Here is a 267,081-nt window from a genome sequence, read left to right as displayed (position 1 = left end):
GGATGTCTGTAGTAAACACATGACATGCTGCATCTGCACTGTGGGGCAGGTGTGCTCCTTGGCTATGTATTCGTTACTTGTGGAACTGAAGGACGTTTTCATAAATTTTGCAGTCCTCTGTTAGCTATCAGATTATTATTGTTCTATTTTATTTTTTTTCCTTGACTGTGATTAACTTTAAACAATAATTGAACTTCTCTGTAATTTTCAGAGTTTCTAATCTGGTTCTTGTTTGTATCTGAAATGAAAGCTTCATTTCCCCACACATTTTCCACAAAATGTCAGTGCGGCCATGGACTGTAAGCTGTATTTTCTGACTTCTGGCATTTCTTTGCTAGCACTAAGAATTTGATACAGTGTATCACTTTTTACTCTTTGTTGTTTTGCTTTTGAGGCCAAGAATATTAACTTCAAGTTAAAAAAAAAAACAAACCTAGTTTTGGTACTTATTTTGACCATTCAAACGTATTTCAGTCCAAGGGCCTTCGATAATGTGAATTCCACGGCTAAGAAGAGCCAGAGGCATGTAAAGAGACTGGAAAGGCAGAAACTTCGCTTCTTCAAGTAGTTGTGGGTAAATCCCAGCTATCTGTGTTTTCTTCTTCCTGTGCCTGTATAGTAGAATATGAAGATGTATTCCAAAAGATTAAGGGAATGAGGCAGAACTCTTTAATAATAAAAGAAAAAATTCTAGGATTGTTAAGCTGTTCCCATTGTCTAAACATAGCTTTAACCTGAAGCTAAATGGCTTTGTGGGCGACAGTCTCATTTTTAATCACTTTACTTTGACAGTATGTACTGGAGCTGAAAATCTGTCGTCTTCTCCTTCCCTGAGCAGCATTTAGACTTAACCAGATCCACTTTTCAAAATAATGGAAAGGTGGTATGTCCCGCATCCAGTCAGAGACTGAAGCAGTCTCATAAAAACATTTGAGATATGTTTGGTGGTGGAATTTCCTTGGAAATGTAGGAGTTCTCCTGTGTGTGTACTGGCTTTTAATTGCAGTCAAACACTATTAATCTGGAATAAACAAGCAAAAAGATACCCTACCAACACATACACTCACCACCCCATCCCCCCCCCCCCCAAATAATTGTTATAGATGTTTGTACCCTGAACCACTTATATAGTGCGTATTTTGTTGATAAGGCATATGACATGTATTAATGTTTTTGTTAGGAGAAGGGAGTGTGTTGCCTGGGGAACACACTTAAACCACTAAAATTTTTGAGACTTTAGCAAAAGAAATCTTACCGTCAGGATCTGAACATGGCACAATATTCTGTTTGATAGCTTTTACAGATATTTTCATAGTCTTAAAAAGGGTGCTGGGGAAGATACTGCATTCAAATCTGATGAAGTATCTAGTAAACAATTTTAGGTGTTGATCTGAAAGCTATACAAGGAACTGATGGTAGTTCAAAATGGGTTAATGAATCTAGATCAAATAGTCTTTAAAACTGCCTGGTGAAATTTCTTTTTAAAATGCTTTAAATAGTCTGAAGTCTTCTCTGATACCCTGATTGGAACATGGGTATGACACAAAGGTCACAATTTGCATCACTAGGATTTATTTTGTAAATGAGAGTCCATAGCATAGCTTGTTTCCTGCAAGTATAGAATAGAATCATAGAATAGTTAGGGTTGGAAAGGACCTCAAGATCATCTAGTTCCAACCCCCGTGCCATGGGCAGGGACACCTCACACTAAACCATCCCACCCAAGGCTTCATCCAACCTGGCCTTGAACACTGCCAGGGATGGAGCACTCACAACCTCCTTGGGCAACCCATTCCAGTGTCTCACCACCCTAACAGGAAAGAATTTCCTCCTTATATCCAATCTAAACTTCCCCTGTTCAAGTTTTAACCCACTACCCCTTGTCCTGTCACTACAGTCCCTGATGAAGAGTTCCTTCCCAGCATCCCTATAGGCCCCCTTCAGGTACTGGAAGGCTGCTATGAGGTCTCCACGCAGCCTTCTCTTCTCCAGGCTGAACAGCCCCAACTTTCTCAGCCTATCTTCATACAGGAGGTGCTCCAGTCCCCTGATCATCCTTGTGGCCCTCCTCTGGACTTGTTCCAACAGTTCCATGTCCTTTTTATGTTGAGGACACAAGAACTGAACACAATACTCCAGGTGAGGTATAGAGTAATAGAGTATAGAGGTAATAGAGTAGATAGCCAAAGTTCATGTGAGCAGTATCCATCATTAAAAAGAAATGTACTTTTTTTTCTTCCCATAGAGTTGAAAGCGTCCATTATAATAACACAATCTTTTACAGAAAATTGTCTTCCAGGAAGTTTGCCAGCAGGGCAAATATTTCACTGGTTATTTAAAGTGGTCTAAAATTTCATCCTCACTGCAGGATAGGCAGTGTATATTGTGAACTATTAGTGAACTGTTACTGCTTGACCGGTATTAATCGGGGATGAAAGAGCACATTGGTTTAGGGTTTCTAAGTTATTTACACTAGTAAAATTCTTAATTTCTTGTCCTAAAAGTGTCTTACTGTTTCTGACAGAGAAATTCTAAGGCGTGGTCGCAGTTCACTGGTAAGTGAACTGAGCACTCCTTTCAGCTCATGCTTGCTCACCATGGTAGAAGGGGAATACAGAAGTAGTAATTAAAAATCTATTAGCTGACAAGTATGTTTTCTTATGTGTAGTGAGACTGTGGAGGTTGAATAGGTATGGGAGATACTAAAATATGGGAGAACTAAATTGTTCTGTGCAGTGCACCTTACATTTTACTCTTCTCGGTATATATTTACCACTGTGATAGGAAGTAAATAAAAAAGACTTTTTTTTTAGTAGAATTTCAGTAACCCATGTGGCAGTTTTTCAGGTAACAAAGTATCCATAGAATCTCAAAACGTTATGAAGAAGTAAGTTTGGTATATGAGCTTTAAGCGGTAATAACCTGCCTGTTGTTGCATAAGCCTCTTAGTTGGTGCAAGCTGGATCTGTGGTTCAACAGCTGAATGATAATGAGTTAAGAATCTGCCAAAAAGTATAGTTTTTAATCTGGTAATCTCAAATTTTGATAACGAGCAAGTACACAATTTCTGCTGCGTAAGTGTTTTTTATTTTCAGTGTAGTTTTTCTGAAGTGCTAAAAACTTCTCTAGAAAGTATTTTTGACGAATGTTTCTAAAGAAATTCACAATGATGGTGATTTTGGTTAAGCAGAAAAAAATGGAAACCACAAACCTTTTCTCCGTCTCAGCCCGAGGCCGATACCAGTTTTTGTAAAACTGACTTTGGAAAAGTTTGGAAATCCCATGGAAAGAGTTCATCGTGTGGTACTAACTGCGGTGCCCTTGCTAGTATTTAGGTGTAGAAAATAAAGTACAATTAATAACAAGTAACAATGTCAGAAATTCTGCAGCTGAGTAACTGTTCCATCTCCAGTGTGTTACAGGATTTTCTTAGATAAAACCAGATTGTTTGACTTTGTTTATGCCTAATCAGTTTATAGGAATATTTAGGTGTCAATTATGAAGAACGAACTCTTAGCAACAGAACTCTTAAGCAGCAATACTTGGGAGTGATCAGTTTCTCAAGCTGGTGGCTTCATCAGTGCCTTCTTAGAGTTGTCATTTAACCCTGTTGCCTTGTCTGCAAGGAGTCTGGTTTAGTTGTCTCGCCAGTTGTAAACCGTAACGTTGTGACACAAAACACAGTCGTTTTCTAGACTGCTTTACAGCTATGTAAATTGGAACAAGAACTCTAATCTAGAGTGAGCCAGCTTAGATCACTGAGAATTAGTTCCTGCAAAGAAAAAAAGATTAATAGCTTAGAAGTTGAAAGCTAACATTGTACTGGGGTTTGTTTAAGGTTGCAGTTTTATGTAAAACCATTGCAGTTATCCTAATCTGGAGAAACTACTGCTTTCTCCCCCGATTTTTATATTTTTGTAGAAAGAACAACTGGCTTCAGTAGTGATTGGCCAGGTATCAGTGGTAATACTTGCCTGAGCTTATCCTTTACAGTAATTGCTGCAAAGTTAACTGGGGTTTTTTTGTTTGGTTTGGTTGGTGGTTTTTTCCCTCTTTTAGATCTATCTGGATAAGTTTTATGGTACCCACATTTTAGCTGTTGCTACCACCATTTCTTAGAAATAGTTCTGAAGGGGATAGATAATAGGTCTTCATCAGTAGCAACACTTAAATTGCATAGAAAAATTGTATGGGATTTTGAGGATTTTGAAAGATCCTTGGCAATACAAAATAGAACTTGGTCATCACTAAAATTCAGTAGGACTGTCAGCTGTTTCATTTCTGTATTAGCTAGTGCATGGTGACAGAAACATGCTTTTGAGGAATACTTTGTTGTTGCCATTGTGCAGTGAAGTTCAAGTTAGCTAAATGTGAGTAACTTTTTTTTTTCCTAACTGGCCTGTTGCTTATGCTTCAAAATGTGAACCTGAGCATGTTTTCATGGTGTAAACAGCTAAGAGTGATGGGTGTATGATAATATTGCCACCTATTGTGCAATTTTACCACATGCCCGGGTGTCGTGGTTTAAACCCAACCACAAACCTCGTTCACTCACTCCCCCCCTTCTTGCCCTCCCTCTGCTCCTGGAGGGATGGGAAGGAGAATCAAAAGAATGCAACTCCCACGGGTTGAGATAAGAACAGTTTAGTAACTAAGGTATAACACAGATCACTACTGCTACCACCAATAATGACAATGCTAAAGGAAATAACAAGGGAAGAGAATACAACACCTCAGCACCAGCCAACCGATAACTCGCCCCACTCCCCCTACCCGAGCACCGACCGATACCTCGTCCAACCCTGCAGTCCCTGCCCTTCTGAGTAACTCCCTGTTACATCCTGGGCATGACGTGCTGTGGTATGGAATACCTCTTTGGTCAGTTTGGATCAGGTGTCCTGTCTCTGCTCCCTCCTGACCTCCCCTCCTCCCTGGCAGAGCATGAGGCTCAGAAAGTCCTTGGCCAGACCAAACATTTGAGCAGCAACTGAAAACATCGGTGTTATCAGCCCTGTTCCCAGGCCAAAAGATCAAAACACAGCACTGCACCAGCTACTAAGAAGGAGAAAAATAACTGCTACTGCTGAACCCAGGACACTGGGGCAACAGTTGTAGCTTATCCAAGTAATTATATGTATTAGGACAATATTGTTGTGTCTTCTGTTGTTTTCTGGGAACTTGTTTAGCCACTGTGGAGAAAAACCCCTTGAGCACAATGTGATCAATACTTCATAAATTAGTGGCAGGTGCTCTGCAGGCCATAATGATGAACTATCCTGGAAAATCATCAGGGAATTATTTTTTGCCATTTTGGAGCTTCTGAAGGAGTTGCATAGCTGGCAGAGCATGTTGCCCATCACCACGCCAGACTTGGCATTTGAAAGCCTGCCAGATTGCTCTCTGCTGTTGCACTAGCCATGGGTCAGTGATTTGCACCAGTATGAAGATAGTAAATGTTTTAAATTTTTGCCCTTTGTTAGGATCAGATGAGTTAACACTACATTTATGAAGATTCCAATCTGTTTTCTGAATCTACCAGGTACTTGTGCTGCGTTTCCTGGGTAGGTTAGCCCCTGTGCTGCAGGAGTCTATAGAGGAACTACCTTCTGGATGTATTCTGCTAAGATTTCTATTAGTATCCAAGTTTGAAGTCACTCTGCTTTTCATGTTTTATGTAATTTTATTATGCTTCAGCATTTCTTTCATAATCTCCTTGATTTTACTAATGCACAATATTGCAAAAGCAGTATAAAACTAGTCAACAGACTAAATCATTTGTGCATCTCTAAACCTCTTATGCTGATTAAAAGTGTTAAGGCTATTAGTATTTTTTTTTTTTATATAACTGGGTCTAAATTTAGTTTCTATTGCAGTCAAAAACCACCCTGGTATTGCAAGCTGTGATCCTAATCTGCTTTCTCGTGGAGTCGATGGCAGCGGTTCTTCAGCCCAGCTTTTGTGTTTCTGTGCACTGATGACTTGAATAGTTAACATTGTGTTTATCATAGACATTCAGTAGTGACTTTTCATAGTTCTGATTTTGCTTCCAGAGGTGTCCACACCTTCCAAACTGAACAGCTTGAAGATACCTGCATGATGGCCTCATCCTGCAATCATTATTCTGTGTAGCCTGTTCTGAATATGTTAACTTAATTATTATGAAAAAGCCATAAAGCTGTGCCAGCATATATTAATGACTTCATTTCTTGCAATATTGTGCATTGCCTTTGGTCAGTCAAGATGCATGGTCTTAATTTCGCATGCTCATTAGTTCTCTGTCATAGCTGACAGCTTGCTGTAAAAAAAAAAAACCAACAGCTTTGAATGAAAATAAAGACTGCACTGGTAATTGGGGTATTAAAATATATAGTGAAAGAAGTCATTGGCTTTGTGTTCAAGGAACATGTGGGAAAGACTGAATGTTTGACTGCTAGCCTTGCTGCTATTTATATGTACAAATGAGTGCCTTTAAGCTGATGTACAGAAATGTGTAATTTACACTTTTTTAATATGACATTGAAGCTTATTTTTTCTAATGCATGTGTGGAAGATCTCAAAACCAGCTACTAGAGGCTGCACTGCATGAGCTGTATATTTGAGCTTATATACCTAAGAGTCGGAGTTTGAGTGCTTCACGCTTCTGGTAATTTTACTCATACATTTGAAGGACCGTTGAGCTAATTCTTTTGTAAGAAAGAAATAGCTTCCAAATTATGGAGTTATTTTTTTCATCTGTGAGTGGAATTTTCTTTTGCTTGTCTGAACATGTGCTCTAACAGTTCTGAAATTGTTCTAACAGAACCCTCTAACTGGGGAGGGGAATACGTCTTCTTTAAAGTTGAGCTACCTAAAGAAACTAATCATCCCCTTGAGACTGGGGAAGGATATCTGCCGTGGCATTCTTGGTTTGGAAATAAAGTCTGGGTGAAGAAAGAGCTTTAGATATGTTCTACTTTGCTCAAGAGTCTTGTCAACTGCTCCCTGTAGAATTAGGCATATAGTTTAAGATTTGGGAGGTGAACTGGAGAGTGTTAGTTGCAGATCTTTTGGTGTCTATAAGCCTGTCATGTGAGAAGAACAGTATGTTTTTCTACAGGATAAAATTAGGTTAGAATTATGAATAGCATCAGAGAGAGTTACACTTACTCATGGATCACACAGCAGGGTGTGTAGGTCTACAGGTGGTTTATGAAATGTTTTCTGATGGGTGGTTTGAGTGACTTGGATCTATAGTTTAGATAATGACTTAACAGGATTAGGGGCCCTGGAGTTGCAAATCTAAATTTGAGTCTTGTGGGAGAAGCTAGAATGAGGTTTTTGTTTCATTGTATTGATCATATAATTCTGATGTTTAATAATTCATAAGATAGTTCAGTCATATGCAATGTAATTCTATGAAATCCAGAATTAAAGGGAGGTTTTGTAGTTGGGCTTCTAAATGTTGCAAGGTCTTCCTGGTATTCAGTGGGTTTTCATTATGATACTGACCTTTTTATTCCTTGAGCTTTCTAAAATTGTGTTTAAAACAATACTAATTTCTAAAAGATGTACTTCTGCAAGCCTTGATTTCTTATTGCAGGTGCTCTGCCACACTTCTGTGGATTGTGGCTGTAAAAGGGCAGATGCATGGAAGTTTTTGAACAGTATTGCACTTTGAAAGTCCATAAGTACAAGTATAAAATGTCTCTTCTTTCAGCAAGGCAGAACACTGCTTTATTCACAGGGCTTTGACTTCTTCCATGTGACTGATGAGAACTGCTGAAGTACAGCATTATTTTGAAAACTCAAGTCCACTGCTTGGCTTTGACTCCAAGGTCTCTTTTTCGTTGCCTACCAGATTTGTAGCCCTGGAGTTGGCAACTAGCTAATGGCTCTGTGCAAGCAGCTGAGATTTAGCTAGCAAGGCACTTCTAATGTCTAGTCTCATTGGATGTCTGTCTGTGCTGATAAAATTATATGCTTCAGGGAAGACAAGGGAGAAAAGATGTAAGTGTGAAGACAGGCAGATTCCTATTTGGTTGTCCAATTATACTTCTGTAGAATATGCCCAAGAATTACTTTCTGTATCCTCAGCTTCACCTTATTTGTGGTTTATGTTTGTAGTTACGCTAAAGTGGAGTATTATCTCCTTAAGGACAGGGATTTTCTCTCTTTTCTAAACTGGATCTGTGGAAATACTGCACTCTTTGATCTGCTAACGCATGTTGGCAGCAAAGCAGTTAATCTGCTAACACCAGGTATGTCATTTAGGTGAGTAGGAGCCTGGAGTTCCTGTGCTGCTTATGGAAACTGGAGGATGTGATTCAGAACATGAGAACCCGAGATCTTCCATTGGTATTGGCTGGGCTTCCGCACCAGTTCTCCTGAGTTTTGTGCATTTCTTCCGTTTAGGACTCTCTGTTCATTTGTGGGTACAGTGGGTGTAAATGTTGTGGGTTCATGTTCTTTGTTGGGTTTTTGTTTTTTTTTTTTTAGTAGAGGAAGCAGGAAGAGGAAGTAGAGGATTCAAGCAGCATACTTGAATTTCTGCAGAGATTAAAAGTACGTTCTCTTGCTACAGTCAAATGAAAGTAACTGAAGAATTTGAGTGCAAACACCTCCTCTGTGCTTTTTCTGTCTTTGAAAGAAATCCCACTGTAAGTGACTGCAAGTCATCTTGATCTAAAAAAACAACCCGGGCGGGGGGGGGGGGGCAGGGGCAGGTGTAGGTGTAATGCCAACTCTGTAGTTGGCCAGAAGTAAAACTCATGTGGCCAGTGTTAGTGAAGACCAATCCTTTGTCATACAAAGCCAACATATGCCATGTCTGGGTGTTATGTCTTCGCCTGCCCTGTTCATCTCCCAGTTTTGGGTACATGGAGCATCCTAATGAAAAGCCTGTCCTTGCATCCTTGGGGCATGTGTTGTATCACAGCAGTGGGCTGAGTCTTCAGCTTTGAGGGCCAAAGCAGGGCTTTGATGGTGCAGCTCAGTGTGTTCATGAAGAAGCTTCTTTGGAAAAGCAGAATGTATTTGTCTCTGTGGCCAAAGTAAGGTCTCTTTTTGGGAAAGTGTGTAATTGGAACCAATGATACTTTTGTGTTTGAAATAGCAATCTGTGTCTGAACAAACTCCTCCATTCGAATCTTCAGTAATTTAAAAAGCCTCACTTCTGATAGCTCACTTAAAAGGGTATTTTTTTTTTCCTTTTTTAACTTTCCTTTGTACAGATACTTGAAACCTCCTGCAGAAAATGCTAATTTATTTTCAGTATGTATATTTTTAAAGCATGAGTGCCTTAGCGAGTTCTGCAGGTCTTTGAAACAAAAGCAACTATAAAGACATCTGAATAAAACAATTTGCATAGCAATATAGCAGCCCAGTTTTGGTATACATGCTAAAACAAATGGAAACCCTCAGCCATTAGTGGCTGATTAGCAATGCTACAGACTTCATCAAACATCCCATTTGCTATGGACACTTTTAAAACGCTTATGTAGTGTATGTTTTTCCACAAGATAAGTAAATCACATGGACTATGGAATCTTTTGGAACCATACTGCTTTTGGGTTAGTCGTGTTGCTTGCAGTATGGTTAGGCAGGCATGAGCCAGCTAGCATCAAAGCAGCAGATAAACCTGTCATTTAAGAAGAGATACACACAAAGTGTGAGCTGCAGCCATATGTGAAACAAACATCTTTACGGTATCAGTCGTGACTCTCTCTTCGCTCTTGTCAAGCTGAGTACTGTGGTGCATCGCGTGCTCTGGAGGAGGCAAATGGAGAGGTCCTGGCTGGGGTAAGCGGTTAAAACAAGGCACTGAAAGGTGACAGTGCTGAAATTTTGTAAGATACCGGATTTCTGATAGAGTTACAAGTAAAAGACCTCTTTGTTTCAGCTGGTACTTAGCCTCAGGCATAAGGGGTCCATTTGCATCTCTGTGTGCCTAAATTTATATTATAGTATGTCTTACTGGGTTTTTAGAATGGCATTGACTAACACACTGCTAAACATGGGAATACATTTAGCTAAGCATCTTTTGTATCTTTTGTGATACTGATTCATCTCTTTGGTATTATTGTACCCTTTGCAGCTGTGCTACTATTAAACCTGTTGGACAAAGGCCTAATGGTTTCCTGGGTTGGTAAACAGGGGAGAAGAGTATGTCAGCATGGGGTGGGAAATGTTAATCTGGCTGCTGGAAAGCTAGAGCCTGTCCCAGAGAGACTGCTGCTGGCTGTGACAGAATCCCGCCTTCTACCCCATCTCTGGTCTGAACAAAACTCTTCCTTTACATTTTCTCAGAGCAGTCACATCCATTCTAGCATTTTGCTGAAGAAAGGGAAGAATCCCACCTATTCAGGGAGAGAAAAGAGGGATAAGGCCCACTGTCAGGCTACCGATTTCTGCCTATACTGGCATCCTAGCTAGGGGGGAGGGTGTCAGACTTCTTGGGCAAGTTAACACAAATTTAGATACTGTGATATCATCACAAGCTCTTGATTTTGGTACCATGTATGCTTAGGCTTGAGGTATTTTAAGTCTAGTAGAATATTGCCTATTGGTTGTGAGTAAAGATGTAGACCTGTTGGAGAGGGTCCAGAGGAGGGCCACAACAATTATTAGAGGGATGGAGCATCTCTGGTATGAGGAACAGCAGACACAGCTGGGGTTGTTCAGCCTGGAGAAGACTGGGGAGACCTTACTGCAGCCTTTCAGTTCTTATAAGGGGCCTATAAGAAAGATGGGGAGAGACTTCTTAGCAGGACCTGTTGTGATGAGGAGTAATGGTTTAAACTAAAGGAGGGGAGATTTGGGCTGGGTAAGAGGAAAAATGTCTTAGCAATGACGGTGGTAAAATACTGGCAAAGGTTGCCCAGAGAGGTGGTGGATGTGCCATCCCTGGAGACACTGAAAGCCAGGCTGGACGTGTGGTTCTGGACAACCTGGTCTAGTTGAAGATGTCCCAGCTCATTGCAGGGGGGTTGGACTTAGATGACCTTTGAAGGTCCCTTCCAACACAAACTATTCTATGATCCTATGAATTACCTGATGAGAATCCACAGATGTTCTTTTCTCTTGCTGCAGTTGATGTTTTAAACTAGTCTGTCTGGGAGGCCAGGGCTAGATCCTCTAGCCCAATGTTTATCCACCTTTTTGGATTCATTTTCCAACCTCCGAGTTGTGTTCTGCATTAAAATTCTGACTTGGGTGCAAGGCAACTGCTTTTAAGACTAGTTGGCTGCAGTCATTAGGGTAACAACTAGTGATGGTCCATGCTGCTGTGAATGTGGTCAGCTGTCCATCACACAATATGTGTCACTATGACGCTAAAGATGGGTATGATCAACATCTATTGAGTGAATGTCAGCTTTAATGTAAGCAGGCTGGACAGGCACTGCAGACTTGTAGTGGGTTTGTGGTTAAAATAGGCTGTATTGGCAGAAAGGGCCTGCTTGCTGCTGCAGTTTATGTTGGCAGGACAGTACATGTCAAATGGCTTAATCTAGCTTTCACAGTCTGGAGCTGTTCAACTTCATTTTTATCTTGGGGTATAATCAGGGCTTGTATGGCCTAGGTTTGTGGAAGTGTAAAGGTGACTCTAAGCTCCAGAAAGGCCAAGAAACAGGGACTGGACTGAGGAAAGAGCAGCATTTTCTGTTTGATTTGGTGGGTTTTATCTATTTTTGGCTTTCTTTCATTTTATTAAGTGTCCATGGACATGCTTGCAGCTCAGAGTTCCTTCTGGGATATGTTCTGAATTTGCTTGGATAGATACGGGAAAAATAAGTTACTAGAACAGTTGTATGTACAATTTACTTCTTTGGCTGACTTTCACACGAGTAAGAGATGCTGTTATCCAAGATGTGATTCCTAGCTACTCTTTAAATCTTACTAGCATATCGGGACCTCCAGGACTCTTCTGACATACACTGCTCTAATATTTACCTGACTTGGACTCCAAGTTACATGTTACTCCGAGCATGAGTTACAGTCACTCATGCATTTGGGTAGGGCATATAGAGAAACTCTGAATTTTTAGAGTATGTTGAATTGTGTAGCTGTGGCCTTTGTAAATGGCCTTCATAGATCAGTGATTTGATCGTGCAGCATAAATGTAACTGCTTATAATGTTCACAGAAAAAATACTATATGATGAAAATTAGCCTGACCAAACTGATTACAGTAATGGGATACAAGTATTTTTGCTGGGATTTTTTTTAGCTTGTAAATGGACTGTTTTCTCTGTTTCTTTGCTTACTTTTCTTTCCACAATACTTTAAAATCAGATACCCATTCTCATGGAGCAAGTTACCAAACCTCATTACAGTGGCTATGTAGCAGATCATTCACTGGGGACACAGTGATGGGTCCATCTGGGCAGATCATTCACTGGGGACCCACTGGTGGATGAGTTACAGTAAGGTTTGAGTATTACTGTTGTACCTGATTCGTCCTGTCAATGGAGGCAATTAAAATTAGGTTTGATAAGTAAGTTCTAAGGGACAGCCTCTGACAAAGCAGACATCTCACTGCAACTTATGGCTAGAGCCAAACAGGTAGACAAGATGAAGAACAGTTGTAAGAACTGGGAGTGTGAGCCCTTTCCCCAATAAATTGTCAGGTGGTGACAGCTCATATGTTAATCATAGAATGGTTTGGGTTGAAAGGGACCTTAAGATCATCTAGTTCCAACCCCCCTGCCAAGGGCAGGGATGCCTCTCCTTAGACCATGTCACCCAAAGCTCTGTCCAGCCTGGCCTTGAACGCTGCCAGGGATGGGGCATTTATCACTTTTTGGGCAACCCATTCCAGTGTCTCACCACCCTTACAGTAAAGAACTTCCTTCTTATATCTAATCTAAACTTCCCCTGTTTAAGTTTTAACCCGTTACCCCTTGTCCTGTCACTACAGTCCCTGACGAAGAGTCCCTCCCAGCATCCCTATAGGCCCCCTTCAGGTACTGTAAGGCTGCTACGAGGTCCCCACACAGCCTTCTCTTCTCCAGGCTGAACAGCCCCAACTTCCTCAGCCTGTCTTCATACGGGAGGTGCTCCAGTCCCCTGATCATCCTCGTGGCCCTCCTCTGGACTTGTTCCAGCAGTTCCGTGTCCTTTTTATGCTGAGGAAACCAGAACTGCACACAATACTCCAGGTGAGGTCTCACAAGAGCAGAGCGGAAGGGCAGGATAATAACACCAGTTAAAGTAGTTGCTGATGTGTGCAACAATTGTTTTACAGGTGAGCCTGATTTTTCTTTGAAGTGTTAGGAGATACTTGTGGAGAGCAGAAAAAGTCAGCTGGCCAAACTTCCCTGGTGCTTTAACACTAGGATGGCCACACAGGGGCATTGATGTCAGAGCACTTCCTCAGCAGAAACCAGACGCTTGTCTGTTCGCCTCCAAGGGGATAAGGGAAGTTGTTAGAAAAAAGAAATCATGGAAATGTGAAAAAAACAAGGCCGTGCAGTGTGCAGGGAGTGGACTTAATTGGTTGCATTGGGAAATCATCAAGAAAAGTCACTTCTTTTGACTGGACTAGCTCCAAACTCTCTTTATCAAGTTCTCACTTCTGTGTGTGGTAGATTAAATGGCATCTGTTTCGTTTTGCTGTAGAAGTATGCCTGAACATACAAAGTGTTTTGTTCAGCACACTTATTTTTTTCCTGGTGCAAGGTCTCCAGGGGATCATCCAATAAAAACTGGAAAGTGCTACTGTTAGAAATAAAAGCAGAGCCCTTGAAATAAAGTGAAGCTTCCATGTAATTATAAAACCCACACAGAGATGGAAAACCAATGCCAGTTAGCAAATGGTATCATTTGTTTCTGTCTAGGATTTTTAGCTTTCAGTCTTCACTCTTTGCTAATACCAAACATGAATGTAGGATTGGCTGACAGTAATGCTATCCTGCTTTGCCTTGAAGAAATAAGACACTGCGTGCTTCTGTGTGCCTAGTTTGGAGGCAGTTTTTGCACGTCCTGGTGTGGTGGGTTGACCCTGGCCAGCAGTTAAGCACCCACACAGCTGCTTGATCACTGCCTCCCCAGTGGGGTGGGGAGGGAATGTGAAAAACAAAGGCAAGAAAATGCCTGGATCAAGGTAAAGATGGTTTAAAAGTGAAGGAAAGAGGGTAGGGCAGGGAAGTGCTGCAGAGGTGCACTCGCCATCTCTCATGGTCAGGCCAGTGCCCAGTCAGTCTGTGAGCAATGGCTTCCTTGGAAGGTGTTCCACCCCCTGCCACCACTCAGCATGATGTCATACATTATGGAATGCCCCTTTGGCTGGTTTGGGTCAGCTGTCCTGGCTGTGTTGCCTCCCGAAATCCTTCCTTACCCCTGGCCCATCAGGTAACAAACCAAAGGTTTGATGCTGTGCAGGTGCTGAGCAAGCACTGTTCAGCAGCAGCCAAAACCACTGGTGTGTTACCAGTGCTGGTTTAGTAACACCCAAAACAACACGGGGCGTGCTCCGCTCCGAAGAACGTGAACTCCATTCCAGCCAGAGCTGGCATGCCACACCTGAATACCACCTCTCAAAATGAAGCAGTCTTTCCTTGTAAGATCAATTCAGTGCTGCAGGTCGGATGTTTTTGCTATCTAAAGCAAGGTAAAATAAGGACAGTGGCTAAAGTACCGAAAAAGACTCAAAAAAAATTGGGTAAACCCTTACCTAAACTTCGGTTAGAAATGTCATTTTTTGTTTTAGATTTTTTTTTTTTATTTTCTCCTCAATGCTTAAAAATTTTGTGGAAATAGCTCACAAATGAGCCTTAATCAAGTATCGTGATGATTAATAAGAGACTTTTTGATAAGTTTCTGAAGATAAACTCTGAAGAGATGGGGAAATGTGAACACTGAGAAGCGGGACGGACTCTTTCTCCCTTAAAAATTGAACAGGAGGCAAAAGGGGAAAAGAAGGTGAGAGGGAGAAGGAAAAAAGGTATTTTCTGATTAAATCTCACTAAGCTTTCAGCAAGTGTGATAAATTATCTAATAATAAAACAGCGTGGGTAGGGAACAGATCACTTTGAGAGATCTAATACTGTTTTTCATCCAAAGGTGGCACTAGTCTTTTGCAGTTAGAGGTTTTATTCAGCGATGGGGAATACAGATAGCAAGAAGCCCTCAACTAATCCAACGCTTACCATTAATCCCAAACAAACCATCATTAGTATCTGGTTTTATCCTGCTTAGTACTTGCTGGATAGTGAATTACGTAACCTTTGTTTTATTAATGTTTAATGGAAGCTTATTATCACGTAGGTTACCTCTGAAAAATGGGGGGGGGGGGGGAAGATTTGCTGCTTTCTGTACTTTATCATCTGAGGGATTTTTAAGGACTTTTTGAAGCGAGTGGATATTTCATGATAGTTCCATAAATAAACTAACTTAAATCTCACTGAGCGCATGGCTTGGCAAAAATCAGCTGTTGGCCAAATTACACAGACCTTTGCTGCTTAACTAGCAGGTAACATTGATAAATGTTCTTTTTTTAAGTTATCTTTATGAAAGAATTGGGTCTGATATTCTGGTGCAAAAATAAGTACTTTAAAGTCTTTTCTATGAGTTCCCGTTCGTGCGTTCTCACACACGGTGGACAGTGTGACATCAGTGCTGCAGGCTGATTTTACTAGGTAAGGTGTGAATAAGATGGCAAAATCTCCAGGGGCATGAAGTATGGCTCATTGTGCTCAAGATCTTGGCCTCTTTCACAGGGAGGAGCTGGGGCTGGAGTTGTAAAAGGAAGTCACCAGGTGAGAATTGCAGCGAGGGGGAATGACTGAGGTAAAAACGTTAAGGAAGGGAAAAAATGATCAGTGCCACAGGATGTTAGGATTTTGACGTACATACAAGGCAGCATTGGAATGGCCAATACGAAAATACTTTTCAGAGCAGTTGCATCAGAACAAATGCTGCTATAAAAGGAGAAAAAGAGGTTTGTAATCCATGATGGAGACAGTATGCTGAGTCGCAGACCTGCAGCGGATACTCTAGTATCTATACTCCAGATTAAGTGAAATATTCTGAAAATCCAGAACTTTTTTCATAAATACATTTTTTTTTCCTAAGAAAATATTCTTCTTTTTACCAACTAATCTTGCCTCTGGTAATGTTAGACCATTATTGCTACTGCAGTGGTATATAGCCATGAGAAAAACTTAGAATCGTAAAGAATGCTAATGAAGGTGTTTGGGTGGTATCTTCAGAAAGTACGAGTTTAATGTGCCTATTACACTGGGAAAATCAAATCACCAAATTATCAAAAATATTTAGCAATTTCGTGAACCAAGCAACTGAGTATTGCACGAACTTCCCTGTGCGTGGTTTTATGTGTGAGCAGTGGGGGTTCATTTAGTTTATTTTCAACAGCTCCGACAAAAAGTGAAATTGGGTATTTTCCAGGTACTTCCACTGACTAACTATATTTGATTTCAGCAAATGTTTTAGGACACCTAGAAAATTCTGAATGCGGGACACCGGGTGATTTAAAATACCCTGATATAACTGCTGGTTCTCAGATTAGATGAATCAAAGACTTGGTTCTGCAAATAAATAATTCTGATTTGACTATAATATGCAATAAAAGTAATAATGACTATTTCTTATCCTTTGATTCATGAGACATCTTTGTATTGGGTCATCTGAGTGAGCAGTTTCCTAGCTGTGTATTCTACCACCTTGCGCTTGGTGTACTAGGAGCTTCTATGTGTACCAAGTTGTTGTGTTGCTGTTAAATAGTACTGGGAGAGAAGCAGAAATGTCAGGTTTTTATTAGAAGGAACGTAGCATCAGGAACAGAGGTTTTGGGTATCAAGATCCTGCAAGGCATCCTTGACTCTGCAATTGCCTTGTTTAGAATTCGGCCCTTTTTTTTCTTTATCAGTTGGAAAATAGGAAGACAAGAGTGATAAAAATATGGCCAGCTGAAAGGGAAGGTTAAGTGATAATTTATTCAGCTGATAAACATCCACATTGTGACACTTCTACTAATAGAGTGTGCTTTGCTTGGCAGCCAGAGTGATGATAATAACCCATCATCTCTGGGAAATGAAATTACACTAGAGGTAAGATGCAAAATGTTACCAGTGAAGATAATTAACAGTTGAGTGCAATAGGAGTTGACAGGGTAGTTTCCCAACTAGGTAGAATTTCAAATTGAAGCTGAATATCTTTTGAAGGCTTGCTTAACTCAGAGCTCTGAACCTGATAAATAGTGGATTCAGAACTGGACCAACCATGTGAAATCCTCTCTGCTGAGTACTTGTATGTATGATGATGTACCTGGTCACCCCTTAGTTGAGAATTATGAACGTGAATTATTATGCTTAATGCTTGCAATGTGTGCCAGGAGCCTTGGCTGAGATACAAATAATCATTCATTGTGATTATTTCATTTACTTTGTGTCAAACTAGATAAACTAAATCAGTTTGAATGAACTCTGTTTCTAAAATTATCTAAGAAAATGAGAGTGTAGGATAAACTTTATAATTGTGACATACATTTTATTATTCTGAGAATGGATAAAAGTGTGAATTATAAAGAACACAGAGTTAAACCATTGCATTAGAGCAAGGATTGACTTCCGATCAGTTAATTGTGGGGGACATGAGTCCTCGAAGCACCAGGAACTCCTTGATTCTGAGGGGTAATATGGAGAACTCACCGAGGATGTTAGTGGAGTCAAGCTCTGTAATACAGCAATTGCATCCAGAAAGCTTGGGTTCAGCTGGGGTGTTATATTATTTCCAGCAGGTGGAGTTGGTGCCAGCAGGATGCTGGAATGGCAGTGTGCTGGAGTGCCTGGCAGTATGCAGTATGCTTTGAGTATGGGTGAAAACAGTGTCGTCTTTATGCCAAATCTTAGAGATCTGTGTATGCCAATGTTCTGACATCCCCAAAAATATGGGGATTCCTTTGGTTTTAAACAGTTCAACCAGTTGCCAGCAGAAGTGCTAAAGTATGGGCTTTATTCCTACTCCCCCTGCCTCCTTTCTTTACTATAGGAATTACAGTAATGGAGAGAGTTGTCCTGTAGAATTCAGAAATCTCCTCCAATACTTTTGACCCCGTAATGAAATAGAAGAGATACTGTCGTTGGTATGGACTTCGAGACTTCTGAACATCCGGACTTCCAGACTTCCAGAGGTTGCAGCAAGAGAAACCCACTCTCTTGTAAATTTTACAGATGTTCATGTGACTTTCTACTGATGTTGTTAAATTTCCATAACTGATACCTCTATTATGTTTTTAGGGAGTTCAGCCATACTCTATTACTTTCTTGCCTAAACATCAGGTATCCTCTGCCCCAGATTTGACACCATGTTGGAATAATGCTGCAACTGGAGACAATCCCAAATACTTGGGCAGAGCAGCGTGCAATGGCTTGTTCCCTAGCACCAGTTACATGCATGGACTGTGCTAGTGGGGAAAAGGTAAGTGCGCAGCCCTCTGCAGCTGCTGTCAACAGGATGGGTGACTCTATTAAGAGATCTGTACTGAGCAACAAATGCACGTGAAGTAGCAGGTGGTTGTCTGAGCCAAGTTAAGAAAGATGTGCCTAGGCACATTAAATCCAGCTCCAATAATCTTCATCAGTGAGGACAGCAGATTTATGTTCCTATGAACAGGCTGTGTCTGAAATAGCGGACACGGCTCCCAGAAGGGATTTTCACAGGCTTTGGCAGGCAGCCTCCGGAGGGATTTTCACTGGGTGGGTGTTCCCAGAACAGATCGTGCACATTATTTTAAGGGAAAGTTAAGGTACGAAAATGTTTCCTCTCTCTTTGAACATTTGGCCAAGTCTGAAACCCTTCGCTGTTGGGTTCCTGCTCTGCTGACCTGGCAGCAAGATGCCTGACAAGTGCAGATGAGGCTGGGAAAAGTTCTCACAATCTAATGCTGGCCATCCTTGTTAGGTGTCTGGGGACTGTGCTGTGTCTGCCCGGTGAACAGAGGGGAAGCAACCTGGCAGCAGCACCAAGCACAGAAGCAGCAGAAAGGGAGGAGGGCACCTGCCCAGAGGCCCCAGTCTCTCTCCTCTGCCCTAAACACATGGGGAAACTTTCTCTGCCAGCAGCCGCTTCCCATGGTGCTCTCCCTAGCTGCAAACCATTCGTTATGCTGAGTACTGAGGAAGCAGCTCCTAGCCAGTTTCACCAAGTGTCCTCCCCACCAGCCCCCGTGCCCCTACTGTACCTGCATCCCTTCAGGCCAGCCGGGGCTCTGCATCTGTACTGTGCAACATTGGATCTTGCCCTGGCAAGTTAATGTGACTGCTCTGGCAGGTGATTTTTCAGGATCAGCTCTGACAGCACCAGCGAGGTGTGGCAGCGCAGATTCTGCCTCAGTACTGGAAGCAGTAGTGTTGGGAATTAGTGTTGGGAATTATGGTGTTGTTTTGTTTGTTGGTTTTCTTCTCTAGGGCCTAGGGAAATTTGTGAAAAAAACTCTTTTAGCCTAAACCTGGTGGCTGCTTAATCCACACTTTCTTGTCTGTGTAGTAAATATAAACAGTCCCTAAACCTAAACCAAGTGGTCCCCACAGCTGCTGGTGCACCAACATGTGCAATGGCCGGCATGTGGCCACTGTGGCTATAGGTCCCAGCAGTGCAGGTGCCTCCCACTGCAGCACAGCCCTGAGGCACAGCATCCAGGAAAGATGCAGGGTGGTACAACGCTCCATTTTGTTACTTCAGGAGTTTCAGGAAGCCTTATTAGTTTCAGGAAAAAGTAGAAAAGGTTTTTGTTTGGTTTCTATAACGACTCTTGCTGTGCCATCTGCTGCTGTTTATTCTTGAACCTGGCGGGTACCACGTGGCTGATCAACACCACGGGTGCTTGCTTTCTCAGTAACAGTAATGACCCATAGCTACATGCCGGTGGTCCTGAGGCCTGTGTCCTGGAGTAGCACCGCAGGATTCCCTTGCTTCCTGGGAAGGGTGGCCAGATTTTTCCATGCTACATGGTCCATACCTGTGTCATTTTACTCACCTGTGCTGTGAGGGTATGGCACATCTGTTGATCCTTAAACATATAGTGGGCCTCAGCACCCTGCTGATATAAACACGCTTGAGTCCCTTGGCAGTCAAGAAAGCTGGTTTACACTGACAGGCAAAAGGATGAGTAGTAGCTTTTAAGACATTGCTAGCCACAGGCTTTTTACCTTCTTGGTTACCAGTGGGAGTGTGAAGCCTTGTCCTGCTCTCGTGCTCATTTTACCTAAACTCAGGGTCACTGCTTGTGGTAGGACTACCCCCAATTTCTAAGTGTGTGTGAGCAGACATGGGGGCTTCTCTTCTGCCCTGCATCACTCAGCGACATTTGTACCTTACTTTCACCCATTTAAATCCTACTCAGAAACTGGGAAAGCAATGGCAGACCATTGCACTGTACTGCCCATGGTGTGGTTTCTTCAGCAGTTTTATGTCCCTTTCATTTCGGGACATAACTGTTTATGTGAGATTAGTTTTGCATGTACTTGCTGCTTGGAGTATACCTCTGGATAATCAGGTAAAAAAAGCCTGTTAGTTTTCTGAGGACTGACTGAAAGTCTCTCATAACAGTGGCTTTCCTGTTTAATAACTGTAAATACTAGAACACCTCTGTTCTCCTACAGAAATGATACTCAAGTTCTGAATTAGTTTAGTTTCTAACAGTTGTCTACATACGTAGCATTCTGTTTGGCAATTTTGATCTAGTATTTGTTGACTTGAGTCTCTTAATAACTGTGCGGCCTAAGGAAAGTCCCTAGGCAGTGATAACAGAGAAAATCGGCCTTGTGGTCTATTATGTATACTAGAAAACTCACTTCTTGAAGGTATTCATGCCAGGTATTTGTGTTAAAAATCATAAACTGGGCTTGGCAAATACATGGTTTGGGTTCTTTAGATCTGCGTTTTGGCTTCTGAACATACTGCTTAAGGAGGTTGTACAATCTCCAAATTTGGAGGCTTTCAAGCCCCAGCTAGACAAAGCTGACCTGTTCCACTGTTGGAAATGATCCTCCTTTAAGTGAGAGATTAGACGAAAGCTGCCCAGGGGCCCCTTCCAACAGGCATTTCTGTTATTCTGAATTATGTGTATGAGCTTTCTCCACAGTCAGGAAAACTTAAAATTAACTTTTACAATTACACTAAGTCATGAAAGCACAAGGGAAACCTTCTAATGCTGAGACTTGAAATAACAAGCATGGCAGTGCTGAAGGATAGTGGTGCCTGAGATTCACTTCATCACAAACTTGAACAGTCTCAGCAAGCTTCCAATTTGATCTTGAGAGCTAGCCAAAAAAAGACACTTTGGGACCTCATTTTAGGAACACTGGACTTGACAAAGTGTCTTTCTTGAACATATCTGTTACAACAACAAAGATCTGTCCCAGCTGCATACATAACCTTAGGACTCTGTCCAGTGGGGATTCAGCAAGAAGAATTCCCTGAATAATATGGAGCTCCTATGAATACAAACACCTTCCTCTTTATAGAAGTATGTGGGAAAGCAAGGCACCCGGCTATATAATGTGCTGCGGAATCACCAGCATAACAATTCTGATCAAAGCTGACACCTCCCATCTGTTTCTATATGCAGTCTGTTCAGCATAAATCATAAACAGATGGTGTCATGGTGTCAGTGTCTCACAAGTCATGCTGCAGTCACTGGGTGTTAGCTAGGGCTCAGTCAATGCCTAACTGTGCCACTTTACCCTTAATTGTTGAGTGTGTTTTATCCATAGAAATAACCTTTTATCCATCCAAAGCCAACTGCTTGCTGGTTTCCCTAGCGTGGGTGGCCAGAGAACAGGTTTTTCCACCAGCCAAGCTGTTTATCTTCCAAAGCTGCCTGGCTGCAGTACCATTGTCAACAAGTTTTGCAGCGGATCAGGGGCTGGTAATGCATACTGACTCCCTCCAACCCATTTCCCATCTCTTTGCCACCCACGTAGTTAGCCTCATTCTCAGAGAACACATGCTTTCACTCTCTCATCCTACTAATTTGTTAGCTGGGGTAGCTAGTCATCTTGCCTTACTCCACTTGATCTCTCAAGCTAGGCAGAGTATCGGAAGAATAGCCTACCTTCACATAAAAAGCCTCCCATCAGTCAAGGATTTTGAAGGATTGGATAATGGTGATGTAGGGCTTAACCCTTCTTATTTGTGACTACTGTTGAACATCTGGCATTTTAATAGGAGTTGTTTCTGGCTCAAAATCCAATCAGCTAAATTCTTCCTCTCTAATTTCTCCCTGAAGTTGCAGCTGAGTATATTCAACTGCATGTGAATGACTGAAATTAATTTTTCTGCTTTGTGGTTTCCTCTTTGGCCATATCAAGGATTGAGTCTGGAATTCATCTCTCTATTGCTCTGATTTAGAGCCCAATCAGCAAAGCTGGAAAAAACTCCAAAGTTTCTTAATTCTCTTTATTATGGTTGAGTCTAGAGTCTTGGCTGTGTCCTGTTCTGAGAGAGGTTGCTACTTCAAAGCTTGGATGTAAGTCTGTAGTGGGTGAGCTGGAATTGCTGACAATTATTTGTGCCTCAGTTTAACTAATACCTCTAACAGACTACGGGGAAGCCACTTACAGCAAAGTAGCTGCAACTCTGTGATGTGCCATTCGCTACTGATGGCTCTGTCTCAGAGCCCATGGCATGGGATGGACTTTGCCCAAAGAGGAATGAGTCTTAGTTTGCAGAGACAAAGCTCCAGAAAATCAATTCAGCAGCAGCTTCAGCTCTTCTTGGGTTCCTCCAAAGCCTATGCAAAAACCACCCTGCAACTGTCAACAACACCTGAATGTCTTGCGAGTCAGAACAGCCAAAGTTCTGCTGCTGTCTTCTCGCTTTGACTTGCAAGTCTGTGTTCAGAAGTGAGGCACCACATCGGTGATTTATTTCAAAAGAAGCAACAGCAGACAAAGCTCCAAAGCAATTTTCAGCCTGAGTAATCACTGCAAATTTGCTCCAAATGTTGAACAGATGGAATCTGTATATGACTTCTCCGGGTATAAACACAAGCACCCTGTCATATTTCAATTGCTGATGTAACAACACAATGTGGCTCTTTCTAAAGGGAAAGTACATGAATTTGGGGGTCTGATTATTTGTTTTCTCAGTGCAGTAAAAGATCTGGTGTATTCACTTGCAAATAACACATGACAATTGCCAATTGGTTCCACTCCATTCAAATATTTTCTCAGCAAAGCGGTAGTAGAAGTTCTCTGCAAAAGTAGTATCCTTGATATCAAAACCAATACGTATTTAGTTTGGCTTTGCTTTTGCCACATTTGGTCATTTCTGACATGCAAACTTCTATGAAAACAAGTGGAAGAGAGGGGGTCTTTTCCTGAGTCCTAGCCTCTTCCCTGGTTGAAGAGAAAGGAGACCTGGTAGTTCCCAAACACAGCTCTCCTACAGTCCCCTCATTTCTTCTCTGGCTTTAGGAAAGTCTGTTACCAATTCATGCCTGGTTCTGTGAACTAAGTGGTTATTTTCCTTCCATAAAATGTTTTGAGAGCTGTTGATGAAAAATACATGTTACTACTCTTACTGTTATGGCTTAAGATGGAGATTTTAAAGGGGGAGAGTGAGATTCTGTTCTACCTCTGTTGCTGCTGTTTGTGGCCCTGCATAAACACTGTTGGGGCAAATAAGGAAGAGGGGTAAGACCCTCACTTTCTTATCAAAGGAATGCCTGGAGACCCTGCAGACTTCTGGTAAGTTGTCTGGGGCAGTTTCATGGGTGTTTCCCAGAAGGTGACTGTGCCCTTTCCCCCAACATCTCCATAGGTGACTTGGATCACAGTTTCCCTGTGAATGTGTGGGAACTCTGTTGCTGTTCCTTCCCTTGATGTCTGGCTTTAACCTCCCTGTATTGTCCTTCTACCCTAAAGAATGAGCTATGATATTCCTCCTACGTTCTTCCCCTCTACTGCAGTGGGTCTCCTAGTGCCATGTTCACTACCTGAGTGCCTGAGATCACTACCCCTTTTCCTCTTCCCCCTCTGTTAGCTCTAGACCTGTGAGCGATGGGAGGTATCCCAGTACCTCCCCTCTTGCTGTATCAGCAGTGCAGAAGGACTCTTCCTTCAGAAAACTTGCCCTGCGGCAGGCAAGTCCCCGAGCTTTTCCTGACACCTTTTCCCAATTGCATGAATTCATAACATCCAAAACATATCCTAAATGGAAGAGAGGCCAAGCAGCCAGATGATTGCTGTAGCTGTTTGCAGCATCTGCTAGAGCCTCATTAGTATTTTAGCTTTCGGACGTAGTTGGAGGATAGATTTGCAGCTTCATTTGCTTCCAGCAAAAGCTGATTTAGGCTTATACATGTGAGGCCAAGTACCCAGAGGGAGGATTTAACATGGCAGGCCTATGTGTTAGTGTTTTACATAATGTTTAATAAAAAAACAGCTGTCATTTGCTCTTAGTCAATTGACATGATCTTTAGCAGTTTCCAATACTTACAGCACACTGCCTGTCTGCTGGAGATGCTAAAGGTGCCAAAACCTCACACACAGAATGATGTTTGGGAATGTGCGATATTCTGAACAGTGTGCAGGAATTTCCAGCTTCCTCTCTTTCTTTTTAGATCTCACTAATATCATCTGTATAAATACACAGACATGCAAATTTTCACACCTCAAACTTCCTTTTACTTCTCTGTTAGCCTCCTCCTCTCCGTTTCAATAGATGTCTTCAAACGCTTTGCTGTCGGCAGGTTCTCATCACCAGCCTCCACTATGGAGTCGGTTATAGCTGCCTGAGTTGGTTTTTTTTTTTTTTTACTTGTTTCCATCTTTTCCCCTCCACTAGAAAAAGAGAGAAAGGAAAAAAGGGTTAGAGCAGTGTTCCCAATACAAACCTCCCCAGGGACCTCTCCTCTTGTGCCTGTGAAATCAGTCACTTGAATTTCTCAGCTCTGCCATGGCTGTCACAAAGTGCAGAAGTTGGTTGGTGAGCTTCTTATAGCATAACTTGCTGACTGCTGCCTAGTTTGTGAGCTCTGGCTGATCTAATGATCTTGCTTGCTATCTCCCCTTTGAAATCTATCGTACTGTAGAGCTGTCAAAATATTTATCAATAATGTTGGTAACTGAGAAGGTTGTAGTCTAGGGGCTAAAAAGCAATTTTCAGTTTTGGTTTTTCACCTCTGCTATTCCAAGCCTGTCCTCTGTGTGTGTCCCCTCTGACGTGTGAGCAATTATTTCCAAACATACAGATTCAGTCAGATTTTTGTTGCTCTGAATTATTTTTCACTGTTTTTCAGTGATGTGTGGTGCAGCTACAAGTCACAGGATAGTCTTCTGATTCTCACATGATCATTTAAAGGAAATTCACTTTAGGGCCCCAAAGCCTCTGCTAGTCCCTGCTTGCTATGTATCCTTCTCAGGTATCTTCTGAGTGGCTGCACAAACCTTTTCAGGGCACATCATCACAGAGCCTCAACATCCTTTAACTAAAACCTCATCACCCTAAATGTGCTTTGATCTTTGCTGGCTTGTTTCCATTTGACATTCTGCCCCTGGGAACTGCTGAGATTCATCCCACTGTTTCTATTGCATGGATTTACTAACATTTTGCTATCTGATGCAGCACCTTCCCAATACTAAGCTAGGTAATTCTTCTAGTAGTGCTTTGTATTAGAATTAAATGAAAGCACATTTAAAGACATAGTTCTCTCCTAAGTAACAGAAAAATCAATGTCTTGTTTTTTGCTCCATTCAAACCTTGACAGAGAAAACCACAATTGAAAAAAAAAAAAAAAAAAAGCAGAATTTGGAAAATCAGGATGATAAAATCTTGTTGAAAAAATGATTATTAATATGTTCAAGGCCAAGCTTTGTCTTGGACCTTGCATAAGGAATTCTGTGGGAGAAGGTGATACTAAGTGTTACTGCTCTGATGCTGTGCTCTAGAGCTTTATCCCTCCTCAGTGTCGCTGTCAGGGGGTAGTCTTCAATGCCATAGATCAAACTTATACTGCAACAAGAACAGGCTTTACCCCTGCATGTCTCTTACCCTGCTCCTGAGGAAGGGGTCTTGGCTTTGTAGGATTGATCCAGTTTGATTTTTCAAGACCCATGGCATGAGCAAATATTTTTCCTTTTCACTAATGCCACTGAGAAAGCATTCACTTTTTCTTTTAGTTTGGTATTAGGTGGTAGATGCTTTACTGAGGAAAGAGCAAGGAGGGGCATGCCCCTGGGGGCCTGACCTCAGTCAGGATGTGATACTGCAGATGCTACTAAAAGAGACTGACCACTTAAAAGATCATGAGATTTGTGTGATGTTTCATAAGCTATCCACTTGTTCATCCACGGAAACATTGTTAAAAGGGACATGTATTTTATTACATCGCTCTTCCAAATTCAGTGTAGTTTTCCATACTATTTAAGATGCTCTATGTGTGTTTTGTCATCTTAAAAATATTTAGCCCTGTTGGCACTTTTAAAGTTTTTTGCATATTTTAAACTGCTGGAGATCTTTAAATCCTTCCTATTTCAGCTAGCTTTTGCTGTTTGAATCCTTGAAAAAAACTTGTAGTTCCCTGTACTTACACTTTTGAGAGATGAAGCTGTGCCAGAATGCCTTCACAGATCCTGAAAATGGTAATTCCAGAAATGGCAGTTACGTGTATGCACCAGGAACCTGGGGAGCTGCAATGTTTCTAGATGCAAATAGATACATAGCCTAGGAAAGTTTAGTGGGGTGACTGTTGGTAACAGAGAAGCGCCATGTAATAAATGTGGACCAAAGTAAGTACTTGTCTTCATTTTTATTGCTGTTTTCAGTATTACTTTTGGTCACGCATGGCTTCTCAGAGGAAAGCCCCCACTTAAGTCTCTTACTGCAGGTTTATGTGGCAATCTTAGATGTGAAAAGAGAAGAGGAGCTACAGTGGGAAGAACAGGACCAGAAGACTGCTGGGTACATGAATACCAACTAAGACATGGTGAGAGTTTCTTTTCCCTCCGAGGGAAATGCTACTAGAAAATACAAAATTGATTAAATTCAGTAGGTATTTTTCACTCACAGTGACTGAACTCCAGGAAACTGTCAGCTTTTCACCTTAGTCAAGTTCATCTTTAGTTTGGCTTTCCAAAGAAAAAATGCTATTTTTTAGAGAGTTTTACTCAGGAATTATTTTGCAGCAGCACACTGGTTTTCCTTCAGGTCACACAAATCTTTCATAGAAACTGCACACTGTCTGTTGAAAAAAGTTCTGAAGTAAAATTTCTGGCCAGCCTCAGTCTTTGTACCCAGAACTGCAGCTGGTCTGAGGCCTGGAATCAGACTGAACACAGTCATGCTGCAAATGACCTTCCTCCAGCATTTCTGAAGGTTGCTGGTTTGTCAACGAATATTTTTGTCTTGGTAGTTCCTGGTATGTGGCAGCTTTGTGTGTTACCAAAGCATCCCTCCTGTGCTGCATATAGCTAGCACTGCAAGTGCTGTGTCTCTAAAGGTAAGAAAGCAGGCTGCCTAGGAGGATGAAAACCTAAGGCCCGGGCATCAGGCCGAGTTGTACTCAGTAGAGGAATCTAACACGCATAAAGAGCACAGCTTCTGTGATTCTCAGGGTGTTGATATTCTCCTAGCAAGCATGAAAGTAGCCTCAGTGCTGCTCTGACTTGGCCTGGCTTATGATTGCTCCCAGCAGCACTCTTATGCTGGTTAGATCTCCCCAGAGCCCTTCTCCAAGCACTCTCTCCCTATAGGGCATGTACCCATGGCATTAACAGCACACAGTTTATCTTGTCTTCTCAACACTACCTGGAGATTTCTCTTTGCAGTGACAATGTGTACCTGCTTCTTGGAACAGGTTTACAGCTTCTTTTTGTTCCTGGAGCTGTGCACAGGTACTGTTTTGATAGCCAGGATCTAGTTAGTAAGGGAGCCATGAGGTCAACTTCTTTCTTTGGTGAGGAATTTATATTAATGTTTGTATTTTCACCCAGTATATGAGTAAGAGCAAAAAGGGCACATTTAGCTTATGGTGTCTAGAAACACAATCCTGCCCTTGTTGCATTGTGATGCCATTGGTAATGGAGGTCTTGCACTGCTGATCTCAAACAAGGGTATTTTTCTGCAGCTAATCTTTGAATAGATAAGCAGATCCTTTAACAGGCACCCTGAAGACATTTCCATCTATACTGAAACAAACTGAGTAACTTGATATTTTTCCTAACAAATTATTATTATGTTAATTAAAGGGTTTTTTTTATTATTCTTCCCTCATCATCTTGTTGTAAATCATTTCTTTATTCCATCAAAAATCTGTCAACCATTTAGAGAAAAAGAAAAACCTAAAAATTCATTGCACCCAAAATGCTGCTCTGCCTCACTGGTGGTTCTCACAGCTGGTAGCTGCTTGGTGCCCCACTTCAGTGGAGACAGCCTCTGAAAAGATTTCCGTTGTTTTCCAGAAGCCTTTTTGTAAGACCAGCATCAAAAAGAAGATGACAGGGAACATCCATATATATTATTCACTGTTAATACCAATACCCTCTTTTGGTCTTTTTATAAGTGACACCAGGTGAAGAAATCTGTGACAACCTGCAACAGAGCAACCTACTTAGCTGTGCTTTGAGGTGGGCCTCTTCTTCAGCACAGGACGGCTTGAAACTTTTTTGCCAATGTTATTCAGTAACTTTTTTTTTAATTTTTTTTTTATTTTTTTTCTCACAGGGTCAGCGCTGTGTTTTGTAAATGTCTTCCTTGTCTGCAATTCCTAATAGGTTTTCGGGTTATGGAAAATGGGATTGTGTAGGAAACTTTCACTTGCTTTTCTTTGATTGCCTTTTACATTTTGCCTGGAAAAAAAATCTAATCTATTTCTTTAGTTTTTTAAAATAGCCTCTCTGCTGCCAGTTCCCTTTGTAGGGCCATATACACTGGCACATTTGTGTTCAGCATGCTGCTGGCTCTGCATCATTCAGCTACCACCCTTCTTAGAAAAACAAGCTGAGAAGATAATTTCAATTGCAAAATCAACACTTCACTTCCAGGTTCATCCTTCTCCACTGCAGATAACTAACTTAATTGAGGTTTTAGGTGGATCTTACAAACTTCTTTCATTTCTTTCCATCAGCAGTAGAAGCCGGGGGTGACTATGCTTGGAACTTGTTCGACTCAACTTGTAACTTGTTTGACTCAAGTTACATGCCTGAAGTGTGGTGGGATGAATCCAGGTTACTGCCTCATGCCCTTTGTGCATCAGTAGTTTATAACAGCATCACAGAGACAGGACCCAGTCTCATGTGCCCTTGCTATTCACAGTAGGGTTTGCAGTAGCATTTCCTGTGTGCAATTTTGAGTCCCCTCTGAAAGCAGAACTAGTGCTGTCTGGACAGGCTGTGTGGACTGCAGTGAATTGACTGCCCCATCCCTGATCTGCTATTACCAACTTTTTGCTAGTAGGAAATTGAGGAAGGGAGAATGTAAGGGCAAAAATATCCATGAGATTTGGGCTCTTGCGGTAGCAAGGTTATCTGTACTTCGGGCTAGTCTCTCTCTTGCTGAGATACAGCCCTTTTTTCTGGGTTTGGGTGTAAGACTGTGTCCATATAGCTGAACAAAACAAAATCCAGTAGTGAGCTTAAGCACTGGACAGTAATTGACCATAACAGGTGGCAGGTTACTCCCTGCTGTGGCTGGGCTATGCCAGTTGGCAGTCTGTGTGGCTGAGGTAAAATGTTGCTCCAGAGACCATCCTCCACAGGCAGGATGGAAGACACTGTGCAGTGTCTGACTCCCTCCTCAGTCCCCTGACACACTCCAGCAAGCCTTGCTTCCTCAGACACTCCTGTATGCTCCTATGCCATGCTGCATGACATGGATTTCACATGCACTTGCTATAAAATTATCACTCTCCTGAAATCACATCATGTGTTTAAGTCCCATGATTTCAGGCATTTTGATATAAACACCATCCCCTTGTCCTAGTAATGTCTTAAGAGCACAAAGCATCACATGGCCCCAGAGAACATGCAGGGTCAAGACTATGCAGTGTGGATGTGACCCACTGTGAGTCATTTGTCCTCGGTCTTACTCTTATTATTATTTAGCAGTATAGATACAGGCAGAGAGCTTGGAAGTTTGGAGCCAAGTACCTCTGTGGGGAAAGATACGGGTGCTGACTGTAAGACCTGGAGTTTGAGGGAGCTCCTGGTGTTTAGAACAAATGTGGAAGAGCCATCTGCAGCACAGAGGCACTGCCAAAAGACTCTTCTTCAGGCCGACAGTAATGCTTTGGGATTTGGAATGCAAGCTGATGGTGCAGTCAAAAAGTGATAAAGGAAACCCTGAAGGGAAGGTTGAAACAGCTATTGCCTATTGGGATTTATCTGTGCTAGTTGTCCAGGTCTCCAGCTCGTAGTTTAGGGCAAAAGTCACAGTATGTCCTATTCTATGTACATGAAAGATCTTTTAGTAAAGGGAAGCACACCCTGAAATCAGGTAGACAATTACGCTTGGATGAATTACTCTCCCTTTATGCTGGGACTTCTAGAAAAGCTGACAGCCTGAGAGCCTGTCTTTACTTTCAACCCCGTCCGTCATGTCTTTCCTCCCCCCCCGCCACTTGGTACTAGAGTTAAATGCAGCAGAGGTTGTACCCAATGGCGAGTTCTGCACATTTGACACTTCCTGAGCTCTAGCACTGAGAGTTACTGACTAGCAACAAGTGGTTACTGGTTTCTGTTGTTATTTTTAGAACCTAGATATGAAAGCAGAGGAGAAATAATAATGTAGTGCATCAGACTTGCAATATTTTGAAACCAGCTATTGAAGTCAGAGGCTCATGCACCAAGTTCTGGTATACCTGGTAATACTAGCAGGAGTTGGGAGTATATGTCTATAATGTGGGGAGGTAACAGCAAATCTCAGGTGACAGGTCTTGCAAATAAACCAGACATGATATCTGCAGATCACAGCCTGTACCAAAACCCAGTGGCTGCATTTCATAAGGCTCACCATGAGGCATAAGTTTGAAATTTTCAGGAATAAGCCACCAGCCTTAGGCTCTAACAGCTGGAAATTATGGAGACTGTTCTCCTAGCTTTGCCATTGCAATACTGTGCAGTGTGAAGGTTCTTCTGCAACTAATTTAACCTTTGTAACTCCACTTCCTTGTCTGCAAAATAGGAGAGTGGGTGATCATGTTTGCAGAAAAGATCCACTGATGAGAAGAACTAAATGACAACTTACGGGTATGGTTGTTTGCCCACATGCTGAGCAAGCCTTTTCTTTGTCCTTGTTTTGTAATGGCCTAATTGTCCTTTCCTTCACCTGGCATGTGGCCAGCCTCCAAAGGGAACCAAGTGGGAAGGGCCATACAAGGCAGCCTCAACCACAGCTGTATTCCTGTGCAGAGTATTACCTGTTAGTTGGCTCTAGAAGAGTTTCCACACAGCAGGCTCAGCAAACCAATCACTCTTTGGATGGGTCCTACGTGCTTCATTATCCCTACAGAACAGCAGTTCGTTTTTTCTGAATATGGTCCATAATGTCACAGCAAAAGCCAATGTCCTTATTTTGCTTGTTTCATAAAAGCTGAGTAAGAGTAACGTTTATGTGATGTTCATTTGGAACCTGAATTCCACTAGGTTCACTCAAATGTTTAATCAGCATTGCTCAAATGTTTCAACAGCTTCCTACTGAACCTCAGGACTATAATAAAACCTGAAACTGAGCAATTTATTTGCAAGCCTTTAAGACAATTCAGAAAATTATCTTCTTTTCAGAAATGAATCCTCCAGGAGCACAGAAAGTAATAACTTTCCATTTTACCCGCAAAGAAGAATTACATTTCATTTTTAGTTAGGCTTTTGCACGTTCGCATCCTTCCTCTCTAGGGAACTTGTTTTACTAATAACTACAAAGCTTTCCAAGCTCCCAGAAAGAAGCCAGAAAGGACTGTAACAAGCAGAAGTTTCCATAGGACATCAGGACTGTGCATCTAACACAGACACAGTCCATCTGTAGCTCAAACATTGTACCAAAGCCTCCCACTCCAGCAGTGCAGCCTGCCAGTGCAGAGGCCCTGGGGAGTTAGGTGGGTGCTCTGGTTCCCTTCCAACAATGCAGCATCCATCAGATGAAGCTGAGCAGAACTCACTTTCCCCGCCCAGTTCTGCCACCATTTTCGAGTCTTACCTGCAAGACCCTCTGCCCTAACCTTTGCTGGGCTGGCAAATACCACTGCCTCGTGTTTTATTGGTTATATTGTATATAACATCCATTAATGACTAAGCACTCCATCTACAGAATGATGCCAGACCAAGACCCAGAAAGGACTGAACCTGAATTTTGGTGCCTAGTTCTGGATCTGCAAGAGTGGGGTTCATCTCTGTTCCCTCTCCCTGTCAATTCCTTCCTAACCTTCGGGGTTTCTAACCTCCATAGGTATTTGCACCTGTGACTAAGATGTTCTGCAGATACCTTCAAAAGTTACTTTTGCTAGGACCAAAGAGGAAAACTCTTTCAGTTATGTGGCAGACTGTGTTTGGCTGGAATGGAGTTAATTTTCTTCATAGCAGCCTGTATGGTGCTGCTCAGGGGCTCATTCTGGTACTGCACTTGGTTTGTAGATGCCAAGGGTTTGATACTAAAGAGTGTGGTGTGGGGATGCAGGTGTGGTCTCTGAGCAGAGGCTGGGGTTACCCTATGCTGGACACAGTTGGGGCCAGCCATCTCCACAATGGACAGACAGCAGGACTCAGCTGAGTCCGTCAGCCAAGCTGGTGCCACCTCTGGAAGGTGTATTTAGGAAAGGAAGAAAATGCCACAGAGAGGAGGAGCAAAAAAGTTAGAAACAGCAAAGGTGACACCAAGGTCAGAGAAGGTGGGGTCCATGGTGGCATAGCAGATACCAACCACTGCAGCTCAGGGAGGACCCAAACCAGAGCAAAGAAAAACCGTGACAAGGAAGAAGCAGCAGAGAGGAATTCCTCCATGCCACTCAGGGTGAGGGGAAGAGTCTAGAGTGGAGGAGTTAAGTTGAGCCCTCCTCTGCAGAAAAATGGTCAAATTCTTACCACCCTGCCCTGTTGGCTATGTACTACTCTGGCTTTCTGTCTTGCCTGTTAAAGTTGTGAGTTTTTAAAAAAGATTAAATGTTGGCTGGACCAGAGATGGTAGAGAAGAGGAAGTGGTGCACTGAACTTGGCAGGTTGATGCTGGCTACTGTCCTGACCGAGTGTTTCATGCGGACAAGTCACTGAAGGAAATGTATGAACATTTCTGGTGAAGCCAGTCCCACTTTCTTCTGCTCCGTGACATTACTTGGGGAGCCCCAAACACCCTACCCAGGACTGTGAGGTCTCTCTGGCTCTAGTTCAGTTCCCCTTTGGATTTAGCCCTCAAGTCAAAGTCTCAAATTTGTCTTCTTTGTGATTGATCCTGCTTTTAAAAACAGGTCTCTAGAAAGGTGAAACAGTATGCTGTATCCTTTAAGCCTGCACATTACACAGGGGCAGTTTGGAGACTCAAGCCTCTGAGCTAAACAAATTTGAGATAAACTTTTGCAGAGATCTAAGAATATTCTCAGAGTTCCCTCCTGAGCCCTCTCCTGAACCCAGGACAGTCATGAAGAGCTGGGCAGTAAAGCAGCTAATAACCAGTCCGAGGTGCTACTTAGAGCCTCTTCAGATTAATTTTTGAAGTTGTCTTTTTAGAAATCATCAATTACTCAGATACTAGCAACAGCCATAAAGTACATTATGAAGTACAAGTTTTCTGTTCCTTCAGCAGCAATGGCTCTCTGTACATAAAAACCTGAGAGACTGGGTGAAAACCAGTGCAAACAACATTACTTGGTGACTGATGGATGAGCACAAGCAGTTGGTCCATCTCTGCTTTCAGCAGTAATCTATGACTAAAATCTTTGTTCTCAGGTTTTGTGTATGGTTTGAGTCCCTCGCTGTGGGAATGTGCAGCTGAGCAATGCAGCTATTTTTTTCCAAAGAATCCAGTCGTATTTCCTACATCCTAAACTTTCCTGATGCATATGTACGTGTTCTGGGGTCATCATGCCCTTTTGTCTGACTCTGATCAAACTTGTGCTCTGTTCTCTTCTAATCTGCGAGTAAACCAAAATCTTTGTGACATTAACTTGGTAAATACTTTTTTCCTCAAAGTTGAATTATCTTGAAAGGCAGATATAAGCTGAGGGTGAAACTTCACAGGTGAAATACTTTGTTTATATCTAGTTTGTTGGGCTGTATCTTGCTTGAAGGTAACTTTGACCCACTACATCTTTAGTTGATACTCACAGAGTTAGAATTACAGCTGTCTATTGGAAACACAGATTTGATTCATATGCTAGTAATATTTATCTTCCATCTTCTCCATCTCTTGCTTCGTTGAGAACTTCTATTATTGGTCTGCATGTGTCAGTTGATGGAAAATTTCTTTGGCACATACACATGAAGCTTGTGGACAATGTTTACTGCTCCTAAGCCTGTAACAGTAATTATGGTGGTGAGGCACTGGAACAGGTTGCCCAAAGAAGTGGTAAATGCTCCATCTCTGGCAGTGTTCAAGGCCAGGCTGGACAAAGCCTTGGGTGGGATGGTTTAGTGTGAGGCATCCCTGTCCATGGCAGGGGGGTTGGAACTAGATGATCTTAAGGTCCTTTCCAACCCTAACTATTCTGTGATTTTATGACTTTGTGCATCAAATGGCAGAGTGAAGCCTTTAGAAATCGGAATTTCCTTTAAAATCTTAAGCCTGTGACAATGCTGTCCACATTCTAATGAACCCCAATTCCGTATGTATACAGAAACTTTTCCCTACTTTTATTTCCATGTTAAAAACATCATTTGTATTAAGTCTTGCTCTGATTTAAGCAGGAGCTCTTAAATTCTGCTTTTAGGTGTCAGTGATTTAATTCTCACCACACAAGGAAATGCTTTTACCCCTAAGTACAGATAGGAAACCTGTGGTGAAGAACTCTGATATGGCTGCCAAAAGGGAGGATTTGGTGGATAAGAGGCAGAGGAAGGCCACATAGGCGTATGGCTGTGCTGGAGTCCTGTCTACCCAAGCAGAGCTAAAGAGTTTTGAATTGAGGTGTGAGGAATCGCTGGTTCTCATACTGCTTGCAACAGAGGAAACCATGGGCCCTTACTCTCTGCTCTTCAGTGCCACCTTGTAAACGCAGCTTGAGGACCTGGACAGAGAAGAGCTAGGATGATTTAAATTCATTATAAATAATTAATTAAATAAATAGGCACAGTGGCTATCTCATTGAATCTCAATGAACTGTCTATGTGTAAACCAAGCAAGCACTAAGAGAAAAGAAGCCTTTGCATTTTCATTGAGCTCTAGTGTTTCATTTTATCTCATAATAACTTTCCCTATTTTATTTCCTTTGTATTGAGCCTAAGATCAAAGCAATAACTTTGTTAAAAAGCAATCAATTCCAATCAATTTAATAAGCAGCAAAGGAATTGCTTTGACTAAACAAAAAGCTGTTAGCCAACTCTGTGACTATCTGCCTGTGGTTGCTGGCATTGCTCTATGCTGTGTTTCTCAACTTCCCTTGTCCCTGCCCCTGTTCAGTCCCTGGGCAGTACAGGGCCTGCCTCACAGTGCTGCAGGTATCTGCATGCTTTTCCCACTCTGGGAGTGTGAGCAGCTTTAGTCTATTCAGCTCACACAAGAAAGGCCTGAATAATTACACCTTGGAGACCCTCCTGGAGCTGAGGGCAAACAGCAGGCAAGAGGAATTTTATTCACTTCTAATCTAAGCAGAATTTACACAGCTCTTGGTAGCCAGTGTGGAACATTTCAGTTTATTTATTTATTTATTTTTACTTACCACTGCCCAGTCCAAAACCAGGCAGTAAGTTGGCGCATGTGCTCAGGTCATTTACTTCCTGGGGCTTTCACATACCAGGGCCACATTTCTGGAATTCCTCCTATTCTTTAAAACATAAAGCTCCAGTTATCTCTAAGCTTCTGGTTTAACTATGTTCCAGGCACCAAACTTTACCTTTTTGCAGACCAGTTAGGACAAGGTATTGCTCCTCCAGAGGAGGCTGCTGGTAGCAAGGTAGAACACAGTTCAACAGCTTAATTAACTGTTCAAATTGTGCAGCTGATCTGCAATACTGGGCAAGAAGGCAATGGCTGGCACTTGCATTAGCATTAGCTTCGAGATGGGAAATAGCCTTTGCTGACTGGTTCTGGCTCTTCTCTCCCAATGCCTATTTTTGATATGCACAAACCTGCAAAGAGGAGCAGGGTAGAAAAAGAAGGAAGAGCAAAATAAATGCACAACAAAGGCTGAAGCATCAGAAAACCATCACCTGCTCTAGCCACAATTCAAATGAGCCAGTCATGGAGGACACCCTGGCAGCACTGCAAAGAGGTGCACTCTTTGCCATAGCCAAGGCAAATATTGCACCAGTGTATACATTCTGGTTACATAGGTTAAAAAAAACAAGTAAAAATTAGCATTTTTATTGCATGGCCTCAGAATTCCCTACAGAAAAGCATCCTCAAGACTTCTTCAGGTCTCAAATCGGATTGACCTCAGCTATGAGTTAAAAAACCAGAAGAAAACTTTTATTTTGGCCTCTTTTAAATTAGAACACTATTTATCAGGCCTCAGATACCTTTGGTTAAAATGCTCTATTTTAATAGTTTTTAAATGACAAAATCCCACAAAAACTGGTAGAAAATGTCCTTATTATGTATTCTCACATGGTCTTGCTGGGACACTTGAGAATGATTATAATGATCTATGGAGCTTGTACTCAAAGGCAATAAATGATTTTGGTTCTTGAGCAGTAAGCAGCTAAAACTTCAACGTCAGAGAAGTATTTTAAATGCTGTCAGTGGGAGTTTTAAATCCACTCAGGCCTTTGTTAGTGTTTGCATATTTTGTAAGACATTCAGACATTATTGAAGGGATGAGCAGCAAGATAAAACCACAAAGCAGAGTAGCAGTAGTAGCTACCACTGTAACAGCTGTAGTTAGGTCAAGGACAGACTAAGTCCATTTGTCAGAAGTAAACTGTTAAGAGTTTACACTCACCTAGACTTATCTGATCTAATCATCTCTCTGTGGTGAGCTGCCAATAAGGTTAGCTCTCAGAAAGTGAATGTTAAAGCAGTCTGCAGATTGCTTTGGCAGTGAGGTGGAAGTCCCATCTGCTTCTGTTGCCAGCAGGAATTTCAGAAAAGCTTGTCATGACCTGTGTATGTTTCCATCACACAGATCTCAGACCCACACAAGAAGCAAGGGCCTTGTAAAATGAGATTTTTTGTTCATTACATAGAGTTCCTCTTTCAAAAAAGTATATAAATAACCCACAGAATTCAATCCCATTGAAGGTATAGGTTGCATAGATCCTATTCCTACCTCTTGGTCTTAATGCTATGGACTTCAAAACACTTCTTCGTTAAGAACTATTCCTTACTCCCCAGGTGAATTGGGGGTAACCAAGTTTTAAGAGTTGCCTAATTACATACTTAACTGTGAGGCTGGAACCCTTCCATCTCTTCGGTGATAAAACTGCCTAAAATACATACTGACCCAAGATGCAGTCTCTTAAGTAAATGAAAGGCAGCTTAGAAATTTTCTCACCGGATATTTGCCATTGAGATTAGAATAACTCACAGGGGTCTTGTGGGGAACAGAGCAATGGCACAGAAGATTTGACAACATAACTGAATGCAAGAAAATTAAATGTCTTTAGTAAAGGGCCTGATCCAGCTATACTTAGTGAAGGAAGGGGTTTTACCAATGCTTTTGAAAGAAAATTGAATTGAGTTTGGGTAAGATTTGACAAGTTGCTGATGGAATGTGATCAGGAGCAGTCAGCATGGCTTCACCAAGAGAAGACATGCTTGAGCAACCTGATAACCCTCTATGATTAAATGACTGTCTTGGTAGATGATTGTTGAGGCAGTGATATTGTCTACTTTGACTTCAGTTGTTGGCACTGTCTCCCAGAAGATCCACATAGAAAAGATGGTGAAATATGGGCTGAATAAGTAAACAGTGAAGTGGACTGAAAATTGGATAAATGGCTCGGCCCAGAGTGTGGTCATCAGTGGAACAAAGTCATAGTGAATAATGAACAGCAAGACGGAAAGGTAGGATGCCACTGCTCTGTTGTCAGTACTGCCATTTGCTCCCCCTGTGACAATTCTGTTACTGAAATTTTCACTCTTATTCATCACCTTAATGCCAAAGACTCAGAAATGATGGACTAAGTTCCCAGTGTGGTCGGTACTCTGCAATTTACTAATTACTGGTAAACCACCAGTATTTAGTGGTTTACCCAAGGGGTCACTATTGGGTCCAATCCCATTTAATTCCTCATTAATGATCTGGCTGATGGAGCAGAATCTACCCTCAGCAAAACTGGGAAGAGTGGCTGATATGCTGTCATCCAGAGGGACCTTGACAGGCTGGAGAAATAGGTTCATAGGGACCTCAAGTTCAATAAGGGGAAGCGCGAAGTTCCAAGGCACTAGCTGGGGGACACCTAGCTGAAGAGCAGCTTGGAAAAAAAGCCTCTGGGAGTCCTGGTAAACAACAAGTTGAACAGGAGCCAGCAAAGAAGAGTGAATGGTATCCTGTGCTGCATTAGGCAAAGCATTGCCATCAGGTCCAGGGAGGTCACCCTTCCCCTCTACTCAGTACTGGTAAGGCCACACCTGGAGTGCTGTGTCCAGATCTGGGCTCCCCACTACAAGAGAGATATGGAAACACTGGTGGTGTGGTTTACACCCAACCACAAGAGTCCAGCAATGGGCATTAAGTTGATTAATGGATTGGAGCGCATCCCCTACAAGGAAAGACTGAGAGAGCTGGGACTGTTCAGTCTGGAGAAGAAAAGGCTTAGGAGGAGCAGGTCTTATCAGTGTATGTAGATACCTACAGAGAATGGAGCCAGGCTCTTTTCAGTGGTGTCTAGTAACAGGACCAGAGGCAATGGGCACAAACCAAAACACAGGAGGTTCTCTATGAATATCAGGAAACACTTTTTTGATGGTGGTGGTGACCAGAGAGGTTGTAGAATCTCCATCCTTGGAGATACTCAAAAGCCATCTAGACATGTTCCTGGGCAACTGGCTCTAGGTGGCCCTGCTTGGTCAGTGGGTTGGACCAGATGACTTCCAGAAGGCTTTTCAACCTCAGTTGTTCTGTGATTGTGTGATCTTTCCCTGTAACAGACTGTAAAGGCAGAGGATGAACTTATCATATGATTCAAATTTAATATTGAACATTTTTGCTTTAGGTAACTTAATATAACAGAACAATTTCTTGATGTAGATCTTTTCCCAGACCAAATACTTCGAACTGGAGAGTATTAAAGGAAAAAATTACCTGAGACCTTTATGACTGAAGAAAGCACCCACAGGAAGAAGAACACCTAAAAATAGATATGTCAGACTAATATGAGCTTTTCTGGGTGCCAGATGACTTGTTACCTAATCATGCTCATCCATTGCCACCCACGACTTCCTCTGGACAAACACCTGGGCTTGGGCAGCAGAAGAACAGTGCTGGGGATCTTGCATCCTTCTTCTTCAGAAGTAAAAGGTGTGAAGCAATTCAGGAAAAGGTGAATCTCAGACAGCTGATAACTGGGCAGGCCCAGGTACACCAGGGTACTGTGAGACAGTCTGACATTGAACAGAGCTGTACACAGGCACTAAGTAGTTATTAACACTACTGAAGATCTCATGACATGGCACTTAGACAGTTCTCTTCAAGGTACACTCTGCATAATCGTATTTTTCATTGCAAAGCTGTGTAGAGCTTTAGTACAAGAGTAATCAATCACTATTGTGTTTTCTGATGTTTGCTAATGATCAGCTGTGACATGCTATTTTCTATGAAAGCAGCATCTGTCTGCATCATTTCTACTACAGGCTGATACTGAGTAAACCAGCAAATATATTATTAACCTGTTCATTTGACTTCAGTTTGTCTAAATGCTTCAATCTAGGCTGTGAATTCTTTTACTTGGAGAACATTCATCACTTCTGAAACAGAGCACCCTACTTGCTTCCTTTTTAAATACCTCCACTATAAAACAATTGCAAACACTACAGCCAAACCAGAAAACATTGTGGGAATCATCAGATGAATACTATTACTTAAAATTTACTTTCAGACAATTTTCCTAACAATATCAGGGATATAGTTCTTGTATTTGATAATGCACATCTTGCTGATAAGCCAGGTACTAATTAACATACGCTGCATTTAAGATTCCCTAGTGTTCAATCAAAGAACAAAGGTCTTGGGAATGATTAACAATCAAAGCTAAAGATAACAGTTGACTTCAGATCAATCTGATCTTTACCAGAATGCATTTGGCTACAAAGACATGAAGTAACCCCTGTAATCCCTTAAGTTGAGGTTACTCCAATCATAAAGAGGCCATAAAAATAGCACTCGAAATTTAAGAGGTTTACGGTGGTCAGTGCCCTAGACTAGTTCTGAAGAAACATCAAAGGAAAGCATTCATTACACAGAAAGCCTGTTTCGGTTTGGGCAGCCACTGAACACCTATAACATAGCTTTGAAGCTGGGGGAAAATGCACTTCTTTTTCCTATCCTCTACATAGCTGGTTAACTCTCAGTCCTGCCTTTCCCTCTGCCCCCCCATCTTCAATAAATACAAGAGATCTTCTCTTATGTAACATTTAGGTGACTTACTTTCTTTGCAGTGTGTTGTTGCACTCCACTGTAAATATGCTCAACTTTTTGCTTTTTCACCTTAATGTTCCACTTTAACTATGCTGAATCCTAAAACATATTCTATTCTGGGAGCATCCTAGCTTTTGGCATGCTTATATATCAAGTCCTCAGCAACCTGAAAGTGGAGTGATGGTTAGTGTCCAAGGCTGTAAATCAGCTTAGCTTGGTTGCTGATAGATATGACAGAAACACGTGTCTGCAACTAGTAATTTTCTCTTACTGGGACATTTTTAGAGGCAAAAAGGGAAGATTTTAACACGTCCAATTGAAAATCTCTCTCAGACACGTTGTCTACATCATCTTAACATACTGTTCTGAGGCTGTTAGTGTAGAAAGCAGGAACAGCAATTTAAACCTTACTGAAATCGAGCAAATTGGATTGTGGCAGCTAAGTCCAAGTGAAACCTTCTTGTATATTAAGAGCTTACAACTATTTGGCTGGCAGAAAGACTCTTAAAAGTCAAAGGAGACTTCTTGATGGTGATGACTCCTACTATTCCACTGGCTGAATGCATGTAGGTGAAGAATCACAGAGGTACTGAAATGAATAGAGAGTGATGAACAGCAAGATGGGAAGCAGGATGCCACTGCTCTGTTGTCAGTGCTGCCACTTGCTCCCCCTGTGACAAATGATGGAATCGATTCTAGGTGTGGTCGGTACTCTGCAAACACAGAACAAAAAGGCAATTTCTGCCACCAACCCCAAGCTTCCATCTAAGAATAAGATACAGTCCGGTAGGATGCAGACATCTAAATGTCTATCTTTCCTGGCACACCAAGTTCTGCTGGGAGTATTTTAGCAGGAACAGGCACGTGGTGAGGCCTTTTTTCATGCCGCGAAGAGGTGCTGTCCTAAGAGCATGAGCTCGGCCAGCCACAGTAGGCAGCAGATGCTTTGTGGGAGTTACCACAGCGAAGCCCTTGCACTTTTCTGTCACCACCAGCACCTGTTATCCCTTTCTTCTCCAGCTGACTGCTGGAATGAGCCAGCAGAAAAAGAGAGTGATCAGAGACAAGGTCTGCCCAAAACAGAGCTGCTTCCTTGCAAGTATGCCCACATAAAGTGTCTGTGTTGAGTAGGACCAAGGTGGGAAAGGACTTAGTGAGCAGAAGTGTTTGTGGAGAAGTGCTACTGAAGTGCTACAGAAGGAGGTCAGCATTCTAATGGACAGAAGGCCAGAAGGAAAGTTTGAGGGCTTTTGGTTTTAGTCCAAGTCCAGTTCATGGTGTGAGTTTGAGTGAACATCCTACCCTCCTCTGCCCTCCCTGTCATTCAGCTATCTGTATAAGGTAAGGGTAGTGTTAACTGGATGGTATGGGGTTTAACTGATACAGGTGCAGTGCTTAGAAATCACTGCATGATCCTGTTCTCAAAGTGCAAAATATTATTTACCCCAACCTTGCAAATACGTTCTTCACATTTTTCACAAGATTTTTGGGAACTAGAGATTCTTCCACTTCCAGACACCTCTTGTTTCACTGCAGGTAGACAAAAAGACTAAAACCAGCTCCATAATTTTCAAGAAACTTTGCTAGTCTAAAGGAACAGTCTGAAGACCATGAGGTTGTGGGGGATGAAGATTTCTTCAGTTTCCTTTCTGAAAGACAACTTAATTTAGCCAAACTTCTCATATGCATTAAGCCATCAGACTTTCAGTGGTTTCCCAGGTTACAGTTCATTAGTGTCTGTATCACAGAGAACCAGGAAGCACACTAAAATAAGGACACTGCAGATTTCATTGCTGCATAGTGCTAACAGAGAACTCACCTCTCATGAAGATGATTAGACAGGCTGTGGTACTTCAAGTATTTTTAACTTGTGATCTGATGAGAGGTTTAGAAATAGGGGAGCTGGAATAAAGCATCACACGTAAATCCACAGTTCAGAGCATAAGGTGGTGATCTTCCAGGTTTATGGCATCTAACAGCCACTGTAACATAAATGATACCTGTGGGTGAGGAGGATTAGTTTGCTGAACACTCTGCTGGACCTCTCTTTCTAGAACCTGCATGCTGGCATGGTTTTCTGAATACAGGAGGGATGCCTTGAGGCCTGGGGGCTGCTGGAAAACAGGCACTGTGAGCTAAGACACCTACCCAAGTGTGTGGTCACAGAAAATAAACACTCTTAGCACTCCCCCACCCCACTCCAAAGAAGTATCTCTTTCAGCTACATGACACACAATGTGCCATTTAATGGTCATGGGGAGACTGGGGAGAGTTTTTGCATTTTTGTGCATTCAGAGGAAAGGTTCTTCTTGTGGGAAGATCATGGCGTCTGCACAGAGCTTCAGCAGCTTCAGTGGTCACCTTGTAGATGCAGTGATCCAGGCACATAGAGCACCTTTTGAGGACCAGCGCCATAAATTATGAGTCTAGGAGCTGCGACAGCTCATCTGCTAGAATCTGTGCTGTCATACCAACTAGTGCTGATTCCTTGGTTCCTGTACTTCCCTCCCTGGGTGTATCTCACCAGATGTCTTTTACTAACTCCTACGGGCATGCAGCTCTGATGGTCAGTGTTTAATACTTCCCAACACCACGGGCTCCAGCACAGTATTACCACAGAGCAATAGCAGTAACAGAAAGAGGCAGGAGTGGGCAGTGCACTTTTGGTACTTGATACTGTTTCAAAAGAACTGCATAACAATATGCACTATACAGTCAGAGTATGGCTTTAGAGACATTAATAACTACACTTCATAGCAATTTAAAGCTACTGAAGGAAAAGATGAAAACAGGCCTCCTCAATACCTTTGCCAACTGTTCTGTGAAGGAGAAGAAAGGATCATGGTAGAAACTGTCCAGGAGTATATTCCTTCCCCAGCTACTTTTCTAGATTTGTTGATGCATTGCACAGCTCACTGGAAAGGTTATTGGTGCATTTTCATAAGCCCATTATTACCAGAATCTGTGGGCTACTTAATGCTTGCATGAGAAGCTAATGAAGGACAAAGATTCTTTAGTGTTGATCGTTTCAGTGAAACAACTGTCTGAAACATAAGAAAAAGCTATTGTCAGTAGCAAATTACCATTACAGAGAGCCACATGAATATAAACCTCTCACAAAAGGTGACATGCTCTTTATTTTGTGGCTCTTGTTCTAATAGTGGCCTTATGGTCCATGTGCAGTATCTCCCTGATGCACCCATCAGGCTTCTTGGTGGGCGTCTGTACAGTCCAATGTCTCATCATTCTGCAGTTCTGGTGGAGTCCTGTTAACCCGCCACCTAAGACTCGTTCTTCTTTCTAAAAACTCCTGTTCTCAGTCCTATCTAAATGTGTCATGACTCATATGATCCCTGAGCCAAGCACCCAGATGTAATGCCAGCATTTTAAGCAATGTTAATGTCCTGGGTTCAGCAGTAGCAGTCATTTTTCTTAGTAGCTGGTGCAGGGCTGTGTTTTTGACTTTCAGCCTGGGAACAGCGCTGATAACACCAATGGTTTTAGTTGCTGCTCAGTAATGTTTACCCTGACCAAGGACTTTCTGAGCCTCATGCTCTGCCAGGGAGGAGGGGAAGCTGGGAGGAAGCAGAAACAGGACACCTGACCCAAACTGACCAAAGAGGTATTCCATACCACAGCACGTCATGGCCAGTATATAAACTGGGGGCAGTTACCTGGAAGGGCTAGATCACTGCTCGGGTCTGCCTGGGTATCGGCTGGCGTGTGGTGAGTGGTTGTATTCTCTTCCCTTGTTATTTCCCTTATCATTATTATTATTGGTGGCAGCAGCAGTGGTTTGTGTTATACCTTAGTTACTGGGCTGTTCTTATCTCAGCCTGTGGGAGTTACATTCTTTTGATTCTCCTCCCCATCCCTCCGGAAGTGGGTGGAGTAAGGGTGGGGGAGGAGTGAGCGAGCGGCTGCGTGGTTCTGGGTTGCCGGCTGGGCTTAAACCACAACAGTTAATGTCATTGTGTGTCACTGAGCAAACAAGTGTCATGTGCCCTTCACCTGTGCAAGGTACTTCTCTTGTTAACTTGAACTTTCATTTGGGTGGTAGCTTTATCTCTCTAATGGGTAAGAATCAAAGAAAGACCTTGGACATCGACTTGGTGGTACTTTAACTCTTATATGGTAAATCAGATTGGATGGAAGTGTAAATTAGAGCACAAATCCTGATTGAATTCAGGAAAATTAAGAGTAACAGGATAGAGAAGTATAGGGCTGGTTAACAGCATTGACATAATTTTCAGATGGGGTCGTGTTTGCTACTCAGCTTAGAAGAAATGTGACATACAAGCTAGATGTCACCAAACACTACTACACTTTCAGTTTCTTTTGTCCTCTCTGGCACATTTAAGAAAATATTATATAAAACAATCTTGCTTTTCATTCCAAGAAAAAAAAAATTGTAATTTCTAAGTTCTAAAAATTGTAAATTCTGAGTTCTACTTGGCTGGTTGATGAAATGACTCTACATATGGGTCAAGATTATTTGGCTGGGTGGGTATGAGCTATTCCTCATCCCATCAGGCTGTGATTCTTCTGAGATTGCTATAATTGCCATTAAAGTCCCTAAACTCTAAGCTTTATTATTAGATTTAAATTAGCCTAAAGATACGTCAAGCTGCCAGGGAAAAGTGAGTTCCTTGTTCATTGGGTTACTTGGGAAATTCTTCTACGTTGTTTATCCATGCTGGTACTTGAAATTACTAGAAAGGCAAATTAGTGCATGGTTTTACTCAAGTTCTCTGTGTGTTGCAGAAGCATAAACCCCGAAAATGCATAGCAGCAAGGGAAAATGCCTTGAATGCAGCCAATCAGACTTTCACATAAAAAAAAGCCTGCTATAGCGAAAACTGTCTCATCCCACAAATACTATCTGGTACTTAAGCCTATAAGTGACCCTATGAGCATCCTCTTCATTGTGTTTTGGGAGGGCAGTTCATGTACAGTCCTGCATTCTGGATCAGACCTTTGCAGCATCACTTCTCTTGGTCATTCTCCATTGATTTGCTAAGACGGGAGCCCATTCCTTGTTCGCAGAGAGGTTCTTTTTATGTAATTGCTTCACAGTGGTTACAGTTAAAGAAGAAAGTGGTTTTACTGAAAAGGAAAGGGCTGCAATGTTTCTGTTAGCATCTTCAGAGAGGTAAGGGCACACAATGTGCCCATGGAATCCCACCCGTATGGAGGATTCTCACATATTTCCACACAGGGACTGCATCTAAGCCTGGTGGAAGTTTATTAAAAGCTATTATGAAAATATCTGTAACATAATAGATAGCAAAACTGGCTTGATCTCTATGTAGCCTTGAGGAGAAGGAAGGAAAGCAATGGGAAGATTTTTTTCTGTCCTGTAACGGATCTGATTCAGCTTGAGGGGCAAGATACTGGTGAATCCTTTGGTGCAAACTTTCTTGATTTCACGATGGTCCCCGTGCATCTGTATCACTGTGGAGCAGTCCCTTCAGGCATAAATACCACAGTTAAATTTTTAGTCATCTTGGTACACATAGGATGAGTGACTCGTCAAAGGTCTTGCAGGAAGTATAGAGCTGAGCAGGGCACTGACCTACGGTTGTCAATAGGACAGTGACATACTCCATATAGGTGAAGCTGTTGAATGATTATACCCCAGAGTTCAGGAATTCTACTTTCAGGAAGTGTGAGATGAATTGACAGAATAATTGGAGAAAGGATGAGCTTGTTGCATGGCCTGGGTTGTCTGTCTTTCTTAACATTGAATAGCACAAAGGAAAAGCCGGAAAAAAAAACCCAAACCAAATAAACCTGCTTACAGCAACACTGTACATTTTCCACCCTTGTAGGACTGGACTTAAGGGAGGATCAGTTTAGTAGCACTAGTATGTAGATGATAGAATGTAAATCAGAGTAAGCTCAGCCACACCATCAGCTGCAATTGGCAAAAACTGCTACATACGTTAGCAGGAACATTGAACCAAGACAAACTGTAAAATGACTTTAAAAACCATTTAATCTTTCAAAGGATGGCATAAATAAAAGGTTTCTTTGTGAGAAAAGACCTGGAGAAACTGACCAGCGTATCACAAAACAGTCAGCTCCTGGATTATCACTTCTAAAAAGGTGAATATGTTAGAAATGATAGGGACAAGAGAAATGTGCTTGACTAAGGCTGTTCAGGGAGTTCACATTAACTTTACTAAGAGCCATAGGCATCTACACATGAACACATTCATCTGCAAATGCAGAATATATGCAGTGAAGAGACTGAGGTAATTAGTTTGCTCATGAAAAAAAAGAGAAATACACCAATATTTGTTCAAATGCGAAAAGCAGAGAAAACAATCTGAATATAAAAGAAAACATGATTCTATGATGGGTCATGTGGAACAACTGTTGCAGGGTTTACAAATAAATAAAATGAACAATAAAAAAGCACCGTAATAAGACAAAAAGCAGCAACTTCAAATGTGAGATTTGATATGTATATGGTGATGTAAGGTAAATAATTTTCAAATGTCTGACTAGTATTGACAGCAAAGGGCAGGCAGTGATACATAAGCAAAAGCAGCACAACATCAAAAGAGGGTAAACAGTTTCTTTAAGATCAAGAGGAGAAATGGTCACCCAGAAAAAATGAGTCATGTAATGAGGAGAACAGAGTGAGACAGATACTGGACCACAGAGAGCATTGGTAGCTTTCACCCCGAAGTCAAGTAAAAGCTATCTATTAGGAATACTCAGAAAAATTTTCTCAACTCAGCAAGGAGCTGTAGACATCAAGTTCGGCGTTGCTAACAGAGCAAAAGTACCCTTGACATGATGGAGGGTATCCTGCAATAAAATACAATATCCTGTATTTCCATGTTAGAACTTAGACTCACAAATCTAAGGACAGGGAGCAGTTCAAAGCACTTTAGTGTTGCCACGAGGAACCCAAAATGGTGAATGCTACTGGATCTGCAATATTGCTCTACGTTACAAGAAAAGGAATGACAGGGGGACAGGCTGACAACTGTTTTCACATCTAAAGCAGCCTTCTAGTATGAAAAGACAGTAACAGAAAATAAACTATGCAAATGTCTTGAGTTCAGCAGTAGTAGTCATTTTTCTCCCTCTTAGTAGCTAGTGCAGTGCTGTGTTTTTGACTTTCAGCCTGGAAACAGCGCTGATAACACCAATGGTTTTAGTTGCTGCTGAGTAATGTTTACCCTGAGCAAGGACTTTGTGAGTCTCATGCTCTGCCAAGGAAGAGGGGAAGCAGAGACAGGACACCTGACCCAAACTAGCCAAAGAGGTATTCCACACCACAGCACATCATGGCCAGTATTATAAACTGGGGGCAGTTACCCAGAAGGGCTAAATTACTGCTCGGGTCTGGCTGGCTATCAGTTGGCGGGTGGTGAGCGGTTGTATTCTCTTCTCTTGTTATTTCCCTTATCATTGTTATTCTTGGTGGTAGCAGCAGTGGTTTGTGTTATACTTTAGTTCCTGGACTGTTCTTATCTCAACCCGTGGGAGTTACATTCTTTCGACTCTCCTCCCCATCCCTCTGGGAGCGGGAGGAGGGAGGAAGGGTTGGGGGGGGGGGTGGTGTGAGAGCAGCTGCGTGGTTTCTGAGTGACAGGCTGGGCTTAAACCATGACAGCAAACAATACAGACTCCACTTTCTTGTGAAATATCAGTGAGCCAGTGAGGTGAATACAATACCTGTACTGACCAACTGACTCTTCCTACCCAGATTATCCTTTCAAGTATCCCTCTGAATCAAACATTGAAACTTGGAAAATGAGCCATCACTTTTCTAGGTACATTGGTACAATAGTACCTGGAAAATAAGAAAAGTACTTTACTGGAGCAAGATGAGCAAAGACAGTAGACACCTAATGAGATAGGGTATGGATATCTGGCAAAATATTAAGGTGTTTATAACTGCAAAAGGTTAAGCAGCAAATTTACACCCCATTTCCAGAGCAATGATGTTGACTCAAGAATCGGCAAAGCTGAACAGGCAGATATAATTGCTCAGATCTTTAAAAAGTGCCACAAAAAGCAAAGAAAATTGGCAATAAGCTGCAATAAGGAGCATGTTGAACAGTTCTTGGTAAAAGAAACCTGGCACAGTGGCTGATGCTGTAGCTGGGACTGCAGTACCAGCTCTAGTCCAGCTTGCAAAGCCTGGAGAGAGACACTTACCAATTAATAAACTAAAGCACTCTGCAAACTGTGAGGTCATGTAAGGATCTAACTGTTTTGGGGTAAAGGACAGACTTAAATTTGTGGGGGACATTAATATGTATAGTCACTACAGACACAAGGCAAAAACATGATGATGCAACATGGTGGTGAGATACTGTCTTGAAATTTGTACATCAGCTCTTAGAAAAGACACAGGTCAAACAGCTTTGGAGGGAGCACTCAAATCAGAACTGCAGAGGCAGGACCAGGTGCAAGGGATTTCCTGCAGTTCCTGGAGATGCACTCTTGAAACAAGTAACTTCTTTGGAAAACTGTATGGTAATAAAGCATGAACGAGGTACTGCTCTAAACCGAGAGGAAAATATTCTCTGTTGCTAAGGGAAGTCAGAGCTTAGTTAACTCATCACTCTTTTCATATCAGATACACATATATATGGATACAGAATGTGCCTCCTGATACACATTCATGGAATGATTTCTACATGAATTTATTAACTCCTTTCATATATAACTTGTTTCATAGACATGATCTTCATGTTTAGTTTTGCCATTTACATTCTAGTAACTACCATTCCTGACTCCAGTGCTTGGAGATGTTCCTTTGCTACCTCTGGGCATTGGCTGCTCTTAGCAACCCAGCATACGGTTTGGTGCCAGCTGATCTGGGTATTTGCCTGGGTTCTTATACACGTGACATTTAGACCCTGGGCTGGTCTTCTTACTGATATGCCTTCTTTAACTCAGTCTTCAGAGAGACAGACAAGAATTCTTCTGCATTTTGCATTTTGCAAATATGCCAGTTTTAGGTAACAATTTAGCTCTTTCTGGGATAATGAAGTATCATCTGGTGTAGTGAAAAGTCCAAAGCACCAGTATGGTGATAACTCTCTGAATATTTTTGTCTACTAGTTTTGGATTTTCACTCCCAGGCAAAATGTACACACACCACAAATATAACTACGATATGATGGCACCACTTGTCTTCTGCCTTCTTGGTACTGAGGAGTTCGGGGCTTAAAATAGTGATGTGCTTGCCACGCGGATAGTATTAGAGAGACAGATGGTACACTGTTCTCACTTTGTAATCATACAACTCATATTTCCATGGACCCACGTAGACAAACACGTATCACCTACTGCCTGGTAGTCAGCATGTGAATACAAAAGGTTAACTTGCGTGGTGTGCCATGGTAATTAGAGGATTGTTACATGTTTTTCTGCACTGCTGAGCACATTGGTGCATGCTGATGATTTTCTAGTGGTCTTAAAATATATCTTTCTCTTTCTGTTCTTTTAATAATTCCTCCTGGAATGGAGAAATGTAACAGAAACTGATGTGCATGCAAAATGGATTTTCTTCTACCTTACTGTTTATATAGATGTGACTTGGAAAGTCATGTTCCACTCATACACTGTAGTTGCTGAGTTAATTAGTGGCATATCCTATAAATGAGGTCCAGTTTTCAGGGGAATTGTTACCTTTCCTTTGAGGCTTCTTCTAACACACACAGTTGTGTTGTAAGTGTCCTAGTTAGTTCTTTGTTACTCTCTTTTTGCATGAAAAAATTCAATCTATTTTGTAAGTCATTCTCAGTAGTGGCTGCAGTGATACCACTGTTTGGTTTAAGCACATTTTTCCCTCTAACTTTGCCAGGATTATAGGACTTTCTATCCCAATCGTGTAAGCTCTGTAGCAGCTGTTTTGGGCTCTGTATTTGTAGCTAAGCTTATCTCAATGTGATTTCTATTTCTTTATTTCTGAAATATTACCTTTATTAAACTTTTGCTTTCTTAGATAAAATACAAAACAGCACTGCAGGTGTGCATAGGGAAATGTATTGTATAAATAAGTAGTATCTTTTTCTGCAGATATGGAAAACCTCTTTATTTAGGGAATTTCTCAGATATACAAAGGGACTGAAACTCTGCAGCTTCTTTCCACACACACTCTATTGGTTTTGCTGGGCTTTCTCCAAATAAAAAATAAAATTTTAATACCACATTATTACCCAGAAATGTGTTGCCAGGGCTCTACAGTTGTTTTCCTTAATATCCACTTCCCTGAAATAGACTTGTTATACAAGCCTCAAAAATGCTCAAACAGAGCACTGGGAAGACTTGATAAGGCAAATTATCTTTGAATTTTTATGCTGCCCTGTGTACAAGTTTATCTAATCAGATGGTTATTTCAGAAGCCTGGATCCATCACAGTTGTTAACATCGTCTGTGGTTTGCTGAGTTTTTCCTTTCATCTCTTTCAGCTTCTCTGCAGACAGCAGTTTCCAAAGTGATACAAAGCAGCTATTCTTTGTGGAATTACTATGACGAACCATTGAATAATGATGATTGAGCATAACTCATTTATTACTCTTATTCTTTTCTGCATTGCTATCTCTTTGCTACGTCTTGCTACGGTATAAGGAAAAGATCTGATTCTTCTTAAGAAAAAAAAATCCTATTGATTTCTCTAGGTGCTGGTTCAGGTTCTGTACACTATTTTACTCATAACCTTGCCAGGGTCCTGATCACAACTACTGGTGCATTGAACACTGAATAGCATTCAGATTCTGAGAGCTGGAACAGTTGATGAACTGATGAATTCTCAGTTTTTACGTTCTTCAAAAAAATTGTAATATGGGATTGGGAACCATTCAGGGTTCCAGTGTTTTGCTGGTTTATGAGAGCTTTTTATGGTATGTGGCTCTGTGTATGTGATGATATGGACCAACAGAAAGTATCAGCTACTCTGACTCACGTGTGTATTCTGCAGAATGCAGCTTTTGTTCTCTTTGTATTTTTCTTAGGACAGTTTTCTTTAATTCCTACTGGAATTCATACTTTAAAGTCACTTTTGGAGAAGCAGAGAGCTGATACTGATGCAGAAACTCATGCATCTGCTTAAGGGAACTGTTTAGATTTATTTTTATTTTTTATACAGCTGGCCTAGGCCAACAAAGCAAAATTGTTGGAAATAAGATGCTCATATCTTTGTTATCCTAAAGGAACCAAAAAAAGCCCTACTGAAGGATCAAACTCCTCCAAGTTTCAGGACTTAAACTATTCTCCAGCTATCTGGCATTAAGAACAATCCTTCTTGATGAAAATCAATTTCATCAATCTTATTTTGCAACCTCCAGTACTAACTGGTGCTCAAAATACATCCTGGACCAGCTGGATTTTTTATTTGTTTCCACCTGCAAAATCTCTCCCTATTTTTAATAAACTTTAATAAATTTTTCAGTCCTTAGCGGGGATGGATGGTCAATTGATACTAATTCTTACTAAGCCTCCACATGCACACACACATCTATATTTACAATGTGTAAATTACTTTCATTTTACTTGATGGAGTTATAGAGTGATCTCGTGAGACATGAGAGTGTGTGCATGTTGTAAATAATTCAAGATTGAAAGAAGATGCATGAGCCTTCAGAATAAATATTGCACATCACCTAAAATCAGACAGACGTTTGATTTCACTTCCTTAAAACTCCTCAGGTAGCAAAACAGATATGACTGAGAAGTTCAAAAGTACAGTTGAGCTAGAGCTAAAACATTTTATCTCCCTGCCCTCTAAGCCTGCTTCTCAGTAAAGTCTGAGACGGTAAAATGTTTTACTTGCTAAATAGCACTAGATTTTTAAAAGTCTAATGATGCTTTAGCACTTTTGAGTTCACCAGAAAAGTCATAAGCATTCATACTAGCCAGATATTTTACCAAGGCAAGGAAAAGTTTTTCTGTGTTTTGGATTATGTAGTAATGATTTTCTTCTTACTGCTTTTTTAACAGCCTGTAAGAAAAATAGCAGCTAGGATACTTACCTGTAGTAAGCTGGCATTTGAAAATCACTGGTGAGTCTGCTGGTCATAAGTAACTCAGTGTAATTCCCTCCACAAAGCTCTGAGGCAGGATCACTGTGTCAGTGACAGCAAAACCCAGTCTGGGTTTCACATAAGTCAATTCACATTAATTAGTTCATCTGCCTGTTGAAACAAGGGAAAAAAAGTATCAGAGCCTGGGCATAATTATTATTCTGTGAATGACTTTAAGTGGTTTTTTTTCTGGATGATCAGCTTGACAATGAGCTAGAAGACTTTTCTCTTAGGACATGGTCCAGGGTCCACTGGAGTCAGTGAGCAGCAACTCAGAGAGAAACACAGAAAACAGAAGGGTAAAGAGATTTTTCAGACAAGAGATAAAATGGGTCTTCATTCAGGAAGGGTACTTGACATAAGCATTCAAGAAAGAGTAGCAGTGTATGTGCATGTTTGCTTCCTATCCGCCACAAACTGTGCAGCAGTGCAAATCCCAAAGACTGGGTGTTGCTGCATTCCCACCTCAAGCAAGTGGCATGACAGGACGTCTGCCATGGTAGTTACCGCAGCCACAGCACATGGAGGGGCAGCCGTGCCAAGCACTGAGCAGAAGGAAAGCAGGAGGCAGCCTTGCTCTGGAAGTTTCTGTTCTGGGGGGACAAAACCAACACAGCCAAAGCTGTGCCCTTTCACTCGATTTTCACAGCAAAGTCACAGCTAAGCCTGTGGAAATTTTGTGGTTTTCCTTCACATATAACTAAAAATTAACTAATTTGGGTTAATTTTAAAGCTGAAAATCAAATTTTAAGGCTAGTTACATCTTCCAGAATACTTGTCCTTTATTAATTAATTAATTAATTTACTTTATTTGGTAGAGTTTGGAAGGCTAAGATAGGAAATACAGCTCAGTGACACAGTCGCTTGCTATGTAACATTCACCTCAACGATCTGATATATTTCCAGCAATATCAACCATCTTGATAACTTGGGCAGGAAAAGTATGATAGATTTCCACCAGTGAGAAAAACAAATTGCATAAAACCACAGCCCATCTCTTCTTTTCCTTTGCACAGTCAATGCCAACAGCATAATGAATTCTGTGAGATTCATCAGTCAAAGGGCTAAGTGCAACTTGGTACTCTTTAAAAATGATTGTGAAATGGACAGCAGATCAGTTTGTTCCAGATAAACATTTATTTAGCTGTACTGTTATGCTAATTTGAAGAGACTTGATATAACTTGTGTGTGTGTGTACAGAATTATATAAACTATCTTTTATCAAAAGCTGTGGACTAACTATATTTTGTGATGACCAATTACAACCTGTCTGATGCCCCGATGCTTAATTGGCTGAACTGTGAATTAGCCTGGCTGTTCTCTTCCATGTGCTCCCAAGCCAGGGAGTATGGGTAGGATCTGCTCCCTGGTGTTTGCTGGTAGCAAGGTCCTACCAGCGTTTCAAGCCTCAGTAGACCAGTCCCCTCATGCTCCCTCACAGCAAATTGCAGGCTATGTGGATATCATTTACTATCTGACTCTCTGCCCACCCCTCCAGGAGGAAGGTGCTCCCAATAGTGCATGGTTAAATCAGTGCTTCAGGCTTGTAGGGTCTGGCTTGCCCTCTGTCTCCTCAAGGCGCTTCTAATATGCAGTGGTAGCTGTTTAGCTGCAGTGTCAATGGTCAATTCTCCAAACTAGAAGCTCCACCTGTAATGCTTTCATCTCCTTGTGGATCCAAGAAGAAAAACATTGTTCCAAGGAGAAAGACTCCTGAGAAACTGAGTCAGTAAAAAACTCAGTTGTTCCCAAGCATGACCCTTTGAGCAGGTGTTGGGCACCCTTCCTGACGAGGGCAGTGGTGGGGTGGGTACTGTCGGCTACCCTCCGCACCAACAGCCAGGTGCTCACCAGTCACACCAGAGCTGTCAGTTTGCTGAAGATGTATCCCACTCTGCCACTCAACAATGACAGAAGTTTTCTAGTGGCCACTGATGGTAGGAATGATTCTTCTTTTAATAATCGAGATGATTTCCAACATTAGGGAGAGGTTTTAGACATCACTCAGGACCCTTCCTTTGCCCACAAGTGAAAGTATTATGATTTTAAGCATTATATAAAGAGTTATAAAGAGCAACTAAAGCTCAAGTCTCTAATGTTCTGTTTCTGACTCTGTTCTGAACAGAACATTCTGTATGGCATATTTAAATGTATTAAGTGTTTCTGTGGTCAATTTGCCAATGCATGAAGTGAATATGGTCTTCGTTAAAGGGATTTATTTTGAGCTTTTCTTGCCTGACGCATAGTTGAAGCATTGGATTTTCCTTTGCTACCTTCACTACAGACACCACATACTTCAGTAAAGCTAAGGCTATGTAAAGTTGCAGGAAATCTTATTATGATGTGAGCACAGGCAAAAGCCACAAGCTGTTCCTTCTGATGCTTGAGAGAGGTAATTATGGTATTTCAGGATATATGGTGACAGACTGACAAAGGTATGCTTTCATATTTATCCACAAGGATAATTTAATACCCACTTCTGAGCAGAATGGCTCTGTGTATTCATTTGCATAATTGGAAGGGGCTTGCCACATCTAGCAGCACTTTTACTTCCACTCATGCTAATCTTTTCCTGTACTCTGATTAAACTTTGCAAATGTTTCAGATCACAACTCTCCAGGGCTCACAGCCCACTGCAGTCAGTAGGGATTGATTTGTTTGAGGAAGTTGGTGTCACTGACCCTTAACAATGCCATTTCAGTTGGCTGCCATTGTTGATAACTAATGCCGGTGGTCTGCTCCAAAGGTGGTCATCATACCTCTTGTGTCAAAAAGGACTTTAGGTACTGATAATTCTGATTTTCTTGTCACAGGCAAAAAGGTGGCCTCTTGTCACTTTTCAGAAAGCAGTAAGCACAAACACATGCTCAGCAGCAGCCCAATTAATTATACTTTTTTTTAATTTTAAGTTACCCTAAAGCATGTCTCTGGATTTACTGTTGGATGACTTTCTTTCATGTTTAGCTGCCTCCTCACTCCATTGTTTCCATGGTAACACCTTTGAAACATTGCTTCTTTCTGAGGAGGTGAAATGTAAAGTCGCTGGAATATTTGAGTGTTTAAATATTTAAATGAAAACAACAAAAAGATGGTGTGGTGAGTCAGACATGACAGGTAGGTGACACCCACAATAGCTGCTATTAAATTTGACTGTGGGGTAGCATTACCTTTGCTGTTCTCCTACTGCAAGCTGAAAAGAGCAGCCAGCTCAGAGGAGCTGTGCTGAACCTGGGCTATTCTGATGCTGAGAGGCAGCTGAGCATGCTTATGACCAAGGTTAGCTGAAGTAGCCTGCTGCGAACCTCTGCAAGGAGTTAGGAATGGCAAAGAAGTTAATTTGCAGGAGTGCTGCATTTACTATTTGCCAGTGATAACATTTCTTCTTAAAATTGGCAATAATTACTAATTGTCTTAGTATTTTACTGTGAAGTCTGTTAGGAAGTTAACATGGAAATAACCATAGAAAATGTTCCTGCCAGTGCCTGTAAATACACCAAGGTTTGCATTGACCGTGGCCTTTCATTAACAGTAACGAACATCAGTTATCTGGGTTTGGAGGAGGCTTTGCTGTCGAAGTGGCAGTTCTTGTAAACTCAAAGGGAGCTTTTATGGAGAATGTTCTTCTTAAAGTACTGCAGCTACAGTGATGTCTCCCATTCCTGCTACACTGACCCTTTTCAAAATTGCAGTACATGAGCTGGTGTTCAAAGTGGACGTAGTGGTGCTCATTTCCTCATTTTAGCTTGTTACACTCGCCTTGCTGATCCACTTTGATTAAGGTTCCCTTTTGACAGCTCCTAGAGGTGGCTGTGCCTAGCCCACTTGCTTAGAACCATCTCCCTGCTCTTGCGTACCAAAGCTCCCCCTTCCTTCCCTTAAATGCCTCCTTAGAAAAACACTTTTTCTTTTGCTGTTCTGAACCTGGACTCTGAACCAACCATCTGTTCTCCCCTCTTTTATCTGATCATAATGGGGAGCAATTAACACTCCTTTCTTATCCGTTCCACAGGAGACAACATGAAACAGCAATGAAATAAATGACCTGACTTCCTCATACAAAACACTCCATTGAGCACTTTTCCTGCTCACTTGATTTCCCTGATTGCCATTCCCTCCAGACTATCATTTTACATGATTTTATACACTGAATATATCTTCCTAGGCCAAGGTTGCTTTCTTCCTACTGTCAATAAAGGAACATGATTTCTACTAACTTCAGAGAAATAAATGGTAAGAATATTCTTCTCCATCTCTGATTGATGGCTATGATTCCTTTTAGCTTAATGTGATAGGTTTTCAATAGAACAAATTTTTGATTTGAAAAATCTGTGGTCAGATGAGGGGGAAAACTCCCAGAATTCTTCAAGCTCCTCTCACTGACGGTGTTAAAAAAAGATGCCAGCCAAAGTAGGAGGTGTAAATTTTCTTAACGTTATTCACCATCATTTTATTTTAAAAGCTTTGATAGGCAGTCAAACAGCAATTTCAGCATCAAGATGGTTATTAAGTTTCAGAGCAAGCCCACTCAACATTAGGGAGAGCTAATATTGCCTTAGAAAAAGGGAGTGAACAGGATGCCCTCCCCGGGTTCCCTCAAGCATATGTTTTACAAGTCTCTGAATAAAGACAGTTCTCACCTTTTCAATATTGTTGTTTCAAGGACATCAGTTGCCAGGACATACATTCCTGAACTTGTTTACATAGTGTTTGGAGTCTGCAGTTTGTTTCTTTCCACAGTCACAAAGGAGGAATGCCTGTTCTTTACTTAATGATTTTGATAGAATAATCTAATGAAGGAAAGGAGCTGCCCTGTTGAATCTCCCTCTGCTACCCCGATGGGACTTTCACTAAACCTCTTTGGCCTTCAGGCTTTCAAGCACTGACATCATCTGAGGCTTTTTGTGCATGAGAATTCTTTACGATTCCCTCCTGTGTATTCAAAAGATCACAGCAGCCTGTGGTTTGGGCTAACACCACATGGCTGTTGAAAAACTTTCTCATTGTAATGAATCAATTTTTGCTTAGTTAATGATCCTTCTCATTCTGAGGGACTAGCAAAGGGTTTTAGAAAAAGATCCCAGTAGGTATGAGTGCTGAACAGAAGTGAGGTTGATTGAGGTGTGTGAAGATGTCTCCTCAGTAGCTGTTTTGAATTTCACTTCTTTCACAGACATACAAAAACTTTCCAGAAGAAAACAGATGGAGAGCATTTTTACAGAACTGAATTTAGTTTCTTTATCTGAGAGAGGAACAAGATTATGGAGAACAAACAAAGGTTGTTGTGCAGTGATGGAAGAGAGTGCTGCAGTTAACTTGCTGAGCCTTGACCAGCCAGAACCCCTCACGTTCAGAGTCATGTCAGCTAACCTCATTCCTCACTGTTATGGGTAAGCACAGTCAAATATCCCCAAGCCTCTGGGAATAGGGCTTAGAGTCAATACTAAGCTCAAACCCATGTGTAGATTCAAAGGGAGATTTGAAGAGGAGGAAGCAATTCTGTTTACAGAGAGCGGAACAAATTAAACGTTTGCACTGGGCCTAGAAGATCAAGAAGTGGGGAACAAAGTCATGTGGAACGCAAAGAATAGCAGAAGCAGAGAAATAAGCAGAAGCAAAAGTGACAGTGAGGGCAGAGTGGAATAGCAAATCTCTGGCAAAACGTAAACCCAGAAAAATCAGCTGATGCTGGGATTCAGTGGAGATAGCAAGCTTGAGAAACTAAGAAAGACAGAAATGGTGCATGTGTAGGGGAGGATATGCTGTGCAACAGAGACCCTGTAATTTAACCCCCATTTCAGTGCGGCTTGATGCATGTGCATGAGTTCTTCAAATCTGGCAAGCATTTAAACAGATGCCTATATCCCTGAGAAATCTAGTGGGTGTTAAACATAGATGCTGTTATGAATTTGGAGGGCTTAGACAATACAGATTCAAGGAGACAAATACTGAGGTTTTTCTAACAAACTCCCCTTTCTAGGTGGATATTGACTGAGACCTTATGGGCAGAAGAACACACCGAATCCTACTGATATACACAATGTCTCTCATTCTGTCCATCAAGAAGATATTTTAGTGGACTTATTGAATGAATAGAGCCAATGCACCTAAATTAAAATGTGTTAACAGCACATGTGGGACACCAGGAGTTAAATGATCTTATTTTCTTGTTGCTTAAAGTAGGCCACATCAAGAGTCATGATCTGGTTGGTACATTTTATTCTTATCGTATAGCAAGAAAACAATATGTAGCAGGCTGACCCCCTCCTTGGGCTTATGTGAGGTTGTTTATGGCATGAGGATATGAGAAACTCTTGCTTGTAGCATTCCTGCATACTGTGAGAGAATCGCATTATTGTTAAGTGACTATTGTTAAACTCCCAAGTAGGGTCTGGGTGAGTGTGTGCTGCTAGCTAGGTGTTGAATGTGGTGCGTATCACAGATACTCATCAGAAATAGAAAGCAGCATCACCCAAGACAGTCAAAGAGAAATCAGCAGTAGGAAGACTGCAAGATATAAAACACAAGGGGAGAACTGGGTAAGCTGAAGGAAGATGTGGGTCCATATTACAGTGAAAGACTGACTTCTTAGCATTTAAGTTCCAGTTCAGGGTTATTTATAGTGGCGGAAGCAAAACAAAGGTCTGAGATAAACTACAAAAATAACTCAAATAAAGGCAAAAATAAAGGCAAACTTCTTCCTTTGAAGCATACAAAAATACAGTATGATAACACAGCTGGCAACTGTCCACTAGAACTGGCAAATGGATAGGAGATAAAAATCTGAAAATGAGCAGACAGACACTGAGGATCTTGGCACAAGGATAAGTCCTTTGACGGGTCCTACAGTTGGAGTTTCTCTGTAAATCTACTGCTCCAGGTTCATAGTTTACACATCACAGAGACTGATGAAAACCTCAATGCTGATGCCAACAGCGGATCTGCTTTCTAAATTTCAAGTATGGTTCCGCAAAGTACCTTTCATCAATGCGTAAAGGGCCACCTGGGTATATACCTAAGGACATATGGTGGCCTGAATTACAGCTCAACACTTAAGTATTGCCATGCTTTCGGCAAACTTATATCATCAAGTAGTATTTACGAGAGCCCCTTTCCCAGGGGCCAGGTCCTAACTAAACACAGCACTGCCCCCTTCTTGACAAGCAGGACAGCACCAATCTAAGGCTCCCTCCCTGGCTCCATCATATGAACCCCCTTGGCCAAATAGCACAAGCAGGATCCCAGTCTCTTCCCTTGCCAACACTTTTCCTCTCAGTTGAGCTTTTATGGCTCATGGGAGATTTTCTGGTCTTTTCTGAGGGAACATCGTTGGCTTTTCTTTGATACCATCTCTTGACCTTGCAGACAGTAGGATTGATACTGGGATGCTGGGTATATCAACTGGAAAAGCTGGGCTTGACCAGGCTCCTAGGTGTGGTTGGGTGACTGTCACAAAGGATCACCTCTTAATCCTCTGGGCTTGTCAGCTGATGCACTTTCAGCTCTTCTGTGCTGGAACAGTCCTTATGGCCAACTAACAGGGTCTCAGTTTCCAGTTATCCTGCTGTGCTGCTGCTGCTTTTCCTGTTCCTTTCAGGGGCTGCCACAGAGAATTAATCCAAACATTATACTTCTCCTTTGTCTCTCAGAACTGTCAATATTTTCTTCTCAGATGAGCTGCTTTCATGGATCTCCTGTGAGACACTTTCCTAATTCAAAGCCTTTTGGCTGTTACTCAGTTTAAGATACTAATTGTGCTTGAGATGAAAAACAAGCAAATTTGGCAATGCTAGATGAAGCTAGCATTAGTTGGTGCTCCTGGTGAGACATTTTAGCATGGGATATACAAAAAAGTTAAATTATCACAATGATAAGCACAGTCATACAAAAGGATTGTTTCTTGTGTCTGGTTTTAAGACAAGTACTGTTTATATCTTCTTCCTCTACACCTTGTTTTGATGATATTTCCCAAATACCTCTAATTTCTAAAATGTAATTCTTTCAGGAGGATTCCTAGAACTAAATGGGAAAACATTTTATGATGATAATGAAAACAGAGAATATGTGGAGTGAGTGTCACCAAACCGCTCACTGTGAAGGCATCGCTCAGAAAACCATGTGTCATGTTTTGGTTTTTTTCCTTTTTTTTTTTTTTTTTTTGAGACTATTAAGGAAAGACCTGTTGAACTTCTATACAGTTGTTTAGGTTGCAGTAAGAGACAGCAATAATTTCAGATTCAAAAAATGAATGTAAATTAATGTAACGCTGCCTTATGCAGAAAGCAATTTCTTTTTCTTTTTTTTTTTTTTTTTTTTCCTCTGACATTGTTTCACCACTCTTTCATGCACAGCACGGATGTCTCAAATCACAAGAAAGTGTTGGGACATCATTCCCAGCAGCGACCCCCATGTAAATGTCTTGCATGTACTCCAACAGATCCTGCAGATGCAGGTCTTGCAAGCTGGTGGGGGAGACGAAACTGGAGCTGAATTCTGCAGCGCCACCACCCCCCTTTGAGGCATCCTACACAGTTACCTGACACATTTCACAGGAAATACTGAAATAAAAGTGTTTTTGAATTCTGTTCTGGACATTTAGTATTTAAGGACTATTTCGAGGCTACCCTGTGATCACCAGCATGATCAAAAATGCTAATCAGAAGCTTGTATGATTAGGAGATTAGTGCTCTTTGAACTTTGATCTGCCTCATTTGTGCCTCATTACACAGGGGAGAGACACAATCTGAGAACTGCTGAGAACTGCTTTCACGGGTAGCAGATTTCTTCTGTGTAAGGGATTCACAAAAGATCTCTTCACTTTTTTGGTTTTATTTTCTTGCTTTCAGTTCCTCACAGGGATGGCTCCAGGGTTTCTATAGTCACTGTTAACTCTAAAACAGATAACGTTTGAACAGCCCAAAAAAGCAAAAAAAGTATGTAAAAAAAAGGCAATATTATACTTGAATTCCTGCAACTAACGATGTGCTTTGGTTTGATCCATCTGATGTTCATAGGACCTGAAATAATTAATGAAAATCTCTCATATGTGAAACTCTGGAGCTGTAACAATGCTTCAATTCCACTGTCTCTGTGCAAATAACCTATAGACACCAATATGGAACATCTGTGAATCACAACCTCACCTCTGGACCCAATTTTACCTCAATTCCATACAAACTTGTGTTGCATGTCTTGATATCAGTAACTCTTCAGATCAGGAATGCCATGGCTTTGAAAATGTCCTTAATGTGAAGAGCAAGTAAGAGAATAAATGTGGTAAATACACAAATCACAAGCAACCTCCATCAGCTGTTGGTAGAGATGCAACCACCAGGAAAGACTCTCTGAAACCATGGCCCTGATCAGACTTATCAGAAGAAGATTATAAATACGTGGCAAGTGGATACTGAGAAAAACCCAACGAATCTCTGCAATCCATATGTCATAATTGCTAGATAAATTCTTCATACAGGTAACTACAGTCATGTCAGCACCACGACTCTTGTTAAACACAGAACAAGGATCTTCACATTGCACTCTGAGTGGAAGGGGAGGCTGTAGCCCCAGAGAAGAGATGATAAAAAGCCACATGAAGAATTAGCTCCCAGACATTATGAAAGCTGACATGGTATGCATGACACCTAACTGTGCAGTGGCATCTCTACTGACATAGCCAACCAACCACTTCACTGAAGCTTAAAGGTCTTCAATGAAAAAACACAGTCTGCTATAAATAATGGGCCTGATCTAAAGAGCTTCAGCTGCCTTTATCCAGCCTCCCATGCCTCTGCATTTAATTAGCCTGTAAGTTCTTTTGGTCAGGGATGGCTACCATCATTCTGTGTGTGAGATTTCCTACATGGCCATGGAGAGAAATAAAGGGACATAAACTGACTTGTAATCTTCTCAACTGCTTTTTTTTTATTTTTTTTTTTTTTGTAGTAGGCAAGAGATTTCAGAGTTACCTTTCCTCTCTTAGCAGCTATAAAAGGAATAAGAGAGGAGACTGGGGCATGTCTTAGTGCCATTCTTCTAACATGCAGTTATTTTCCTGCTTTAACTTAAATCAGAATGTCTAAGGTCCATCTGAGCCTAGGTGCCCCTGAAGCTTGCACAGTTAAGGCACACAGATTCCTGTAGCTACGTGTATGCAAGCAAGCAACAAGATTAACATGACTGCTTCTCTTTGGTTCTCCAGATTTGTACTCCCTTTTGTAGTTGGGACAACCCGGCAGCCTCCAGCATGAATCCAGAGCAATTCCACATGCAGTATGTACCAAAGCACCCTGAGCACTGTGTTGCTGCATCTCACTATAGCAGATATAATTCAGAAGCATAACAAACTCCCCATATTTGCACAAAGACAGGATAACACTTAGGATTAGTGGTATTTTATTTTGAATATTTGCTTTTGCAGGCTGGGATATTTGTATTGTAATTATGATACCATTAGAAACAATGCCAGGTACAAAGTGTTGTATGCTCTCAAGTATAAGGATGGAGATCCAGAGGAAATTGCCTGAAAGGCCTTTCGTTGTAAATAAAATGCTGTATCAAAAAATCAGATGAGTTAAACTTGTTTTCTCTACTCAGGCTCCCTGACACACACGGTATTTCTGAATACCTGAAAGGAATACAGACCCAGTGCTGTTGGTGAAGTCCCCAGAACTGATCTTATTGTCTAACAGTAATCACTTAATTAACCCAAATATACATTTTAGATATAAAAATACAGCTGTTTTGGGACAGTCTGGAACTAGCCACTGTTTAACAAAAGGGGTCATTCCCTTGACGCGCTAAACACCACACGTTCGTTGCAGTGTGCACTACGTACAGCAGAGACGAGGGCAGTACCGTTTCCCTCCACGCCATGGAAGCCCACCTGACACCCATCTCCCAAGGGCAGGTGAAAGAACGCAGGTGCCACCGACCCCCAGCCTGGCCTGGCCCGGCCCGGCCCGTCCCTCCGCGACGCCCGGCTCTCCCACGCACCGCGGCCCGCACCTCAAGCGCCATAGCACCCGCCTCTCCCTGTCAAAGGCGACACGGAGAGCAGGCACTTCCACGCCGTTTGGGGGAAAGCATTAATTCGGCCAGTTAATTCCGCTGCCCCAGCGGTGGCGGAGGGGTACGTGCGCGTTGCCATGGGTGCCGGAGGAGCACCCTGAAAGTTGCGGGAGAGGGGCGGGGAGAAAGGGCCGGGCTGGGCGCTGTGGGGAACGGCTGCCCCCCGGGGTTGAGCGCCCGCTCGGCGCCGAGCTGAGTACCTCGGGGCTAGTTTCTGCCGCCGCGGCGGCTGCTGTTACGCCCACCAGCGGCTGGCAGCGGGAGGGAGGAGGGAAAGGGATAAACTTCATACTTGGCCGGGCGGGCAGGGAGCCGCATGGATGCCGCCGTCCCTCGGCGCTGACTGTCAGCCGGCGGCAACAGGAGTGCGGGGCTCCGCCGCGCCGTTTCCTCCGCCGCCGGCCATGGCGCGCGTGGGGTGCAGGGCTCAGCCCGGCCCTTGAGAGCGACGCCTCGCCCTCCCCCCGCTCGGCTGTGGCGCCCGCGGCCCCCCCGCTCCCCCGCCCGCCGCCACCTGCCTCTGCTTCACTGCTGCCGACCTGAGGCGTCGGGCACCGGCTTCTCCCCGCGCTGCAGCCCGCCCGAGATGGAGCCGCCAGCGCGAAGCCGCCGGGAGTGATTCCCGCTCCGCGACCGACCTGCTGGCCGCCCCCTCGGCGCCCGCGCTTGCTCCCATGGAGCTGGACGAGGCGCCGCTCGCCCCCAAGAAGACCATGCTGCTCATGCTGAGGAAAGTTCGCAAGAGGCGGGAGATGTTGCTGCAGCAGCTGGGCTTCATCTGCGCCATCCTCTTCTTCGCCTGGTGCATGTCCAGCCTGCTCTCTAGATTGGGTGAGTGGCTGTGGCGGCGGGAGCAGCGGACCCGGCGGGGTCCTGGGGGCATGGCGGGCACAGGCGGCCGCGGCTTCTCCCACTCCGCGTTTCTCAGTGGAAATAGCGCCGTGGTGGGGCGGGCGAGGCCGGGGAGCAGCGCGGGTTCCTCAGGAGAGACCCCCGTGCCGGGCAGGTGCGTGGCCGCGGTCCCGGCGACAAGAGGCAGCGCCTGGTGGCCGGGAGCTACCGCGCCCCGAGCCCCCCGTGACGCTCGGGGGGGCTTCGGGGCTGGAAGCTGAGGGGCATCGCGGGGCAGCCGAGTCTGGGAGCGGCCCTCAAGTAGTTTCACCGCTGTGTCGGAACTGGATCCTCTCCAGCCGCTTGTGGTCCCCTCTGCAACTTCAAGCCACCTTTCATTTTCATTTTAGGTTGTAAACCTTCGTCAGCTACAACTGCCTCTTTTCACCATCTTTTCCCTCTAACGCCTCTTCCCTCCTCCCCAAATTACAGTGTGAATTTGACAGAAAATCAGGTATTTTTAGGCAAGGAACAGTGCTAATCTTACGTTTTATAGGGAAAGTCTGTTGCATCCTTTGTGCAAATGCCTTGTTGGTAAACTGATGCATTTATAATTGACTAAATCACTACGAGTCTTTTATTGTTGTTATTGTTTTTCCTGCCTCCTCTCGCAATTTGGGCTCAAAGTGTGCAGCTTGAGGCCCTCTTCCTGCATCCGTCAAATACAGAGTCTAAGGTTGCTGGGACAGCACATGGATGGGTCTCTAGGTAGGGCTGCCAGCAGTCCTTGAGGGTTTGAGAACAAAGTCGAACTAAGCCCAGATCCTATGTCCACATTTAATGTAAAAAAAAAAAAATCAACATTTTTAGCAGAATTAGGATAGGTCATCTGCTTAAAATAGAGCTGAGGTTAAAATGTGTGCTTTAGGGAAGAAAAATCTGATGGAACTAATCATACTTTCTCATGCTGTTGTGCTCAAATTATTGCCTGGGTTGTTTGAGTTATATCTAGGATGGCAACAAGCCATCCATATAAGAACTCAGTGTGTTAGACCATATTAGCATATTGCTCATCTTAGAACTTTTTAATTGTGGTTTTATAGTATACTGTTGCTTTCTTTATTTAGAACTGTTTGTCATGCCTGTGCCTCTTTTATTTTTTTTCCTTCTTCTTGCACAAGCTATTTATTTTCATAGACTTACTGTTTCTTGAAATCAAGCACTTGGGGCATGATTATATTTATGTAGTTTGAAGGGGTTTGGTTTTGTTGGGTTTTTTTTTGGTAGTAGATAACAGTTTTCCAGAACTTCTCTAGGTTTACATGAAAAATGTCATGACTAATGAAAGTTTTTAATCTTCTGGGTTATCAGCTAAATCCCTCATAACCTAATTTCTGATGGTATGCTGCATCAGGTAGTTTGGGGCTTTTTTTCAGCTGGCTAATTTACAGTATATTGTATCCATAAACACTGACCATCTGTTCTCTCTGTTTCTGATAATTGTGGCTTGGAATATTTTAGCAAATACTCCAGTCAGGCTAACTTCCAAGCTAGATTTTTTTTTTTTTTTTTTTTTAAGAGTCACTCTTAGCATAAGCATTGAATATAAACGTTAAGATCAGCTGTGGAAGAATTTTTGTTACTACAATATGTTCATTTGAAATGGATAAGGTTGAGTTGGAAGTGATTTAATTAAGAGGTTCTATTCTTCCTTTGATTATTATAATTGCATACCCTGCATTATTACAAGTGCTTCTTCTGTACTCGATTCCTCAAGTTCCACTGAGAATGCTTCTGGAATACAAGTTAAGGCAAAAGCTCCACTGACTACCAAAGAAGTTTGTATTAAGACTTGAGGGGGTTTATTTTCAGTTTTCTTTGACAAGTTATGCAGAGATATTATCAAGTATACCCAACATGGGAAAGATCAGCCCCTAGAACTCAGAATAAACCCAAATATATCTGGAACAGGTCCATCTTCATTTTTATTTTTTGAGAAATCAGCAATGTAATTTAATATGTGCAAGTGCGGATGACTAAATGGAAGTGTGACTGTTGCTTATGTCAGCATAGCTGGACTGGTTTAATCTATAGGAACTGCTACGTGTTGACTGTCACAGGTGCAGGTTTCAGCATTTTCTTGCTCCAGAGTGTGTTCCTGTTGTGGGTCACAGCCAAGTATTCTGATAACCAGAACATGATAACAGCTCTGATACTGCACCTGCATAGCTAGTTTCACCCTTTGGAGCTAGGAGCACCTAGCGTACGTGTGTTAGCATTTGCCCCGGTCGCACTTTGATGTTGCTGCACTAATATATGGATGCTCTGCCCTTCCTGGTGGGAGCATATAGTCCAGTTAAGATGGTGCAGGAAAAAATTAGTGACAGTGGGCATAACCTCTTTCTGTTTAATGTAGGCCGAGAATCAACTACTGCAGACAGACGCGTTTTGTCAGAAATATGGAGGAATAGAAGGTTGATGGCATCTCCTAATGGAACACATGAAGAAAAGAACTGTACAGAACCAGGTAAGACAGGAAGACTTTGTAATGTCATATAAGCTCTTGAAATGTATTGTGTAGTACTGCCATGACCCAGCTGCAGAGATCTGTTAGGGTAAACATGAAAGTATAGAATTTTAAAAAAGGCAGGACTGTTCTGTGTAGAACTAAGATTTATTGTGCTATATAATGCCATGACTTTATCAAAGGTAAAAATTAACGTATGGATACAAGAATGTTTTGGGGTCAATGAGACTTGTGCTGACAATTTGATTTTTCTAATTTTGTTTCTTTTGCAAGAAAGATGTTTATTGCTGTTTATATTGCACTGGTAATAAGAGATGTACTCTCCTTGAAACTGCATAGCTAAACATGCAGTGTTTGAGATACCATCTGAGCACAGTAATTTGTGTTCATTACCATTATACATTTAAGCATATTTTGCTAGTTTAATGATAAACTATGTATTGAGAGTAGAAATTTATATTGTGTGGAGGGGGAATGATGAGGTAAGTAATATGTAAACATTGGAATCCATTTTACTTCAGGATATCTATCCTGGCCAGGCAATAGCGATTGAGGGCAGGGATAGATGCCGCATTTTAATATCAGTGTTAGTCCATAATGCTTTCATCTTCCCATCTGTCTTTCCAGTGTGTATTTGCTCTCTCTTCATGCCTCTCTGTGGTTTACGGTGTGTGGGAGATGAGACGCTTTGCCAGTGGGACTAGCCAAATAATTTAAAGTGCAGATAATTTTTATTTTTATTTTTTTAAATGTGACTTTTTGATCAACTTTGGATGACAGCAGAGTCTGTGCCACCTTGCAAACAATGAAGGCATGAGCTCTGGGATACTGTCAGCCCCAGGCACTAGAAGAGTTTAGAGCAGTACACCCCCCTCCGATATGTGTTGTGTAGACTGAGGATCACTAGTGTGCTTAAGCGTTTCCTGATTAATAGTCAGAAAAAACTATTCTTTCCCACTCCTCTTTCACCGTTCTCCACGTACGTGGAGAATATATGATTGGATGCATCAGTGTGATCATTCTGAACACATACTTTGCAGCAAAAGCCAACAAAGGCCACAGAATTGTAGAAGCTTCATCAGAAATATGCCTATCAAAGTTCTTGATAGGGATTTCCATTTAGGATGAATGAGAACTTTTTAGTAATTATTTGATAAAGCTGCCAAGGGAAAATATATGCTTATGTGTAAACTGGATACCAGGAACAGTGCTAACTTCTCCAGATGTTTAGAACAAATATCTCGCCTCCCTCTATTCCTATAGAATTGTAAGAATAATTGAAGAACAGTTGAAAATCCAGTTGGCTCATTTTGGTATGTGTTTTGAAATTCAGGTTGTTGTGCAGTTTTGTCTGTAACCATGAGCAGTGGACATGAATAGCCCAAATATGCCTCAGGATGCTGAGGTCTTAAGAAAAACATGAGACTTGCATTAAATTAATGATGCCTGTTCACGGTGTTGGAATTACCCTTTGTTTTTAAGGGTGTTTCTTCTGTTAGAACACAATTTTATAAATCAAATATTCCACAGGATGCAATTGTAACATTTTTTAGTAACTTCCTGTTATTCTACAGTTATGTACAGCTTATCTATGTGTATCTTGTGCAGCTGAAGGAGTGACTTAGATGCTACAAGATTGGCTAGATGTAAGATAGCTGCAACTAAAGGGAACATCTGAAATGTCTGAAATTGATGTTTATTGAACAGGAATGGGTCTGTGAGAACCCATGATTGTTACTGCTCAGTAACAACTTCTGTAGATTTGGGGGTTTTTTTGGGTGAGGGTCAGTTTGCTTCCCAAACCAATTATCTGGTAGTGAGAGATTGAGATTTACCCTGTAATGACCTAAAAACTATCAAAAAGAATCAAGTAGCATAGTTCATCTCTATGGGAATATGGCTTGTGTAACCCCATGACTGCATCTGGAGAAAGTAGTCCCAGCAAAGGTCAAGAGACTTGATAAAGACAGCATAGAAAATTGGTGAGTGTGGATTTTCAGTTGGAAAGCTTTCAGTCATGCGCTTATCCCAGTGTACTGAAAACCTCAGGAATGTGCTGTCAAGCACTTTAAATGGCTGGATTATTTCTGGTCTTTCTTTTAAATCCTAAGAACAGATAGTTAATATGTATAGATGTTGTATGAATACAGTGGTCTTTGTAGGTGCCTTTGAGACGTATTAATTCTTGTCTATGTAATTCAGTATCTTCCTTAAGCACTAGGGGCCCTGCAAATGCATGGGTGTGTATGTAGTATATAGCAGTTTTCTTATGTTATGTGGATGTTTTCCCATCTATGTTTAGGATACAAGAACTTCTGAGTACCTTGGGAAATGCAAGTTCTTACTGAGAGCCTATTAATCCTTTCTGTCATTGCAGTGCTATTGCTGTGCTCACTCTTTATTAGCTTCCCACACAAGTCTGCAGCTTTACTTCCCTTTTCCCAAAGGCTTTCACCAAAGTTAATTTACCACTTCACCTCCTTCTTCCTACTTACATGCAAATAAAAAAATATCCCCAGTTGTCAGGAACTGCAGCTACAGAAGTTTGCAAAACCATGAGATCCTTGCAGTTCATGACAGTGGTAAGAAAGGCTTACTGTTGGTCATATATTTTGGGGAAAAAAATTCCGTAAGCTTCTAGAAATAATGTTAAAAGCTTGTGGAAGCTCTATGTACTAGAAGCTCACGTAGCCTATACTGTCCGAGATTCTCATTTACAGAATAGATCATTTTGTATTGTGTTCTTCGGGAAACATTATTAATGCTTCCGGGGCCATTGTATCAGAACAGAAAAAGCTTTGAAGACTTGGCCATGCCGCTTTAAAAAAGAACCCTGAGGCTCTGACAAAGGAAAGGAATATATATATGTGTGGGGGGGGTATATGTTTGTGTGTGTATAAAAAAACTAGGGGAAAAAAGGTTTTCTACACTTGGAGGTTAGAGTGACTGATTTTCATGAATATCTTAAGAGGTGCTACATGTTTTTTTTGATAGCAACTATTCTGCAGTCCTAAGGAGTTATAGTTTCTATCTATCTCATAACAGCAGCAAAGGAACTGTAGGTCAGCTGCAGGAGGTGGTAGAACATTTGTGAGCATCAAGTCAACCTCAGTTCTAGCCTGGACTAAGACAAAATCCTCACCAAGTTAACATGTTGTGTAGCATTTTTCTGTTAAAGATCCTTCCTGGCGTGAAACTTCCCCTTTGTTGGAAGCTCCCCTGCCATGAAAAGATATGCCTTTATATTGTTCTTGAGCCAGGCTGGAGGACTTACAGGTTGTATGTAGGAGACTCTGGACTTCAAAAATTTTATGACATCCTGGGATTTATGAATCATGAATCTTCTTCTTTTGGACCGAGTATTTCTCTGGATGGCTGCTGTGGATGTCCCTCTGAGGAAAACCAGACTACTTTTTCTTTGTGGGTCTGATACTTTTCCTGGGTTAAATTCTGTGGGAGGAGAGGTTGATCTGCCCCTCACTTAAAGCAGAGCAGTCGGAAAGGGAGAGTAGCTGTCTCTAGCTAACATATCTCATTAGTTTGCAACCAATTTTTTTGCCTTATCCAAGCTCTCACTTCCATCTGCCACCAGCTCACTAGCTTGCAGTGCCATCTGCCCAGCAAGTCTGATTTATAGCTTCTCTGCTCCAATGGCTCGCCTCTTGTTTCAAAATGTTCCCATGACTCCATGTCCTCCTGACTAACATTTCCAGAGCAATTACAAGCTAGGGTGACTGGGTGGTGCGATGTTCCTAACCATGTGATTCTGGGTTGTGTTAGGCTGTTAAAGCAACTGATCTGGAATCTTTTCTGTTGTGAATATTGTGAAGTAATCCCTATATGCAGTGCAGAGAATATTTAAACTACTTGCTGTGAATTAGAAGTATATTGGAATATATTTCTGTTAATCCTCTGACACTAGTCATTGACCTGCCCTGAGACTGAAGGAGTTGGTGGAGTTTTCTGTCCACTGGTTTGTCAACCATGGATAGTTTATAAGCTACATTGATTTTTAAATAGCTTTAAATTTGTTTCAAGTATACTTTTCCCATTGTTATTGGTGGATAAGGATCTATTGTGGGTTGGGGAAAGGGCAGTGGTTAGCATTTGTTTCTGAGCCATGCTGCCTTTTCACTTTAGAATTAAAAGGTACATTGTAGCAATACTTTGTTTTGCAGTGAGAGAAAAAAACATCCCTCCTCTATGGTGAAATAAAGTGTGTTTCCCAGCAGCATGTGTATAACTGAGTTCGGAGTCAGGATCAGAAGTCATTAAATTTGTGTATATTTTAAACTGTTAGTTATAACCAAGGGGACTCAATGTAGGATGTGATGCATTGTAGAGAAACTGCAAAAGTCTTGGACAGTTTTGTTAACATACCATGGAGAGCACAAAAGCCCGTTACTTTTCCTACAAAAATCGATGATGGTGTTCTCGCTGACTAAGGAAATCAGGACTAACTCTTTGAAGTAATTTTTCAAAAGGATAGAAAAAGCTATTTCTTGTATGTTTGTACAAGAGCTATAGGAATCCTATACTATAGGAAGCATTGATTTCCCTCAGTGTTATTTAACAAATGCAGTGCTTGGTTAAATGCTTCTTTCTCAGTATATTGCATTGATGTATCCTTTTTTTTTTTTTCCTTAATCCTTATAGACACCTCAATATAATAGATCATAAACTTTGTGTAATAAATGTTAAACATACTTCTGTTGCTGGTGTAATGTCATTTTGTGCTGATGTAAATCCTCTTTAAACAGTGTGATCCTATGTATTTTTTCTAAACAGTGTGCTCATGAGATCAAACTTCAGTTTTGTAGCAGGGATAAATGCTCTAGACCCCCACTTTTAAGAAAGTGGTATTAATAATTTTATTACTGTTGCCGTTTGTTTTAGGAACAGTCTAAATTTCTGAGCTCAGTGTGACCTGCAGGTTCTCTTTCTATGCACTTGTACAGCACCTAGCACAGAAAGACCATGGTCTTATTGAGGTACTACAGACAATAAGTGTATTATTTTCAAATACTCCTCACTAGACTTTTAGTTAGATTTGCTCTTTGCCTTGATGTGCAACTGTTGCAGTATGATTTACTTATTGATAGTGTGTATATTTTGATTTAAAATGTTTCTTTACTCCAATGTCTTATTCCCTCAAAGATTAGGGAATTTACCAGCCTTAAATATCCTATTCTTGTGTTGGCCTAAAAGGAAATGAAAAAGAGGAAAGGTTTAAGAAACAACTTTCCAGTTGTTTTAATATGTAGGTGCAGTGTCCAGTGAGAGGGCACGTTTTTGTATATGCACAGATACATCTATTTATTTAATAGAAAGACTTATTAACCAACTAGCCTGTACCTTATTTCCACAGCCACTTGTCATGTGCTTGTGGGGTTTTATCTGTTTTGGGTGGTTGTTCCAAAACAATGTGTGTTTTGTATCCCTGTGTCCCCCCCCAGCACTGGTGTCTCTGGACTTGCTCTTGTCTTACCTGTAGATGCTGCTGAATGGTAAACTTTATTGATTGTGATCTCACTTGGATGGTTTCTGTTTCCAGGGAGAGACAGACGTGTGACACTTTGAAACCACTTCTAGTGGACTAGTTGAGGGCAAATGGCAAACTTTTAATGGCAAGCGTTACTTGCGTGACTCCCAAGGTCTCCTAAACAGAATTTTCACCTATATTTAGCTTGAACTTCTGGCACTCTTTGCCTGGCTTATTGATGTGGGTATTAAAAGAGTTGGCAGATGGATGTCATTGAAGATAACTGGGAAATGTGGGGTGGTTTTTTTGGGGCGGGGGGGGTGATTTTTTTTTTCTTTCTTTTTTTTTTTTTTTTATAACCCGTTTAGGAAATGTGCTTTGTCTGAAGCTAGAATTTAAAAAATAACCAACCTTCTCTCTGAGCTGTTCACTTTCTAGCAGCATATGAATGCTGGCATCCAAAACAGCAGACAGAAGTGAGACAAACGTCTCTCTCTGCTTAGGCTCAACATGCCAGTGTCATCCCCTGGAGAACTGAGAACAGAAAACAAACTCCAGGGTAATTTATCTGTTTCCTCAGCTCTGGATACCAAGTTTGCAGGAAGTAGTTTAACGCACAGTAAATAAGTGCCTGACTAAAATGTGATTTAGAGATGTAGTCAACAGGGCAAAGGAAACAAAAATCCCATTTAATATATTACTGTATAATTTTAAACCTAACAAAATGTTGCTTGATGTAATCTGTATTTCATATGACTCAAATTTATTTACAGTCTGTTTTGGTTGAAGCTTCCAGTTGAAGCACACAGTGGATAAGGACTTTCACAAGCCAAGTCTTTGCTGTGAAACCAAGAAGCAGGCTTGAAACAATAATGAGAATTTCTAAGATGTAGCAGCCTCAGAACTGAATTTAGCATCTGTGGAAACAGGCAGTTACTTTCTCTGAATGGAGCAAAACACTCAGGTTGAGTGCTCTGGAGTGCTAGTTTCCCATATTAGCCCACCTCTAGTATTTAGATGCCCAATTGCCTATATTTCAAACCATATTACCTAAGCATTTCTCAAATGTTAATTTACTAACAGTACAACGTTTCTTTTTCTGTGACTGCAGACAAGTCAGGGAGACAGCAGCTGTGTGAATTAGTGACCTGAGGTCAAAAAGGAAATATGTGGTAGAGTCATAGAATCAACCAGGCTGGAAAAGACATTCAAAATCATCAAGTTCAACCATTACCCAGGTCTGCCAAGAACACCACTAAACCATATCACTGAGAGCCTCATCTGCACAGTTTTTGAACATTTCCAGGGATCATGATTCTATCACTTCCCTGGGCAGCCTGTTCCAATGCCTGATCACTGTCTCTGTGAAAAAATTTTTCCTAATATCCAATCTAAACCTCCCCTGGCACAACTTGAGGCCATTTCTTCTTGTCCTATTACTTGTTACTTGGGAAAAGTGACCAACCCCACCATATCACTACAACCTCCATTCAAGTAGTTGTAGAGAGCGATAAGGTCTCCCCTGAGCCTCCTCTTCTCTGGGCTAAACACCACCAGTTCTAAGAATCAAATCCAGATACTTGAGTCTTGACCTAGGCTCCTGCAAAGACAGTGTTTGACTAGAAGCTTATACTATGACTTTTCTGAGTTTCCATCCAACCTGAGTTTTCCTGTGATCTGGTATGGAAACTCAGTGAATTACATTTCACTTCAGACATACCTGAAATCCTGAATCAAAGATTTCAAAATCAAAGCTAATGAGACTTGGGCGTGCAGGTCTCCATGGTACTGCTGACTGTCTTGCCTTTAATGTGGGATGTGTGTATTTAGATCTGTTATTTACTAGTATGACCATACAGATAGAACTTTTTGTGTGGAAAGCTGCTCCATTTTCCACTCAGAAAATTGTGCTGTTGGTATAAAATGAAACTGCCATCCTTATCCATGCCAATTTCATTTTCACTCCTTGGTTTCTACTTTATTGTCTGTGATGTGTCAACATGTGCTGCAGTTGAGACAGAAAATGCTGCTGTCTTGCTTTGTATCATGAACAATTGTTATCACACCTCAGTACTGTTGTAGGAAGTGGGTTGAAAAGGTATTGTAAATCATTCTGTGAGCAATAATTCATACTTTTAGGGTTAGCCTAGGATAGAGTCTTTATGAGGTACTGGATTGTTCTAAAGATGTTAAAACACTGCATTCATTACTTTGTCTCTGTGCTGCCAGTATCTTGTCAGTCTATAACTTAGACCACCAACGTGGAGTATTTGGGCAAAAATGGACAAGCATGTAACTGGGCTGCAGGGAAGTAGATTGTGAAAAGCACCTGGAGCTAGAAAATGGCCACCAGAAGCTGCAAGAAGGATAGAGAAAACTTGGGTTTGGAATTGGGTGGTAGGAACACTTAGATTGTCTAGTCATGGAGCATGGAGTTGAAGGAGAGGTGAAAGTGACATAAAAATACGAGTAAAGGAAGGCTGAATTTGGATAATGAACCATGGGAGAATCCTGGGGATAGCAGAGTAAGGAGGCAGGCCCTGGGAAGTGATAGAGAAAGTGATAAAAGGTATGAAAATCAATATGTGGTGATAAGCTTGGTTTTAGTTGGGGAAAGAACCTAGAATGAAAAGCAAATGGAATCTCTAAAAAGGGCTTAAGTTAAAAAGGGGCTACATTTTAGCCTTGTCTTTGGCACATAAAATTGGAAGCATTGATAATTTATATCAAATTTTTAATTTATATTTTAGGGTTTTGGGGGTTTGTGGGGTTTTTGTGTGTTTTTTTTTTTTTTTAATGGTTTGGGTATGAACAGAGAACATTTTTAGAGCTTGTACTAATGGCACCATCTAAATATAAAGCAATTTAGAAAGCTTCACCAAAACCAGACCCTCCTGAGCTGCAACCCTGTCTCTGAATCTCAGTGTTAGAGGGTCAGAATGACTGATTTAAAAATACTCTCAGGCACCGTGTACAATTTCATTACAGTGAATTATTTTTAAACTTTGTTCTGCTAATATTTCTGGTAAGAACCCTTGTAATTGAATTATTTTTTCAGAAGTTACAGGATTTTATTATACATATCTATTATGTACTCATTAATGCCAGTGACATTTTGCAGTATAGATGTGGTTATCCACCTCTCAGGTAGAAAAACACTCCATGAACCTGCTGACAGTTAAACTGCATCACTCCTGTTCTACAGGAAGGCAAGACCTTCAGGCAGTAAACAGTGATGGTTTCCTTTAGTCTTTAAAGTTAACGGGTGTTAAAGACACTAAAGTAGAAAATGTAATAGCTTTAGAAACTGAGTCAAATTCCTGCTGGGACTCTACTGATAGGCTGAAGTATAGCAGAGCAGATATTTCAGGTAGAACACAGGCCACATATGTATGTGCTCATTCACTTGTTTCCTATTTTGAACATGAAATTAACAGTTTACTGTTAATGACAGGTGCTGCTTTTAACGATCTTGAGAATGACATTCTCTACCCATAGTGAGGAACACTGGCAAGTGTGTCTTCCTGCGAGCAGGAGGATAATTTAGACTCCACCTGCTTAGTTTCCATGCATATTTGCTTGTGACTATCCTCATAGATTGCCAGAACCTGGTGAATTATTTTTCTCCTGCATATGATGTACTCACTTTTTCAGTGGGCTGAGGGTAACATGACTGAATCTATTACATAGGGGTATTTAAACCTTTGAATAGCAAGATGTAAATATTCACAGATGGTAGGAAACGTTTAAACTTTGGGAATGGTTAAGTTAAAATGGATGAAATTTATGTTTAGAAACTTAAAGAGACTGAAATGAAGAAAATAGATTATTTCTACTCTGCCATCCTTGCCTCTCCCCCTCTGCCCCACCTTCCCGCTGACTGTGAATCAGCATGTGCTTTGAATTTTGTGAATTCCTAGCCCAAAAGATAGACTCTTCAAGAGAGAGGCATTTGTTCTTCAGGGCTTCTGCAAGCATATCTGCACCAGTGTACACTGCCTTAATTCCATTTGTCTACAGCCGTGGCAGTTTACAGTAGCTGAGGTTCTTTCTGCCTTACAGATTGACTGCTGGATGGTGAGGTGCTGTTTCTGGTTTAGCTCCTTGGTGAGAGTCTTCTCTTTAAATACTTTTCATGCCTTAGTAAAGGTTGCATTCTTTGTGTAATTATTTCACACTTCTTTAAAACCCTCCACAGGATCTTTGGCTACTCTTGTGTAAAATTGTAAGGCTTTTTTTACCTTCTTTAGCCTTTCACAAGCCTTCTTCTTCCCTGTTGCTGCTTGACTTTGCCTGCTTGCTTTACCTGCTCCAAAACTTTGAGATGAGTTTCCAGTGTCCATTTGCCTTTTCTTGTTGTGTTTATGTCACCCCTTGCAGATTCATATATGAAAGAAACCATCAGGAATATTATAATTACAATCTTTTTTGAATCTCACTTCATGAACCATGAGTATCATGGTGCTCTCAGGAGATTAGCCAGCCAGGATTGGCTAGACAGAAGAAGTCAAAGCTAGCATATTAATTAGTCCTCTTTCAGTCATGCATAGTAGCTAACTAAGAGGGGAGGAAGGAGGGTCCCTACAGAGCTATAGTGTTGTCTGTCCTTTTGTGAGATGCAGTGGCAATCCCTAAAAGTGCCTATTGGAAATGGACAAAGAAAAGGAAAAAGACTACTGAAGAAGGCAAAGAAACTTGCCGACAGCCTGAAGAGAGAGTCAGTAGCTAAGCTGCATTTTTCCTGCCCTTAATTATAAATTGCAGCCTTATTAAGTTTATAGAGGCTGCAACTGTTGCCACTACCATCATCACCTCTCTACTCTCCTTCCTGATCTTGACTCGACTCTCTTTTTGTGCCCCCTTTTTTTTTTTTTCCATGAGAGAAGTAACTCTTCACAATAAAGATAATTTTCCCCCCTCCTGTATGTTTTTACAAAGCCTAACAAGGGGTACCACGACTAGTTACTAGTATAAATGGGGCAAGGATATGCCCAGAACTGCTTCAGTATGCTGAATGCTTTTGATTTGCTGTGATACCTAAAGGTTGTCAAGGGAAGTAACCCGCTTGCCTCTAGGAAGTAAAGTGGTTACCACTTCCCAGCCTGTTACATGAGGCAGCTGAATTCTACGTTATACAGCAGTCGTTTCTTCTCCTCTGCATAGAGGGAGGAGGACTGATGGAGGAATCTTAGAACATACAGATCTTTCAATTGCTCCACAAGGGGGTGGGGAGATACCTGTCTGGCCAATCTATGGCCAGCTGCTATTCACAGAGAAATTGAAAAATTGTCACTAGGAAAACTACTGGCCTGTGCTGTGGTAATGGTTCTACCACCAGGGAATGGGTTTTGGGACCACTGTATAAAACACCAACACTCCGGATAAAATGAGCACCTCTTGTTGCTTGCAGTCGGAAAAAGGAGGAAAGAAAGTTCAGAGGTGTTTTGTGTGAGCAATCCTGTGCTTGTGCCTCAGAGGTTTTTTAATATTTGGGGTTTTTTTTTAGTTTGACTGGGGTACAAGATGGGGAGGGGAGGTTTTGTCTGGGCCATAACTGGCTTTTGAGTGCAGAACAAGTACTTGAGATTTGAAGTAACTCAATTATGTTTTTTAATTCTGCATGGGTTTACTGTAGTTATTTGGTTGTTCAGGATTTATTAGGAACAGCACCTGATGGGAGAGTTCTTAATTGGAAAGGCTATCTGGGATCATCTCCAGAACTGCTTTAATCTGTGGATATTCAGGGCAACTAAGTTTAGTAAGTACTACTTAGGTAATTAAAGGTTGGAGCTGGGCTGCTTTCTCTGCAAGACAACAGACTGGTAAAGGGAAGTTAGTCAACTTGGTTCAGTGTTATCTTATGCATAGCACAGAGTCTGGTCTCACCCAACTCAGTTTATTTTTCTAATGAGCTGTGGGGTTTTGACAGTAGAAATAGTATTAGTCTTCATGTAGTCCTGGAGGTACCAAAACTAACACAAATCGCTTATGCAGAAAAGAGTACTTGTAACTTTATGAAACAACTACAATATCCATTTTGCACTCTGGTCTCAAATTTGCTTTAAATGGAAAAAAAAAAAAGCAGACTGGCTAAAGAGTAAATAAGTCTCTGCTAAATAAGTACTTGTGAAATTCTCTTAACTCTTTCACCAGTTTGTACCCATACAAGTAAGTGCAAGACCAGTTTGCATATTTAAGAGAGACATTACACTAAAAAACTGACAGTTGCTGTGATCAGACCAGCACTTCAGGGTCTTTAAAAGTACTGTGTTTCTCTAAGCTCAGTAGCTTTCGAAATTGGTCAGTTTTGGTGGAATGCATGAAACTGTTTCAGGATCTTTCAAAATTTGATGTTTTCTCCCACATTCTAGCCCCTGCAGAATTGAATATTGTAACAAATGCAACTAGCATTACTATTCCTTTGGGAGGAGATTGCCAATGGGATGGGAATAGTGATGCATGTACTATATGCTGCTTAATGAATGAAATTACCATCTTAACTACTAGAATTCTTTCCTTCCATCTGGTAACTGATTCCAGATATTTCTGTCCTACCCTATTGCTGACTCCAGACTGGACTCTCAGAGTTGAGCACTGCTGTGAGGCTATGAGAAGGAGAAATACACCTCTGCTACGTTTTTGACAGACGCCCAACTATGGTCTGTGGATCAACTCTTCTCTTTCTCCAAAGGGTTTTCAGCTGTAGGAGGCAGCACATCTAATAACCTGTGGGAGAGATGAGGACCTCCTGTAGCTAAAGAGGAGGGTGGAAAATGGCTGTGGTAGACAACACTGATGGTGTGGCTGTGTGTGCTAAGGCACTTAGCCCTGTGACATCTAACTGTGCTCAGGCTGTAGTAGGGAGTGATATCTCGTGGTTCTGGACTGTCTACAGCCATGATCAGAAACTGACATCTTGATTGTTGTTATAAAAGATTATCATCTGTTTTGAATATAAAACTAAGTTCAGTCACTGTATGGAGAGAGTTTTTTGTTCATCGTGTTTGGAAGTTTTACAACAAAATCTTGCCTTTTTGTAAGTTACAATATGTTTGTTATTTCTTTTAATGACTATTTTGATGTAGTAGCTGAAGTTTGTGTTCAGTAGTTCTGTGCATTGATGTGAAATATACAGGGCAGCATATTATCCTTACACACTGACCTTTACTGCAAGAGACCCATATCCAGTGTTATAGCGTGGCATGGGGACTAGAAAATCTCCAGTTCTAGCACTGGCTGAAGCTGTGACTGCCCTTGTGATTTTCCTCTATATTCCTTCACTCCACAGAATTTTTTAATTTTTAGGGTTTTTTTCCCCAGGGAGCAAAAAATAAATTGAACACTATTGGGGAACCTAGATTCCTTTAACCGTTCTGTGCGTATTAGCCAGATAGATTGGATGCAGAACATTAAAAGCATCTTTATAATAGTAAGTCTTGTTTCTGAGTAGAGAATGGAGATGACTGCCTTTCCCAGTGGTAGATTTGCACCTACTTAGGTGCTATAGTATAAATTCTGATTTAGAGCGAGTGTAAATGTGGGGTAGCTTGTCAGTGAGGCACCTGTTTCTTATCCTCAGATTATTCATTGCATTGCTCCAATTACTTCTTTTTTCTCTGCAGAAATAACCTTTCCTCCTTTTCTGCTTGTAAAATCCATTTTTTAATATGGGAAAACCAAATGTATTGCTTGTTTTAAAATAGTGTATCAGATTAGGCATTTACAGAACTAAAAATTCAAAGTTTTACGGTCTCTGTGTTCCCAATGAATGCATATATATTCTGCTAGCAAATATATTTGTGTGTAAAGGCAACAACAGTGATTCTTTCACAAGGGTTTTTATGTAAATGGTGTAGCATATCCTTCAGTGACTTGCTATTTTAGTTGCACAGTGACTTTATACACTTAATCTTGGAGAGGCAACCTGGATTGTATTATTTAACAGCCATGGATAAAAGCCTCTTGCAATTATGAGATTAACCAGAGTTACACTACGTTTTGATTCTTTCTGAAGTCTGATACCTAAATGCATGTGTGCTCTGACTGGACGTGTGCTTGACTTGTTTTGCCTCCTTTTATTTTTTTTTTTTTTTTTAAGAGGAGAAGTCTTTTAGGTAAAAGATTGTTGAAGAATTTAAAAGGATTAAATTCCATAAACTCCATGGGTATTCCCTCAGATGCTGCTGTAAGTGCAAGGCAGCTTTACCAATACAAAATTACAACAAACAGGAATAGAAATTTAGCTTAACTGAGCTGTTTGGTATATGTTTTATGAGAAAATAATTCGGGTAATTTGATTCATTTTGAAACAAACTCTGGAATGGAGTGTGCGTTTTTTGTTTTTTTTTTTTTTTTTTTTAAAAACATTCACTCTCTGATATATGAAGATAGACACAAGTAATGTTGTAAGAGGTTGTGAGGTGAATACCTCTTGGTTATAAAAAATCTCTCAAATATGGTTTCGGTGTCATGTCCATCTCATCCCCCCACCAGATTACCAAAAGCTCTAGAGTATGATGCATCATTATATTCACTAGTTCTTGACTAAAACATTTAACTTTATGATGTAAAATAATTTTATGGGGGGAAATAATCTGTTAATTCAGATGCTTGAATATAGGACCAGGTTGGCTTTCATACATCAGCACTTCCATTTCTTGATGTTGTGTGACAGCTATTGATGTGATGCTAGAATTTAAACTTCAGAAAAAGCTGATTAGTTTAAACCTCCCACATAGCACTGAGGACAGGCTGGAGTGACAGCTGAAGTGACCCACACAAACATAGTTGCACTTCAGTATTACAGAAATATTCCCATCTCTCAACATTAGTCTAAATGTATGGCTGGATTAGAGGTTTACTTTTGGTGTTTGGGTTAATTGTTCATTTAATTGACATTCTTTTTGGTCTGCTTTCTGGAAACTGAGACTGTGGAATGGAGTTCTGTAGTTGAAGTACTAGCACATAAACGGCAGTCCCTGGAGGGACATTTTTGACTCGGGACAAAGCTGTCTAGAACTGGAAGTCACAATATCACATACTACAGTGCATTCACTTCACTCTGAAGAGCAGACTTTTAAGTATACTCACAGTGGATCTAATTCATGATTTCACTTTGTTCGCTCAAGCAAACACTTTGATTTTTTACAGGTTTTATGCACTTTAAAATTAAACATGTAATTAACCTGAAGTTGTTGACCCGCTCTTGAATGGAGACATTTCCAATGCCTTGAGAATCCATCAGGAAGGATCATGCATATTTCAGTATGTGTTCAGGCAAAATGAGGATTTAGACTTGTGCAGAAAAAAAACAAATTTGTTTTTGTTGTTAGTTGGTTGGGTGGGTTTTTGCATGTTCATGGGTTTTTTTGTGGATTGCTTTTTTTTTCCCCCCTTTTTTCAAAGGAATATTTTAGTATTGTGGCCCTACTGGCCCTTCCAAAGCCACAGCTTACGTAAGTAGGACTCCTCAATACATAGCAAATGCATCATTGGACTGCTTCACCTAGTAGGAGCTAAGATCTTGCTATTATTACCTGCAGATGTTACCTGTATGGATGTTCTCTGATTTACACCAGGGATGATAACAAGCTTAAGAAGCACTGCTGCTTAAAGTGGGTAATGGAGTTCTTTTATGTCTTTGTTATATTTACATGATCTGTAAAGCTAGTGTGTGAGCTGACCATCTAATGACCTTTAAAAATGCAGCCTTTGGAGAGATGAAGAGGGATTTGTTGGTTGACAGATTTGTGCTAGCAGGCTCCAGGTTATTTACAGAAGTCTGGAATTTTGTGCTCTTGGATTTAAAGAATACTGTGTAATGCAGATCAAAGCAAAGTATTAAAATCTTAATTCCACTGAGAGAAATATCCTTTATTTTGGTATTTTCAGAGACATTATTCTTAATTTGTGTTACTAATGCACCTTATAAAAGAGAAAGAATTTAAAGTTTTCTCTTAATTCATTTTCCTTTCACAGCAAGCAGCATGACTATGTCGCAGTCTGTGAAGCTTATTCATAATTTTAACCAGTAAAACTTATGATATTAAATCATACAGAATCACAGTTGCTGTCAGGTGTTTGTATTTCCTTCACTGATTACATACTGAAAATACTGATATGCTCAATTTTGTTGTTAAAGTACTGAAATATCCCTGTGTCATCAAAATTATTAAAAAGCTTATAGACAAGTAGGAAGAAGGAGGGGAGCCAAGGGAAAGGACATTTTATTGTTGCTGTTCAAGAGGAGTGTTTAAATCAGTACTGATGGAAGATGATAAACTGTGTTTCTGTGGACTTTCACAACCAATTTAAAATTCATGGGTTATACATCTGAAAAAGATCACAGTGAAACTAATCTGCCTGGTGGAAGGCAAAGTAGCCATTGCTTGAGTGTTTCCTTCTTGGAGAGGAAGAATGATGAAAATTAATTACTTCCAGGCAATCTTCTTGTGCTGTCTTTTGCATAAAAGTACCTTGAATCATGGTAGGTGACTTTGGGTGGTAAACCAGAAACTGTAAATTGCTACTCTTGAGGCTGTTGTCCTTAACCTGTGGCAGAGCAGCAGACAATGTTAGCATGTGTTGTGTCCTCCTTAAAAATTAATTTCTTTACCTGTGTGTAATAGCTCAGGTAGGATTGGGTAAGTTGCCCTCACTACAGAGTCTTTCATACTGAACACAAGGAGCTGCTGAGGTAAGGAACAAGTGAAGCAGCAAAGAGCAAAAGTTGCTGACTGTAGGAGAAAATTCATGTTCAGAAGTTAGCAGTTCTTGTGGAGCAGGTTGGGAACTGTGGAGATGTTTTGCCTTGCTAGCATCGTTAATTTTGGACTGACCTATTAGTAAATGTGCAAAGATGCAGAACTGTTATGCTATATGAATCAACTTCTGGTCTGTAATTGAGATAGTTATAAATGGTATCTTTTTAGGTACTCTCTTGCATGAGTGATGAGAGAGATGTGAGAGTGCTAGTCTGGAAACTGAAGAATTTAGGTTTAATTTCTTTTAATGAAAATGGCCACAGTCACTGTGGCTTGTGCTGAACTCATTCTTTCTGAGATGTGTAAGAAGGACTTTGAGCATACCTAATTGATCTAGGCTGTCATGGGGCTTTGCCAAATTTTATGCTAGTTTGCCCTGCTACTAGAGAGCAGTGTTGCTCTGATAAAAGCTAGTTGCCTCTTAGATTGCTCTGAGCAGGTAAAATTGCCTAGGGAACTTGCCAGATAAACAGGGAGGTGCTGAATTCCTACTTCCTCCAGGGATAGCTAACCACTAGTGCAGACATTCTGGATCATTTCTTTAGACTTATTTCCTCAAGCGCTGCATTAGTACTGTTGTAGCTCAAAATTTGGTGGTTCTGATCAAATCCTCCATGTTTCAAGCCTCATTTATGGAGTTTGACTGAAAACACTTCTGTCTCACAGAAGTACAATGAAGTTGCCTGCATTAGACTGAGATGCTATGTTACAGTAATGGAAGCTGGAGAATACTACAAAAACAGTCATAACCATACTCAATGCTAGGCAGTTATATATACCCAAGATACACTTAGATTGTTTCTCAAATTGAATATTATGTTTGAAATAACTCCTTCCTGAAAATATTTAATGACAAAATTACAGACCTTTCAAATGACGTACCAAATCTTCTGCTGTAGCTATTATATCTGCAAATGTAAAATAATACCTATTCAAAAACAGTGATGTCAGTGGGTGTTTTGTGGGGTTTTTTTGTTTTTAACTGTCGAATATTTGGCTCTTTAAACAGTAGTGAGCACTTAACATTAAAAGTTTTTCTCCCTGTAATGCATGTCATGTTGATTGTTGATGATAAGAGTAAATTCCATGTGACATTAGCCATTTAAAATTCAGACTGTTAGTCATGTAGACAGTGTTTATCGTTAATGGAGACAGGCATCCCAAATACCTTGCAAGCTGAATTTGGTTTATCTTACTTTTCTGTTCTAAGCCAAGCATCCTTCATATTCAGTGTTAAATGAGAGGGGTTTGATCTCCAAAGTCACATTTCTAAGTATATTTTGGTAAAGGCCCAGCTAAGATGGTAGGAAGATTACCAACTTCTTTGTGAATTTGCTGGTATTTGTTTCTTAATTTGCTTGTATTTGCTTTGTATTTCTTTACATTTGGACTGTGACTTTTCATTTTGCTTTGCTTTGTCTTGGGATTTTGTGAATTGCTTTCATTAAGAGACTTGTCTGTGACAAATATGATTTTGGAAGAACTTGTGTACATGTGACTTTGAAGGACATTTAGTTGTCTCACTTGTGGTGCGGCAGGCATTACTGCTCTGTCTCACAGTACAAGTAACAAGAGGCATGTAGTGTAACTGGACCTTTCCACTGTTTATTTCTTATTGATTACGTATAGTAGAGGAAGTTTAGAAAGTAAAAATCAGGATATTGTGCTTACTGTCACCATCTACATACAGAGAATGTGATTTCAAAATGCCAGCTGATTCTCTTTCCCAGGGTCTGGCTCTCATATTGGATGCTAGGAGCATTATAGGACTTACGTCCTTTCCTTGCTCTTCTGGGACTCACAATTTACACCCTAAATGTTAATACAGAGTGCTTCAAATCTACTTTTCCCACCACGCAGGCATTGCTGATTTGCTCCTCAAATGCTGTTCACTGCCATATTTGTTACATATATTCCTTCAGTCAGGCAGGCCGGCACCACTGCTGTTGTCACTTCCCGAGGCAGCCTGCTCAGTGCTCTTAGCTTGTGACTGAAACCTGTGCTGAAGGATTCACTTCTTCAGAAGCACAAGTCTACAGAAGCCAAGGCTGTTCCTCATGCACTGCATCATACATCATCTTACTGGCTGTTATCTTCTACAGTATACCTTTGAGCACTGTCTTTTTGATTTCTTTATTCCTCATGCGCATACACGTAATCTGTCATTAGCAGCATTGTGTACCTTGTTCATTCTGTATATTTCTAAATCCAGTATTTAAACAATTCCCAGTCTTTATATCTTCTCTATGTTCTTACTAACTCCTTTGTGGAATGTCATTAAAATGTGGATGGACATGTCTCACTGCTTATTGATCTCTCTTGCAAAGTATGTTAACAGTATGTTGAATAGCTGAGGTAGTAATTAGATTTCATAATTTGGGGGTATGCATAGCAATGCTAATTCCATCCAAAGAGCACAAACAGTAATAAAGTGGGCGCACTTATTGTAGTGTGGATCTCTTTTTAACTAGAGGAGTTGAACTGAGAGAGTGTATTTCATGGAGATCGCGAAGAAATTGGGCCATCGCAAGAGACTTAACGTGGTGCCGTTTGTGCCTCTCCTTCTGCGCTTACAGCTCCCCCTCGTGTTCACTTATTTATCTTACCCCTTTTTTGGGGAACATCCATACCGTCCCGGTTCCGTGTATGAATACCGGCATGGTTCCATCTGTTCAGTAATATATATGTTCTGATTGAGTGTATTTCACTGGAAAACAAATTATATTATTTTCTGTAAGTAGGTATGCATGTTTGCTGAAACATGAAAGCTAAGATATTTTGTTCCCTTTCTTTTTTCTCCTATCATGTTGTGAGTTCTCCCATCTTTGTGGAAAGCAAGTCCACCTCATATCAGTCAGATGGATGCAGTGTAGCACAGGAAATAGAAATTAGGCTGACCAGCTCAACTCATAAAAATAAAAGGAAATATACAGTGTGTGTGTAGACATACTCAAGAAGTGCTCATAGCCATGTTCCTCTGCTGTAGCAGAGCATTTCCATTATATCCTGTCACCTTTGGAACACCAACCTGTCATTTTCAGGTACTCGGTGGTCAGCATTGTTTTATGATTCTGAACACTTGTATGTAAATTGTATGTCCTGGAGCACTTAATTAATACAGATTTCTTTAGGGAAGAAATCTGAATTTTAAACCCTGAGAGACAAGACTGCAAGAGCAAGTCATATTACTCTGACATAACTATCTAAAAAACCTGAGGACTAAGATAGCCGACTGAAAGATCCTGTGATGTATGTCATATGGCTGCTATCCCTGACGTGTGCATGTGTGCTGAGTGACTGAAGTAGAGCAGAATACGTGGTTGCATTTTGTCAAGTCAACATTTTGTTAATGTTTCCAGTATTTGAATGTGCTAGTGAGTAATTAAGGTAATCTCAAGTGAGTAATAATAAAACCTGGATAGTATGCCATATCCTACTCTGGTTTTGTTTACTCTAGATATTAACGTAAAATTGCTCCCAAGTACAATGTTTAGAAGGTTGTATTTTTTTTTTTCACTAAGATGTTTTTTCCTGTCCTCCTGCTCTACTAAGGCAGGCTGCCTTAGTAACCATAAGTCCAACAGCATGAGCTTCCAAGTGACATATTACTATTAATATATTTTTGCAACCTCATTAAATGATCTAAAATAGTGTAATTATATAATTCTACATCTGTGGATGTTTCAAGGAAATATTTTTAAATCAACTGCCAGCTTGATCTCATGCAATACATAATCAAATTATGGCCCTAATCCAGGAGTGCACTTAAGCACGTTGTTGACTGGCTCTGCTGAAAGTAGAAGTTTTGAGTGTTCTTAAACAGAGACCTTTAAGAGAATTTAATTTCTTATTTTTGAACTTACTGTGAGAGAGGGATGCCTTTTCACAAAGGGTGAAACAATACTGTTGAAAAGAGAGATTCATTATACAAAAAGAAACAAAAGCTATCTTCTAATTATTACCTGGTCCATGCATACATTGGATTATGTTCAAGATTAACATAGAGCAGTGCTTTGAATCTTAAGGAGTGAATGTCATATCACCCCTTCATTTCTTCTGTTATGAGTTTACAATCAAAGCTGGAGGCTTCTTCTTGCATTAACTATTGATCTTAGAATCATAGAATCATAGAATAGTTAGGGTTGGAAAGGACCTCAAGATCATATAGTTCCAACCCCCCTGCCAGGGGCAGGGACACCTCACACTAAACCATCCCACACAAGGCTTCATCCAACCTGGCCTTGAACACTGCCAGGGATGGAGCACTCACAACCTCCCTGGGCAACCGATGCCAGTGTCTCACCACCCTAACAATCTTCTTCCAGTTATTTCTCCAACTCCCCCACAAGTCCCTCTGCAGATCATACAGAACTATTCAGATGACATTTCTCCAAACTGGGAGCTCAATAAAATACACGATGTGTTAAAGTACCTTTTTTACATAGGTGGTCTACAAAGTTCTCATATGTGAGCCCTTCACATTATAGAGCTAACAATAATAAGTAATGGAACTAGATGATCTTAAAGTCCTTTCCAACCTAAACCATTCTATGATTCTATGATTTATTCGTACAACCTCTCCTGTACCTAGAAACAGAGAATGATTATTAGGTCCACTTTACAGATAGAGAACTGAGCTCAGGAGCAAATTTAATCACATTAAGGACTAAGGCTATGCGCAATTTGAAACTAGAGAAGTTCAGAGGTGATACAAGGCAGATTTTTTTCACAATGAGGGAAGCCACTCATTTTACGAGGTTGCCCAGAGAGGTTATACAGTGTCCAGGCCTGGAGATTTCTAATGTAGAACTACAAAGTGATTTGGTCTGATTTCACAGTGCATCCTCCTTTGGGGAGTGGGTTGGACTGAAGACTCCCTAACGTCCCTTCCTGCCTAATTTTTTTCATGATCTTGTGATCTGCAAAGCACAATGAGAAAGAAGCACCAAAATTTACATCAGGGTTCTGATGTGCACCATGGATGTTGTCCATGTTCAATATCCAGGTGCCAATGCTATTTGCAAACCTAAGCTTCCCCTGCAGGTGTGGTGTAATGGTGTGCTTAGAGCATATAATTTCACTGAGTTTGGTCCGAAATGGGAAAACTGTGGCTGAAGGAGTGCTTGCATTTTGTGTAGCAGCCTAGGAGCTGAGAAGCTTGCTTGGGGAATTAGTAGTGAGTCGCTTTGTTTCCATCACAGCCAAAGTGCGTTCAACGCCACATTTCCCAGGAGCATGCTCTAGTGACAAGAACGTCATGTAGTCTGGCTGAGAATACGGTCCACTTTTCTGGCAGAAAAGTGGCCTAAGGGTAAATGTAGGTCAAAGTTGTTTATTAATTTCTACTTTGTGTAATGCAGTTTACCACTTCTTGTTTTTTTCTGGAACTGACAGTAATCTGTGATTGAGAAAGGGGTGCGTTGCTCTATAGCCTCTTGATTCAGCTAGCAAGCTGGGTGAGATAGGTATAAAGGGAATTATTTGCATGTATCCTAGATGCTGTCGGTGCCAGCTATTTTTCAACATCTGCATCCAGATGAAAGACAGACTGTAAAACTCAAGAAAGAGGGATGATTGTTTTACTCGTCCCCTTTGACATACCATTACTTCACTATTCTTGCTCTTAGGGCTGGTACCTAAAGATTAGCAGGCTACATTTTAAGCAATGTGAAATAATTTCATGTGCTTTATGGGTGGTTCAAATACAGGAGGGACTGCTTTCCCATGACTTCTCTTTGAAGTGTCTTCAAAACATTCATCTTGGCAAAAAACTCTTTCAGTTTTGCCAAGTAATTATTTTTGTAGGTGTATAACCCTTTTTAATATATGTTTTAAATTCATAGTTTATTAAAAATAGATATGAATTACAGTTACCCAAAACACCTGTGATACGAAATGGGCAGCAAATAAAGATCTGGAGCTAGCAGAAAGCAAAGAAAAAAGTGGAAAGAGTATGCACCTTACTCTAATGGATTGCCCATACGTATTTTTTGGTTTTCTCACTGACTTTTCTATTAAGGAAAAGTATTAAATAAATATTTGTCAGAAAATTGAGTCATCAGTGAACATATGCTGAAACAGAAGAAATTGCGAAGTACATTCTGATCTAAAAAGTGTTGCAGTTGTGAACCATCAAAAGCTTTTCCAAATCTCTTGAAACAGCATACCTGCTGTACTGTAAGCAAGATAATGTTTGTTACTGCTACAGATTACTAGATGTGCTATTTTACAGTGTTAAAGCATCTAGCTGAAATTTTGTTCCCAGCGTAGTATTTTTCAGCTTAAAAAGGGAGTATTTTGATTCTGTTCATATTGTGCTTTCTGGTCATTTATGTAAGAAGTGCACAGTTTGGACGGTGGGGAGAACAAAAACAGGAAAAAAATTGCGTGGCAGGGCAGATGCCATACATAGCTGCGTACGTCAGCTTTGCCACTGCCTGAGAACTGAGGTTTTTTTAATTACATGTGGAGTTACGGCCTCTGTGTAGCGCCACCAAAGAAGGCTATTCTGCTTCTCTGGCCTGCACAGCCCTGTATTGTGCAGTACCAAAATGCCATAATGTGCCCACTAAAGTGCTTTGCTGATTATGGGATTTCCAAAAATATCTGAGCCTATATGTGATTCTTCCTCTAGCAAGAAAATACTTTCCCTCCCTCTCCAGATAATCTAAGGCCTGAGGGACACCTTCTGCTCTGAGATGTGAATCTAGAGACATTGAAAGAAGAAATCAGCATGACTTCAGCTTTCTAGACGAAGAGTAGGTACTGAGTGTTGATCTGATAAATACTGTATTTTGGTATCTGAGGATACATGTGCAGGCCAGGATGATGGTTATGAGCCTCTGATTCCGACCTTAATCTTGGGCAATGCAAATATGAACTCTTCCTTCCTTCGGACGTATTTTTTAAGATGAAACATTCTTTCAATAACTGTGATAAACACAATAGCGCAGGTATGTCAAATGACCAGGTAGGCAATAGACCAAAACTATTTCTGTGTCCCTTGTTACTATGATATTTTCTTCTCTCTCTTTTTGTTGTTTTTTTTTTCCCCTCTTAGTGAATAGAGTTTACAAACAGTGTTTAATCTTCTGTAGGATCAAGAGCTTTGGAAGGTTCTTCTTGTCTTGCAGAAATCAGCAATTTATAGAGGCGTAAATAATACTGACTAATTACTTTCTGTGCCAGATTAAAAAAAAAAAAAAAAAATTAGTGATCTTGTAGATGATTTCTTTCTGATGATCCAGGCATGAAAATTTTCCATTTGAAATAGTCCATGACAGCATGAAGAAGCTCTGAATATTAAACAGCAAAAAGTCTGTAGATGTGTAACAGACAGGTGTATGATTTAGTTGAGGCCAATGCTGCTATTTTGAAAATGAGCTTAAGACTTATGTTGGTGTGGGAAGTAGTCTATGTAATTGTGTTTTGATTCTAGGTACAGGCCTTCTCATCGGGACTGCCTTAGGGCCCAATTCAAAAAAGCTTCTAGGTATTATTTAAGCTAATGACCTGCAAATTTAAGTACTGCTTTGAAATGATGTAATACTTTCTATCACTGAAAATTACCATTAGGTTATTAGTTCCTTCTGTCAGTTCAGCTCAGAATCCTGTGTAGGTTGAAACAAAGTCAGCCAAATACAACTCTTTGTTTTTGCTGTAGGATGGTTCACAGAGTATAACATGTTTGTCTTCTGGGGAATGACAGTACACTTCAGACTCTCCTTTAGTATTTAGAAAATATTAAAATTACTGTACTACATCTGAGGACCACTTATTTTCTTTTCATTTGTTGGCCAGATTATGTGTGCAGTGTTGGCTCTTCCAGTGCAGTGGTCAATGATTGCTCCATCTAGCAGAATTTTTAAAGTCTCCTCAGTTTCATAAGTCAAACTTTCCATGACATCGAGTGTACCAAAGCCACTAGAACCAAAGAATTAAAGCTGAGACAGAAGTCTTCTTGCTGCTCTCCACGTCTCACTGTTACAGTTATATACAGTGCCTTCAGCATTAGATGGCATCTGTCTGCACTTGTTTCTTTCATGCCTATTAGAAATAACTTGGAGTTGATTGTCTATGAAGTTTGGTCTGTTTTATCCTAGAATCAAAGCTGTGTTTGGCTACAGCCGGACAGTTTAGTATGGACTTCTATTTCATGACTTGAAGCTTAGTACAAAGGTGGTGGTGCTGTTGAGGTTTTAAGATGAAACTCAGTTTCTAGCTAACATTTACTACAGATTTATTTTGCCTTATTACTAGCTAGAGCATTATTTGCCCCACTGCAGCTCTCCCTTATTTGATCGTGTATGCTAATTGAGGTACATAAGTATTTTGTGCAAGGAGGGAGCTTGATTTTTGTTATCAGTAGAATGCCAGGACTGTCATAAGGAGTAATGCTGTTTCATTTGATGCATGTTCTCTTTCCAATTAGAAGAATTTTTAATCTCTAGAATAACCTGGTCTTCAGTGCTGTAGGTATCAGTACTGTAGGCTCAGCTCTTACTTAAAAGCATAACTCTTGTTTAAATCCGTATCTAGTTTAGACGTTCTAGTAACTATTCAACTGTGTGTATTTCTCTGTCTAGCCTGTTAAGTACTACTCAGTGTGGTGCCCAGCTGTCACTGAATGCTCAGGAATTAATTAAATGAGAATTCGTGTACGTTCAGCTGAAGAGACCAGAAAGAATGTTAGTGCATGATGAATGAGGAGCAGGACCTTTGCACCCATGCTCTTTTCGGTACACTCATTTAAAGGACCTTCCCACAAGATGTAAATAACATGGTGGTGGTTTTTCATTTTGAAGAGCTTTTAATTCTTCTTTTTAATTTTCAAAAGTCATTTGTCCCTCCTGTTGTCCTTTAGGATTCCTCAGCTGTCTGTCATTAGTATTCTTTTTTTCCTCCACGCTCTTTCACTGCCATCTTTGTGGCAGTGACTGTCATACATTTTGAGTTGCCCTCTGACTGTCACCAAAACCAAGCTGCTCCTACTGTCTGTTCCAAACACAGGCTATCAGCTTTGGTGAGGCCTTAGGAGCTAGCTTACGGCTTGTGGCCAAACACATTTTCTTTTAAACATTCTTATTATGTAAGAATAAAGAGAGTGTGTAGGTACACATGCCACCAAAGGTGTTTGGAAAGATCTGTTCCTCAGCAAATCTGTGGTGGTTCTCTTTTTCCTCACTCTTCCAGTCTTTTCTTCACTCTTTCCCTCTCAATGGAGATACTAATGCTGAGTGTGCTGAATCTCTATCCTTCCTTTCATTCCCAGCATGCATTCTTCCTGGGTTTGATACCATTCATGCATGCAACTTCAGTACTGTTATTTTCAGATATGGAAAACAGCTGAAATGTGTAAACACAACAGTCATCTGTTGTATGTACATCTTTTTGATTCATATGCATATCAGTAATGAATAAATGCTAATTCAGGTATAGATTTGCTTCCTCTTGACATTGAAATCCTCACTTTTGAAATGTTCTTTTTCTTAATACAGAGAAGTTTGCTAATGATTTATAATGTAGCCTATGGCTTCATTTTCCTTATAAAGATAATTCCAGTGTACCATTTGGTAGATTTTAACCTTTTTTTTTTTTTTTTTTTTTTTTTTAAATTAAAACCCCTAACTGTTAAAATATGCCATTTTCGCACGCCAGCCTGAGATGACTCTGAGTATACATATGCATTCTTTGGATTCATCTGTTTTCTTCATTTTTCACAATATGGATTCACAGCAGTATAATCTGTTCTGGAATTCTGACACTTGAGTGGCGCAACTGGGGTTTAACACCTCACCAGCAGCCTGACAAGGATCATGTATCTGGTTAGCATCAGCACTTCATTTCAAGGGAAGCAGTAAGCCATGGTCTGTTTCCAGCCTCAGTCACTGCAACCATTCCACTACGGTTAGCCTCCATATCTGAACTGGTAATCAGAGACGGTCGCCCAGCTAAGGGAGGGTTTTCAGGGTGTTCTGAAATGATGTGGTGTGGGATGTTGCTTTCACTAAACAGGCTGCAGCAAGTGTTTACCTCTGGGTAGAATACGAAGGAATAGCATCAGTCTTACTTGCGATGGCTTTGTGCTTTAATAGCACTGGTGTGGGCACATAAGCCTAACGATTTCCCTTGTGAAACAGTGAAGAAAAATGCAGATAAAGTTACCTGCTTCATGTATATAAGACCTAGGTAACTGTTATTTCGCTTATATAAAGGTGAATTAATTTGTTGCATTTCGTAATTGCTTTATGTTTGTACAGTATTGTCTAAGTATGGGACTGCAACTAAGTTATTCTAGTATAATAGGTTTTTATAGCACTAAAATATAATACTGTTTGTGTCTATAATATGTAGATGTATACTACATTAAGCACCAAGAGCTCCTATGAGGACTGGAACCTGTTTTTTACAGACATTTATGGAGATAAGCTGGTGTCCGCCCCTGTGACTCTGGGACACAAGAATGCCTGTGTCTGATCAAAGTAACACATCATATTTCGTCTTGTTACAGAACTGAATGCCTCAATGCCCATGTGCTTATCAGCAATTTGAAACAATTTTTTAGATAAGTTGTTTAAAGTCTTGCCATTTTATATCTTGCGTCTTAAGCAGTAATGATGCGAAACTGTGCTCTGGGATATGAGATTCTTACCTGATATAAATGAGTATAATTGTCCTGCAGTCTTTGAAAAACTGGCACTTTTATCCAGCAGGAAATGGAAATCACAAGCAAGTCTATGATAATTTTACAGTAAAAAGCAAGTGAATGTTTTAACAATGAGCATAATCCAGCTTCAAAAAAGATTACTTAGCCACGTAATATATTGTCTGTAAATCCACAGTGGATTAATAAACAAATGATTATGTGGGGTTTCTTGGCATAACCTACCCTGTAGCATGTTGAAGAGAAGATTAAGATACGTGATCCAAAAGGTCCTTTCTAGCTTCAAAATGTGCGAATCTATAAAAACTGATTGGAAAAGAGGAAGAAGGATTTGTTGTGATAGAAATTTATGCCAGGATGTCACTTCACCAATTTTTGCTTGTGTTTGAGAACTTGATACAAAATATTCAGTGGCCAAACAATATTGCATTTCTGATTTGAATATTGGAAGAACAGTGAAAAAATTAATCCCTCTAAAGGAGTTTTGAAAGAAACAACGCCAGTTGCTTTGTGGCAGAATAATAGCTAGCATGTAGAAACTGGATGGTAAAAAAAAGTCTTGCCTAGTGTGTAAAAGATGATCACTGCTTGATGTTTCATCTTTTTCTTTTTTTACTTGGTTCTTAAGAAATGGGAAAATATACTGAAATTAAATCTAAGAGTAACTGAGAAAATGGGCATCCTGCCTCGTCATTTTGGGGGACTGCAGCTGTTCAGATATTTTGAAATATGACTAACCCCAGTTGAGTCTTTTTGTTTAAATATTTCAGCCTTCATGAAGCAGGACAAATGAAGAAAGTAACTCTAAAAATATAATTATTAGTTTGCTTTCTCCCTTCTAACATCAGAGGTAGTGGTGGCCAAGCTGGAAGGCATTCCAGCAGTTCGCAAGGGCCATGAGATTCAATAAACCTATTTTTGCACGTATTTGGTGTTATTAGGTTAATGTTTAGGTTCTGGTGATACCTAAGTAGAATGGAGGTCATGGTGTGGGCACATAAGCCAATTTTCTGGTAGTTTGCACTATTTTTGGTTAAAAAGCAACCTTGAGTTAGTCATTTGTATGGTAACTATGAAGGTATATTTGATAAACTGTTAGGCCTGAAAGTTTAGATTTAAAATATTTATACTATGATTGGAACAATGATGCACATTATTCATTAGTACAAGTGCAAAAGCACTTGATCTTCCCTTTTCTCTGTTTTGTTTTTTTTTTCTTTTTTGCTTGTATTTGGATGAATCGCACATGACGCACTAAAAGAGAAATTGAAATTTCCAAGGCAAATTGGATCTTACAGAAGAGGTGAAAGGTTCTTGTCAGCTTACTTTATCAAAAGCAAAGACCTAATTAGTTTTTCAGGATACTGACAAGGAGTTACAGATATTTTGCTCAATTTTCTTGCAGAGGGAGTAGTTTCTTTGAAAATAATTTTCAAAATTGCCTGATACTGTTCTGATGATGCATACTTTCAGCCTCAAAAAAAGAAGCTAAAAAGTGTAGACTGTTCCTAAGGGAAACTTTAATGACTTTTATACACATAAAATGAGAAATGAAGGGGCTAAGCAAATAGCAAGATGAATTTTCGATTAATACTTGAGTGTAGTATGTATTTGTGACTCAACATTCATGCTTTTTCTTCCACTGAAACGTTCCCCTCTCTATTTCAGAAGAACTTGGCAGGTAGTGTCTTTTGCGTAACACAATTTAAAGTCTAATAAAGGAAATCTACTTGTTCCTTTAGGCTATTTCAGCTTGAGTGACAGTGTTAATACTTATCCTGGTTTTTGGGGGGTTATCTTATGGGACAATGGGAAATTCGTGTGCACAAGCTCTTTGCGTACAGATTCAGAACTTACGGAAGTGATTTAGCTTATCAGATGCCTTTCTGTAATGGCATTGCAATTACAATAAAACTTTTAAAATATTGCCAAAAGTGTCTGGCAGAATTTGAGAGGTAATTAGAAACTTAGCAAGCTTTTGATTGTAAAGAAAGGCCTGCCTGCAAGTTCCTTGGCCTTTATCCAAACTCATGACAATAACATAGCAAGAATGTAGATAGTATTACCATTGAGTGGTTTAGAAAGCAGTTGAGTCCATCCTACAGTATTAGTTTCACCTTTTCTTTTGTACACATTTATAATGAGATAAGCCAGTTTATTAATGGAAATGGTGCTGTGTTTTATTGTCAAGAATGCTCTTCTCTTTGCAGAGTGAAGGACAGTGGATTACCGTGCACACAAAAAATCAGCTTTACAGAATATTTAGACACCAGAATTTGGCAGATTCAAATAAAATTTCTGTGTTCTATTCTAAATTTCAGCACTTTTGTGTGACTAGACAGCTGCTAGCTTGTTCTATACCTAGCCAGAGATGCATCTCCCTACCAGTAGCCTGGGACAAAAAATAAACACAAGCACTCTAATATCTACATGTTAAAGTGAATTGGTGTGGCTGAGCACACCAACTCATTTCTTGTCCCTGGCAAAAGAAAAGTCTAGAGTAGAGGTTTTTGGGGCAGATTTTTTTCTGTCTATACCAGTTCACATTCTGTTGGATTTTATGCAATTATTCTTCATTTATAACAGCACAATAGGTAAATAAGGTGTTTTGTGCTCTTTGGCTTATATATGTCATATAATAACTTTTTTAGCAGAGAAAAGTGAGGGGAAATGGAAGACTATAAAGTAATGTGTACAGGGTGTCTGTGATGCAGATACATAGACATTTTACAGTATTCCAGGCATGGTTTGCTAAGGCAGTCTATTCTAATATTGATAGAATAATGAAATAATTAATTTCTATGTTATAATTTGCCAAGCAGCCAAGCATATAAACAGCTAAGCACAATGCAGTTAAGTGTGCTGTGTAGTCTTCTATGTAATCTCAGCAGAATGCCCCTTCATCACCGATAGGAAGACCTTGTCTGGTAAGAATTGAGGGGTAATGCTGCTTTGTATCTTGATCTTTGCTAACCCATCTTATATTTTCACATTGAGATTTCCCATTTTTCTGTTTCTGCTTGAAGCACTTAATAAAGTTAAATTTCTGGGAAGACAGTGACATGTTTTCTTGGTTGCTTGACAGTCATCATGATGTGGGAAGTCATGGAGTTTACCAACAGTGTATTTGTTAATTAAAACTGAACTATCACTGTTATAACTGGAATTTTATGAGCCCCTTATGCACCAAATATTGTTCAGAAATCTGATTAGATATGAATTATGTTTTCCAAAAAATAATTTAAAATGAAAGAGAAAATGAAAAGCACCAGAGGTATGTTATAGTGATGAATTCTGCACTGGTTGACAGGTAAATTAGATGACCTAGTAGGTTTTGTCCACTTACAGTTTGTATCAATGGTAAGTCACACCAGGTGGTGCTGTAATACATGAGCTTTGCAATTCCTATTTCTAGCAAGCTAATGCTTTCCTGGGAATATAAACTGTGTATTGGCAATTTATTATTTTTTTTTTATTCCAGATTCTCTCAAACTGAAAAAGTACAAGCAGTAAGGGACTCATCCTGGGCCTTTATCTTACATTAGAGATTATTCTTGAAGTATAGTTACGGGGCTGAAATTTCTGAAACAATGGATTTCTTAACATTCAGTTTGACTACCTCATTTTGCAAGCAATGTATTTGGTTTGAATACGTATTTTAAATTTTGCATCTATTTGCTATTAATAGAAATTATTTCTTCTCTTTTAAGCACCTAGAAAATGCTGGCAGGTCTGACTTTGGCCTTGTATCAAATAATCATAGAAACATATACAGCCAAGTGGTACTAATCACACCCATCATGGCTGGAAAAGGCCTCCAGGATTCTGTTTATTTTATCTTCATCTCCTTTCTTTCTTTCTTTACCCTTTTTTATCACTTTCTTCTCATATTTTATATACTTAATTTTTCCTTTTGTTTTTTTGAGGAAGAAATGGATCAACTTCTAGAAATTTTGTATTCTTTACACACAGTGTTAGGAGCTCATCTCATAGATTGTCAATATGACAGCTTTTCAACTTGAGATAATTATGCTGTTTTACATAACTTTTGCAATTGAGATTTGTTTTACTTGAAAAGATTCAATGTAAAGACTTAATGAAATTTTTTCCTTTCATTGAGCAGATAAAATCTCTATCCTGTTGTGACCAACGTTACCTTAACTGATTTTAAGAATTTTTGAAAGATGGAAATGGGAGGGCTAATTATTAGCTTTTTAGGGCTGTATTGTAATACAGAAGAGGACTGTATATTGAAAAGGGTAGGAAGAATATATAGCAAGCCATTGCTCTGGCCAAGTCTCTAGAAGTAAAAAGCCCCAAACCAAAACCCAGTGCAGTCTTTGTTTTCTTACAGCTGTGCTTTAAAACCAGTGTCAAATATGTTCTAATTCAGTAAATGAAAAAGAACCTGGAACATTCTTCCCTCCTGGTTTTTTTCTTTTTTTCTAGGGGCCTGTAATTTTACAAGATGCCAAACAGGATACCTGGAAAGATATTTATCACCACCGAATCCCACCCCCCCTTTAGCTTTCAATGGGAAGAACAGCCCCAGATCTTGGCTTAGTATAGCATATGGTAATGACTATCCTTATTTGAGAAAGCATGTGTACCCATGTTTTAAGGTGGTTCACTAGATCAGGCCTAAAATAAAATGTAGGAAAGTGACTGAGATGCAACAAGGTCCTGCAAGTGCTGGACCTGAGACAGGAAGGCTATGGGTTAGAAGTGCAATTTAGAAAGGGCTGAGAGCAAATTTGGTGCAAAGAGTGGGAGGCTGAGGTAATCATGGGTGACAAGGTGAAAAAGTGAAGCCAAAGGCTGGAGAAGTGACAGTATATCGTCAGGTTGGGTAATTACTCAGATATAGGCATCTATGATCATGATGCTCAGAATTCATTTGGGGCACCTACACTTGAATAAATCAACCAGAATGAGCTTCCGCACCTGCAGTCAAAGGAACAAACATAGGACTGGAAGAAAAATTTGGGGTCATCTAGTTTCATTCTCCTTTGGGACAGAACTGGAATAAGCACTCGTACAGCAGATTCACGTCTTAACTCCCACTCTAAATACCTACCTTCTCCCTCCTCTACACCACCTCTCACACACACCCTCCCCTCCTACCCCCAGCTTTATTTGAATCACTGTTATAATGGAATTTAGGGGCTGCTTCTTTGTAAACATAATTGCAAGACTTCTATTAGAACTTTGAAAGTGATATTTAATGGTCTTTAAAAATTTATACCCTACCCCTAATGCTGGGTTCTTTCTTTCTTATTTTGGTATGGAGTTGCTTTTAAGTATAGATGTTGAGCATGCCACTGCCCTCTAATGTGTGTCTGGTAACCCATTAGAATGTTATTTTACACTGAACTGAATTTGGTCTCGGCTGATGAAATTCTTTTTCTATTTTTCTTTCTTCAGGAGGGTTATATAACTTATATGGTTGAATGGGAGAGGTAAGCTGTATTAGTGGATTGAGTTAAGTGAATCGCACTTGTACAGGGTTTACTTGTACCTGGTAGTGCAGGTGTTTCAAACCTGAGCTCACATGCTGTTTTACTTGGTTATGCAATTCAGGAAAATGCAAGCAGAAGAGGATGCTTCCAGTTCATTCAACTCCATTTTTTGCTCAGTGTGGTCAGAGTTGTCTTCAACTCACCAGATGAAAGGCAGTATTGGTTTTGTTGCTGCAATTCAGTGATAATCTTTGCTAATAGAAAGGCAAATGCTAACAAGATCAGATAGTCTCAGAGTTCGTAGACTTTAACTTCAAAGCATGAAGCGTACTGTTGTCCAAAATCATTTTCTTTGAGTCCACAATGGCTATTTGTGCCACTGCACTGTGTGTACCCACATTACAGAGTATCTTTTTTCCTTTGCTGAATTTCTGTTTATGAAAGAGGGAAAATTTTGAGACCATTATGTTTTGTATCACTAAAGTCTGAAATATTTCCAGCAAAATCTCCAAAATAATACACACACACACAAGCATTTATAGACACATATATCAAAAGTAGAAAAATGGAGGTAACTTGTGTGTTATTGTTAACAAAGCTTTTACAAAGATTAAAGTAATAGCAAGTCCAACTAACAAATATCTAGATGATCCAGGTCTCCTGCATAGATGATCCAGGTCTCCTGCATAGATGATCCAGGTCTCCTGCATCTCAGCAGATGTCTTGAAATTATGTTGTTTTTACTGGTATGTTTATGCCTGGTAACAAGGAAAGTAGATTTTTAGCTTGCTGTTTAATGTAGATACTATTATTTCAAAATCTTCTGTTGTAAAACCTCTTTGTATCCCAGTCATCAGAAGAGACAAAATGGTGAGAAGGGAAACAGATGAGTTGAATCTAAGTGGTTTATTCGAAGTCATGTGTCAGGTTACTGCCTGAGTTAAGAACAGAGTAGTAGCCCAACTGTTACAATTTCTTAATTAATATTGTTCAAATGTCAGCCAAAAAGTAATTTAGATTTTGGCAGAGAAAAGATTCTTAAATGTAAAGAAAAAATTATGTTGAGTTGGACCAAAATGTGCAGTTATTTTTTTCCAGGGGAAAGCTACCATGAAAATAATTGGGCTGTAGTAAATACTGCTGGGTTTATTTCACTTTGGTTTAGAATTCAGTATTACAAATTATTAAAGTCTTGCAGATTACCTGCCCTGAACTACAGGTTTTACCTTACTGAAGGTGTTTGATCAGGTTTTTTATATGTTGGGTTTGTTTGGGTTTTTTTTTTTGTGGGCTCTTTGGGAATTCCAGTTTGACTGTGTTGGTTAAAATGTTTTGAACATGTGGTTCTCACAGGTTCACTACTAATTAAATATGCGGGGCAATTGCCATTTGTTTGTGTGCCTATCTCCTTAGGAAGATCACTGGGACATCTCTTGATCTGTCTGTACACTTGCTCTCCTACTACTGTTGCCTACCTCTGTTTCTTCCCTGTGCTTGTTGCCTTTGGTGTTGTCCTCTGTTGGGTATCTTCTGCTTTGCTCATAGTTTCCTTGGCCTCCTTTTTCTTTTTGCTTTGGCATAATTAATTTTAAATTTCTTCCTTCTGTTGCCTTTTCTTCTTTATAACATCTTCAGCTCTGCTCTGATGGGTTCAATCATAACATCTCTCATGGTAGTTTCCAAGTATGTGTATCTATGCCTGCTTCTCACACATTTTCCTGTTCTCAGGTCTTGAACCTTGTCCTGGGTTGAGCAGCAGCAGTCATTTTTCTCCTTCTTACGAGCTAGTACAGTGCTGTGTTTTGATCTTTTGGCCTTGGAACAGTGCTGATAACGCCAATGTTTTCAGTTGCTGCTCAAATGTTTGGTCTGGCCAAGGACTTTCTGAGCCTCCTGCTCTGCCAGGGAGGAGTGGAGGCCGGGAGGAAGCAGAGACAGGACACCTGACCCAAGCTAGCCAAAGAGGTATTCCATACCACAGCACGTCATGCCCAGGATGTAACTTGGAGTGACCCGGAAGGGTTGGGATTGCAGGGTTGGAGGAGGTATCGGTCGGTGCTCTGGTGGGGGGAGTGGGGCGAGTTATTGGTCAACTGGTGTTGAGGTGTTGTATTCTTTCCTCTTGTTATTTCCTTTAGCACTATTATTATTGGTGGTAGCAGTAGTGATTTGTGTTATACCGTAGTTACTAAACTGTTCTTATCTCAACCCGTGGGAGTTGCATTCTTTTTTGATTCTCCTCTCCGTCCCTCCAGGAGCAGGGGGAGGGCAAGAAGGGGGGGAGTGAGTGGACGAGGTTTGTGGTTGGGTTTAAACGACGACAAAACAGTGTCATCACCAAGCCATCACACAAATACCCAGCTGCCATTGCACTGGATTCTCTTATCAAAGCCCTTCTACAAACTGTGAGGACACCTTTCAGTAAAAAGTACTCTAAAGGGTCTGCTGAAGATGATAGAAACAAAAATATCCCCAAGAACACAAACCCTTTAATCAACTGCAAACCCAGCCACAGAAACATAGCTGATCCACAAACCCGATTCCAAGCAGTGGACAATGCTGCAGACATTTCTTCCTGGATGTTCTTGTGTCTCATTAGCACATCTCTGAATGTTTACTCAAACATGGTACATCATTTTGCCTCTCAGTATATGCTTTACTGTGCATGTTTTGTGTAATTTTCAACTTCTCATTTTATTTTCTGTAATTCTCTCTGTATGCTCTGCACTTCAGTCATCTCTTTCTTAGCTATTCGTGTCCTCATAAAAAGTCTTTGATTTCTTTTCTGTTACATTCTATTTTTCCTTTAAAACATTTTACTTCCATAGCAATTTCTTTATCGGTAATCTTCTGATCCTGTGTAGAGTAGTCTGTGATGTCTTTTTGGTTTATAACATTAGCTGTTGTGCTTAGTTGTTTTATTATGTACATACCTTACACAAATAGTCTATGTGTCTCCTTTGAGAACACACGCAGAACTAGTCTCGAGGAGAAAAGACAACGTAGAAAGAATTGTGCCCCACCTATACCACCCAAGGAGACCTTTCACTGTGCTTTTTGCAACCAGATTTGCCTATCCCACATTGGCCTCTTCAGTCATCAGTGCGCTTGTAGTAAGCTTGGGTAAAGCCCTTCCCAAATCTCCATTTGCGAAGTCAAGCCATGATGATGACCTTACACAAATAGTCTATGTGTAATAATGAACTTTAAGAATGCTGTGAAGATAACCTACTACTTCAGCTTCTCCTAGCAGGGAGAACATGCTGTAATGACGACTTCTGTGTGAACTGATTTGCAGTTCTGTTTCAATGCATTTGATTTGTAGGAAATTGCTTGCAAAATTAGGCTATTACTTTGATTCTTTGTAACATATAAAGAGACCTGTGGTCTCGCTTTCATGTCTCTAGGATGTCAGTATTGTAGCATTTAACGACTTAGTAATACAGCTGACATTTAAGTCAAATGCATGTAAACTGGCTTTGTGGAATTTACTCCAAATGTTTCATTCCTGCAGTCTGTATCCCTTAATCCAGAGCTTTGCCTGGTGGTGGGAGGCGGGGCGGTTTTTAGGGGTTTTGGGGGGTCACTTTGTTTCGGTGGTTCGGTTTTTTTTTTAATGAAATGTTTGATTGCATATCAAATGTGTGGCGAAATGTGGCTTTGTAAAGTCTGGTATGGGTTGTTTGGTTTTTTTTCTGTAGGCATTAATATTGTTTTATATCCTGTATCTAGTTTTCCTACAATGCTTTTGCAGTCACTACTTTTAGAGGTGCTTTATTCACTGAATTTTAGTCAGCATTCTGATGCCTTTCTGTGGCTGCACAGAAAAGATTCAGCTCATCTTGTGATTGTTCATGACAGTTATTCATGGGTACACTCTTTAAATTTTTATTTTGGATAATAGCCACCCCTCCTCAGCTTCTTCCTGCTGCACTGATACCTCCGCAGCCTGCTGGCAGAGCTGAACCATCCTCTTCTCAGAAGCTGTGCCTGCTTTTGGTTTTCAAACAAATTTCTTCCGAATTGATGTGGTGGCAGTGGAACCCTGTGGACAGTACCTCATCAATCCTTCTTGGCTGTGGCCTTCTCTGTCATTGCTATATATTGCTGGTATTTCTTAAGATCTAGAGTTATTAATATATATGTCAGAAACTGTCATTTAGTTATATTTTCACATTCACAGCCCATTTTAAGTATGGTGTGCTTCATCTGAAAACCAGGGCAGGCCTTTTCCAGTGTGAAACACCATTTGTAGCTCTGATCTCCTGTGTTCCAAATATTTCCACAAATGAGTTTGTTTCAGGCTGGCAGTCACATTCCTGCCACAGCATCCCTTGAGTAAAAGTGGTAAAGCTCAGCTTGTGACATTATCAGTGTATGTTACCTTATATGGATGGAATTCTCTAATATTCTATTGGACCTTATCCTTGTTTCTTAAAGGGGTTTATATTTTGATTGCTTTCTACAGGGAATTTCTCTGAAGTGTGGCAGCTCTTTTGGTATCACATTTTAAGAGTGCCTAAGTAATTCAGATCATGTCTATCTAGGGCTACCACTGGTTTATCATGCAGTTAGTGGAGCATAGCGCCCACAATGCTTAAATTACAATCCGGGATAAGGAGCCCAGTCTGACATAGGTGTGTCAGTACTTTTCCCACCTGTTGTGTAGAAAGCAGTACCTGGTGGTTCCAAATATTTAGCAGAACCTGTGTACTAAGTTAGCCTTATTTTGTCTGTGCTGTTTTTTTAGTAGCTGCGTGAACTGGGCTTCTGTTAACCTTACTTGTGTGAATCCATTAGAAGAGGGTATCAGTGCCATTTATTATAAGTAATGGCTAAAATATCAACATATGTTTCTCAACATGTAGCATTTTGTTTTGCCTACTAGTGATAATTCTTTATAATATTCCTCAGTATAAGTAGTACTGTAGTCTAGTAGAATGTATCTTTGCTGTTTAGTTATAGCTTTCTTCAGTGTAATAAACTGCAAAGGCAAATATGTCTTTTCACAGTTACCTCTTTTTATATAAGATCATCACAGGAGCTTTATCAGAGTACTTAAATAGATGCCTGACTCAAAACCCAAGAACTTTAATTGAAATGGAATCGGTATTAATAGTGACTTATGTTACTGGTGGGCTGGATCTGTGCTTACGTGACAGTGCAGGGACTCAGCACTCATAGCCCACTATGGAATCTAGGTCCTTGATTTGTGCCTTGTAGTTGTTAGAAAAAGCCACAAAAACTTTGTTTCTGTCCTTATTGAAAAGGACCATCTGCACGTTTTTTCTGCTTCAGCATTCTTTTGTCTAGTTCTAAACTCATACTTGAGAACAACATCGTGCACTTAAGGCATTTGCACTGTTTATGACACTGAACCTTTCTAATTAAAGAAAAAAATGTGGACTGGAATCTCAAGCTGATGTACATCAGCAAAACTCCATTAACTTTGGTAGAGCTATGCTGCTTAATTTTAATATTAGCCTTTCAGCAGAAATATGGTTAAGAAATGAGAGTTAAAAAGAACAGAAATTGAACTGGAATGAGTTTTACTCGAATCTGTTATGTCTGCCAAGTGCAAATATGTTAAAATCCCCATGCTGACAAAAAATAGAAATCCATACAATTATTTTGCTCACTGAACCATTTAAGCTGTTGATTCATCTGCAGGCACATTTCAAAATCTCTGAACTGTTAAATTTAGGAAAAAAAAAAAACCAACAAAACAACAAACTGACACAGAACTAAAAAAATCCAAGCTGTGTCTTGGTCAACTGCCTAGTCTTGTATTAAACCACAATATATCCTTTCACAATAAGAATTGGAAGAGGTTTGTTTAGTGGATGTAACAGCTGCTGGAAACCAAACTGGTATGCATCATTCCCAATGGTGGCATTAAGTACACCATGCAGTTGAGAAAATCATGTTTTCTCATTCAGCTTGTGTCTTCACTGCAAAATTAACTTGAATGATTTATCTCAGATTAGTTTAGCACGGATGAGAGCAACTGCACTGGAAAATAACTCAAGAGCTTTACGCAATGATTGAACAACTGCAGAATGATTGTGTTAGTGTCTGATGATGGGATGTGCTAATGTAAGCTGTAACTAGTGCTTTCTAATGGGCTAGCCAACTTAAATCGAAGCACTGCCATGCTCAAGGTTTTTAAAAGGTGTAATCCATTATTAAGAAAGATTTACCAGACCTTACAGTTGCACAAACCAGGTGCAACATTATATGCCCAGTATTTGATGGTGGCTACATAACAGAAGAGGCATTTTCACACAACTAAAGGCTAGAAAAATGGTGCTCATCTGGTAATGTCCTTGGTGTTTGTAACTGATTTGCAAATTTTTAAATCCAGGTAAATTGAAATACACAGACAGATCAGTCAGCTTGCTGCATTCATCAACTACACTCAGACAGGCTTTTGAAGTACAGAGATTATGAGGCACTTTCATACATTTAGTCTTCCCTTTGTGAAAGAGATTTATATTACATGGTAGAGTGACACTGTAAGTTACACTAGTAGATTCAGTAATCCAAAATGGGCATACAAGTAACATTTGAAATGTTAGGTTGGTTAGGTGTGGCTCTCTAGGCAGGTGAGATATGATTGATCAGATCAACATTTTAAAGCCACTAATCCTGTTCTGTTCTCCTTACATCAGCTGAAAGCAGATGAAGTTTGTGGTGAGGTTCTGCAGTCCGTGAGTATTTGCTGTCCTAGTTGTCCTGGGTTCAGCAGTAGCAGTTATTTTTCTCCTTCTTGGTAGCTAGTGCAGTGCTGTGTTTTGATTTTTTGGCCTGGGAACAGGGCTGATAATGCCGATGTTTTTAGTTGCTGCTCAAATGTTTGGTCTGGCCAAGGATTTTGTGAGTCTCATGCTCTGCCGGGGATGAGGGGAGGCCGGGAGGAAGCAGAGATAGGACACCTGACCCAAGCTAGCCAAAGAGGTATTCCATACCACAGCACATCATGCCCAGGATGTAAGGGAGAGTTTCCCGGAAGGGCTGGGACTGCAGGGTTGGAGGAGGTATCGGTTGGTGCTTGGCTGGGGGGAGTGGGGCGAGTTATTGGTTGGCTGGTGTTGAGGTGTTGTATTCTTTCCTCTTGTTATTTCCTTTATCATTATTATTATTGGTGGTAGCAGTAGTGATTTGTGTTATACCTTAGTTACTAAACTGTTCTTATCTCAACCCGTGGGAGTTGCATTCTTTTTGATTCTCCTCTCTGTCCCTCCAGGAGCAGGGGGAGGGCAAGAAGGGAGGGGGAGTGAGTGAATGAGTTTTGTGGTTGGGTTTAAACCACGACACTAGTCCACATTTACTCTTTGTGTGACCATGCTGGTCTTTCAGCACCCTTCTGTTCCTGCAGCCATATTCCGTCAGATTTCTTCCTATGATCTGCCTCTGTTTTCTGGCACAGAGCAGTAATACAAGCAACCACCTTAATTCTGCATGGCAGGGTTTTTTGGCTAACATTTTGAGGCAAACCTAAATAGATCCGTTGAATCAGCTGTTTCTAACTACGTGTGTTTTGCTGGCGTTGTCTGGGTGTGATGCTTCTTGAGCATATTTTAGATGTTGCTGTATATGATCTCAAAGTGCTTTATAATGTATCTCTCTTAAATACCTGCTATTATTTGGTAGGCTTATATGAGTATGTCAGTTGCCTGTTTCTCCTCTTGTTAAGAATTTAATGCATGTGTTTTAACTTTTTTTCTTTCTTAGCTTTCAGAAATTGATTCTTTTCCTACCATGTGCTGAGAACTCTGTCTTACTCCCTGTGTTCATTTATATAGTTACCACAGTGATATTTATAGAAAGTAATTGTTTCCGATGTGTGTCTTTCGGAGACTCCAGATAAACATACCTTTCGTGCCTCTCAAGGTCAGACAATATAGTTTGGTGCCTGTTAGAGTCATAGAATAGTTAGGGTTGGAAAGGACCTTAAAATCATTTAGTTCCAACCTCCCTGCCATGGGCAGGGGCACCTCACACTAAACCATCCCACAGAAGACTCCATCCAACCTGGCTTTGAACACCACCAGGGATGGAGCATTAACCACTTTTTTGGGCAGCCCATTCCAGTGCTCACCACTCTCACAGTAAAGAACTTCTCCTTTTATCTAATCTAAACTTCCTCTGTTTAAGTTTGAACCCATTACCTCTTGTCCTATCACTACAGTCCCTGATGAAGAGTCCCTCTCCAGCACCCTTGTATCCCCCCTTCAGATACTGGAAGGCTGTTATGAGGTCTCCACGCAGCCTTCTCTTCTCCAGGCTGAACAGCCCCAACTTTCTCAGTCTGTCTTCATGCAGGAGGTGCTCCAGCCCCATGGTCATCCTCATGGCTCTCCTCTGAACTTGTTCCAGCAGTTCCATGTCCTTTTTATGTTGAGGACGCCAGAACTGCACACAATACTCGAGGTGAGGTCTCACAAGAGCAGAGTAGAGGGGCAGGATCACCTCCTTCGACCTGCTGGTCACGCTCCTTTTGATGCAGCCCAGGATGCAACAATTCTGAATCTCTGTTTAGTTTATTTTCTGTATTCTGTGAGTATTTCAGATTCTTGGGCTTGGGCCCGCTTCCACAAGTACAAAGGCTAGATTAACATTTTCTGTTTTAAGTGAAAGCTAATGTTCTTACATAATTGCAGGATTCCAGAACCATGGCTTCAGGAAAAGTAAAAAAAATATATATCACATGGTTTTCAACAGAAGAATGAGAGCTGGCTGCACCACATGAGCATGGCTCACAGGGAGAAACTGTTGTGCTTCTATTTGTCCCCATGAAAATGAGATTTTCAAAGCACCGGGGGGTACATGGAACAAAAAATTACCCTAAATACTTGACTCCAAAACCTGACTTCATTATAGAGCCAGCATTTCTTAACACTAGGTGTTTTTCTTTTCTTTTGAGAGCTCAATATGCGCAACTTCAAACAATTTTTCAAAATTCATTTTCCATCTGAAATGAAAGAAATTCAGAGAATTAGTGAGCAGATCTTGGCTTGTGGCATCAACAGCCTGTTTTTTGTAAGGGCTGAGCATAGTGTCAGTGCTGAGCTGAGTTCTGTGAAAATCTTGGCTTGCCTGTGCTGAATTCTCTTGGGAATCAGGGTCATCTAATGAACAGCCTTGAGGGGCTTCCTCTGCTTCATTACTGTGTCTTTGTATGTCACCTGTTCCCTCTCGATTGATGGAGCTTTTTGGACAAAGTGCAAGAGAACTCACTGTTGAAAACAATTCTGAATGGCAGGGGTGGAATAAATGTTTGAGTAGGTCTTTTTACTGCTGCCTTCATCATTTTCCTTCTATATTTGGAAAGAAAAACTTCAAAGTGAAGGAAATTCAAACGACATCCGTGCCTGACTTTATTTTATGCCTTTCTCTGGTTCCTGTAGGCCTCAGCTAGTCTACTGTTGCTCTGCTACCTTGTGCCTATTTGTTTCTAGAAAACTAGTTTATTTAACTTAGTCTGGTAGAAGATTAATCTGTAGTTCTTGTGCTGTTTCAACTTGGAGAATAACACAATTTTCCTGGATGTTTAAAATTCCTACTTTGAATTGAGTATTAGAAAAATAGTTAAAATATGTATATTTTAAATATTTGATTTCCTTTCCCATGCATTTGGGGAAAAAAGAATGTGCCAATACAGCTGTTTTTAAATGAGCCATACTGTAGCTATTGCTGAAATAGAAGGTAGAAGCCTATTATTTTGAATTAACTCTTTTGAAGGCACAATAGCAGTTTCATTTAAAGTGCACTGGAAGATAGCTGCTCTGGCAGCCCTTGTGGTTCCTTGTTTTTAATCTGTTTTCAAGTAATCTGGTAGCTTTTCTGGCTACCAGCAGTTCAGACTTAGTATGTGGTCTGATTTTGATCAGGTAAAAATTTGCCAGTTATTTTGCAGTTTGAGTGTGTTTGTCTGTTCTACTGACAATAAACCCCCCCAAACAAGACTTCATTGAGCTTGAGATGATAATGCCAAAATCTCATAGTGTTTGATTCTCCAGCCTGTTTTGCAGTTGGAAGGCTTTCCTGTGGAAAAAAAAAATGTAAGGAATGATTCTTTTTCTCTTGGGGTGAAAAATTGCCCGAGCTTTAGATAACTGCTTTCTTATGAGTCACAGTGTTGATAGTTAATCCAGTCATTACCCCTTTTCCTGTCAAGTGGTGATCATCGCTTTCTGCCTGTATTTAAGAAGAGGACAGCTGAGTCCAAAACCCTGCATAGCCAGAGAACTCCCTCCCTCAAGAGGAACAAGAGTCTGTTGACCATAGAAACCACCAACTTTCAGGAACCAAAATATGAGGAAGGATGAAGGGGAGAGGGGAAGCTGAATGTATGAAGCTCAGAGTGAAAAAAAACAGAGGGAAATTCCATGTAAAAGACACAAGTAGTTAATTCCCATAAAAATCTTAAGGTACTGCTTTGGTGACCTTGACTCAGAGTAGTGTAAACAAGTATGAGACAGTAAGTTGAAAAGGGAAGAAGGTGAAAAAGGTTTTAGTAACCTGGTTTAGGAATCTGAGGTGTAAAATAAAAGGGCTGGTGTCCTTAGGTGGGGTTTTGAAGAATACATGTGTGCTTTGTGGAAAACCAGTACCATAATCATGGAAGATGTTAACAGAATTCAGAGCACTGCTCTACCCTGAATTAAGATCTTCTAAGGTAAGCAGTTCTTAGACTGTAATAAAAATAGGTGTTGGTAATTTCATCTCTGTTCAGCATTGATTTAGAAATGTTAGTGTCCTCATTCTTAGTTAACTTGAACGGACTTCACAATTTGATAGTTGTACTGAAATCTTGGGTTGTGGTAGAGGTATTCCAGGCAGGTTCCAGCAGTTTTCTATCGTTAATAAGGTTGAGATGCAGCTGTGTATCAGCATTAAACATATGAGAAAACAATGTGAAATACCTAACTTCTGTGAGAATGAAAACTCATCATGAGGTTCTTGATCTCTAGCTCTTTAAAGGAAGTTTCTAGAGGCTCCCAGAGAAGAAAAAAATCCATGATCCCAAACCTTGGGGTCCTTTTAGACTTATCTTGAGGACATTTAAACCACTAATATAAAGCTCAGTACACATGAAATGCTGTGCTCTGATACGCTGATGCATCCCCGTGTTGCAGTACTTGTGCATGCATATGTCATCACTGACTCCCTAGATAGGAAGATGGGATTTCCTCATGCCTTTCAATTTTCTTTCTGTTGGCAGATAATTCTTAATGTGTGTTTATTTGATTGTTTGACATTTACCCTAATGAGTGCAAATACTTTTGTTCTTTATAAAAGAGAAAAGAAACTAAATGTAAGTCCAGAGTTTGATAAGGTGTTAATGTTACTTTCTCTTGTAGCAAATCCAATCTTGTATAGATATTTTCATGATTTCACACTGATAGGAGAGTTTTAAAGGCTATTTCATTAATATGTCATCCTTTACAGGTATTAAATGGATTTAATAGTTTAGAGTTGAGTCAGTTATTTTCTTTCTAAGCTGCCACTTACCATTTCACAGATAATCGCATTTGGCAGTCCTCTTTTGGTTGAGCAATGAAAATTGAATTAATGTATCACAGAGATAAAATTTGCTCATAATTCTGCTGTTTGTGAAGTAAGGGCTATGGAGGAGGATGCTCATTGTGCCGTATGGTACTTTGCCTACAAATATAAGGCTTGATCTGTGCTTGCACTGATGCACAAATGTCTCTTGAAGTTGGATGGTATTTCCTGTCACTTCTTTGCACTTCATTCATTGCTGTTCAGGTGGTATAATCCATGAAACTAGTTTAGTCAAGAGTTATCTCCAAAAGGATTTCCTTGCAGAATTTTTCAAGTAAAGGTGTGTCTTTCTTTGAATTGCCCATTTGTAATTTGCTGTAACACTGGTGCCTAGATTAGTACCCAGCAGAAGGTGAACTGAGTATTTGAGGGAAAATCCACATGTCATCCTGCTCCGAGAACTGGAAACAGCTGTCAAATAGGAATGGGAGCTTAAAGCTTGATAATTCTTAATTTTTCCTGATGGTATCTGGAATTGGGTTTGTTTGTTTGTTTTGGGTTTGGTTTTTTTCCCCTTCTTTGGTCCTTCTAAGGTTTTTGAGTTACCAGTTATACTTTCATGTATAAAGGCACTTGCTGAGTATACAGTTTTTTTCAAGTGACAATTAAGATTTAAGTGCATGTTAGCTTGTGGTGTTAGAAAGGATTCTTCAAAAATGAGATTTCTGTGATTTTTTTTTTTTTTTAATTAATTTAGGCTTTGTGTGATTGCGTAAAAATTTGCGTAAAAATTTGCGTTTAATTTACTGTGACACATTTATGATTTTCTAATGACTGTTAAAATTTATTATAACTAATTTGAGAAGTATTAAAAAGGAGGACTTTCGTATGGCAGACCTTATGTATCAGTAAGCTAATTTTGTTGTGATAATATGATCTTTGGATTGACTTTGTTTCCATTGTTAACACTGGAATACGTAATTAAAACAAGTCAAAACTTCTTTATGAGTAAAAGCAACCCAACTCTTTCATAAAGTACACAATTACTGTCACAATACTGGTAGTGCACAGGTTATGTAAGAGGATCAGATCAGTGTATTATGCTGTTCCCTGAAACTACCTACATGTCTGTTTTGGCTGTACTGAGCTCATCTCACCATCAATTGTGAGATTGTTAGCACTTCTGTACTGAAGCTAATATGTGAAACATGACAGGGGACTAGCTGTCTTGATACTGGCAGTAAAGAGATATGGGAGGAATTTCTCCTGTCGATGTCAGGATTCTGCTTTCTGTAAAAGTCTTCCCAGTGCACTGATTTTTGAGTAACAGTGTGGGTCAAAGCCACAAATGTTTTGAAAGCAAGGGTGATTCTAGGACATGCTCACAGATTGATTGCAACTGAGCTCACATGGGACCCCTGCATTCAGGGAGGCGTGATTAGAAGAAGTGATGCTTTTTTGGCATTCACTCAAATCTTTGAACAGATTATATTAATACAGAATTATAATTTAGTGCAAGTTGCAGTATCATGAAGGCTGTTGAATGTTCAAGTCTTGGTGCACAAGCTGTTGACATTGCTGCTGGCACTAGGTAACGATGCATGTATTTGCTTGACAGGTATAAAGAAGCTCATTTCTGCACAGAGGGAAGAGCTTCTTTGCTATCACTAAGGCACAAAATGGATGTGCATGAATACCAGGCCTTGGGAAGATGAGGCCCTGCAATGTGGAAAGGGAATTGCACATAAGGAGAAACACACTTAAGTGTAAAGGTTATGAAAGTTGCTTGCAGTATTTAAACAAAGATACAAATTTAAAATATTCAAGCTGGCATGTAAATATGATTATAGAAGAGGTAAAAGTGGAAATATATAATTGTCTTTTGTCTGCTTTTCATCACCTTATACCTCTGCCCTCAGTGAGTCTGATATCAACAACCACTGAATGTCAGGGGAAAGGGAGTAGGTATTGCAATCTGTAGACATAACATGTCCTGAACAGACAGAGGAGCATGGGCAGAGGAAGAAGATGCAGACATTAAAAAAAGTGGGTTTCTGAGCATGTTGTTTGCCTAACCTCCTTCTTGCAATGGCAGAGTGGAACCAATTGCATGTGGCCTTTCAAACAGCTAGAGCTCCCTTCTCCCTATGAGAAAAAATTCAAGAGTTGTAACAGGCTTGAACCCTTAGCACGTATTAAGAGTTGTTGCCTCTATGTGTAAATCATCTGCTGATAAGGTGAAGAAATCACATGTTGAGGCAGGTTATAAAACCACAGATCCACGTGGTTGTTGAGATGGTCTGTCAGGCTTAGGAGATTTTTGAACCTTAAGTTCATTGGCAGACTGCCTGTCACAGTATTGATAGGGCATATGGGAACAATGCTCTAATGGTACCCTGAATTAATCCGGCAACAGCCTAAGTCTGGGCAGGTGTCACTGGCATGCCTGGGTTACCCTGGCTGCTGCACACCGGATCTTCCTTCCAGAGCCATGCAGACAGCTTAAGCTGTGCAGCTGCCATTATATTCTGTTCTGAGGCATGCTATTTACATGCCTTGTAGCTCTTTTGCCACAGACAGCTCAGCCTCAGAGCTTTTTACCAAAGGTGAATCATCCTTTCTGTCATGCCATAATGAAGGATTTTGTGTTTCCATGACTCAGAGAAAAAGGTGGTGCTGTCCCCTTCAAGTCTTGGCTGGGATAAGCTACTTTTGTTTCTCCACTCCTTTCATGATTGGAGAAAGGGAATGAGCTGCAGAATGATCCAGGTCCAATATAGACTTGACTTTCTCGGTGCCCTCCTTTCCCCCTCAGTAAATCTGTGCTCGATAAGATAAGCTGCAGGAGCATTTGCAACAGTGCCAGCAGGATAAATATTTCTGTATTTCTAGCTGATTTTAAGATGATTGGTGTGTGTTCCCCTCCCTTTTTTGGCAAAGGTTAGCCCCCTTAGATGTACTGCTCCTCATTTCATCTTCTTCTCCCATCTGTTCTGTCTCTCTTCAGTAGAAACGGAGCAGATGTAGCTCCCACACGGACTGCTGGATAGCTTTGTTTCCCGTACAGGAGAAAATATCTATGTGTGAAGTAGAGTGGTGCCCTGCTGCTCTCCCACATCAGATGGTAACATGAGGGCAGACCAGAGGCTCTCTGAAACTCTGATAATGTCATTTCCCCTCTGTCAGCTCATACAGATGAGGGAATACCACTCCCCCCCTCAGTTCAGTGATGTTGATTCCCAAGCTGAAGCTAGGAGCCAAGATAATCCAGACAACCTTTTCCTGAGCAACCAGGTTATCATAACAGTAGGTAAGAAAAACAAATCTTTAAAATATTTAAACCATGATACAGCAAGTAAATAAAGAACAGTGCATGTACATAAGGTATACAGAATTTATAGATAAGTTACACAAAACCTGTGATTATCTAGATAATAAATCCGTAAAGGCAGCAAATGTTTGCACTGAAAACCTCCAAACTTTACGTTAGAACTCACTGGCAGGTGGCCATTTCATTAAGGAAGAAATTTTGCTTGCCAGCTCCAGACCCCTGCTTCATTTCACTGAGTTTCAAAGAAGATTTTGTAGTGTCTCTTTGTGAGAACAGTTGTATACCGTGAGTTCTGTGTAAAGAGGAACATTATCTCTGAGTAAAGTTGTCTTCCTGTTAATTTAAAATTACCTCTGTGAGGCAAGCAGGTATTTATTACAAGTAGTTATTTATTATAAATACTACATCACCAGACTACATATGAAGCAAGATGGTTTGTGATGAAGCTGGTTTGTGTTTGGTTGGTGATCACATGCCTGGGCTCATTTTATCTTCTGGCTCTTACCTCTGACATCTTTTGATTTCCTAGTTGATATTAACATCAAGCAAGTGAAGTCCCATTAGAAAGATAGTGATTTTTATTCATGCTTCTTGAAATCTCAGTTTATACTGACTTAACCATTTTTAATATTATACTTTGAAATATTTTACAGTCAACTGAATGAGATTACTGGATAGGTAATAGCATGCCAGATGACACCTGTTTTGCCAAGTTATGGGACAGGGACACATTCCCTCTGCTGTGTGGTGGCAGTAAGGGGGATGCTGCTCCTGGCACAAGCACCTGTAATCAGAGCTGCAAACCCTTGCATCAGGCTATGTGAAAGGATGTGTGCCCCATGTGCAGGGTCACGTTATCATTGGTAGACTCAGGTCAGGCTCTAGTCTCTGCTTTCCTAGTGCATTGTTGGAATTCTCTCAGCCATGGCTTGAATGGAGGAGACAGAGGGCAAATGAGGAGTATGATAAGAAAAATAGTATGCATGTCCTGAACACATCCATGTGAGCATGGTATTTTAGCCAGTGATGCAAGAATGCCCATATTGTGTAAGATGCCAGCAGCTGTAGCTCTGGGTATTTTCTCCCAAAGGAGAAGTCTCCTTAATGCTTTTTTAGTTATTAATAGTTTTAGTTAATTGTTAATGGAAAGAATAGTTACTTTGGCTTTTGGAAAGAAGGTGTGATTTATGTAGTATGAGGTTTTAAACACTGTGTGCTGCTGGCTTAGTAATTCATATCATAAATATCATAAAACCTTTATGGTACTGGGCAATAAGGAAAAAAACAGCTATGGGATCTTCAGCTTTGCATGGAGACACTGTTTAAGTCTTTATCAGGCTAGACATATGCAACATATGTAGGTGTGTGTAGTAGAGATGAGAAGGGGCGGTTTTGTACTTATATAAAACTCAAAGATTGAGGAGATGCTAAGTCTTTCACATCTTTGAAGCTAGATGGTCCTCTCATCGCAGCTAAGATTTTCAAGAGTATTTGGTCATTACAGGTAACTCAAATTTAAGATACTGCAAAAAGTGTTATCTTCAAAGAGTTACAGTGCAACATTTCCTAAAAATAAGGCTGGTTTAGGGTGTTTGAAGTCTAGTCTGTAAAAACCATCAACAGTATCTCAAATTATTGGTTTCTGTGTTCATAGTTATTTTTTGCAAAATTATATTGAGAAATTGAGGAAATATGCCATTGAAATTGGAGCAGCATAGTTATCGTATGTTGTGCTCTTAAGCATTTCTTTAAGCTGGCAGATTTTAATATGGGAAAGATGATCATATATTTCCTCTGTTTCCTTCCCCAAGTTTCAGTGTATTATGGTAAATTCACAAGAACCTTGTGGAGCTTCTTATGTTGTCAACTTGCATCTACAAGTCCTTGCAGACAGGAACATCCCTTTCTGAATAATAATTTAATGACTTGAGTGCATTTGGATTCCAGTGGCTGAAATAATTTTCACCCTTAAACTTCCCAGACATCTGTCTGAGGCACTGTAGATCTCTATCCCTGCCTGTTTTCCCAGTCCAGATGTTTTTTATCTCATATATGTCTTCAGGCCTTTGTTTTAGTAGCTGTCTTTGTCTCTGCCATCTGGAATCCTCTTTTTCACTCTGTTGCCTTTGTGTGGAACACAGATCCTCTAACTGAGGTCCACACGACTTCAGAGTCAAAACTCATGTCTTTGCGCATCCATATCATACACCTACAATTTCTGTTACATTCCTCTTTCACCAGAGTTAGTAGACTTTTTGGAGGAAGTACTTGGACTCTAATTTGCAAGACTGTGGAGCCCTAGGAAAGTTTGTAGTGAAGAACCTGCTGGAAGATTACAACTGTTGCGTAATTTTTCAGTCAAGGCACACTTAAAGCCAGGAATATTATTTCAGGATGAATTTTTGTGTCTATGCCTATTACTTTGAAAGTGTATTTAGAGGAGACATAGAGGAGATTACAGTAAAAACAAGTTGTTAAGAATATGAAATGCAGTATAGTAGAGGTGGGTTTAAGTCACTGCATAACCAGCAGGTTGAGAGAGGTTATCCTGCCTGTCTGTTCTGCGCTGGTGAGACCTCACCTGCAGTGCTGCGTTCAGCTCTGGGGCTCCCAACATAAGAAGGACACAGGCCTGTTGGAGTGGGTTGAGAGGAGAGACAGGAAGATGATCAGAGGGCTGGAGCACCTCTGCTACAAAAACAGGCTGAGAGAGTTAGAGTGGTTCAGCCTGGAGAAGAGAAGGCTCTGGCAAGACCTTCTTGTCGCCTTTCAGTATTTCAAAGGGGCCTGTAAGAAAGATGGGGACAGACATTTTTGACATGGAAAAGATAAGGGGCGATAGGCACAAGTTCCTGCTGGGGAGATACTTACTGGGCACAAGAAGAAAGTATTTTCACAGTGAGAACAATAAGCCATTGGAATAATCTCCCCAGGGAAGTGGTGGATGCCGCAAAGCTGGACACTTTTTATGATTCAGCGGGACAGGGTGCTGGGACATGTAGTCTCCAGGTCATGCTTTACCAAGACAAGTTGGACCAGATAATCGTTGAGGTTCCTTCCAACTTGGTATTCTAATGGGACCTGTAGCCGTATGACAAGAGATGGTTTTAAACTAAAAGAAGGTAGATTTAGAGCTGATATAAGGAAGACATTTTTTATGATGAGGGTGGTGAAATAATGGAACAGGCTGCCAAGAGAGGCTGTAGGTGCACCATCCCTGGAAACATTGGACAGGGCTCTGAGCAACCTGATCTAGTTGAAGATGACCCTGCTCATTGTGTGAAGGGGTGTGGAGTAGGTAACCTTTAAAGGTCCCTTCCAAACCAAACCATTTTATGATTCTGTGAATGATGTCATTAATAACACTGAAGTATCAGTTCTCTGTTTTTTTGACAGAGCAGAAAAAAGATTCTGAGGTGGCAAGCTATAATGTAAAAAATTGAAAAATGCACTCATGTTTGGTCATATATTTCTACATCCTTATTTTTCAGTTTCTTGTTTATAGATGATGTAACATTAAAAGAAAACATAAGTGTTTATTCCTCTTTCAGCCATTAATGAATTTCCTGAAGATATATTTACAAATAAAGAACGGCAGCAAGGAGGAGTTCTGCTTCATATCATTGCCGTAAGTTTTCCTCTACTGTGCTTAATTTTTGTTTTTGTTTTGTTAATAGGGTGTTAATTATTTTAGTGACCTTACTAAATAGAGCTCTGTATATATCAGCATGTTTCTAATACTTTGATTTAATTATTTCTGATATGTCTGTACATACATTTTGGGGACATGTGGTTTAATGGTGGACTTGTTAGCATTAGGTTAATGGTTTGACTTGATGATATTCGGGGTCTTTTCCAACCTAAATGATTCTGTGATTTATTTAAGAAAATGATGCGGGTCTTTCCTGTTGTGCCTCTGTGCAATTGCAGTTAGAATATAAAACCCCTGAAGAAATACAGAAAATGTTGTGTGTAGTTTTATATTTTACTGTAGAAAAAAACCAAACGACTAAAATAAGGCCTGCAAGCTTAGGTTTTTCATTACCTGCTCAGGGAAAGAAAAGTAAAAAGGAGTTGTCTTTGTTAGACAACAGTAGGATTGAGCCTACTTCTTGAGCACAACACATAAAGACGCAGAAGACAGTGGTCAATCACGTGTGCAGAGAACCAGGATCATTCCTGAGAGGTCTGGTGCAGTGAGCCATGGTCAGGGTCCACTTATTTCCAGGTGTGATTATTTCTTGGGTATTATTAATCAACATGGTGTTACTTTCTATGTAATTACATGGTGTGATAATTCATGGAAAATACAGATGACTATGTAACTTTGTAAGCCTTTGTAAGGGTCTGGCAAACATTCTTGTTCTAAACTTAATCTTACATTCAAGAATATGGTTTTATGGCATAAATTGATCAGCAGAGGGATTTTTATTTGGAATGGAATAAAAAGTGAAGCTATATATTTCTACTAGTGTGAATAAATATAGCATTGCCTTCTTTCCTCTTTTCATGTACAGGAAAAATTTGAAGTATTTCCTGAATTTATTTATTTTTTTTTTACAGGCTCTTTATATGTTTTATGCTTTGGCTATAGTATGTGATGACTTCTTTGTTCCATCTTTAGAGAAAATTTGTGAGGTACGTTAAAGAACTTTATTCATCTTTTGGAAATTCATGTAGACAATATTATAGAATCGAACATTTTGTGCCATTGTTGTTTGGAGTTCATTCCTGTCAACTTTTTGGCCTTGGTACTTTTAAAATTATTTGAGCTTTCCATCAAAAAAATTATCCTTTGGTCTGGGCACACTGGTCCCCCTGGCCGCAGTCAAGGAGAAAAAAATGAAAGATTTAATGAGATCAGATGGCAAAACCCACTATTAAATACCTGAAGCATGTAGCTAGGATGGATATGGCATACAGATGAGTTGGGTTTATTAATGTACTCTTAGTTTTACAAGCCACTTGTGTAAATAAATCATCCATAGACAAATTAATGTGTTGGCTATGCAAATTTTATTGCGCTTTTACCACTGTATCAGCAAGGAGAAAGCAAGCGTATGTGGTCCTAACATAAAGGAGAGAAAAGGGAAAAGGCATGAGAAAAGTATGTACCTTGGTTTGATATGGAATGAGAGTACATATTTTATATGGAAAGAATAGTAAATAAATATAATTCCTTTACATAACTGTTGAGAAGACTTTGCAAAATTACATGTAATATTCTAATTAAGTGAGTTGATTGGGACAGTGTAGAATTTATAGTGGGCCTGTAAATGTTGTGTTAGGTAAGGCTTTGGTGAACTACTGCAAAATGAATACAAAATGCAAAACAGATTTTAATTCCCTTTTGATGGCAAAATAAAAATCTCTCCTCCTTTGAAATGTGTGTGACTATTTTCTGAAAAATCCTGTAGCTAATTAAAAAGCCTATTTTGCTATGGATTTGTGTACTAAATTCCTGTTAGTATTACTCTGAGCTATCTACTTATCAGTAGAACAACAGGTAGAAGAATAAGGGAGACAGCCAGTTATAGTAAAATACTCAAGAGGGATCTTTTCTGTCCTTTTCAGATCTCCTGTCTTCAGCATTCACCTTATACACCGTATTTAAGTTGTACCAGTTGGGTTGTACCAATTAAGTTGTCACTGATCCTTCGTAAAATTGTTGTCTCTAATGTTCTCCTGAACATTAAAACAGCTAAGAAGAATTCAGATAGCACACGTAGGTTTCAGCTCCTGCAACAGTATGACTGGTAGTAGGTCAAATGGTGCAGTAAGGGCTTTTGTTTGTTTTGTCATGTTCTGTAGGGTGCTGTTTTCATCAGCTGAAAATGTTGCATACTGCCTGAAAAACACATGCTATTTCTATCATTCTTTTTGTCACTAATCACTTTTCGATCCTTGGAAGAAAAATGAGATACCAAAGATGAGTCTAGAGGACTATAGGAAAGAAAAAAGCTCCTCCATAACACCTTCTTTATAGTTCAAGGGAAGGTTCTTCAGACGGTATTAAATTATTACAGCCCACTTGTAGAGAGCTACATGGGTTCTGCTGGTCTGAGAGTTCTTATTTCTATCCTATTAGAGCTTAAGAGATGCTGTCATAAAAGTAGATCTATCTGCAGTACACAGTCATCTCTGTGTATGATTATACTAATTTTGTCTGTGTCAGCAGACTCACTTTTGATTAACACAGTTGCAAAGTGAAGCCAGAATCAGGCCTGCTGTTTCAAGATTTATACTCTCAGGTTATATTTTTCTCTTATGGATTTTTATTTGCAAATTTTAGGAGCCCTTAGTTCTTGAATGATTGTATTTAGAGTTCTGAGTGTTAATGAGACCAATTTGATATAATCTTTTTGAATCTGCAGAGATGCTTTTCTCTAAACTACATGTAAGCCACAATTGGCTACTGAGTTATATATAAGTAATGTTGTCTGACACTTCACTGAGTTAGGGTATAAACATTTTATTTGCCAAAAGTGTATTTGCCTTCTCAAAGGCAATGTCTTAATTTGTATCATAGTGACTGTTGATCCTTTAACAGCACTGTGGCCAGAAAATGAAGAGTTTCTATCATTGCAGGTCCAGAACTGTGCAGTAGCAATGCTGAAATTACCAATACTTTTCTTACAGAAACTACATTTGAGTGAAGATGTTGCTGGAGCCACATTCATGGCAGCAGGGAGCTCCACTCCAGAGCTGTTTGCATCTGTTATAGGTATGGAGCCCACACACTAGCTCTTATGAGATCTGCTGTTAAAACAGCAGCAGCAGATCAAGCAGAGGTATCCGAAAGTGCTTTCATTCTGTCAATTTATAATCAGCAATTGCAGCTGTCAACTAGTCTGCAGTTCATGGTACAATTAACTACTCAAAATATCTCATAAAACTCTGAAGCTCTTCTCAAAACACAGTGATAAATAGCTGTTTCTGAACATAGGAAGTAAAAGAAGAGACTTATTGCAGGCCCCTGAGAGAGAAATTGAGATAAATGAGAATGGATTAAGAGCAGCCGTGAAGAGAAAGTTTTGGGGGTGTTAATGAGAAGCTCAGTGTGACCCAGCAGTGAGTTTGCAGCCCAGAAGGCTAAGTGTATTCTGGACTGCATCAAAAGAAGCCTTTCACAACTTACTTAGGCAACCTGTTGCAGTGCCTCACCACTCTTATAGTGAATAATTTCTTCCTTATATCTAACCTAAATCTACACACTGTTAGTTTAAAGCCATTAGCCCTTGTCTTGTCACTACAGACCCTGGTAAAAGTCCCTCTGCAGCTTTCTTGTAGGCTTCCTTTAGGTACTGGAAGCGCTGCTATAAGGTCTCCTGTCTTCTCAAGGCTGAACAACCATAGCTCTCTCAGCTTTTCTTCATAGGAGAGGTATTCTATCCCTCTAATCACTTTTGTGGCCCTTTTCTGGAGCTCAACAGGTCCATGTCTTTCCTGTGCTGAGGACTCCAGAGCTGGTTGCAAGTACTCCAAGTGGAGCCTCACCAGAGCAGAGTACAGGGGCAGAATTATCTCCCTCTAACTACTGGCTGCACTTCTTTAGATGCAGCCCAGGATATAGTTGGACATTATCCAACTTATGTCTAGTTTTTCATCCACCAGTACCCCCAAGTCTCTCTCTGCAGAGCTGCTCTCAATACCTCCATCTCCCAGACTGTACTAATACTGGGGTTTGCCCTGGCCCAGGTGCAGGACCTTGCCCTTGGCCTCATTGAATCTTATGTAATAATGCATGTTTTGCTCCCTCTGCAGGTGTATTTATCACTCATGGAGATGTAGGAGTAGGGACCATTGTTGGTTCAGCAGTTTTCAACATCCTCTGCATTGTTGGTGTCTGTGGAATGTTTGCAGGACAGGTTAGTAAGACACTTCCTTCTATTGACTTCAGTTGCTTACACTTTAGGGGTTTCCATGAGCAAATATTTAAACAAACAAACCAGAACAAACCCCACAAACAAACAAATGAAAACCAACGCCCCCCAAAAATAAGAACAATAACAGTAACCCCCGAACAACAACAACAACAAAACAAAACCAAACAAGAACCAAAACCCACAACCCAACAAACAAACAAGCAGACAAAAAAACAAACAACCAAGAAAAGGAATGCTAGTCAAAGGCAAAAATGAACTGGCGTTGTGAAAACTGTCAGATGTTACAAGTAGCACATGTTTTCAAACAGTTCAGCTGTAGTTTCAGCACTCTGAACACGTAGCACGCATAGGAAACTGGCTCCTCCTTGTACAATACTGTGTTCACACTCAACTGATCAGTGGCATCTCCTGATCCTTCCTGGTACTGATGGGGATCAAAGATTCTAGGACACAAGATTTGCTCCATCTACTCAGTAGGTGGTTAGACTGTGTATCATATTTTTTCAGGAATTAAGTCCGATATATCCACAAATATAATGAAGTGGGAGCCATTGATTTACTTCAGTAAAATGAATTGTATTTTACAATTAAAATTATGACCAATTAAAATATCATTAGTAAGAAATTAATTTCATTAATGGAAGTTTCTCTGTGATTTTTATTACTAGTGATTATTGTAGTCCTGTTGTCTTAACAGACTGATATGTCTTCTGCTAGCATGAAGCTGTGATTGGTTCCAGAATCACTGCTAACAAAAATTCTGCTCACACGTCTAAGTGGTTGCAAGATAGATAGAGGCCTTGGTTTTGTCTTTACAATTGCATGTTTTATTGGTTGAAGTTATGATATAAGGTTGCCCCATCCCTGGCAGTGTTCAGGCCCAGGCTGGATGGGGCTTTAAGGAACCTGGTCTAGTGGAAGGTGTCCCTGCCCATGGCAGGGAGGTTGGAACTAGGTGGTCTTTAAGGTCCCTTCCAATCCAAACCATTCTATAATTTTATGATATTTTTCAGGTGGTTTGTCTTACGCAGTGGGCTGTGTTCCGGGACTCTGTGTACTACACAATATCTGTGATTGTACTTATACTTGTAAGTAGCTGTCTTACCAGTTAATGTGATTCATGGCTTGAAGTTTTGGAGGTCCAGCCAGCTAACCATAGATAAACACTAGTAAACCATGATTTTCCTAGCTAGTTCTAGTGACATCTGGAAGTGATAGCTCAGCTCCACAATATGGTCGAAATATGAATACTTCATACAACCCCACAGAATACATGTCCATCAATGTCCATTCATTTTGTACCTACAATCTGTAAAGTTCTTGCAGGCTAGCAGGGTAGTGTTGCTCACTGCAGTGAACACTCTTTTCTGACCTAGGGGACTTCCTGTTGTGGAGGTGAAAAATTTTGAGCTGTACCTCTGTTTTGAATAGGGAAGGTGGCTGTTTGTTGCTTCTACACAGTAATTTTATTTCTCAGATTCTGGGTAAATTTTTCTAAATGGAGAACAGATGGGATACCACTTTGTTTATGTAGAGCAGTGTAGTAGCTACCAAACACACCTATTTACTGGGTTTGGTGGCAAGAAGGGGAGGAATCCACTTAGTTTGATTTGTAATAAATATGGATCCCTAGCTGTCCATTCAGTTGCAGGAATTATATAGGGAGGAGTAAAATGTGTATAATCACTTGGCCTAAAAGCAGAAGTAAAATGGCTGTCTTTTCTACCGAAACTAGTCTAGCTGTTAAAAGGACTCAGACCTAGGTCTCTTCAGAATATGTGACTTTGCTGTTATTTACACAGGACAGCATTGTGTACATTTGTGCAAATCTGTCTTTTTCACATGCTCACACTCTCTTACTCAGTAGTGTTTATAACAGTCACTGAGGGGGATCCAAGCCTTGGTCACAAGGTTTCTGCTTTATGAGGGGCACAGTCCATACAGTGAAAGTTCTGCTTAGAAAGGGTCAAAACTCAAGCAGCTTCTGGTTAGATATGACTGATATTTATTAAATAAATTTGACTGATTTTCAAGATAGATCAGAGAAGTGGTCAATTTATGTGTTGGTTTGTGTTTTTTTTTCCCCTTCTTCTAGTTCATATATGATGAGAAAATAGAATGGTAAGTTGTGTAAATTATTCCCTACAGTACCATCTCTGCCATGGGACTGATCACGAAATAGAGTGGCAGTGTAATTAGCTATCATTCATATATGCTGGGAATATGAGCTGGATTTGACATCTAGAAAATCATATGTGTTTTCTTTGGTTATATTTTTATGATGATCAGGGAAAACTAAAAGAAAATGTAAAAACCTGGAGACATTAACAAAATAAGTAGGCTATATTTAAGGCCTGAAGATTCACATGTGCAGGGAGGAAAAGTGAAGGTCTGCTGATTCTGGCTGTTAATATTTATGGGGGTGCTAGGTGTCCCAGAGAACAGTCCAACGTGTGATCCTAGTGGAAGAACATAAGCATCTTCTAGAAGAGTCCTCTTGAGTGCCTAGCTTGTGCTTTAGCACTGAAATGACAAAAGGCATTGGCATTATTATCCTCAGAGGGTAGCTGTGGTTTCAGTCTGCATAGCACATTTCTGAAATACATGCGTTACATATTTGCATGCTTATTGGAACTTGAGAGTCTGCTTCCCCCCCGCCCCCATTTTGTTGAGGCACCATCTAATCTTAATGATGTGAATCCTATGTATACAAGTGTGATTTGTACTAGATGTTTGATTCACCCTGCATAAAACTTGAAGAGCATACAGCTGTTTAATGGCCTTATAACACTTTTTTTTTTTTTTTGTCTCTCTGAGGTGGGAAAGCCTTGTACTCATCATTATGTATTCATTCTACATAATTATCATGAAGTAAGTGCTTTTCTCCTGTGTAGGCCCTTTAGGTCTTAATTGACCATCGTTCTTTTTGTGTGGTTCTGTCCTTGGTCTTCCTGCTGAGAATGTGCATCTAGGCTTTACTGCTTTTTTGCATAAGTTGTTCTCAGATGCTTAGAAGTTGGACAAGGATATGCAACAATCCGACTTTTTCAGACCTTTTCATTTGCACTTTCAGATACAATGTGAGGATGCAAAATTTCTTCAGCATTAAAAGCAAGAATGTTGGAAATGGTGACACAGTCAACAATGAGCTCGAAGATGGTAATAAATATTATGCCTCTAGTTGTGATGACCCATCCATTCCATTACTATGGAAAGGTAAGGCTGAGCAGACAGGACTTTGAAAAAGAGTAGTTCACAAGGTACCCTTTTTATTTCTTTAATGTGTATCTAAACAGTGTTACTATTCAGTCAGAAGCAGGAATTTTCATTGGGTTAATTTGATAATTCAGCAGTCAGATTGCCAGATGGAAAAAAAAACCAAAGCCAAATCAATTTATTGTTTTATATCTATGTTCTGAAAACAAGCTGCTTTGCACATTGGCAGTTTTGCTTCCTTTTTGTCTCCTATTCATTAATGAGCTACAACACTGAAAGAAATCTTTGAAATACTTTAATCTCATTTTGCAATGAGTTGCTGTGAACATTGACTATGATATAATCAAGTCTTTGGATGCGGAGATATTTACATACGAGGTTCAGAGGATACCTCCTAGGGCAGTTGTTATGTATTCAAGTGGGGACACAGGGTGAGGGTGATTCAGTGAAAGAATACGGATGTTAGTGGGTCTTATTTCTGAGGTATTTGTTGGGTTAATTGACACTTGACTGGCTTCACAAGCTGAGCTGCACCTTCCCAGCAGCAGCTTTCAGAAATAGGAGCACTGCTGCTAGCCCTGAGGATACTACAGCTGGTGTCTGCCTTACCTCCAACCAGTGGATAGGAAGTTTTAGGATCCGCCAAGAAACCTCCCATGGTTTCACCAAGGTGTAGGTTTAATCTTGATCTGATTTTCACAGGATGAAAGTGATTACTTCCCCCAAAAAGAATGTTTGATTTGGGTGAGGAACTTTGTTCCTACCAAGGATGCTTAGTCAGTTGCTCAAGGTGCAGATAAAAGGGGGGTTCACATGCTGCACAGCTCTCTTCTGTGCTCCTAAATTTTACTATTTTCAAGAGCATCCAGTGGTACTATATAATAGCTTCATTACTCAAGTTTGAGAAGAAAAAGGAGAGCTTTTTACCATAGGATAAATTCACTTTCCAGGGCGAGTTCTATGCATACAGGTAAAGGCAAAATATTTGTACTTTATAAATAACGCTTGTATTTTAGAAGTACAAGGATTTGGCTCACTGCCCTTGGCTTTTATTGTGTTGACCCAGATTTCCACCAGGTGGCATGGTTCGATTCCTGCCTAAACCCAGCAGCTCCTGAAAAAAGTGGGTTTCTGAGGGCCTGATCAGGAGTTAGCTCCAAGTCAGCAAGAAGTTTTCTGTTGATTTTGACAGGGACAGGGTTGTTAGTGATGACACTTCATGGTAAGCAGGAAGTTTAGGTAGTTTGTTGAAAGGAACAGCCATTCTCAGAAGGTATTTTTCCAAGGAATATCACAAAGGAGAAGCCAAAAAGGCTTTTCTCTCTCACATTTGTGAAAACTACTTTTGTGATTTTTAGGTGGAGCCTGTTTGTCCCATATAGGACCAAGGTATGTATGTTTATGGGCATAGGGAGTGAGACGGAAGAACTGTTATGAAAATGTAAGAGCAATGTGCTGCAGTAACTCAGAACAGCTGTTATGGTTTTTTTTGTCTTTTTGGGTGTTTTTTTATAGTGATGTATTCTACACCACTGCTGAGGGGCTGTTTTTTTTATTGCGGTATTTCATCAAAGCGCAGTATATTTGGTCACTGTCTCCTTAGTGCTGTAACAAATAATTCCAGAATAACTGCAGTGCTTTGGTGTTTTTTCATGATACTGTAAGATAAAGGAGTATTTTGAGACCTCGCTGGAGAAACTCACTTCAGAGCAGTTAATCTGATTAAACTGTTGAAAAGATACCTGGCCTTTTTTGCCTTACCAGGATTGCTGTCAAACATTTCCTTTTTTTTTTTTTTTTTTTTTTTTTTTAACTGAAGCAAATGTTAAGCTACTGTGGTTGAGGACCTCTTCTACTCTTCTATGAGGACTGGTTCCTAGGAAGATTGTCTGGCTATCTATTCCTTCACAGATATTCTGCTACGCTCTTAAGAGTCATTGGAGTGGATGTGCTCCTTATTTGCATCGTTAGCTATAGTACTCAGCAAGGTTAATTTGTTTTAGATGTTGGGGTGGAGGGAGGATAGCTGCTCCTTTACGTTTACCAAAGGCAAAATTACAACTAGTTCTATTCTCCTGCAAGACAAAACCACAGAGTGGATTTTTTGAATAGAACATATTTCTTTATGAAACCAAAGATCTCTTTATGACACTTCAGGTGACCCCAGTGTAGTCACTGAAAATTCATTGTAGTGAAACAAAGGAAGACACTCCAGTACCAAAGGGTATATAAGATATAGCTGTCTACTGGTGATTTATAGGCTTGATTTTTCTTGTTGAATGATAATGAAAGGATATACTTTTTCAACTTCAAATGTTAGAAAATGCTTGCGACAGCAGCCTTTATTGCATGATACGATTTACTTGCATGCATGGATCCAGTCTTCTTCCTGAAAAGCAAAAATAATTCAACACTGTAACACTGCAAAAAAACTAACAATATAAATTTCTGTGTGTTTAGAGTAGGTCCATTTTAATTCCTTTGGGTTGAATGTTTTCTTAGATTTCCTTTGCTTCCTGACTGGAACCATGCACTAATAATTATCTTGCACTTCTACCTCCTAAATTCTCTTCTTCTTCGTAATGTAAGTAACTTAACACAAAAGGCGAATTGGGGGGGGTGTGGGTTTGAAGCTAAGCAAACAGAAAACAAACATCAAAGAACTTTGGTTGTTTTTTTTTTCCATGTAGTAATTAATGTTTATTAAAGTCATATGCATATTTCCTACACTGCTTTCTAACACCACATGGGTATGCCTCCTGTCTGCTGAGCCTTGCTCTTCTTGCTGTGTGTAGTCTGTCGCATTTGTGAGAACGTTGGCTTGTTTTTAAACTCTGAAAGTCCTTACCTGTACTTGTGTTGATTCCCAATATAAGTTTGTTTCTCTGTGTTCTTAACACAGTAGAACAAAACTTGTAACCTTTGTACAAGTTCCTATATATTAACAAAGGCTTACTTAATACATTTGTTCTTGACAATTGGGTTTTTTTCATTGTTTCAAATCTGGCCATGTTAGAGATATTGAATATTACTCTCTTTGAGTCTAAACAGAATGACTTTGAGTGATGGGAAGCATGGTAAGATCAATTCACAACTAACTTTGTCCATTGTGACCATTAGTGAAGGGGATGCAGCAATATGGCAAAAACAGTGTTGTGATGGTGGATGAGATCATCTGTTCCAGTCCCCCCAAATATCGGTTCCCTGAAGCTGGATTACGGATTATGATTACAAATAAATTTGGACCACGCACCAGAATGCGGATGGCAAGCCGTCTTATCATTAACGAGGTAGGTTCTTTAAGAAAAGAATTAGTTGCTATGAGCAAAGGGGTTGCTAAAGGGCCGTGTTCATAGTTATTTTGGAATGCAGATTCTCCCATGTTCGTAGGGATGGGCTAGAGTTATGTCTTTCTCTAACAGCTGTGTCACAGCAGTTTTGAAGATGGATTCCTGACTGGCAATGCTGCCTGTCTTAATGGGAAGGCAGTCACCAAGAAGGGACTTCCTTATTTCCCATCCAGAAGATGTTTATTTCAGCATGTGTGTGTCTGTATGTGAACACGTTTGGGGTTTATCTGCAGCAGAAGAACTGGGTTTGATCATTACAAAAGTGGTCAGGCTAAGACAGGAATAATGGACAAGCAAAAATCTCTTAAGAACTGCTCTTATATTAGCAGCACCTCGGGATCACATCAGATATTTGCCTACCTTCTTAGTCTTATCCATAGTCTTCAGCTCAAAATTAAAATGAACCAAAATATTTTTATAAGGGGAATTTGCCCTAGACAGTTTCCATTATCTCTAACTTGATGTACTGTCACCACCTTTATTGTTATTGCTTGTTTCATATCCTGCAGTTGAAGTGACAGAACTGGCCCTTTGATACTGTTCTGAGCATGTATGAAATACTGGGGTGAAATTTTTTGACCTTCCAACCTTGACTTCTATGAAAGCAGGAATTTATCCTTTGCTCCCTACAGTGTCAAATATGAGAGGTTTTTACTCTCACAAAGAAAATATTTTCAGTAGTTTAGGCAATACAAGCTTTAGGAAGTGTCTAGAATTTGGATGTCTTAACACAGTTCATATGTCTTCCCAGCATTGTGAATAGCCCAGTGAAAGAAATCAGCGCTAATATATTTATAACAAAAGTCCAGTTTAACAGTAAACCAGTGAAATGTTTATTAGGAAGTCAGCTTGGTGGTATACAGTCATGAGCAGACGATCAGAAAGGGCATATAGCACCAGTTGGCTCCATAAAAGTTCTGCTTTGAAGGCAATTCACTGGTCAGCAAAAAATTCTTTTTTAATGGATATGTGCACTGATACTTCCTAGTTCAACATCTGCAAAAAAACATTGTTTAAACCAGACCATTTGGATGTATGTTCTTTTCTATTCTCACTGCCAAAGTTTTGCAAAGTATTCAGATATGAGTTTTCTCTATTTTTAAATAAACTACAGGGTGTTAATACTAGATTCAGATTTTTTTGCATGTTGTGCACTAACTTTATTTTTCAAGGCATGTCAGAACACTTTTAGGAAGCTACAATTTGTCATGAAAAAGAGAATGCTTTTCAACCCTGCATTATTTCATCTGACAAACTAAAAATAATTTTTTTAATAAAAGTAGGAAATTACTCTCCCGTTTCACATTCTCCATTGTATTATTGGGAAAATATATGGACATTTAAACCTGTCCCTGTAATTGTTGTACTGTTTATTGGAACTGTAGCAGTCTTCCACAAGTCTCCGGGGATAGTTAAGAGCTTCATGAAAGCATATGCACAGACAAGGGCAACAGGGTTGCTTTTGGAATTATTAGTAAGACCTATACATTAACCTAAATGAATGGGGATGAGAAGGAGGGAGGACAGTTGGATCTGAGCAGGAGAGATCCTGGGTAATGAGTCATTCATAAGCCAGCTCTAATAGTGCAGGAATGTCTTGAGTGTTACCACTAGATTATAGTGCTATTGCTAGTTTGAGTGAGAACTGTTGAGTGAGAAGTGTTTCAGAATAACCATGCTCATTAAAACATGGTGTTGAAAGGATGGATATCACAACTTTCTCCATCATGGCCTAAAAAACTTCTGCCAGTAATTTTGAGGTGGGTGGTCAACAGTGGCCTGACGAAGACAGGTAGGCCACGGACAGATTTATTTGTTGCTGCTTGGAAGGAGAAGCATCACAGCTCACGTGACTGGAGCTGGACAGACAGCAAAACCCAGATTTAACAAAGTCACTATTATCCAAACTATGGCAGTTTTGTGTTTGACACTGTGCAGCGTCAGCGGTTAATCCAGTCTGCCAATGGCTCAAGCAAACCACTTCAGAATAGGAGACATGAGAATATTGAAAATGGGAACATCCCTGTGGTGAACCAAGAGGAGGAAAATGAACAGGACAATCTATCTCCCTTTTCATTGCCAGGTAAGGCTTACTTTACAGGTGTTTATAGTGAGGGAGCAGAAAATAATTAAAATGCCAAACACTGGGTTGTAAGAAAAGACGACGTATGCGGGGAGAGAGGAGGAGGGGGATTGATTTAACTCTCTGAAGGCTGGATTTGATGACAGTAAAACTGAACTGGAGGCTACATGGCTAAAAGCCAATATTAGGAAAGTGTTTTGCAGCTGTTGTGCACAATAACAGTAAAAGTGCTGCCTTGCCAGAGGAGAAGGGAGAGCAGGTAAGGCAGGTTTATATTAAAAAACATATCGGACCCACCCATTGAGCACTACACTGTTAGTGATTTTGAAGTCAACAGTTAATAATGACCTTCTGGAGATTGCTATGCCAGAGGCTAGGTGTGTAAATATATAATAACTTGATTTAGTGACTGTAGGGGAGGCTTCTTGGATGAAGAAGAAGAAAGGTTTAGGGAGAGAAAGTGTTTAATATCTTTGACAGTGTTTAGAATTCTTAGACTAGCAATAGGTAATAATATTCACCTTCTGAAATCTTTTGGAAACTCTGTAGTGTGAAGGGCTATATATAACCAACCTTATTATGTTGGTGCCCTTAACACATCGCAGGTTGACTCTCCACCAGATGCTTTGGAGATCAGACAGCAGAGATTAGATCCCCCCTACAGACATGTAGTCAATAGTTGTCTGTCACACAGTTACTACTAACACAGATATTGTTTAGCATAAATGAGTATCACATGCAGTGAAAAAGAAGAGATAATTTTCCATGTTGTATATAATTCAGATTTCTTCCAAATCTCATTGCTTCAGTTGCTATCCCTTTAGAAGAGATGTTGGTGACTGAACAAACTTAAAAGCATACCATTCAAAGACTAGATAAAGTCATATGTTTTTGTGTGTTACTGTGCTTTTACAGGAGCTTCTTGCAGTCAGCAGTTATGGACTTTAACGGGGGGTGAAGAACGGAAACAAACTGATTCACTGAAGATTGGCCCATTACATTAGATGGGCTCCTGATAATCTGTATAATAACGAAAAAAATGGTTTTATTTTATGGTGACTTAGATGGATGCAAGACGGCAATATGCCTGTGCACGAGCGTGTTGTTGATGATAATAACAGTAACAGTAATAAACATCTTCTAAAAGCCAAAAATTTCTGCACAAGCCATCTTAAAAATGCAATGCACATGTTGGCAAAGATTTTAACTGAGTTGTTTTTAGTAAGTTTTTGGATTCAAGTTTTAATTAGTGCAGTGCAATCATACATTTTTTTTTTTTTTTCCTACATTCCAGGACAGTGCAGAAATCTTAACATGTGTCAGACATTATCTGGAGACCATACTTGGATTTTTTCAAGACTCAAACAACTTCTTGGTGAATAAGAAATAGATTTCAGAGTAGAGTTTCCTAAGCGTGTGATATTCACAATGGGCAAAATGCTTTGGACAAAGGAAGGAGTTATTAGTTAGTCCATTGGCCTTTTTTAAATGCGGTTTTTCTGCATTTTTGAGAAAGTCCTGAAGGATAATTGAGGTGTAACAGTCCAAATCGGAACCGGTGATGATACAGTTCATACTGGAATGGAACAAAAGTTCAACATGAACTCAACGAGTTGCGTAAAAGTGGTAGTGTAGTTGTTTAAAATCCTTATAATTATATTCAGGTTTTGTTACCTCTGTTGTCTGGAGATGATTATTTACTGGTTGGATTCTCATTGCTCAACTCATGTACTCCGAGGGAGAATTCTTTTGTTTTTTGCTTTCAGAAGTACCACTTTAATAACTTCGGAGAAAATGGAAAGAACCAGCATCATGTCTTGTTGTTAAGTACTGTGGCACGATCAGTACCCTAAAAAAACCCTGACATTTAAAACTGGCTTTAGGGGAGAAGTGTTGAAGGCATTTTCCCAGAATCCCGTCTGTTTTCTTATGGTATATTTTCAGGCCAGGAATAAGGCACATACATTTTCTAAAGATCAGAAGTTCATTTGTTCTTTCAGTACTATACAGAGTTCTACGAAGAATAGGCTTTCACTTTCCAATATGACTTTCCAAGTCAACTGCTTGCAATGAGTGAGGTAGAAAACTCACTACAGGATTTTAAGAGCTGCAACAGAAATGGCTATGAATTGGACCAGACCTTTTTTTTGTGCTGTCCTGTAGTAACCTTTATTTTTATTTTTTTTTTTTAGCCTACTTTGGGGTTCGACTTTCCTCCAAATTGCATATTCTAGACCCTTTTGCAGGAATGAATTTTTTCTGAAACAGAAATAAATGTAAGTGAAGTCTAAAGCACTGCATCATCTCTGAATGATTCCCAGCAATCATTTGCCATCTGTAAGTTTTGCTTATTGTTTTCTTTTATCATCTGTCAACCGCAGTGCTCAGCAGTAAATGTAGGGCTTTAGCACACAGAAATAGGATAAAATTGTTGCATGAAAACAGTCCCAAACTTACACCATCCAACCTAGATCCCATATGTCAGCCATCCAGCGAGGTTCACCTCCAGGGTTTGGTTCTGGCCCATCTTGAAACAAGAGACAACGCATGTTTTTTATGGAAACTACATACAGAATCTTACAAACCAGCCTTTGCCTTTGGTTTCTGCGTGGGAAGAAACATACTCTTTAACAGAGGAATTTCTTTCTTGACCTAACCTTTAGGCTATGATGATTATCTTCCAAGAGAAAGGCTTATTTGATGCTTTTTACAATTCAGTTACTCTACAGTTGTTTGGAAACGGAGCTTAAACTTAAAAAACCCTGCCAGAGATCAGAATAAAACAGGATGAAACTGAGCAGGCATATGTTGGCAAGCACCATGGTGTGTAAAAGCCCTTCCATAGCTTAGTAGTCTTTTAGAACCCAAACTCAGGACAGCACCTTTGTGCAGCTCTTACTGGATGCTTAAATTCCATTTACTGTCACATGTTCAAGAGCCTTTAAAATAGTCATTGTTCTCAGCTGCTGCTGGTTTCATGGAAATTAAGAACTCCCTCTCTTACGGTATTGGGCCATAGATACTTTACATAAGTCATGATGGTGGTAGCTAAAATAGGAATAATAATTCCCAGAGCTAAAATGAGATGGCAATAAAGGAGATTAGCAATCCTGCCCATTTTTTAATGGATCCAAAATACAAAGACAACATGTAGGATAGAAACAAAAAGGAATTGATAGTATTTACTAAAAACATAAAAATTGTAGTGCTTGGTCAAATCAAATGTCTTGGCCAATATTCTGACTCCAGCTATGACCGATGAAGAAGCCAGGGGAAAATGAGACAGGACAAGCTGGTCTTCAGCTATTTTCAGCTCAAGAAATTTGCTGGACTGGACATAATGTCAGTATTTAAAAATCCTTAAAATAGGTCTTCTTCCTTAACCTGTCTAATTCTTGATGAATATTTGGAAAATCTAACACCCACAACATCCCTTGGGAAGGAGTTTCATGTTTGTGTGAAGAACTGTTTCCTTTTACTTGCTTTGAACCTGACTCCTACTACCTTCATTTGATGTCTTTCATTGGAAAATGCAGAGAACAAAGCAAACCCCATGCACCTCACTTGACCACTCAGGATGCTATAGTTTCTTGTTATATCCCCTATGGAGTTGTATGTCTTCAAGGTTGAGCTAGAGACAGAAAAATGTTCCATGTTGAATCCTCTACAGTTTCTGTCTCTGCAAACACTGGTGCAGAGAGTTCTAGCTTCTCTGCAATGGCCCTGTTTTCTGCCAGGGCTCCTTTATATTCTGATCACTAGTGGACCCAGCAGACTTCCTGCTTCTAATGTATTTGATGTAAGATTTAATGTGAATTTTTGTTCCTCATAGTTGTTCTTCTTTTGGCCTGCTTCGTGGTACTTTTGCCAAGGTTTCAGAACATCATTTGGGTGGCTGAGTTAGGAAGAGAGCTAGTTTCCATAACTTTTTTGATGTTGCAAGAGAGAAGTTCTTCCAAGAAAGTATTTCAGAACAGGACCTAACTGCAGTATTCCAAAATGCTTTTTTGGAGTAGTTTTCCTCTTGCCACTGCCTGTATAATGGTGTATTAGAATTTTATTTCAGAAGATAAGTGTGCTTCTAAGGCACATTTCACTGTTGTCCTCATATATTGCACTTCAATTTATGTTGGGTTCTTGGAGCTCATGAGCAAGACTCCTTTTGTAGGAACCTAAACTTGAAAAGGTGCTCCAGAAGAGTAGTGAGTGTGCTCTACCTTGGAGAAGGATACACAGGATAAATTGGAAGAGAAGTGGGGAAGGATTTAATTCAGTAATTCATCTCTTCATTCTGAAAGAACAAAGAGGGACTTGAGGAAGTCTAGAAATCCCAGTTCTCCCTTAAAAAAAAAAAGGGATAAAGTAGACCACAAGGTTAAAACATACAAAATAAACCATGCCAAAATCCAACCAAGTCAAATAATATATGGGGAGTACCTCTGCTCAATTATGTTTTACTTTTGTTGAATATCGTTGTGTCCTAAACCTATAATAACTCTGAGAGAAAAAGGGTTTTCTGCATAGTGGAGCAAATTCTTTTTTGTGGACCAGTTCCTGCTGCACCAAAAATGTGTCTTTAAAAGAAAATTATTGGCATGAATCCAAATATGCAAAGTGTGGTAAAGGTTCAGGCTGAAAATAGAAGTCTGAGTTGTTTTGGATGGATCTCATGGTCTAGAATTTGGATCTTGCATTCTGGAAAATTGAACTTCCGAGAAAAGTGTCAGTAGGGTGGAAAATAGTCTGGTTTGGATGAGGATGAGAAGCAAAATGTCAGTGTTTTCCACAGAAAACAAGAATTGTTTCCAAAGCTCTGTTGCAGGAGAATTGCAATAAAAATGTTTTAATATGTTGGCTGCCAATTGGAAGGCTGACAAAGGTTGGACTTCTTGGATACCCCTTTACACCCTGTGTAGCCTGTCTCTAGTGTGGTAGCACAAGAGAATCTCTTGCCTCCACAGTTCCTAAGGAAAGCTGCAGAGCTGAAGCCAGTAAGTATTTTTCAGGAAGTAGAGGGCAGCTGCTATGTTAATTTTCCTAACAGAAAATTGATACCGTTTTTGCATAATTTTTACATTTTGCAACAAAGGCACTGGAAGTGGAAAATAATTCTAATGGAAAATTCACAGTTAATCTTGTTTGTTCTACTTATTTCGGTTGTTTCTATGTTGAGTCCCATACTTGGAACAAAAATCTATATTCCTCTGTTGTGTTTTGCATACTGCACATGCTCAGAAATTAGGCTTTCAGATTGGCTAATATACATACGTTAAGTTTTCTCGTCAGTCTCCACTCTGACAAACAGCACTTTCTATCAGAAATTTACTTGTTGTCTGGGCTATTACAGAGCTCCCAGTGTGGAGGCGTGTATGTTACCGTTACACGTTTTCAGGTTGAGATTTGAATTAATATTGGTAATCATATGTGGGTGTAAATACACCTTTGTAAATATAGAGCCTAATTAGGACCAAGGGGACAGGTGATATAAACAACTTTTCACTGGAGGTAAAAACAGGTGTTGTTGCGGGTTTTTTTGTGGATTTGTTCTGTTTTGGGTTTGGTGTGGTTTGTTCTGTTTTTAAATGAAAAATGGTGAGAGATTTAAAAACATAAGAAAGGAAATTAAAAATTATAAGGTGGAGCACAAAAAAAACAACCTGCAAGCAGCAGTGATCTTCCTAGGCCAGCCTGGATATGCCTTATTTTTCTTCAAAGTTTGCCATTGTCAAAAGTAAAAAACACCCAAGAAAAATAGAAATCAATAGTAAACTCTAGGAAGTCCTTCTCATTTTGCAGATAGACTTAAATTAGAGAAAAACTTTCCTATTTTTCAAGTTACCTTAAATTAGAGATTTGTATGAATTCATAACAGTACAGTAATGAAAACCTTGTGTGCTAATAGATTCATGCTTTTCAGGAGCATTAGTTGTTTTAGATCAGTCAACTACTAACTGTTTCATGTAAGGAAATGCTTTTTTTCATGTGAGAAGATTTAGGCATGTTCTGAAGTAGCTAATGTGTGGAGAGGTTGTCTTTAAGGGACTGACAGGAAGGAAAAGGAAGGCTAAGTGGAAAAGCTATCAAATTTAACTACAGTAACTTAGGTCTGACTCCTGACCAGCGTAGTTGCAGTCTGTCTAAACTCACAAAATTTTTTTCTATGCAGCTTACTGTCCTGGGTTCAGCAGTAGCAGTCATTTTTTCTCCTTCTTAGTAGCTGGTGCAGTGCTGTGTTTTTGACTTTCGGCCTGGGAACAGGGCTGATAACACCGATGGTTTTAGTTACTGCTCAAATGTTTGGTCTGACCAAGGACTTTGTGAGTCTCATGCTCTGCCAGGGAGGAGGGGAAGTCGGGAGGAAGCAGAGACAGGACACCTGACCCAAGCTAGCCAAAGAGGTATTCCATACCACAGCACATCATGCCCAGGATGTAGCTGACAGTTACCCAGAAAGGCTACTTCACTGCTTGGTCAGGCTGGGTATCGGCTGGTGGTATCATATTCTCTTCCCTTGTTATTTCTCTTTTCACTATTATTATTGGTGGTAGCGGCAGTGATTTGTGTTACACCTTAGTTACTGGACCGTTCTTATCTCAACCCGTGGGAGTTACATTCTTTCAATTCTCCTCCCCGTCCCTTTGGGAGCGGGGACGGGGGGAGAAAGTGAAGGAGTGAGCGAGTGGGCTGCGTAGGTTACTGACTGTTCTTAAACCACGACACTTACTGTCTAGGACTTGTAGGCTGTATATGCACTCTGTGCATTTGAAAGGTCTGTTTTAGACTAGCACTAGCTTGGCCCCATGGCCTAAATGCTCATTATTTGGAGCACTTACAAGTTTGTGCTTCTGGTTCAGCTTTATACCAAGGAAATCTCATTGGTGTGATACAAGCAAGGCTGCTCCGTTTTGCATACTGAAATACAGTAAGTTGCAAACCAAAATACAGTAAATGGGGACAATCAGTTTTACTTCAAGGGTTTGCTCCTGATCTGAATGAAAAATTTAGTTTCATGCTTACATACTGAGCTCCTCTCAACTCTGTGTGAATGTTGCAAAGCGGACGGTGATTGTTTTTCCTATAAAAGTTACTTTCTTTGGTGCCTTAAGGAAATATTTGTTTCCTTTCCATGGTGTGGTGTGTGGTGTTCACTTTGTTCACCAGGACACTATTTGTATGTGAAAGTAATAATTGTGAGCATAACATCTGGAAAGATGACAAGCCCAGAAATGTATTGGAGATTAGCAAAGGGTTCTTTGTTGTAGGGCTGCTGCTTCATTTTCAGAAATACTTTAATTGGGCTTTTCTGTAATTATACCTCTTTGAAATGCTTGGCATGCTTGGCTAACAAATACCTGGAGAAACAGAAAAATAGATTTCTAAAGTAAAACAATTTCATGCAAAACCCCTCATCTTTCTGTTTCATAGCAGGGTGAACAGAATATAGACACACATTGCTTTCTGTAATAAAGCCGTGTTCTTTCATTATTGTTATGGGGGGTACAACAAATAAAATACACCTTTCTTCAGCTATGTGAGTTTTCTGCAGGAGCTTTCAGACCCAGGGCTCACAGGAGTGGCCGACACTGCTATTAAAACAACTAAGCTAAAGTCTGGTAATGGGACTGTTTGTTTTTGCAGAACAGCTATTTATTGGATAATAGCCTTAATGAGGATGATAATTTTCTTCCTTGCAGATGTACTAGGGAGCTGAGCAACAATCATAAAATAATTTGTCATGAACTAAAAGCATATTCCAATTTAATGAATTTGTCACTAAATCATTTTAATGGTTATTTTAGAGTGGGTGGTCAAAACCAAAACAACAGCAACACAAGAAGTAGTTTCAAAAGACCAAAAAAGAGAAAAATAATAAAATTCTCAAGCTGTCTGTTGTTTGTACATGCATCTAAGGCAGGTGAAATGAATGAGGTAATCTATTTCCTCACTTTAAGGTTGCTGCTAAACTTCCTGAATTCTTACAGAACTACCAAGGTGCAGCAGAAGGGTAGGCTTCTTTAGCACTGAATGCTGCACAGGAGCTGAAGAAAATGGCCTGAGGCAGAATTAAGGCCAGATGTACTTAAGGCTTTATTAAAATTTAGTTTGTAAGAGCTAGCAAACCCTGACACAAAATAGAAGCCAATGTAAAGTGTGTCAAGCAGGCTGTTTTGGCCGTGGTTGTTCATTGGCCATGGTGGTTTCATTGGTCAGGCAGCTTCTCTCTTAACCCAGCAAACCCCAGAATTACAGCTGTTACCCGAAGTCTCAAGCCTGGCTGCCATGTAGCAAATGAAAATGTCACTCCACAAACCATCTAGCTACAAAAACCAGTTCTAACTCATGATGTATTGTGTATGAAGTATCACCACTAATAGAGCCAGGAATTATAATCTGACAACATCCATTCAAACTGAGCAGAGATAAGGGAAAGGCAAGCCCTCCTCCACTAATACTTTGATTTTCCTGGAAATGAGCAAGCAATGCTAGTGGTGAGGCGCTGTGAATTCTCACAGTTAAACATTTGTTTAAGTAATTCAGGGCACTAGACAGGATGCCTGACAAGAGACATATTCCCCAGCATGTTTATTCATGTTATGGAAAAGAGAAATGGGATCGAATCTCCCGTCTGTAGCAGCACTGAAGTCAGATTACACCCTCATCAGATCAGAATCAGCTCCATAATTTTTTCCTGTCAAACAGTCACGCACCCACCCTGTATTTGGAATTGCACACTGAGCAAATTACTAGCCTAGGTCATGCTGACTTGTTTGACTATGAAGCAAGCTTAACAACTTGGGTAGACAAAGAGTACAAATTAACTAGCTAGGAGTCTTCTAATGATCCAAACTGTAACAAATTAAGCAGGAGGGTGTATAAATTACCAGAGGATATTTATAGCCTTGTTAGCAGAACTAAAGTGAGATGCGAGCTAAGAAATGTCATTTTCTTGACAGAAGAGATAAAAGATAACTGTTTTAAGAGTCTGTATAGCAGTACATGTAACCAGAGGGATAAAAGGACTTCCCTGTAAAATCTGATCCCCAGTGACATGTCAAATCCTAGAATTAGAATTGACCCAAAGAGACTTCAGTAGTTTTATATGTTAGAAGTTCCACAGCCACGATCTAAATGGCAATAAAGAGCTAAACGTAGGCTGAGATTTCCTGGTGAGTTGATGGCATCTCAAAATTCACAAGGAAATCTCAAGTTAAGAAGCTGATACATAGTTTAAGCAAGACAATTTAGTACTAGCGTACCGAAGTGAATGATAAAGACTTGCGTTTAGACTCACCAACCTATATTAGACTAGTAAGGAGCTTCATAAATCACAAAAATATTACTCATTTTTAAATGTCTAATATTTTATTTCATTGCATCTGGTGCACACTGGTCCAGAGGACAGATTTCAATCAAGTTAAATTCACTGACAAAACTTTCTGTTAACCAAATCCTAAATCCCAATATCTCTGCTGAAAGAAAATTCCTGTTGAAACTGGTAGGAGCTGTCACTGATTATTACCTGCCCTTTAGCTAAATAACTTCACTGGAAGATGTACCTGAAACTTTTCTTCAATGCGATCAACATTTTATTCAAAATGGCATATTTTATTAATCGCATGGACATCATTATCAGTGGAAATCCTTACTAGCATAATTTTTAAACAATATAAAAAACTCCAAACAAAAACCACCATGCTGTTGGCTGTGATACTCTGGTTTATCATGATAAATTTGTTATCCTACTTGCAGGATACCTGGTGAAACATATAAATGTAAGTGCACTGTTTATTTATGGCCCAATTAAAAATAGTTCTCTTTTATGTATTGAGATTTATCTGCACATTTACAATACTTTACTTTTTTTTTTTTTAAAGCAAGGAGTGTACTGGTCTTCAGTAATGACAGTTCTCTCATATTTCTCACCTGTTGATTTACAAAGGAAGTCATATCTTTCATTTCCTTTCATAGAGGATAAGAGACCATCTCAAAGTGGGGCTATATGCAATTGGAGAGACTTAGCAAGTATAGATCTCCTAAGTACCAGTTTAAAGTTCTGCACAAGTGATCACAGTGAGGCATGTAAAACAAGTTTGTTGTATTCATAGGCTGGGTCTATGCTTCTGTTTTCTGTGAAAGTGTTTTCTGTTGCTGCACAGAAGATACAGGTTATTTTCATTATAAGATTTCTATCTTCCTTTTTAAAAGGTGAGGGAGGTGGGGGGTTTTGTTGCCTTTGTGGGGGTGAGGGAGTTAAGTTTTGGTTTATTGTTGGGGGGGGTTTGTTGGGTTATTGTTGTTGTTGAACTGATAGTAATATGGGTATTTAAAAGAGCAACAAACCTGACTGTTAATTTTGGGTTTCAAATCATCCAATGCTTTTAAATATTTTTTAATGCTTTTAAATCATTGTAGTTCTTTCATGGATTTACATAGACCTTGGTGGGCTTGACTGTAAGATTCTGGATGTGCATGCAGAGCTTGGCTGAGAGTGACAAGACCAAGTACAGATGAAAGATATACTGGAAAATGAGCTGACATGCATGGTTGTAAACATCCCTCTGGGATCATCTGCTGTGTTCAGAGAAGTGTAACTGGGTGTGGGATAATGAGGGGAAAGCTAAACTGGTTCTTTCTTTGTCCTGCAGATGGAAAAATGAACAAAGTTAAATGGATTGTGACATGGCCGTTGATATTCGTGCTCTTTTGCACCATTCCAAACTGCAGCAAACCACGCTGGGAGAGGTGTTTTATGGTGACATTCATCTTATCTACTCTCTGGATCGCCGTGTTCTCATACTTCATGGTGTGGATGGTAAGTGCGTAGAGCAGGACTTCCATTCTGAGAGAAATGTGCATCTTGAAATAGGTTATATATTTTTTTGTGTACTTATGTTAAAAGAAAGGCATGTAATTGTAGTGCAGTATCTTCAGCTTATACTGTACTAGTTTTCTGCTGCTTTTTTCTGGACAAGTAATTGGCCCATTACAGTACAGAAAGATGCCAGGAAAGATGCCAGCATGATTTTCAAGAGAATGTGGATATCCACATCCTACTAGTAAAACAGGAGTATAAATGAAAATGTTTAACTCTCAGTAGCTTGAGACTCCTTTAGAAATTTGGTGGTGTATCAGGTGTAGATCTGTAAATTGTTGTCAGTTCAGGAGCACACTTACTTGAAGATTTGAGTAAGTTTGGTTTTGAGGTTTTTGTTTACCTTACCCTCTTTCAGTTTCTCGGGTTTCCATTTTCATTCAGAGAAGAGGCATGAAGAGGGAAGCTCCTCAAATACTTTCTGTAATGGAAAAAAACAGATACACTTTTGAAGTATAGGAAGTTACCATTTTCTACACTAAAAGATGGAAAACCAAAAAGTTGTATATCTGTAACTGGAAGATTGGTCAGATGTGCTGCTGAAGAACTTATATGCCCATTTTCCTTTTAAATGAAAATATAGTAAAGAAACCTTCCTCTGGTTTCATATCAGAAAATGCAGTCTCCTATACATACACCCACAGTCATATATATATATATATATGCACACACACACACGCACGCATACTCTTCTAGTCATGAATATGGAACAGTTTTTGTTCCTGAGCTTCTTACCTGCAGAATCATTTTTGGGTGGAGAACATCTCTACCGTCATCAGGCGTTTGCAGACTGCTTTATATTTATGTTTCCTCTCATGGAAGACTGTGTTTTCAATATGCTTTTTGCACCTTTCCATGTAAGTTTTGCATTGTAAATTAATCCTCTTTTCTCTTAACATAGACCGTTAGAGAAAGTCATATGCCAGCCCTCATTCTGCCTGGCATAATTGTGCCAAAGCCACACATTTGTTTCATACCATATATCATTTGCAGGGCCATGCTCTTTACCTTGGCTCCAGTTTAGAGGTCCCCTTCACAAATGAGAGAGATGCTCATGAAGGCTGCAGCACAGCTAATTTTAAGTAGCAACCAGACCTCAATACCCATTGCCACTTGCAGCAGGGGAATGATGCCCACTCCTGGTTTTGAGTTACAGCTTGCTCCTGAGAATAAGATTTGTGAGAACATTCCTAAAATACTCCTTTTCTTTGGTAAAGGGTTCAGTTTTTCTCATGTAAGAGAATGGCAAACTAACAGAGCGTTAAAGAGTTCCACTTTAGCAGTCTCAGCAGGGAAGCAGCTGGCTGTCCCTTATTCAGTCTTCTCATTCTCACACGGCTCTTTCCTTTTCAGCTGCCTGTTTTTCCTTTTTTCTTAATGCTTTTTCAGCCTTCTTCAGATGTTCCAGCTAAATACATTTCCCTGTCCTTTCCAAGAACTCTTCTACAAGGTTCAGCTATTCCTTAAGCTCTTTTAAAGCTGCATCTGGACTCTCAGGGAACAGTATAACCAGACTTGCTCACTTTGGGATTGTATCAGAAATCATGCAAGAAACTGGTTCCTTCTTTGTGCTTTGGGATAAAATAAGTTCTTTATATCCTTGCCTCTGTAGCACAAGATAAATTAGTTGAAGTTCTTTTGAGAAAATAGAACCTCCTTAAAAGATCAGTATGTCCCATTAGAAGTACACAAAAAGGAGCTTTTTTGTTTGCTCATAAAATGTTGAATAATATGACCCAACATACTTTTCCTTTTCAGTGTACTTTTCCTGGTTATCCCATAATTATTTAATTTGCAGAAGTGGATAAGTATCCTGAGCCTAATTCTGTTAGGGTCTGCACCAGAAGTCGAAGTTAAAAAGTATGCCACAGCTGTACTGGAATGAGGATACTGTCCAAATACGATAGGTTAATCTCTTTTCCTTACTGTTCAGGTGACTGTGATTGGATACACCCTTGGGATACCAGATGTGATCATGGGCATTACTTTCCTAGCTGCAGGAACAAGTGTCCCAGACTGTATGGCCAGCTTAATAGTAGCAAGACAAGGTACCGTCTGTTGTAGCATAACTGTAATCTTACGTGCATGCTCTGTGATTTGCTTCCTCTGTACACACAATTTCTTGATGCTATTTTATTATTTTTTTATTTATACTGTTTCAGGGCCTTGATAATTAGCAAAGTGTTTTGGCCTTTAACGTGAACCAAAAAAATAATCCCTGTCCTGTTATCTTTTGCTTACTGGGACTAGGCATACCCTAGCATTCTAGAAGGTCATTCAAAACTCAGATATCCCATGCATGGTATGTATAAGTCAGGGTAAAAAGATAAAAATAATAGACAAAACAGGCATATCAGCTATTAAAATCAACATTGAAGAATACATGCTGGCTTGCACTTGTCTGTGTAAAACTTTCTAGAAGACTTCTCAAACCCAGGGAAGTGAATTGGTTCAAGAGGATCTGGCAGAAGTGATGTTGCTTCGGACATGCTTCTCATCCATTTGCAGGCCTCTTTGCCATTGGAACGTACGAGTAGTTGAAAAGGGTTTTAGCTAAATGTCAGCTATGTCCTCATCAGCTTTGCAATTTAAATTGTTGAAGGCTTCCTCATGCATCCGTAAGTTTTGATTAAGGTTATTTGCAGATCCTTTTTTACTTGAGGAAAACATTAAACCTGACAGTGTGATCTCCTGTACTGCAGTAGAATAAGGAAAGGCCCTAACTGTATTCTTTTCCACTATTTCAATTTCCATAGTCTATTCTTTTTTTTTTTTTTTTCCCAGATGAGATTTCCAGCACACAGCATTGGGCAGACAAGAAAGGTTCTGAAGTGACAAATTGAGTACCCAAAGACACACCTTTGTAGTTTGAGATAGGAGTAGTGCTGTTAAATGTTGCCTGATTTGAAAAGAATTCTGTATTTTAAATACTTCATTTTCCAGGTTAAAATCTCACAAAAAAATAGTACAAAGAAGTATTCTTACGGAACCGCCTTCCTACTAAATTAGTTTTCCGTACGTAGTATTAAAGTGAACATATTTTTGCAGGAACAGAAGGAAAAATGTTACATTTTTAAATGAACAGACTGCTTCTTTAGATTAGTTGTTCTATAGTATTAGGCAAAACTAGTGTAGGGATTCTTTCCTCGAAAAGTGAAGGAAAGCACTACCTTGGCAAAAAGCAGCCATGTTCTCTTTAAGATAATACAGGGACTTCGCACTACTTGTGTTCAAGAGAGATGTTTGCTGACAGATTGCAGACAAATATCACAAACTAGAGATGAATACACCATAATATGGATCCAAAGCATAACCTTCCTGTCAGCAGCTTCCTGTGGGAGGATATGGTACTTGCTGTGATAGTGTCTGTCTCCACTCTGTGCCTAAGGGAAATTAACAAGGGCAGTGAAGAATTCTGCCCTCCTCACATCCATTGACGCTGGTGCAGAATGAGATGGCAGCCAGTTATGAACATTGGGAGTAAATTTTGAGTAATGCCCCTGGACTTTTTTTCCCCTTTTCTGTAGCTTTTTATTGTTGGTTAAGCCCCACAGAAGTGCTTAATATCTTTGACTACCATCTAATTGAGTTCTTTTCAGGATCACCTTGCATCATTCACATGAGATAAAGGCCACGTATCCACATACTAAATCCAGTGCATAATCTCCAGGTTCCCTGTGATTGCAGGCTGCCTATAACAAGACTTGTTTTTTTAATTGGCTTTAAACTTGGGTTCACTGGGTGTGTGGTATCCAAAACACGAGGATGTAGTTAGAGTGAGTACTTTTTGCATACTTCTTTCAGAAGTTGTACAGAAATTGTCTTCCTACCCCAAATACTCTGGCCAGTCCAAGGGGGCTTGGATCAATGCAGATAATTCCCCTTTAGTTTCCTCTAGTACACAGAGCAATGGTCCTATACTTTGTTTATACCAAAGAGTTTTTTTTTTCTCTCTGCAGGCCTTGGTGACATGGCGGTATCCAACACAGTAGGGAGCAATGTCTTTGACATTCTGGTGGGACTTGGCGTTCCATGGGGTTTGCAGACCATGGCTATTGATTGGGGATCAACTGTATGTATACTTGGCAAATCTTTAGTTTGTTCTTTTTATGTATTAAAAAAGAGTCCTAAAAAGAAAGCATGCAAATGAAATTTTAAAAAAACCCTTACAGCCAAACAACCACCTGCTGAGCATGTTATTGGTTCCTAAATAAGGTGCTGTTCTTTGCGGAGGAACCAAGAGTTAAGGAAGCAATTCTCCTTCAACATGCTGCACTTAATTCCCAGTTTGTCAACTGGAGCACATTATACTATATAGCAGAAAAATAGTACCATGGATATCTGTTCATGCTCTGTCATTTTTTCACTACACAGCTTCAAGCACTCCTGCCTCCCTGTACCTTAGTATTTTTGTCTGTAAGATGAGAATAACAGCATATATCTCTCTCCTGATAATCTTTTGACATAAAATCTTTTATAAGTGCTGATTTTTTTTTTTTCTTTTTAATGGAGCTGGGCTTACTTATACATAGGTTTAGATTCCTTAATCTTCCCATTCTTCGTTATGATAAATCTGTTATGGATTTGCACAGTTTAAAATGTCCAAGCCACTATTGAAAACAGAAGGTGGATCATAAATCTATACATTGATTTCTGGTTGCCATAGCACAGTTATATGCTGAGCATTTCAAACGCCTGTTCTGTTTCCCACAGGTTAAGATAAACAGCAAAGGACTGGTCTATTCAGTTGCACTTTTGCTAGGATCAGTGGCACTTACTGTAAGTATTTGACTGTCTCCAATATTTCAATTGCAAATTACTTCTTAGGTATTTACATGTTATAGAAGGATAAATTGGAAATAGTTATTATCCCTGAAGCATTGATTCTTGTGAAGTATCATTCTTCTAGCAATACCGTGAGTTGAAGAGGTACCATTGTCCTCAATGAGGACTGAAATCTGACATTTGGTGTTGGTCCTACTGATTTCAGTGGCAGTGTTGAAACTGTGGGATCCAATAATACTTCTGTGCTCCTGTGTCCATCTGCATACCTCATGCCTGTCTCTACTTTATATTGGGACAAGACCCAGGTGTGCTTCATCACTCTTTGCCCTTGTCTCTTGATTTCCAAAACCAGACTGGACTAATCATGTGCTGTAGCCAAAACCCTTAATGAAGACTGGTCTGTGAGGACTGTGAACCTTAGGGCTTCACAGAATAGGACTTTAGAATAGGCCTGCTAAATGTCACTCAGCGTAAGGCACTTACTTTGTAACGCATGACTTGTTAAGGTGAAACAATAATTCTGTTTCAAAAGTCAATTTTGCTGGTACTTAAGGTCTGATCCTGCTGACTCCCAGGGAACCTTCTGTGGGAAGAATCAAATCCCAAAGGTATAAAAATATCCACTTATACTAATGTCTTTCACTGATTGCCTGTGGAGGTTCTGTAGAGGCTCTGTAGAGATGGGGATCATCACTGGAGATTTCACGCTGTTGCATGACTAGGTCTTACAAAACTCCACGTCATCTGTGCACAACTTAAGTGATAGAATGATGAGGTCTGTTCACTCTGCCACTAACTTCCTAATGCATCTGATACATAAGCTGTGGGGGCCTGTTCTTTTCATATCTCCAGTTCTGCTATACTGTACAGTGCCTGTGAAACAACAAAGATGTTCTGTAGACATTTGTATCTGCTGATGCTGCATGCATATTGGTAATCAGCACATTGGGAGAAAGTGGGATGATTTTGCAGATGTGTTGCTATGCTAGCTGTTCATGCTTTTCTGTAAAGAGTCTTTTCATAGCAGAAGCCGTATCACCTGAGTTTGAAGCATCTATTATTGTCTCATTTGTTCTGCTGGATGCCCTGATTTGCACAGACCCTCCCAGCAAAACTCAGTGGAGAGTTTTGAGCAAAACAAATGATAATTCAGAGGCACTTAACACCCTTGAAAATAGATGCCTTCATGAGGACTTCATTGCTTTGCTACCTGTAACTTGTAACTCCCATTAGTTCTAGACCTCAGTAAGACATCAAAGAAAGCACCTCTTCTGAAGCTCTTGAGAGAATGAACATTAGGTGCTGGTGTACTATTGGGACATAGGATCTGCAGAGGAACACTGCAGGGAGAAGCATTCATGTAGCTAGGTGCATTCTTGTAGTTCGTACTGAATCAGTGAAAGGGCTGCCTGACTAGAATGAGCCCTGTGTGCTGAAAATGCACCGCAGACTGAAACTGAGCACCTAGGGGACTATTTCTCAGTTACACAAAGAACTTGTGAAGGGGCCTTAAAATGTGTTCATGTAATATTTTGTAAAAGTATTTAGAACAACTGAGAGTCAGACCAGAGTTCAAGTTCTCAGTTTGGGCTTTTACATTCCTTTTCTTGATCAGAAAAACATATGTTGTCTTTTTGTTGTATAAAATACTGGGAATATATTTTTATCCAAATCAAAAGAATCTATTTTTTAGCTTGTAATGGTTGTTTCCAAAGTCTCCTTTGGGGCTTTATTAACTAATAATTTGTTTGCTTGCAGGTGCTTGGAATCCATGTAAATAAGTGGAAACTTGACAGGAAATTGGGCATCTACGTGTTGTTTCTTTATGCTGTTTTCCTTTGTTTCTCTATATTGATAGAGTTTAATGTCTTCACCTTTGTCAACTTACCTATGTGCCGAGAAGAACTTTAAACTACAACAAGGAAACAGTCTGAAGTTCTTCTGATTACATGTGCTGTAAATGACAGGAGGCATTTCACCTTTCTACCTTCTTTCCATCAGTAATTTGAGTGTCGTTCCTGCTTCATCAGCTATCAAGCACTTTTACCTGTGTGGAAGGAAAGCATACCTTTCTTTTAACATGCTAGCTCAAGGCAACCAAAGCATTTTCCTTCTCTTTGGATGTTGCTGCTCAGTCATAAATCTGTGTGGATCTTATGCAGAACTCTAAAATGACCCATTCCTGGGACATTCTGTTGTGGTTTTCATTCTCCTTTTGCAGACAATCAACCACCATGGTTAGCAGGAATACAGAAGGAAAAAACTTTATAGTTCTTTTGGTTTTGACATTTACTTTCCATGGAAAGATAAGAGGCAGATTTAGAACTTTTCTTGGCTCGGTTAAAATATCTCAACTACAGGACCAGAAAGTCCAAGGCACATATCATGGCATGCACTGTTGAGGACATCATTTCCCCCTTCAGGTGCTCTGCTTGTAGAGAAACTGCACTGACAGTTTTGGATGGCAGTGTTGAGTATTTATCACTCTTTTCAATGAACATGAAAATGTGGCAGAGAAAGAAGAGGAAATGGTTCTATGTTGTATCACTTGTGATGATGCACACTAAAAGAATATCTGCATACTGAAGAAGAGAATTACATGCAGAAATTCATACTTGAAAAATATGTTTCACTATTAATGAGGAATGCTGTATATATAAATGTAAATGAACATTTGTGGAATATTACACCGCAAGAAGAACTTTGCATTGGCCCTTGTAAGCCCATTGTGTAAATTTAGAAGAAACTAAACAAATAAAGTATAACTGGGTGCTCAGTTACTATCAGTGATTGTTATCAGCTGAGTGTAATATCTGAACATAATATGGACTTTCTGTCAGAAAAACCCCACCCTGATTATGATTTAATTTGATTGGTGGAAGAAGCTTATTTCATCAGTCAAGAAGCTGGTGTATTCTTCTCCATTTTACACTTATTCCCAGAAGCTTAATGAAGATGAGCGTCTGACACCACGCAGTGCAGATGAGAAACTGCTACACAAAAGCACGTCTGTCAAGAGAATACGGTCTTTGTTTTGATTGCATGCAAGTTTTAAGGCATGATATACTTTTTAACCCCCAGTAGAAGCCAGGTTTAGATATCCTTGCCACCAGCATAAATCTGATCTAAAGAATGACTCTGGATATAATTGACAGCAAGATATGTCCCAGAGTATTGAAAATGATGGGTGACATTCCACATTGTAGCAGTCATATGATTGCAAATCACTGAGACAGCATATTTTAAATAGCTACTAAACTTTAAAAATATTTTAAAGCTGTATGTGAATTATCACATAAAGTTTCTAAAGAAGCACAGTTAACTTTATACATAGATTTTTAAATTTTTAATGTTTATAAACCAAAACAAATCTATCAACTAACAGTTGATGCATTTTTAAATACATTAATGTTTTCCACTTAAGATTATGTATGAAATCCTATTATTGGGTCAATGAGAACATACTATAAAATGTTAGCAAATAAGCACTTTCTCCAAGTTCCTTATTTTGACACGTATAAGAAATAATTATGTTTAACGTACAGAATACTGTTTAAACCAGGCAATGTGTTTACAATTAAGGCTGTTTTAAAATTACTTTGGTACAAATTAAAGAGTGTATTCTGCCATTGATTTTTTTATTTTTTATTTTTTTTAATGAATTGGATCCTTTCAGTGTAATCCTAAAGGAAAAAGAGCAACATATTAATTTGCTTTATGCTTTGTCACAAAGATCAGTATTAGTATCCATTTAGGGGTTTTCACCTTAGTTAAGTAGTTACATAGTTAAACTAGTCAGTTTTAAGGATGACAACAAATACAGCATTACTAAAATGCTTTCTTGAATAGGCAAGCATGACAGTAAGCACATTTGATCTCAAGTATGACAGTGACCCCATTTCCAGGCATTCAAGACGTATTTCTGCTGCATTGTAAAGCTGAGGAGGTGGAATTCATGTTCACCTTTGAGCCTTCCTTTGCAGAAAGGCTGTGAAGGTGCAGCATACTGCTGTGCCACTGCATCCCTCTCTATTCTTATTCTCTTCCCTGCTATCTTTCAGGAGGACAGTTGCCTGCTGAAAAATCTGATGATGGTTTAGATATGAAGCTGAAAGGAGCAGAGAGGCTGAGTAAATGCTTTTTTCCCATGTTCTGCTGTTGAGTGGGCTTGGAAAGCTAGCTATCTCCAAGTAAACATTTGCTCCTCTCTGCACAGTAGTGGCAGCTCAGATGTCTTTACACAACAGAAGGGTAATCCCAAAATTTAGTTTTGAATGCCTAGTGATCAGCTGAATTTACAATAATGATGGCATTGATGTTTACACTGCCAGACCTAGAAAACTGTACTGTACCTTCCTATTTCTGAGCCAGGCAACTTTAGCAGACTGAGCACCAATTTGTTCAGGAGGAGCTGATCCCCAGGCCAAATATCCATGAAATTGTGTTTGCTAATGCCATGAATCCTTTAGACACCATTTAGAATTATTCTGCCTAAGCTGAGTATCACCTGCTTTAGAAAACTAGTGTATTCTGTTGTAACAAGAAACAGCCTCAGAAGGTAATACTGATCTTAAATCACATGGCTGTTCCTGTCATCTGTAGCCCTCCCTACAACATAGACCCACTTCAAGACAATTTATATTGAGTTCAAATGCTGCATTTCATGAGGTGGTCTCATGTGCATCTTCTGCTATGAGACAGGTATCATGCCATGTTATAATTAACATTAGTTGGATTTTCCCCTGACACCACTGCATCATGACCAGGGATGTATTGTTTGCCAAAGAATTATTAGATGCTTAATAAAGGCCTTGATGATACATAATCATATGAAGTAGTTTAAAGAGTCCCTATGTAGTCATTATCCATATGCTAAAATAAATAAAGATGGCAGTTATAGACCAACCCATGCAGATAAACTGTGGACCAAGAAAGAGCTGATTGACAAATTGTATGTCAGATAAACCCTGTAGTTCAGGAGGCTGTTGCCGAGTAATAGCAGACTAGTGCCTTTGACATCAATACAAGAAAAAATTTGCTTAAGAAAAACCACTACAAATTTTGCCATTTTCCAATCAAGAAAAGGAGTGATTTGTACTTGGCTCTCTGCAATTAGTACAGTTCTGTGATGCAGCTGTTCAGATAGTGTCTGTAAAATTTGGTAGCCATTTTGTTGTGCTAACCATTGCAAAAGTTAGCTGGCTGAGTTTGGAATGTATGTCACAATGTTGTGTAAGTTAATGTTCAGCTCAAGAGTGAAAAGAAAGCTGGTGGTGGATGTGAGAGGGAAAACTGTCACTGTGATCTGGAAGTTGCCAGCATACTAACACTGAAAAGTAATACGACTCAGAAAAAGATATCCCATATCCAGCAAAGCTTAACTTCAGTAGGATTGATTCCATGCTTAAAGCTAAGCATACAACTAAGTGCCTTGCTGGATTGTGCCCTAAGATGACAGCGGAGCATGGGTTTCTGGGTTTTCTGTCATATCTAAATCTTTAAATATTTCTTAGTTTTGTAGTCTAAAGATTTTACTTGTTTCTGAAATTGAAAGAATCTGTGGACTTCTGCTCTGCCAATACCACTTTGGATTTTCACTCTTGTCAATAAGAGAGCTGGTTCCTTGTCTCAGACTTCAAAAGTGTGCACCTGCCCAAGTGTAGGAGCAGGATCAAAACTGAATTACAGCTAACCAAGGAGAGCTTTTAGCAGCTGTCTTCTGCTGCAGTTCCACTGGAGTAGCCCAGTCCCAGGTAGACCCACAAGGGTGCAATCCTGTCTGTAGTGAGCAAGTGGGAGTGTTCCTGTTCAGTTCAGCAGTGTTCGATTGCACGAATTTCCCATAACAAATGTACTGCTTTATAAAGTATAGCCTGAGTAAATATTTCAGTGTCAGGATCTACATGTCTAAATCTAAAAAGCTACAGTTATGGCTATCTTAATGACTATTTCATTATCTGAGGGCTGCTCTCTAGCCTGGAAGAACACCTAGTCTTCCCAACAGGTACAGCATAGTCAGCCATCTTTCTCTGGCTCAGTCATTGGTGTGCCAAGTTTATTTTATTTTTATATGCTTGCTGCAGCTGTAACAAACATATAATTAATTTATGGTTTAAGATTACATTTGTAAACATTCTGTCAATGTGTAAACAAGTGGAAAAGGTCTTCACCTTAGCAATTGTAGAGAAGAGCTTAGTCTTTTATTTCCTTTGTGACTGTGCTTTAATTACACACACTTGTTTCTATTACGTGTTTGCTCTAGTTGCACAAATCCCTTGTGAGTTTTGCTGTGTTCCTTTCTTGGATTTCTTGCAATTACGACACCATTTATTTGCATCCTACAGTTAGATAGTTTTGGTAGAATGCTTTAAGCTGTGTAAATACTGCCTGATTATTCATGCCAAGGAAGGATCAGCCCTAACATAATATGAAACAGACACTAAAATAACACTGATAGCCAGGTGAAACCAAAGAATCTTCCTAATTAAAATGAATCACCTTTGAGCACAAAGTTCTGTCATTGCAAGCCTCGTATCTCTCAGTTATTTGTGTTTAAGCACTCAGAAGAAAATCTCTGCAGGTCATGCATTTACTGCACAATTTGCTTTCTATTTCTTGGAGTCTGAACTCCAGAGTTCTATTTTGCTGGGTGGTGAGATTTATATGATGACAGCATGGTAAATGACAGCATTTAGTTCCAGCGGTTCTGTACCAAACTCTTTATTATTCCCTTGAACTCTTTTGAAAAGTCTGTATGCAAGTGATAAATGTTCTGCTGAAGAGAAAAATGTTGTTCAACTGACATGTGCATTCCAGTTTCTGACCTACCTTGTACATGTTTAAGAACCTCCTTTTGAATAACTTGAAAGTACACTTTTCTCACATTTCCCCCTGTGTGAGATCCTGATATTTTCTCCCCAAAGAAAGCTGTGAGATCCTATATATCTTTGCCCTGAAATGTGAGGTCCTTCTCCACAGGCTGAGATGTGTAGTGATTGTGGTGATTTATACATCATGTTGTTCTGCTTGCTACCATACTTCCGACATAGAGTGCACTGTCTGAAAGAAATTAATGACTATGGGAAACCAATGCCATTTGGATATTTTCTTACAAGAATTACTAGTTTGAATTTAATTCCACTTATTTTTCCTTTTTACTTGCACAAAGAATTTAAGCGATCATTGCCATCTTATAGCCGAAATGATCTTAGTAAACTTGAAAAACAAATATCGAGGTTGATTTGCAGCAATATGGAATTGTGTCACATGTCTAAAGGTATCGGAATATATCAAAATCAGAGGTATAATCTCTAGAAGGACTAACACCAACTGAGATGCTTCATTTCAGAGGGTTTTTACAGAAAGATTATGGCCTTCATTCATATGCTAGTTGTGTTCAAAGAACACTTGTAAATCTGCTTCCCCAGCAGCATTTAGATTTTAAATGGCTGAAACTCTGCAGCAAAGTTGTGACCAAATTCTTGCCTTCATGTTCTTGGGAGTGGTGCCAGTGCTCATTAATGTCCTTATAGCTGGCACAAATTCGTATCAGTTGAACTGAGAGTAGAATTTGGCTCCCACTGTCGCCTCCATTGCAAGAAAGTATTCAAAATCGTTTATGATTGCTGAAATAACTTCTGAACCTTTTAAAATTCCCCGTGTTTCATACTTGCAGGAATTTGCAGTGCACCCTTAGGAGGTGCAATACCTCTTTAAATATTATTAAAAGTTTCTAGAACTGCTTACTTTGAAAACAGAAAGGGATGGGTTTGTAAACTGTAAATAACAGAAATCTATCATGTTATTTATTTTTTCAATGACTGTGACCTTATGCACTGTGAATGCTCTGTGATATGGGGTCCTTTGTACAGATAAATGTGTCATGAAATCCAAATGGATTTAATGTGATAATTTGTTACAAAATGTTGGCATGATATTTGATTATTTTTGTTGTGAAAATTTTAAAAAATAGTTAATTCAGCATTTATAAAAGATTATAGCAGTCAGTATTATAATGCACTATATAAAAATACATACACTATCAATAAATTATTTAAACAACTAGAGTGTTTGCTGGGTGCTGGTTTTTTTTCCTCAGATGATAGCATGTAAAATATTCTCATATTTATTGTTGAAAATCTAAACTTTCAGGACCCAGTTAGGATATGTGACTGCACTTTCTTCCTGAAATCTGGACCCTGCTGAACAGAATAACAGAAGGCCCACATTGTCATCTATTCCAGGGAGTATCACCTGGATCAAGCTGTTATTTGAGGTGAGTTAAATGTACATATCTGATTCGCACCAATACCGAAACACACAGTTTGCTCTTTTGGGACTAGAAATATGTGATTTGCTGAGGAGACAGTTTACTGCACTGAGGCACTGATCCAGAAGCAATGTGGGAGTCTCAGAAACACCTTGATCAAGAGCATTTTGGCTGCTTTGTCCCATGATATTCAGCAGGTTCACACTGAGTACTGGATACTGACTAGACAAGACGGAAGCAAGGTCCAAAAGCTGCGCAGCACTACCTTCCTTTCCTTGGAAGTCTTACCTAGGCTCTGGAGATACTGTGAAGAAAAGGAATAATCCTTCTTACCCTGGATTGCCTGCTTTCAGCACCCCTGCAATCCATCTCAGAGTCTGTGATGATTTCTGGTATATGTACATTCTCTTTGGTACAATCTGTTCAGGGCTGACAAGAAGCTTTTAAATGCAGGTCTTGGGGAAAAGAGAAGCCAAGAGTTAACTTCATCTAATGTGCTGGTGTATTAACAGTTTCATTGTCATGAATACTCCTACGCAGTTAGTGACTAGGACATGCAAGTTAAAACAAACATTGACCTTATTAACCATAATGCATGCTTTTGAAATCCCTGTTGCTGTATAAACCTGTCATTAGCCACTGTGGCTTTGTGAATCTACAAAGAGTCCTAGTGAAGTGGAGAAAAGAGATACCCTGCATTCTTTGACTTTTGCATAAGGGCTCATTCGTTGGTGTATGCTAGGCTAAATTTTTCTAAGCTGGGAAAGGGAGAAGATTCCTTCTTACGCACAGAATTAACTTTTAAAATATGGGAAGTACCCCTTCTTTTAATCCCCGTAGGTTTGACATGATGACCCATCATGATCTGTTATATAATAGGCTCTATAAAAGGCACATAATCTACAGATTAGTGACACAATAGGCATGACAATTCCTACAGGCCCTTATCATATGCCGTATTATTGATGCAGCTGTTTCCTACTGTATGGAAAGCAGAACTGTCATATAATCTGTGCATATGCTGAAAGCACTATTACAGCCAAAGTGCTCATTGTACTTACGTGCTTCCTCCATAAGCCATTTTAAATCTTTCCAACTCAGCTGCATAAAAACAGAAATAGGGACTGCAGCATGTTGTAGCTTAATATGGAAAAGGTAAGTCCTAGGAAAGACAAGATCTATCAAGAAGTGGCATTTTGCAGTGACTGGATATTATTTTGACATTTAGGTTTTGTATGATTGTTTACTTACAAAGCCTGTTACTAGAACACGGTGTCACATTCCAAACCTGCCAAACCTCTGGCTTAAAAAAAATACCCGGCAAAGCTTGGACAAAATTTATTATGTTGGCTTCATTTTAAATAATTTACAAAAAAGCTGTGCTACAGAAAAACTAAATATAAATGAGGGTATTTTCATTAAGTTTGATCAATATCTTTAAAGAAATTTCAAAACTTCAGATTTCTGAAACTACATTCTTTAGATCACAAATAGTGTGAAAGAGTTCACAAAAAAATAAAATACACAGCTTCTCTCAAATCATGTGAAACTGACGTAGCAGCACAATACTGAATTTTTGTATTCCTCATTTTTTCGCTGGGTATTTTTATTTCTAAGTCCTTTTGTGTCTTCTTCCCTAACGACATCTTTGGAAATGCCTAATGCTCTCTGCACACAGATTCCCCCATCTGGGCCGGTCTGTGCAGAGAAGCACACCTTTACAGTCTCGGCAATCTTATGTGCCAGCAAAGCAGTGGTAAATTCTGAGTGGGCCTGGTCCCTGCTGAATTGCAGTGGAGGGAAATGGAAACCTGGGGTAGAGTTGAATTTGTGTGATGCATCTAGGAGATGGCTCTTATGCCAATACCCAAGGTACATTTCAAAGGTACCGAGCTGGTGAACAAATCTAGAGCATATTTTTTTGTTGGAACTCTGTGCCCAGAACCAGTAGAAGGATTCAGAACTAATATCTGACAAGCCTGTGGTAGGGGTGAGTGACTCTTAGACAACCAGTTTGTTTAAGAGGGCTCACTGAAGGAGTTCGTCATTGGCTGAAAATAACATGACTTGGAGCAAGGAGCTCCTTAATTTAGTAGAAAAGAGCATTTTGAGATACAGTAGGTGAAAATTTAAAACTAGACAGGTCAAGGCAGAGTACCAGATGTGACTTTAAATATCAACAGTTAACTACTAAGGCACCTTACATAGAAGGGCGGTAAATTTCCCATCATGCAGCCTTTCAGTCAGGCTTTTTGACTTTCTAAGAGAAATCCTTCCAAACCCTAGAAAATAAATTTTCTAATGTCAAAGAAGTTACAGGCTTGATCAAAAATCCCAGAGAAAAGCTTGTCTTGTGTTGCACAGAAGGTATGGTCTGGCTGTCATAAAGGTTCCCCTGAATCTCTGTAGGTTAGTGCCAGCAGAACTGGTTCCATGTTCTATATGGAGCTCTTGTTTCCCTCATGTCAGTACGCTGGCAGCTGCCTGGCATTTGCATTTCTGCTGTGGGCCGTACGGCACAGACTATGTACTCTTAGAAAGCTGGGAAATTGCTTCTAAAAATAAAAGGGGCAAAAAGTTACTTTTGTCTCCCTCTCTGTTCCATGCAGTCGCTTTTCTCCGCCTCTGCTTCATACTTCTGCCTTATTTTTTTCCATTATGTATTCTGCTAACATCAAATATTTCTGGAATGATAGGGCTGCCAAATAGGAGTGCCACCAGTTCTGCCTAATAGTAGATGTGTCAGTCCTCAGCCTCCACAGCTGGTCTGTATCAGTTGGGTTTCCAGTACAGCAAACACTACTTGACCACTTAAGTAACTGCAGGTCAAATGTGCTCTGAGACTGACGGGAGTGTCACAGCATGGATAGCTGTTCATTTACTAGCAGTCTTACAGCCTTATCTTTTGCTTTTGCTTTAACTGGGAATATTTTGCAAAGCACTCCTCTGCCAGTGTTAGACATTTCATTTTCTCAGGTCCTGTGTAAATATAAAGGTTTCCAAGCTCCATCTGTTTCCAGTTACTCAAGCAATAGAAATACACATGCTTCAGGAATTTGCAGACGGAGACTTACTGCTTTGCTGTCTTATAAAATCCTTCACAAAGTTCACCATGCTCTGTTGCCTCCTTATATACCTGTAGCCTGTAAAACAATTTCCCCGAAACTTCTTTAAGTTAGAGAAACAAATAAGCAATCTCAGGCCCTTCTGTCTAATAAGGTTAACCTGCCTTCGCTACTAAATATGGCTTTATAAAATACACACGCGCACACACACACACCCCTGACCACCAAAGACTGCCTCTTCCTGAAATCCCCCGTTCATATAAATACAGGAAGTAGAAATAAGAGAGGCTAAAATGAGATCTTCTTGGTAGTTTGCTTTCATTTGTGTGTTAGTCCTCTGTCCTCTGATACTACTGAGCCTGAAGCTGGTTTTAAACGTCCTCCCCCTGCTGCTACTTGAAATATCATCTTCAGTACAAAAACTAAGGATGTGGAGGTTCTGCTCAGTGATGGAAAGGAATTGCTTTCTTTACCAAGGAACTCTAAAGCCACTGTGAAAGAGAAAGTGTCTTAAAGTTTGCTGTAATGATGAAAACATCAGCAAGAGACAAGGGAGCCAGGGATGACTCAGGGTAAGTCCCGAATCTTTAGTGACTGCTCGTTTTTAATAACTGTCGCTTTCCTTTTCCTATTTCATAAAGAGTTCTCAGCTGCATTTGTGAGCTGGCTGCCGAGTTATCAGCCACACAGTCACAATGGTGTGGCATGATTGTACTGTAATTTACAGTATTTCCTTTGGCTAATGTATTCCAGCTGAAAACAAACTGCAATTCCTTTATTTAGCTTGAATCTTAGTTATTTAGGGAAGAGGATTAATTCCAATAGCAGTTTAGGGCACAGGACAGAGAATAAGGGAGTTCTTTGCTTTTGGAAACGTGACAAATCTTGTCTGGGAGTCTTGCTTTGTTTCTGCTGAAATGCTGAGAAGTGGATAAGGGCGCATCCCTGTGAGCTGATAGTCACTCCATCTCCAGCATGCTAAAGTACACACAAACCCTGTCCACAGAATCCCAAGACACTTCAGGTGGGCTTTCTGTTAGGAAGAGACTCCAGGCTTTCTTTGCTCCTGGCCAGCAGACACTGCACCTTGCAGGACTGAGCCCCAAGAAAACATAGTGGGAGAGAAAATGGGTTTTTACTGGGGAGACAATCAGCTGCTGGGATTCCAGGATCAGGCTGGAATCTGCCTAAGGCTCAGTTGTGCCATAAAGCCCATACTGAAGCTGGGCGTTTCTTTTTCCTGTTGAAAACAATTGGAAAAGTTACATAGCGGCTCTGTCACCCCCTTGGAAAAACGTAATACCAGATATTAAGAGTGTTTCTTATCTCTCTGACACACTTAGCCTGTTTCCCACGAATAAAAGCTGCCAGATGTGTCTCTGATGGGTGCAGTGGAAGAAGCTGTATAGAAGTTGGCTAGATATGGGATCCTTGCATTTTCAGTCCCTAAGTGTGCTGCAAGTCAGTCCCCTTTGACTTAGAACACACACAGTCAAAAAGGGGATAAAATTGCTGCTGACAGGCTACTGTGCTGTAATTTCACCATGCACTGTTCCCAGGTAGACACATGGAGTGTGTGGGATGGAGGGAGAACCCTGCTTTAAAACTGTCACTGCGTTTGCCTTGTTCAGTTGTTTACATAAGTGGAACAATGACACTCCTGTTCCAAGGTACAGTTCCTCAGTTCCACTTAATGTTAAACTCTGAGGGACAAAGATCACACAGACATAAGGGAAAAAATGAAAAAATCCAATCCCTGTAGACTGGCAAGAGGAACTTAGATGATAATCCAAAGAATTTGCACTTTGCAGCTATTGCCTACATGTGTGATAGTTAACCTGCCAAGTACTGAGCGACTGTAAGATTTATACAGTTTACCTCTTTCTCAGCTTGTCTGAAAGGAGCCGCATGCTTGCAAAGGTATGCTTTCAGTTTAGTTGTTGCAGGAGAAAGTAAACAAGCCATAGACTCTAGATTTGGGCTGTAAATCAAGTGGTTGCAGGAATGCTGAAGCACGAATATACATGATGCATGCATTCTTAATATGAGTACCTGAGCAACTGTCAATCTGTCTCCCACTCACAGCAAGGAACTTAGGTATTTAAAAAATCCCATTTAACTCTTTCTGTTTACATGCCGCAGTGTTGCTGAAGATCCTCAAAATTACTCTTCAGCATGCATACCTTGTGGCCTCCAGCACATTACAGAATTAGAAAGGTGTCTAAATAATGTTTAGCTAATTCCCTGTTACGTTCACATTGAATTAGGTGCCAATTTCACAAAGTATGTTGACATAAAATTGGTAGCTTCCAAAAGGGATGGTAACACAAGGCAAGCTGCCAATGGAGAATTTGGACCTGATTTTAAAAAACGTGCACAAAATATTGCATGAGAAATTGCTCAGATTGCATTTCCATTCACCAGAGTCTTCAGGTTATTGATTAAATAGGAAAGCTTACTCACGTGCACAGAAACTGTAACAATGCGTATTAGCATAAAAGTACCCTATCGACTTGGAAAGTATCCGTATATCCATTCCTAGTAATGACTGAAAAGGTTTCCTCTGCATGTAGGAAATCTATAAGGAGATTTTGCTGACTTACACCTCTGTAATGACAGACAGACGCTGGGGAGAAATCTGCCTCCAGAAATAGTAGCTCCTCAGAGAAGGAGTGTGGGGAGAATTGTAGCTAGAGGCCACATAGACATAAATCTAATAGAATTCTTACAAAATGGGTTGGGAGAGAAACAGGGAAATTTCACCAGTAATTCTGACCCAGAGCCAGGCTAACTCCTAGGAACGTTAGTAAGTGGTGAGATCACAAAACATCTGGAGAAATGTGAGCTGACTGAGCCTGGTGACCACGGTTTCATGAAAAGATGTATGCCTTCATTCCCACATCTGGCAAATGTATAGAAGAGATGATGAGGAGAGCAGATAGGATCCGAGACAGAGACATAATATGCAAGTATTAAGTAGTCCTTTGAGATAATGGCTGGTTCAGGTAGCTGGGAGGGTTACAGTTGTTCTCATTGCTGGGGCACCAGACTGCCTAAGTAAGTAATGATTGTGCATCTTCTTGATGACATGTCTTTTTGGCACAAAAAACACCATCACAGTTGACAGATTTCATGTGATGAATGAAAAGATGAAAAGAGGTCAAGCACTGGAGGAATCTGGAAACTGAACAACTCTCCTAAGTTCACAGATTTCAGCTTCAAAGGGGACTGTTTTGATTGTCTAGTCTGACCTTCCATGTAAAGCAGACCAGAAACCACTTTGGTAAGCACCCTATCAAACCCATGACTTCTGCTGGAATGGGAGCTTTTATATAATTGTTGGCCACAAAAGCTTTCTTATTAAATGGCTCTTCTACCTAGGCTACACATCTGTCTCTGCAGTGGGGTGAATAACAAACATTTACAGGTTTGAAACAAGAAAACTATTTTTAAAAGCTCCTCAAGAGCCATTCTTTGTAAAGGACCGAATATATGCTTATTTGAACCAGTGGAACAAGTCCTGTTGGCCTCAGGAGGTCCTGGACCCAATGCAAAGTATTGGTCAAAGAAAAAACTTCACCCAAGAACATGCGAGTTGCAGTGTTTAAGTAGGGAGGGGACACTTCAGGCAACTGGAAACAAATCACTGTCATCAAATCTCTGCTGACTGTCAAGCTCAGATAAGGGGTACGCTTTCCAGTCCTGGGGGACGGTGATTCTCAGGAAGGAAATGTCTGTGCTCAAGACGCTTTGCACTAAGATTGGGGTATTACTGTAAAGATACAAACAAGGTGTTCTCCAAAGGTACCCGAGTTTGGTGCATCCAGAGAGAAGGCACCAAATCTCCAGGAATTTATTTAACAGAAAAGCATGTTTACAACCACAGTGACTTGTCATGTGATCTTTCCAGTGCTTTTCAGTGAGTACTTGCCAAGCTTAGCAGAGCATGATGTGTAGTGATACTGGTGTTAGGCCAGACACAACTACCCATTTGTTTGCTAGAGAGAAGACCACACCAGGAGTATTGCCGAGTAGTGAACTCATCATTATTGTAGACAGTCTCATACCAGTGTTCACAGGAATGGGGGCACAAATGTAAGCAATATTCTGCTCACCTCCTTTCTACTACAGTTTCAGCTAAATATAGTTTTCACTTCCTGTCCTAAATGGTGACATGCTGGTTTTTATTGTTGACTTACCAACCTAGAGGCAGCATAGGCTGAAAAATGTACACATATGTGTGCACGGATCTTTCTTGCTCTGTGTGTACAGGTACACACGTGGAACAGTGTATCCTGGAGAGATCTGTGAGGGTTGCTTGCAGCAGATTTGGGCTGACTCCATGCTTTACTAAACCACGTGCACATAGTCCAGATATCTCAGATATTATCTATTTTATAGCATTTTTCCAAATGACAGTAGGACTATATTTTAACTCATCCACTAGTAAATATAGATGGCTTCTCTGAGATCAACAATATAGGTTTGTGAGTCCCACGAAGATCTCTAAGACAACCTGAAAAACAAGCATAAAAGCCAATACCAAAACCCAATCCATTAGAGAAAGAAACTGCAGGAAGATTCCTTCCCAAATTTTTAAATCCTTGCCTGCTTCGATTGCTAAAGAGCACAGAAACCAAAGTGTCTTAGCGAAACTAAGAAAAGATATTGTCCATCACAGACATTATAATTTTGAAAGGGAGGAGAGGTTTTCCACTTGGGAATAGTAAGAAATGTCTCTTTGGAAAGGTAATTAGAAAGAAAAGGCAGCTGCTTGGAATGACTGATCAAATTCTAGTGCAGATGGATCTGTGAGTAGGGGGTAGGTATGGTCATTAAAGGCCCTGTCATGCTCCGGAAGACTACTGTGCTTTTCCAGCTGTGTCCCTGTGTAGGGAAGGGTGTATGTATGCTTGTGAGTGTTTAGGCTTGCCCTTTGTGAGGAATTACAAATAAATGACAATTGATGTAGATATTTAAGATGTCATTATTAGATTAGATTTAGAATTAGAGAGAACCAGGGGAAAGTAGGTTTAGCACATATTGTCTGGAAGACCAAGGAAAGGTTGTAATAGCTCTTGCCATACTATCATCAGTGCAGTGTGGTCTACAGTCAAAGGGAGTGAGATGTGCTAGGATGGACATGGTCTTGGCAGCCCGGATGTTCAGAGCAGCAACTAGATCATAGATCACTGTGCTGATTTAGGGCCTTACATGGAAGGGACTTCTGAGGAATTAAAGCAGGAATAGTCACAAACCTGAGATGTTTGGTCATTTGAAAAAAAAAAAAAAAAGGCGTAATATTCTGTAAGTTTGAAGTATTCACACCACCAAAGAAGACTTCAGGTTTATCGTTCTGAATATGGATCAAAACTGAGAAACTGAGAATGAAAGCAGACTGTTTCACTGCAGAAGAGTAGCTTTAAGAAGGCCTTCAAGAAGCAGTGGAAGCAGTTAATGCAAAGTCATTATAAAAAGGCAGTCAAGTAGCAATTCTTGGGTCTCAGTGTAAGCACTGTTCCAAGCAGTGGTCTGCAGTACAGCCTGTGTGCTAGATTACTTCCTAATCCTAATTTGAGGTAATTTTTTTTTCTGTGGTGTTGGTCAGGTATTTCACCAGTAGTAACTAAATTGGAATCTCCAGAGTAAATCCTTATCTAGAGCCAGGTAGGAGCTCGATTAAATCACTCAGTTGCCTTTAATTCAGCATGTGTCCACCCACCCCCACACATACAAGATGCTTTTCTGATAACTAAGCACATAATCCACATGTCTTCTCCTCCCATTTCTTCATCCATGGTGTTCTGTCTGGCAATTTATACTGGAGCTGGCCCCAAGGCAGTGGGATTGTGAATGAATTTCCTCAAAGACACTGCAGCCACATCCATTTGCCAACAGTTACACATCAGAGTATGAACTAGTTTGAGTTAAGCACCCTCTCCAGCAATGAACGTGCCCTTGTCCTTAGGGAGAGGATTGGGTATGCTACTGCAATACAGATACGGAAATAAGTAGATCCCTAAATAAATGGTGCTTATTTTCAAAAACCATCTGAAGAGTCAAGACCTTGGGCTTGTTGATCTTACCCTCCCTGCACCACAGCTGTCACAGGTATGAATAATTACCGAGTAGCAGCACTACGGTCACCAGAGCAACATAAGAATTGATTAACTGAAATCTGTTCAAAGGTTTTGAGGTGGAAAAGGAAAGATGATACTGATGTTTAGAGGAGAAGAGCTCAAAAACCACTGTTCCATTCAGGGGAAGTACATACATCAGCTGCTGAGAGTTGCAGGATCTATAGCAGCAACTCTAAGGGTCAATTACGTCTGTTTTAAGATAATTTGCTCCTGTGGAATGCTTAGTTTTAAGATGAAGAGATCAAAATTTTGCCTGCCTTTTGTTTCCCCAGTTACATCTCCGCAAATTTTCAGGGTGTGTATGTGGGCAGGTGAGTGATTTTTTTTTTTTTGCCACTTTGAGTATTATCTCTGTCTGGAGTGCTTGTGAGGTATTTCATCATGCGAAAAACCTTCAAACAATATCCTGATATCATTCCAGCCTGTCTGCCTGTATGAGAAAATTTCATTGTTAAAGTTTGGGCAGAGTTGGTACATTGGAGATTTAATGAAGGTGCTTTCTTCTCTGTAATTTGCTGAGTGAGAGGAGGCAATGCCCTTACAGCTCTGCTGGACATAGCTTGTGTTACTCTATGTTATCAGAGCTGTAGGACTTGTTAGGTCAGTTTACTAGAATTACTAGCTGTGGGCAGCTGGGGACATAGTACCACAATTGTGGGGTGAAATCAGTAGGGGCTGCCCATGAATTTAAAGAGCAAATTACTTGAGAATCCTGTCCTGCGTGCACACCATTTAAATGATGATGTGCAGCTCTTCTAGGAGAGCTGGCAGTGGAGTACTCCGAAATTTATGATTACAGAGGCAGGGCACATCTATAGTGGGAGATGGGAGATGTAAGGGTGCTGGGCACACCCAGGCTCTGGTATTGATCTAGCTGCATAAAGAGAAGAAGCAGGAGTGAGAAGACAGCTGAACAGGCAGGCAGGCATCCCTAGGAGCTACCTGCTAGAAAGGATGGACAGCATCAGCAGGGGTTAAAACCTAGCTGTTGAACCATTCCGATGCTTCCCTGCCTGTGGTATGCAAGCTAGAGAAGTGCTGTCCTTGTGTGACTGTTGAATGGCATCTGCTGTGGTGGAGCGGAGGGGGGCTGTTCTACAAAGTTGTGTGTGTGCGCTGTATTTCCTGCAAAGATTCTCTGCACCCCACTCTCCCTCCAGCACTCTTTCTGGCATCCATGATCTGCCTTTACAATACGGGAACACATGTGCCAGCCCTGTCCTCCCCCTGATGGAGGGAATCCTTAAGACACAACTATACACATGGCTGAGTTGGAGCCACATGCGGGTGTCAGTCCAGAGTAACTCTCTGGAGCTGGAGAGGGGCTGGGTTTGGAACCCATTCCAGGCTGTCCAGTGCTTGCTTCTCAGAGAGGAAAGGCAGCCTTTCAGCTGGTGTTTTTTAAATGTGTAGTTTGGTGTGTATGTATGTGTGAAAGTACCTGATAAAACAGCACTGCGAAGCAGCTGTGGTCAAGCAAGCAGCACTATTTATGCTGCGCTAAAAGCTACAAGCATCACTCAATATGGTAAATATTGTAGCTGCAAGCCTTTCCTCTGCCCATTTTGTACCCCTCTGAGCTATCTAAAGTAATTCCGTCCACCTCCAGAAATGAGATCCCTGCATCAATATACCCTGCTGGAGCGGGAATGAGTATTAAGGCAATGCTTCCCTCAAAATACCAGCTGCAAGAGGTTTGGAGCACTTAGCTCCTCTTTGCCTGTACCCAAAATAGTATATAGTGAAGATGATTACTTGAGCAGCAAAGGATTAGCAGATGTGAGCATTGCATAGCTGGTTATGCTAGTCACATTTTCCTAAATAGATGCATGCAAGCCAGGGAGTGCTACGGAAGGCAGCTCTTTTCAAATACATGAATATATACGTGCCTGTCTGTGTGCCTTTTCCAGACTTTCTGTCCCCTTTTTGCTAAACAGGGAATATATTTATGTCTAAGTAAAGGATTTCTACTTTGTGCATTGCTGGTACCTTTAAAAGGGACAAGGTGTTTTCACTAATCATAATGGCATTGTATGATTGAGATAAACCCCTTGTATATATGAGAGGATCTCCAGGTGTTTCATGAATACTAGGCTCCCAACAATGAGCTGAAGGCAGACATCTACTACTGCCACTGTAGGAAGGGAAACTGAGGCACAAGCTCATGAAACTGATTTGATTATAGTCACTTTTGTAGCCCAACCCCCTGAGTCTTTGTTCAGCATTCAAATCCTGGTCTTACCCCAGAGCATCCTTTAGGTTTGGGGTGGTGCCAGGAACAGAAATCAAGTTCTCAGAAAGGCTTTTCTTTCTGGTGGATGAATTCCTGCTGGATTACAGAGCTGAACTAGCTTCCTCAGTGTTTACACAGGCTCTACAGCTGAAGCAAGAAAAGCAGCAAAAGTGAGGTCTTCAGAGTATATGCAAGTGGTGTCAGAGGACTCCCTTCTTGCAGTATCCTGCCATTGCCCTGGGTTAGGAAGAGCATGAAACCACATGCTGAGAGTTGTTCTCTGAGGCAGGGCTGCAATTCTGGCTCACATAATGGTCCTGCAAGGGCTGTGGCTGCGCTGTAGGTGACTCATTGGGGTCTGTGGCTCAACACTGTTCCTGGCAGGGTTGAAAGACCTGTCTTGCTGCTTGAAATTATCTCCTGACCATGTTAATTAGTACTCTCTATTTGTTTTTGCAAGGCTTGTTGAGGAATTGCAAGTGCTTTGTGGAAACTAACTGAATACACACAACCTTTTGGATGTGGGGAAAACCTTGCCAGATGCAGGGAAACCATCAAGCTCAGGTTCACCCCTCCTGTGGCTCTCTGAAGAAAGCAGTTTTTTGAAGCCTCTGTCTTGTAAAAGCAGTTGTTGAGCAGAACTAGAAGCAGCTGTAGCCCCTTGTGAACTGTATTCAATTTTGTGCTGCTTGGGAAGATTCACCAAGGAAACAGAGAGACCAAAAATAGCAGTTTGGAGACTGTCAGCACTGATGGCTACCTGCAACACTGCTCTGCAAATTGCTAGCAGACTTCTAGGCTGAAGAAGGTTGTCACACATATTTGGCTAAATGACAGCCTGGGACCTGGCCCAAGCTTTCATCTTGCTGCCAAGAATTTTTCTCTCTCCCCTATCTCCTCTCCGTTTTTTGGGGTATTTTTTTCCCTCTCTTAAGTTTTCCCCAAGGAATTTGTCACTCCTGATACCCCACACAAATACAGAAACCAGGCAAAGCTCAGAAGTTCTCCTGCTGAATCAGCAGACAGGAAAGAGCTTGGCTTTGGATGTCTTTCCTTTCTGCCCAGAGGACAAATACGTAACACAGGACGTTTTGCTGTAAATCCATTCTGAACTCCCATTGTAATCCTTTCTAAGAATTAGAAGTTAGTTAATTTTAGGCTGGATCTTGCTATTTCATTGGTAACCTTTTCAGCCAAAAGGGAAAGTGATGACTATGTTACCTTCCCAACAGGGACAGGTCCTCTGAGACAGGAAACTGTGGTAGGGATTACCTATGGGGCACTGTGAAGAGCAGCCAGCGATAGGGACGGATGGGTAGGGTTTAGTCACTTGACCTGGCATTCTGATATCTCCCTTTGCTATTAGACCTAGCTACCTAAGTCTAGCCTGGACTTATCCTGGCTAAATATGGGTGTTTAATTGTTGTGTCCCATTTAGGAACTTGTGCACCCATGAGGATCTCTGGTCTTACTGGAGAAACAGCAGCTCCAGGAAGTAACCAGCCTAACCAAGCTGAGCAGGGAGCCAGGCCAAGAGCTGTGTCTCACACAAACCTTCTTCCACCCTCCTGTCCCTCGAGTCAGATTGCCCCAGGGTCAGAGAAGCAATGGCAGCCTGGAGGTGGTGGTGGGTGCAGCACTGGTGTTTTGGGGAGGACGTGACCAAGGAAGCCGTGTTATGGATTGTCTGAAACTACTGTGAACTCACAGCTTATGATTTATTTACATCGTAGCCCTAGTGACCAAGTGACCACAAACACTGGTAATGAGCAAGCTTGAGGGCCCAGCAGTGGTGTAGCTGGCTTTGCAGGAGCTGACAGGCTTGCTTTGCTGCTTGGCAGGTTTCGTAATCACACGCTGGGCTCCCAGCCACTGCAGGGACATTTCAGCAGTTTCTAACACTGGTCCACTAACCAGTCCTTTCACCCCAGGCTGTCCCACCAGCACAGGATCATGAGGGCCATGCCCACCCACAGGACAGGTCAATCAACTTAGGTCAGCAAACCAGAACACCTTTCTCATCTGTGTGGCAGGGGACCGTGCCCTTTCACCACCTTCCCAAGTCCCAGAAATAACCCTAAGAAGCCTTTCTGGTTTGACTTTCCTCCACCCAGGAAGGCAGATCTCTAAGCTTGCCTCAGTATGAATGCAGAGAGGGATCCTGTCAGATCATAAAGCAAGAATTATCTGATTTTTCCAATGCCTAATCAAAATTAAGTATGAGGAGTATAAAATGACTGGAGTTAAGGCTTAAGGATGTCAGACGAAGAGCAGGTTCACAGAATTTAGGGTTTGTTGGGGTTTTTTTTCCACTAACAGCGCCATGCATTGAAATGCATTCACACTGACACTGGAAGGACATCTTATCCAAAATATGAATATTCTTGTGTAAGTCAGTCTGCAGATCGGTGACTGAATAAGTGGGTTGAAGACCCTTTGCATGGTGCCTTAGCGAGAGGGGGAACCTCCAAAGGCTTGTGCTTTGCTCCTCGAGAATACTGCAGGATGAAAGTTCAATGGATTTATTTCTCTTGGCAAAATGACCATTTCTAGTTGCAAATCGCGACTGAGACAAGCATTTGCAGCTGTTTCTTAGAAGAGGGAAACTGCTCAGCTTTATGCAGGTCTGTGTGGTTAGTGCCTTGTGTCTTGTGTGCCTTATGTCTACACTAACTTTACTCACAGGGTGAGGAAAGCCATTGATTTTTATAACTAGTCTAATGTTTCTCTTCATATTTTGTGCAGGATTTGGACTTCGACATGTCATGCAGCTTCAAATAATTCCTAATATAGAGGGTTTGAAACAGAATGGCTTTATTTAAGCAAAACCTCAGTATAGTCTTCATTAGGTCTGAATTTGGAAATTTCTCCCTCCCCTTTAGTTTCCGCTTCCCTTTCCCCTCTTTGTTAAGTGAGTACAATACAGAAAAGCATTCCCAGGGTTTTCATTCCTGTCTTCCTTCCTGGCCAGATGAGCTGGGAAAGGGCAAACCCTCTGTCAAGAGCCCTGGCCCTGCAGTTAAAATGGGGCTGCTCTGGGCTTGCAGCATTTCAGGTGTTGTTCAAAGGCACACAATGAACCAAACCCATTTGTTTTCTCCCCAGCTGGTGGCTCTGCTGGGCTTTTCCAGCCCACTGACACCAGAGGGTGAGGAAGGTCTCTGGCCCTTAAGTTCTTACAGCTAAGAACATGGTTTCTCTTCTTTCAAACATTTGCTTCCAGTTCCAGCACCTCACAAGCCTTTCCAGAGAAGGTAAAGTAGAATTATCCAGCAAACACTTCTGTAGCTTTTTGTTAAGGAAAATGTGCTGTCTTTGGCCTCTCTGACCTTGCCAGAAATGACTCCCGGTGAGGCCTGCATTTCAGAAGCTCTCTCCTTCACAGTGAAGGAGCCTTTCAGAAGTTATCCTTCATTGCCTGCACACAAAGAAACATCTTCAGTTTTGCTGATATGCTGAAATTCCCAAGAGATTAATTTGGGTTTGAAATAGGCAAAGGACAAATCACCTGAAAGGCTCCGCTTGCAAATATGGGGGAGAAGGGCTTACCTTTAACACAGCAACTGTCTGGTTTTAGTAAGGGAGTAGGCTAATAAAACTTGCAAAATGGTTTTGACTTGCAAAAGTACATTTTGACTAAGAGAAGGACAGTTGATATTTTGAGACAAATTGTTGAATACAAAACACCTATGTGCAAGGTTACATAAAGATAGCAGCACAATTTGTGAGGTGAATACAAGCCAAGCCATGTTATGCCAATAGGAATTAATAGTCCCAGTCCACTGAGGGGCCACGGGCAGCGTACACCATCTGCATTAACTTCTGCATTAATGAATGCAGGAAACAACTAGACTGAAGAACAAAAAAAAGAGGGGGGCTTTGAAAGAAGGCCTCTTCCTTCAGGGAATTTCTGATGTTTGGTTTTTATCTTGTTTTGGCCAGTTTAGTGGCTGTGAGTGTGAGAAGGCTTGTTTGTTAATAGAGTCAACCTGGGTAACCAGCAGTAATGTGACTTAGCTTGTATTTTTTTGGGGGGGTTATGCATGCGGAATTCTTATAAAATACATAACTTTGTGTATGTAAATGGAGGGGCACACCTAATGAAGCTAGGAAACACAGTGAAGCTAGCAACTTCACAAACATTTAGTTGCACCTCCTTGCTCCTTGAGAGCATTCCTGCACTGAAAGATTGTTGACAGGGTCAAACATGAGACTTTGATAGGGGCATTGCCATTGCTTCACTGTAGGCACTTACAGCTGAACTTGACTGATTTAAGGAGGAGGAGCAGCTCTTTAGAGGAGTTGACAGCCAGGCCCTAGCACCTGAGGTGGGCACTCCTGCAATGGGAGCTCTCTCTGAGTGACTAGAACAGAAACCCAAGCGGCTGGGTGGTTTACGGGAAACACTGCAAGCACCCCCTCCTTCTCGACTCCTGGGTGAATTGTCCCTGCTGCTCATGCTGTTAGAAAACCATCATTAGTCTTAATTACTGGGTTTGCACTCTGATGAGTGACGGTGGTTACATATCCTTCCCAACATCAGGTGCTCCCATCCCGCAAGGCTTCGTCAGAGCTGACTTGACTCCTGACCTTTGAAAGGAGGCAAGATCCTGCTCAGTTCAAAATCAAGATAAGCTGAGGTCATGTCCTGTGACTGCACGATGGCAGGGGTGAGGAAAAATACATTTCTTAACTTTTAAGCCTGGTAATGGCAGCAGCCAGGGCACCAGAGCTTAGACAAGCTAAGTTATTCTGGCAGCAAGCTCCGCATTTTTGCGTAGAGCCTACTCCTGTGGATCAGCTAACGTTCTTAAAGCTAGCTCAGCTATCCTTGCTGTGCTCTGCAGGCAACAGTGCAAGTCCACACAGTTACTTCAGTGTGATGCTGGTCTATCAGACCTTCAGACGGAGTCCTGTACTGCATAAGACGGCAATCTGGTGTTGTGTGAGCAAAAAATTGTGGCCATTGCACCCTTTTCCCCAAGGACTGTAATAGCACTTGTTCATTTACATGATTTCCTTTGTTAGTTTCTGTGACCGGGAGGTGAGAGCTCAGTAAGCTGGTGAGTGATTTAAGGGTATGTGAGCTGTCCACACCTGATCCCCCTATGCCCATTAGTGGAGCTGCCAGACAGGGTGATGGCTTGCCCCACTTTGATGTTAACATGTGCAGGCAGGGTTCAGCTGGGGAGAGGTGGATGCCTGCAGTCTGTGTGTGCCTTCACAGAAGCAAACAGCTTGAAAATGCCTGGCAGGTACAGAAAAGCTCACAGAAGTGAGCTTTGCAGGATACAGAACTTTGCTGCTGAAATTGAGGATGCCTGTAACAAAGTGGAGAACAGGCAGGTTTGCTGAGCTGTGAGGTGTCAGGTTTGCCTTACCTTTGGGCAGCTGGAACAGCTGCTTCCTTGGCTGTTAGGCATGGTGCTTCCCAGTCTGAGCAGGAAGGCCTGGACATGCAGAGCATTGACTATAGGTTGAAGACCAAACAGACAAAGGGTGGACATAAAAGTAGAGTGGAAATAAGGAGAGCAGTGAGCAAGAGGAAGTGCTCTGCCAACCACAGGTTGTCCACAGACCACAGTCTGAGATGCACAGCTTCCTGAGCTAAGTATTTGTCACCAGCGTGGACCAGTAACACAAGCGTTCTGCATGGTAGGAAGGGCTACTGAAACAGGCAATCCTGCTTCATGGGACATACTGAGCCTGTCATGTCACTTCCATTATCAAATTTTCCTATGGCTTGCTTAACACCCTACATCTTTTCCCTTTCTTTTTGCTTATCAGGCGACAGGAAACTTGTTTGCTGTTTCTGACTAAAGAGTGGCAATCAACTGGGGGTCATCTATGGAGACTTCAAGGACTTTCTTCTCTTTCTGCTTTTGGGAATTTTTCATTGTGGTTTTTTTCCTCTTTGTTGGTTTGACTTTCGTCACATCTCTTGGCTCTATTATGAAAAAGCATTGAAGCCTGAATTTTCTGTAAAGCAGTGGTACACTTAGAAGTATTATACGAAGAATAATACAAAGAAGTGGTAATATTTGGTACACTAAGTTACCTGCTATGCTGTGAGTTTTCCCATGTCCCACCTTGCTGCCTTCCCATCTTCTTGTTTTATGATGAAATGACACAAGAATTTTAAAGATGATGGTGTTCTCCCTATAGCTAGGTTGTGTGCAGTGCCTCAATTCCACCACCTGCTGGAAGTAAGAAATGAGAATCCAGGAAGGTGACCCAAGACATGTCCAAAAGCTAAATGAATCCTTCTCCATCTAGGATTAATTTAAACTGAACTGATCAAGTGAGCAATGATGGCCTGGCTTATGAGAACAATGAGAAGGCATCAAGAAGTGACTGCATCTGAGATGGAATCAAAATGAAGCTCGATGTCCTTTAGCTGGGGCATTGCATAACGTCCCTCCCACTGAACTGAAAGTAACAGCATATGAATTCACATGTGTCTGAACAAAGATTTTTAATGAGTCTAATCAGAAGTTATATCAAACCAAGGAAAGCATGGGTAGCTATGTATGTAGCCAGGGTCTAACTGATAGAACCTTGTTGCGTTTCTTTTTCTTGCATGTGACTCTATTCCTTCTCCATTGTGCTGGCATCAGAACTTCATGCTCTTCTCAGCAGGAAGGTGGCTATGAAAGAAAAGGGACACAGGGTTCTGCCTCTGTCACCAGTGACACAGAGCCCTGCAGCCAAGTCCAACTGGGTTGGTTGTGACATGGGATGTAAACCAGGGCTGTGAGTTTTCTGTCAGTTTTTTAATCTCAGCACCATCATCTGACCCATCTCCGTAAAACGCCATACTGCCAACTCCCTCTTTTATCCACAAAAAATACCAGCATTGTGCATCTACTTCCACCAGGACTGGTGTGTCAGCCTCAGGAGCTTCTATCTTTTCGTCCTGGTTCACATGCTACTTGTAAACTATGTTGCTGTGCATAAAGCATTTCAGACACAAGCTGGATTGCCCTGAATGATATCATTTCAGGTACCAGGTGGCTTTGGAGCAAAAAGTTGCTTTTCACTTAGAATATGGAGTTTATGGCCACTTGTCCATCTTTCTCCCTCAGCAGCAAGCTAGGCGGCACACATTTGAAGATCTGTTGTGCCTGCTCTGCTATAACTATACCAGGTACCAGAGTATCTCTTTCCTTGAGGACAGCACACCAAACCCTTGCTCTTGCTCTGACTTGATGTCGTCTAATATTCAGGGGGAGGGGAAACAAAAAAGCAATAAAACATAAAAATAAAAACCTAGCTTCTAGTTCTTACACCTGGTTTATTTAAACAACGCTATGGCCCTCAGCCTTCACTTACCGTTGTGCTACAGAGCATTTGGTTTCTGATTTGATTTAATAACCCCTGATGCATCTTCTCTGATCTGGTGACAGGCAGAAGCTGCAAATAGGCAGAAGTGAAGAATTCATCTGACAGTCCCTGCTGCTGTTGCACACAGTTTCTGTGTGTCTCAGCTGCCTCAGAGTGATCAGGTCTATATAGTAGAGCCAGGAAGTTCTTAGTGTCAGCAAGTTTGCGGCAGTATTTCTGGAGTCCCTTGCAAAGGTATGCCCAGGTCTGAACCTGCATGAAATTCAGTGGATTATACCCCCTTGCAGTTCTGATGATTCCTGGGAATATGCAGCTGCCAAGTGTGGCTCTTAATTTCTAAAGCAATGAGTCATGGTGGTGCCATTACTTCAGTGTACAGTCACTGTGCAATAATTCAAATCACCATTGTCATTATTACTTCCAACCATCAACCTAATACCTTCTGCAAACTGGAGCAGGTGTGTTAATGTAATCACTGTGCAATTAATTAACCTGCTTTGCCAGTTGGTATGCAACACACAGCTCCCTGCATCCCAGCCGAGTTAAGTTTAGCAGAGCGGATGCAGGATTTTAAAGTACTTTGCAGTAAGAACTCAATCAAACAAGAAATGAAAGCCAGGCAGCTCTAGTGCCAGCTTTTCAGCTTCACATCATGCCTGACAAAAACAAGCACCTGCCTGTATAAGTCCAAGGGTTTTCCAGGACTGTGGGAGAAGGAGGATGGAGTTGCGTGTTATTTCTGAAAACCATGAGCTTAGAAGTCATCTGATGCGTGAATTCTGAGTGAGCGAAATAGCAAAGGCCAGCTGCTCACCGCGATGCCCCACAAATCCCTTCCACTGGCAGCACAGAAAGAACCAGAGAGCTGCCTGGGCTCCCTCCTCCCTGTGCAGATACAGAGCTACAGCAGAGCCAGATTAAATTGCTGGATTAAGCAGTCCTACAGCCCAGCATCTGGACCTTTATAACAGCTGTGCCTAGGAAAGAAGTCAAGCATCGGTGCTATAACTGCGTCAACTGGCGTGTCATGGGTCACAGCATTACAGCTGGAAAAAAATCTGTTAAGTCATTCACTCCCATTCTTAGCCAGTGCAGGATTTGACTCCAAGTGTTTGCTACTGCTCTGAACACAGCATTTTAAGAGATCTGGGCAATGCAATCCTTCTCCCCTTCTCTTGGGAACTACATCATCTTAACTTGTTGCCAGGAAGTGGCTAGTCTAACATTCCCCTGTTTTAACATGATCCCATTAATGACTCTTCATGCCTTTCCTGTCTGTCAAGGCCTTCCCCTTCACTGAGCAGTCCTTTCCTTCCTCTGGACAGGAATAATAGCCTGCGAACTTTCTTCTGGGCTGGCTTTTGAGAGGAGGATACCCCACACCAGGACTCTCATTCCTAAGGGTCCCCAAAAGGCTGGGTTCCTGTTCTGCTAAAAAGCCTCATCCACTGCCCTTAATTATCTGCACTGAAAGACCCCACACACTCAAATCACGAAATGTTTCCATTAAGACAAATATTCTCAGATTCTCATTTTTTTTATCTTGTATGTCTATATTTGGAATTATTTTCTATCTGTTCTCTAAAACTTAAGACAACAGGCCCTGTGTACAGTCATATGCGTTGGAAGGGCAGCTCTGTTCTTTTTTTTCACCAGTCTCTTGTTGCCAAACCTGCATTGCTGCTGTGAGCAGGACTCTAGACAAGGTGACTGGGCTGAGCACCTCTCTGCCTGCATCAGACTTGGGATCCCTGATGAGGAATGCCATGTCAGTGTCACTACATGCCTGGCGCTCACCAGGTCCAAGCTGCTTTGTACTACTTCCTTATCTTTGTTGATATCCCTTATTTCCCTCCAGGCAATGGGATTCCTGAGCATCAGTGCTTTGCTGGCCCTTTTCACCTTATATAACTGATATATCAATTCAATTCAGCATCACTGGAGCTCTTGCAGTGCATATCACCTTCTGGTCCTGCAGCAAGACATTATCAGCATTAGTTTGATTTTGATCTGGGCTTCACACATCATTGGCAAGATCAGATTCATGCTTGTGTAATTTGGGGAGTAGCTTTTGCTACTTTGCTTTTAGTGTTACGGAACATTTCATTATAACTCACCTTTCTTTTTCTTCAGCTTGTTTCTTCTTTCCCATTACCAAGTACAAATGTTGCCATCCAACACAGGTTTTCCTTTCACATGGTTATTAAGCATTTCTTTTGGTTTCTTCTGTAAAGAAAGAAGTGGAGAGATGAATCAGGTTAACTTCCTTTGCTGCTTTACTCTATATGGCCAGATGATAATGATTAAAATCATATGCTGTCGCATCAGAAAGAAATTTCCTCACCTGTGTGACAAGCTGGGCTTTTATCACAAGTGAAGAGAGTGTTTCACTTATTTCTGTTTGCTTTTTTAAACACAGCTCTCTCATTCTCACTGTCTTGGCTATGATCTTGAAAATGGGTTGATTAAAATCAAGCTTCTCTGGACTGATACACTGAGTCAGCAACTGGGATTGCAAAGGAACACATATTTTCTAAGGAAGCTGTCTCTGTAGGGTTGCAAAAGAAAAAAACTACTGAAAATAAAATCTCACTGTTGGTTTGGGGATTTGAAAAGCCGTTTTTATTAAAAATAACTTTTGGGTTAAGCATATTGCGTTAATGCAAGGCCTTTGAAAGGACTCTCTTTTAGTAGTTTAAGTCTGATCTTATTTGAAATGTACAGCTTTAAGATCTGTATCTTTACAAAGGAAAAAGCAAAGTCTTGAAGTAAGACCACATCAAAAGTGAGTCCTCCCCTTTTCAGCTCTGACATCTAAGCAGCAAAACTGGTGCAGAAAAACACATTTTGTGTAAGTTCTCCATTTTCTTTTAAAATCAGTTAATCAAACGAGTAGCCCACATCCATGAGATGTAGCCTTATCCAGTAGAGCTTTTGACCAGACCTTTCAGCACAAGTATTTCCATTGACTGCAGTGTTAAGCACATACATAAATACTTTGTTGAATCAGTGGCATAGCTATAAACCAGCTTTTAATACCAGTCTGCCAATAGACTGCAGGAACTAAAAACAAGTAGAATCAGATTTTTGTGTCTCTGATCAGGACAGGAATCTAAAAGAGTGAGTGACCCAGATCTTTAATGTTCTCAACAGCATAATTTCTGTGTTCTTACGTCTTGTAAAGCTGAGAATAAGCCCTGAGACATAAAGTGTGACTGGGCATTGCTAACACGCGGTGCTGCAGGATAGCCCCTCTCTTGTCACTCAGCACTTCCCATGCATCTTTATGGAGCTTACAATTGTTGCTTTAGAGCTGGCCAAAATTACAAATGTGGCAGGAAAAAGCAAAATCAAGCCTTCATTTCCTCCCTCCCGAAGGTCCCTCTGGTGTTTCTCCACATTTACTCTGCTCCCTTCCATTCCCCACCCTTGGTGCAAGGAAAAGGTTTTCTATGTGTGCGTCCTTTGAGTCTTGTCCGGCAGGACTTGCTGTGTCATGGTGAGCAACCTACGGCTGTCTGCAGTGCTGCACCCTGAATTATTCTTCAGCCTTTGGGAGTCAGCAAGGATAGCTATTCTGCAGTGGATAACTTGCTCCTGAATGCATCTTAACACATCCTCCCTCTTCCTTCTGTACACTGTGATTTACAATGGAGACGGAGGATTTCCCCCACCGCCGCCACCATAAGAGGGCACAGGTGGCTCCCTGTGGAGGGCATCCACCTCTGCAATCATCAGCATCAGCACAGACTCACCAGTGGAGATGGGGAGTGCTCAGTGTTATTTTTAAACAATGAGATGTCTAGGTCTGCCTTTTTGTAAACTATGTAAGCTGGGCACAGGGGTGGCTGCCAAAATGCAAAAGCAGCTGATGGTGCCTCTAGCTACTCTGCAGGCTTCCTCTGAGAGGTTCTGAGAGGAAACAGGGCAAGATACCACACTGGTGGCCATCATGCAGGGAGCCCATCGCAGCTCCTGTGTGATCGGAAAAGCACTGACAGTGGCAGGGGCACAAGGTGAGTTGCAGGCTGCCTGGCCCCTGCACACCTCAGACAGATGCTGTGGCAGAGGGGATGCGTGTATTCCCAGTGGATGGCAAGGTCTTTGGCCTTTTTCTCTGCTGCATCACTCCCTTTGAAGCCATGAAACATTGCTTTGACCCTCTAGCTAGAGGATGGAGTCCAGGGGACAAGCATGCTCTGTCCTCTACAGTGCTGGCTGCCCCTGTATATCCCTTACCTCTACCTCTGGGTTCTTGTGCTTTGGCAATGTAGATAGATGAGCTGAAACCAACAGACCTCAGCACGGAGCACCCTGCAAGCCTGTGGCCTGAAACCCAAGTGTGCATCACCACCATGAGGCTGTAGTCCTTAGGATGGGGCATATCTGTGTCAAGGCCTGTGCACCTATTTTGCCACTGTTGCAAGGTAGCTGTGGTCTGATGCCCCTTGAGGAATTCTCCTGGTGCGTAAGTGCCTCTGTGTGTGCCTGTGTGTTTGCATTTACAGTCCTTACTCCCCCCAGGTTTTCCGTTTGCAGTTCTGCTTACAAGGGACTCCATTGCTGTGTTTCAGCCGTATCACAGATTCCAGCAAAGACGGAAAAGAGACACATCTCTGTCAGGCCACTGCCCTGCAAAAGTGCCTCCCACTTCCAGGGATCAGCATCCTTGATAAACTCATCAAGACCTGTCCTGTCTGGCTTCAGCTGAATATGAACCAGGAAAGGGCTGGGGTGATACTTGGCAAAGAAACAGCTGGGGTAAGTCCAAAGCGGTTTCAGTTCAGACAATCACATTTCCTGTCTTTGGTGGAGCTGGTTAGGGGAGCAGCACTTTTTTTCATGTGGAAGCAAAAATACTCAGCAGACTGTTCTCTGATTCCATTAGCTTTTGATGCTTTAGCCACTCACAATAGCGCAAGACATACAATGGCATGTAGATTCATGGAGATGCCTTCCATTCCTCACCATACCTTGGCTACACTAATTTAGAGCAATAAAAATTATATTCCCTGTAGAAAAGGCCCCTAAGTTCTAGGAGCTGCTGGGAGTCATTCTTACTGCAATCTGGCCCTCATGAGCTGAGTGTTGGAAAATAGCAGACTCATGCAAAGCTCAGAGCTTGCTTAAGGAAAACAGCTCTGTAGGAAAGGTGGCTTCCCATTCCTGGGGTCTTGGAGGTAAGCCACGGCAGTGAGTGGGTATCCTGTTCAGGTCTGCAGATGGCAGGTGCAAATGACCTGAGCTGATGTCAAAGCACAAGGGGAATTCACTCATTCCTGCTCTCTGAGGAGGTTTGGACCTGTCCCTTGGCTGAGTCAGTCTAGCCAAGGGCTAAAAGCTGGCACAGCCAAGTGCTAACCTCCATGGGACTTGCCTGATCAACTAGGCTGTGAGTGCACCTCACCCTGTACTTCTCAGACAAGTTGAACAAATTGTTCCCTTTGTTTTCCTGCACTGACTGTAAAGGGAGATCTGAGTGACTGTCTCTGATACAGCAGTGTATGGCCCCAAGCCTCCTCGGTCAGGACCACCTCAGTCCTGCAGCCACTTCTGGAATAGCTCTGGGGATAAACCTTGCCTCTCTTCCCTCTGCTCGCACCTTCCTTGGGCACTGTCTCCATCTGTGGCTTGAAACAGGCAGAAGAGCTAATGTATCAGAGGTATCCCATAGCAAGTGCAGGCTCTCCTGCCCACTCTGAGCAAACCTGAAGGTGAATCAGCACTGCAGCTTTCCCACCACTGGTGAAAATGGAAGAGACTGGTTTGTGTACCAGCCCTGGCCCAGGCAGCAGGGTTAGGTACTGTTCAGAAAACCCACCTCCCTCCCATCTGAACAGCCATGGTCCAATTCTAGCCTTTGGAGCCATTGCAACCAGTCATGACAATCAGGAAAGTAAAAGTGATTAATTTCCAGGTTTCACTTTTTTCACTGCTTACATTTAATTTCAGATGAAGCACTTGACCAATGCTATGTGAGATAGTGTGGGCTGAGACCCAGGGTCATGGTAGCCTCTTGAGGGGCGTTAGAGGGACAATGCTATCACCTGGGTGGTAGGACCTGGGGAAGAGGGAGCCTCTATGGCTTCTTCCTATCTGCAGATACTTTCTGTGATGCAGGTGGGGGGTGCCCTGCTTTAGATGTAGGCCAGCTTCAAGCATGTGCTTGTTTGCCATGTGTGTATTTGGATTTTCTCTCCACTGCTGGTGGACCTGACTCCATGGGCATCGATTGAATGGCAGAGGCCAAAATGATGGCACTGTGAGAGACTGTGAAGCTGCTTTAAGCCCACATGTTTAGCATGGGTGCTTCAGAGTGATGGGAGATGCCCTTATGACTGGGGCTCATGCAAAGAAAGGTCCTGGCTTCTAGACAACCTTTTTTTAATTCTTCTGTCCAAGAAATTAATGTTTCCTTGATAGATTTCCACTGCCTTGTAGTTGATAAATGATTTTACCAACTCACAGTTTTTCTTTCTAATATTAATATCCAGAGTCCAGAATTAGCCCAAATTTTAAATTCAGTTTTTATAAAAATGCCTTGACTTTCTCCTGCCAAAATCTGCTATCAACGACCAGATAAAAGTGAAGATTACTTTGTCTTTATATCTGTGGTTTCAAGGTACAAGCTAAAAATACCTTGACAATGAGCTTTAATTAGGAACACACTCAGGAGCTCACACAATATAAAGAATGAGATTTTTTTTTTTATTTTATTTCTTACTTTATATTTTTGTCTTCTTTTTTTTTTTTCCTTTCTTTCTTTTGCCTTCTATCTTTTCTTCTTTCTTCCTCATTTCTCATTTCATTCTAATTTCTTTCTTTCCTCCTCCTTCTTTTTTCCTTTTTCTTTTTCTCCTTTTCCTTTTTGGTGGGAACCAATGGCTACAGTGCTTCTACTGGTTCCGGCTGAAGTCTCAGGGGCTTCTTCTTAACAATGTGTATGAACATGTGAAGGGAGGGAGTAGAGAAGACTAAGCCACACCATTCCTAGTGGTATGCAGTGAAAGGGTGAGGGGCGGTGGGCATAAGTTGAAACACACAAAAAACTTTTTAAATATGAAGAAAAGCTTTTTTACTGTCAGGATGATCAAACACTGGAACAGCTTATCCAAGAGACTGTAGAGTCTCCATCATTGGAGATATTAAAAACCTGTCAAGACACAGCCCTGAGTGACTTGCTGTGGTTGATTCATCTTTGAGCATGGTGGTTGGCCTGGATGATATCCAGTTTCTTCCAGCCACATCTGCTTTGTGATTTTGGGACCAGTCAATACACTGAAGTCAGTGCTGCCACCCAGAGGGATCTTTGACAAGCTGAGGAGACTGGGCTGGCAGAAACCTTCCGAAATTCGACAAGGGCAAAGGCACTGCCCCAGGAAGGCAGGAAGACCCCTGGCAGTGACCTGGGCTGGCACTGCCTGCCCCGGCAGCGCTGTGGGAAAGGCCCTACAGGGGTGGTAGGCAGTGAGCTGGGCACAGACCGACTGAGGAGGGGCTGTGGGACCATGGTTTGCGCAGCAGCCCCCTGGGTCCTGCAGGGAGGTCGTGGAGAAGACAGAGCCAAGTCCTGCTCAGTACTGCATGGTGGGAGGACAAGAGGCGACATTGAAACAGAGGGGCTCAGACTGAGTACGGGGAAGCACTTTCTCCCTCTGAAGACAGTAAGCGGTGGGGCACGTCTGGAGAGGCTGTGTGGTCTCCACCCCTGGAAGTTCTCCAGACCTGTCTGGACAAAGCCCTCAACAACCAGCTCTGGCCTCCTGTCTTCAGCCAGGTATTGGACAAGAGCCATCTTAGGGTCCCTGCCAGCCTGAATGATCTGGTCCCTTGACAGAACTTTGCCATGAGACACATGGCTAACAGGGCTTTTGGCCTTATGTTCCACTCATGGGCGTTTAAATCCATTCCCTCTCATAGTACAAGGAATTTGCTTGCTTTAGACCTGGATTGGGACATTCTAAGGTGAATTGTCTGTGATTTAGAGCATTTATGTAAGGAGCATCACTTGACAAATTGTGGGTGTAGCTTTATACTCTTGAGTTGATGAAATAGTTTGCCTTAGGCTTAAGTGGGACACCAGTAATGCATAGAAATTTTGCCGGCTCCTTTGCAGGTCTGAATTTCACAGATGAAATGCCCCTTTATTCATTATTTTTGCTGTGTAAAGTTCAACCAAGTGGAATGAAGCTGAAGTAAGATCATTTAAAAGTGGATTGTACTGATAAAAACCTTCACTGCCAATAATCTGAAATAAAGTTCAGAAGTTCTCATAGTGTAGCTAAACTCTTAATTCTTTTCTCCTTTTTCAGATATTTTTGGTTAGGAAAGAGGGTAATGTGAACAACATGGTCCTGGCAGTCCGCTTGCCAGTGCAGAACGAGGCTCCTGGTGTGCTGGAGTACAACATTAAAGAAGAAAAATCAAGTAAGTTCTTCACCTTCTTTTGGTCTCGTTCTGGGTATTGTACTGAATCCTCTTGTGATCACCAGTATTTATGTAATCTCACTTGCAATGAGCAGGTTCTTCTTGTGACTGACAGCAGATCTTGTTTCTACAGTGTAGTTCAGTTAGTATTTCCTGCAGCTCCTTTACCTCAGCTCCCCTGTGGTTCTGCACCTCGTGGTATCATTTACAGACTTGCAACAGGAAAATAAATTGCCCCCAGATGAGCAGGCTGGGGCTTTGATCAAGTGCATGGAGCTGCCTTTCACCAGGTGGAAGTCCTGAGGAAAGCACAGGGCCCTGACAGACCCTGTTAACTCAAAACTGTCTCTGTTTCTGCCACTGCATTTGAGGCCCACCAGGCATCTGACATCTGCTGCATTCCCTTTTCATGCACCTCATACAGTCATATGGAACAACCGGTTACTCCTAAACTGACTGTTTTCAGTGTATCACTGTTCCTGGGAAGCACCTGGGTCTTGGTGGTATCAGTGCTGTTCCTGATCAGACAGCCATCTGCCATGAGCAAGCAAAAATTAACCCAGTTCACAGTCAGCCATTTCTGATGCAGCCCTCAGTATAAGTGGATGTGTAAAGCATATGATTTCCACTTCCCAAAACATATATGTAAACATGAGATCTTTAGGATATTCATATAAACATGCACTTGAAAGGGTTCATCAAAATAATTACGTACTATTTATTCATGAAAACACATTCAAATCCTCTGACATTGAGCTCTGCCCCCAAACCAACTCCCTGGGGTATACATTTTACTCTCTGCTAAAACAGTTGTGTTTCCACTGACAAATATTGTGGCTTATTTCTTCCCCCTTGACAATTGCTCAAATGAATTTTTTACGTTTTCATATGTTTCTTTGCATACCTTTGCATCATAAACAGACTTTAAAGCCAGAGGCAAAAGTGACTCTCTTATTCTGCTCTAATCCCAAACACAGACCACAGGCTGCCGCAGTGTTGCTCCTGCACAGAGCGCAGCCCCCTGCCTGGCTGCTTCATACCCCCAGCAAAGCTTTCTCTCTTATCTGTGTGCCCCTTGAAGCACACAATTGCAGGGGTGGCACACGTGTTCAGTGTTCCTGCATGAGGGCAGGAATAGCAAACCTTTTGCCACAACTTCTGGTGTCCAGATTAAGAATAAAAAGGTAAGGGCTAGCTGCAGGGTGGGGAAATTTTTTTTCTTTAGTTATTTGAAGTTGACCTGAGGCTTAGGTATTGCGTGGTGGGGAATTGGGTTTTGATGATTAAAATTTTCCTTCGGATAAAAGTTTAAAAAATGAATCCTGCCTAAAAGTGTCATTTATAGAAGTGTTACTTCTTGATTTGTGTCCAGTCCTATTTCTTTGAGGGCAGGCAAAGTAAAATGTGGTACAAAACTTTCACTGTGAGGTAGCCTAGCTAGAAAGACTTTTCTGCCGTGTTTTTCAAGCTTGCTTGCTATTTTTAACTTATCGTTAACTCAGTGCAAAGGATGTGTTGAGAGACACAGCTTTCTGGTGGGAACAAAAATCCTCCTGATAGCTACCTCTTTGACCTGGTGTCCTTCCAAAAGAGCAGCTATAAGTGGCCTGCCATTCAAGAATCCCCTTTCCCAGCTATTCTGAGGACAAGCAGCTTCGGTTTTGCTGGCCTGCTCCTAGTATTTCCTTTCTGAGTTGACACGTAAGCAACGATCTGTCTAATGTGCCCCATGGGGAACTGTCTGTCCCTTTCTGAGAGCTGACTCCTTGTAAGGGGCTTGAGGAAGTAGAAACAAGTTCTTTTCCCTTTTACCTCAGTTCAGCTCATTAGTCTCCACAGACTTGATGTGTTCAAATGTAAATTGAAAGCTGAATTTGCTGTGACACATAGAGTTCAGATTTTACAGAGATCCTTCCTTCCAGTTAAAATTCAGGTTGCAACCCATCCTAGCTTACTATTTTGGAGCACCTTCCCAGCTTCTTCTTGTCCTTCTCATGAGGACTCAGTGAAATCTCAGCTTCACAAGTGACACAAAGTGGGATGTGCTATCCTTAGAAGTGACATAATGGCTCTGTTCGATCTCTACAGTGATGTCCGTCTCTTACTTTTACCATCTGCAGCTTTAAATAGCAAGTTTTACTGCTCAGCTGTTTGTAAAAGCCATTCTCATCCCACCCTACTTTTCAGATAGTATCTGAGGAGCTTTTCACCAGTATCATAATGACAGTACGGAGGCTACTGCCTGGCCCCTGAGGTCCATATATAGATGGCCATTCAATGAAGTACAAAAAAGCAGAAGCTTCCTAGCATTACCAGATAGTGGTGGATCATTGTTTCTCTTTTTCTTTTCCCTGTATCAGATCTGCTTGCTGACGTGTGATGAAACATTTAGGGAAGTACAGTTTTCTGAAGGGAATACCATATTTAATTATGACTTTTTTTTTTAAGTGGAAATCCCCCAAGGACCCACTAGGTAAGTGGGTCAAGAAATGAAACCTCTTTCCATGTCTTCATGGGGAATTTCTACCTGTTCTGTGAAGTAGCCCTTAGAATCATAAAACAGGAGAATGAAGAGACTGGATTTCAAACATTTTCTTCTACTTCTCCATCTTCAGTTGTAATTCATCCAGAGACAGGAAGGCTAAACCCCGGCTGCAGCAGCAGGTATGGTAGAGACCTGACAGATACCACATGGCTGATAAGAAAGTTGAGAAACCTGGCAACTGCCAAAGCCCTGGATCGTTGTGGGTTTGCCTCTCAGCCTGAAGGGTCCCTTCTTACTCAGAACAGTGGAAATGTAGAGCGAAGGTTTGTTACAGGATTTTGTCTATTTAGAGGTGTAGTGCTGGGAGATACCTCTCAAGCTCTGCTGAAATCTCAACTGCTTTGTGCGCTTTCAGTTCTAAGAGCTGTCCTTTACTTCTGCTTCATCCAAAAACGGAGCCCTAGCCTCACATACCTCAAGAACTGAGCACCATTTCCTCAGCTGACTCCTACCCTTGGCTCTTCTCAGCAAACCAGTTGTAACCTCAGGACCTGATTCTTCTTCCCCTTTGTTTGCATATGGTCAGAAAGCATTCCACTAGCATCAGGGACATTGCAGCAGTATTAAAAAGAAAAGGATCAGATGTTTAAAGTAAATTTGCATGTTTGAAGTAACGCGTACTGAGAGCTTGAAAGAAGCACTTGATAGACCACTTGGTGCATCACTTATGCTTGTACTTTTACAGAGAGTTATGAAGATGCATGCCACAGTGTGAAGTCCTTTAATAGAAGAATGCTTTAGCACCATATACGGAGTGTTATGCTTCCTCTTACGCATCAGAAGTCTTCTGAATTTAGCTGGAAATAATTTGATTTTATGAAACCATGTTATGATTTTATGAGACACGAGTTGACCATATACTTCTCAGAAGTCTTGCACATATGCTTTCTTGCAGAATGTGTAGTAATTGTTTTCCAAACTCTTCTGTACCAAGAAAAGAGGACGTGATTCCTTTCCGAACATTCAAAATGATGCTGAACAGGAGAAGCATCTGCAATTGCACAGAATAAAGAAGAACATACTCATATTACTAGAAATCTTTACAGAAATAACTATGGAATTGATTTGCCAAATCAGGAAATCCTCATGCTCATGTCCTAAGGGGTTTGAGGCTGGCCTGATCCTGCCACAGATACCCACTCTAGTAATCATGCTTCTGCCTCCTGTCACCCCCATTGCTGTGCCTGGCTTTGCTCACTTGGAGGTTTATTTTCTTGAGGCAGTTCACACGAGCCCACATTGTGGAGTTGCTGTCCCTGTTCCTTATTTAAACTGTACCCGCGTGGGACAACCTGGCACCAGGCATAGATGTTCAGAAAAATCTCTTCCAACATGCTGGGCATAGCCTAAGTTAAACCCCCAAAATCAATGAGAGCACCACTGAAGGAGGGGTTTGGAGCGAAGCCTTGCCTGTAGCTTGGTTATGTTTTTTTTTATTATAGGAAAATTCCGAGATTTAAATTAAAACTTTGCCTGTTCTGCATTTTAGGAAGGATGAAATCAGTCAGAAAGAGATTACTTAAGGGCTAAGATTTCACAGTCTACTTTCTTGCCTTAATAATCCTAAATAGGTACAGTCTAATGATGTAAAAGCAAGCTTAACCTAGCTCTGTCCATCATTACTAAGTTACTTCAGCCACTTATACACTTCCATTCCTCTTTCCCAATCACATATGGGGGAAAAAAGAAAAAAAAAAAAAGAAAAAAAAGTTTTTTATTCTGGACTAATGCCATTTGCACAGGATGAAAAGGGCATGTGCAGTCATTCTGACTGTGCTGTAGCAGTAACAGATGGTAATTAAACAACAGTAATCAGGCTGCAGCATATTTACAGAGGGCATTAGAGTAACATGGGGATGGACTTTGTTCATGCTTGCAGGCTTAACTCTAAACAAAGCTGCTGAAAGCCCTGGTCTTCACAGCGCAGCCAGTCTGTGATGAGGGCTGTGAGCACTACTGGCAGGATGGCAGAGCTGAGATGCAAGGGATACAAATTCCGGTTTGTTTCCCTGCATTGGTCAGTAGGTCTGAGATCTATGTGAGAGCACCCCCAGGTGAGCACAAGGTAGGGAAAAGGAGGCAGATTGACTAGAAACATCTCAGTAGATGCTGATAATGGACTTCCGGAACCTTCAGATGCTGATAATGGACTTGTCTATTGCGATCTGCTGGCACCTTGGTCGTTATGGCCAGATATGGTCTGTTATGGCACATTTCCCTGATTTATTTTGTTAACATTTCTTTTGATACATGTTGAGGCTGGATTAACAAATTCGGAGAACAGAGTCCTCAGCGCTAACATGGATGGTCAAGCGGTATATTCCCACATGGACTGCACTGAAGTACTTCACGGATGAGGTCATGGGAAAAAATGAAAGAATAGTTCAGTTACTTCAGCCTACTCACAATTTAGCTCCTTTAAGAAGAATGACCAGTTGAGCAGATAATCTTTGGGTATGAATATTTTTGTGGGAGTGTTGGCAGCTCTTGCAAAACTTCCTCAGTTTTGCAAGTGTTTTTGCTAACACCCTGCCTGCTGGAACCAGGAAGCAGAGTGAGGATAGAATTTTTTATATCTTTTTTTTTTTTCCCCCAGAAAGAGAAATAACCCTCACAATTGCAGAGAAAAACCTGAAGATGTAACCTTAACATTTTTTAAAGACTCAGAAAACAGAAGATATTGGAAAACAACCTATAGGAAGACAATCTCCCATTTCTAAAATTAATTGCATTTTTTTTTGATTACTCCTAAACTGGAATGGAGATGGAAGAGGTGGAAATCTGTGGGCCTGACTGATGTCAGAAACATGGGATCTTTCAATTCATAGCTAAAGTGAATGAACTGAAGTACATGCTGGTATTCATGAGGCTGACTTCTACGATGAAGCCATTTATTTTTGTGTAGCACTCGCTGATTTTCACAGGAGGTTTTCAAGACAAGGCTGGGTGAAGCCTTGAGCAAGTTGGTTTGAACTGATGGCTGACCCTGCTTTGAGCAGGAGTTTCAGCTAGAGAAGACCTCCTGATAGATGCCTTATAGATGCAATTATATGACCCCTTGGCATATTGCAGAGCTGAGCTTGCTGCAGGCTAAGGTAGACTTCATTATGTGGAGTTAATAGCACTGCAAGGCTCCTGGCCTGGTTTTGCACAGGTGCTAAAAGGGCTTCCTGGAGTAAATGTACATCCCATCCTTCCCAAATCAAACCTCTCGAGACAGCCTCTGGCTCATCAGAGGGCCCATCAGAAAGTACATTTGTTTACTTCTATTATCACTGTAATGGTAGTATAGTTCTTTTTAGAATGGTCACTTTAACTGAAATGGTTGGCTTCCTTGAGTGGAAACCCAGCATGAAAAGCAGGGTAGGGCTATAGCTCTGATTTCCTCTGAATAGATGTGAGGATAAACCTTACATTACAGAGTGAAAAGATCAAGTTTTGTTTGTCAGTCTGTTTTTTTATACCCTACGCTACTATTCAGCAGTAAAGCAAACAAAGATAGGACTGCCTTGGCAACCACCTAATGAACTGCTCTGAAAGTCTACCAGACAGGAAAGTCACTAGGCATCTTCAGCTTCAGGTTCACTATAGAATATGGTTTTACTGAATATATATATATATATATATATATAAGGCAAAACCATCAGTAACTAGCAGTCAGGTACTGCAGTCTCCTGAGCACAAGCAGATGGAAAAGGGTGTGGGCAGTGTCCCCAGGAGAGGCTGGAGCCAGATTTTAGGTGAGCTCAGGCAGTAACTTTGTGCTGATGCTGATGTCATGAGAAGTGCTCTCGCCATCCCTCATCTGCTGTCCACATGTGTCCATGACCTTATGCCCTCCGGTCCTTGTCTTCCTCTTCCTCATGCAGGCTGTGGCTGGGAAGAAATGGTTAGTGTGGTCATGGGGATGTGAAAGCAGGGCAGTGTGGTGTGGGAATGCTTCTTTAGAGGTGCTACCATGTGCTGGGTTGTGTGAAATTAAGTCTGGAAAGGAAAAAATATTGACATGGAGGTGGAAGGGCAGCTGGTGACTTTGGGAAGGGTGGGTGGCAGACTGGAGACAGAGGTCTGGAAATTAGGTGGAGATGGTCAGCAGGCAGCCAAGGATGGGGTCACATCCTGTGGTGCTGGATGACTGCATGAGACTCCAAGATGCTCTGGGCCAAGCCGAAAGGAGGCTGCCCAGAGCCCAGCAGAGCTGCCTTGGGGTGCGAGGAGAGGAAGTTGCAATCAGCCTCCTCAAGGCAGAGCATTGCAGGCAGTGTGCCAAGGAGCTGCCCCTTCCCCTCCCTGCTGAGCTGAATTCAAATGAATTTTCCCAAAGAAGTCAATGTTGTTGCACCCATTTTATAGACTGAGAGCTGAGGCAGAGGTTGCTGGAGGGGCTCCGTCAGCTGTGTACCAGCTCTGAACAAGCCCAGCTTCCAATCAGCGCTGTATTTGTTGGGCTACAGAGAGACCCTTTGCCTGCCAAGCATTTGACTTCGTTCAGCACTGAGGTACCAACACTGCTATTCAGACTTTTTTGTATGCTTTCTATATAGCCTGACAGGCAACTCTGCTGTCATACTGTGAGGGAAGCCAGTTTTCCCCATTTACTTCAGAGGAATGTTTTCCTTTCTCATTGTGTGATGGAGTGTGTGATTGAGGCAAAGTAAGAAACTGTTGTCAGCTCTGGGTCTGACTAGCCTGAAAAAAAGCATAAATGTGCTGGAAAAAAGTAACAGAGTTATCAAAGCCCCTGGGAGAGAAGATCCCTCTTTCCTCCTCTCGCTGAAACTGGTTGATTACATCTCAATCAAGCAAATCAGACATTTCAGCAGCAGAACTTGCCCAAGACTACTTTTTTGAAGGATTAACCAGTCAATGAATAAACTGTGTATTTTTAGCAGAGGAGGCTGGAAAAGCTGAATATGTAGTTAACCTTGAGGTTCAAATTTTAAGCAGTTTATATATTCCATTTTGTAATTTTGTGCCCCCCCTCTTGTCTCAATATAAGGAGGCCTCTGGGCATGCAGGCTAGTATCCTGTTTTCGTGTAGTAAATTACTCCTGTTCAGTGCAGCAGACACTGTACTATTAAGGAGAGTAGACTGATGAATGTTATCTTTTAATGTGGTTCCTGTTGCCACTGATGGTGTGTCTATGCGACTGCTCTGAAGATGTAGAGCTACCCTGGTTATCTTCAGATAAGCCTCACTCAGACGCAGATGACAATCTCCCTGCACCACCCAGGCTCAGCATGGGCTAATTTCCCCTATTTATGCATGTTTCTCATTAGCAAGACATGTCTGCCATCACCTACACACCTTCTTGGCATGAAAAACCTACCATTGAGCAAGTCTGTCCCATGGCATAGGATAACCAGGCAGCTCTGCCCTATTCCTGGCCTCCAGCCCAAGAAGTGCTGTTTTGCTGCAGTTTTCTGCTGGATCTAATCTGCCTTCACAGGCAGTGCAAGGCCAAAGGCCAGCTCTGTGTGGGCTGTTACAAGGGCACAGTAGATGTTGTCATTGTCTGATCTAGTGTCTGCAGTTCGATTGGAGATAGAAACTAACTGATTTTTAGCCCCCAAAGGATGTCTAACCTAGGCGTCTTCCTAAGCTCAGTCTGCCTGCCAAGGACGAGTTCTCCATTATCCCCATCGTTATTAACCCTGCAAATTGAGTTAATATCAAGGAGTTCCCACTCAGGTGACTACTATGAAATAGGAGCCCAAGGTCTTCGTTTGGCAAGAACAGAGGCTGAGGGCTTAGGGGATATTGTAAAACATGGTATGAGGACACATTTTATAACCTGTTGTGCAAGTTCATAATTGCTCTTCTACATGTAGACAAGCACAAGGAAAGCAGAAAGTCTCACCAAGTCCTGCTCATTTGAGTGAGTTCCACGTCACTTTGGCACACTGCTTATTTTAAAACACAAACCACTTCCAAAAACGTGAGGCAGTTGTGCCGCTGCTTTTTCAAGAGGTAACAGTGCTGCTTTTCTGTGTGGTTTACAAGTTGTTTTGGAAACATTCTGGTTGCTTATAGCGGGTGAGGTTTTCTTCTTTTTCTTTTTTTAAACACTCATCCTGAAGAGTTACTGCCCTCTCTCCATGCAAACGTTTCAATTTTTAATCTAGGCTCTAAACTGATGGGATTGTAGGGAAAGCTTGTTGGAAGGAAGCCCTCAGGGTCTTGTCAGCTTTGTTAATCCGCACTTTGGCTTTTTTTTTTGCCTTATTTTTCAGTCTCAAGAGGCATAATGCAAAATCTGTGTGTAATCAGAGCTAGAGACTATGCGTGCTGTTCTAGGATAATATTGTCTTACCCTACTCTGCTTAGTACCTTCAACATAGCCCAAAAAGCTTACCGGTTTTAAAACAGCCATTCTAAATCAGTACCCGTAATACCAGTGCCCTTGTCTCAGTGGCTAAACTAGAAGAAATTATTATTATTGCCTTTGGACAGTGTTTGATATCTGAAGATTTTGAAGAGCTTAATAAACGAGTTTATACTTGTAAATGAGGTAAATAAGCTACTGCTCAAAGTAAAATGAGGGCAGCAAGAACCTCACACTTTGACCCTTGAGTAGGACTCTCAAAGGCAGTGAGAGTGCAAACTACCCCATGCAGAAGAATGGGAATCAGAACATCTTCCACCAGGTTGCCAACTAGGGATTACAGTCTCTTGGAAGAAGAAATATCATTTTTAGTTTCTATTGCCCACCCTATTGACATCTGCCATTTCCGAGTGGGTTAGTCCTTTTCATCACTCACCTTTGGAAAGTGTCATCTTTCTTCCTGGAAGTCTCTCACACAGAATGTGGTTCTGGGTACCAGATGACTTCCCTTAAAATGCTCAGAAAGCCTCCTTTTTCTATATGATTAACCTTAATTCTCTGGTATTTCATGATTTATCTCATAAACTTTTCAAAGTAAATGGAAAAAAAATGTTTTTGATAAAAACATCCAGATGATAGCATATATTTATATATTGGCATATATAATAGATTTATATATAACACATATGTATTAGCACATATTATTTTTCACATAAGGATTGATTCTTCAGGTTATCTATATGATCTGGAAATTGTTGCTAAGAACTAAACCCCCAGAATTTCAAATCATAGTATAATTTCCTGTCATGTGAGGCACAGGGGAGACCCTTTATATATCCGAAAGCTTTGAATACTTCATAAACTTTTGACAGAGAAATTCGCCTTCTGAGAGCAACTTGCAAAGATATTTATTTTGTCTTGTCAGCCCTGACAGTTTGAATCATTCCGCTGGGCAGAATCAATCTTGTACTGCCATTGTAGTGTACGCGTGGATGCCGCATTACCTGTGAAAGCAAGTTCTCCAGCAAGGATCCCACAGTGCTCAACTGCTTACATCAGGGACCACACCAATTGAACATGTCACCCTACTCTCTTGGTGTCCTTTGGGAGCCCTCTTTGTCCTCAGTATTTCAGAAAAGCCATGTTTTCTCCCTCATTCCTACTGTGTGAGAGCAAAAATACCAGACCCCGTGTGGCTACATCTGAAACTCCAGCTAAACCTCATGTTGCCATCTAGTCCTGGGAAGAAGTCCTGGATCTTCCAGCTTCTGTGCAAACCAGGTGCAGAATTTCCACAGGCTTTAAGGTGTTTATTTGAGCAGTGAAAAGGAGATTGCAGGGTGAGGATCTAACAAGGAAGGCAAGCGCTTTGAAACTGAACAGCCATTCTCCAGACTATCCTCTGCTCTTATTCCCTGAAATGGCTGAGTGGCCACAGGCCTCCCAGGACTGTTCACATGGATACCTGTAAGGAAAGCACTGAGGAGCTGTGACACTTTTCTTTCAGCTGAGTTAGCTGTGCATCAAGTACCCTTGAGAGCCACCCTCTCAATCCCTGCTGAAACGCTAATCGCAGTAAAGAGGAAACAGCAGCAAAATGACTGTAACACACTTCTGCTCAAGCATCCTGCAGCAGAGGCAGCAAGACCAGGTGGCAGCAGGATTTTATGCTGAACTAAAGACATAAAATCTAAGTGAACAGCAAGGTGCTGCCCATCTGCTTGGGTGAATATGAATGAGCCAAAACACAGTGGAACAGCCAAGACTCCTGCGACTGTTAGATGTGAGGATGGCCATTTTCTTGGTACCAGGAGATATGCAGGATGCCCGGGGAAACAGTTAACTCTACTGAGTGTCCCCTCCAATCAAACCTAGCCTGAGAAGAGTGCAAAAGCCCATGTTTTGCGTCTTCTTTAATGGCATTAATTTTGTTCTGCACAACATAATTAAATATTGTGGAAAACATCATTTAAAAATAGATTTCTCTTACACTCTAGAACCAAGCTCATTAATACCTTGCCACTTTCGTAATTCATTAGTTTCAATTTCCCAGGAACTGCCACCAGCAGTGATTTTTTCATCATGGCCAGAAAGATTAAACTCTGTAGGAAGCCATAAAATTGAAATCCTGTGAGAAAGCATGAGCTGGATGCACAACAGAAGTCTTTGGCAGAAGTCTAAACCAGGGAAGTTTCTGCCCTTGCTGAAGGATAAGAAACAGAAACAACTGACAGTTTCATTAAGAGTCACTAGGAAAGAAAAGGCAAAACAGACCTGCATTGCCCAAGATGGTCTAAAATTGTGCAACCGAAAGGCAACTACAGCTTGGACATCAGATGGAAGAAGCAGAGGCATCAGATTACAGAAGTAAAAAGGCTTTGAGAAAACAGATAAACAGTGACAGTATTTGACAAGAACACTGCACTTGAAGGTCCTATGTTACCATCCAGAAAGTCATCAAAAAGTAATATACGAAACATTAGGACAGATAATAGGAACTTCCAGAGCTGTTGCTCTGTTTCTGTTGCTGAAAGACACTGTAAACACCCTAAGGACTTCTACCAATGTAATCTGAATTTCCTTCTAGCCAGCTAACACTCTCTCTTAACACTGCCACCAGCCTAGTGCATGAATAAGGGCCAGAAGGAGATTTGCATGTGCTCAGGGAACCTGAAGGAATTACATCACACTCTCACACATCTCTGCAAAGTATGGCAGGTTTGTCAAGTGTGTCATGATAAACTAAACAGCCTCCACACAAGGGCTACAGTAGTCAATGCAGTCCTCTATTACAATACTTAGGCCTCATTCTGCAGGCGCAGGAGACTGCTAACCTGGCGTGTGCAACAGCTAGGAATGTCAGCATCCAGAAGTAGGAAAGTCAATAATCTCTGCTTTGGAGTGATCCCACTTTCATAGCAAGTAAAGGACTGATGTTAGCAGAACAGCAACAAAGCTGGCTAGTGGTGCTTACTGCAAAGGTCAGTGCAAGGACTTACATCAAAGGATGGAAACACCAGTAAGAGGCCTGGTTAGGAGAATGTGGAGTTATAATCTCGAATCTTAAAATAGAAATAGAAAAGTGGAATTAATGCACCCATGATGATGAATCTCACAGTTTGCCAGAATCTGGAAAGATTAAGAGCATCTCAAGCCCATCCAAGCAGAACTTCCGAGGATGGTTGTGCTCTCAGTAGTCCTCTGTCAACACAACTGCTGCAGAAGTAAGGGATTCATATCTTTGAATTCAGATGTCTCTGAAGGATTACACAGATATCAAAAACAGTGAATAAGACCAAGAGCACCATTAGAGAAGAAGAAGCTGAAGTAATTGGGTCCCATGAGCAGTAAGCAGTAAGAAGATGGAAACTGGGGTGGTTTGTCCGTGTGACCAGAACAACGGGTCTAGCAAACACAATTCTGTGGGAAGAATCAGAATGTCCAGGGACAGTGTGACTCAACAACATCAGCGTCTGGGTGGAGAAGTGATGGGGAGATCTAAAGAGTAAAGTAAATATGAAGAGAGATTCCAGTCAGTGCCTAAAGATGATACTCCTCAGAGCACATTGGTATAGGAAAAGGAAAATAATAAATATTTCATAACTTGTCTATGTCTTCTTCCTTTATGGAGTTGCACAAAGGACATAATACAGAGTATGGTCCACAATGAACCGCTGACTTGTGTTACCAATGCTCCCATCACCCAGAACATTTTTTCAATTACTTCTGATATCTTTGTTTTAGACTGCTCAAAATTGCCCATTGCTCCATACATTTCTTCTTTTGTTTCCTGAAGGTGAGTTTTTTCTGTGGGCTTCTAAATACCAGGTAAAACTCAGTATGCTGTGGCAATATGTTTAGTTCTCAGAGCCCAGCCTGATACATTTTGATAGATTTTGATATTGCTTTTGGTCATATTCTTAACATCCTGCCACTGTTCTGGTGAGATGTAGAGGTTTTCTTGCTCTTCAGGTGCCCTGGGTGTAGTTTTATGAGCCCAGAAAAGGTGAATTTTGTCTCTGCAGTTTTCAGCAGGATTACAGTGGTCTGGCAGAAAAGTGTCTGTTTGTAGCTTTTGCACAAGTCATAAGTTCTTATAAATGGCAACATCATGATCCCTCCCTGAGCAGCACTGCTCATGTCAGTGAAATGTCCCCAGCTACCCACAGTGCCCCCACAGCCAGAGAAAAGCACCTCTTCCTGGCTCTCTCCTCAGAGCAGGGTGCTTTGGGGGCAATATTGGCACTGGGGAAGAGATATGTTGTCCCCAGCAGTCAGCAGAACTCTTTTAGCTGTACAAACTTGCTCTTTGCTGCATCTTTCCAAGAATCAGAAACATGCCACCCAAGAGTAAGGCAGCCAGGAAGCACTGCTTATCAGCAATGCTTACTGGCAGTGAGCAGGTGACTAGATAAAAACAGGTTAAGGAAAAAGTGTTACAGTTTCTCCCAAAGAAGACATTACCCACAGGATATTGCAAGGCTTTCCCCATGGGTGATGTGCTGGGAGCAGATCCAAGTGGCTGCTGTAGCCCTGCACAGGCTGCTTGACACTGTCACTGTTCAAAATAAATTTTGGGCAGAGTACTGGTCCCAACGGTGCTAGTACCTTGAGTAATGATCCATCTAAGCCAGTGTTTTTCTATTCTTACTTGCTTGCAGGCCACCTAAAAATGTCCCAGCAGAGCTGTGGGTCTCTTTACAGAATCACAGAATAGTTAGGGTTGGAAAAGACCTTAAGATCATCCAGTTCCAACCCCCTGCCATGTTCAGGGATGCCCCAAACTAGAACAGGTTGCTCAAAGCACCATCCTACCTCGCCTTGAACACTGCCAAGGATGAATCCCAGCTTGCTGACAAATACGCTTGATTTTGTTACCTACTGTGACCTCTCAGAGCAGACCAGGGGCAGTCCAGTTTCCATACACCACCTGCTGAAAACTCCCGTCCTTAAGCTCCAGCAAGTTTTGTACCTAGACTGCTTTAGCTATATCATTGCTGTTGATTTGTGGTAGTTTATGCTAGTTAACTATTTATATGGGAGGAGAAGTAGCTATAGGGTGAGAAGGCTCTTCTATGTGGACACTCCTGACACTGAGGAGCTTGAACTAATATTCTTTTTTCTAAAACTCAACCTCCCAAATGGCAGAGCTTCCTGGCACAGAAACAATCGTTACTCCCAATCCAAGTGATCTGCCCATGTATGCAAACATGTGCAGGTGCAGCCTGCTGTTATGCACACCTGCAACCTGGGATGCCAAAATGAACATGTGGCTCTTAACAGAAAAGAAGTCCTTAAAACTGTCGTCTGCACAAAGGGCTTTAGTTAATTATTGGAGATTCAAGCAAGTTCAGACTCTTGGCATTTGATTCGTTCTGTGGAACAGCACTGAGTTTTGCTTTATTTTGGTTTCCTGTGTCAGAGCTGCAAAGCAGATGAATTTCAAACTACAGAAATTGTTCGTTGTAGATGTTTAATGAAAATCCCTGACTAAAACATGATTCATATTATGGAAAAAGAAAAAACTTGCCAAACATGTATTTTTCCAGTTGTGGAAGAAAAGTAAGAGAAAGGAATTGTTTTCTTGAAATATATTGTAAATTCCACGTTGCAGTCTGTTATCAGCACACACACTGAGGTTGATCTGTTTGTGCTTATCCAACACAAACTAATGTTAGGAATGACTTCTGAGAATTACATGTCCTTTGCCTCTTTAAAAAGTGCTTATATTGGTGTACTCAGGCCAAAACAGCAACCTGACTGCCTGGGCTAGGACAAAGGGAGAGCTAAAAGGACGAAATGTCTTGTTTGGGGAAAGAACTGTGAAGCTGAACCATAGACAAGCTCGAGCATTTCCTTCCAGTGGGATTCTCTGCTGGCTTGAGAGCAAGAGCCAGTGCATGCAGCCAAGAGAGAGGAGAGCCAGGCGGATGTCTTTGTCCCACAGGTGCTGGAGGCTCTGCTTTGTAGGGGAGCTAACAACCAGGCAGGCAGGGCAAGGAGCTGCACACATTTCACAGAGCTGTATGTGAATCAAGGCAGACCATGAAGCTGAATCATGGTAGCTGAGCTTCATGTCCACAGCTCTGAACTGTGGCCTAGAAAACAGAGCGAAGGAAGATACAGAGCAGCTGCGGGTGCAGCTATGTTGTGTAAGCCAGTGCTGCTCCTCAAGAACTTTCAGTGTGCTCCTCTGGCAGGAACAGGTAGCTCTGGGGAATCCAGTTTTCCACCATCAGAACCCACTGCAGATTTCCTTAAACTTGTCATCTCTGTGATGGTGTGTTCTGTACATAGACGCACAGACAATTTGTGAGGCTATAAAGCTAAAGCAAAGATGGACACTTTCTCCTGCAGAACCATCTCTTTCTCTCTGCCTTGGGTTACTGACCAGTATGAAATTTTCTCCACCAGGTAGTGAATTTTATTTAAGCTTAGCAGCCAAAACCTTTATAATAACATGTGAGGTTTGGGCTACACAATACCATAGTATGCTGTTACAAAGGAGGTCATCTTGAAGAACTCTGCAATGTGGTGTAGATTGTATTTTGCCCCTTAAAGGAAAGTGCTGTTGCTGCATAACACAATGAAGGGAGAAGACAAGGGAGATACAAATAGGCTGTGCTCACGCTGCCTGTGTGACCCAGGTCAGAGCCCACACACAGTGATTTCTGTTTTTTTCTTTTTCTTCAAAGCGCTTTGTCCATCCAGACCAAACCAGATTCCGGCATGGAGATTCACAAGGTCAGCCCCATATGTATTACAGATATGCACACCCTTAGAGACAGAGGGGCTTGTTATGAAGAACTCTTTAGCTGTGACCTGGGTTTTTTTTTTCTTCCCATTGTATCTGTTACTGTCACAACAGTCTGATATCTTGAGCTAACCATTCAGAGAGCTAGGCTAAGACATTTCTTCTCCAGTGTTTCCCCGAAGATTCTCACTGTGGTCTTCTGAAGACAATTCTTTATGCTTCTTCATATTAGTCCATGCAAATACTTGACAATCACAGAATACAAGATATGTGAGCCAAGCCCACCACCTTTTTTACTGTATGGCTCAAAGAAAACAGTTGCTGACTGTCTTTTTTTGTTTTTCATCAGTCCTGTACCTGGAAGGATCTGTCCTTGTATTTGAGGACATCTTCAAACTGGTTGCCTTCTACTGTGTCAGTAGGTGAGTTGGATTCATTGCTTCCATGGAGGGGTAGCTTCACTCTGCCCTCTGGAGTGCCTTTCCCCAGTATCCAGTCACAGCACAGCCCCCTCTGTTTCTTCCCATCTCTTCTAACCTGCCAGATGAGGAGGTATTTCAGGTGCTGGTATCTACAACAGGAACAAATCACCCACTTTTTAGCAGAAAAACCATAACCACAGATGTCCCTGAAGCTGCAGTCTTTATCTGAGGAAGGTCTATAATGCTACACTCACAAAGGACTGAGGCACAGGACTAGGGCTAGGAGGGCAGGGAGGAAAATGGGGCCTGGATTAGCTATCTCTTACTTGAAGCAGCTTTAGCATCCACACATACTTGGCAGCTCGTTAGTAAATCTGCTAATGGACTGTTGGCTGTGGGAGGCTCAGAGCACTTAAGTCACTTGAGGGGAATCTGTAAAGAGAGTAGTCCTGAAATGATTTATTTCTTTAGCCAAAATTTAAAAATACACTAAAGCAATAAGGAAGAGACCTTGCTTGTTTGTTCAGTGCAGAAATACAAAACCTAATGGCCACAGATATAGGACAGACCTGTAAGGTCATTTTCATTAGAGCAAAGTCTGATCAGCAGCTGATGATTCCCTCTGTGTGATTAAACCCTTGTGTCTCCTCTGTCTGCAGTCTCCTCTCATCTGTGTTCGTGCTGAGCACACTGCAGCAATACTTCCACAACCTCCTTATTGTACTTCTGCCGCAGCAGGCCTGGTTTTGGGTTGGATGTAAACTTTTGGCCTCCCCTGTATAAACTTAGATGACTCTTAAAGTAGTTACTTCCATTTAAGAGGTACAAGCAGATTCGGGATTTGTTAACCAGGCAGCCTTGTCAGTGACTCGGTTAGGTCACATAGCAGGAACAGTCTATCTATGGTATGATCCAGTGTGCCACAGTTTACCCAGACAGTACCATTTGCACTATATTGAGGGCTGCTGCTGCAGCCTGCTGAGTTCAGTGCTGCTGGGCCAGGACTCCTATATAGACACAAGGGGCTGTTTTACCCTCTTCAATTAAAAGACAGCCATCTAGATGTGTATAGACCCTACAGAAGGGGCTTAAATGAACCCTTGGACCCATATAAAGATTTCTGTGTCACCAAAATGAAGAAGAGCCCAAATGCAAACAAGAATTGAGCATTTCAAGTCAATGGCCAGTTGGAGGGAAAATATGCTCACTTCTGCTTTCCTTCAGGTGGTTCATGTGATTTTTCAGGTCTCTGTCAAAAGACAAGGAAAACAGGGAATCATTTTCTGAGAGAAGCAGGAAATAAAAATGCTGCTTAAGCACTCAGCTACCATTTACTGGCAGCTTGTAGGAGGTCTCCGTGATGTTGTGTGGAAAGGCCTGTTCTCAGGGCTGTAATAAACAGTCACCTACAGAGAGCTGGAAACAGCTTATCAGGGCTGACAGGCTCTTCTCAAAAGAAAGTATGGCATGGCTTGATTACCTTAGATCACCAAAATAACACCTGTAGGTAACACGTGACTTGGTGGCTTGCCTGTAGGCTGCTGCTTTATTAATAAAACCAGATTTTTTTCTATTAAGCTAATGTCTTAATATTTCCTGATTTTCAGATGTATTTTTCTACCAAAAAAAAAAATAGAAAAAGAAAAAAAAAGGGAACTACTGATGCATATAGCAAATATAACAGTAAGAACAGTAACAAAGAAAGAAAGCAGAATGTCCCTGGACTCTCTTCCTCTTTTAAACCTCATATTTGCCATGACAAAGTAATACGCCTGATGTGATAACTGATCACATCAGTTTATGTCAAACAATGTGACAACAGGGTGCTCAGTGGTGCAGAGAGAACTCATTGACTACACGGTACATCAGTAAGACATGGATCTGTTAATAAGAGCAAAAGTAGCAGCCTTGCATTTATCTGTCAATAAATTGGTCCTCCTCAGGTCTGCAGTCATGTGCATGTTTGGGATGCCCATTTGTGTAGCAGATACCACCTACTCACAAGGCCAGCTGTTTCTAAAATTATTTCCTGCATCTTGCAGAGCATTTTGTTAAAGTTCTTAATGTGTAAAATGATCCTGCATTATTATGTGCTGCCTTTTAGGGACTATTGGTTTGGTTTTTCTAGTCATTGTTAGAATGGGAATTTACATAGGAACAGGTTTAGCAAATTGTCATTAGGCAAGAGGCAAACATGAAAAGTTCAATGTCAGCCCAAGAGCTCCAATTAATTATTTGAAACTTAGGGTGTGTGAAACCCAGCTAATGACCTCTGAGAAACTGCATCTTTTTTTTTTTTTTTTTCAGTAAAAATACAGCATCTTTCCATAAACCAAGCAGTCAAAAATCTGAGAGAGTACAGTTGAGGGATATATGTGTTTTCTCAGTGTCATGCAGCACTTCATCATTGTCTGTCACTTCACACAGGGGCTACCCTTCCCCAGGAGGAGTCTTCCTTCCCTAACCCCACTGTGTCTTGCCATGTCCCCATGCTTTATACTTACACTGATTTTTAAAAGGGGAAGCAGGGTGGGGAGAGAGGGGTAAACAGAAAGCAAAAGGACTGCAGAGCCCCTCCACACCAGAAAGAATGGCTTTTCTAACTACAGTAATTACCGTTTTCACACCTCATTTTTCATGGGAAGGTATTTCAACCCATGTGGCTTCCTCTAAGGTGAGAGGTGTTTCTGTTGCTTTCAGAGGAGGAAGCTAAGACCCCATCATTAAACCAGTGGCATGGCATGAAGCATCACCACAGGAGCTGGTGATCTCTTGTGAAATCAGAGCAACCCAGGCTGGTACAATGTCCATGATTCCTTACGGGCCATGAGACCTTCCCATGACAACACCCCGGACTTTGCAGGGAAGGCTGAAATTGTGATTCAATCACTAGAATCAACAGTAAAATCTGGGGTTCCTAGCAATTGTGTGGTTTATTCTTTTGTTGTTTTTCTTCACTGTGTTTCTTTTTACAGAGATTTGCTGCCCTTCACCCTGAAGCTACCACAAGCAATATTAGAAGCCAGTAGCTTTCAAGACCTTGAAATTATCTCTAGTCTGGGGATGGGTAAGTCCCTCAAAGCAGCCAGAGTTTCACTCAAACTTGTGAGAACCATGGTGCTTCATAACTGGAGGACAGATTCTTCAGAATAGATGAGGAGGCCTGAATGTAAGAGAGAAGATGTTCATGATCTTTATAGAAGCACACTGAAAACTGCCCCTTCCCCTTTGGACAAAAACCTCCACTGGGACTTTTGTGCATGGATGGGACCTACAGTTTCACTGTGTAAGCTGGGGCTTTCAACAACTGAAGCACGGCACAGCCTCTCATGATAACTTACATAAACTGGAAGTAGTTGGCATCTAAGTATATAAAAAAGAAAAACAGCTTTGCAATTTCCACTTCTGATGTGTGGGGGCAATGCTGATGGAAGTGACATTTTTGAATTTTGATATTTCTGCTTTCTCTTGCAGGATTTCTAATTGGTAGAGGACTCTGTAGTGTCTCAGCATGTTCTCTCGCCTCACACTAATTAGATAAAAAAGGAATGTTATTTTTAGTGACAGAACCAAACGAGCAAATTTTAGATCAGATGTGCAAAGTTACAGAGTTGGAAATGCAGTTCTTTTAACTAAAGGAGGTCACCTTCCTGTTCTTTCCTATTTAACAGACTCTGCTTGAGACAGGTATTACAGTTAGGCACTCTCACACCAGTTTGCTTTCAGTTTTTTCTCAGCTGTTGAAAACAGCCAAACAATGGTGAAAGATGAATTTAGCTCACTTAGAGATACACACTAGAGCACCATGGGGATTTAGGGATCTATTTTTGGATCTTCTGCATTATACCTCCCAGAAGGCATGGGAAAACCCTGCTGGTTTCAGTTCAAGAAGCTTTGTTAAATTTGACTAACAATTTGCCTCTAACATTTTCAGCATCCTCTATTTTGAACATGTTCCTGTTTGTTGAAGCATCCTTGAGTACGGGAGTCTAGCCCGCACTTACTGCTCAAAGAAAAGTACTTTGCAAGTCGAGATAGCAAGATGCAAACTTACTATTAATTTTAGTTAAAAGTGTAAAAATTTGGATTAAAATGTAAGAAGTGTGTCATAATTCTCCAACCCTCAACCTAATTTAAGCCAGTAGAGTTGATCCTGCCTCAGGAAACAGTCTCCAACAGCTTCTGAATGGAAGGATTAACTAAAGAAAAAGAACCAAACAATGTTGGTTGTAGTCTTCTTTCTTCCCTCCTGTACACTGGTGATGCTTGGAGGTTTGCTTATCAGAGTACATTGCATGCCAGGAGCATTTCTGACAACAGAAGAAAATGTGCTGCTCTGTAAAGGTTTCCTGAGAAATGATGCTAGCTTCTTGGAGTGCCATGCTGTCTCAGTAAAGTCAAACAGGCTGAAGTAATGTGTGATACTGTTTACTGCTTCCTGGAACAAAATTTCATGGGTACGAATGAGTAGACAAACAATAAGTGCTGCCTGAAGTGGCACTCCCAAAGGAAAGCTAGCATTGTTTGAAACTGGTAGGTTGCCTTTATTCATTTCAAAGTGATATGTTTTTTGAGTGGACAGAAGTAAGATGTCTACCAACAAGCTGGCTTGTCCCACAAATGATCCGGCTGTTACGTATATTGTCAAAGAGGATGTACTGCAAGCCCTCTGGTCCTCTGTACCTTCAGAAGAATTACTATTGCACAAAGAACACGCACCAAGTCTCAAAGAACTGCTTAATTATCCCTCCCAGAGTATAAGCTAAGGGAAGAGCCAGGATAGCAATGGGAGATGATCAAACTGCCTTTCCTGCTGTATGAAACAGTGTGGCTGCATTGAGAAACACCCTCTCTGAAGCAGCTATGTAACCCTTGGTATGACCACCTCATCTGGTCCTTCACAGTCTGAAGGGAGCATTATATTTTTCACCACAGTGTCTTATCCTGATCACTACTAAGAAAAATAACTAACTTCCCTTTTGTAGATTGGTTTACTCACAATTTCCTCAGCCCATGAGGCTCCACAGACTATTTTCAGACTTAAACAAGCAACTTCCACTGTCCTGCATACAGGACAGTAGAATTGGAGTTCTGATACCCAGTAAAGTTGGACTACAATTTCCTTTTTAAAGGAAATTTTACCCCACACAGTCTCAGACATGAGGGGGTTAGCAGTGTGATGCTATTATGTGCAGTTGCAATTGCGTGTCTACGCCAGAATTCTGTTGTCAAGAGTGCTGTTGTTCCTGGCAACACTCTTATTTTAAGCTTCTTTGTTCTCTTCCGTCTCATAGTAGGGAATTAGGGAATAAACCTGTTCTAACCTTAGCCTCCCTGAAAAAACAAAAACCTGCTGACATGCTTACAAAGCTGAATTAGCCATGGACACTAACCTAGGCTGAAGAAGGCTAAATTGGCAATTTTAACCTGATGGGAATGAACATTCTTTTAGTTCATCTGTGCATGGCTTACTCTGTGCCTGTGTTATGAAAATGCTTGGTTAGAGGGAGCAGGAGGGCAGTGAGGAGTTACCCTGCCTGTCCTGCCCTGCCTGTAGTACTTGCACTCACTGCAGGGAAGGGAATAGTCCCTCTCCCTGGGGCAGCTGGCTGTGACCCTGGGGACCACATTGCTGGCAGAGGGAGGCAAGGCCAGCAATGGACTCAGGGCACCGAGGGGGCAAGGTAGAGTCCTGCAGAGAGCAAGTCATGGCAGCAGCAGAAAGAAGATGGCTTTTCCAGCAATGGTGGGGAGCTGGCTGCAGGCAGGAAGTCACCAAAAATCACAACTGCACCAGGGAGCAAAACAGGAAGAAGTGGCCTGCCTTTGGAGATGCAGTAGGCAAGGGAGAGATTTTATCTGATGTATTTCACCCCTGAGTTCCGCACTGGCTTTAACTGAGAGTTCCTTTGCTCTGAGTTCTGCTATGACCTCCTTAACTGGAAGTCCCTTTGAGCTTTTCTGGGATGCTGGTTTTTAGGAAAAAACACAGGCAGACACTGCCCAGAGCTCTGGCCAGTTCAGCCCTGTCCCCCTTCCCTGTGATGGTCTGGGGCTACACTGTGCAGCCAGCAGGAGAATGGAGTCCTGGCAAGGCACAGCTAAAGGCACCCTCCTGAGATGTGCACCATGTGGGTCATCGCACACGTGTAGCCCGATCCATCCTCTCTTGACCCAGCAGGTAATATTTTTGCAGTGGGACAGGTTTGGAACCAAGCAGAGGGCATGGCTCATCTGCTGTGTGGCTGCCCCATTTGCGTCCTGTGTCCACCCAGAAGGGTGTGCCATCAGGGTCAGCTTTGTGTCCAGGGACCAAGCATGCTGAAATAGTTATTTAGTTACCTGCATCCTTGTATTTCCAGGATTTCCCTTCTTCCCCTTGTCCCTAAATCTGTGGGCATCAGTCCTCACCCAGGGAATACCCTCAGAGGTTTATACCCTTTTCCTTCATCAGAACATACGGAGTTTGCAGGATCCTGTTTCCTGATGCTTCGAGTAGCGGACTCTGGATTAGCAGATCTAAAAGTGCTAGAAAGCAATCACACTGCTAAGGCAAGCAGGTTTAAAAACTCATCTCAGGGGAAGGGAAGAAGTTTATATTTGATGCTGAATCAATTCAAATTATGAACAAATGCTTTGTAAATTTTTAAATGGGCTGTTCAAAGATATTCTAGTGAGAAGTTTGTGACATACAGAAAAGACTACTTGTGTCTTCTTTTTCCAGTCACAGCTGATGGCACTGGAGTGCTTAACTATTCTTTAATCTTTCAGTATACAACCTTCCTGTGTTCACAGTCTTTTGCACCACCTTTCCTCTCTTACACATGCAGGGAGGCAGTGTCATGACTATGGATAATTGCCATCCAGAGCAACAGACTTTAATGATAATTTTAACCTGTGGAAGGTATTTAAAATCGTATGTTTCTCGACTGGTTGTACTGCAAAACAGGAGCAGACCTCTTTGTAGACAGACTGACACATGAGCTTGCTTTGTCATCTTCATCTGATATCTCTTGTGCCTCTGGTGTACGTTGAATCAAGGCTATATATCTCAGCCCTGCACCTTCCTACAGTCAGAAATAGCGGGACGGGAGGTCACCTGGGGGCTTCACACCCTCACCTCAGGTATCCATAGCTATTTGCATTTAGAGGACAGCACTCATTGAACAAGCCATAGACCCTCTTTTACAGTCATTTGTATTTGTTACTTGCACCTTCCTGCTCACACTGCATAGGCTGCACAGCATTAACAGTTCTCACTAGATGAATGTCCTAAAACTGGCATAAAAGAGGTTTCTGGTGAAGATTCTGAGCTTGTCTCCTCATTTGAAGGATCTCACACACATAAAACAGGCAACCCTTTCTTCATACTGTTTTGTGCAGAGGTGTGAAAGCCATTTCTTTTAACAAAAAGTAGAACTTCAAAGTGCTTTTAGCAGTTAAAATTCTCTCAGAGCATTTTTTTGTTTTGTTTTGACAGATTTCTGGGATTCCTCCTTAAACCACAGAAGTGAGGAGTTACCCCACCCTGCAAAACACTCTGCTTTCAGCACTGCTCAGACAGACAGCTTAAAACCTACCCAGTGTTTTGCAAGCAGCACAAACCACTGCTCATGTGAAATTGAGCTGTCAATAGGAAATGACAGGCTGTGGTTCGTGAATCCTATTTTTATAGAAGAGTGCAGTAATCCTTTTTCACCAGATGCACCTTCTCCTAAAAGCCGTGCTGTGAGTGCTGATCTCCCCCCTGCCACCATGCTCACTGAAAGGAGGTCTCCCCGCCGCCCCCCTCCGCCTCCACCTTCTCATGCTCTCATTCAGAAATCTCCTCTGAAGCCCCTGCAGGATCCCACCACTGCCTGTGAAGAAAACGAGCTGCTTCTTCAGCCACTAGCAAAGACCATGAAGGAAATGAGAATTGAAGGCAGTGACAATAAAGAAGAAGGGAAGCAGAGCTTCTCAGTCAGTGAGCCTTTGGCGGTGAGCCCCAGGAAGGGCTCCCAGCCCTCTGTCCCCCCACGGAAGCGGCTGTCTGAGAGGACCTCTGAGGAGAGCTGTGTGGGAAACCCTGGAAGTTGTGAAACTCTGAAAGGGGAATGGACAGAAGATAAACAACATGCGAGTACGGAGAGCAGAGATAAAAGGTCACTGTGCAAAAAGGCTGTAGAAATGCCTGGAGAAGTTCCTGGGGCGGCTGTATCACAATTTCAGGAGACAAAGCCTGAACCTGCAGAGACGAAGGACATGCCTGGGATTCAAAGCAATGCCATAGGAAAGTCACCTCCTATCCCACCACCAAGAAGGAAGAGGCTTTCCCAGGTACCGAGGGTCCCCAGCTCCTGCCAGTCAAAGCAAAGAACAGTGACAGAGATGGCCACAACCATGGCCATTATGCAGGATTTGTGCAAGAGCTGCTCTGCTACAGTGTCAGGTGGTGCCACTTGCACCCACACCAAGACAGAACTGGGACATAGCTGCAAATCCATCAACTCAGCTGAAATGAAAGATGCTCACTCCTCCCTGGAAGGCCCAGGAGGCAGCACTGTGGCTCAGACGTCAGCATCTGAACCAGACTCCTACTCCACCAGCAGCACAGAGGATGACCTGGAGATGCCGAGTAGTTCATCTGGTAAAAAGACACGCTCCATGATCTTGGACAAGGCCAAGAACAGGCTGTCCTTTGTGAGCCTGTCTAATGTCTTCACAGTCTTTTTGTCTAGTGACAGGAAGCTGCAGAAGAAGATTGTGGAGCTGGCACAGGACAAGGACTCGTACTTTGGCAACCTGGTGCAGGACTACAGAGTGTACAGTTTAGAGATGATGGCAAAGCAGAGCTCCAGCACAGAGATGCTACAAGAAATCCGAATGATGATGACACAGCTGAAGAGTTACTTAGTGCAGAGCACTGAGTTGAAATCTCTGATAGACCCAGGCTCCCGCACTGAGGAACAGTTAGGTAGGTGACTGTGCTTTACCCATCCTTGGGCAGAATTTGGGAAGGTGAGGAAGAAGACAGAATTACGCAGATACGGGTTCTGCTTTACAGAATTATAAACCATCTCTTAAAAGCTGAGGGGTGTGAAATGAAGTCTACTCTGTGGTTGCCAGCACTTGGAGGAGCAGCTCTAAAAACTGGGAAACCAGTAAGGGGGGAAAATCCCTCATAAAAAGTTAATATTTTAAAGGGAAGAGTTTAAGAGGAAGAGGTGTATGTTTGTGTGTGAGACATATATGTATGTATATATGCATATATACACACATATAAATATGAGTCTCTGTGTTTGTGTATGTACCTGTATGCATAGGCACACACACTGAGAGCTGTGTTCACTGGAAACACAAAAGGTCAATGTCCCCCTGCACAGCTGTGTTCCACATGGCCTTCCATGTCCACTGCCTCACACTCTGCAGTGAGGATGGAGAGCTCCTTGTATGTGGCAGCCAGATCTGGAGTCAGTCACTGTCTCGCGAGAAGAGACAAGACTACAATGGTTTTGAGTGGCAGATTGGAGGAATCAACTTGATCCCACTCTGTGCTCCTCAGAGCTCAGAGGCACAAATAGCTGCCTGCTGCAAGACCACTTCTGGCTCCAAAATACAGGCATTTGCCTCTTGTTGCCACAGACATAATTTGCCTTTGGGGAGGAAAATGAATATTTTTGGCTGTTTAGGGGTGTTTTGTTGCTTTTCATTCAATATTCTGTGAGGGAGTAATGTGCTACTGCCCTCCTTGCTAAGAAGTGGACCGTCCAGTTTAACGTATATTCATGAAGGAATATACAAAGATTCTTTATCCGAGTCATAGAATCATAGAATCATAGAATAGTTAGGGTTGGAAAGGACCTGAAGATCATCCAGTTCCAACCCTCCTGCCATGGGCAGGGACACCTCACACTAAACCATGTCACCCAAGGCTCTGTCCAGCCTGGCCTTGAACATTGCCAGGGATGGAGCATTCACAACTTCCCTGGGCAACCCATTGCAGTGCCTCACCACCCTTACAGGAAAGAACTTCTTCCTTATATCCAATCTAAACTTCCCCTGTTTAAGTTTTAACCCATTACCCCTTATCCTGTCACTACAGTCCCTAATGAAGAGTCCATCCCAAGCATCCCTATAGGCCCCCTTCGGGTACTGGAAGGCTGCTATGAGGTCTCCACGCAGCCTTCTCTTCTCCAGGATGAACAGCCCCAACTTCCTCAATCTATCTTCATACGGGAGGTGCTCCAGTCCCCTGATCACCCTCGTGGCCCTCCTCTGGACTTGTTCCAAGAGTTCCATGTCCTTTTTATGCTGAGGACACCAGAACTGCACATAATACTCCAGGTGAGATCTCACAAGAGGAAAAAACGAGACAGTCAAAGCTGTACAGCCAGAAAAATCACGCGTGCATGCACTTATATGCTCTTTTGATTTAAAATTGTTTCTTGAGGACCTGAGAAACAGAGCTATTTATGAGATCCCTAAACTGGCTTAAGGCAAGCTGGGAGCTGGAAGATCCCCAGCGCAGAACATGGCCAACCACAGAAGTGACCAGGGATTCCAGGGGATCCTGCAGTTCCAGTATTAGGTGGGACCCAGCTACCCTGGGTGAGCCAGGACCCAGAGGCTGCCAGTCTCAGCAGGCCCTGCTGACTTCTTTCTATCACAGCTAAGGCTTCACATGATCCTGCAGTGTCCCCAGCAGAAGAGACCTGCTGCCAGCCCATTGCCATACCTAGGAGAAGGGAGGTACAGTTTCACTTCTCATGCACCTCGTATAACACCTGTGCTTTTTTTCCTAGTAACCCCTTTCTTCAAAGCAAAGGGGCTGTCAGCACAGAGAAGTCAGTCTTTAATCTTGATTAGGGAATGTGAAGAAGAGGCAGAAAGAAGAAGTGTCCTTGTTCTGCTTGGTAGAGCTGCGTGTGTGCAAGGATCCCTCTCACCTTCACACAGACAGGTCTGGTTACCTCTAGCTCTGTTCACTGGTGGTTCCTTAACAGGATGATATGGCCCAGTTAGCCTAGAGGGACTACCTTTCCCTGTGAAGGACAGCCATTCCTACAATTCAAATTTGTCGTGCTTCAAGCCAGCTGTTTCTCTGTATCCTTTAAAATATTTGCATTTTGTATACATAAATGTTACTGCCCTCTGTTTCATTCCTCACTGACTGAGTGGATGAACCCTCTTGCCAGTGACCTTTTTGTCAGAGTCTGGGGTTAAAAGAGGATTCCCTGCAATCCTCCTAGCTCTGGTTTCTAGGAGTCAGACAACAGACTTTCTCACTGTCTCTCATGATTGCTTTTGTCTCCTGTTGAATATAAAGCAAATACTCAACCCACACAATTTCCTCATCCACAGGTGGCTTAAGAGGTGACATAAGTATCAGTAAGTTAAAGACACTTGAACAGTAAGGATGAGAAACTTCTGACCAGCTGTTGGTGTCTGCCTCTGAGTGGGTGGCTACAGCTGCTTTTCGTTCACTGCAGAGAAAGGGGTGCTTTGAGGATGAAACTGTTTTCATCCCAAAGTGATTATCTTAAACAGATCAGAGGGAGATGGCAGGGGGACATGAAATGAACCCCACCTGGGCATTTGTAAGGGCAGGGCTGTGCAAAGAAGCACAGTAAGATGAGGTTACTCATCTCCTCCTGGAGTTGCTTTTTCTGCTGTCTGACAGTGCTAATGCTGGTCGGCCAGGATGTCAGAGAAAGACAGATGTTGGTCAGCCAGGATGTCAGGCAAAGACAGCTGCTGGTAGCAGGAGCTGTCACACAGAAGCTGTGTCCTGGTGTTCATCTCAACCCTATCCAGGGCTTCTGGAGGGTGCTGGTAACGAAACATTTACTTTCTGGGATGTAATTTCTGCTCCCTGCTCACAGCTAGGCAATAGTGCATGAATAATCAACCACATGCTTTCTTAGGAAAGTTCTTCTTTACTTGTGCCTGCACTATTGTATTGATTACTTTTCATGGACTTTTGTGTTCTCCCTTCTCTGTGCAGAAGTGATTGCTGAGACGGCTCTATACAAATGTGTTCTGAAACCTTTAAAGGAAGCCATTGATTCTTACTTAAAAGAAATCCACAACAAAGATGGATCCTTACAGCAGCTAAAAGAGAACCAATTTGTGATACAAAACACAACTACCACTGACCTAGGCATCACAACCAGCGTGCCTGAAACCATTGTTCTTGAAAAGATCCTTCAAAAGTTCACAACCATGCACAAGGCCTACTCCCCAGAAAAGAAGATTGCCATCTTGCTGAAGTCCTGCAAACTCATCTATGACTCCATGGCTCAGGGAAACCCAGGTACAGCACTCTTACTGAAATGCTATCCCTCAGTGGTCCTTCCCCCATGTATCAGAAACAGGGTTTATGATACAGTTGATGTGGTGATATTCAAATTGGAGGTAACAGTGATGGATGGTGTGTTTGGTATCAGCTGTCCACAGGTCATATTCAGAATGGGCTGCTTAGTGACTGGGAAGTTCTCTGCACTAATAACAGGTATAAGATGTTACCTGGTTAACTTGAAGCTGCATAACCCCAAAAAACCAGACGTTAAGTATGTTTTTTATGTGTAATGTCCTTTTTGCAGAGGTCTTATCACAGCTCTCCATAAATCTTCAGAGCTCTGCCCCAGCTTGTAGCAGCTTAATGGTAATTTCTAGGAATGGGTCTTTGGGAAAAGTGTTTTAGTTTCTTCTATATCAAGTTTTGCCTAAACTGAGGAGGAAATGCAGAATGCTGGTACTGTTTGTTACAAATTCCTGGTGCTCCCGTAAATTCCAAAAGGCACTACTATGCTTCTTCAGTGTAAGGAAGTATGTGATCTGAAAATAAATATAACTTGGGCCTCAGGCCAACCGCTAAATGCACACATTAAGCCTTCGGCCTGCAGACAGGATGCGTTTTTGCAGATAAACCAGGAAGCTCCTTCCTCCAGGAATCTGCAGTTTAAGAGCTTCCTTTTTCTACTGGTGAGCTGATGACCAGCCATGCATAAATCTGGAGAGAAGAATGATACTACTTTGCTACAACGGGCAATTGTTCAAGAACTCACAATCTCCAAAGGTGCTTTTAGCTGTTCTGCTTTATTTTGCACTTACAACAGCCTTGGAACACTCATGCAGGAGTTGTGTCCCTTCTGGGCCTCCCCTGAGAGTCATCCCTTGGGCAGTACACAGCCAGATTCAATGATAGATCTAGACATATTAACAGCAGGGCAAGAAGCCACCCCAGGGCTGAGCCAAAGCTGCAGGGTGAATAGGACCTCTCATTGCCTTCAGATATTATGAGAAGATTTGGAAACATGTAGGGGAATTTGCTGTAACTTTGTTAAAACAGTTGTGTTAAGTTTTGGAGTAAATTTGTTATAAATCAAACACTCATATGTCTCATTAAAACCACATAGGAGACATAGTCTCCTTCCAGAGCTGGTGGTATGGTACATATTTGTTATACCTCAGTTAGTTCAGGGCTGGAATCTCTCTGCTGCAGGAAATGCCTTTGTGTCATTTCATGTCAGAAAGTAGGGGTCAGGGAAACAGTTAAAAAAACCTTACTTTTTTTTTTTTTAAATTGGCATTCATGAAATCAAAGGATTTCATTGTGGTTTTCTGTGCTAACCAAAATGCTTTATTTCAGGCAGCTCAGCTGCTTTCTCATGTTTAGTACTCCTGCAAGCACGGTGTATGTCAGAAGCCAACTTCACCCCTGTGCATTCAGTTCCCTCTCCAGTATATATGTGATGCAGTGATGCATACCAGGGCCTGGTCATAAGAAAACTGTCCTGGCATTAAGGAAGTGTACCCAATTAATTCAGACCAGAAAAAGAGGTTAAAGGATGGAGAATACTATAGTCTAACTCCTGGACAACAGTGGACTCGAAGAGAAATTGAATGAAATGTCCTATAGACTCACTTAGAAGTGAAATGTGTGAAAACTCTTCAACAGAATTAACTGACACCAGATCGCTTTGATTTTCCACCAAAGACAAACATCCAGCAAACTGAAATATTTTTCTGACAGGGAATTCCCAGCTGGTGGTGTGCTGGGTAGAGTGCTGTGGGCTGCTCAGACCAGATTTCAGTGGGTAGGAAATCTCCTGCTCTCTGCCCAACTTGAGAGCAGTGGCACAGAGCCCCTTTTGCTTTCAGCCAGCCCTAAGGCAGCTCAGTTTTCTTCGCACAGGAAGAACAGGGGCCATGTTCAGCTTCCTGTGCAATAGTCTGTTCTTCTTTTAGCTCCTTTTACTCACCGCTGAATTAGAAAGTTCCCTCCTCTTCCAAGATCAGAGCGGGTGGAACACAAAATTAATCATTCCCTCTGCTGCAGGACAAATCAGTCTACTTCTGTCAGAAAAAAATTCAGTTCAGTAACGTAACTTATGTTGCCTGGTTTAATTTGCAAATTGGCAGCTCATGGCAGGTCTTTATTCACTTTAGGTTGATGGTAGGATGAGCTGATCTGAGAACATGGCTTCATATCTCAAAGCAAAGTGCAAATAGCACTAAATTTTTTTTCAGACCCATATGAAAAAACAATTTTTTTAACATTCTGAGACCCGTGTATACCAGTTCAAGTTTTGCCATGGTTCCCAATAGGTCCCAAGTTTTCTTCAAAACTAGGGATAGTATTGCTCAGGAACACCTGTGTCTGTGGTAGTGCCCATCTTAGCACTGCTGAAAGAGTCATGGCACACTGAAGTCAGCCTTGATTGACTCCATGTATATCAAGCCATTCTAAGAAAGGAGTTCTGTAGTTTGATTGTAATTTGTACTACATGACAAATTCTGCCTGAAAAATTGGCTGTGGTTGAAATCCTTGATACTCAGACTATGAACTGAATGGGTTAGATCTACAGCTGGTTTAAACTAACATTTCTCCTTCAACTTGAAAGCAATCAGTTTGTGGATCTGATTCCTGAGGAAGGCATCAGAATTCCTAATTTATCAGGAAGGCAAATTCACAGTCTTTGTCAATACACCTGTCTCCAACCGATATTTGAGTACAACAAGATACAGATCTATGTTTAAGTAGGACGCATCTACAGCTACATCTAGCCGTAGCCACAGATGGGTCTCATGTCTAGCTTTCATTATAGACAACAGGGACTTAGTTGACGCAGCTCATTAATCTAGCTAGATGTGGGTGTCTGTTTTAGGTTGAGATGACTCATGACAAACTTCACTGACGATATTGATGAATTCATCCCTGGCTATAAAAAGAGCTTAGGGGTACAAGTTCAGATATTCACATGTACAGAGTATGCAGTGGCATTAGTAATCGAATCCTCCCCAGTGGGACAATACAGACAGCATTGTGGTGTCTCACTGAGCTTTTTAAAGTTCTGTGCAAACTTAAATAACAGCAACATATGCCTCCAAGAATAGCCTACAATCTAAAAATATGTAACCTGCCTGCTAAAAATACTAGGAGCAGTTAGTAAGAATAATATGCATTAAAAGAATGAAAACCAGAAGAGTTTGGAAACCCACCTCATCCCCACAAACTGGCTGGCATTTTTGGTGGCTTCTTTTAACCTTTACACTAGAAAAAGTAAGAGGCAGGACTCATGGGGAACTATAAGCTCCCAGATCTCTGACGGTTCTAAGTTTGAAAGGCATACCCCACTACCCGCAGGGAAAGTTGGGTGCATAGCTGATTTATATAGATGAACTGTAATCTCATGTAGAAAATCTGCTTATTATTTACCTTTCAGAAAGACCTTTACTCAGACAAAATGTCAAAGACATATTGTATGGTAGGATCTCCGCTTTTCGCTCTATCAAAAACACAAGTGACACTTGTGGAGTGATAAACAAGATGCAAATCTGCAATATATGTGGTCTGTAGGATGAGCCTGGAGCACCCAGCCCGGAGCTACCTGACAGCTGCTACTCTGTAGAAAAGAACCAATGGAAAAGCAAAACCAGAGGCACAGTAGGCACCGGTTTATGAAGAAATACTGTGTGAGACAACAGGCCAAACTTGGTCAGTCTAATAGAGAGGAAGATCAAGCACAAAAAGGCTCTAAGCTTAAGCTGGAAATTTGAAAGATGGGAAGACTGCTTTCTAAGGAGATTTAAGAAGAGTTAACAGAGGAACAATTTTCTTACAGCAACATTTTTTAACTTGTAGACTACCTAACATTATGAAGCTCTATTTTTGGAGTATCTTTGAACTGCACAAGGAGTTGGAGTATATAGCTCAAAACCAGATCTCTACTAATGATGGAGTTTGCAAGGTAACTGGCCCTAAAACATGTGATTTAGTAATTTCTATTCCATCATTTTGCATGGCTAATACATAGTCTGCTTTCAGAAAAAAAGAGGATAGGTAGGACATACATTCTGTTGGAACATTTCCTTAGCTTTTACGATTAAATTTGTCACCCACTGTAGAGTTGAGCAGCCAGATATTAGTTGTGCTGATGCACTCCTACATAGCTCTGTAGCTGACAAAGGCATGAACCTGAAGCAGTGTGTCTTAAGCTTGTGGAAAGGAAATTGGCTTCAAATACTTAAGCAGCCAGTGCAGAACCAATGCTAAAAGCTCTGAAAACTAAGTCAGAGCAATCCCATCACACTGCTCATTATCAGTTCTCACTTCTGAGAAGGAAAATAAAGCTATACATAACAGGTTTACTTTGTTATCTTTTGGAAGAGATTTGTGTTTAAGTTACTGTTAATGAAGGCTGGTAGACTAGAGATTGTAACTTTTTTCTGGCTAGCACAATTTCTACATTTGAATTAAAGAGCAAGTTCAATTTTTTCAAGGGCAATGAATTCCTCTGATCTGTAAAACATGTTTTTGAAGTGGATTCATGCTGCCTGCATGTACTAGCTCTCTTAATTTAACTATCATAAATCAAACCTTGCTGAAGTAGTATGGGATAGACAGGAGATAACAAAATGCTAGTGAGTCAAAAGATGTTCACAATCTTTTCTTATGATCTTTGTCCTGGTTTCCATGACAGTCTTGAGCAAATCTCAGTTAACCTTTTTGTACCTCTAGGTTTCTCAGCTATAAACTGAGGCTAAAATTAATGTATTTCCTGGGGAGCTGCCGCAAGACATCATGCTAGTGTTTGTAAAATATTAGAGCAAAGCGCAGAGCATCATCAGTGTCTGCTGGTTGTCAGAATATACATGGAGGGGAAAAAAAATGCATGAATGTGTTAAAACAGACTGTAATTTCTTTATGGAGGCTTGGGCAGAATTCCAGTTGCTTTAAATCATGTATTTAATTAATACCCGTCTATTCAAGTGCTGCATCCCAGCCGGGAACTGCTTTGCTATAAACATAATAGGATGAGTTTGTGGCAGAAAAGAAGGCTTATTTTAAGCTTCTTATAGATATTTATGAAATAAATGTTTCCTGATCATGCAGGGAAGAAGGGAAAATAAAGCAAGCAAGTTATATCTGGAGTAGGACAACACCACCTTGAACAAGCAAGCCAGACCCAGGGTCACCAAGACCCCTGTCAGGGTCAGAGCTAGATTTAACTGTTAGCTGCAAGCATACCTCTCTGTGAGAGACCACAGATGGAGTCAGACATGTAGGTCTGGGAACTTGGCTCCAGCCCAAATTGAAAGTGAAGCTGAGGAGGCAGCAGCCTGCAGAGAACACCCCTGCTGCAGCTCCTGAATGGATGCTGGGTTGTGCCCCGGTGCCTTTTGTGGCACAGGGAGCAGGTAGGTTGCACAATGCTGAGCAGCACCAGACTTCTCAGGTGTCTTGGTTCACAGGTATTGTTTTGTGTATCTTTGTGTCTACTACTTCTGGTCATATTTGAGTTGCTGACAGGCACTTATTATCCCCATTGATGGACTGAGATACAGGGCACCTCAGAACCATACTTGGTCTGATGGCTGTACATGTCTAAGCTAGTCCCTCTGTCTACTGTGACATCCAAGGCCATGGGAACAAAGGAAGATTTAGAGTCCTACCCTCTCAGGTGCTTATCCTTGGCTTCATGTGCAGTCAGTGGAGAGAAGCTATTACAATGCCTACAAGAAGTAGGCACAATATACCATGCCTGACCTGTCCTAGGCAACACTGACAGTTTGTGGCAACACATGGAGTCAGAGCTAGATCCTTGACCATTAGCTTTTCTTTTCTCTTCTTGACACCTACAGCTCTTGCTGACCTCAGCTTTAGTTATGGATGTGGGTATTTAAGAATCAGGCTTCATATTCCCACAAATGGACTAAAATTATGTGTAGTAATTTATGCAGGTCATGAGCATAGAATGTATGGAGAATGAGTGCTCCTTCCATTACATCAGTCAGACATCACTTCTCTGAGTTTATTAATGAAAAAGAAACTGTATATTAGATTTTCATATTTAAGCCATAGAAACAGCTGGGGGTCCAATAATATTTTTATGAAATCTTAAAATTGTGAAAGGCTTATAACAACGTCTGCTGGGGAGAGCAGCTAAATCAGTTTATAGAAATGAGACAGACAGCTATGTAAAATAATTGACTCAGTGCCTGCTTGCGTATACAACTAATTCTCAGCCAATAACAAAGAAATAGATTCTGTAGGTGTTCTTGAAAAGTGTCCTCTAACTTTCATTTCAATTGACACTAGAAGTTGATGGCTGGTGATATAGAATTGTTTAGTTCCAAGTTGCTGTTTCCACTCTGCATTGGTTGGTTGTCCATTGTCTGGTTGGTGATCCATTTCTGTGACATTTTATTAAAAAAAAAAAAAAACAGGGAAAACATAGATTAGTCATGAAAAGAAGTGGTAGGGAAGAGAAAATTCTGCCATTAGTCTTGCACTGGAAGGTCCCTTGGCCTTCAGGAAACCATAAGCACTCAATCCATGCCACTGGTCAGTAACTACTGCATCATAAAGTATAAGTTTTTAAGGAAGGGGGAAAAAAAATTGAGCCTAGCAAACTCTTTGGTACTTCATCTTCCTTTACACTAGTTCTATACAGAACAAACTCTGTTGGCATCTGATTTACTCAAGTCAAAAGGAGCAGTTTTTCTCTGCAGTTTTTCTAATACATTTTCATGTCTCAGTTGTGTCATTGTTTTTTGGGGGGATTTTTTGCTAGGCAATATTAAATACTTCTACGGCTAAGCTGCTTTTGTTAAAGTAATATATATGACAGCAATGAACTGGACCTTTTCCAGAGCGGAAGCTTTTACAGAGACAGAAGCCAAACCAACAACAGACAAATAAAATGTCATAGAATCACAGAATCATTAGAATGGTTTGGATTGGAAGGAACTTCTTAAAAACCATCTAGTTCCAACCCCAGGCCATGGGCAGAGACACATTCCACTAGACCAGGTTGCTCAAAGCCTCATCCAACCTGGTCTTAAAAAATTCACGTTCATCCAGATGTTAATGAAACATTAATGACCTTTTATAGTTTGGTTGAAGACCTAAGGCAGTGTGATTTAACTAAAGGCAGCCATAACAAAGTGAATAGAACTGGAAGGGCTAATCCCGCTTTCATTAAACAAATTGTCTATGTTGTGGCGTGTGTGGACTCAGTCTTAGAAACAGGCTGAATTCAGCCCTGACAATCTCCCATCCTCCAACACTTTGTTTTAACTGGATCAGCTCTCTGATCACTAGTTTTTTATTCCTGGGTTTATTTTTAAGCCACACTGTATTTTTTTTATTTTTCATTTTTTCATCAGGGGCTAAGCTTGTGGCTATTTGAGGCTTCAGAAGAACATCTTTCTTTGCAGTGGAGAGTCTGCGTCAGCTATGAATGACAAAAAAAGAAGGCTGAGTCATGGCAAAAATTTGAAATAAGTCAGTGGGAACATTTGAGAAACAGGAATTTATGCCCCACCATGGAAGAGCAAGTGGACTATGAACCAAAAATGGCTAGGGCATAATTTCACTGGAGGTACATCAAGGGTAGCTTTGATTCTTTGAGGTGAGGCAAACGGTTCTCAAGTAAGACACACATGGCCCATGAAAACAACACATCCAAGTGCTCAGCTGAGAAAACCTGCCCATTGCCTGAGGAAGGGCATTCAGAGTGAAAGAAGTCTGGGCTTAGGTTAACTGTAATGGTCAACTTTAAATGCTGGGAAGATAGACCTGCTAAGCAACTTCTTATTTGGGTTGTCCATGATGAATTTATGACACGTTGGTGGAAAGTGAAAGCTTCTTTCAAATAAGAAAAGTTATCTTTGTGTTCTTCACCATTTATGTGTCAAAGCTTCATTCTGGATTCTATTTTAAGCAGTAATTCTTTGTAATGGTGATTGTTAACATGTATGCTTTTTTGTCCTCAGAGATCCCAAAGAGCTGCTACAGATTTCATGTAAGATCACTTTGTTGACTTTGTTGATATTAATGTTTTAAGTATAAGAAATCTTGAGCCCATGAGGATCTGTTCCTGTAGCACCTGCTGCATGCCAGTTCCATCAATTCCATATACTAATCTAAGCCCAATGTGAAAGACTTTTTATTTTCTTAGCTAGGCACCAATGGCTGGGAAGATGCTTCCTCTTATATTTGAGCTCTTTGGGAGACTGTTATAACTAGGAACACATAGATCTATGTTTTGCCTTCTGAAGAAACACAACACGGAAGTCCTCAGTCCTAAAACCATCTCAAAATCTATTTTCTGCTCTTTGGTCTTTTAGACAACTTCACTGCTAATATTGCAAACATGAATTTCAGTCTTGATGGCACTGTCAAATCAGAGGGCTGAACTGACAGACTTTGCACTCTTCAAGGACTGTCATTTGCCTGAGATCCATGAAGCTTAAGCTTCTCTTTCTCCAGTTAATAAAGAATATCTGAAATGGAGCACAGTAAAAATTCTCATTCTCATATTTTGGGTTTGAAGCAAGTCCACTTACTTTTTAAGTGTACTAACTTTCCCCTTTTCAGCATTTTTTTTCTTTTGAGCTTTAACTCTTCACATAATGTGAGCAAAAGTCTGCAAAGGACAAGCTGGGTGAGAAGCTGTCACTGCTGTGGGGGAATGTATCTTTGCGGCGAGTTTATTACGACCACTCTGTGTTTCTCTTTGCTCAGGGAAGCCGTATGGTGCAGATGACTTCCTCCCTGTGCTCATGTATGTGTTGGCTCGCAGCAACTTGACTGAAATCCTTCTGAATGTGGAGTATATGATGGAGCTCATGGACCCTGCTTTGCAGCTAGGGGAAGGTAGAGTACAGTGTTTGCTCCTGGGATATTCACTCTAGAAATCATTCTCTACCTCGCTTTAGTGTTTGTGAAAGTGGGGCATCGAGGCTGTGGCTAGGCTTTGTGGATAAGCTTTGGCCAGACTTTTCAAATATGAAGCTCTAAAATTATTGTCAAACACTTTAGCTGATTTTGGCAATGTGGTGCCCTTAGACATCAGCTAGAAAGGCAGGGACCTAGCATAAATGAGATCTGAGTTGCTGCATTAGTAACCTAAACAGAGGTATCTAGTGTTCCTTGGCCCAAAGGCTGAAAAATTTAAAGGTCTGTGCAAAGACTTTTATTCTAATGAGAAAAGAGCACATTTCATAAACTGTATTGTATGCCTGGGGCCATACATCATTCTCATGGTGACTCTACTCTTACACGTGAGTGACCCCTTTAAACAATGTTCTCTGGCTAAGTATCAAAGTGAGGCAGAGAAAGGAAAGTTAGGTTAGAGTGGAATATTAGGTTTGGACATGAATAAAGACCTCTGCTACTAGAGGGGTAAATACCCTAGGGAACTGTGGGCCTTTCATTTCTTAAATGTAGATTGGGAAGCAAATGCTACTAACAGTGACAGGGTTATGCATTCTGAGTTATGAACACAGATAATTTGCAACCACATAGTCACTAAAGAAGTAAAATGGGTTTTACTTCAGACTTTGTTTTGAAAAGTACTGAGGTTCTATAAAAAGGTCCTGAATGAATAACAGAAGGCTACTTTTATTCATGTTAAATAGAGGTACAAATCTGTAACTAAGAGCATGTCATCCCAGCACGGTGCAGAGGTGGGCAAAAGTAAGTACTAAAAGAATGAGCAGTGACAGTGCAATCGTACTAGTGAGGGGTTTCTGCACAGGCTAATTATCCCACTGGAAAGAATTGTTAGCAGAAAAAAACAGCATTTTGCTGACATAATTAAGCTGGTTTTGGTGACTGTGTTGCCCACAGGTTCTTCATTTCAAAAGGGCATACTACCAGGCTGGTTACTGAAGACATCTGGGTAGGGCTCAGGGTATCAAAGGCAAAGCAGGCTGGAGGTTCTCTTCAGTCAAAGATGCAAAGACTGTGTGAAATGTGCTATGCCAGCCAAAGGGGGGAAATTTTGTGAGGGAGCTCCAGATCAAACTGGCTGAAGAATCACATCAGAAAGGACACTGGGAACAACTGCTGATACAGGGCATGGAATGAAAAGGTCTCAGTGAAGAAAGCTCTGAGACCATGAAGAACAGGGCTAAAATGGCAAAAAATTCAGTCGAGTTAGGCCTTTCAAAGTTAAATGGTAAAAAGTGATTCTGGCACAGAAATGAAAAGAGAACACACTAAAAGCAGAAGTGAGAAAACTGTGAAATTACATCAGGTAATACATAAACTCATTTAAAGCTGGCCTTCAAATTAAAAACTTACTTTGAACGAATTTTATAGCAACAGTGATGTTGACTAGTGGGCCAAAGGCAGGGACAGATGATGGGGAATGACTGTGTGGAAATGAAGATACTGGAAACTGAGTGTAAGAACAAATAATTCTTAAAGATATAATGAATTCCTGTCATGGAGGACTGAGAGATCTTCCTCCCTGGATTCTGAGGGAATGGATACACCAGGGTGTGAGTCCCATCACAGGGACCCCTGACTGTGCCAGAGGGAGAGAAATGCTGAATGACAGACAAGGGAAGGTAGTAACTCTATTTAAGAAAGGAAAAGTGGCACTTGTAGGGCTGCTAGCCTGTTCTCAGCAGCACTTTGTGAGAGATGGTAAAGAAAAAGAGGGTGTTTGCCGTATGCAGACTTAGGTAGCTATGGGACATTCCTCATCAGACCCACCAAAGTACAGCAAGTCAAATGGCAATGCAGGTCTCCCCTCTCTTACACCAGACTTTAAAGGTGCTCTGAAAATACTCCTCTTATATAAAATGTTGTCTTACCTACCACTTAAGCAACCAGCCGCAATGACTGTGGAGCTGATCAGGGCCTGAGGAAGAGTTACGAAACCCCAGGCGGGCTGGTGCGGGGTTTGGGTGATGTGGAAGTGCCATCTAGAGGCACCTGCAGTTATTACGAAACTTACTAAAGGCCGGGAGCCCCTCCCCGCTGACCGGCTATTTTTATTTCTCCGTTTCCCTGGCACCGCGGTTAGCGGAGCAGAAGCAGGGAATCTCCCAGAAGCCGGGGCTGGGCCCCACCGAGGACTGGCCTCTCACCGTGCCTCAGGCCAGGTGTGCTCCTGCTCGGGCCGCGCTGCAGGCTGACTCCTTCCTTCTGTTCAGAGGAGACCCTGGTGCAGCTGGGGAAATGAGCACTCTCAATTAATTCCGCACTGGGGCCATTTCTTGACATGGGTCTGCCTCACAACCAAAGCAGCAGCTTCCCAATATTCAACTCTGCCCTCTTATCAGGGCTTATCTTCACCTCTGCTGATAAACCTTCTTCTTATCATGGTCCAGCTGCTTTCTTGGCTGCTGCAGTTCATTACTTATTACCTGCTACAGCCAGCACCACAGCAGTCTTGGAGTTTCTGAGGGGAAAAGGGTGGCTGCAGGCTTTTACTGCTTTATCCCATCTCTCTGCTTTACCAAGATTTATCCCTCAGCTCTGAATAATCCACGAGTTACTCTCAGCCAACATCTAGGCTCCCAGTCTAGCTGATAGAGATGGAGGGAGCAGAGGGTGACTTGTCCTTGCAGGTCTGAGACATCCTTTAACAGTGCTGAGCCCACAAGCAGACCTGAGCTCTAAACACTTTAGCAGTGTAGCTAGAGTTGGAGGGGGCTGCATTCAGCCTTGTCATTTTCTTACAGAGTAATTACAATTGTTACTAATTTCCTTGCATTACGGGGACTGCTCAGGAGTCCAGATTACAGACCTGTTGCACTGGCCCTGATAAACACAACAAAAAGATGGCCATGCCTCAAAGAATAAACCATCTGTGGTCAAAGGCATTGCTTGGGTTTGTTTGTGAAAGCAGCTTTTGCAGTAGTTTGCCTTGAGTCTGGACAGTGACACTGCTGTGAAGCAGAAGGGGGTGGAGGACACTGTCCATTAGGTCTCCTTTCTCTTGGGTTAGTATCAGACACACCTGCACTCCCTGGCAGCGAGGCACAGAGAGTGCAAGTGTTAGGCATCTGCCAGCAGGCAGGATGGAAGTGGAAATGAATGGCCTGTGCTGGTGTGATATTCATGCAAGACCTTATCCTTTTGCAGGTTCCTACTATTTAACCACCACCTACGGAGCCCTGGAGCACATCAAGAACTACGACAAAATCACTGTCACACGGCAGCTGAGCATGGAGGTACAGGACTCCATTCACCGCTGGGAGCGACGGAGGACACTGAACAAAGCCCGGGCTTCCCGCTCATCAGTGCAGGTAGCTGGCATTGTTTGCTGTGGACAGAGCCTGAAAGATGACCATGCTCTCTTACATGATTACTGATTTTTAATTTGATAATTATTTTAAAACAAAGTTAACCCAAGTCACTAGTGAAAAACAAGAGTGCACATGTGCAGATTTCAAAATCTTTAAAAAAAACCCTCATTTGAAATATGTATCACTTAAAAAATTAATTTTGAAGTCTTGAAGTACCCTCATAACAATATACTTTTAAATACAACTGCAGAGTGATTTTGTTGTTCCTTGTCAAAGGAGGCATGCTAGGAGCAGTCACATGTGGAGAGCTGTGGTGGGGAAGCAGGGAGATCCTCCATCACCCTTAGGGCCTGGGGAAATCATGGGCTAAGCTGAGGAGATGTGAGCAGGCTATGCAGGGACAGTTCCTAGATGGCATAAAGCTGTAGGAGGACCTGAGACATCCCAAGGACCAGTCAGAGGAGCATCTTCCAGAGCCTGGCCTCTCCTGGCAGCACGAAAGACCTAACAGTATCTGGTTAGCTTTGAAGCCCATGCTGTGTATAGCTCTGTGAAGACTTCCCCATGCACAGTGGGAGAGGGTCCCAGGAGGGATGGGTGCTTTGGGCCTCCAGCCATGGCGAGGCTGGGTGCAGGACCAAGCAGTGGCGGTGCCGTGCCAGCCTGATGTCCTGCGATCAAATTGTCACCCACAGGGAGGCAGCAAAGGCCACGTCTCGGTTCTGTGAAGCCTTCACAGTGCAAAACAAAATTGTGAAAGCCAAGGGGAAAGCCAGGGGAAAGTCTCCTGAGCGGGAAACGCAGACCATATAGCCCTGTGAAAGCGCTGAGCTGATTATGTTTCCCATAGTGTGGTCAAAGTAGTCCCTGATGATCTCAGAATGCGAGAATGATGGATGGGATACACCAAACAGCCATCCAGCCCCAAGTGCTGCTCTGGCAGTAGCTCATAGCAAGTACCTACCATGGAGCATAATAGCTGAGTGAGCAAATGCTGCATTTCCCCAGAAGATTCCCACCCCCTCCAGGAGCATAAGGAGCATTTTACATTCCTTAGAATGAATCGAAGACATGCAAGCACATCCTAGCATATGTAAACAGCTCACTGATGTGTTCAGCAGGCTCCTGCATGTCCCTCTGGCTGCCTTAGTCATCTGCATTGACACTCCATAAATACAGTTTGGAAACCCATAGTCCACATATTTGACAAAACTCACTTCTGATGAGCCTGAGTATTTTCTGACTAAAATGGTTGGGAATTTTTTTAAACTTCACAGATACAAATTAAACATTCAGGTTCCACTGTGACTGAAAGCCCTCTAGATTCTGTTCCTCAGGAGTCTGGCAAAAACATCCCAACAGCAGTTAAAGCCTGAAACAGGATACAAGGAAAACAGCTGTCTCAGCATAACTTCTTCTACTGTTTCGTTACTGATGGAAGGAAGTTTGGAGGGCACACTCTCAAGGTGCTGTTTGTGTGACAGTGGAGTTGCAAGGGTCATCACACTGCCAACCCTTTCCTGTTTCTATGAGACGGGATTTTCAGGCCAGATCTCTGAGGTTTTGGGATTGTAATTCTGGTCTGTTACATCTTTGCATCCTATTTCTTCAGGAGTTGTAGAAAAGTGGGAGAAGGAACTGTTGCAGACTGCTCACTAAGGATATTCACCAAAATCAGAAAAAAGCTTTCACTTACGTGTCTTTAAAGGGCTAAGTCTTCGGTTAAGTGTTTGTTAGTTTAAGTATTTGCTGATTCAAGCTTGTCTTTCAGAAGTGAGAAAGGAGAGAATAACTGTGGCACTGGAGAATGATTGGAGGATATTTGAGGGCATTTAGGAGCTCTAGGCAGCTAGTGCTTTGGGGCTGAATGCTACCCCCTTCTGTCCGAAGACACAGTGTTAACTTTAAGATCTATCCTCATGTTTCTCTTCAGGATTTCATCTCTATCTCCTTTCTGGAAATTGGTGCTCAGTCAAGGACACTTGCTTCCCAGAAAGACACCACAGCTGAGCAGCTGAGCCAGCAGTGTGCCGAGAAGTTTGAAGTCTCCCATCCCAAGGATTATAGACTCTTTGTTTATGTTGATGAGCTTTGGCTGCAGCTGGACAAAGATGCCCTTCCTCACCATATCAAAGCGTCCCTCCTGAAATGCGAAACCAAGAAAGATTTCCATTTTATTTATAAACCAATAGACCATAAAACCCCACCAGTTCCAATTGTCAAAGAGTCAGACTTTCCCTAAGGGCTGTGCTGCTTTTCTTGTTGTGTTTGTTGTCATCCTGGAAGGGCTGGATAGTTTGTCTCATGAAATCCTCTGATATCTGCAGACCTCAGAAGGTCTCTGGAGCATGGCCTTTGACACAGGGCAGATGTGCTAATTGTAGATGCTGTCCAAATACAGAGCATTTCTCAGCAGAGTTAATTTACAGAAATAAAAAAGAGCATTCAGGAGAACATTCATCTTCTGGAAAACTTGAAGTATCAAACCTCAGAACCTCCTGCTGGTAGCCAGCCGACATCACAGAACGTGAATGCACAGTGGAGAAAACTCAGATCTTGCAGAAAACTTGACATTTACTCCATAGTAAACTATGGCAGGTGTGAATCACCTCCGTGCACAAGGCTTGTGAAAGGTGTGCACACACCACAATGCTATCTGGAGGTAAGACAGCTTTAACGCCTTACAGTATCTGTTCCCACAGTTTGAAAAACTGAGTCTTGTCTGATGTATTCAGAGGCATAGGGTTGCCATCTGTAGCAGAACTCTATCTCTGGCTTGCTGTCTACAAAATGTCATTGCCTTTGCAATCCACAGAATTACAGACCATGCAAGATGATCCTAAGAGTACATTTTCTGCCATCTGTTTCTCACTGAAATCAGGTAGCATAGGCATTTTCATCAATGTATTTTTTTTTTTTTTAAGATTGAAAGTCTTCACCATCACTTTTATGTGTACAGCAGTTTAGTCACATTGATTGTATAATAGTGTCATTGGGAATCGTGTATTTATTTCCATGTGTGATATGGTGCAACTATTTTTAAATAAGTGCTTGTAAAGAAACTTAATATTTTTCCCAGTGTAGCAAACCAGGTTAAAATTTGAAAAGCAAAAAGAGCTAGAATTAAATACCCATCCCTTTTTACCTAGATGTCATTTTCTCTAGTGTTTTTGTGACTGCAAGTCCCACCAGTTTCTTACATTAATAAATTCAGGCTGTTGTAGACAGAACTTGCTAATTCTCCTTTCTACCTGTGCTTTCAGTCATTGCAGACTTAAATTTCCCTGCAAACCTGAATTCACAATAAATTGAACCAATGTAGAAATGCATTTTCTGAAATTTCAAAACAATATTTCAGGCTTGGATAATGGAAGCAGGAGCCTTAATTGCAAGACAGATCCATGTCTTCCGGGGGCCTTCATTCAGACAAGATTCTCACTGTGAGCATTAGATACTGGATGGTCTGCATGCAAGAGGCACGTAACCTCCACTGCAGCTACACAACCTTGGGATCAAGCCTAGCAAAGCTCTGATTGGAAAGAAAGTGTGTTACTGTGGGTTTTGCTCAAAACTGCTGTTGTTTCCTCCATTAAAAATAATAATTGGGACACACTGGGCCAAGTTGCTAGAGCTCCCTGCCTGACTGCTGAAGCTCCAAAAGTAAACTGGTGTCACACGTACCTGGTTATTAAGTTCCTGGGCCTTGAAATGTCTGTGTCTGCATGCCTCAGCTGTAGCGTATGCTGGACAAATCTGCATACAGATAGCAAACCAGTGCTGTGCATCTGCCAGCTTGGGCTGCTGCACATCTTGGTGGGGAAGGGACAACAACAAAGAATAAGGAACAGTGAATAACAGTAATCTTGGTTTCAAGGACATCATGTGCAGACCCTGCGGTGTGTGACACCTGCACTGAGCTGACTCCAAAGTCATGGTTATTTCTGCTCACATGCAGCTGTCGGCGCCTCCACCTTGCCTCTGGTAAGAATGCTGGAGCTGAACCCTTCCCTTTGTGCTTCCATTAGCCTTTTGCAGGGCAGCGTGATCCTGCTGGGAGCCTGGGCTGCATTCTGGGTGGCACTCGGGATGGCATGGCTAAACCTGACACACAGGCTTCCAGTACTGTCTGACTGAGGAGATGCTGCTCTCAGGGCTCTGAGGGCACACACAGGCATTGCTGCTTCCAGTGCCACCCCAAGGCTACCCCACCCGGCCCATGGCCCAGGACCCCATATCACCTCCCAGGGCTGTCAGCTCCTGCCCCAGTGATACTGCAGCACTGCTGGTCTCCAGCTCCCCACAGCTCTGTCCCAGCCTGGCCTCTGCTAGTCCCCATCCTCAGGGAGCTGCTCAAGCCCCAGACTGGGCTGCCCCTGGTGCTACCTACTGTCCCACTCCTGGCTGTAGCAGTGGCACAGGCCCCTAGGGAACCCTCATGGCTCTGGGACCTCTCTGCCCCTACAGCAGCTTCCCCACATCCATCCTGCAGGCTGTGGCAAGGACGTCAGCTCTCATCCTTCTGCTTCCCTGGATGCTGTGTGTTGATGGATCAGTGTCAGGCCCTCACTAGGGAGGTGGTACAGGCACTCTGGCTGTGAGGCAGCATGTCCTCACCTTGCCCGGCTCCTCAGCCCACAACTATCCCTGCATGTTGGGTGAACTCATGACAGCTTCCCCAGTGATGGAAGCACTGCCAGTAAGTCCCTGCACACCAAGAGGCCTGTTGTCCTGCTTCCACCATAGGTATTGTCACTAATGTGCATATGTGCACTATGCGCAAGTCTGACCTGCTCCATGTTTGCCACACTGAGGACAATCTTTACTGTCACCCCTAGGGCTGTGGCAGCAGGAGGGTCCAACCTTTATGCAGCATCACTTACCAACTTTCCTTTTTTCTCAACCCTCCCCCTCAGAAACACTCCCCAGATCCTCTGGTTTCAACTGACTCTCTCAAAGAAGACCCCACACACCTCTCACACCCATTCCCCACACAAACCATGGGCCCAGACTAGGTCTCTGGCCCACCTCCCACTGGCCTCCTCACTCCAGTTGGTAGGACTCCAAGCCATATACCCACCTCACCTCCCATCACCTGTGCACAGGTGTCACACTGCATGGGGTTCATGTACAGCAGGACTGGGGGTCCCCAGTGCCAGACCCAGAGATGTGGGGTCTGACCAGCAGCTTAGTTCCGCTGTGGCTGCTGCAAGTTATTGTAAGCCCCAGAAGCAAAGGTGTATATGCCTACCAAAGTCCCTGGGCTCATCAGGTTATCTTTGTACAGTTAATGAGCTTGAAGTAATCTGATGGGGATGAGGCTAAAGTAGAAACATGCAAGGAAGAAAGCTAGGACTGATCTCCTGCTGGGTATTTCCGGAGAGCAACTGGACTTTGCACTGGCCAGGGCTGAACAAAAGATTGATGAAGCGAAGTGTTCCAGCACCTTGCAGTGTCCTGGGATGTCTGAGTCAGCAGCTGGACCTCAGGGCAAGAGGGAACTGAATTATACAACTGGTAAGTGGAGCCCATGGAAACCACATCAGTGCTAAAGCATTGCAATCCAAATTGGCTCAAACCAAAGCCTAGTCCCTAGATCAGACCTGCAGATCCCAGTTTTCAAAATGCAAGAGTGCCAGCTGAATTTCTGTGGGCTTTCACAAAGGCTCTCATATCGCACATGCCACATTTTCCTCTGGCATAACAACTGCAAAGCTCTGATTTGATTTGCAAAGGTTGCCAGGGCTGTCCCCAGCTCAGAGATTATTGACAGTAATGTGAGGAACTGTGCCTGGCTGCGAGCTGCCTGGAAGGAAATCCCTGTGCTAGGGCTCAGTGCAGAGTGGGGCTTGCTTGGAGGCCATGGGGCACCTGGCCTGTTTGGTCACGTTTTATAAACCACCAGCAACAACTTAATGAAACATACATCTTTGGGGTACAGGGGTGACACGGCTCCTCCAGAGCCTGACCGCAGCCCTACCTTGTCAGGGAACACAAGCTGGGAGGTGACCCGTATGATGGGATCCTGGACCATCCCAGGACAGAGATGGCTGCTGCCTCTTCAAGCTCACAGCTCAGCAGCTGGACTCAGGCTCTGTATGCACCAGGTCCATGCAGAAATAGCTTGTCTGGAGCAAACATGCTGCTGTTCTGGTGACTCTGGTGAAGGTCTGAGTCCCCAGCGTGGAGACTACCAGAGCCGTTCAGCACGTGTCTCCCTCTGGACCCTGGTGCCCGGGGTCCTGCACTGATACCTGACATTTTGGGCAGCAAGAAAAAAAACCAAACAAAAGGTCAAATGTGGGAACGAAATGGGCATTTTTAAATGCTCCATGGGGTTTTATTCATTTGCTTTGCAGTGGGGCTTCCTCATGCTGCAGCCCAGGCGAGGAGGAAGCAGTCCAGTCTGGTGATCTGTGGCCAGCCCTGGTTAGTCAAGATGGTCACGCCATGACTCGTGCTCTGGCCTTCACATGAGCCATCAGCAGACAGGAGTGTTTCAGGAGACTCTGACCAAGTAAGGTTGTGCAATCCAGTCAAGGCCTCCTCAAACACTCATTTGCAGAGAAACATTGTGCAACAATCACTCATTTACTCACAAGGAAAGGATCCCAGTGTGAGAGGGAGGAAGAGGGAGACCTGCTGAACCCAACAGCTTCTGCAAAGAGAAAACTAAAAGTCCTCGTGACCACTTCAAGCACAGGTCTTCCTGAAGGCCACTTTGCACCCAGTGATAACATCTCTCAATAATTCACTGAAATAATTACATCAACAGGTCATGTATAACCTAAAGTAAAAACCACTGAAATCAAAGGCAGTTTTCCTGCTGAATTCCAGAGCTTTTGGGGCTCATTATGCATCAGTCATGAACTGCACTTTGAAACCTGGCACAAGACTGGCTTTTTTCCGCAGGCCTGTGCAGGGATTCAGGCAGGCAGGGGCCAAGGGGCCACTGGAGGCCACCAGTCCAATCCCTGCTCAAGTGGCCCTGCCTCCCAAAGCTGCTCAGGGCCTTGTCCCCTTGGTGCTGCTGCTTTCCCGGGCTGGAGATCATACAGCCTTGATGGGCCCTGGTCCAGTATGTTGGATGCTGGATTTGACAATTTCCTCCTACCTGGCTGGTGCAAAGCCCGAGTCCCACTGGAGTCGCTCCTTGGATGCATGCTGCTGCTATGAGATATTGGCCAGCTCTGCCTGCAGGGCATGGGGTTACAGACTTGTGAGAGTTCTGTTGTCTCCTGACTCTTTTGGGGGCTCATGTCTCTAGGAAGGAAGTGGCCTCTGATTCAGAACTGGCCCTGCTCTTGCCATGAAATGCTGCTCAGTCAGGACTTCAGCTTAAGTGTCTTTTCCCTCTGCTGCTCCTCCATCCGTATTCTCCCAGGGCAGAGGCTGAGCTCAGGAGAAGCCTTAAGCCTCCTACCCTGCAACGGGCATGGCTGCTCAGCTCTAACCTGAAGCTGTTGTGGTAGAAGATGCAATTTGGTTTGGACAGAGCTAAAATAATACGGGAATCTAAAATTAAAGTGCATTATCTCCACCTCTAGGTGAACTACATTCTGCTTTATTGCCAGTAGAGAAGGGACAGCAGTCACATGCACTCTGAACAAAGCTGTGTCCATGTAAGCTTGCATTGTACAGAAACAGCACAGAGTGTTCTGTGGACGCTGATCATGTCCCCTGCCCTCCAGGTCCTCTCAAAGGAAAGCAGTGAACTGCTGTGTGCAGTACATTTGGCACAGAAGGGCTGGGGAAAGGGCCTTGAACTCTGTATCAATAAGGAGGACGGGAAGCCCTGGCTGGTGCAAAGGACACTCTTCTGTGGGTTACACATGCACACCACTCCTCTGCTCAGGAACGGGTTTTGTAAATAACACAGCCCCAGCTGTGCCCTGCCCTGCCTGGTGAGGATGGTTTTCTGGAGAACCTGATTGATAGTTTTCCAGGTTTTGCAGAAGTCATTTCTGCATCATGGCATTCTAGGATGACGGCCTGAAGCAGCTGCATGCCCAAAGGAAGAGTGAGGGTGCCTGCGCTTACCCAATACACCACCACAAGATACTCTGGCGTAAGACCAACCTTGCACAATCCTATTTTCTTTCTCATCCGGTTCTATTACCATCCTAAGATGAACAGCCTGCCATGCACACACAAAGCCTGTGCAGTGCTATTTGGAGGCCTTAAAACAAATGTATTCATCAGAGAAGGTTTTTTCTTTTTCCTTCTGTGTCCTCAGTGACTGCCAAGGAAATGGGTCTCTGGATACAGACTGGAAATTCAATAGCACGCTGATTTTTGTGCGGCAGGAATAAGAACCTGCTGCATCTCAGATGGTATTGTGGGTGCAGTGACATCTTCAGCAGACTGCCTCCGTGTTTCATTTCAGCACATCCCTGAGGGAAGGAGCAACGACTCCATGGGTAGCATTTCGAATGGAGAAGCTCTGGAAATCTTGCAGGAGGAAAACAGACAGTCATGTTTCAGCTTTGCATCCTCAAAGCTACACAGGTCTGCAGAAGGGCCACGAGGTACAAGTGCCGCCTGGGTGTCACTAATGCATGAAAATAAAAATCAAAATGGTTTGGGTTGGAAGTGACCTTACAGATCCAGTTCCAACGTCCTGCCATGGGCAGGGACACCTTCCACTAGTCCGGGTTGCTCAAAGCCCCGGCCAGCCTGGCCTTGGATGTGTGCTAGCAGCTGACTGTTCATCTGATAATTACTTTTTGAGGCCTACTTATAATACCTGGAGACTCTTAAAGTGAGGTTATGTGTGAAAAACCCGGAGGACTTTCTGTTTTGGGTTTTTTTTCCCACCTCTGCATTCCAGATATGAAAATCCAAAAGACCAAAGGCCTCTTCTGAATACTTGATAAGAAAACGGGCATTTCTAGAGGGTGAAGAAAATTGTTAAAGCTACAAAGCAATTTCTAGGGCACAGAACAAGTCTAAAAGCAGAGAAGTGTAAAACTTAGCAGATTTTATGCATATATTCAAACAGGGCAGTGAAGAAGACATTCCCGTTCTTTCCAAGTGACTGGGGGCTCTTAGTTGCACTATTTTATGACAGAAGCCAGACTGCCTAAAAGCTGTTCCATGTGGCCAACCCTCCCTCCTGCCATCAGGGAAACACATGCAACACATTCAGGCAGTCAGGAGTTTCATACTCTCTTTAGACTTCTGCTTAAAAAAACCCAACCAGCTTTACAGCTGAAAAGAAACAAGAAGCAACCCAAAAGCAGTACATACCCGAATCTTCAACAAACCCCAAGGTGCAAACTTTCATTTCTTAATTCAGTAAAGCCTGGGTCCACCTACTTTCACCTTTTTCCATCCATCTTGATGCAAGCTGTGTTCTAGGCTTTTGCTCCTTCACTCAGCACACAGCTGAAAGTGCTAATGTCCCTGGCTTTATCTGGCTCTTCTTTATATAGAAGTAGCTTTACTTACAGTCCCTATAACCTCTTTTCTCTGAGCAGAGCTAGCCAGAACTCTCTCTCTCGAGGATGCTGGTTTAGTTTTTAATTATACTTTGTATTTTTCCCATGGAGAGGTAATTTTGCATATAACATATTCTGGAAAGAGCCCTGAAGTATTTTTATATCCTATCTCCACATGTAAAAAGGCATGGACAACCTGAAACTCCTTTGAGTCACCTCATAGCCTGTGATCTTCCCCAGTTCTCATTTTCTCAGTCACCTCTAAGGAATGGTGCCTTCAAATGTGACTTCAGGCTTTTGATACTTTTGTTGTTGTTGATTTTGGGTTGAGGTTTGGAGGTTTAATTTGTTGGGGGTTTTGGGCGCTGGGGTTTTTTTTGAGATGACCTGCCTTATAAAAGGCTTACAAGGGACAGAATTTTAATGTAATATCATAAAATTAATTAGGTCTCATTTATTTTCAAGACACAAGATGTCTAACACTGTATTGCCCTGTAAGTTGATGACACCGTCAACTTCATTTTTATTCACAGGCAGTTCCCGTACTCTGTGACTTCCCACAGGTTTGCATGTATATACATTTAATTGTAATACACTGTTGCTAAATTTACAGCATTAGGTATTTGTGTTTTTCTTTGGGAAACAGTGCTTTCTACCCACAAAGCCTTTCACTGTTCACAGTTTAACTGTGCTGTTCACATCTAATAGCTCTCAAACACAACTAATTTCTTTAAACTCTTAAGAAGTTAAAGCTTAAAGAACAAGCTTTGGTTTCTTCATTCTTTACCAGTCTGCAAATTAGTCACCACAATGGAATTCATTAACTTTTCTTGAAAAGCTTATAGTTAGCAATAGTATTAAAAAAAAAAAATTCCTGAATTAACAACTCCATGTTTAAATTTAGCACAGATTTAACAATCACTGGTAGGTGGCCTGTAGTGCTCATCCAGAGACTCCGAGGAGCATTGCATTTGAAGCAAATCATCCATTTGAAAGTTCCGGGTGGTCTGTCAAGCCGGCAGGCTGGCAGCAGCTGAGGACGCAGAGGAGAGCACATGTATTGCTCATGGTCAGGTACTTCAGCTCCCAGCACAGTTCCGGTACAGTGGTTGACTCTTTCATGTTGCATGTACTTAAAGTCTGGATTGTTACAGTTATGAGATGTTATCACTTGTACTAAGGGTTATATTAGGGACTGCTGTTTCCATTAATACCCAAGGCACACTTTATCCATGGCCAGGCATATTCTGCAACAGAGAACAATAATGTTAAGAAACTTTTTAGGTCCTGTGCTCTCAAACCTCCCAAACTGACTGCAGCAGGATGCCATCAGGAGTGGGGGCAGCAGTTCTTCACCTTCAGGGTTGCACGTGAACGCTGCCTAAATTACCAGTCTGCCCTCCCCTTCCCTACTCCTCTGCTTTCCTCTGTCAAGTTTGTTCCTCTCACGACTCACAAGCTAGGATCCCATCCTCTGCTACAAACTCCCAAGACAGAATTCCACCACTACCCATCCCTTACCTCCAGACCATTATTTTCCCTCCTTTCCTAACACAGGCTCATAAATGCGGGCCCTTTCCTCAACAGAATGGAGCAATGCTGTGATCTGTTTGAGCCAGCAGCTGAGGTGGCAGTAGAGAAAATACAGCAGGTCCCAACCTTGCCTCTGGGTAAGATCACACAGGAGTTACAGGGCAACACCCTTGCACCAGTCATGCTATTCTGTTATGCGGTACACTGGGATCCTCTGACTGGCTGTCATTTCCCCTGAGGCTCTTCAACAAGGCAACTGAAGGGTTACTGGGGAAATGAATCATTACAAGTGGGAGAGAACTAAAAATAATATGTAGTCAAAAATAAGTTTTCATAACTTTAGAGGAAGAACTTTAACTGACTAAATGGTCAACAGAGCAGAACACACGAGAAGCTTTTAGCATTAAGCTTCCTCTGCCTATTAGCTTCTGCTTTTTTAGCCATAGATAAAACCACACAGTGTATCTGGAAGCTTCCTTACCTGTCAATGGGGTATCCTCCTTCACAAACGTTGACCAAGGCATACAGCTGTCTCAGTGCATACTCATACTGAAATGAACAAACATTGGTAACCATTTCAGTGATGAAGAGCAGGTATTGTTTACCCAAAAGAAATCATGGAAGTGATTATTAATATTCAAGGTGTTTAACTGCCAATCTAGCACTGGACTAAATGGATCTTTCTTCTGTTCAATTTGCTCTTTGAACTTCATTAGGTAAATTCAGCTGTTGCTACACAGTGGTCCCTCAGGCAAGGCTCACCCATCTAACCAATTTCATTCAAAAAACCCTCACTTAAACAACAATAATAATTAAAAACTCCAACCCCAAATAAAAAACCAAAACAAACCCAACAAAGCTAAGGGGGAACTCAAATTTCAGAGCAATGCAGCTGCCTAATAGCCTGGTTAATTAGAAGGTCCAACTGAATGACTGCTTTTCACGTGTATACAGTACTTGGATCTTGGCCAACTGCCAGGTGATCCCACAGCTTTCTGCTAAACTCAGTTAATTTGCTGTTGACTCATTTTACCACACGCCACTGCCCACTTGGGTTACCTTGCCTGACATCAGGGCTGGGTTTTCTGGAATAGGAACTGACATCTCATTCTTGTCTAAACAGTGCTCAGTACAACAGGATCTGGCCTTCAATTGGGATCCCAGGAAGAGTAGACAGTAATAAAACCCCTAAACTAAAAGGTGGCTCTCAGGAATTCAACAAGGCCATGGAAGTAGCAGCTAGGCTATTGCAATGAACTACGCAAGCCACAATCATGTACAGAAATCTAACGTACTGGAATTGGGAATTCACAGTGGTGGTGCTCGGGTTTCTGTTTTCCAGTAAAGATGCCTCAAGCAGACTTATTTAATACTGGGATTTCTGCAGAGGGAGGTGATGAGAGGACAGCACTCATTAGTAAAAATTAGGGATTATTTTGGGGTTTGTTGTTAGTAATCTTCTTGCTTATCTACAGGTGTAGTGGAAGTCGTTTCCTGTTTCCAAAAATATTCCTTACCCTTTCTGCACAACTAAGCTGTATGACTGCCCCTAAGCTACCTTTTTAAATAAAAGCTGATTTTGCAGACATGCTAATGATTTCTGTGCTTGTTTTTACCAGAAGGTTTATCTAATGCTTGACTTACCACGGCTAAGTGCCAGTTGAAGCAACGAGTTTTGAAGTGGTTCACCGCTGACTGGTAGCAGTCATAATTGCTGATGGTCAGTCTGTCCGACAGAATTTGCTTGGTCTGTTCTTCTGATCCTGTTACTAAGGTGATTATCTTTCGCATGGATTCTTGGATAAATTCTCTCACCTGCACATAAAACAATAAGAACCGAAACCATGTTTTTTCTAAACCTAATCTGAAGACTGAAATGTTTCTTTTCTTTAAACCTCCATCAACTCTTGAGCTTTTAAGGGAACCCAATTTTGCCATTTCTTTTTAGCACAGCTTTTTGGACCTTAAGACACAAATGAAAGCTAGGGAGACAGAAACCCAGACTCCTGGCTCCCAAAATCATACACTGTCTAGCGTTCCAGCAGAAGAAAGAAAACACCACCAAGAACAATACTGACTACCATTCTGCAGAAGCTATTTGATTTGGGAGACTTCAGTTCTACTGAGACAAGAATTTCTCTATTACCACCGAGTAAGTCTTCCAAACAAGACTCCCTATGGATACAGATGAGGAATTTCATGGCAATAAAAGCTGAAACTGACTTTTGCATTTGCTTACATTTTCCTAGATAATCATTACTGACTGTGCCTTGTGGAACACATCCCTGAATTTTAAAGGAAGAGTAAACCATCAGCCAGAGGTTACCAGTCTGAAACGGAATTCTGCTGCAACTTGCAAAAACTGCAAATAATCCCATTGGCTTCAGGGGTGTTACTTCTGCTACTGCTTATGATGGAAACAAATCTGACCTGGTGTGTAGTTCAATGATTTAATTTTTTGTGCTTACCTCCAGGTGTGCTTTCATTTCTGCAGCAATCTTCTTAGCCTCATAAATGTCATTGGTAACCATCAGCTTTCGCTTCATGATTGCAAGAGGCACATCAGGACTAGGCGTTAGGTCATAGTGTCCTACAGGTGGCAGAGAGACGGGGATAGCTTTCTTCCCCATGCCCTGAAACTGCATCACTTTCATGGAGGAGATGCTCTGAGGGTTAGAAAGTAAACAAATGGAAAATGTCAATCCCCTTCAGTGGGTAGTCTGTCCCTGCTTTGCCATGCAAACCTAACTCTCTAAACTTGCTACATTAGAGAAAATAAAGGAGATGGTAGAGTTGTGTGTGGGTGTGCACATCTTGATTTTTTCAATAAAAGGGCGAGGCTGCCAAGAATTTGGGAACTTTTATTTCCAAAACTCGCTGTGGGAAAAAAGATCTGTCAGGTTCAGTAATGTGACTTTTTTTTTTTAATTAACAAATATTTAATCTGTTGAATAATGGGACTACTATCAATGATGTATCACCTCTTAGCTCTTCCCATGTGAAGGATCAGTGTACTTATTCACATTTCATCAATATTCATAATATGGCTGGAGGTGATAAATACCCTTCTTATACTTGTCTGAAGTGTTACATCTCTGGAGGAGCTTGGAAGACAGCTCACATCCTGACTCCCTAGATTAAAACACAATACCAGGCTGTACTTCTTTTAGTATCATCTCTTAAATGCTCAGGGGTCTTCTGAGATGAACAGTTTCATTTTCTAAATCAACCCTGCCAATTTACAGCAGAGCTTTGGGGAGCGGGGTGTGTGTGTGTGTTGTTTTGAGGTTTTATTTGTTTTGTTTGGGGTTTTTTGGGTGGGTTTTTTTAAGGTGTAAAAGTATAGAGCACAAAAGATTTTAAGATATATCTGACCAAGAAGCCCACTCCTATACATACTCTGTTTCCATACTGCATCACGTGGCTGGTGTTGGTTCGTTTCTTCACCAGCTGAAACTGCTTGTGGAGTGTTTCTTTTCTTAGATCCTCCTGTATGAAGAAAATTCCATGTGGTCACAGATACTTAAATTCAGCTATTCTAAAAACGCAAGGAAACCTGGAAAGGTTCTTAGCTGTCAGTATGGAGAAGGAAGTATAGGCCAAGAACTACACAACCTTTGAAAGACATAAAAGTAAATATTGAAACAAAGATTTGACAGCATATTCTCAAATTGCTTTTAATGATCTCCTCATCTCCCAGCAAATGGGCAAGAAGGGAACGGGCTAGCATACATATCCCAGATTTGTTTCACTGTTTCCTATTATGCTAACAAATGGGTTACCCACAGTTCACTAAGGATCCCTGAAGCAGAGGTACAACCTACTGAAGTACCCGAACTTGTTTAACATATTTGGAGGTGTGGTCTCAGAAAAGCAAATCCGGGTTAGTGAATTTCAAACCAGAAGTTAGGCAGTTTCTAATCTTATAAATAACAAAAGGAGACAATGTTTCCCAAAGTTAGTTTCAGAAAGAAATTTAGTGACCCAAACAAATAAAGATTATATATGGTTCTGAATAGTAGATAAATACTTTTATCAAATCAATTTGTTGATTTCAGTCTCACATAAAAACAAGTATTTTCACAAATCCTGTAAAGGAGCTACTTTTAAAAAGCTAAGTAATTTTTCAAGCATGGAAATGCAGAAACCTCATCTAAGTAACTTACCATATCTGAATCTTCCATCCAATTCACACTGTACCAGTCCCCAAGATAAGTCTGCCTTTCATCATCATAGTAACATGCATACGAAGACTCTCTGGGATTGGCAGCTGTTGTGGCATAAACTGTAAGATAAATAGAAAGTAATTTTTTTTTTAACTCCCTCCACATGATTTAGTACTGAGCTGCACGTGATATATTTGTCTAAGTGTTTTGGCTTTCAATCACGTCCTTCTAAATAGCAGGAAGGAAAGAAGCCTGCTAATCACTCTGTTCAGTCGACCTCAGTGCTGCTAGAATACTTTTAGAATACTGTTAAAAGAACTCCTTCCTTGCTGCCAAATGTGTGGTCTGGGATGTCTAAACAAGAATATACACTTCTAAGGAGAAAATCTACTGTTTGAAGAGCTGCCTGAGAATACCTGTGCATTGACAACATCTATACATTCATTTTCTTTATTACAGTAATGATGCCTTTTCCCCAGACTTGAAGTAAACCCTCTAAATCATCTTTTCTTCTAGAAAACCATAGAAAGGTTTGGGTTGGAAGGGCCCTTAAAGCTCACCCAGTTCCAACACCACTGCCATGGGCAGGGACATCTCCCACTAGACCAGGTTGCTCGAAGTCCCATCCAACCTGGCCTTGAACACTGCTAGGGATGGGGCAGCCACAACTTCTCTGGGCAACCTGTGCCAGTGCCTCATCACCCTTGAAATGCCACCTTCTAAGTAATATCCTTTCTTGTATAACACTCTACACTGAGAGAAATGCAAAACAGGCCTCTAGAACATCTGCCCCAAGCACAGTGTTCCAGTAAGTCGTCTCTAACACAACATATGTAAACACATCTTACAGGCATTAAGACAACACCTATTTTTGCTTTTTGCCAAAAGTCAACTTGTAGCATACTCGTGCAACTTCATGAAAGTCCAAGTTTCAAAATGAGAAAGGGTTAGGTATGCTTTTATAGAGCTATAGTGTTGTTTCTACTCAGAATGCACCTAAAGTTCAAAAGCCAAAAAAAGTCTTAAATCTTGTCCATGTAGTAAAGTGCTCCTCTTAGCCCCTTTAAAATGTTTACCAAGTAACCTGTTAGGCTTTGCACTTCCCTACTGAAAGCTGCCAAAGACAGCTTCCTACTATCAATTATCAATTTTCTGCTTTGTAAGTCCATGGCAGAGCTGGTGGTGAAACCAGAGAGTCCTTGGACTGGAAATTCTGAACAGAACAAACTTTGGAGAATGCAGATTCTCTGAAGATTTATTTTGAACTATCATCAATATGAAAGACTGTGTGAACTTTCTGTAAGCCTTTGACAGGGCTATAAGAAGTCTAAGCAGGTGCCAGGCAGCACACTCCACGGCCAAAAAGCCAGGAAGCCATGGATAGGCACATGGCTGGTCTTCCCTGCAACCACAGCTTCAAACCTACAAGAAAGCCAGATCATTCGGTCTCCCTGCCACAGAACAGGGGTTTGAAAAGAACTTCTTGTCTAACCAAGGCTGAGCTCCCAGCTCTGCAGCAGAGAGCTCAGAAACCCTGAAAAATCTGAGTTCCATTTCCTGGGTTATTATGCAAATGAGTAGAGCAAAATTGACCAGCCTGGTGTCTTCTGAGTGCCTTTGCTACTCAATGAAAGTGATAGCAGGAATTTCACACCCACCGTTAGCTGTGCTGGGGCTGAGAAATGTCAGTATAACTTACTACCAGTTAAGGGCAACCCCGTAGTTCCTGAAAACAAATGTTTTTCCAACTTCTCAGTTGCAAGAAAAAGAAAGCCCCAGTAGCGTTTGTAAGACTCCATTAATTCCTTAAAATGAATTTCCCATAAATGGAAAATATTACTTTCTCTAATTCTTGTACTCCTTGCTAAAACTCTACTCTATTAAGACTTCTACTGCCTTGAACCTACCCTTGACATGCATGGTATCTGTTTAGGTCTGTGACAAGTTGTGACATTCAACTCCAGTAAGTTAACTGATTGCTCACCATTGATATTATCAGCCAAATGATTCATCATAGATCCAGACTCACATGCTTCAATGTAAAACACCATCTGTAAGATAAACCAGAGTCCTTAAGAAATTCCATGAGGACATGGACAAAAGTCCTTCAATGCTTTTCAGTGGTAGCTAGATGGTCTGTACTGCTGTACCTGAAACAAGAGATATCCATAATGCTCTAAAATAAAGAAAACAAAAGTAAGTAGTTCAATTTTTAATTTTTTGGGAACTAAAGTATGTGGAAAGGGGAAACAATCACAATGAAAAGATGTCATTAATCTCTACAGAACCCATGGGGAACTACTGACTAATGTACAAAGCACAGATCAAATACACAATCACTAAAGAGTGATACAACATACACAGACACAGTGTGCACAGTAATGCACCACTCCTGAATGTGGTATTGCTGGAACCAATAGCTATTTCCGAGTTCCTAAATACAGCCACCCATAGTAGACAGATTACTGCAGAAAGTTGCTTAAAAAAAGGCAAACTGCTAAAATGTTTTAAATGTTAGTTTTTCTGCTTAAGACTACATGTGATGAAATAAATGCACATAATTTTCTAACAAGAGGTACAGTCTCTTAAGCTATATTAGTAACTGCAAGAGAAACATGGTATATACAGGCTACCTGTAGTAACAGTGCTGTCTGAAGCAAAGTACAGGAAGAAAGAGTCAGGTGGATATTATGAGGGTGTAGCAGTTACAGATGGCGTTTCTCCACCATTGGTCAGAATATATATCTTTATCAGAAGGCAGTACACTACATCTCAACATCTATTGCAGATACAGAGTAAACTAAAAATGGAAAGAGAAAATTTGGATAGGATCAATACTTTTAAGTACAAAATCCTAATCCAAATTCCATTGCACGGTGACAGCTTCCTCCTGTTTTAAATAACTCCCAAAATGAAGACAAATGTCTCTCTTCTGTGCCAGCTGCTCTTTTAATCTCACAACTTCTGATAATGCTTGTTTACCTTCTGGTATTTTTTGTGATGATACATGTACCAAATAGTCTTATTCAAATCCTTCACATGAAGCTGTAAAAGAAGAAGCCTTGTATTAAAACCACTGATGTTCAAGAGATACACAATTCACTTAACAGGGATAAATACTAACTGTTGTGGATATGTATACTGTTTCCCATTAAATATATCTGGTGCTTTGCCCAAAATACAACATTCTTGTATTTACCCCTCAGAAAAAGGTAAGTAATGGTCCCACATGATAAGTATAGTACACCAGAAAGTCAAGTCATACCTGTGTGAAATAGTCAAGTCGTACCTGGGTGAAATAGTCTGCTTGGACCATCAAAGTCCAGTGAAATACTAAATGATATAATTTCACCTAAGGGCTTAAATTCAAACTGGAAAAAATCCAAACTGTGGTGATGAGAAGCGTATTGCTGTTTTTCTGCCTCCCCCCTCAATACGGCAAAGCATCAAACACCTTTGTGTTTTACATTTATTAGTTACTATTTTAGTATGTCACTAAAAGGATGGTTCTTATGACAAAGAAATCTCCCAAAATACTTACATCGTCATCAGGAAAAGCCAGAAGTCCTGGAGCTCCATGGTCAGTGAAATAAACAAACACATGATCCTTGGGACCACTGTAATGAAAAAATTGCAAACAAGTTCTTTCTAACCACTCCAACCTGAACTGCATCACAACAGCCATCATCTGCTTCTCAGTGCTAAGACATGTCAATACTTGAAAATAATACAGCTGAAGCACTTCCTTTTGGTATTACTTTTTTCATCTCAAAGCATACTACTTTGGGTGCTTATGAGAAGAGGTGAGTGTCTGCAAATGGAATGAAAACAGGGATATAAGCTAGTCCTTCAAGCATGGGGAATACAGCAATTACACTTCACGTTTCAAACTGTAAACTGATTGCTGGTAAGGCTGGCACATCAAGTATGGTGGGAGCACTATTAGTTTTCGATGTCTATATGAAAAAAATGTTATACTGTGGACAACTGTACCATTCTATCACTAAATTATACCGAGGCACCAATAATAAAGACATAAACCACAAAAACTTCTTTGTAAGATCCTTAGGTATGTTTATGTACTTCCTTGTTATCTGCATAGCCATACTTAGCCAAATCAGTGTCGGCCTGTACCTCCATGAAGAACTGATGTGTATGCAAACTCACATATTAGGCTAGATTGGCATTCGCACTATGTCAGCTGAGCACTGCACGTTCACCATCTTTGTTTCCCTAATGTCTGTGTAGTACAAAGCTTGCCATAGATTTTTATTGCACTCTAGATCAAACAGAACACATTTGGGTGATATTAAGGTCTTGCCCTAACAGCCAGATCTGCAAACGGATATTGCTTTTAAACTGTATTCAGGGACAATTAAATGCAAAATATATGAAAAGACTGGAAGGAGCCCCCAAGACCTCCTCTTTTCCTCTGCATCAGTGGTCCAGAAATCTGTATTTGCTTTTGCTCTTTCCTGACTGCAAAAAGGTACAACTGCAGCAGCTCAAGGGGTCACTGTCCAGCCATCTGCCTGGCCAATAACCTGCTGGTTACGGAACAACCTGGAAGACAAGCTAGAGGCTTTCTGGGCAGAGGATAATTGAGTTCTTGTCCCACCAAATAGAAGAAGTCAAACCACTTGGAAATTCACATAAGAGAGCCTAACAAAGAATGGCTGGGTCACAGAATCACAGAATCCCAAGGGTTGGAAGGGACCTAAAAAGATCATCTAGTCCAACCCCCCTGCAAGAGCAGGGTAACCTACAGTACATCACACAGGAACTTGTCCAGGCGGGCCTTGAATATCTCCAGTGTAGGAGACTCCACAACCCCCCTGGGCAACCTGTTCCAGTGCTCTGTCACTCTTACAGTAAAGAAGTTCTTCCTGATGTTAACGTGGAACTTCCTATGCTCCAGTTTACACCCATTGCCCCTTGTCCTATCACTGGATATCACTGAAAAAAGCCTAGCTCCATCATCCTGACACCTACCCTTTACATATTTGTAAACATTGATGAGGTCACCCCTCAGTCTCCTCTTCTCCAAGCTAAAGAGACCCAGCTCCCTCAGCCTCTCCTCATAAGGGAGATGTTCCACTCCCTTAATCATCTTTGTGGCTCTGCGCTGGACTCCTTCAAGCAATTCCCTGTCCTTCTTGAACAGAGGGGCCCAGAACTGGACGCAATATTCCAGATGCGGCCTCACCAATGCTGAGTAGAGGGGGAGGAGAACCTCTCTTGACCTACTAACCACTCCCTTTCTAATGCACCCTAAGATGCCATTTGCCTTCTTGGCCACAAGAGCACATTGCTGGCTCATGGTCATCCTCCTATCCACCAGGACCCCCAGGTCCCTTTCCCTTTCGCTACTTTCCAGCAGGTCAACCCCCAACCTGTACTGGTACATGGGGTTGTTCTTCCCCAGATGCAAGACTCTACACTTGCCCTTGTTAAATTTCATCAAGTTTCTCCCCGCCCAACTCTCCAGCCTGTCCAGGTCTCGCTGAATGGCAGCACAGTCCTCTGGTGTGTCAGCCACTCCTCCCAGTTTTGTGTCATCAGCAAACTTGCTGAGGGTGCACTCAGTTCCCTCATCCAGGTCATTGATGAAAATATTAAACAGCACCGGTCCCAGCACCGACCCCTGAGGAACTCCACTAGTCACAGACCTCCAGCTAGATTCTGCGCCATTGACCACAACTCTCTGCCTTCTTCCTCTCAACCAGTTCTCGATCCACCTCACTACTTGATCGTCAAGCCCACACTTCCTTAGCTTATCTGTGAGGATGCTGTGGGAGACAGTATCAAATGCCTTACTGAAATCAAGAAAAACTACATCTACCGCTCTACCATCATCCCTCCACCTAGTCACTTCCTCATAGAAGGCTATAAGGTTGGTCATACATGACTTCCCCCTCATAAAACCATGTTGGCTGTTCTTAATGACCCCCTCATCCTTGATATGCCTAGTGATGGAGTCAAGAATAAGTTGTTCCATCATCTTTCCAGGGATGGAGGTAAGGCTGACCGGTCTATAATTACCCGGGTCCTCCTTCTTGCCCTTCTTATAGATTGGTGTGACCTTTGCCATCCGCCAATCCTCAGGCACCTCGCCCGTTTCCCACGACTTACCAAAGATGATGGAGAGTGGCCTAGCAATGACCTCCGCCAGCTCCCTCAGCACCCGTGGGTGCATTCCATCCGGACCCATCGATTTACAGATGTCCAGTTTGCATAGCTGATCCCTAACCCAATCCTCATCTACCAAAGCAAACTCCTCCTTTGTCCTGACTCCTTCTGGGGCTATAGAAATCCGGGGCCCTCGGGGAGAGTCTGCAGGAGTAAAGACAGAGGCAAAGAAGGCATTCAGCACCTCTGCCTTCTTTATATCCTCTGTCTCCAGGGCACCCACTTCGTTCTGCAGTGGGCCTATATTGCCTCTTGTGTTAGTTTTATTTGCTATGTATTTGAAGAAGCCCTTTCTATTGTCTTTAACCCGACTAGCAAGACTGAGTTCCAAGGAGGCCTTAGCTGTCCTAATTGCCTCCCTACATCCTCTAACAACTGTCCTATATTCCTCCCAAGCGGCCAGCCCCTCCTTCCATAATCCATAGATTCTCCTTTTCCACTTGAGTTTGCCCAGCAGCTCCTTGTTTAACCACGCCGGTCTCCTAGATCCCTTACTTGACTTCCTACTCATTGGGACGCTCCGATCCTGAGCTTGGAAGAAGCGGTCCTTGAATGCTAACCAACTATCTTGAGCCCCTTTACCGCCTAGTACACTTTCCCATGAGACTTCCCTTAGCAGTTGACTGAAGAGGCCAAAGTTGGCCCTTCGGAAATCCAGAACTGTGGCTTTGCTAGGTATTCTATTCCTCCCACACAGGATCCTAAACTCCACCATCTCATGGTCACTGCAGCCAAGGCTGCCATTGACCGTCACCACTTCGACCAAACCCTCCTTGTTGGCGAGTACTAAATCTAGCAGCGCTGCTCCCCTAGTTGGTACGTCCACCATTTGCATTAAGAAATTATCATCAATGCACTCGAGGAACCTCCTAGACTGTGAATGACTGGCTGTGTGAGTCTTCCAGCAAATATCGGGGTAATTAAAGTCCCCCACGACGACTAAGGCATGTAGTCGCGAGGCTACTTCCAGTTGCCTGTAGAAAGCCTCATCAACTCCTTCGTCCTGATCAGGAGGTCTGTAATAGACCCCCACAACTGTATCACCCGTGCCAGGCAGCCCCTTGATTCGTACCCACAGACATTCCACTTGCTCCTCATCCGACCCCGGACAGAACTCAATACATTCTAGTTGCTCTCTCACGTAAAGAGCAACTCCACCACCTCGCTTCGCTGACCTATCTTTCCTAAAAAGGACATAGCCATCCATGACCACATTCCAGTCATGTGAACTGTCCCACCATGTCTCTGTAATCGCCACTAGATCATAACCTTTAGCCCGCACACAGACTTCTAACTCCTCCTGTTTATTCCCCATGCTGCGTGCATTGGTGTACAGGCATTTCAGGGAGCCAGTCCTAGTACCCTTTTTCCCCTGCGGGACAGGGTCTAAAAAGCTATCCTTTCCCACAAGTGAAACAAGAGATTGATAGTCCTCCTTAGCCCGCCATCCTTCAATCCCTAGCATGTTCCTCTTGGGCTTGTCCCCAACAGGCCCAGTTAAATCCCCTCCCCCCTTCCTAACTAGGTGCTGTTTTTCCGGCTCCCACTCTTGACCCTAAGTCAAATACAACAAAGCTGAAATGTAAATAACAAGGACTTTTATATGTGGGTTTAAGATGTCCTCCTGTGCAGCTGAAGAGTCCTTGGCTCCCTGCATAGTCACTCCCTTATTTGACTTGCAACATCAAGCTTTCCCATGGGAGGTGTGTTCTGAAGTACTTTTTTTAACGAAAAATGCTTTATAGTCACTTCCTGGCTCATTCCAGCTACTAAGAAAGGACAATCTTGTAAATGTGCAGGAATTTACTAACTTCTTGTCTATACACCTTGCATATATCATTTTCTATTTCAGCTTTTCAATATGAGAGCAATAGTTTATTGGACTACTGTCCTGCTCCTTCTACCCAGTGCCAGGGCAGGATTCTTCTGTTTCATTGCTTTGCCTCTAATCTGTGAGATGAAGGGAGGCACTTAGACAATTTTTCTTAAACTATGTCAGTCCTTCCAAATGGTCAGATTTAAATTCTTAAAGGTTTTACAGCAAACACCATACATAAAAAATATAACAGTACTGAGTCAGAAATAGAACACACTTTACTAAATAGGCATCATAATTTCATATCTCAAACTCTGTAGAAGCATGATAAATAACTGACACCAGATACCTTTCCAAGAGGTCTTCTAATTAGGCCCTCAAATATATTGCTTTTATTCTTGAATAACAGATCTTACATTCTACTTAGCCAGTTGACAATTTATCATTGTTCATATATTAGAATACTGCCAAACTTACAATCATTTGTGTAACTTATTTTACAAATACCTTAGGTGTAATACATCCATTACAAGGTTAATTGCTTATACTACTTTTTTAATCACAAAGATTTTTTTGCATTAAATATAAACTATAATTCCATTTCATTACATTCAGAGCCTCAATAACCTTACGTCTGCCACAAAGACCAAGGCTGGGATTAGACATGCAACTCTTTCAGCTGATGAGCTAAGTTACCTTTGTCCCTCTGCCACAGACTGCTAAGTCTCATCACTTCAGGTGCCATGTACAACTGTTCATGTACACTAAACCAAGTCTTAGCAAACCCCAAAAACAAAAACCTTAACAAAACTCTCTTTGAATAACCACTTTTGCAAAAGACAGCTGTCTAAATAACAAATACCTTAATACAGTTGATAATGTAATCCAGAGATTTTATACAGGACTCCATACAAGCTGAATATCAGCAGTTGCTTTTTGGTGTTTAAGAATAGTTTAAGATAGTTTAAGAAACCAGAACCACTGAACTGCTAATGTGAATGACCTGGAATTGCCTTTAACAGTATTGCTGGATTCTCAAGTTGCTCTAATTTACCCAATTCTTTTGCTGAAATCAGTGCCAATGTACAACTACACATACAATTATTTTCCAAACTGAACTTCTCCTACCTTTTCAATACTTTTCCTGATCCCACCCCCTTCATTGCTTCTGCATCTCCTCTGAGAACAGCAAGGAAGTTCTTTGGAGTAACATCCTAAGGATTTACGAGGATTAAAGTTAAATATGATCATAAAACAACAACAAAATCTTCATTTAGAAAGATGGCTTCTGAAAATGAGAATGCATGCATGGATGGCAAGTTTAGCTGGCCATCCCTTTCAATCACTCATTACGTAATGTATGAGCCATGATGACTTACCGAATCCTTAAATCACCAAGTTACTGGATTACTGTTCTGATTTAATGAAACAATTAAGTCTTACACAGCTGTTCTTCAGAATGAGTTACATTTTTGAATGCAAGACCTTTCCTCCTTTTATTTCATGTTCCAGCACAAAAACACTGTAAAGGTTTACTTTTATGACCACTGCTTCACTTCAAAACATATATTGTTTATATTCATCTTATGAACACCAAATGTCATCCAAACCATGCAGGCAAATAAGCTGGAGGCTTTATACTATGTGCATTTTGGAGTGTAAGCTACAGGCTGGAAGGATTTATTCAGAACAATGGCTAATGCTACACTTTCCCTGCGTTTTATTCTCACCTCCTTCGTATAGTCCTTGGGCACTCCAGCATACACATCTGTGCCATTAGGCCTATTGATGACAATGCCTTTTGTAGGGTTTCTGAAAGTTAAACAGAACATAAATATAAATAATTAGCCATGTGCCATACAACAACCACATAACAACTAGGAAACCATTTAAACTGTCCTGACTGGCCAGCTTGCCTTGGAGAGAGTATGGATACCTGCACCATGTATTGTTAAGGGATCCCAGAATATAAACACCTTTTCACTTCAGCCAGTTGCTTGCCTCATGTGTCCTTACCCTCAGAGCACCTTCAAGTATCCCACCTCAGATCATGCTGACTACCTTAAAATGTAGGCAGGTGGTCTCTTACACTATCATCTCTCTTTCAGTGTTTCCTTAAGTCCCCTTTGCTCTTTGCTCCCAGTACTGCTGTGCATATGAAGTCCACTGATTTCTGTTGAAGCTGTTTCAGAATTACAGGCTGTATCACTGAACTATTTCATATTGACAGCAGTGATACGCTTTAGGGAGTCATCAAGAATGGGACATATACACTGTTGAATGTACATTCTGGGGATTAAACTGATATAACATCCTTTCAAAAAAGTCTTGCAAGTCATACACAGAGGTCCTGTACACTGTTACACCTGGGAGTTAAGGTCACTTAGTGTCATAACAATGAAGCTCTGCACTTCTCAGTGCCACAGTTGATGCTGAGTTGTGGAAGTAAGGCTTAGAAAGCTCAGAAGCACATTTCAAAAGAGAATTATTGTGCTCATGGATAAAATATCTCCATGCACACCACGGGTGGTTTTAAAGGCTTTTCTTAAAAAACTACTATAAACCGAAAACACATTGGTGACTATGGTGTGCTTGTAGTAACCATATAGCTTGTGACCAGTGCACATTCATCACTTACTCATCATTATCGGCAATGTCATCATACATCATGACAATGATCTGCTCATCTGGAATTCCATTTCGGTGTACAATCTGGTATGCATGGCACACATCTGCCTGGAATTAAGCAGATTTTCATTATTAGCTTTAACAGAGATCAAAGATCAGAAGAAAAATAATTTTGCAGGTCTAAGAGCAGGCAGTTGCCCAAAAGTAACCAATTGCATTCAAACACAAGATATTCAGTGTTGCTAGAGGGGTGAAATGCACAACTTAAACCAAAACTTTCGCTAACTAGGAGTAGGTGCATTAACTGACTAAAATCTCTCCCTCATTTACATATTTGGGGTTCTCATTTAAACCGAAACCAGAAGTTACTTCAGACTTGGTACAGATGACAACATTTAACAAAAGGTTCTCAGCAGCGTTCTGTGAGAAAACCTAAATGAAACCCTTGTGCATTGACAGACAAATCCAAAATGTTCCAAGAAGCAGAAGGAAAGAGTTGGAGTTCCACCAATTTCAATTAGCTCTGCACCAAGCCTGCATGACTAAGCAGCAAAGACTATCACTGGCTCAAGCAAGTGTGGTTTACCAATCTATCTCTGCAAAGATTTTATTAAATTTTGTTTTACTAGATGAGAATTTTGATTAAGGAGTATTTCCTTTTCACTTATGTATTTCTTGTGGAGTAACAACTAAAGAAGCTTTGGGGCAAGAAAACAGAATTCAGTGGAAAACAGAATTGCAGAATTCAGGCTTTTTTCCTGACTTGTACAGGATATGAATAAGCAGATTTTCTTTACAAAACCATCTTCCTATGACACGGAAATAACAATAGTCATCAAAATAATATTACAGTAAATGCAAGCCTCTCTCAGAATGCTAAATTCTTAGTAACCCCAGCCCAGATAATTTATCTTTAGAGTTGCAGTCTGTGAATGACCTAATAGGATATTAACAATTATTCCTAACCTCGAGAACGACGACCTACCACATGCTAGAAAAAGCTGTGCAAATTTAATAGAGGAAATCTCATCTAACAAAGGCAGTCCAAATGCAGGCAAGGAGCAAGCTTTAAAGCTTACTTCTGTTGAACTAATCTAATTTCCTTTTTCGTAAGCCAAACTGAAGTGGTTTAAGTGGACCTATGTTAAGTTCAGATGACTTAGAAGTATTAGTGATTTTGACTGGAAAGGACACTGTAAAATCCTGTCACTTCATAATCCTTGGTCTTCTAGGTACAGTTGAAGCTGAGAAAAGAGAGTAGCTGTGCAAGATTCTGGGAAGGGTGAGGCATATTCAATACTAATGAATTCTCCCATAGCAAAATCTCTTCACGTGACTAACCCTGAATGTTAAACTGCCCTTACTAAAGCAGTTCCATCTCCTACTATGCAGGTCAGCCTATGTTCTCTTCCACCCGCCTCAGATAATCTCCACCATTTATAGTTCTGCCTTGCCTTGTATGTCATTATACCATCTGCTGCCTCAACAAGTCAAAATGTAGAGGCTGAACAGAGATATAAAGGCACGACCTATGATGTGAAACAGCAGTGTGCAGGTTTGACTAAACATGCATTTCATTTTCAGAAGCAACCCAAGCAGAAGAAAACAATAATCAGGACTTCTCTACACTGGTTAATGAATAAATCATAGATGCCCTCTCACTCTCAAGACATAATACACTTCTGTTATGCTGACAGAACCAGTTATAGGCTGGCAATACAAGGAAATGCTTAGACATACTATCATGATATTATATCAACATATTCAAGCAGCAGGTGTCTGTGCTCCCACAGCCAGTAGGAACTTCAGAGGTGTTCTTAATTAATACCACAGTACCCAAAATCAGCCACACTTTGTAAATGTGTATTTTTTGTCTCTCTCTCTTTCCTTGTGATTCACTGACTGTCTGCTCACTATATCCTGTTTTAGTAAAGCCGACATTGGTGATAAGTTTAAATGGGTTAAATTCCCTAGTGTGGCATCAACATAATCAACTTTCCTCAATCTTAACTTATGCTTCCTTAAGGATTGCCTCAACTTTTTGCTAAGGGAGCTGTATCTGCTGGTAGCATACTGATATCACCACATAGGCTAGAACAGCAAAACCATGTTTTGTTGCTAAAGCTCCATTGGCTAAAGTAGAACAGTTCTGAGTAAACAATTGGGGTTTTTTGTGTAGAATTAGCTGGACTGACTAGCCACCTTTGATGTTGATCACAGGCTCCTCCTGTTCCTTCCGTACACATTAAAATAAACAACCCACCTCTGTAAAGCCAGAATACAGTCTGCAGCTAGAGTAGGGAGGCTTATGTGAAGCTAGAGTACTTGCTGTTGATGTGTAAGTGCCTCTCAGACACTGCTGAAACCACCCTAAAAGAGACAGCTAATACTGTTCCAGATCTCTTATTGGTATTACTGTTGGTGGTTTAGTAAGTGAAATGGATGCTATGAATATTTACTGGATAAATTGTCACTAAATGCAAATCACGCTTTGTGGCCATGATTTGGTGTGGGTAGAAGCTGCCCTGCATAGAATAGAGGAGAAGATGTACCTGTACACCTGCTACTGCACAACTGACCTCACGTGCCAGCTCCAAAATGCACTTTGTTCATGGCATCGTTCAGAACTTTCCTCCCCAGGTTAGCCTCAACCTGTTGCTACATCAGCAAATTTCTATGGAAGGTTTATGGTTAAATCTGTGTAAATATATTAACTCCTATATTTTGAAAGCAGAAGGATCAAAAGGGGAATTTACCTGTTCTCCTGGAGTGGGCATTTTGTTTCCCAAAATGTACATTTGGGAGAAATTCTAAAAAGGGGAAGAAGAAAAAAAAAAAAAAAACCCCAACGTAGACTGCTTGGAGGGGTGGGGGAGGTGGGAAGCTGGAAAAATGCATTTGTTTCATGACACATTCGTGCATAAATAGCTCCTGAAGGGAAAAGCTTGGACTTCTGTGAAATTGGTTACTTCTGGTCTTATGACTGTTAGATTCATGGCCAAAAAGTATGTGTAATGAAGTGTCAGCTTCATTGAAAAGTGGCACTGTTCCCATTACAGGTACACACTGAAATTCCATGGCCTTAAAAGAATGAACTGTAATATATATGCATAGTGGAATGTCTGAAGTGCCAGCCATGTTTCATTCCTCTGCTTAGATATACATCAGCCAAAACACTGTAACTATAATTTAGAACTTAAGGAAGGTTTTCCCATAGCTTCAGTCACAATTTTGTAAACACAATGAGGAAATGTTAGTGAAGTCCAGTACCCAAGGGACCCTTAATGTCTGTTACCTGCGAGACTGGAGAATTTAGGACTGTCCTGGAATAAGATACTACTTCAGTTGGTAGTGTCCAAAACCCTGAATAATAAAGTCCCTGACTCATAAAGCTCAGTAAATACAAGACTAAAAGCAACAACTGAAAACATACCCACTTATGCAAATTCAAATGTTTTTATTTTCAGCATTTTAATTTTGCCAAACTTTTTTGGCTATTTTTCTCCTCGAGTATGTTATCCACCCTTAGTAAGGCTGTGTTTCACATCCAGCTTTCCCACTATGTGTTTTGCAGTATCCAGAAAGTATTGGTCTGTCTCTCTCTGATCTGTGAAGCCAACTTTAGGTTTGAGTTAGCTGACACGATTATCTCCACGGACAGGCAGAAGTATACATGAAATTCTATTTCTTTTAAGAAATTCTATTTCTCTAGTTTGTTGACTCAGTCTCTAAATTGACCAGTAAGCATTTAGTGCTGTATTTGCTCATGTATGCTGCTAGGCTTTCCAGAGATATATCATCTAGCTCTGCATACTAGAGAGCCAAGCCAGGGAATGGTGGGAGTACTCTTTCTTATATGCATTATGAGTGCTTAGCTGCATTTAGGGCATAGCAGCCAGCCTGATAATAAAAAGGCTACTACAGAGAAGTCAGTATAACTATCAAAGAGCAGAGAAAAGCACATCAATAGTCCTTCCACAGCCCAAGCAACTCTAATCAAAGCCACCAAGATACGTATAAAAACAACCAAGAACTGAGAAGTCACAAGCATAAGGCACTATACAAGCTAGCTTTGCAATGACAGTAAGCCTACCACATTGGGCTGTATACTATTCAAAGCCCTTCAAATTTACTTCAGGGACTTGACAAGATAAATGTGTAAGACAAGTTTAGATCATCATGATTAGGAAACCGTCACAGTTCCACCATTACAGAGGAAACAAGTGCCTGCAAGTTGTGAATCTCATTCACAGATAAGTGCAAATAGTGTTTTTTTCCTGATCTTGTCTACATTTGAGGTTTGCATCACTCGTATTGGATCCTGACTGCTGACAGTTGACTTACAAGCCTTAGAAGCAGTTTCAGATTCCTTGAGGTTACAGGTGCAAACTCGGAGTTTCCAGGGTCTGCATATTCTTTACGAATTTACTGTTCATACAGTACATACAACAATAGGCTGCTTTCCCCACAACTTTTCATGTATGAAGCTGGAGAAATTTTTGAAGGTGTAAACTTCTCCTTTCATGGCTGTTTAGTCCAATGAACACGTATTCCCACCAGGTAACTACTGCAGAAGGCAAAAGGGGTTTTTTGATTGTGTCTTGTGCAGACAGCATGCAAAACAACTGGAGCTCACAAAATACAAACATACACCATTTATTAACTACACCCTGAAGAGCTGAACTGAGTCTCCTGAGGTCTCAAGTTACAATGGGATATTATGAGCGCTTAGTTACATGTAGAGAATAGCAACCACTCCAGTAATAAAAAAAGTCGCATTGAGTAACTACTTACAGGAACATTCACATCTACAAATTCACTCATACACAGGCTAGGTCAGAGGAGTTCTAAGGATGAAAGATGGTGGCAGAAGGAAAGTGAATTGCAGTCAAAACATTTTTTTTCTGCAGTTTCTCCCTTGGAAAGCAAAGAATTACACAAATCTGCAATCCTGGAGCCCTGCTCTGCTGAGAGTACAGGTATTACTCTACTGAAAACTAACGTGCATTTCTGCATGTGTTCACTATGGAATTACTTCCTTGATGGACGAAGCACAGAACTGGAAGTCCAAGTCCTATTCCTGGTTCCACTGCAAGTGACTTGAGCAAGTAATTTATGTATTTACAGTGCTTTTGCTCCCACCGATGGAAGGTGGGGAACACTAACACACACAAAGACATGGGGATCAGTCTGCATAATGTTTCCAAGAAATCTGTTATAACTCCCAAGATTTCTGTAGTACGTTTCCTCCTCTGTATAACTCTCCTAAAAATCTATGGTTCAGCTGGTTTTGCTGGGAACAAATTTCCCAAATTTTTTGATACCCAAGGCACCCATCTCTGGATTACACTTCATGGCACACACACCATGGATTTTCCACGACTATCTGCCGGGTCTGCCCTCCCACTGCAGGTGCTCGTTCCTGCCAGGCCCTTAAGGTTGGCCACAAAAGGCCATTAGGCAAGACAACACAGGCTGCTGATACACTGTGCCTTCTGTGACTTGATTCTTTTCATAACAAGTTAGAGGCACAGTATCTTACCCAAGAGAGGTAAGCAAGAGCTAAGCCCCGTTCTGAAGGATCCATCACACAGACTCCCTTGAATTATGACACTGGTTTCGTAACTTCGATGAGACTATTAGTGGTGTTTAATTCTTTCTTCCCCTAATGTTAATACTGTACCTGAAGCAAGCAGCAGAGGTTAAAACAGAAATTTCTAGGATTGAAATTCTGAACAATCTGACATTGCAGGTATCTTGCACTGTTTGAAGATGTTATCTCCAAAATAAAGGTGTTTAAAAAAAATTCATTCTCATTTTTCTAACCTTGAAAAGTATTTCCTTAATAACTCTGCAAAGCATGACCACATTCAGAAGTTAATTTGCTTCTGTGAAACTGGAATGTTCAAAGCACTTACTGTTGAACACAAATATTTAAGTGTGCATCCTGTGTTCTTCATAACTTTATACCTGACAGATATACTTGCCATTGAAGGTTTACTGACAGAAAAGTTAAAAAACTTCATTCTTGGGTAACTGCAGAACAGGCATTCTCATGAGCCACAGCTTCAAAAATGTAGTTTTATTTAAAGACTTAATGTTATGGAGTTAACTCCTCCTCGAGTGGAAGGGAGCCAGCAAGACTGGTTATACGGCAATAGCAACAACCAGAGCACAACTCATTAATTATGTATTTAGACACCACAGAGCAGGCAGTGATTGAGTACAACTCAATACAACTAGTATTTCTATAATTGTTTTCCAATTTAAACTTAAAAAATACATTTTTTTAAGATTTAATTTTAAATAGGAATAGTTTATATTAAGGCTATAATATTCCAACTACAGTCATCAGGTTATATACCTATAATGCAAGGAGCTGGCAAAATCTCTAGAACAAGATTGTCAAGGTGTTGAGCTAGCATTTGCCAGTAACAGGTTCTTCTCAAGATGCAACAAGGCTGTCAGTCTGGTTCATTTAGTTTTAAGCTCATCACCGCACTGGAAGTTACAAACTGAATGTGAGCTGAGAGGGGAAAAATGTAAACATAAAATTCAGTGCACCCAACAGAAAGGCTCATTTCGTCCCCAATCAACACAGAGAGGATGAAGCCTCTCTAGATTTTAGAGGCAGTTACAGCAAAAATAATAAATATTTTTAAAGTTTCAGTGTTCAGCAAATCAGCTGTACCCAGTGCATTTAACAGAGTTTAACTTTTAAAATGCTGGTTGTATACACTACTGTTTCAATCTCTGTTCAAGTTCACCTTAACCAACAAGAGTTGAGTAATCTATTTCCTAACATTTAGAAATATGCAAATGTATATATAAACCAGAAGTAAATGGACCCTGTTCTCCAGGAAAGCAAGAGCTAGTTCCAAGTTTAGAGCAAAGACTGCATTTAAGTGTAATTAATCTGTTTAAGGGATGGTCCAAGAATTCCCCAAAGGGAAAAAACTGCTGTAGTGTCCTGGCTGCTGATTACAAGTCTTGAACTTAATCAGAGTTAAGTCACGCTGAAGCCATGCTGTCAAATACAGTAAGCAAACTGATTCAAATTAAAAAGAGCACCCTTCTGCATGTCCTCCACCCCACAAAAACATACTGTGCATCTGCAGCCTTCGCAGTTTTTTTTTTAACTGGACAGGAAGAATATAAAGAACATAAGAGAAAGAGGAAAACAAATGGAAGGAAACATGCATGTGTTTCAAAATAAGGTTTAATTCTAGACATCATTTGTTCACCTGCAAGTTGGCATCAGATCCTCTAGACTACTACTAGAATATTTAATCTAAATGACACAGGCTCCCCAGGATGCAGAAGCATAGAGGGAGAATATTGCTCCTCCTGCTGATGACAGCTTTTAAAAAGATGCAAGACTGGGCAAAGTTGTAAGCAAAACAAAAAAAAAAAAAAAAAAGAAAAAAATTCCAGCACTAAAAGGAGCAGTGGAAGAGAAATCTTGGGCAAAAATAACAAGGATTATAACCAGGCTCTGAGCAAATCTCATTGCTGTGTGTTTTGAAAACTTCACACACCTCCGGAAGCCTACAAGGAGAAGCACTTGCCCATATGACAGAAGGCCTGAGTTAGTTTAGGCAGCTGTTATCTCCCTGCAAGTCTCAGAGCAAGCATCTTCCGGAGTGTGGCCAGCATCAACATGTGGACTGGCAGTCCTTACCTGGTGTCGATAGTTGTACCAGCCGTTTGAACCTGCAACAATCACCACCCAGTGCTTGCCTCCATCTTCAGGTTCTTCCATGGGGAACGTGCTGATGCCCAGTGCACATCCCAGCAGCACAAGTGCTTTCAATATCAGCATCTTTATTTACTCCACAAATGGAAGAGGAAAAAAAAAAAATCCTTAATGAAGAAGTTTGAGAGAAGTAGATCAGAGGACATCAGTCAAAAATAAACACAAAACAAACATTCACAGTAATGTAGCTGCAAGCTTTTGTTGCTTGTGGGTTTTCTTTGTGTGTTACAGACCATTCAACCCACAGTACAATTTCTGGTCATATCTTCCTTTAGCACCAAGTTGCTACTAGTTTCAGTTTTCTGTCAGCTATCAAATCTGACTGAAAGTGATTCTGAATAGGACAACCAAGTCTTTCAGCTCCCTCTGGTTTTGTTCTATAATAGCTGGCAATGAATAAGCCTCAAATACACAGTAAGCCTCACTATCAAGTATTTCACACAAACTTTTTTTCAGATTCTTATTATTCTCTTGGTATCTGCTTATGCAGTTTGTTGTTTTCCACTCACTGGCAATCTGCCCATTATTATCGAGTCAAATCCTGGGTGATGGAGGCACAAGGATCCATAGACATGGAGAATTGCTTGGGACTTGCAAGGTCAGAGTGTTACAAAAGCTCTCTGTTACAAAAGCTCTCTGTGCCTACAAAGTCAGCGAGGGTGAAGAGTACCGCTGTTCTGCACAAGATACAGCCCTCACTGCTGTGGCTGGGGGCAAAGTGCAGACTCCAAGAGCCTCATGCTATTTATGCAATCTGTTACACTAGTGGAGGGCAAATGTGAACTGGTACCACATGAAAGAGTAGCATTTTCATCTCATTTGCACAATGGTTAAGTGTTTGCACAAGGTGAACAGTAAGAGAATCGGCTCTGAGCCTGTCGACGTCAAATTCAGAAAGGCAGAGCTAGAGAAGAGGTCTAGAAGAGCTAAAATAGGTCTGAGCACAGGCAGAAACACCTCTTTCTGCTATCTTGAGAGGATTAGAAGTGGTGTCCCCACTAGTGAACTTCCTGAGCACCTTCACTGTCTGTTAAAATGTTTGCTCTAAAAGCAAACAATCTGGCCACATCTGATCTAAGACTTCTTTTTTTTTCTTGAGGGGGGGAGTAAGGTTATGTATGTCGGTCATAGTCTCAGGTCTGCATCTGCTCTTAGCACAGGCACAGACTACATATTTCCTCATGCTCCAAGAGATGGAATTTTACTCTGGCCTACTCACAAAAAAGAGATTGTGGAGGCTGATCATTGCTGCTATGTAGGGAAGAAGTGTTGTACCACGAGGCAGAATAGCCTACTTTAGCATGGCTTTCTCTGGAGTAAAAGCTGGAAACTCTCAACCCATACAACATAGTCACAAGACACAACGTCAAAGCTACCACTAAACCAAATAACTAAACAGTATCTAAACCAGCCCCAGTTACCAACAGCCAAAAACCATCCATCTGCAGGCACTCAAATGAGGCTGAAACAGCAGTAGGCAGCTCACCTCCAGAACTGATGTGTGCAATGAAGACTGCTAATGTAACATCTGGTATGGGTCTTTCCAAGACTGAATCTGTTGGTCACCAACATTAAGTCTTGCAAAGCAGCAGTATGAAAAGTATGTTTTATATGTAGATTTGGAAGGTGGTTTGGGGTTCTGTTTTTTTATTTATTTTATTTTTAATGGAGCTATCATAAAGGAACTCATGCTTCTATAGGAACAGCTGTTACCATACAGAAAAGCTCCAGAACAAAATGGAAAAGACAGAACCAAATGTCTAGTGCTATTGACACCGGTTACTCTAAAAACTCATGTGAATCTATAAATTTATCTTTCAAGAATGAGCCACTCCTGTCACTGCCTGCAAGCATGAGATTTGGGACCAAGAACAATACATGACTTAACACTTTAGGGTTTGTTGAATTATTAGCTACTTCAGCAGTTAAGCAGATATGGAGGAATAAGTGATTTTTTCTGCAGTTTGATAGACAGTTATAACCTCTCATGTTGAGCTGGAACTGCAAATTCTTGTCATTGCTGTTGCCAAACAGCAGCAAGTGGCTTTGTATGGAAACTCTGCTTTGTCTATCTTGTCACTTCTTCAGATGATTTAGACAAACAATATGCTAACAACTATGCTGAAGATATACTGAGTTTACAACATCCACAAAAGCTGCTTATCCTGTTGCCTATAACACTGCTAAGATTTAGACCAAGTTGTTAAAATGTTTGTGAAGTGTCAAAATGCCATGAGTCAACAAGCCTATTCATTCCCAATAGTCAGTTTCAGGTATAGCTTAACTCCCGAAATACTAGACAAGAAGAAAAAAAAAAAAAACAAAACCAACAAAAAACAGAATTAAAAAAAAATGTATTTTAGATGATCTGCTTAGAAACCTTAACTGAGTTTGACTTACTGGAACGTGGAACTGAATTTCATACAAACAGATCCCTCAGAGCTCAGTATCTGTTTAATAAGAAGAAACCTTTTCCATATTCACAAAATCACAACTTTTCAGTTCTCTAACTAAAAACATCACGCATATTTACAAGACAAGTACAAAGACAAAATAAATGGCTCAGATTATTGCTGAAGTGCAGGAAAGCCTTTCACATGATGCTTAGCTCTTAAAGATGTAAATCATTAAATCAAATCCAGGACATATCAACAGAAGCTGGACTGCTGCCAGCTGTTCAGTGGGCTGTATAATATGACTAATTTCAAGGCAGATCCTAGCAGACAGGCATCCATTACATGGGAGCTGTCACTGCCACCAGCTGTCAGTTACCGGTACCCCACACAACAGAGCCTGAAGTAGCTTCAGAAAAGATCACGCTATGGAGTGACAAGTCTCAATGTGGAAACAGTTTGAGGGGACTGTCTTTCCTGATGAGTTCACACTCTAGACTATACTAGCACTGATTTATAGCTCTCAGGACACCAGCCTGCAAGGGGCCATGCTGTGCAGGATGCAGCTGTACCAGATACCGGCCCTACATTCTTCCAGCAAACAGGCCCATGACAGAAAAACCCAGGAGCAGATCAAGGAACAAAGACTAAAGCTATGAAGCTCCTCAGGCAGTCCCTCCATGAGGGATTCAACAGTCTCCCATGTGGCATGTGGAGATCCAGATCCTCAGGTTTCTCACCTCTGCTAAGACATAGTTGTGAATGATGCAGATGGCTCAGGGGAGAAAAAAAAACAATCAAACAAACCAAAACAAAACCAACAACAACAAACCAAGTAAAAAAACAAAACAAAACAAAACAACAAGCAGCAAGAAACACTTATTCTTTGTATTGTATTAGAAAACCACGTATCTTCTGTCATGCATTATTTAGAATAGAAAGAAAATCCCTCCTTTTTTATACTAATTACAGACATACAATACTACTTACCTGTCTTTTCCTACGCTACAATTAAATCAAATTAACACCAGAAAAAAAGGGGAAAAAACCCTAGACATACCACAATGCACTAATAAATAATAAACCATGATTAATAAATGCTCAGCTCCCCAAGGTTCTCTGAGAAGCATTTAAAATAGGTTTAACCGTTAAACACATACGGTAGAAACAGCCCTTTTATTCCTTGTTTCCAACTACTGAAAAAAAAAACAACCAAAAAAACCAACCAAAATAAAACCCCAAACTAACCTATATTTCTGCTTGTTTTAAAGAAAGTCTTTGCTCAGGCGGGTAATTTAAAAGACTGTTCTGGGTTGTACTAAATTAGTTCGTTACCTACAGTGTCAAAAATAAGGTTCCTGTCACATGCTATGCCTTCAGGTCATATTAGAAAAGAAACCAGCTGAGCTGACCAGAAACCACAGGTACATAAAAAGCCTTTTTCTGAAAGCAAGGAATCAAGGATCTGTCACTTGCAATCCTAAATGTGAGACTAATGGAAGAACTGAAAATCCACCACAAGGTCATCTTAGAGTTTTGCCTGATTCCAAAAAATGAGAGGATCTGATCAGCTCTGCCTAGCCTTTCTGATAAAAGAGTTAAGTAACTTTGTTTTGGAAACCATGTCAGGAAAAAGGCACATCTTGCAGACATACTGGGTTCAGCATCAGACCTACACAGGCAGAACTGCAGCATGTACACACACAGATAGGTTGCTGTGCAATTTCCAAACTCCCTGAAAGAAATACGGCCAGAACTGGGTGGCTCTTACCAGAACATTTCACCCATCTGTTAAAACCTGTTTTTCCTGACAGAGGCACATGGACCACTTCCCTTTACATGGCTAGCACACACCTCCAACTTGGTAAAAGAAGGATGCTTAAAAAAGATCGCATCTGGACATGGCCAGCTGCTCCTAGAACAATTCTGGTCAACAGCTTGTTCCTCAAGTTCCCAACTTTCCTTTGGCAAAACAATCCACTAAGTTCAAAAATCTTAAAACAACAGGATGCCACCCTAAAGAAAGAGGTTTGAGTTCATCAAAGCATTTTCCACTAGTATTTAGAGCAATTTTGACGCTCCAGCGGTTTAAACTTCAAATACCTCAAGCGCATGCTGTAAGAGCTATATAAACAGAAATCACATATGCATTTTCCCTTCACATGAAATAAGTGAAGTTAACAGTAATCTTGGAAAACAACAATCTTAAGCTAATCAGCTGATCCTTCCAGTTTTTCCTGGAAATCTCTATTTCTTTTCAGCTGCTCTTCTTATGACCACAACCCTTTTAGTTTTCAGAATCCAGTCACAATTCCTTTTCCCACCCAGTGCTTACATATTGCCTGTCACTGTAATATTTAGATGCTAATTTCCACAAAATACGTTGACTCATGACAGCCCTCCTCACAGGAAACTAATGTCCACAGTTCCCTGTCAGCAATGTTTTGCCTACGTGTTTTGTCAGCCATTAGGCAAACTGAAGCATCTATACCCATGATTAAGCCCTTGCAGAATTAGTCTGATTTTCTTTAGCATCACTATGGTGCAAAGAAAAAGTATTTATCACAGTAAACTCCAATAAGGTAGATTTTGAAGGAGATTATGGTCTCTGTAGCAGAACAATTCTTTGCAAAGCCTACTAGTAACCATTTTACGAATCAGCTTAATTTTATTAGAACTTGTAGTAAAATAGTTCAGTATAGCAACTGAAGATGTACGTATGTCACTTTCACTGTAGAGACAGGAATTTGCAATTATGTTAACTCAGAATGCTTTCAAAGGTTAAATAAAGGTGCTTAAAAGTAATTTTAAATAAAGTTAATTGTACTGTTTGCAGATCTGTCATTCTCAGCAGAAGAGAGATGGCACCATTTACCAGGAGAACAAAAATAAAATCACTCCTTATGCTTCCTAACATGGTGACAATCTAATACACATGCTTTAGGGGATTCCCTCCCCACCCCTTCAAAAAGTCCAGATTCAAATCTGGCAGATGGTAAGTATTCAGTATAACTGCTTCTGCTACTTACTTTTATACCTGTCTACAAATACACAATGCCTCTGCAAACACAGTCTGATGGTATTAAAACAGCTCCTGCAACACTGCATGAATAACTTCAATGTTAAATTGCATGACTCAGGGCAGGGGAGGTTAAAAGGAGGAGGTTGAGGGTACCAGAATAAGTCAGACTACGGCAAGCATTTGTGCTCAACAACCATGGAAATGTTTGGAGTGTGGATGGAATGAAATTCTGGAGAAGTGATTCCACAGAAAGCCTGAGGCTCCTGAACTCCACGTGCCTTTTACTATGGCTTATCTCAGCATTTCAGAACTTCACTGCAGCATTTGTTTTAACTCCTAAATACAGACTCCCAGCACAGTGCTGACCCATCCTAATTAGGAACTAGTGCTGCTAGTTCTGCTCTGAGCAGACCTTCATGTTACGCCAAGGCTGTCTACCGCCTATAAATAACTAGCCACAGTGTAGCACCTCTCCGGCATCATCAGCCCTTAGCAGAAACCCTTCTCACTCCATCCTTTTCCCCCATTAAAAAATGTGCTACCAGGATCTAATTTTGTGCTGCTGCTCCCGCTTCCCCCCAGACCTCGGACATCCCCCCTCTCTCCTGTGCCATACCCGAAGGAGCAGCTTTGACTCCTCTTCCAGAAGGCCGAGCTCACATGCGGGCCCTTGACAGGGGGGCAACCGTGCCCAAACCCCTTCTACTGAAGGCAGCGCGGCGATGCAGCCCGGCGCTCTGCAGCAATGCCCTCAGGGTACGGGCGGAAAAGCGGAACCCCTCTATCCCGTCCGGGGTCGGCTTTGCAGATCAGCCGAACCAGCGCCTCGGGTCAGCCCCAGCGCTGACGGGCGGGCCCAAACCGCCCTCGCCAGCAGGGGAAGACAGGGCGCCGGGAAGAGCGGCGGGAGCTCGGCAGTGCTCAGAGCCGGTGAGGGAAACCGCTGCTCCCCTTCAGCCGACGGGGTCCCTCGCATCTACCCCGGGCAGCTCTGCCGCAGAGCGGGCCGGCATCCGTCACGGCTACCCCCAGTCAGGCGGACCCCTGCCTCCCCCCCGCTGCGAGCCAGCAGCCGCCTGCGACACAACCCTCCCGGACAACGCGGACCCCCGCCACCGGCCAGCCCTTACCGCGCTGCCTGCGGACCTACGACAGCCACAACCACGGCGGCTGCGGCAACTCCCGTGGTGAACGAGGCCACCACGGGCCGCGGCGGGCGGAGCCTGGCAAGGCCAATCGCGGCCGGATGGAGGCGGGGCCAGGTACGTTCCCGGCCGCACTACATGCCCCAGCACCCCCTGCGCTGCCCCACGCTCTAAGGGCTGCGGGCCTTGCGCACAAAGCACCCTGGGAGTTACAGTCCTTCGGCTGCTCGGCGAGTCGCGAGTGCACGGGAGCGACTGTGGAGCGCGTCTCGCAGGAGCCGGGTCGCTGGCGGGGCCCGGGGTGTGCTTGGCTGGGGGGCCTGGGGGTACGGCGGGGCCAGCAGGCCCAGAACGGGGAGGCGGAGGAATGTGACAGAAGATGTCGTGAGATGACGGAAGAAAAGTGATGGCCTCACATCGTCCTTGCGTGTTTCAGCAGAGTCCTGGCTTCGCACTGCGGACTGGACCAGCCCGTGCCCATGGCGTGTGCCGTACCCCGCTGCTGCACGGACATCTGCATCTGTCGATAGGGTGACATGGTGCGGGGCCTTGGCTGAGTGCACTGGAAAAGCCTGAGAAACACAGCTTTAAAGTTCTCTCCGTTTTAATGAGAGAAAGAGAAGCAAAGATCCTTTTTGAAAAGTAGAGGCACATGCTCTTTGCCTAATAGACCACACAGAAGGGAGCAACCGGCTTTCCCCTTGCATGCTGACCGTCGGTTAACAAACGAACTGACTGTGGTTCAGGGCGCCTGTGAAAAGGCATAGTTCTGCTCTTGACTTTGCCACTTGAATGATTTGCACCGCCTCAGCTTTGCTTACAATCATAAATCTGAAAGGTCATTATGGGTTAGTCATAAGTACTTTACTAGAAGTTGGAATCCCCAGTAACCTGGCATGTGTCCTGGCACAGCAAAGCTGTTAAAATTCAGGTTGGTTCAGAGATGACCTTTTTGAACTGACAAAGACCATCATGCCGATTAGCCATAGTGAAAAAAATAAGCCCTAAACCATCTTTTCCCCTCTATTTAATCTGAGCTTAATAGCCAGGTGGGTTATGGTTACATTTTGAGTATTATCCTCCCACCCTAAAAGTTACCTGATATCAGTTAAAAGCATCACTTGACTTCTCATGCAAGCCCAAAGGTGATTTTCATATTGTCATAGCTGTGCTGTGTGAGATAAGCACACCTTGTGTCAGTTGTCACCTGTACAAAGGCTAATAATATCATTGCAAAATGTCTGTAAATTCTACATTAAGTAAGCATCAGCAGGATGTTCCTTACTGTGAAAAATAATAGATGGGAAAACCATTACAGGAATCCTACATCTCAGTCAAAATATGTCTGACTGGTACTAAAGACACCCAAGTAATACTCAGACTTTTACAACTGAATGTGATTATTTCTTTGGTGGTGTTAGAAAGTTAGCAAGCCTTCCTGAATCATGTGGGAAGTTTGTCAAAGGAAAAGAGATAAATGGTGTTGCTGGGTATCAACTGAAGTAAGCAGGGAGATTGCTGAGATAGAGTTGTGAGGAGTCTCAGACAGAAACGGTTACATCTCCTGCAGCAGGAATCCAGCATGATCCTTGTGACTGCTGCTATCATGGAAGAGAAGAAATGAAAGAAATAATGTTTTCTCTATCACATAAGCACACATTTTGTAATAAATTATAAATTTAATAACATAAAACACATAAAATTATTTAAAAAATTATCAAAAAAAACCCATATAATCTTTTTTAAAATAGCACCTAAGTAAGGTGCTTACTTAAGTAAGTAAAATTGTGATGGATTTGTAGAATGTCTTGCTCCTTGCTCTGACAGCACTAAAAAGCAAAAGTAGCCATCAACTGTGTTCTCATAATGAAGCTTTGACACTCTGGAAGGTAGTTCCACCAACCCATGAAAGCTACATGCTACAAATGAGAACTTAGACACTAGCAAACTCTGAAACTGTTGACCAAATGAGAACAAAAACCAAACAAATGTGAAACTTAAAAACTGCAGATAAGGCGGGTCCTTTCTTAATAAGAGCGATTTTACCAACCCACGACAGGAAGTCCTACAAACCACAAGTCTGCCCTATGGTAGCGTTGGGTAGTTTAGCTCTGATTCTGTTTTGCTCAGAGTGCTCAGAGCGGATTCTCACTCCTGCCTCCAACACTGCTGACACTGGGCTGGCTTGAAGTGCTGGCATGATGGTAATAGTAGTTCTGGTAAAGCACAGGTTTCCCCAGAAGAGATTTTCCAGATTTCTGGCAGAACTTGAGATAGTTTAACACAGGTATTTATGCTACCATGCCACTGTCCTTACAGCTGACAAAATTCGGACTGAAAAGTCACAGGTTTTGCTTTTAAACTGCCAGGAAAGGTATTTATAAAAATGTACAGAAAGCCATTCTGTACTGCACATACACTTCTTCAACAGCATCTGAACAGACCAAGATGTGTTTTTAATCAGTCAAGAACATTTTTAGCTGGGAGAAAATGGACTGGAATCGTGAATCAAGCACACTTAGGGCATGTAACAGGGAGCAAGATGCAGAGGTTATATACTGGTATAGTAAGTGAATGTGAATCAGGTGAATATTAGATTAAAATCCAGCTAATGAACCATGACACTCCCATGAGACTTTTTAAATTCCGTAGGGTATTTTTTTTAAGAATTATTGTCTACTTCTTGCAAAAATTTTCACCAAACATTATTGAACATTTTCAAAGAAAAAGATAGAACAAATCCATAAATATGTCTTATGTGGGTGAATCTAGAAAATAAAACAGATAAAAGGATTTTATTCATTAAAAGAGGATTTTTCAATTATTTAATTCAGTAGCAATGTTTAAGAATGCAGGGGACCAAAACCACATTAGTAATGTTTGATCCACAGGTGATTCAACCAAGTCTAGTGGAAGGTGTCCTGCCCATGGCAGGGGGGTCAGAGCTATATGATCCTGAGGTCCTTTCCAACCCTAACCATTCTGTTCTATGATTCTAATATACTTTTACTACATATGCTTGTTCAGCCACTCAACCGCATGGTTTACCACCATGATGCTTGAGTAGCTGAGTGATATAAAAAACAATTTCTTCTCTTCCACCTCCTCTTTAGGGCTTAGAAGGATTTTCCTGAGCCACTCTGTACCCAGGCAGCATGGTCACCTGCCTCCAGCCTCAACATGGCAATGAATTGCTCCTACAAGATCAACAAGTTCTATTACCTGCTGCATTCTTAATCCAAAGGTAAATGATTGCTTAGCATCAGTCTTAGATTGCGAATACTCATATAATTTTAAGCTTCTTTGACCTATTTTAAACTTTTTAACAGATGTTAAGTCTTTGTAATTGCACTGGCTTGAGAACTGTTAGCAAAACAAAAATGAAAATAACAACAACAACAAAAACCTGAAAAAAAACCTCCAACCTAGTATGTAAGGTAAAGAGTGGGAGCAATTTGTGTTAAATAAAAGAGTGGGCTGAGCATGGTCTTTCAACATCTTCACTGGCAATGAGATTAGATATGTCAGACTAGCAATGATGCATGACTAGCTGCCTTGTAAAGGCAAACATCAGACATGATTATCCCATGTGTTTGAAAAGAGGGAAGATTTCGTTAACAATGAGATGATCTTAGCTATTAACTGATAGGAGGGAAAAACAATGTTCATCTTTATTTTGGGAGGAAAATAAACAAGAGACTTACGTGAAGTGACTTTAATTCTGAATGAGAGTTAATGGGAGGCATATCGTCATGGAAATAAACTGAGATTGAGCAAGTCTGGGAAGCAGAGGGATTCAGAGATTTATTATAGAATCACAGAATGGTTTGAGTTGGAAGGGACCCTAAAGGTCATCTAGTTTCAACCTCATTGCCATGGGCAGGGACACCTTCCACTAGACCTGGTTGCTCAAAGCCCCGTCCAGCCTGGCCTTGAACACTTCCAGGGATGGGGCATCCACGGCTTCTCTGGGCAATGTGTGCCAATGCCTCACCATCCTCATAGTGAAGGATTTCTTCCTAATACCTAATCTAGATCTATCCTCTTTCAGTTTGAAGCAATCGCCTCTTGTCCTGTAACTACATGCCCTCACTACATGGAGCTCATCAGGAACTGAGTTTTATTCTATGAGACTTTATGTCCATTTCTGTCCAAAGAAAAAAAAAGCAAGAGTGTTACAGGATGCCAGGAGAATTAAATCACTGACTTCTGCATAACTGCCAAAGGAGCACATGCAGCACTGACACAATGGAATATTAAAGATGAGACTGAAATTCATCTGCTAATTTTCTTTATGGTGGAAGTAGAAATTTGGTGCAAAGAATTTGGGGCATATACTTCTACCCTGATCTGCATCAAAAATAGGGGGATAGGGACACATACAGACATATGTTGAAGAAG

General features: G+C 41.4%; 3 protein-coding genes and 1 long non-coding RNA gene across 17 annotated transcripts; 2 read left to right on the top strand and 2 right to left on the bottom strand.

The window, feature by feature from the left end:
* The first annotated feature begins 63,917 nt into the window (after positions 1–63,917).
* On the top strand, positions 63,918–154,597 carry SLC24A4 (solute carrier family 24 member 4). 4 transcript variants are annotated; one of them, XM_065685645.1, is made up of 17 exons: positions 63,918–64,604; positions 67,021–67,131; positions 117,892–117,968; positions 118,904–118,978; positions 120,980–121,064; positions 122,105–122,208; positions 123,240–123,314; positions 124,322–124,347; positions 125,044–125,097; positions 125,300–125,385; positions 128,563–128,732; positions 130,731–130,875; positions 141,522–141,688; positions 143,682–143,796; positions 145,708–145,820; positions 146,462–146,527; positions 148,292–154,597. In XM_065685645.1, exons 1-17 carry the CDS (start codon positions 64,448–64,450, stop codon positions 148,442–148,444), a joined length of 1,779 nt encoding a protein of 592 aa, XP_065541717.1. In that variant the 5' UTR covers positions 63,918–64,447; the 3' UTR covers positions 148,445–154,597. The 4 variants fall into 4 exon arrangements, with proteins under 4 accessions (XP_065541717.1, XP_065541718.1, XP_065541716.1 ...); XM_065685646.1 differs by having other exon boundaries at positions 125,300–125,442; positions 148,392–154,597; XM_065685644.1 differs by having other exon boundaries at positions 125,300–125,442.
* Positions 154,598–158,145: 3,548 nt separating this feature from the next.
* RIN3 (Ras and Rab interactor 3) lies at positions 158,146–226,312 on the top strand. Of its 8 annotated transcripts, XR_010613916.1 has the most exons (11): positions 158,146–158,439; positions 178,159–178,345; positions 181,897–182,011; positions 197,986–198,058; positions 201,034–201,125; positions 205,539–207,014; positions 210,045–210,353; positions 219,075–219,206; positions 222,432–222,595; positions 224,529–225,257; positions 225,954–226,312. XR_010613916.1 is itself a non-coding variant. In XM_065685638.1 (10 exons), the coding sequence occupies exons 1-10, from the start codon at positions 158,393–158,395 to the stop codon at positions 224,835–224,837; spliced, it is 2,904 nt and encodes a 967-aa protein (XP_065541710.1). In that variant the 5' UTR covers positions 158,146–158,392; the 3' UTR covers positions 224,838–225,825. The 8 variants fall into 8 exon arrangements, 5 of the variants coding, with proteins under 5 accessions (XP_065541710.1, XP_065541711.1, XP_065541715.1 ...); XR_010613918.1 differs by lacking the exons at positions 224,529–225,257; positions 225,954–226,312 and adding an exon at positions 218,324–218,352 and having other exon boundaries at positions 222,432–222,520; XM_065685638.1 differs by lacking the exon at positions 225,954–226,312 and having other exon boundaries at positions 224,529–225,825.
* On the bottom strand, positions 216,354–227,864 carry LOC136017383 (uncharacterized). Of its 2 annotated transcripts, none has more exons than XR_010613919.1 (4): positions 227,673–227,864; positions 226,277–226,404; positions 224,292–224,738; positions 216,354–216,739 (listed from the first exon to the last, which is right to left on the bottom strand). It is a non-coding gene; the product is annotated as an uncharacterized LOC136017383 (long non-coding RNA). The 2 variants fall into 2 exon arrangements; XR_010613920.1 differs by having other exon boundaries at positions 227,678–227,864.
* Positions 227,865–232,466: 4,602 nt separating this feature from the next.
* LGMN (legumain) lies at positions 232,467–262,819 on the bottom strand. 3 transcript variants are annotated; one of them, XM_065685636.1, is made up of 14 exons: positions 262,666–262,819; positions 256,046–256,186; positions 248,375–248,472; positions 247,467–247,548; positions 246,865–246,950; positions 241,273–241,348; positions 240,714–240,776; positions 239,716–239,782; positions 237,732–237,850; positions 236,965–237,054; positions 236,034–236,231; positions 235,210–235,380; positions 234,047–234,114; positions 232,467–233,279 (listed from the first exon to the last, which is right to left on the bottom strand). In XM_065685636.1, the coding sequence occupies exons 2-14, from the start codon at positions 256,184–256,186 to the stop codon at positions 233,240–233,242; spliced, it is 1,299 nt and encodes a 432-aa protein (XP_065541708.1). In that variant the 5' UTR covers positions 262,666–262,819; the 3' UTR covers positions 232,467–233,239. The 3 variants fall into 3 exon arrangements, with proteins under 3 accessions (XP_065541708.1, XP_065541707.1, XP_065541706.1); XM_065685635.1 differs by having other exon boundaries at positions 256,046–256,195; positions 262,666–262,767; XM_065685634.1 differs by having other exon boundaries at positions 256,046–256,227; positions 262,666–262,758.
* Between the last annotated feature and the right edge of the window lie 4,262 nt (positions 262,820–267,081).

The sequence above is a fragment of the Lathamus discolor genome, chromosome 6 (assembly GCF_037157495.1).
Source record: "Lathamus discolor isolate bLatDis1 chromosome 6, bLatDis1.hap1, whole genome shotgun sequence".
NCBI classification, from domain to species: domain Eukaryota; kingdom Metazoa; phylum Chordata; class Aves; order Psittaciformes; family Psittacidae; genus Lathamus; species Lathamus discolor.
This window is presented reverse-complemented; position numbering and strand designations above follow the sequence as displayed.

Coding starts and splice junctions, on each gene's coding strand:
- SLC24A4 (XM_065685644.1), top strand. CDS start 64,448: ATGGAGCTGGACGAGGCGCCGCTCGCCCCCAAGAAGACCATGCTGCTC. Junction 124,348..125,043: donor TATGATGAGAAAATAGAATG/GTAAGTTGTGTA, acceptor TGTCTCTCTGAG/GTGGGAAAGCCTTGTACTCA. Junction 128,733..130,730: donor GCCGTCTTATCATTAACGAG/GTAGGTTCTTTA, acceptor GACACTGTGCAG/CGTCAGCGGTTAATCCAGTC.
- RIN3 (XM_065685638.1), top strand. CDS start 158,393: ATGATGAAAACATCAGCAAGAGACAAGGGAGCCAGGGATGACTCAGG. Junction 210,354..219,074: donor CATGGCTCAGGGAAACCCAG/GTACAGCACTCT, acceptor CTCTTTGCTCAG/GGAAGCCGTATGGTGCAGAT. Junction 222,596..224,528: donor CTTCCCGCTCATCAGTGCAG/GTAGCTGGCATT, acceptor GTTTCTCTTCAG/GATTTCATCTCTATCTCCTT.
- LGMN (XM_065685636.1), bottom strand. CDS start 256,186: ATGCTGATATTGAAAGCACTTGTGCTGCTGGGATGTGCACTGGGCATC. Junction 248,473..256,045: donor GGTACAACTATCGACACCAG/GTAAGGACTGCC, acceptor GCTTAATTCCAG/GCAGATGTGTGCCATGCATA. Junction 236,232..236,964: donor TGATGCAGTATGGAAACAGA/GTATGTATAGGA, acceptor TCTAACCCTCAG/AGCATCTCCTCCATGAAAGT.